The following is a 243,494-nucleotide window of genomic DNA, read 5'->3' as shown; positions in this document are numbered from 1 at the left end:
AGTTTTAATGATGCTAAAGCAAAGGAGATTCTTTTTTTCTTGTTGGCAGTGCTGGGGCTTGAATGCAGGGCCTTGTGCTTCCTGGTCAGACACTGTACCACTTAAACTATACTCCTGGCCCTTTTTTGCTTTCGCAGTTTTATTCAAATAAGGTCTTGTGTTTATGCCCAGGTACTACTGGACAGTGATGTTCCCAATCTCCACTTCCTGCACCCATGAGTCACTATGCCTGGCCACTACAGTTCTTTTACAAGTGTGCAGAAAGAGGTGGCAGAAACCCAAAGGAGTTGGCCAAGACTGGACCAGCTCCTGCTGCCTGTGCCCTATTCCAGTAGTAGGCTAAAGAGAAGGGTAGATGGACTGATGGTGGATGCCGGCAAGGGCCTATAATCCTAGCTACTCGGGAGGCTCAGATCTGAGAATCAAAGTTCCAAGCCAGCCCAGGCCTGTAAATCTAGGAGACACTTACCTCCAATAAACTACTCCAAAACCTGGAAGTGGAGCTGTGCTAGCCTGAGCACAAAAGCTCAGGGTCAATGCCCAGGCCCTGAGTTCAAGCCCCAGGGCTAACACAAAACAAGATGGGAGGTGGGGGGAAAGGATAGGAAAGTGGCCCTGGGCAGAACAAGAGTAGTCACAAGAGCCAAAATCAAAACCAGAAGAGATCAAGGGGGAATGGAGGCTCTGGGCAGATGACCTGAGTTTCCAGAAAGAAGAAAAGGCCTATTGTACTCATCCAAGAGCACTGTGTACATTTCCAACTCCACCCACTCCCAAGTCTGATTAATGACATAGCCTGGAAAAAGTAGTATTTTGTACTTACACCATTAGGAAAAAGTGATTACAGATACTTTATAAGAAAAAAAGAAGGGGACTGGGAAGGTGGCTCTGTGGTAGAGCACTTGCCTTGCATGCCTGAGGCCCTGGGTTCGATTCCTCAGCACCACATAAGCAAAAAGAAGAAAAAAAGATGTCAGGTATAACTCTCTCTGTTACTTCCTCCTAAATATGGAAGCATAGTGGCTCTTATTCCCAGCCACTAATTATTTACTTACCACTTTTAATCATTATCAGGGCTTTGTGTTATTGCTATCAAACTGATCCTTGGGAACCTTAAAATTCATGACACTACGCTTATCTTTTTTTTTTTCCTTAGTTACTTTGCTCACTCAGCTGGTGTTCTACCCCCTTGAGCCATACCTCCAGCCCAGCTTTTTGCTGGTTTTTAGAGATAGTGTCTCTTGGACTTTTCGGCTCAGACTGGTTGCTAACAACTCTCTAGATCTCAAACGCTTGAGTAGCTAGGATTATAGGCGTCAGCTACCAGCACCCAGCACCCAGCTCTTCCTACCCCTTGTAAACATCATACTCAAGGTTTGTCACTAAATAAAAACTTTTCAAAGTACTCAATAAATATGAAAGCACCATGTTTGTTAGATAATAAAAGTTAAAGTCTGGCTCACAATCCCAGTTATTCCAGAGGCACAGATGAGGAGGACTGAGATTCAAACCTAGCTCGGAGAACAAGTTCCTGAGACTCCCACCTCAACAAACATACACATGGTGGTATATGCTAGTGATCGTAGCTACTCAGGAGGCAAAGGTAGATGGGCCACAGTTTCAGGTAGCTCCAAGCAAAAACTTGAGACCCTATTTAAAAAAACAAAACTAGGGGAGGTTGCCTAAGAAGCTTGTCCTAAATTCAAAGCACATTAAGAAAGCAACTTTTTAATATTACACTAAAATGTACATAACATAAACTATTACTTTTTAGTTTTTTGTTGGTCATGGGGCTTGAACTCTGGGCCTGGGCACTGTCCTTCAGCTCTTCCGCTCAATCCTAGCATTAGACCACTTAAGCTATAGTGCCACTCCAAGTTTTCTGAGTGGTTCATTGGAGGTAAGAGTCTCTTGGCCTTTCCTGCCCCGGCTGGCTTTGATCCTCAGATCTCAGGCTCTTGAGTAGCTAGAATTACAGAACCAGAGCCACCAGAACCCGGCAAACTATTCTTTTATCTTTTTTTTTTTGCAGTGCTGTGGATGGAACTCAGCTTTATGTAAGTAAATTCAGGGTCATGTACAAGGATTCTATCACTGATTAGATTGATTTGTAAGTACTCAATATGTTGTCATCAAGTGCATTCACAATATTGTGTAAATACAATGGTCTTTCGTGTCCAGAACTTTGGCATCCTCCAAGACAGACTGTGCCCCCCGAACTCAAGCCGTACCTTCTCCCTTTGGTCCCGACTTTCTATGATTCTGCTTATTTTTATTACATTTAAATGAAATTATAATCTTTTTGCATCCCATTTGCTTTCAGTGTTCATCTGTTGTATGTAGCAAGTGTCCAGATTTCATTTGTTTTTATAGCTGAATACTATTCCACATTAAAAAAAAAAATCCACTGGCTGGGTGCTGGTGGCTCATGCCTGTAACCTTAGCTACTCAGGAGGCTGAGATCTGAGGCAGAAATGTCCATGAGACTCTTATCTCTAATAAACCACTCAGAAAACCGGAAGTGGCACTGTGGCTCAGGTGATAGAGTGCTAGCCTTGAGCTGAAGAGCTCAGGGACAGTGCCCAGGACCAGAGTTCAAGCCCCATGACCAACAAAAGACAAAAAAAAAAAAAAAATAGGGCTGGGAAGGTGGCTCAGTGGTAGAGTGCTTGCCTTGCATGCCTGAGGCCTTGGGTTCCATTCCTCAGCAACACATCAGCAAAAAGAAAAAAGCCGGAAGTGGCGCTGTGGCTCAAGTGGTAGAGCACTAGCCTTGAGCTGAAGAGCTGAGGGACAGCGCTCAGGCTCAGAGTTTAGGCCCCACGACTGGACCCCCTCCCCCCAAAAATACATTGATCCCTTGATGGTTATATCCACCTTTTGGTCCTGTAAATAGTGTTTCTATAAACATGGGCATACATACATATAAACATAGATTATATACACATATATGCATGTATATATTATACACATTACATACATATGTGTGTGTGCACACATACACACACATTGAGGTCTTTCAATTCTTTGGGGCATATACAATGGAAGTGTTGCATCATATGACAATTCTATGTTCAACTTTTTGAGGTACTGCCAGACTGTTGTCACAGAGGCCGTACCATTTCATATTCCCATCAGCAGTGCACAAGGGTTCTCATTCCTCTACATCTTTATCAACACTTGCTTTTTCTGTTTTGTTGATAAGAGCATCCCAGTGGAACTGAAGTGGGGTTTTACTGTGGCTTTGATGTGCATTTCCCTTAGGGGCAGTGAAGCTGAGCATCTTTTCCTGTGCTTCCTGGCCATTTGTATGTCTTCCTTGCAGAAATAGCTGTTGGACTCTGCCTACAGTTCAATATTCCTTTTTGTGTGTCTTAAAAAAAAACTTACAATCTGACATAATTCACATTTGGGGACTGGGCTTAGTGTTCTAAAATGCAGTGAGTCAAGCTGAAGTGAGAAATAAACTTCCACTCTGAAGACGCTTTCTTTTTAATGTTCTCAAAACAAAAAAAGGTAATATTGTCTCAGGGAGAGTTCAGATCCGTATAACACATGAAAGTCGAAAATTTGTGGCTTCTCAGTGAGAAGCGACTATCACTCAGGATCAAACGTCTTCTATGAAATTAGAAAGATCTAGATTTATAGTTATTGGTGCTCATGTTGAAGAGCTCAGAAAGCAGGGCTCGATCGTTTGGGGCTACACGGGGTCCGTTTACGTGTCTGGTGCCCCTTGACCTGGAGAAGCGAAACTGCTGGCGAGAGGAGAGCCCGACCACCGGTGCGTGGGGGGCCAGGCTCGCGGGAAGATGGGAAAAACTGGGAGCAAGCACCTGGCTCGCAATGCTTTCACCCAGAGAAACACACTGTGGAAGCCACCGGCTGACCTGCTGGGCCTGTGACTGGTGGTGCAAAACACGTGTCTCCGACGGAGGAGTTAAAAAGGGGCCAGATCCCGGGCTTCCTATCCCAGACGGGTGTTCAGACCTGGTTTCAAAATCGAGCTCAGTTCTCAACCGCAGGAGCCCGGTCCGCGCGGGTCCCCCAGGCTGGCGCATCTGGGCGAGCTTTTCGCCACCCAGGAGCTCAGGAGCCTTGCTCCGGAGGATGCTAGAAAGGGTTCGGGCCCCGGGGGCCTCCCGCCCACTCTTTCGGCTTTAAGTGCCTCGGGCCCCGGAGGTAGAAAGGTCTTCGGGGAGGGGGGGGGACGACGACGACGAGGAGATCCAACCACGCGAATCGGTGGGCGGGATGGCGGGCCGGGCGGCCTTCCGAAGTTCCGACCTCAACCCTCTCCTTTCCGTTCAACATCTCAATTCAGTCCCCCACGTCTCCATACGGTTTACCAAACGAGTCGAGCCCGAGGGCCGTGTTCCGCCCTCACCGAGGTCCTCGAGTGTGGGATCCCGGGGCGCCGAGGGGCGCGGCCTTCCCACCCCGCGGCCGGCGCCCTTCCGGAGAGCGAGCGCTCGGACGCGGCGAGCCGCGGGCCGGGAGCCCCGTCCAGGTGTTGTTGTCTGGGCGCGGGCAGCTGCTGGGCCCTGATGGCCGTTGGGCGGCCAGACTTCTGACCGTGGGGTGTCAGGACATCGCGGGTTCGGGATCCTGGAGGTGGTGGGGGGGCGCGAGCCCAAGCCCCGGGCTTCCCCCGCCCCGTGGGGCCGGGGCGCGCCGCAGCCGGGAGCCCACCCAGGCGAGATCCCTTGATCCCAGACAGGAAGGGCCGTTTCCTCGGTGGAGTGGGTTTCGCTTCTCGTCAGGGACCCGCGGCGGGGGACACGCCGCGCCAAGTTCCCGCGCGCGAAGAGGGGCGGCCCCCGCGCAGCCCCGCCGCCCCCCGCAGCTGGGGCCCACAAGTGCCCCCTGCGGCCGGCCCGCGCCTGACCCCCGCGGGCCTCGGAAGGCGGCCGCGGCGGGAGCAGGGGCCCCGGGAGGAAGTTGGAGGCGCGGGGCCGGGAAAGGGGCTGGTTTGGCCCCGCGGGCGTGGCGCGGGGTGTGTGTATGCGGGGGGGGGGCGCCCTCCAGAGTCCGGGCCACCCATCGGATGGCCGCGCCGAGGCCCGCCCGAGCTCGCGTCCCCCCACGTGGCCGGCAGCCCGGGACCCCACGTGGAACGGGCGGAGGAGGGCGGACTCCCGGCGGCCGCGGCGGGGGCCCCCCCTACCCCGCCCCAGTGGCCGCGGGCCCCCGCGCCCCCCGGCCAGGCGAGGCCGGGGCCGGGGGCGGGCCGGGGAGTTGCCCGCCCGCCGCGCCAGCGAGCACTCCGGCGGAGCCACTAATCCCCCGAGAGAGCCGATTTGTAGTGAGGAGAAGCTGCAGGGGGCGAGACCGGCCCATGTGGGGTTGTGTCATTGGTTTGCAAAGAGAGACCCCGCCTTTGCCCAAAAAAAAAAAAAAGAGAAAAAACCGAGGCGAGAGCCGGCCGCGACCCTCACCTCGCCTCCCGCCTCGCTGCTGCGCCGCCCGCGGGCACCGGAGACGCGGCCCGCGCCGCGCCGCGCCGCGCCGCTGCCCGGCCTTTCCTCTCCCTCTTCCTCCTCCTTCCCCCGAGGAGAAAACAAATAAAGAAGAGCAAATAGCCGGGAGGCGCAGGGCTGCCCAGGACCTTCCCTCGCGCAGCCAAGTTGGAATCCGCATCCTGCGGGGGTGAGCGCGGGGCGGGGACCCCCAGCGCAGCCCCCGCCCGGCGGGCGGGCGGGCGCGCGACCCGGACTCGGGGTGGGGGTCGGAGCGGGGTGGGCGGGGGAAGGGGGTGGGGCGGGCGGGGAAGTAGGAAGAGGCTCGGCGGCGAGGGGAGGCGGAGGAAGGGAAGCGAGGGAGGGGCGGGGAGGGAGGAGGGAGGGGGAAGGGCGGGGAGCTGGGGAGATTAAGTTTTTGTGTGTGTGTCCCTGTGTGCGTGTGTCATTTTAAGGTGGCTCGGGAGCGGCCCGGAGGAGCCGGCGGCGGCCCAGGAGCGAGGGACCGAGCCTGGAGCCATGCCGCGCTGAGAGTGGGGGGGCCGCCAGCCGCCGCCACCGCCGCCGGGTGGGGTGGGAGGGGCGGGAGCCGCCGCCGCCGCCTCCCGGGTGGGCGCCCTTCGCAGCGGACACCGGCGGCGCAGGACGAGGTAAGGGGGGGGCCGGGGCTGGGTGGGCGCCGCCGCCGCCCCCGCCTCACCTGCGGCCGCGATGGGGGGGACGCCGTGCCCGCGCCTCACTGCGCCACTCCGGGAGGCGGAGGACGAAGGACACCGAGCCGGCATCCGAGGACATCTTTGGTCCGCGCCCCCGGCCCGTGCCCGCCCCCAGTGGAGCGGGGTGTGGGGCCCGCGGCGCATGGGGGGGGTCGTCGTTCCCCCCCACCCCCCGCCACCGATCGCTCCCGCTGGCCTCGGTGTGCGCCGGGATTTTTGTTGTTGTGATGAGAGTTGATGAATGCGAAGTAGGCGGTCACCTTCCTTCCCATCAGGATTGGGGAAAAAAAAATAAAAGGAAAGGAAAACCCGGAGCGCGGCGGCGTCCGGAGGGCAGCGGCGGCGGCGGCGGCGCCTCGGCGACGGTTTCCTAGGCGCCCCGGGCTCCGGCTCCACGAGCTCGGTAGGTGAGCGCGCGGGGGCCGCCGGCGACCCCGGCGGAGCGCGCGGCGCGGCGCAGGGACAATACGGCCGGATCTCCCGGGACCCGAAGTCCGAGCACGCCGGGGTGCGGCGGGCCTGGTGCCTGCGAGACGAGCGGGCGGGCGGGGGCGGCGAGGAGGCGGGGGTGCGCGGGGAAGTCGGGACACGCGTGGTTTCGAGCCCCTGGGGGCGCGGCCCCTGTCGGCCTGGGGATCCCGCGCGGCGCCCCGAGAGCGCAAGTAAAAGACCGGGAAGAAGGCGAAGCGGAGCCCTTTTGTTTTGCCGGCCCGGCATTGTTGGCTCCTCGGGGCAGCCGGGCCACATCTGCCGACGCCGTCACCACCGCCGCGCCGAGTGCTGCCCGCCAAAGTCGCGGCAGGGCGGGGGTCCGGGGCGGGCCGGGCGGCGGGCGGGGGGCCGGGCGGGCGGGCCGGGCATTTCCTCTGCCCAGCCGCACTCCCGCGGGCACCACTTCCTCCTCGCCGGCCGCCCGCCGCCGCCGGGAACCGGCCCGCCCGCCTCGCCCGCCTCCCCCGCCCGGGCCGCACTTTTCGGGTGGGGCGAAGCCAAAGGAAAAAGTTTCGCAGGAGGGGCCGGCTAGGGAGCGCCCTGGGCGGCGGGGACCCGGCGCGGCGCGGGCCCGGCCCGGCCACCGCGGCCGCCTCCCTTCTCCCGGTCCTCCGCGGCGCCGGACCGACCCGCGAGGCCGAGGGAAGCGCCTTTCTTTCTCTCCCGGGTGTCCGCCCAGCGCCCCGAGCGAGTTGGGCCCGGGATCGCGGGCGCTGGGGCGCGCGCAGGCCTTTCTCCAGCCGCAGGCCTGGCGGCGTGGCCGCTCGCCCGCAGCCCACGCCGCGCCCCGGGGCCCGGAGGCCGCAGGCCGCGCGGAGACACCGCGCGCGCACCGCCTCCCGCGGCTTGCTCTCCGCTGGCGACCATGGTCGCGGACACGGGAGTGTGCGGGTGCGCGCGAGGGTTCGTGCCGCTCCCTCCGCACCCCCGCCCCCGACTTTTCCGGAGGCGGCCCGAGCAGCAGTTGGCTCCCGGGGACCTTACGTTAAGGATTTTAGGGGGGGAAGGAGGAATGTTTCAAGAAATCGCGCTCGCCGGCGCGCTGGCTGGCGGCGCAGGCTGCTGGCACGGCCTATGTCGTCACGCCGGGCGCTCTTGCGCTGCCCAGGGTAAACAGAATATCCCCCCCCCTTTTTTTTTCCTTTCAAGACTGGAGATCGGGTTAAGTTCTTAGAGAGTCAGATGCGGGTCGCTGGACGAGCAGACGAGGCCGTTTCATTCTGTGAATATACACTGGAAAATTCCCGAAGTGCTTTATTGTAATTCTGTTGGGTAATCTTTAAAAAAACCTGTATATTTTAATCTGGTATGCGTAATTTTGAGAGGATCGTTTTTATTGGAGGGGGACTTCACAAAGTAATTCTTGCTTCAAACTTGCACAAAAAACAGTAACTACGGTACCACTTTTTCAAAATCCTGCTAGCTGTGAGATTTTCAGACGGCTTAAAAATCCCTCTTTAAGATCTCTAGGTTCCCAAAGTAGAACTAACTAGCTTGTTTTCACCTACGTAGGAGAATGTTACAGTTTTGAAATATCACCATTATTCTATAATTTTTTAATACCTCAAGATAATGAGACTTTAAAGGACCTGGTTTTTATAGTCATTTGATTTCAAAGAGTATGTCTTAAAAGCAATTACAAATTAGTATCCAAAATGCTAATTCAACATCTTCAGCCACTACAACTTTAATATTGAAATAAGGTTTCTTTTTTTTTTTAAGCCTAGCTTGGGTTGTATGCTAAAGTTGAAACACTGAATATCCTTTTGTCTGGCCCTGACACACTCCTGGAAAGTCCCCCCAGTGCCCTTTTTATTGCCCTCAGAAGAAAAGTTAATGAGATGGTAGGTTTCTAGCAAGAAGCAGGCTCTCCCTCTTGCAAAATATGCTTACAGTTGCCATTGAAGTTGGATGTTAGCCGTGAATGCGCTTGCCTTTAATGAAGCCAGTGTAATCGTTCACACTTGATCAAGTAGAACATGACCAAACAAAGGAAATAAGCCAGCATATTTCTGTAGAGCACCGAGGTTTAGTGTAAGTGTTGGTGTTGGGTCTCCCCCTCCCCCCACTCTGCCCCAGTACAAGGCAGAGAGGGTTGAAGGCAAAGGGAATTTATGGCCCTGATTGGTTTTCTGTGCCCCAGGGGCAAGGGACCCCAGTTTACATCCCCGTGGAAAGTGGTTATTAGAAAGAATTGAAAGGCCTTGGGAGCTTGTTTTGAACCTGGAAAGGTACTTTTTGATTTCTTTTTCTAGTTTGGAAAGGCACTTAATCTGAAAAGGGTGAGTTGCCTACCCTCTTTTGGGAAAGGCACCTTAAGAGTGGAGAGAGGGTGGTGTGCTCTGCAGACTGAGCCCTTTGAGTTATTTATGATTTCACTTGGGATCTTTGAAACTGACCCTTGAATGGGTGTTCTCATGGGGGAGGGGATAGGGTGAATTACCTTTTCTTAACTGTGATAAAAAAAAAAACACAAAAAACCCTTTTTGTCTCCCAAATGTATTTCCTTGCCTGGCTTGAGCTGCAGTTCATGTGCAAGATTCAGTTAGCAGCTTAGTGAAGAAACTTTTGCAAAGTAGGTGTCTTTAAAGTTAAGAAAATAAAGCGTAGCTACTGAAAAACAAACACTACTGCCATTGTAAAAACACACCCGGGACATACTTTGTGAGATATTTTGGCCTTTTAAGACTTGGGCACACCTGTTCCTGTCCCTGCCTAGTTGAGTTTGCTTTCCCTGGCATTGTTAATCTGGCCCTGTACACAAGATGAAACAGTAAAACTTGCTAGCAGAATAATTATTAACTTGGCCATCAGTTACCCTTTCAGGGAATAATCAATAACTTCATGTTGACTTGGAAAACAACTCTTATTACTGAGACAGGAACGTGACTCAATGATCCAAGCATATAAGTAAGGAAACAAACAAATAAAGCGACAAAACTGACCAGCAGTGTTCCTGGGGTTCTGAGTGGCTGTTAGGTAAGGAGGTGGTGCGTGAAGTGGATTGGATTTAAACATTTGTATTATTGTGGGGAAATGTTAAAATACAAAAGGAAAGGGAACTCAAGCCACTTTTTTGAAATTCTTGTGTTTTTTTTTTTTTTTAAAGAAAAACAAACTAAAAAGGGAAAAGGACACTTCTCAAGGAGGGTTCTGCTGAGATCTAGTACCAGAATTCCACGGCCGATAGATCACTGATATCATGAATGTTTTGAAGGCAAAATTATACCCTTTGTGCTTACTGCTTTCCCTAAATGAGGAAAAAAAATGAAAGAGTTGGCTGCAGCAGTAGAATGGTGGCCCCTGTTGTCTTTTTGCTTAACCAGTTGTCATTTCAGAATAGAGGGAAGTCCTGAGCTCCTCTGCTAACCATTCTTCTATCATCAGAAAGCAGGGTCGCGGTGTACCTTGGTCATGATGTGGGCCACGAATAAGTAGTCATACAACTCATGGTTAGGAAAGGAAATGGATCTGTTGGGCAGGTAATAGTTCCATTACAGAGGGCGGGACACTTTTGTAGAAACTTAAAAATGAGAATGTGGTTTGAACCTTCACAAAGATGACTTTTGTACTTAAATGACATCATTTGGTGAAAGATCTTGGGGGGGGGAGGGCGTATCTTTATCTTATTCCCCAGGAATCTCATAATTTGCTAGCTCAGAAATACCTGCATCCACTGAAAAGTTTAGTAGGCCCCTGAATACTGGGATGGATTGGTTGCCCTGCCTGGCCAGAGATCAGTTTCCCCTTCCAGCTGGTAAGCCTGTCCTAATTTACTGCTGCAGGTTAAAGTTACAGCACCCCTGGAAAGAAGGGTACAAAAGCTTTCTCACTCATATTTTGAAGTTACTTTTCACTGGTCTTTCAGGGTTTAAAGGAATATGTGTCAGACTTACAAAAGGGATTTTTCCCCCCAAATCTCTGGATTTGGAAATCTTATTTAATAATTGCTAAAAAACAAAACAAGTGAGTTGTTTTAAAGGTGTTCAGTGCTTCGTTGATTTCATGGACACTATCCAAAAGCCATCAATGTGATCCTAATGATATTCACAGATTAATATTAAGGCCAAATTTGGAGTTTGCTTTTAGCTGTCATTATTAATGTTGAATGCCTAAATTATGGCTGCACTTGGGCATTCAGAAAGTTTGCCTGTGAAAAGAAGGGCTTTGCATATTGTGTAGGAAAGGAGGGATTCACAAGTGAATGCAGAATGTACAATGGAGAGAGAGCCAGGCCATTGTTTGTGAGGAATGTTGACCATGGGAGCCAAGGGGCAGTTTCAACTTCATTCTCCCAAACTGCTGGGGAGCTTAGAACCCGCCCGAGCTGCCCGAGGTATGGGAGCCAGCCTGGTATTCATCTGTCGTGGTTGGGCATGGAAATTTGGCCTGCTTCCCTTCCACAGTTTTTCTTAGAAGGTGGTCTTTCTGAGCTGCTAGGGAACGCTGTGCTTTCTCTTCTCAGTAAGATGCATTTTTTTGAAGAGAGATTCCAAAAGCAAATGGTAAGAGTTCTTCCAGGAATGTTTTACTTATAAAAAAAAAATCAGCACCAGAAACCGTGGCATCAGAAGTCTCAGGAAGAAGTTGTGTTTATTTTTCTTCCTCCCCTCACTTTAAAGTAGTGCTTTCTGTGTGGTGTTAGGAAAAGTCACCCACAAGGAGTGTTTGTTGTAGCTGTGCCTTCCTTCTCCATTCCCACAGCCTTCCTGCTTCCTCCTGGGAGCTGAGCCCAGCCAGAGCCAATAATGGCTCCAGGGACGTGCATCCCCATAGCTTGCTTACTTCTTAGCTCTCTTCCACTTAAGTGGGAATGGTGTAGGTAACTGACCCTTACTGGGTCTGTTTCATACGTTTGATTAAAAAAAAAAAAACTGGGCACACTTGTAATTGCCTTATGTGGCTAGGCTTAGGCCTGCTTTCAGAAATGGTGTTTTAACTGTTTACCTAACTTAAACAGATGGTTCCCTGGAGTTGACTTGAAATTCACAAAAATGGTGCTGAAACAGCTGGGTTCTTACTAATGGGACAAGGGAATTGTGACTTCTGTCCTAGGTAATAATAGAGCATTCATCCCTACCCAAAAAAGTCCCATTGGTGTTTAGAAGAAGTTAACCCTGAAAAGCCTGCTGTTTGATCCTGATGGTCAGGCTTGCCTTGGGTTCTATGGGCTTCTTAATGCCAGAAACTTCCTGGTCTCTGAAGGCAGTGCTAGGCATCCATTGCCGTTCTAAAATTCCTTCCCATTTGTAAAATACAGAAATACCCCCACCCCCTCAAGAACTTGATCCCAAATAGTTTCTTAAATCCTTAATTATGCCTTGAAGTCATCAATCTTTTAAGATGGTCTGATAGAGAGTGGTGGTGGACTCTGTGTCTTGTCCCAGGTTGAAAAAGGAGGGTGATGTTAAAGGCTGTGAGGTAGACATGGGCTGTGTAAGGGTCTTTCTGCTGTGCCAGACCTTGTAAATTCCACTTAATCTAGGCTGCGCTCCAGCCATGCCTGAAATCTGGCCTCCAGCAATTTGTCCCAGCTCTGGACAAACAAAAACTACATTATTGCAGTCACAGAATCCCAGGAAGTGTATCTGGAAGGAACCTAGGCCTAGATCGCAGAGGTCAGCTTCCGATCTACTGAAATTTTTTTTTTCTCCCATTATGACAATTTAAAAAGCTTTCCCAAGGAGACTAGCAAAAAATAAAATTAGAGAATATATGGCCAGCATCTGTCCTGGAAGTGATAGCTTTATACCTGCTACAGGTGGGTGTGGAGGGGGTGAGTGGAGTAAAGAACTTCAGTGTGTGTGTGTGGGGGGCCTGGAGGTGAAGATAATTCACTTGGAAGGGGGGGGCGAGGGCGGGCTGGAGGCCTGCCAGGGTTGAGCACCTTCCCTTTTATTTAAATGAACTCTAGCTGCGATTGGTTTTCTTTTTCTTTTGCTGATGAACTCAGGGAGCAAACAAGGCCTGCTTTCCTCTCCGGTCGTCCAGGTGTGCCCCCAAGCCCGTTTGTGGCCACTAGCCCCGGGGCCTTGCCTGCCCACCCGACTGCAGCCGGGTTGGGCCGAGAACTTTCCGAAAATCCTGCCGCGGAACGGCGCAGGGCCGTGGGCATGTTTCGCCCTCGCCGGGTCACAGGCGTTGCTCTGCGGAGCCCCGTGTCGGTGACGTGGGGGGGGGGGTTCTCGTGGAGCCGCGGGGCGGCGGGGCTCCCGGCTCTCGCCGACCCCCTGCGCTGCCTCGGGGGTCCCGGAGTCGGTGGCAGGTATCTCAGGTTCGTTCCCGAGGCGCCGTCGGTCGGCATCGCCCGTTTAACCCGTGGCGGGTGGGCGGCGCCTGGGGAGGACTCCCCGTGGGATCCCCGGTGCCGGGGTGCGGGTCTCCCGGGGCGTGCGTGGCCGGCCCGCCGAGCGCCTCCCACGGCCCCAGACCTGGCGGCGCTCCCGCGCGCTGGGTAAGTAGAGTCACTCCTGCCCCCTCGCGGAGGTCACGGGGTCGCCCCCCAGGTCACCGAGGGGCTCGGGTCCTCCCCGTGGCCGCCTCGGTAGCCGAGCCGTGTGGGGGTGGGTAGCGGGGACCCCCCTGCGCGCGGCCCCGTCCTCCCCGCGGCACGACTTCCGGTGTCCCGCACGACCTTCGGCGGCGGGGGCGGCAGGCCGCGGGCACACCTGCGGGGCGGGGCGGGGCGGGGCCTGCGCGCCTCCCCGCGGGGCGGGGCCCGGGGCCGCCCCGCGCACCTGGCGGGCTCCGGGGCTCCCGGGCTCCCCCTTCCCGGAGCTTTTCACTTGTAAATGGCGAGTCTCCTCCCTCCGGGGGGGTGGACGGGGGATGGGCTCGCCCCCCCCCCGCGCCCACTTCCTTCCTGCCTGGCCTTTGTGCGGGGGCCAGCTCGGATCCGGGGCGCCGGGGTCCCCCCCCCCACCCCGGGCACCGCTTCCCCCGGCGGCAAGGCCTGGGACACCCAGGTAGGGCCAGGACCCCCTGCCCGGGCCGGGCCGGCCCGCAGCGATCACGGCCTCGACGTGGGTCCCGGGAGCCTCGGGCGGGCTGCGTGGAGGTGGCGGGCACGCGGGGGGGGGGCGGCTGGCCGGGGGTGCGCACCCCCGGGCAGCCGCTGGGGCCGCAGGCAGCGAGGGACAGCTGCTCGTCACGACCGCGCTCTTCTCCAGGCCCTGGAGCCTGGCGAGCCGCATGGCTGGAGGAGGTCCAGGCACTAAGTGGAGGGGACAGAACGATCTAGGCCTTTATTTTCACTGTGACCTGATCTTCTTTCTTGGCGGGGCCATTTCTGTGTGGTCAGCTTTCTTTTCCTTTGCAGACTCCAGAAATCCATGCATGAGTTACCCTTCTTTGCTGAGTAGCCCTGAAGTGGCCATTAACTCAGCCCGAGCAGCTGGCAGCGGTGTGCCCTGGAATTGGGGCAACTTGTGGGGTTGGTTTCTTACAATGCCGGAGGGGCAGCGGGGTGAAGTCAGACCCTCGCTTTTAGGTCGTTTGCCCATGACTTGCCCCACTTCCAGGACAGAGCTGGAGTGTTGGAGTGGGTCAGGTTAGCAGGACTTCCTGGCTGGAGGGCTCCTTCCTGGGAAGAGCCTTTCCTCCTTCAGTCAGTAATCAAGGGGACAGACAGCTGCCTGCAGCTCTCAGGAACAGCCCAAGAAATCCCCCCCCCCCCCACTAGTCCCACTGTGTAGTCCAGGATGTCCTCACCGCCTCCGAATCATCTTCTTGGGACTGCAGGTGTGCAACAGCATACCTGATTAGGTCCATGGCACTTTTGAGTGAATGTTCAGCACAGCACTGGCGGTGTGGAGAGAATTCTCTGGATTATAGACTCACCGGACTGGCTCTGTGCCACTCTCTCAGCCACATTGTCTCACGTGTTCTCACTGCCTCACACCGGAGGTGATGGTCACTATTTTACTGATGAAGAGATGGAGGGTCAGGAAGGTTAGAGAAGTACCAGAGCCAGTCCAGCAAATTTCGACCTGGGCCTGGCTTCTCTGTCATTGATCAGCTGCTCTTCCTTTGGTCTTTTGACTTTGCGAATGGCTTTGCCCTGCTCACCAGTCCTTTCCATATGGGTGTGCATGATACAGTACCTACAGCATACCTGCAAGCCAGGATTATACTTAGGCAGGACTTAGTGGTTAGGTGTCTTTTCTTTTCCCCCAGGAGGCGAGACTTTAGTTTCCATGTTTGTGGTCAGAATTAAGAATATTCTCAAGTTGAGCTCCCTCCTGCTTGAGGGAGGGACTTGTACTGGATGTGCTGGTTGGGACTGTGTGTGCTGTCGGTTCACTGTCTGTGGCTGTGTGGGTTGGGTGGGGGCTTAGGGTTCCTGCTCTGAGTTCGTGTACCTCGTCTTGCCTGGGAATTCCAGTGACTGCTCCAGAACAAAAGCAGAATCCTTCTTTTCAAAAAGGCTATCAGAAATTCAAAGAGAATGGCACGAAGCTGGGTGTGTCCTGAAAACGGGAGCCCAGCCCTGCCTGGGTGATTAACTCACCTGAACGGCACCTGGGGCTGGTGGTGCCGGTGGTGCCGGACGCAGCTTGGCTTCCCTTGGAGTTAAGGTCCCCACGCGGTGGGATTTTCCTGAAAAACAGGCTTTCCTTTAATTGCAAGAGTGCCTTCCTGCTCTGCAGCCCTTCTTTTCCTTTTGGGAACAGGTGTGGGCTTGTGAGCGCGTGTGAGGTCAGGAAACCCTGCTGTCTGGGTGAGTTTGGCCCTGTGGGACTGGGGACACTCAGTAAGTTCTGCCTTGTCTCAGGACAGCCTAGTAAAGTGTGCTGTGAATATCTCCACAAGTCCTGGTGCCCTGGTCCCTCTCCAGCTCGGATAATGATGGTACTCTATTTTAAAGTCCCCCTGCAGTTTTCAAATAGTTCTCAGCTCTAGTTCACTCCACCATGGGGTGGGGGTGTGGGTAGGCTGCAGCAGCACCAGAATCAGCCGGTGAACATAACCCCAGTGCCTGCGTGGGACAGGATGTGGAAGGACGGGAGCCTTCCCAGAGGCTGTTCACCTGGAAGGTGGGCCTGGGAGGAATGGCCCCTGTGGTTTCCTCAGCCTTTGCACTGACCAGGGCATATAGATTGCTTCCTTCCTGATGGCCATTTCCTGCCATCCAGGGCTGAGGGCAGTCTCAACCTCGAAGGTAGGCCTGGGTACAGGAAGGATATACCATCCTCTTCCAGGTCCCAGAGTTCCTCTGGTCTCAGAAAAGCCATTGTGCTTGCCATCCAACTGCCGCCCTCAGTACACAGGATTGGGACCAGGTGAGCTGAGCACCATGTTTTCTCCACCCTGCCTTGACACAGAATTCTGTTTATTTCCCTGCTTGCTGCTTTTCCCTCCCGTTAGGCAACTCCTCCTCCCCCCAACCCCCCCACGTACATATCCTTTCTTCTCACTTCTCAGCTAAGCCTAGGATTAAGAACATGCCTTCAATTTAACAAAAGCTAGGAGATTTCAGAATGAGAGTTGGAGTTCTCTCTGTAATCTGTCTCCTTGCCTATTTAAGCGAGTCCCTTGAATAGTAGGTAATTATTTTCCTTCCTAAACTAGTCAGATGAGTACCAAATAGTGGGCCAAAGAAGTAGCATGAAGTTATTTGAGGATTTTTTGTTTTGTTTTTTTACTTTGCTGTAATTGAGAGCAGTCAAGTCTGTTGTGGCCAAGGGGACTGGGGGAGGGGGGCTTGTGATGTGCTGACTTTTGGGTGGACCTCTCTTGGTGCACTCAGCCAGGCTTGTGAGCTTAGTGTAGTGGGTTTTTGTTTGTTTGTTTGTTTGTTTTTTCTTTCTAGCATGTTTCCCTGATAGGAAGCTTTGAAAGTTTTTCCAGCTGTTGTGATCTTCTGGAACAGAGATGAGGTGTGAAGTTCCTTCTTGTTGGGAGGATACACGGGCCCGTCTTTGGCCATGCCCAGAGCTGAGTTTTGGAGCTTGGTGATGACTTGGTGTGATGGGGCTGTGGTTCCGTTTTGCTTTAGGGCTCCAGCAGCCCATTCGGGCAGCGCGAAGTGGCCTCGGTGCTGCAGGCTGCACTCCTTCCCTGCATTTAACTTGTACGAAGCCCCTGTGAAGGGCTTGGTTTTTGAGCCTGTACTTTATGTAGAGTAAGGGTAGAAAAAAGTGATGTGTTATAAGTTGGACGGGCGGACACCTTGTGTTAAATTTAAAAAGAAATGAGCTGCTCCATTCCTGACAGAGTTGGGAGTAGCTTCACACTGGGTGGGTGTCCGGGGACCCCTTCCAGGCAACAAAGGGTGTGCAGGTGCCGGGCCTGCAGGAGCCGCAGGCCCTGACTGACAGTGCCTTCCTGGTAAGGGATGGGTGTGGTCCTCTCTAGGGTGTGCTGTTCGGGAGTGGGCGGGCCTCTGTCCTGAGGGACTGGGACCTACAATGCTGGGAGTTTTTCCTTCGCTGATAAAAGACGGGTGAGGCCTGTGGAGCTGGCTGAAATGCATATTTGGAAGGGGCACTGTGAGGTGTGTTTGGTGGTGTGAGATCTGGATCCGTAACTCCATTTCAAAAAATGTCGGAGGGCTGGAGGTGAGGCTCGTGAGGTAGGGCCTGAGCTCAGTCTGCAGCGTGGGTGGGTGGGTATGGAGGCCATCCGGGTAGGGAAGGTCAGTAGGTGGTGGGGTGGCGTCAATTTGGAACAGCTGTGTGCTCATTGGCCCCTGGGGCCAAAGCAGTGAGCTCAGAACTCTTGGAGAGGTTGTTTTCAGTCTGTGGAATGTTACTACGTGTTAGCTCGCTCCAAGAAATGCCCAGTAAAATATTCACTTTCTATTTGCGACCTGCCTTCCCTTCCCAGGGAAAGAAGGCTAGAGGACAGCCAGCCGGCCGCCCGACCTGGCCCCAGCCCTGGTCAGGTGGGGCTTGCTGAGAAGGGCAGCTGGGGAGGAGTCAGGCAACTCCCTGTGCAAGTCTTCTTGGCTTCCTTTGTCCCTCCCTGTCCCCAGGCAGTGGGCTGGGCGGAGGACTAGGCAGGCCCTTGTTTCACAGACTCCTGGCGTGGAGTGGGTGCCCACTTACCCTTCACTCAGCCAAGAGCAGCTTCGGTAACTGGCCCGGTCCAGCTGGGTGGCAGATGTGCTGTGGGTGTTTTGAGTTTGTTCTTGACCTGGGGCACTGGAAATGGGTTGGTAATTTATCTCTTCCCAGGGTATCCATTCACTCCCAGGTACTAACTGAGCAGCTCCTCCTACTGGCCAGGTGCAGACCCATGTGTCTGCATCCTTAAGAAGTGACTCAATTTTGTTTGTTTGTTTGTTTGTTTGTTTGTTTATTGTCGGTCATGGGGTTTGAACTCTGGGCCTGGGTGCTTTCCCTCAACTCTACCACTTGAGCCACAGCGCCACTTCCGGTTTTCTGGTGGTTCATTGGAGATAAGAGTCTCACTGACTTTCCTGCCTGGGCAGGCTTTGAAGGGTGATCCTTAGATCTCAGCCTCCTGAGTAGCTAGGATTACAGGGTGAGCCACTGTTGCCCGGCATTCAATCTTATTTTAAAAACAAGTTTATTTTGGAGATGGGGTCATGCTAGGTAACCTATGCTGGCCTGGACACCTTACCTTCTTGCCTCTACCTCCGCGTGCACGCAGGAATTACACGCACATGTCACCACATCCAGGGGACTGACTAGACCCAGCCACTTTTTCTTCTTTCTGGGCAGTGCTCGTGATGGGCTTGGTGTGACTGGCAAGGTCATGAAGGGACTCAGACTGGGGAGCCGTGTATATGAAGGTATCTGTTGAAGGGACTATTTGTCTCCTTCAGGGTGGGCTCATCGTTTCATGGACCAGCAGTTTCTTTGGGTTCAATTCATGCCATTTAAAATCTCACTTAGATAGCAAGAAGGTCCTTGAAAATGCCCTTGGGAAACGGCGGGGGCTGGAGTGCAAGGGTATGTGCCAGCCATGCGTCAGGTCTGGGTCAGAAGGTCCTGTTCCCACACTGGCAAATTGTGGTGGGAGGGGGACAGCGTGGGTGGACATTGTGGTGGCTGTGGAAGTGTGAAAACAAATGCCCCTCCTCACTTGTTTGTGCTGCACGCAGCAGTCCAGTTCTGTGTTCATCCCTCTAGAACTGCAGGCTGGAAATTCTGGGAAAGAGGTTGGGATTAGGGACCTTCCAGGATCAGAGTTCACTTGCAGGGTGGGGGGCTGTTAGGTGTATCAGGAGAGAAGCAGTGTGTGCCAGCACCCCTCATCCTGCCCTGCCTCGTCTATACACATTGGCCCATGCAATTGGGAGTAAAAAGCCGGTTGTGGGCCTGGTGGTTTTCACATGGCTGACTCACACAGTCCCCAGGGACCACCTGGGTGGTTTGAGCGAGTCTGGTGGTTGGTGTAGGGGTACCCCTGGAGCACCCCAGTCAGGAATGAACCTCTCCTTGTCCCATCTACTCTTAACATCTGCCCCTCTTTTTTTTTTTTTTTTTTTTTTTTTTTTTTTTTTTGCTAGTCCTGGGGCCTGAACCCGGGGCCTGGGTGCTGTCCCTGAGCCTTTTTGTGCTTAAGGCTAGCATTATACCCCTATGAACTACAGCACCACTTTTGGCTTTTTCTGAGTCACTTATTGTAGATGAGAGTCTCACAGACTTTCCTGCCTGGGCTGACTGAAATGTGATCCTCAGATCTCAGCCTCCTGAGAAGCTAAGATTACAGGCATTAGCCACTGTGGCCCAGCTTAACATCTGTATTTTTAGCTAACTTCACAGAACATGCCAACAGCACACAGTCTTTCTTTAAACAAAATCACTGTCCCCAAACACACCCACAAGCTCCAGTGTGTAGTTATTGAACATTTGGCATGGAAAGTGGTTGAAAGATTTTTATATAGCTTGGTTATACCCCAAACCTGAGTGAATAGATTTAAATGTGGCGATACATATTCTGCCCATCTCTTCCTCTGGACTCCCCTGGAAGCCACCAGGCCTTCCTATTCTTAGGAAGTTCTGTGTTTGTCCAGAACTAGGAAATCTAGGTTGGGCAGAGTGTCACAGAATACTGGCTAGAATAGGAATTGGTTTTACAAATTATGTTTTTGTGAAGTGTGTTTCAGTGAAATACATTGAGTATATTCACACCTAAGAATGGGTTTGGAGAGTCGTTTTTAACGTTCAGTGTGGCCTTTACCTCCTTGCCTTATTGGAATCGGCTCTGTTGGGGGTCCACACCTGCGCTTACCCCATGATACCATTCCCTCACACAGGGTGTCTCCTCCTGCTCTAGAGATGTCCACGATAGACGTTTTGTGGCAAATTGTTTTTAGTTTTATTTTTTGAGACAGAACTCTTGTATTCTTCTCTGGCTTTGCCTTCAGACTCCTGGGGTTAAATGATGTTCCTGCTTCCGCCTCTTGAATAAAGAGCTGGGATGGTAGACAGGAGCTATCTTGCCTGGCTCCTTTTAATCCTCACCCATGAATTTATTAATTAGTAGGTTTCAACAGGGCAGATCAGTACTGTACCTTTCTGTAGAAGCACTTGATCATGCATTGGCTCGTTTTATTTTTAGTAACCCTTGGCAGAGTGGTTGTCTCCCACGCAGAATTGGCAAAGGCACGTGGGTGGGGTCTTCACAGTCCACACCAGGCTGTGTTTACATAATGGGTTCTAGAAACAGGTGGAGATGTTCAGATGTAGGAGGGGCAGGCATCCCTCATCCAGTTGAAGAGTCTGCAGCCATGGGGAGGGGGTCCTTTAGTTAGGTTGGCTCAGGGTGGCTCTGTGGACTTGCATATTAGGTTGGTAACTGGGGTCTTGGACAAAAAGGATTCACTCTTGATTTGGGTAGCTGCTTCCTGGGGGGAGGAAGTATGGGTGCTTTTAAGGTTGACGGTGGGGGAGCAGTTGCAACCATGACCTGAACTGTTGTTGTCATGGCCCGGGTAACTGGCCAGGACTCCGTGTAGTGGGTTTACCTGTGAAGAAGCAAAAGACTGCTCAGGGAGAATGGTTCGTCTCTGGGGCCGAGTTGCTTCCTTTTTGGGTGGTTCTTGGACTCTCCAACAAAGAAATGACTTTATGATTTATGGTGTTTGTGAAGATGAGCATACCTATCTGTTTTCATACAGACACCTTAATAGAGATTAAGTACAGAATAAAGCAGAAGGCAAGAACAGAGGTATTCCCATAAGCAATATTGTAGTGTTAGGCAGTGTAATTATGTTTTGTACACTTCCCAATTAAGCAGTTATGCATTACTGGGAAAACTACCTTTAAGAGATTTAGAAATGCTTTATAATTTAGTAAATCAAACAAAAAAAAGATGTACAGTATTTCAGGCATAGGATCTATACGTGTTGCACCATAAAGTAATTCAATTCACAGTGATTTGCTGGAAATACACACGGTGACTTTGAAGTGCATTCACTTCTGAAAATTGCCTATCCAAAGGAAGATCTCACTTCAAATAGAATGGAGTGCTGAGCTCACAGAGAACCTAGGGCTGCAGGAAAGAGCCAGCAATTGCTCTGAACCTCTCAACGACTCTGAGAGCAGAGGCTGGGATTTCTATGGTGGAGTCTCCGGGGCCTGGCCGAGACCACCCCATTGGCACTGTGCCCGTACAGGGTACTGGTGAGTTGAAAGTTTTTCTGGTGGTACCAGAGTTTAAACTTGGGGGTGGGAAGGAGATGTCTGCCAGGCCAGGCCTTCTACCATTTGAGCCATGTTTTCAGCCCAGGGTTAAGTTTTGTGAGCACTTGAGTTCTGAGGTGTGACTTAATATGTTTCTCCTTGCGGAGTAAAGGGAGTAAGGTATGGGGCCAGGGACACCGGGAAGCATGGATATGGACTGGTGGCCATGAGTTCCCACTTCCTCTTGGAAGGAGCTGCTGCTGCACTGCAAGGAAATTCCTGCTATTTTAAACACATGGGCGTGCCCTAGGAGAGACTAAGTCTGGGGTGGGCTCCACCTGTGTAGGTGAAGTTGTAGGAAAGGGGGCATCTTGGCAGTAGGGCCTCTGGCTTTGGGGAGGAGGAGAAGGTGATGGTATGCGAATCCCCATGGTTTGCTTGGAGTTGTTGAATGGATGGTTGTGGCATACTAGTTGAGCTTTAAGTGAGGAAAAGACAAGCTTGATTTTGGACTCATTGTGCTTAAGGTATCCTGCTGCAGACAGGTGGAATTTGAGTGTCCGGGGTGGAGGCACAGTTTAGAACCTCTGGGCTCTAGAGGTTGCCAGACTCTGCCCTTTGCTGCTGCATTTCTGCAAAGGCTGCTGGGATCAGAGAGGACATGAGGTGGTGGCAAGGGTGACCTGAGTGGCTGCCTTGTCGAGTTCTTGGAGCCATGGTTGAGAGACCTCAGTCATCTAGACACAGTTCTGCAGTGTCCAAGCTGGCAGGCAAACGCAAATTTGGGGTCTGAGGCTACTGGCTATGGGGGCTTTGCGGTGCTGTTCGGGCCTTTTGAGCTATTTCATCTTACAGATGGGGACCCTGAGAGCCAGAGAGGCATGAGTATAGGGTAAGTCATGTGGCTCAAGCTCATCTTCCTTCTCTCTTTTCTTGGGGAGATACTGGGGTTTGAACTCATAGCCTCATCCTTGCTAGGCTAGAGGCATACTGCTGAGCTGAGCCTGAGTGTTTTTAGGATAGGGTCTGGGCTTCCTGCCTGGGTGTGCTCCCTTGGGAGCAGCAGTGTGCCGGCCGTAGACTTCCTGTTGTAATTAGGATCTCAGAGAGTCGCAGTCTCTGGGACTTTTCTTCCCCGGCTATCCTGGCACCGTGGTCCTCCCAAGTCTCAGCTTTCCACATACCTTGAGATGACAGATGGGGAACATACTGTGCCCAGCTGTGAGCTGAAGGGCTTCTGTGAACTTTCTGCCTAGGTTTGCTCCTCCTATCCTCAGTACCCAAGCACGTAAGAGTCAGAGGCATGAAGCACCTCCCTGATGAGGAAGCCTGAGCTTCTAACTGGCCACCTGGGCGCGAACTCTCTTGGTACTGTGGAGAGTCGGGCTGACGGCCACTTATTCAGTGTCATTATTGCCCTCCGCTCCCACAGAAGACATCTACAGGTAGCAGCAAACCTTCCTGACACAGGAACCATCGGGATCTTGTCCTGGCCCCTTGACAAGTGACAGTGTAGAACCATTGGGATCTTGTCCTGGCCCCTTGACAAGTGACAGTGTAAACGTGGATGTTGGGCCTGTTTCCCCATCCACGTGGGGTTCTCTGCATGGAGGTATCCCCTGGCTTCCGCACCGTCAGGCAAGGAGTTGTTTGGCAAGGCTGACCCTTAGGGTTCCTCCGAGTGCTGCTCATTTGCTCCAGAAGGAGTGGGGTTGGATTCCTGAGTGGCGGAAGGGTGGTAATGGTTGTGGAAGGGTAGTCATGGCAGCCACGCAGAAGCCTAGGCCCTCCCAACTGGGCCGTGTCTGCCTGTCCTTCCTGCTTGATAACAGAGGCATGTCATTGAGCTTGGAGTCAGGCTGAAGGAGGTGTGATGGGCTCACCGTGGTGGAGAGAACTCAACTTAGGAGCAATTAAGGAAAGATGCTTGAGGGGAATTCGTTTCTCATTTCCTAGCCACTAAACTACCGGACGGAACTGAATGGTTTTCCCTGACAGAATCATTTGAAGTGAACTGCATTTCAGGGAAGACTTCAGTGTATTATTGGAATCCTTGCTTCTGATGCTGGGCCCTCTTCTAGGTGTTGATTTCCAGGAAGCCTGGGGTGGTGGGCATTGGGCCAGTCTGCCCTCTAGCTGGAAAGAATGTGTGGCACTCACAGTTTGCTGCATAGGGAGGTCACTTGTTCCTCTCTCTCTCTCTCTCTCTCTCTCTCTCTCTCTCTCTCTCTCTTTCCCTCCTTCCTTTCTCTCTCTCTTTTCTCTTTTCTTTCTTTCTGGAAAGGGACCATTTTTTTGGATCAGTCATGGGGCTTGAACTTTGGGCCTGGGCACTGTCCCTGAGCTCTTTACCCACCTGAGCCACAGCACTACTTCCCGTTTTCAGGTGGTTAATAGGAGATAAGAGTCTCATGGACGGGCTGGGAAGGTGGCTCAGTGGTAGAGCGCTTGCCTTGCATTCCTGAGGCCCTGGGTTCGATTCCCCAGCACCACATAAGCAAAAAGAAAAAAGCCGGAAGTGGTGCTGTGGCTCAAGTGGTAGAGCGCTAGCCTTGAGCTGAAGAGCTGAGGGATGGCGCCCAGGCCCAGAGTTCAGGCCCCTCGACTGGACCCCCCCCCAAAAAAAAAAAAAAAAAAAAAGAGTCTCGTGGACTTTCCTTGCCTGGGCTGGCTTTGAACCACGATCCTCAGATCTCAGGCTCCTGAGTAGCTAGGATTACAGGCGTGAGCCACTGGTGCCCAGCTTCCGATATTATATAATAGTAAATCTCACCCTTCTCACATGGACTTCTGTACATTTTTCAAAGCCAGGTAACGATCACCTAGTTGCAGAACGAGTCCCAAATCCAGGGAAAATGCCCTAATCCACTTTGAATCCTCTTTGATTCTACCCCTCTGGCCACCACTGGACAAATTGATCCTTGGTAGTAGAACAAAGCCAGCCTCGGAAGTTAGTGGAGGTTGGTGCATGGGACTGTGCATGTCTACGGGACATTCTGGTCACAGCATATGGCCTTGCTGGGGTGATCTCCTACCCGTGCCTTCCCTGGGATGCTTGAAACTTTAACAATCTCGGCCCAGGCATGCGTGACAGGTCCGATCAAAAGATAGTTACTGCAGGGGCTGGGGGTTTAGCCCAGCAGAACGGCGCCCGCCTGGTGCGCGCAAGGCTCTGGGTTCGGTCCTCAGCCCTGGGGGGATGGGGAGGGATAGTTACTGCAGTGTCTTGCCTTCCCCATTAAACTACTGGCCCTGGAAAGGCTTCTTCCTCCCCTCCCCCCATGTTCCTTCCCACCCCTACCTCAAAGGGTGAAAAGGGCCCGGCTCACACTTGCCTGCCTTGGTGCATTTAAGGCCACTGTCCCTGGGACCCCTGCACACAGCAGTTGCTTGCTCTCCCCACAGGGGCCTGCCAGCCACTCTTGGAAAGGACTAGAGAACAGGTGCCTGTTGTCTTGGCCGTGGCCAACTGGCTTCAGGTTCAGAAGGACTGCAAGTGACCCAGCGGGCACAGGCTGCTTCCCTGTGAGGGAAATGGCTTTGGAAGCAGGGGTCTTGGTGGGCAGACTGTTGGCATCTTCTTTCTGCTTTGGGGTTGCTGGTGGTTAGGTGGCCTTTGTCCCATTTATTTTCTTTTTTCTTTTAACTACAAATTTAAGTTGCTACATAAAAGTCACGTATAGAAGGGGGTACCATTTCATTCGTTGGGTAATGAGAACACATTTCTTTTTGGACACTGTCACCGCTTCACTCTCTCCAAGTTTCCCCCTCGTGGCCCTGCTCCACACATTGTTTAGTTCACTGCTGCATTTGTTCACCCCCTTGTCCCTCTATTTCAGTGCTCTCGCCCGAAGACAGATAAATGAACAAACAGTAAAAAAACAAAACAAAACACTCTTGTTTCCATTTCCTGGCTCATTTATTTCCTAAAGATAGAGACCTGTCAGGCTAGTGCCCTTCCTGATCTAGAAACAGTGGTTTATGGAAAATCCAGAGTAACTAGAGAACTTGCAGGTGGAGCAGATCAAATTCCCAGAAGGCTGCGCAGCAGTGGAGCACTTTGGTGAACCCCCTGGAGTCCAGTTTTGGGGTCCCACTGCCAGTTCCCACCTATCAAATAGGTAGGTCTGGACCCACTCTTTCTGGAGGAGGTATCTGAGGATCCCCTAGCAGCCGGCATAGGAAGCCCTGGGCCAGCTTAGCTCCCTGTTGCATTCTTGCTTGTTGTAGCTCTTTCTTTTGAGTTTTTATAGTGTTTTTATTTCCATTCTGTTAGGGGGATACTTTATGAAATGTTTTGGGACTCTTCAGGTGTTCCTTGGGAATGACTGTTAATTAACTCTTGGGATGTTACTAGAACTTTCCTTGAGCGGCTCATGATTGCTTCCTCCCTTTTGCCTCTTTATGGGATGGCACCTTGGGCAGTAGAGGTGAGAACTGTTCCCAGTCATCAAGCTGTATCCTGCGCCTTTGCCCTTGGAGATAAACCCTTTCATGTCTGTGACTACAGAAGTGACCTTGATTCCTGGCCTAAAATTAGTGTCTACATCCTTTGCTGCTTTGGGGTGGTCACATGTGAGCCACCATGCCAGGAGGGTGGAAGGCATGGGCATGTATGGACAGGATTTGGGGGTAGGGGCAGTTCCTTGTCTAAGCCAACTTGGGTTAGTAGCTGAAAGGTGAACAGCACTGCAGCATGTCCTAAAGGCTCCAGGGTGTGTGGGGCCAGGGCTGTTGGAAATGAGTGATGTGTTAAGGCCCTGAGCAAAAGCTTAAGGTGGGGCCACCAGTCCATGTTGTGGACGTTCTTCCACTGGGAACTATCAACTTTGCTCCAGCAATTCCTGTCTCCATCCTTGGTTGGCAGAAGTGGCTGCCAAAATGCTGGGATTGATTACTGGGATGCTTTGGTGTTTTATTTGAACATGAGAAGCACAAGGAGCTTCTGTAGCAGATGGATGTGTTTATTACCTTGACTGCGATGGCTTTGTGCTGGCTTTGTGCGTGTGGCTTTGTCTTTATATTATCATTTCTACCCCACGGAAGTTTCTCCAATAAAATAAGGTCCATCCATGGACCTCGCCAACCACCAGCAGCTGCTGTGCTGTGTCCACAGCAGAGCTCCAAGCACTGAAGGGATCAGGGCTCAGCAGCCAAGGACCTGGTGGCATTGTGTGTCAGGCACAGGATGCTCCCGGCTCTTCTCGCCTTGAGCTGCACTCCTGTTTCCAGCTTAGGGTGGGAAGTCTTCCTTGGGTGGATCCTAAACTCCCAGCTGACTTCATGGAGGGAAGGGAGTTGACAGCCACCCAGTTGTACTTGGCTCAGTTGTGCTCAGGTTCTGCTGGCCTAGGCCAGAAGTTTCCAGTGGAGAAAGAAAAGATTCTTGGGTGTAAATGATCAAATCCATGAAAGGAGCCTTTTCAGAAAGGCCTGCACCGTCATCTGAGGATATTCGATGTCATAGTAATAGCATCTATGTGTAAACTGAGTACCAGGAATGTGCCAGGCGTGGGAGACACCTGGTTCATAGATGAGAGCCTTTCTCTGAAATGCTTGCAACCGGAAGTATTTCAGATTTCAGAGTTGTGCAAACCTTAGAATGTTTTCACATACATAATGAGCTCTTGGTGATGGCACCCAGATCTAAATAAATTTGTGTTTTATGTATGTGCATCACCTGAAGTGGTTTTCTAGACTTTATTTTTTGAGGGGGCAATAAAGAGCTTTGAACTAAGGGCCTCCCACTTGCTTGCTTGGCCGACCATCGATACTATTGGGGCCATTCCTTCAGCCCTGCTTTTTGTTGGTTATTTTGAAGATGGAGTGTCTTGGATTTTCCTGCTGGGACTAGCTTTGAGCCTCAGTCCTCGGGATCTCAGCCTTGAGTGATGAGGATTATACAGGCAATTTGCTGCCAACACTAAGTTCATGATGTGGAATTTTCTCCTTGTGCTATCATGCCAGCACCCAGAAACGTTGCAATTTTTAAAAACATGTCAGGTTTTTAGACTAGAAGTGGTCAGTCTAATAATGTGCTATCTACCTCTTCATAGGTTGGAAACTTCAAAGCCCAGTGGACGTAGGGAAGAGTAGTAGTCTGCCAGGTAGGGGGAATCTCAGTGGGACATACGAACGAGTTCAGCTAATCAGCCAAGTGAAGAGATGCCTGTCACCTTCCTGTGGCTTCTCCCACCTGAGTCTCAAGGTCACACTGGGTGAAGATGTGAAACTGTTCTTGATAGCTGTTCTGGAGGTTAGGTCTAGCAGAAAATACGTATATTCATTTTACATGGATAGTGATATGCTGTGTGTATTTTTTTTTAACCTTTTGGTGCAGAGAAATTTTCTCTTTGGTTATGGTAATTATCCTTTTCCTGATATGTAAATTGATTACAGCAGCTTTTTCTAGTCTTGCGAGTTTGATTATCCACAAGCTTCTCCCCCCTCCCCATTTAGACTTATTTTTAGCACAGTCCTTGAAACCTCAGTGTGAGACTGTCCATCTTTTCAGAGTTCTGACTGAAGGTCATTGTCATCAGCCCCATCAAACACAGCACAGCACCCTTGTGCTACACCAGGCCCAGGTTCTCATGGATGGTCCAGAAGCAGGAGCGTAAGCCAGCTTGACTAGAACCACCCGGAGCGGCAGGCTGCAGTGACTCTGGACTCCCATGGGAGTGGAGGAGAGGCCCCGTCATTGTCACTAGCCTGGACTTGGTTTCCTGCGGTATTTATTTGTCCAGGGTTTTGGGGTGCAGAGGTGGTCCCCCCTGGTTCTGTGTCCTGGGTGTGGTCTGCATCATGCAGCCTCTGTGCAACTCCGGATGTTTTCTGAATCTCGCCGCCCTAAGAATAAAGACATTTTGGTGTTTGATTTGATTTGTTTGCTGGAAGATTAGCACAAAAGCAGGAAGGAACAAGAATGAGCGGCGGAGGTGATTGCTCAAGGCTGCCAGGAGGTTATTTACAGATTTTTTTGCTGACAGTCCCTTGTTTAAAGGAATTCCCTGTGAGATTTATGAAGCCCTTCCAATTTATTGTCTTTCCAAGTAAGGTAAGCAAATAAATAGGTAATTCTATTTTATTTATAAACACAGCCAATGTAAGATTAAAATAAGAGGAAATGGGCTTCTTTTTTTTTTTTTTTTTTTTCCACCCAGTATGTTTCAGGAATTTGGAAAGCCTCTTGGAAAGGTTTTGTTTTTGTTTTTTGGCTCAAAATTTAAATGATAAAAGTCTGACCCTTGGGGCTGGGAAGGTGGCTCAGTGGTAGAGTGCTTGCCTTGCATGCCTGAGGCCCTGGGTTTGATTCCTCAGCACCACATAAGCAAAAAGAAAAAAGCCAGAAGTGGTGCTGTGGCTCAAGTGGTAGAGCACTAGCCTTGAGCTGAAGAGCAGAGGGACAGCGCCCAGGCCCAGAGTTCAAGCCCCATGACCGGACCCCCCCCAAAAAAAATAATCCAGGCCCACCATGCCTGAGGAGAACTGGAGAGGAAGAAGTCAGGGACATGGGCTGGGGCCTTGGATGGACTTTGAGCCTCAGATCATGGTTACCAAGGCCTCACACACCTCTTGGAAGCAAGAGAGTTTCTGCTCTACCCTTCTGGGTTTGCTTATTGTCTCTAGTGGCACATGTCACAGTCCTAAGACATACCCTTCTGAGCAAATTGTGCACGGTTGTCCTACAAGTAGCTTCTGTGGTTTTTTCATTATCTTTCCCTCTCCCCCTCCCCAGTTGGTACTGAGGCTTGAACTTATTGCCTAGCCACTGTCCCTTGGCTTTTTCCACTCTAGGATGGCACTTCCACTTGAACCACACCTCCACTTCAAGCTGTTAACTGGTTCATTGAAGAGTCAGTCCCATGGACCTTTTCTGCCTGGGCTGGCTTCAAATTATGATTCTCAGATTTCACTTTTCCTGAGTAGCTAAGGTTACAGGCATGAGCCACTGGTGCCTGGATCATTGCCTTTTCTTTTAAAACTTTTTATTCTGACTTGTTGGTACTTCTGATATCCTGGTGAATTGTGATTTCAGGGACCAGCATGTATGAAGATACAGGAGGAAAAATGTATATTTTTAGGTTAAAAGAGTAAGTAAGAATACAAGTCACTGTGTTAAAACAAGCCATTCCTCTCTCAGGTGTGATGTCAGTGATAAAGATTTGAACCGGGAAGAACAGGTGACCGAGAGCCCAATTTGAAATCTTCTGTCTGTGTCAAGGCCATGAGCCACAGCCTCAGGAAGGCTTCCTGTTACCCGCTGGGAGGATGTGTGCTCTGTCTTTGCCCTTACATGTCCTGTGCTCTCAGAGCTACTGGGGGGATTAACAGTGTTCTGGGAGGTGTCCTGTAACAGACTGCTAGGCCCAAGTACATCAGGCCCTGGCATGTGGTAGGTGCACAGCGCAGTGAAGTGAATTGCGTTCCCTGCAGGAGGAGTTGGCTGTAAGAGGCAGGCTGGGAACGTGTGGAGAGCAGAACTCTTGCAGGAATGGTCTCTGGCATGGCTGGGCACACAGAAGGGGGACCTTTCCTCACCTGGGGCTAATGGGTCATCAGACATGGGAAACGGGTCCACACTGTGCTGGGCAGTGTACTGCTGGCCAGACCAAGTCCTACCTCAAAGGAACTGATCACTCTAGTATCAGGCAGAGGGCCAGTGTGTCAGCCAGTGTGTGTATGGGGACTCCTAGGGGTCCCACTCATAAACCTTTTTGGTCAGGGAGGTCTCTTACAGGAGATAGGTACCAGGCTACACCCCCCTGTCTGCCCCCCCCCCCAATCCTCAGCCACTGTCCAGACCTGAGAATCACCCAGGGAGCTTGGGAGAAGGCCAGCCCCACCCCCACTCCCACCCCCCACAGGTTGAGTCTGATCCGCGTTTCTCCCACCTTGGGTGGTTTAAGAAGCTCCAGGTGATTCTTCTAGTGGACAGCCAGCTGGAGGGCCACTGTCTAGCCTGCGGCCCTCAGCTGAAGCCACTCTCCCCTTTCCCCTGGGCCCGGAAGGCACAGGCTCAGAGAATCAGGAAAGCCGTAACTTCCTGCCCCTAGGCTGGGAGCAGTGGCAGAGAGCAGATCTGGGAGGCCCAACTCCTCCCAACACTGACACTACCAGAAGGACAGGTACACCCAGTGAGGCCTGGCAGGAGATGGTTGGAACTGCGCACTGAGCACACCGGGGAGGGTACAGTAGTCGTAGTAATGGAGTTAGCTCTATAGGACGAGGTGGCTGTGGGGTTGGGGTGGAGGGTTTGCTGGGCATAACCCTTTACCCCAGAGGTAAGGAAGGCAGGGGTCTCCTGCCCCTGTGAAGAAAGTCTGGGAGACACACCATCTTTCCTTAGGCACTGGGTAGCTGCAAGGAGAGAACTGTTGCCTAGGAAACCGAGTGCTGAACCCTGGCCTGGCCTGGGACCTTGTGGACCCTGGTGTGAGCCCCAGAGTGGAAGATGTGTGAGGCGGTTTGTGCATCCTAGGAAAAACCCAGCTCCTCACCGCGCCTTGAAGGAGCCCCTGGGTGGGAATCTGGCTTATAAAGATGGGGGGGGGTGTCTATGGACTAGAGGAGGGAGGCAGGTTATGGGGGTGGGGTGGGGATAAAAGGACAGGGAAGACGCCACTAGGAGTTGTGTTCTAACAGCCATTGTGATTTTGAGAGAAGTTGGAGATTAGAGTGCTAGAGGTTTGGTCTCTGCCGGGTGCTCAGTCATTACTGTAGCAAGGAAGCGCCTTTCCTCTAGCTGGAGGAGTGAATGGGGTGCTGTCCTGTTGCTGCTTATGAGTGGGAAAAGATTTGTGAATCCAGACCTGGGTGTTGGGCTGCCCGGGGCCACTGTGTTTACTGAGCGAATGGGAGGGGGGGGTTCCAAGAGCTGCCCGCCGGGGGTTCAGCTGCAGCCAGGAGAGTGACGTCCACCTTCGTTTCCAGTCCCACTCCCCATCATATTGGGTCCCTTCTTTTAGCCTGTGCAGAAGTGATGATAAGCCTTGCTTTATTGGTGGAACATTGGGGTACAGGGCCTTCACTCAGTGGGCGCTAGCAGGAGATGGGACCAGTAGGATTGTGATCCCCTCCCAGGGATTTTCTTCTAGTCAACTCCAAGCTCAGCTAGAACCATGCTGTGACTGCCCGTCTTTCACTAGAGTGAGGGGCCAGGAAGCAGGGGGTCCGGCCTTCCTCACTGGGTAGTTCATAATTTCCTTGTACCTTATTGACCTCTGTTGAAAAGATCGCAGGTGGGATGGGGCTGGGTTCGCTTGAGAGCAAACCCAGGTTGAATCTGCCCTGCAGCCGACTGGTGACCGTGCTGGTGGGAGTGGCCGTTGGTCACAGGGGCTGCCTTGATTTCTGTGTCCTGGACTCGGGACTGTTTTGCAGTGTTGGCAGTTGTGCCTTCCGGTCGTGTGATTTGCAAGTTTTAATGTTTAGTCTTTACTTGCACTTTTAATCATACCTGCGGAAATCTTTACTATCTTCATGTGTGTTTCTTTTTGGAAGCAAACTTTAATCACTGCCCAGAAAACCCAAAAAACAACAGCACCCCACGAGAACTGCCCCAGGCAAGGGGACTTGTGTTCCCCAAAGCTCCCAGTGTGGAAAAAGAGATGGCACATTTCTGTTCCAGTGGAATTATTCAGCTTTGTGATAATTGATACAATTGTTCATGTGGGTTTATTCTATCCCAGGCAAAAATGTCATTTGAAAAGACCTGCCCTGTCTTAGATTTATAGTTTACAGTCTTGTTTAAAAGCATTCTAATGACAGTCTCTGAACAAAAGCTTGTTTTCAGATGAAGAAAACTAGGGGCTTTGTTTAAATAATTGCTCAGATACCCATCACTGGGACTAGCCCCGCCTGCATTCCATAACCTGGCCGCAGCATGATTGTGTTTCCTTGCCCCCAGATTTGTGTATGTCCAGTTAGATCAGTGCACACCTGGATATACTCCTATTTTGTTAGACTTTGTTCTGAGGTGTAAACTTGAGTACAGTATCAGTGGTGATGAATGGGAAAGGGGAGCAGGATCCACCTTGATCTGCTTCCTTCTCCCGCCATCTCCATTAGCTTCCTAAACATCCCGGTCATTTTAACAGCAATGTACTGCACCTATATTGATGGCTGGCACAGGTGCCCTGGGCAGGAACTGGAACTGGCTCTGTGTGTGTGTGCTGACCAGCTTGGTCTGTGGTACTGTTCCCTCCGCATACAGACACTTGCAGTTTGCTCCGAATTGAGGAGTCTCGAGCTCTCGTTGATGCACCAGTTACAGGCCAGGCAAGCCATTCCAGGGCTGACCGAGTTCAGATCCCAGGAACCCAAGAGCAAATCCTTGGAACTGAGTCAGCCACTGTGATTTTTTTTTTTCCCTTATGGTATCAGTGCTTGGTGGAAAGAGGTCACTTTTGAAGCAGTCATACAAGGTTTCTGTTTTTGGTTTTTTGGTGGTTTTTTCTTGTGTTTTTATTTTTTATTTTTGCATTATACTATTAAAATTCTTAGAGTGTTTGCTTGATTTGTGTTTATTGAAACTAAATTCATTAGGATGATGTGAAAATACTGCTTAACTATTTACCAAAGCAGATTCTTGTTTTTGATATTTTTGTGCATCATCTGTTCTCACTTGAATGTCGTGGAATTCGCTGGGAAAGTGTTATGCAGATGTACCCTCCCCCCCCCTTTTTTATGGCGTTTGTAAGATAATATATACAGAAGGTGCCTGGTTCCTCTGTCCTTTGAGCTGAATCTGTATGGAAGTAGCGCTGGCGCTCACAGTTCAGGGTTGGTATGGCAGGAGGCAGCTGTGGGCAGCTTGATCCTGTATCATCCTCTGATTGAGAGGCTGGCTAGAAATCCTCTCCCAGTGTGCTAGCTGTGTGACTGCCAATAAGTCACCCAACCCTTGAGAGTCTTTCAGTCTTTACCTATGAAATGGAGATTTCTGTGTCCCTTCAACATTCTTGGAAGACTCCAATGACAGTGCTGTCTTTTGTTGGTTGTCAACATTTTTACATCGTTGGGATCAAGTTAAATTGATCCCATGCTATATATAGCTTGACAGTTTGTTTTTTTCCCCCAAAAAGCATTCTAATTACAGTTTCTAAACAAAAGGTGTGATGATACCTGACCTGTGAATGCATTACGCAAACCACACTGTTGTAATTTGGCATTTTCCAACAAAAAGATAGTTGCTCAAGGTTTTAACTGGTCAGTGAAAGTCTAGTTGTGACTTGTCTTTAAAGTCAAGGCTGTGTGGCATCCGAAGAGTTAGTGTCTCTTTTCTGAGTTGGTTAGTGGTTGGATAATCTATGATGCTTGTGCTCTGAGTGCTATAATTGAGAGTAAGATGGGATCCAAGTGTGGAGAGGCCAGATGCCCACTAAAGCTCTGTGCTTCCTTCCACTTGTGGGAGTCCTGCTGGGAAGCCAGCACAGCCCGGCACAGGGCTGATTCTGTAAGTGGTGTCTGGATCGGAATGCGTGTCTGTGGAAGTGGTTAAAGAATGAGCATACTTTGCCTGGTTCTTCCCTGATCGGTTCATTGGATGAGTAAATCAGCTGAGAATACCTCGGAACTGGGCAGGGGGGGTAGCTCCTGGGTTCCTGTGCCCTGGGGACACTAACCAGGCTTTTTTGTGATACAGGAACTAACCTGGATTATGCACTTCTGCATCTTTAAAGAAGATAGTATCTAGCAGAACTAAACTTCACAGTCCCACTCAGTGCCGGCCCTGAGCACCTGTGGCCCTTTCACCTGTTCACTTGTATTAAGTCCCTGAGTCCTGTAGATTCCTTTTTTTTTTTTTTTGGATTGGTCATGTGGTCTGAACTCTGGGCCTGGGCGCTGTCCCTCAGCTCTTCAGCTCAAGGCAAGTGCTCTGCCACTTGAGCCACAACACCACTTCCGGCTTTTTCTACTTATGTGGTACTGAGGAATCAAACCTAGGGCTTCGTGCATGCAAGGCAAGCACTCTACCACTGAGCCTCCTTTCTAGCCCCAGATTCCATTCTTTGGAATATGAACTTGCTCAACTGTGGAGAAGTTGAGAAGCAAATCTTGGGGTGACCTCGTGTGGTGTGTCAGCCTGGATATTCCTATCCCTCCTCCCCCCTTTCCCCTCCCCCCTGTTCTAATCTAAACCCTACATCTTACATCCTTCCATGAACACCCCAGTCAGACAGCAGGCTCAGACTTCACCTCCTCTGCTGTGTCTACCACCATGGTGAGGGCTTTCAATTTGGATGGGAAGCCATGTCCTCTCTGGGAGGGGAAGTCTGCCTCCTTGCTGGACTTGCTGATGTCCAGGATCTGCCTACATTGAAGGAGAGATAGAGGGTTCTGTCAGGGGTTAAAGTCTTGTGGCTCTTGTCTTGCAGCCCGACTCTTGAAATGTGCTTTTATCATAGCATCCTGCTGCCTGGGTGAGGCATCAGTAATGAAAATGGAACGGATGCTACATTGACCTTTCTGAGTATCTGTGCACTATATTTTAACTGGGAAGTTGCATGTATTTTCTACACTTAATGCCTTAAAAGCCTCTTGGGCAATAAGAGATGCTTGTAAGTACAGCCTGCGTGTGAACTGCTCTGGGCCTGCAAGTTCAGATGGAGAAGTCCCTCTTTTAGAGGACATAGCATTTATCGGCAGCCGTGTTAAAGTCACCTGGCATTTAAGTAGCAAGCTTCCAAATGGACTTGTAGAAATAGTGTTGTTCTTTGAGAGCTGTTGTGGCCAAAGGCTACTCTGCCCGGATGAAGCTTAGGGAGGGAGACTCGGAAATCCATGGCCTGCCCTTTCCCCAGTCACAAAGCCCTATGAACCTTCAAATTACAGATGGCATGGTCCTGGGATTTTCTTTGCATGGTGGCCCTTTTGTGTGTAGAGACCTATGTTTTATGGCTTGCATTAGCACCAACAATCCCCACCATACCCTGGTCCTCCTGTAGTTACAGATAATGATCGTGGAGGGGCATGATCTTTGCTAGCTTTGGTCAGGTGGGTTTTTGTGTTTCCCATTGCAGAGACAGGGTTGATGTGAATGGGTGGAGTGAAAGGTTCCCCAACTGAGGTGCGGTTCACCTTGGTATCGTTTTCAACTCCTGGCGATGAAAGTCAGAGGTTGATGTACTGTGAGTAGACTGCGCCCACCCAGCGTTCCTTCTCCAGCTAACTCTCTTCCCCATCCAGCTCTGCCTGGCATGCCTTTGCATCATAACCATTGCGTGGTGGCATTTCAGACCTCAGCCTCACCCAGAGTCCTCAGCAAGAGTCTCATTACCTGAGGTCGACTTGATGCTGGTTTTGTTGTTGTTGTTTTCCTTTGAGGAACTGTCCTGTGGTGGGCTGGGCTGGCACTGAGGCAGCATGAAGTGATGGCCTGGTCTACACGTACCAAGCAAGGAGCTATACCAGTTGCACATACATGTGTATCCACAGACAGAAGGTTCCCCAGGTCCCTTCCCACTTTACCCTCTTCTGCTCTACCTGCCCAATAGCCTCATACAAGCATCATTTTTTTTTTATTTTTCCAGCATGATTAGTGTTGCCTGCTCTAGCATTTTTATATAGTAAACATGCATTATTAATATGTGCAATATAGTATGTACATGTTATACCTAACGTGTCTTTTTGCCTAAAGCCTTTTTTCAGTTGGCACTACGACTTTCAGATTTGAAAACCTATTTTGGCCCATATAGGATGCTTGTTCTTTTTTATATCTCTGAGTAATACTCCACTGAATGAATTCACCACAGTCTCTTGAAGCATTCACTTGTTGGTGGATACCTGGATTGTTTCCAGCGTTTGGCTATTTCGTATGAAACTGCTACGAGCCCTTTGTTGTAGCTGCCTTTTTGTAGCGGTAAGCTTCGGGGGTAAATTCTGGGGATGGAATCTTGCTAGGTCATAGAGTAGGTGTATATCTAGTCTTACAAAGCAGTCGCAACCTTTTGTGCAACTACCAGTCACACATAGAAGTTGGCACTGTTTTTAAAATCACTTAGTAAAATGTTGACTTCTCCTTGGATGGATGTGTAGTGCAGTGGGAATAGTGTGCAAGGGTGCCCTTCCTCTTCCTTGATCCTTTGCTTACAGGCCCTGGGCGCTGGGGTCCCCACCAGAGGTGGGGTGTAGAGTAGCCCTGCCCTCTTTATTTAGATGGAGGGGGGACTGCTCCTTTTTCTTCTGGATTCTTTTTTGATAATTAATGATTCTTTCTCCTCTCTCTCTCTCTCTCAAACACACACACATACACACACTCACACACACATACACATTCTCTGTCTCTCTCTAGCTTTATTTCTCCTGTCCCCTCCTACCTCCTCCCACCAGAATCTGTGGCTTCCCTATTTAGAGTGAGGGTCCCATGGCCTCTGGTTCTATTTAATCTCTATGTCAGCCTTTTGGTATTCATGATTAATGGTTGATTTATTCAAGCCCGCTGATGACCACTTTTCTAGTTAGCTTCAGAAACGGGAGGACACTAGATCAGCCCTGGGACTTTGCTACCAGCCTGTCTAGGAGCTGTGGCTGTTACTTTTAGAGACATGTTTTATAGGGCTGCTAGAGTGTCCTTGTGGATTCCATTTTACTTATTTATAATCTTCCACTTTCAAAAAAGTGCTTTAAGGACTCAAAAAAATAGGATGCTGTGAGCCAGGATAGGATTGGGGTAAGGAAGGCTGAGCTGATGGCTCTTCTATGCAGTTACACCAACCACAAACTTTAGAAGAGCTGTAGTGAGCAGTGCGTGCTGGGTTCCATGAGGCGCCTGCTTGAGCAGATCCCAAACGAAATGCCATGGGTAATGCCTGTGTGGCATTCTGCCGCAGATTCCACGTCTCCATGCCATAGCTACCACTTGTGCCTGGGAGAAGCAAAGCATTAAAGGATGCTTTCAGGAGGCCATCCTGAGAGGGGTGTTCCTTGGGCTGTCATTTAAGTTGGGATAGATAGGAAGGACTTAAGACACCCTGAGGACCAGTTCAGTGGGTACAGGCCTCTATATCTTCTCAAATGCCAGTTGTCTGAGCTGTGGCTGCTTGGAAGGCTCACTTCACTGTCCCTGGACAGTGTCACTAGCCTGAGAAAAGACCACCATTCCACCTTAGAAATAAGTATTGGCCTATGTGTGGTAACTTCTGTACCATTGCGGGGTGGTGCCATCCCCCCCCCCCATCTCGTCCATCTCCATGCATGATCCATCCCTGTGCATGGTGCTGTGGTATTCACTGGAGCAGCCTGGTTGCAGTAGCTCAAGAACAGCATGCGGGCTCCCAAAGGAGGACGACTTCTGTAGGGTCTTGGTGAGGCAGCATCCCATCTGCTGTCCATAGAACACAGGGGCAGGTGCCTCACCTTACAGAACCTAGCCCTGCTGTTTATCTCTGTGTGTCCATGGCCTTCTGGCTGTGTTTCTGGATGTACCACATACATAGCAGGCTGTGGGATCTGGCCTCAAGGTTGGGGTTTTGTAGCCTGTCCCATCCAGGCCCTGGAAGTGGACTTTGTCACTCATTGAAGGGAAGTTGCCCAAAGAAGAGAGAAGTCTCCTTTTCACTGTTTTTCCACATACGGGATTTCTTTTAAGCTCCAGTGACTTGTGAGAATGCTGAATATCTTTCGAGTGGCATCCCTCTCCTGTGTCTGGGAGCAGTTAGTTCCAGTTCTGAGCTGCCCAGGAACTTGCCTGCTGTAGTACTAAGCAGTAGCCAGGGTTTCCTAACTTAGGGTCCCGGGCTCTGCTGTGGAGTGACCCTATCTGGTGCTCACCCAGCACCCAGTATGTGGATAGTCTGCTGTGGAGTGACCCCATCCAGCGCTCACCCGGCAATGTGTGTGTTGAATAGTCTCCCTGGCAGTGAGCGGAGTAGGTATCTGCTTTGGTTTGGGGCTAGGTTGCAGGGGTGGAGGGTGGAGGTGGTTCTTTGCTTAGTTTCTCAAACAATCCGCCCTGATCAGCCTCCAGCATGGAGTGAGTGGGGAGCTGACTTGCGTACACTGCGTACACTGCTTTCATCATGGGCTTTGGGTAAAAGACGAAGAGCTGTACCATGCCAGCAGTCTGTGACCTTCTGTGTTAGGCCAGACTTAAGAGCTCTCTGCCTTTGCTGTCATCTCTGCTGACTCCAGAGTATCAGATGTTGTTTCTTAGTTCCAAGGGATGGAAGAGTTCACATCCCTTCACTTTCTTCATTAGATTTGGACACATGATAGTGACCTGCTTGTCACCTGTGCTTAACGGACTCAACTCATCTGGTGCAGTTTTCGTGCCCCAGTACTTACTACTAGCCCCGTTCTGGGGAGGCGATACTGAACCATGCTTCATCCAGCTGAAGCAGCAGTGGGAAGGCTCCTCATGTTGGTGGCCCGTGGAAGTGACCCTGTGCACCTCCCTATTAAAAGGGTGGAGAAGTAGACTTTGTCCTCTTCTGTTCCCCCAAACACTTGATGTCACCAGGGCTGGCTTTCCCTACGTAGAGAAGATGAGGAGGGCCGGACTGCATGAAGCTTATCTGTCTCTCTAAGCGTTTTAGAAGAAAGATATATCTGTGCTCTGAGTTTAAATATAGCTCAGTGTTTGCTGCTGAGATGGCGAATAAGCAATTGAATATGTAGGTCATTGACTTATGAGAATGAGTTCTGAGTTCTCCTTGCATCTGATTAACACTGCCTTACAATCGGGCCATTGGTGCTATGCCAGAATTGGTTTGCACAGGGTTCAGTGAGCTATCTGTGGGAGAAACTGGGAGAATTAGCAGAGGGTACCTTTGCCCCTTAAGGTGTGAGGAGCATGACTTGGTGTTGAGCTCTGAGAGAGCCTCCAACAGCAGCGCCGCCAGCATGCGGCCATGACCTGGGGAGAGACCGCCCCAGTAGGCACCGGGGAAGAGGAGCTGTCTGTCTGTCTGTCTGTCTGCAGGGCCTCCAGAGCAAGTCCACCTGAGGGGTGGGGGAAAGGGCACTGCTTAAACCGGAGTAAATGCCAGCAGTGTATTTTAACACATTCTTGATTCAGAACGCACTGTTTGGAATTGCATATTTAAAAGGAAAGTGCCACCCCCTTTTGAAGGTATGTGACATTTAAAAGATCTGTAGCAGAAGACTGGCTTGACAGCTTCGAATTATATTTGAGTTTTTCTTTTAAAAAAGAAAACGATTACTTCTATTTTAAATGTCATCACAAAGATATAAACATGTTTAATCAAATTATATATTTAATTTATGTAGAATGTAAGTTTATTCATGTGGAAGAGTTACTGTTTTACTGATGTGTTCTGTTGGTTTTTTGGTTGGCTTCCTTTTTTTTTTAACCTCAGCAGCTTTGAAGCTGAGTAGTGTTGATGGTTTGAAAGTGGTCTGGTTCCTGGAGTAAATAGCCATTTAAGGGTTTATAGAATCTGGAAAATAGTATTATTATTGAAATATTTTCCATCTATTCCTTACACATCATGGGGCCTTTGGGGGAAGGGAAGAGGTATTTTCATGATTGTTGCCAGGAGATAGGAAGGGTAAACTTGGGTTGGATGAATTGCAAGAAAGTGTAAGCCCGAAGACAGTGAAGCCGGGAATAGCTAGGACGCTTCTGTAATTTTCTTCTTTTGGATTCTTTGAATCAGCGGGGAGTTACTGGGAGTGGAGTGCTGGCAGGAAGTGTGCCAGCTCTCCTTAAAAGGGAGGCAGCCTGGACCCGGGGAACAGTCACAGAAAGACCTTTCGCCTGGTACAAAAGGTTGATGTGGAGTCTGAGGGCGTCAGCCAGCTCTTTGGGCTGCTGGAGAAGCAGCGGTGAACTTGTAGGTTTGCTCTGGGGCGTGCCAGCTTGACCCTGCAATCTGCTGTGAGACTCCAGCTCCAGAACTTTCTTTGAGTGAGCTAGGCATTGGATGCCAGCCAGCACAGCTTACAACTGTGTGTGGTGTATGACGGCCGAGAAGGTGGCGGGCGGTCTGGTCCCGCCTGCTGCTGCCTATAGTTTCGATTCAGCCAGGCTGGGTCAGGACCTGGAGCTCGCAGGCTCACATCCCCTTCACGTGGCCAGGGCCGTCCCCAACTGACACGTATGGTTATATATGGGATGATTGGCTTCAGAGACTTAGTTCCAAGAAAGTTCTGGAATTGGATTGTCCGCCCAGCACAGAGCTGCCCTGGGGCTGGCTCGCTCTCTCCTCTTTTTCTGGGCTGCTCTGCCAGGGCAGGCGCCCTCTGTCGGGTGTGGCCTGGAGAGCCCTAGGCAAGCTGGCAGTAGCCGGCAGACTGCAAGCCAGCTGGCCTTGCCTGCTCCCAGGAAAGCACTGACATTGCAGCAGCGTCTTTGCCAGCACTATCTAGTGGGAGAGGGTCAGAGTTCAGGAGCTGTGAGCTCTCTGGGGTCCAGAACCTACGCTGCCTGAGCAGTGCTCTTCTGCATGCCCCTTGTTAGGAACCCATCTGTTAAAGAAAGTTGCCCTATAGCCAGTCACTAGGAGCCAAATTACACAAACAAGTCCCCCCCGCCCCAACTGAAACCTAAAAGTTCACATCAGGAATAAGAGAAGAAAAGAAAAACAACCAGATCTGAGATTCCCAGATAGCCTTTCCCTCCTTTCCCACTAACTTCTGCAAAACTAGTAAGAGTGCCTGGAAATGGACATTGACACAGCCAGATTTGCCCAGCGGAACAGAAGTTTTAGTACACAAGCAGGTGCTTGTATATATCACCCCGAGAGTCTCCCTGCTTTTTTTTCGTTCCCCCAATCCACAACCCCTTCAGGTGGCTAGGGCAGCCCCCCAGGCTAATACAGGGGACTGATTGGCTTCTAAGACCCAGCAGCCCAAAGAAAGTTCTAGAGTAGAGGTCGCATCACAGGTAGAAGCTATGTACTTTTGGCATGCTTTAGTGAGAATTGCAACTTCTGGAGCTCTTCAACATGGATGTTTGAGCTGTCTTTGAGTGTGTGTGCGCGTGCGTGCGTACGCCTGTTTGTATGTCTGTGTGCACATGTGCATACTGGTACTAGGGTTTGAACTAAGGCTTAGGTGGCTCTCTACCACTTGAGTCATACCTCCACTTCCCTTTTTTTGCTGGTATAATGGGAGATATGTATCACAGATTTTTCTGCCTGGGATGACTTTGAACCTTAATCCTTACTGAGTAGCTAGTATTACAGGCTTGAGCCACCAGCTCCTGGCTCTTCGAGTTTTGGGGACAAGGCCTTGTCCAGTATGCCAGGCTGATCTTGAACTTCTTAGCTCCTCCTGTCTCAGCCTCCCAAGTGCTGGTGTGTATAGTTTTCCAAATCAATAAAATGTAGTTGGGTAGCTAAGTGTATGCAGGTTAGTTCAGAACTCCCAGTATTCCAGACATAATACACATGAGTGGATAGGTAATTTTATACATACCATGTGTTCATCAAGGGCTCTGCAGTTTGATTTTGGCTGACTGGAGGCTGGCCCTGCCCCTGGGGTATAGGCTGTGCCCCTTTGGGAGTTGGTCTATGAGTGGACTGCCAAGTTTACTTGGTGCTTGGAATGGGTTTATAGCCTCAGTGAGCTACAGGCCAGTCTAACACTTGCATCATTTTCTTCACCTACCTTAGTTCCGGGGGGGGGGGGGGGGCGGATACTGCAGCCTGTCTTATCAGGGGCCATCACAATCCTGTGGTCTCAACTCACTGGGCTGAGCTGTTGGAGATTTACTGCCTGTTGTGAGTGTTGGTGATGGGATGATACTGTGCACTGGGGTTGGTTGGTAGTGTGTTAGGTGAGAAGTGCAAAAGACTCAAGTCAAGCTAGGCTTTCCTCATCAGTGATGGTTCTGGATACTGTAGCGAACTTCTGTGAACCTTTTGTTGCTTTCAGAGGAAACATAGTTTGGACCCATGAATTCACCTTCAGTTAGATCTTTAGGGGCATTACTGAGATCTGTTATTTGCAGAGTCTCTGTGCATGCTGGTCTCTACAGCGGACCGCATCTTGCACTTGTCTTTATTTTTCAAGTGTAACCTGGAAAGTGACATGGTTTCCACATTGCGAGTATAGAGGCTGCTCTGTCATGGAGGCCACACCAGAGAGGCGGGTTCTGAGCTGTGATTGGTACCTGGCCATGCTATTTGCTCAATATTCCACACCTAGCCTCTTCTTCAATGCTGTTGAAATCTAAAGCTGGTTACCCGTAAGTTTTTCAGAGATGATAGAATTCACTAGTCAATCCTCAAGTCATAGTGCTTTTCTGAGTGTTTTCTTGCTGTTCATTCTGCTTCATGGTCAAGAACTTGAGTAGAGCATGCTGAGAAATTCACCTTGTTGGATTCACCAGAGGTCTGCTAGGTCTGCCTGGAGGCCTGAGGAGGAAGGTTTCATTCGGTCTCCCAACCACTTTCTGTCAGTTGTTTGGCCACTGGAAGTCTGAGATTCCCAAGGGGAACTTTTGTGTGGTAACAGATTGAACTTGGTGTTCAATGAAGGAGCACTTGGCTTTCTTGAAAGCCGGCTGAGGTAGTGCAGCTATTTTGGACTTGCCTCCTCTTGGTAGGGGTGGGGTTGCTGTGGTGCAGCAGGAAAGCAGGACGGGTGACCTCGCGCCATCCACCTTCTCATTCCCAGCCACAGCCCGCTCCTCCTAACCCGAGAGCCCACAGCGTCTATCTAGATTTCAGGAGGAGATGCTCTAATACATGAAAGGATGAAGAGATTTGATATAAATGATTAACTGTTCTGCTAAATATTTTTAAGTCCTCTTTTTAGAACGGAGAAATAACATTTTGGTTATATTCCATCTCCTATGCATGAATGTATGCATATATTTAAAAATGAAATTTACTGGGGGAGTATTTTTACTGTTTTGTATTCCGTATTCCAGTAGACCTATAGGTATTTTTTCCTGTCTTTAAATATTTTGTAATCCTTCACATCTATTGATATATCAGAATCACAATGTACTACAATCACTGTAACCCGGTACCTGTATAGCTAGCTCGGTGATGCATTGGGATGAAAATGCCCAGTTTCTTCCTTGTCCCTGAGGAAGGTTGGGCTATGCAGACTCCAGCGCCCTACTCCAGCAGAGGGAGAGCAAGGCGCTTGCCCTGCGCTTGTGGACTCTTCCCTGCGCTCAGCCTCCTCCTTCATCTCTTCACTCTTCTGCGGAGCTGCTTTGCCCTTACGTTGGTGTAATGCTTCTGTCTGACCATGGTGTTGGTTTGGCTTCTCAACACCCAGAGGCCCACATCTGTGCTACCTGTCCTTGGTTGGCAGGGCTCAGAAAGCACCGCACTGCCTCCTCCCCCTGACCAGCAGAGCACACCAGGGGCACAGCTTCTGGTCAGGATGTCTGTCTGACTACCAGGAGCTGGACCCCAAGCTAATCTCCTAAACCTGTTTCTTCCGGGAGGTTCTCAACTATCTCACATGACCATATTGCTCCACAGCAGGTGGTTTTCTGTTTCAGGTTGTGTTTTTAACTAAAAAAACAAAAATGAGACACAGACACCAAGTGTCTCTAGAACATGGCCAGCAGTACAGTTTTGAGGTGGGCCTATTCTGGCTGGCCACTTGACACACTGTCCACTGTTCTCATCACCCTTCCTTCCCTTCCTTCCTTCCTTCCTTCCTTCCTTCCTTCCTTCCTTCCTTCCTTCCTTCCTTCCTTCCTTCCTTCCTTCCTTCTTCTGCCCATCCGCCCACCTGTCGGTTGTGGGGCTTGAACTCTGGGCCTAGGCGCCGTCCCTCAGCTATTAAGCTCAAGGCAAGCACTACCACTTGAGCCACAGTGCCACTTCCGGTTTCCCGGTGTTAATTGCAGATGAATCACACAGACTTTCTGGCCTGGGCTGGCTTTGAGCTGCAATCCTCAGATCTCAGCCTCCAGTAGTGTGAGCCACTGGGGCCTGGTTATCCTCATCTTTTCTAAGGGAAGTTCTTTCTTTTTCCTTTTCTTTTTCCCAAGGTTTGTACGTGGCCCTGTGTACCATCACTTACAACAAACCCTGGGGGTCCGGTCAGGACCCTGGGATCCCCGGTCAGATTGCACACAGTAGCTGCCCTTGCTTTCCCTGCCAGCTGGGCAGTTCTGGGTGTGGGAACACAGCTTGAGTTCACAAAATGACGTCGGTGTGTGGGCTGATGCTCAGGATATTTGCTTTCCCCCCTTTCCATAACTGCCCGACACCAGCTTTGATTGGCAGCACCTATTTATCGATTTGTTTTCCATGCTCCTTTCTCTGGTCACTACCAAACCTTCCCAGCTGCTGTTCCCATGCCCTCATTTGTATCTTCCTTCTGCAGTCACAAGGCCGAGGGGCGGGTGGTCCCGGGTCCCAGGCTGTTGAAGCTCGACCAGCTTCCCGGCATTGTCTCTGTCACCCAGCTCTCCTCCAGTCTGTTGGCTCTATGGTGTTAAAAAGTCTGAAACCCAAGGATAGGGCCAAGGAGCAGGCACATTAATTGGCTACATCTGAGACAACACTGGGACCATATCCCGTTCTATTTTCCTTCTGAAAGTGGCAGAGGTCCAAGACTTTCCTTACAGTTCTCCACGGACGTCTTTGTATCTGAAGACAAGCGTTCTCAAATCTTGGCTGTTGAGTCTTTTCACATTCTTAAAACCTAAAGCCCTCTGAGTGTATTTATTTAATAGTACTAAATTTCCATAAACATTTCTCCATGAAGACTGTGTGTGTAAAGTTTCTGCCCGGAGGACATTTTCCTTCTTGAAATTGAGACATTTGGACATCAGGAGTATAGTGAAGTGCCAACCTTAAGGTCTCTGCTCAAGTGGCCCAACTGGCTGTATTATAGGGGGGTGCAGAGAGAATTTGCTTTCCCTCCCCCCCTCAAGAAAGGATAATTGTTTCCAAGTTAATTAATATGGTTTATTCTTTACAAGGCAGTGGTGGGGAGAATGGCCTGCCAGTATGAGAGTGTCAGCATTCTAGATGGTACCATCTCAGTGTCTGGTCTTGTCCGATGGGTAGCAGCAGACACCATCAGGTCCCTGTTTTTCCCATGGGACCACTGCTTCCTGTCCAATGACCCTGGCCTCGGGCACCTTCTTAGAGCTGAGGGCAGGCACCTGACGCACAATAGGCTTTGCCATCTCAATGGCAGCCCTAGTGCCTGGTTAAAGGGCAGATTGTGTTCGTGTCCTGCTGATGGATACAGTGGGGTTAGATGAGAGAAACAGGAAGACTGCCACCCCTGTAGCTGCCATCTCTTGCACCCCATTTGCTCTGGGGTACCCCAGCAGCCCTGAGCATATACCTCCCTGCCTGCTTGGTGGCTCCTTGTGTCAGGGATGTACCTGGTGGGGGAGGGGGAGGTAAGGCCTTCCCAGTAGGCAAGGATCTCACTCAAGGCAGACACAGCCCTAAAGCAGGTATGTAGAGAGCTGTTGAGGGAAGTGGAAAGAAGAGACCTCTGGATCATACTCTTCTAGGGCTGCTGCTTGGCTGATTGAGTCTGTCTGTCCGTCCAGAGGGACTTCCAGCCTGCCGACACAGGCAGATTACTTTAGTGGCCAGGAATTTGGCATCCTGGTGACCCCTCTGCCTGAGGCCTTGGCCTGGCTGCTCTTCCAGTGAGTCAGGAGGACCTGTGGAGGGTTTGGGAGGAGGCCGGCTACCCCCTCTCCACACCCTCTTTCCCGGGAGTCGCCACAAGTCCCCTCTGCGGCCCCATCGCTGACACAGCCTGGGCTGTGGTGGATGTCGGCTGGCAGGTGAGGGAGGGCTGGTACTCTGATCTAGATGTGGCCGAAGGGGCAGTGGCCCACAGGGCGTTGGCTCAGCACTCGCGGGGCCCTGTGGGCCTGTGTGCTGAGTGCGCTCCCGAGGCCGGGACAGCCCTCCTGGGAGCACTGTGCACCGTGCCTCTCGGGCTTCCTTCAAGACCTGCCCACGGGGCTCAGGGCAGGCAGAATTTCCAAAGCTCAGTCAGTTTTGAGAAAGTCGACTTTATCCCCTGTGGACCTAGAATATTACTTTCTCATGCCTGCCTTAGGGAGAGAGCAAATCAAACTCCCAAGTGGAGCAGCCCTTCTAGGCAGGAGTCCTGAATCCTTAGTTCCTTTCCTGTGGAAGCCCAAGGGCCAGCAGCCCTCATCCAAGATGTTCCTGGGATGCCCTGCCTGCTGGTGTCCCTGCTTGTCACCCACTTTGGGCACGGCCCAGGCCAGAGAGGACCCTCAGCCAGAGGCAGCACAGGGAGCTTGCAGGTGGTGCGGGGGATGACGGGTGTTTTTGGCTGCACCTCCCCAGGCCTCGGGTGGGGCATGACCTTAGTAGCTAAGTCACCTCTGCGTCTCATTGTATACTCTCGGAAGTTCTTGGAGAAATCCTGCTAAGAAACGTTTCCCTGGCACAGCCTGCAAGTATCTTCTGAAACAAGCACTGGGAAATTTTTAGCTTTTCTGTAGCTGCAGTCTTCCTGAGTATTTCTTTCCACCTTCAAGTAACAATGTATCTAGCTTTCAAGATTGCCATATCTTCCAAGTGTTTTAATGTTTTTAATCCACTCCAAAAGCTGTTGCTGGTTGCTGGGCAGGCTCCGGGCTCTTCCAAATTTCCCATTTACGATTCAGTGGACTGTCACTGTTAACCTGTGAAGCCTTCTGCAAGGCAGAGCTGTCTGTTCCTGTGAATTTAACTGGAGTCTCTCAGATTAAAAGCTTGAACCCATACCATTCTGATCATAACCTGTTTCTGTATTGTCCCCAGACTTCTGTTTCAAAGCAAATAGTATTGTTACAGAATTGCTAAATTTAGACCCCCAAATCCTTTTCCTTCCTTCCTTCCAGAAAGGGTTAAAATTCCTGAACTAGGTAGATAATGTCCTTATGGTTTTGGTATTTGTACATACATAAGCCTGTTCATGTCTGCTTCATGTAGGCATAATAGAAAGAACAAGGAGAAGAAATAGAAATAAGGAAGCCCAGGGCAAATGGAGACAAGCACATTGAAGTTATGCAAATATGATATTGTTGTTAAATATTTCATTCCCTTTTGCGCAAGGAGTTTAAGAAGCAGACTGGGAGGTGGCAGTTAAGCTCGCGAGGCATTCCAGAAGACACCTGTATGAGATGGATAGGAGTCTGCTAGTCACGCTGCCTCAGTGGATGGATGTAGCTTGTGTCATTAGGCCCTTGGGACTACTAAAAGACTGTGTCCCTCCTGTCCTTGCACTTAAGAGGCTGGAATGTCGTCTCCACTTTCTCCTTAAAGTGGAAAGTTTGGGTTTTGAGCTGGTGTGGGGTTGCAGGGCAGTGAGTTGCTTTTTGACCATGTTGGCATAGTTATAGAAGCTACCCTCCACCCCAGTATGTAGCCAACCCTTGTATCCATGGACTCAGCAAACCTCTCATCGAAAACATTTGAAGAGCCAGGTGTGGTGGTGCACTCCTGTAATGCCAGCTAAGCAGGGGGCAAAGGACTGTGGTGGGGCATTCTGTAATCCAAGCAGGGCAGAAGACAAAAGAGGAAAGGCCTAAGATCCCTACCCGAGAAAGAAACCAAAGCAAAAGAAGTGCTGTATGTACACACACACACACACACACATGAAAAAACTGATGTGAAACCTTAGTACAGTGATGGTTTTGTGAGAACAAACCAGCTGTTTACATGGCACTTGTGTTGTATGAGGAACTAATCCAGAAACAAAAGTCTATGCGAGGGGCGGTGTAGGTTATGAGTCCCCTACCCCTTGGCCCCACAGATACCTTGGCATGGTGGTTCTCTTGGTTCTAGTTGAAGAGTAGAAGCTGGTTGTCAGTCTCCAAACAGTGATGTCCACAAATACAGGGACATGGTTTTTCTTGGGGTGAGGGGGTATAGGGGGTGTAGGGGATCCTGTGATCCTTCTTTATGACTTGCTATGCCTTCACAGGGGATATCACTGGATTAGGTCCTGAGAGAATGTGCCCCCCCACACACACTCCCTGTTTGGTTTTGACATATGGTTTTGCTGTCTATCCAGTGCTAGCCCTCAAGTCTGTCCACGCCCAGATTAATCTCTGTCAGTCATCCCACCTCAACCTCTTCATTGCTGGGATTACAGGCATGCGTATGCATCATGTCTGGCGAAGCTCCCCCCTTCGATGTCTCTGTCTCTCCCTACCTCCCCTCTCTTCCCCCTACAACCCCTTCCTGGCTCTCCTCTCTCCTGCTGCCCCTCCCCCACTCTTATCCTGGATAGAGTGTTATACCACTTGAGCCACAACTTCACTTCCACTTTGGCTTTTTGGTAGTGGTTAATTGGAGATAAGATTCTTACAGACATATCCTACTCCATCTGGCACTGAACTAATATTCTCAGATCTTAGCCCCCTGACTAGCTAGGATTACTCATGTGGGCCACTAGTGCCAGGCTCTGATATTATTTTATTATTGTTATTTTGGCCAGTCCTTGGGCTTGAACCTTAGGGCCTGGGCACTGTACCTGAGCTTCTGTTGCTCAAGGCTAGCACTCTGGTCTTTTCTGTGTATGTAGTACTAAGGAATGGAATCCAGGGCTTCATGTATGCTAGGCAAGCACTCTACCACTAAGCCACATAATAAAAGTTGGACTGTACAACTCTTACCATTTTAAATGAGGAAATTATAGCTTCTTAAAAATTGAAGAATAACTGGGACTTTCTTGATGACAGTCTGGGGCTTACAGTCAGGGCCTGGGCGCTGTCCCTGACTTATGTTCAGGGCTAGCACTCTATCACTTGGGCCACCAGTGCCTGGTACAGGTGATTTTGTTTTTCTTTCTTTCTTTTTTTTTTTTTGTATGTTAATCAGGCATTTGAGCCTAAGTCTGGGTGAGAAGCAACTGTTTATATCTGTAATACAGTCCTCCCCTTCTCCCATGGCGTATCCTTCTAAGTGGGCTGTCCCGTTACATAGCCACCCCAGTGGTGAAGTTCCATCTTCAGGGAAAAGCCATAGTCATGACATATTTGCTGGCCAGATGTTTGTCCTTTTCAATCAGCCAGTGTTGACTTGGCTTTCCTTCCCTCCTATGCCTCTGTGTGGATGGGATGCCAGTCAGATGACCTAGCCGGTACCATCTATTTGCCCTCATCCGTGTATGGTAAAATAAACGTGAGTGCTATTTAATGCATCCCTCGTTTCATATTGCATTTGCCAGGAAAGTGTGATTTTTATTGAACATTAGGATTGAATTCTTAACTGAGTAATCAATGTCAGTAGTAAGCTAAAATGCTTCTATTAATGGACAACTGCAAACGTTCGTCAGCCTCACAGAAGATTAACAGTTGTCAGCACTTATGAACCATGGACTTTCCACATTGCGCTTTGTCATTTCATATTTCTCCCCGCACTCTTGGCTTGGAGGCATTGGCTGTTTGGCCCCTTGTGCGCTGCGTCACATGTCATTTTCATGGGGATGGCACGGTGGCAGCACCTTCTGGTTTTGCACACTTGGCTTCATGTCAGAATGGATGAAAAGGGTTCGTTTGTTCTGCTGCTTTACTGTTTAATTTGATCTGGTATGGACTCCAGCAAGACAAATAGTATTTTTAATGAAACCATTTAATAACCTCTGGTAGCTTGGAGTCAAAGGCATTGGAAAAATGCAATTAACAGTTGGCTAGTTATAAACAAAATCATGGCTTCAACCTGACTGATTCAATTCCATTTTCTTTCAGAATTTCTTCACCTTAAATTGTTGTGAACCAATGAAGCTATATTCCCTTAAAGAGACGGACAACCCATCGCGTGAACTATAGAGTTTGTGGACACATTTATCTTGGTGAGTTATTGTAAAATATCTCCAGGTAAAACTTGGCGTTTCTCAGATCCCCTTCGGAACAGGATTTCAATTAGTTTGATGACCGTGGAACCCGGGCAGTCTCTGGTTGTTTCACAGGGAGGTCTAATAGCAGGATCCTATTGATTGCCTTTCAATTAATTGCATCTAGTATTTTCATTTATCAAAAGCAAAATACATGTAATGAACTCTGAAGCAATCCAGTTCAGTGGAAAGTGATTCTTGCTGCTGCTGGAGAGATAAGTCAATGGAAATTATACTGCAAGGAAACTCAAGGCAGGATGGAAATAATGTTAGAGCCTCTCGACGTATTAATTAAAAGAAATAAAAATGAATTAGGGAGATGGTCTCATGCCACCTCCATCACTTGTAAAATGGTAGATGGATGTTTTTAGAAAGAAAGCAGCTTGCTGGTGATTCTCGATTTCCAGCCTCTGGATATCTTTGTATGGCTAACAATTTTTTTCCCCCTGGGGGAGTGGATTGGGCGTGCGGTGGGGTGGAGTAGAGCATTGGGTTCTGTCTGTACTTGTTTGGAGATAGGTGGAGAGCATATTGATTTGGTTATTGTTCAGTCTTGTACCCACAGCAAGGTTTGGGGCTCTGGTTTACTTCCAACATGCCTTTAGCTATTTTGCACAGAATGTGGATCTTCTTCAAAAAAAGTTTCGTATCTATTTCTTTGATAAGATTGATTTTTATACTCCTTAAAAAAAATTTCTTCTTGAACTACCAATGTCCTTCAAAAACAAAAAGACAAGTATGAGCTCAGTGTCCTTTCTGTCTAACCCAATAGGGACAAGCTTTGTTTAGGAGGAAGGTCAAGGTCACCATTGTAACCTTGGAGCCCCAAGGGATGACCCTGGGGAGAGGTCCAAGCTATACCTGAACGCAACCAAGTGGGCTTTGGATTGGGTGTCTCCCTCCCTTCCTTGGGAAACTGCTCACTGGTGTAGCCATGCAGCTGCCTGGGACCTACATCTTGGTGAAACGGGTAGGTGGGCTAAGGTCACTCCCACACTCTTTCCTGCTTGTGCACAGATGTGCACACACACACACACACACACTCCAACATCTTAAGATTATACTTGATTTAGACACTCGGAACATGGTGTTCATACCCATCCAGTTACCTCTCTCAGAAGAGGCCTTGGTATGGATCTTTGCAGGGGTACATGAGCTGCCAGAGGAAACTTCTTTGAGAGGAACATTAAGTTGTGGCCATTGCTCTTGGCTTTCGGCCTTTCAAGCCGAGGCTTTTCTCTCTTCTGGTTCTTAGCCATATAGTGTCTGTGTACTCGAATCTGTGTAGAGTTCTCAAGCTGTCTCCGTCACTGTGTAGTTAGAACGGTACAGTGTTAGTCTCTGTTGAATGCTGGACTAAATGAGGTTTCCACAGGGGGCCAGCTCTGTGACCTGGTCGTGTCTACTGCCTTCTGAAGTCTTCCATTTGTAAGACCTAGGTCCCACCTGCCTCTGGAAAGCGAACATTTCAGGGCACTTGATGTTTCCCACTCTCATGGGAGTGGAAAGCCTTTCCTTTGCAGATGAGATGCGGTCTAAGGGTGAAATGGATGTTTTTAACGGCATTCTCATTTGACCCACCTAATAATGAGACCACTCAAAGACTCAATTTAGTGTTGATCTCCATCTCCAAGTAACACTTAACATTCTACATATGCATTCAAGTGTCAGAAGGAAATCTCGGCACACTTCCTGTGAACATTGCTTCCTGGGCACCATGTGTATCCCGACATTGTCCTTTTACGGTGCTTCCTAGTGTCTGCGCTTTTGGTACTCTGTTGAGTCAGAGTTTTGTATAACACTTCAGAGATGAAGTGACTGCAGCACTGGAGTTGGCCATCACTGTGGCATGGGCAGTGCTGTGATGATGACTTGTGAAGTCCGCAGTACGCATTGGCTGCTAACCAGCTCCAGCGCTAACCTTTCCCCACTGCTCTCTTAAACTTTGCTCTTAAACTTCTCATGTCCAGTGCTGTGTTCATCACTTGTACTAGCTTTGTATTACTTTTATCATTGCTGTGCCCTGATACCTAATACCTAATAAATAGAACTCAAGGGAGGCTGAGCTTATTTTAGCACCTGCTTCTAGAAATTTCTATCCTTAGTCTTTGGCTCTGTGGATCCTGGCCTCTGGTGGAGCAGAATACCATAGCTGGAAGCATGTGGCAGAGGCCACTCATCTTGTGACTACCGGAAGCAGAGAGAAGCCTAGGACAAAAATAAGCGCCCCCCTCAACCCTCTGTGGCAAACCCCTTACAGATGTGTTCTACTTCTCAGACTCACTCCCCAAAATCACACCAGCAGGCCACCAACACGTGAGGACACTTCTGCCCATAATGAGGCTGTCTGCAGCAGCCACTCCCAAAAGCCTGGCCTGCTGTCCATAAATCAGAGCAACTTAGACACATTGATTATGGCCAGAGTAAGAAGTACATGTTCCTTTCAACCAGGAAGTTCACCTGTTGGCATCTCTGGTCTAGACTGACCTTTGTTGGAGCCTCTCACTTGCTAGTCAAGTGCCGGAACACTTGAGCCATGCCCCAATCCTTTTTATTTTTCTTTGCTTTTAGATAGAGTCTCAGAATCACTTTTCCTGGATTGGGCATCTGCCACAGTGCTCCTTTGCCTCAGGGTAGCTGGGATTACAGTTGTACACCACTATTCCAGGCCCTTGATACATCTTTCTTTTCTTTTCTTTTTTTAATGTGGGTAGGAAAGGAAATTGAAAAGCCTACAATTCCATCATAGCTATGGCCGCCAAGTGGCACTAAAGTCATTTATATGGCATTTTTTGTCACAGTATTTTTAAGCATATCCTAATGTAAATAGTATGTTCATATTATAACAGACTTGATAGCTTGATTTGTGGGCCTTGTAAAAAGTTATACAAAATCAGTACCCATTTCAGTTTTCTCCTAAGAAATTATCATTAATAAAATTATCATTAATAAAATTATCATTAATAAAAATGATAATTACAAGCTGGGTGTCTGGCTCACTCCTGTAATCCTAGCTACCCAGGAGGCTGAGATCTGAGGATGGAAGGTCAAAGTAAGCCAGGGCAGGAAAGTCCATGAGACTCTTTATCTCCAATTAACCACCAGAAAACTGGAAGTGGCACTATATGAGTCAAGGTGGTGGAGCGCTCTTTCTTGAGCTGAAGAGCTCAAGGATATCACCCAGGCCCCGAGTTCAAGCCCCACAACCAACAAAAGAAAATAAATGATATGCAGACTATAGATGAGTTGCATTTTGTTGGGCTCCCCCAGCTCCCGTCTCCTCGGCTCCTCCTCGGTGTTGTGATCCTGTACCAGTTTTAGGCAAGAGGTACAACTAGTGATGTTGTAAACCACAAACCAGAGGAAGATGTGCAGGGCTTTTCATCTTGGAGACTAAATGAGGGTAGCTAGGAGGCTGGGATGGGCTCCGTGAGCTCCCAGAGGCTCTGGACAATTCTCTGCAGAGAGGAGGGGATCCTTAGCCAGAACACTTGGTTTTTGTTCTGTGTTTTCAGAATCGAAGCATGTAGGAGCCACTCTCGGCCTCCCCTGGGTAAATGCCAGGTGTTGGTGTGGTCTTCGTGTCTTCAAAATCTGAGTCTGGCTCTCAGGATGAGAGTAATCATCCCGTCTTGTTTTTAGAGCCAGGACTGGGCAGAGTCAAGTCGAGCCCCAGGCTTCTCTTGGTGGGTTTGGTTTCCTGCTATATTAATGGTGTTCTCGACTTCCACCCACCAGGGCTGCTGGTTCTAATCCAAGCTGGGTGGAACAGAACAAAACAGAAGGTCTTGGTTTCACTGTCCCTCATGTAACAGAATCCTCCAACCCACATTAGCTTCCCTGCCAGGATGGAGCTCCAGCTGTTCCTGCTGCAGAGCTTCTGGGGAAGGCTACAGTTAAGCTTAAGCAGGCTAGGGCAACCCTTTCTCCGGGTGGCTGACCCCCAGTCTCATCATGGGAGCACACAGTTTAGGCACAGTGCTGGAAGGTGTAGGTGCATGGCCTTCCTCCCTTTGTGAGAGTCCTCATGACCAGGTCAAGAACCCCATTTTATCTGTGAAGAGCCCGACACTGCCTATATCAGCATGGAGCGCCTTCCTGCACACCTGAGGTCACCCTGAACTCCGCCTTCCCACACCCCCTGTTGGTGGGAACCTTTATAGACCCACACAGGTATTACTGGCTTTGTCCATGTCATGGAAATCACTTTGTTATTGATGATGACTTCTTGCGGTATTTGCTATTCATGGAAGCTCATTCCTCGGTTTATAATGGCACTAAGCTCCTGCCAAATCTAGTTAGGGTTACCACATGGTCTGTGATGATAAGGGATAGCCTTGGATTGTTTGTTGTCCATGCAGAGGTGGCTATGTGTGGTTTTGTGCAGGGAAGACTTTTGTCTGCCCCTCCCTGAGCAAACTTGAGAGAGGACTTGGGCCTGGCCCAAGGCCCCCACAGTTGACTGAGTATACCACCCCCATTCTGTGGGGAAACTGGGTACCAATGTCAGTGATCAGCTTCTCTCCTTTACCCGGCCCTGTCCCTTACCCCAGGCTTGGAGCTTGGTCCTTCTGCTAAGAGAGGAGAAGAATGGGAAGAAATTGGTGTGACCGAAAAGGCCTGACTATTGGAGGAAATGGCATTTTGGGTTTAGTATCAAGTTGGGGGTGGAGCTACAGGTGTAGCTGTGGAAATGAAGAGGTGGGGAAATGGGGCTTTGATGTGTCTAATCAGCTGGTACTGTCTGCAACCAGGGGTATTCTTGCATTGCCATCTCTGCTTTATGGCTCCTGGAGTGCACAAGGTATGGAGCGTCTTCTATTTGTCCGTGGCTGGGTTTGGTGGTTTCAGTGGGTTTTTCGGGAGGAACACACCACCCACCTCCTCAGTTGAGAGAGCTGAACTTGAAGCAGCTCCCCTAGACACAGATGCTAAGGAAAGCCTACCCATGGCCCGAGCCCCTGCTAGGACCTGCCTTTGAGCAGCCCACGGCCTGGTGGGGGGCAGGATTTTTATTTTATTTTACTTTTGTACCATTGCCTAGTCTTGATTTTCACCTTTGTTTAAGAAGCGGAGAGTTAAATGCATTTTTATTTATTTATTTTTGTAGTGTAGCTCTCTAAGAAGTAGCAGAGAATTCTATGTTCCTCTGGGAGCTGGTTCCCAGGTCTAGGGCAGGAAGCATTGTTGCCCATGGCTTTCTCCTACTGGAATCCATCTAGCACCAATGGGATGCATTTGCTTTTCTTACTGATTGATTCTCTTATTTCTGGCAAGCAGGGCAACTCCCACCTGGTTCTAGACTGTTACAAGTAACGTCTTCGTGGTTAACTGAATGCTTTTGCCATTCATTCTTTCTACATACCAATTAAGATAATTCCCCTAGACTTGTACCTGTTAGGACTAAATAGCAGGTTTTAAAAGAAAATGCTGCGGAGTTCACTGGTATTTGTGTGTGGGCACCTGGGTAGTTCATGAGACTGTGCTCCCTGAGTACAGAGGTAAAAACCAGACTTGTTTCTGCATTTATCCTGAGAAGCAGCCAGGACAGTGAGTGACATTTATGCATATTTCATAATGTGGCTTCTTTAGGCACACAAAGCAAACAAATCAATTTCTCAGCAGTATACTGTTTAAAAGAAACAGCAACAACCTGTGGGATAAGTTGCAGAAGCTGTTAAAATTAATTATATGTGCAAAAAAGATAGAACATAAGGGAAAAATGATGTTAATGTGCAAGGGTAAGAAAACAACCCGCAGATGAATAGCAGTTCAGAGCATCTGATTACAGGCTTTCATTTCCATTTCTCCGTCAGTGTGAACTCACCCACAGCAATGCCTCTGCACAGTGTCTTCCCCTTCCTACTCTGTCTCCATCTTTGTTCCAGGCTGATAGTTCCATATCCAGTGAGCCTCCAGTCCCATCCACTTCAGAGACCGCCTCGGTTGCTCAGAACAATATTGTAGTGCTGTGTTTTAGTATCGATTGGTGGCCAGCAAGATTGGGTGGCTGAGGCATCTGCTTCCTGTGCCTTGCAACCACACCATTTCTGTGGTTAGATGGAATCTGTTGTCTTGAGCAGTGTCGTCTCCACCTTTGGAAGATGGAACTGAGTCACCGGGCAGACAGTCTAGGACATGGGTAAAGGTGGATCTGCTTAGACAAGGCCTTTCAGATCCTTGGCCCTTCCCAGGAGGAAACCTGGGACCTCTGGAAAATAAGCTTGGGAGGGAGGAACAGGTGGTGTTGGCAGCTCCTGGGCTGACCTTCCTGGGCATCATGCTTCTTTACCTGTGCGCCCTACCTGTCTTCCTCACACAGTTGTGCCTTTACTCTCTGAGCGGAGGGTGGTTGGTTGTCTGGAGTGAGCCTCAAGCCACTGCTGGCCTAGCAACTGAGGACTTCTGTCTTTGAGGACTGGGTCTCTTTCTGTGCCTTTTGACTCCTAGCAGGTGAAATTTTTTAAAAAGCAAGCTGGGTGCCAGTGGCTCACACCTGTATCCTAGCTTCTCAGGAGGCTGATATCTGAGGGTCGCGGTTCAAAGTCAGCCTGGGCAGGAAAGTTCATGAGACTCTTATCTACAATTAATCACCAGAAAACTGGAAGTGGCGCCGTGGCTCAAGTGGTAGAGAGCTCTTCTTTGAGTTGAAGAGCTGCTGAGGGACAGGGACAGTGCCCCGGGCCTAGAGTTCAAGCCCCATGATTGACCAAAAAGAAAAAAGAAGTAAAAATATAGGAAATGAACTTAAGTTAAAAGTTAAAGTTTTGACTACAAACATAACCTTCCAGAGTGGTTTCTGCAAGCTCTCTGATGCAGAATGATACATTTCATTTATTATTCTCCCTGAACTTCTGAGTCTAACCTGCATAGTATAGATGTTCTTGAAGGCTTTTGGGTTTATTTTTAATTGTTGTTTTGAGAAAGGGCTTGTATTGTAGGCTGGCCTTAACTCTAGATCTTCCTTTCTCTGCTCAGCCTCTGAAGGCTGGGATTTACATGTGTGCACCGCCATGCCTGCTGCCCCACAATGTATTTTGAATAAATAAATCAGACTGCAGCTGGGCTGGAAGGTATATAGTAGGCTGGATCCGTGCAGGAACCCTGCAAAGCATCTGTCTGGAAGGACAGATTGCTGTATGTTAGCCGTGAGAGTTTTCTGGAAACAGAAGGCAAACCAGCATGCTACACTGCCTGTTCAGGGGAGTATAAATGTTCTGAAATGATGCGGCCATGTTCTTGAGCTTTCTACTCCAGGAAAACAAACACGCCTGCCCCGCCTGTGTCCTGACGTGCAGTTGGGGAAGGGGGAAGTCAGCCTTCTGTAGCTGAGGGGCTGCGCTCTCCTTTTATCTGGAGATGCTATGAATGTCTGCATGAATGGAAGGAGCTGCGAGCTTGAAGACAGCTGGAAGGCCCAACGGATGAAGTCCTCCATCTCTTGGGAGCAAAGCTCAGATGACTCGGTTTCAAATTCCTTCAAATGGGCTGGCTCTTGGGTCTTAGAAGTCAGTATTTGTGTGTGTGTGTGTGTGTGTTGGGGGAGGGACTCCCGTGTGTGCGTGCGTGCGTGCATGCGTGTGTGTGTGTGTGTGTGTGTGTGTGTGTGTGTGTGTGTGTGTGTGTTCCCTCTGTTGGTTCCAAACCTTCTCTAGGATGAGAATACAGGATTTCTGGCTTCTCATAATTCAATTGCAGCTCAGTGCTGTTGGCTAATTCCAACATTAGATGACCTCTAAACCACAGCCCTCATTGCTGCTTCCTGTAGGAATGAGCGTCCATATTGATTTGTCCTCTGATCTTCCCCGGGGCTTAAGGGCCGCACTGTGAGGCCTGATGACAGCCACAAAGCTTATATGCAGCTTTGGACCCGGTCAGGAGACAGCTCTGTTCTTATGCGTGGACTTGGTATAGGGTGGAGGGCAGTGTCCTGCTGGCATGTCTGGGACCCTGCAGCTGGCCGTGGCTGCCTGATGACATTGACCTTGGGACTCCCAGGTCCCACAAAGCCTGCTGCTCAGATTCACTTCTTTCCTTCCTAATGAGGTTGATGGAAACACTCAATTTCAGAGTTGTCAGGATTCCATGAAACAGTATTGAAGATGGCTTAGCAGGTACTTCATACACTGAAGGGCTTAGGAAAGGAAGACTGCTCATCAGCATCCTTACCCTCATCCATAGCAGATGAAGTAGGACACAGCTACAGGCTCAACGTGGGACCTGCCCCAGCTGGGGGAAGACGTCCCGGGATAGTCTTCCCACTGGAAGGCCTCTGAGCTGGCTGTGAGCACTCGGTCATACATGCATGCATAGAACCGTTGTAAAGACCCTGGGACTTGGGGAGGTGGTGTATATCCCCTTTCCCATCAGTCTGGTAACCAGCTATTTAGCATTTCCCTGTGTCAGATTCCAGTTCCCTCCCTCCCTTCCTCTTTTTCTCTCCTTCCTTCCTCTTTGCCCTCCTCTTCTCCTTCCACTCTCTCTACACTCTCCTCCACACCACACCCCCCATTCCAGCTTGGATGCTTTTTAAAAATCTTACTCAGACTGGTTTCAAACCATGATCCTCACATCTCAGCCTCCTGAGGAGGATTCCAGGCATGAGCCACTGGTATACCTGGCTTTCTCACTCTTGTGAGGATGTGCTGATTCGTGCTAGCACAGAGGTGATGAGGTAGAGCCACTAGTGCAGTTCTGTATTCCAGTGACAGGTGTGTGGTATTCTGGACACCTGTTTAGTAAAGAGCCCCTTTCTCTGGGGACATGTCTCCACTTTCCAGTGAAACTGAGTCTTCTGCACTTTTGCCTGAACATTAAGCAAAGAGCCTGTCTATGTTGGGTGGCTGTAACAGTGCTGCAGACTGGGTGACTTATAAAGAAAGGGGATTTGTTTCTTACAGAAGTTCAGTAATCAAGGTGTCTGCATCAGATGAAGACCTTGTGCATCATAATGTGATAGAGGTCGTCACTGGATGAAAGAAGATGAGATAGCCAAATTTAGTCTGACTCTGTTTGCTCCCTAAAAGCTGTACCACCAGTACCATCCCTGTCTTAAGCTTGGGAGTTAGGTCTCCCATACTCCAACAGTAAGGACACCCAACGAGACCTAAGGCCAGAGTAGCCCTTGTTTTCCTCCAGCTGTGGGGAGAACTCACCATCAGCCTTTATTCCGTGAGCCACGCCTGAAGAAGCGATGAACCCGACCACTTCACATGAAAGGCTGTTAGATTCAGGTCACTGGGTTTGGACGCCTGCATTTTTATGGCAAAGTCTAAAAATGCAGATTTGTAACAAGCAATGTTAATGAATTCAGACTGTTTGAATTTCACACTGAATAATGGCTGGAATTATCAGAACCCACAGCTTTTTGAAATCCAGGATTGTGTAATCTTTTCTCAAGATTAAATTGATGGAATGATGTCATATCACATTACTTTTATTAACAGCTCTGGCTGTACAAAGAAACCTAGCCTATTACATTGGGAGAATTTAGTAAAAATAGTAATAACAAGACAATTTGGAAATTGTGATACATCCAGTGATTCAAAATGCCACATCTCATTTAAAATGCAATATTGTGCCCATAGATATAGAATGCAGTACCTTTGTACCCTAGGGCTTCCTCTTTTCCACATTAAAAAATACTCTATTTAAATGCAGATTTTGATTTGCAGTCTAGAAGAATGGGGGGAAGGACAACTCTGCATCTATTAACTTAACTTTGGTTTCACATGTTATTCTTACTCTTGTCCTTAAACTTCCCTGGCTCTCCTCCCCCAAGGGGTCATTCCTAAACATGCCAGGGAAGAAAATGCTTGAAGGTATCCTCTGCCTCAGCCCACTGTCCCCCACACCATCCAGTTGAAGAGACAGAAAAGTCCCAGCTTCCCTTCCCCCCGCCTACCCTCCCCCCCCCCCAAGGTAGAGCTTGAGGATTTCAGCTTTCAGCTGAGTTAATTGCCAAAGTGAAAGGTGGACATGTATCCTAGAACCCCGTTCATATTTACATATATTATGCTATTTAAGCTTAATGGCCTGTGCAGGGCAGTGTACCTCAAGCCTCCTTTTGATCTTCTGCACGTTTTTGTTTTATTTTTTTCTTCCCTACCAACTTACCCAGAAAGCAAACAGCTACAGTACTGGGTGTAAAAATTAGGGGAAATGCTAGGGGCTCCTCTTTCCTGATCAGAACTGACTTGTTTGATGTTGGGCTTTGGTTACCAAAGAAATGCGTGTATAGTTTTTGACATTCCACTGTTAGAATTAATTAGGTGTCTAAACATCATAAATACCATTTTCTTTCACTGTTGCCTAAAGTTAATGCAGCCTTTCCTGCTATATACACTTGTCAGTTTCCAACTGAACATTGTGTTTTGGCTTTTATGATCTGTCAAGGGGAAATGGAAGTAAATTCTTTATAATATGCTAATTAATCTATTTGGGAATTTTAGAAACAGACAACATCTGTGCATGCCAGTAACACAGTTAATAGCTTCCGTTCTTCACCCAAAGGCTTGCCGTGTGGTGTGTTTGTATGTTGTGATCTTGGTGAGATCTTCATTCACTGCTCTCCCAGACCTCAGATCTGGAGAACTTGCAGGCCTTTTTCTGCTGCTTTTGTGCTTGAGACTGTGCAGAATCCTGTTTTGAGGATGCTGCTTGCCACAGTGTGCCATTGGTTGTGTTAGTTCCTGGTCTGGTGCCCACCCACTCTGGCCTACCTCAGACAAACAGCCACGCTGCAGTGGCAGCTTCAAAGGGATCTGTGTAGTTCTGGGCACATTTGCTCTTAGAGATGCCACCTCCCCTGGCTGCTAGGGAGCTCAGTGATGTCTTTGAGCAGGGGTTTGTAGCAACTCAGGAGTTCCTTTTTCCTAGGAACCCATTGATGGTTTTCTGGAGTGTTTCCTCTGGAATGATGGGGCTGTTCCAGGTGGAGTGTGGGGAGAGGTGTCCTTTGCAAGCCTGGAACTGAGTGTCATGCTCAGGGCTTTTGTGGCTTTGGCCTTCCCCGACCAGGCAAGTCAGTGGGTAAGGGACTTTTTCTATTTGGAGATCTCAAGATTAGGCCAGCTACTGGCTCTGGAAGCGAATCCCTGGGAAGTGGATGTGTTCTGTGTGCTGAACATTGGTTTGCAACTTCATTTGAGTCCATGCATGTGGTATCCACCTGCAAGATGAGGATTTATGTTCTTACGTGGTCTGTTCATTTCTTGGGTAATGAGAGCCAATGATTTCTTGGCCTTTAACAAGAACACTGGTGGGGTGACAACCTGGGTTTGTTTTTCGGTTGCACACCTTGCATGTTCTATTCCAGCCTCTACCACTCCCCACCCCTAAAGCGTTTGGTTCTTGGTATGAGTATGGGATTGGATGCCTGTGACTGTTGGGTGGTGTTTTTCCAGTCGGCCTCTGTAGGGGAATGTGTGTTTATAAACAATACATGTAACTTGGCAAGTTGACCTGGTGGGTTTTATTACATGAGGTTTGGAGATCTGTTCCCACCTACCTGGCTCAGAGGGGCTTGGCCCCAGGTCAGAATGAGGCTCTTGAGATTTCCTGCTGTGTGCTCAGGGTTGCAGGGGAGCCAGTGGAGAAGAGCAGATCACTTTGTAGAGTGTCTACCCCACACCCCAGTTTCTCTATCAGTGGCAGCCCCCAAGTTGGCTCCATAGTCATAAGTCCCCCACTCCTTCAGAGGATGGTACATTCCTCCCCCTATGCTGGCTGTCCTAGGACTATTTAACTCAGAAAGACCATCCGGGGCTATCCTTGTTGCTGAGTGCTGCATATTCTCTAGTTAGCATTCATTCTCTGCCACTGTGGGGCGGGGGGGGGGGGTGTCATTATCATTAGCAGAGTGAGTTAGGAATGGACTGTGCATTCCTAAGGTTCAGGAACACATTCCCAAAGCTCAGCATGGTCTGGTCTCACAGTCCAATTACCGATAAGACTGTCTTACATCTTAATATGGTTTAAAAGAGAGAGAGAGACGGCTTGAGGTATGGCTCCAGTGGTGAGCGCCTGGCGCAGAGCCCTGAACGCACTTAAGCCCCTACAGTAGCTTCAGAAAAAGAGATAAATATAGTAGTTACTTTATGACGATGCGAAGACTAGTACTGTTGACTGTTGTGGGTTTTTTTCCTTTGTCCTTTTGAGTACTCTGCTTACCTTGCTGAAGGTGACCACAGAGGACCTGTTACTGCGGCCTCCTTGCCTCTCTCCTCCCTTTCATTTCTGTCTTGACTTCTATAGGCATGCACTTAGATGCACACATGTGCAGACATTCATTCATGTATGTACTTACCTGTGTGCAGACCCACAACCGTATGCTTGCGCACACACCGCTATTACACAAATGTGTAATATTACACAACTGTGAATACGATGCCTCCCGCCTTTGGCACGTATATCTGAGGAGCCCAGGCATCTGGCCATTGGGGAATTTTTCCTACTGTGTTTACCTGTGTGCTTGCTTTTGCTGTTCTAGGGTTGTGTTTGAGAAGTGCAGTTGCTCTAGGCATCGCTTCCATGTTAGAGGTCAAAGGTGTTGGCCAAGTGGTCATCCATCTTAACTTTTCAAGGGGATGTTTACAGAAGTGATACTGAGTGTGAAAGGAATCCTTCACAGCCATCCCAGGGGACCACACGGAGGCAGACAGGCACAAGAGAAAGATCATTACAAGGTTTATCAGAGGAGCCATATTTCCCCGAAGATGGAGCACATGGCCCCAGTCCCTGTTGAGGTAGCAGGGGGGTCTGGGGGCAGGAAGTGAGGTAGGTGCATACTCAGGTGGGTCTGGGCAGAGAGAGGGAGTGGCCAGCTGTAGGGTGGGAACTCCAGGGCAGGGAGGAGCTCAGGACCAGAGGTGGGGATAATGCTAACAGGGTAATCATGCCACCCGCTCTTTTTTCTCCTTTGCTCCCAGGTTGATGAGTAGCAGTAGTTTAATTTGAGGCCAGTAAATTTCATAATTAGATTTAAAAGAGTCAAGCACATAGGCCTGGTTACCACATTACCTTCAGCACTGTGAAAATGGGAGATGCTCTCCATTCCTGTTCGGATCAGGTTATTTTATTACAGCAACCTGAATACTGAGCACACACATGTAATCAGAGGTCACAGGCTCACACACTACTATCTCATTAAATTTTCAGGCAAAAGCTGCAAAAATTAATTGGAGGCATATAATAGTTTAGAATGCGAGCTGGCTTATGGTGGTATAAATTCTATGAAGAGAAGACAGTTTTATATACTGAGAGGGGAAACCAGTTTACTTTAATGAGAAGAGATAGAAAATGTGGAGCTCTTTTTTCATTACCCATGCACTCTAAAGTGTTTGGACTTCGCTGATGAATAGCGTTAATTCGCTGTTACACTTCCAATAATTCATGTTGCACAGTTTAATGACTTCTAGATAAAAACAGAATTGAAATGTTAATTTCTCTGAAGAATTGGGACACTTGTATATCAGACATTCACACACACACACACACACACCATTAAACTAGTAGTTAATTTCAGTAAACAGGTCTTGGGGATGTTTCATGCTACATCGATGTTGATGTTTCCTACCTGAGCACACTTTTGAGCTCAGTGCTCTACAACTCCACTTCAGCTTTTTTGGTGCTTAACTGGAAATAAATTTAATGGGCTTGCCTGCCAAAGCTGACTTTGAACCACCATCCTCAGATGTCAGCCCCTTGAGTCGCTAGAATTACAGACATGAGCCAGCAGAGCTGGGGTATTAGATTGTTCCTCCGTGTAGATGTGGCATGGGTATTACAGGATGGCCTTGAGCATCAGCCTGGTCCTGCGTCTACCATAGGCCAGCAGCAGCCTCCCTCCCCACCACAGTGTTACTGTCCACTGAGGGTGATATGGTCATTGCTTGAGCTTTAGTGGTTTAAGCAATGGATATTTACACGTACTGGGTTCATGATCAGGTTCTTGAAGTATCCACAGTGCCATAGTCCAGTCTGTGACATGAAAATGACCTCACAGTTCTTACCAATCACCAGTGTGGGCCTGGGCCCTCTGGCTCTAATGCTTATCGTACATGTTCCCTTCTCTACCCCTCCATTGAGAGGGAGGGCGCCCTGAGTGTGGGGGGAAGCCACATGGCAAGAAGGAAGGGGTCCAATGCGGAGACGTTCCTCGTGCCTGGTGCCTGACTCCTTTACTCTCACGCAACTGTTCATGACAGTGCACTTGACAGACAGATTTACTTGTCACCTTGTCAGGGTGACATGCTGGGATGGCTTTACCGCTCGTGTGCCATTGACACTTGGCTGTCTGAATCGGGACATAGCATCACCCAGACTGGATCGTGTGAGTCTTATCAGCACCAGGCGTAACTTACCGCCTGCTTTCCCCTGTTTCTTTAACTTTTAATTGAAACCATTTAGTTACCACCCCTGCTGCTAGGAGTCTGGGGACAATTAGGAAAGTCCCATCTGTCCTCTGAACCAGCTCCGTTGCTGCTTCTTCCCTGCTCACTATCTCCAGGACCATCTTTGCCTCACTCTCTTGCTTCCCACTGGATGGTTGGTTTTTTGTTTCTTCTTTTTTTTTTTATCTCACTTGAATGAGTTATGGCAACTCTTTAATTCAATTATTTTCTCCATCGCAGGCTTTGAGATGATTTAGTTGACTGAGATGCACAGCAGTGACTCCCAACAAGGCTGGAGGTGGATTTTTTTTAGTTTTACTTACAGCCACTGTCGAAGGCATTTTGTGCTGCCCACCCCCTTCTTGGCACAGGCCCCTAGTTACTGTTCCAAAGCATAGATTGGAAATGGCAGATGCCATGGGCTTTGCCAGTCTTTCCCCAAGGCAAGGAATTATCTGTCCAATGATATTAGGTCACTGAATTCCCACCCAGCTGTGTCTGAAAGCAGCGTGGGGGTGGGGCAGCCTGGGTGACCAGGAAGGCCATTTTAAAATCAATCTGGTAAACAAGTCTGCCCGCCTGCTTTGGTATTTGACTTTGAATTAAACAAAGTATCATGGGTGGTGGTGTTTTGTGCAGTCTTAGCCCTTGTGCCTTCTAATGTGGAAAATTAGCCCCAAATAGGACCTGCTACAGTGGTTGCTCTCTACACTGAGAGGCCCAGAAAGAATTAGAAAGGACATTTGGGCCTTAGGAGTTCTTCAGGAAGTTTTTTTTTTTTGGGGGGGGGGTTTGGTTGTGGGGCTTGAACTCTGGGCTTGGACGCTATCCCTCAGCTCTTCAGATCAAGGTGAGTGCTCTACCACCTGAGCCATAGCGTCACTTCTGGTTTTCTAGTGGTTTATTGGAGATGAGTCTCATGGACTTTCCTGCCTGGGCTGGCTTTGAACTGTGATCCTCAGATCTCAGCCTCCTGAGTAGCTAGGATTACAGGCATGAGCCACCAACGCCTGGCTCAGGAAGATTTTTTAGTGGATTCCCCACCCTCGGGTCCAGTCCACACAAAGACTCAGCTTCCTGAATCCTGTGGTGTTTTTAAGACAGGGTCACGGTTACTTGCTCAGATCAGGGAGCTGGTCAGGAGGAGGATGTGGCCTTTAACGATATAGGTGAAGGGACCAAGATGGGGCTAAGGGAGTTAAGGGAGTGCAGCAGGGAATCATCGCGTGCTGGATCTGTGCTTTCTTGCCAGGTACTGGACACTGTGTAAGTTTGGTGCTGGGTGAGGTTGGACCCTGGGGTCGGCCCCGAGCCCCGTTCTACTTACTCAGGATTATGTGCCACCTCCCTGGGGGCAGGACAGGAAATGCCAGTCCTCCTGCTGTTTGGGTATCTCTGGCACCAGGCCCTCTCTGTGTGAACCTCCTCACAGTGTCACTAGCACATAAAAGGTGGGTGTATCATGAGCAAAGTGCCCCCCAAACACCAGCTTCCCTAGTTGGCACTCTGGGAAGAAAAAGTGATCTTCTCCATCTGCACAGAGCTTACATGATCAGTAGTTGCCTGCTGCCACCTCTTTATTCCACTTTGGCCCTAAGCTGGCTTGCTAGAACTCAATCCAGCACAACCATAGTGCTGTGCCTCTGTGCGCTTGTGGAGGCTGATAGGAAGGGTCATAGATGGAGACTACGAAGTAATCAGAAACTTAAGCAGATGTCACTTTACCATGCAAGTACATGCACCCTTTGACCAACCCAGCAATCTCTCTCTCTCTCCTTACTTAGCACTAGAAAAGCATTAGTAAAAACCATGATTTCTGTTTCAGGGTTATTTGATCGTAAAAGAAAGGCCTGGAAGCCCTGACATTGGGAGCCTGGCTACTTCTTGAATGATGCTTTCACAGTTTGCAGTAACCTCAGTGGAATGCTTGCCTTAGAGGGAAAGGATTCTGTATTGCAGGGACATTTAATGTATGAATGGAGTCCTGATAGTAGTCATGGGGACATCTGATGAGCATAGTTCATAGTTATCTTTACACGGTGGAATATGGGTGTGTGTTTTCATCCTTCCTCTCCCTTCCCAAATAAATGCCTCTGGCTACATGTTCCCTTTTCTATTCCTCAATTACAGAGGGAGGGAGGACAGACGGAAGGGGTCCAATGCCGAGATACGGCCTCATGCCAGGTGCCTGACTCTTTACTCTCACATGACAATGCACTTGACAGATTTGTCTTTTGGCTTGAACTCAGGACCAGGGCGTAGTCCACGAGCTCTTTTGCTCAAGGCTAGCATTATACCACTTCGAGCCACAGCACCACTTCTGTTTTTTTTGGTGGTTAATTGGAGATAAGAGTCTCATGGACATTCTTGTCCAGGCTGGCCTAGAATTGTGATCCTCAGATCTCAGCCTGCTGAGTAGCTAGGATTATAGGCCTGAGCCTTAGATGAATGTCTGTTATTTTTTAATAGGGAAGACGATGCTAGTGACCCCCATGTTTACTGTTGAAATGAGAAAGAGTCGAAGCAATAAAAGATTAGCAAAGCTAATTCCCCTTCTCAGGATACTAAGGTCTAAGAGCACCTGAGTATCTCAGAACACACTGGGCATTCTGTGTTGACTTCACCTAAAAGAATCCCTTTCCCCCTGTGTGCCCACCTGACATGATAGATTATGCACAGATGAAACAAGGTAGGTACATTGACCAACTCAACACTTTTCCTCTGGCCTTGAGGTACATGTGTGGACTGGAGTCTGTACTTGCTGTGGTTTGGTTTATATTGTCACATCTCTTGTTTGATTCTTTCTTGGTAGAGCAGTGTACACTAACATGTAGCTACATGAACTCAAATCCTCTTTCTACTGTCTAGCCCTGTGACCTGAGGAAGACCACTGCTCTATTCTGTGCCTATTAGCTCCTGAAATAATACCAGCTTCACAGGAATAACTGGGGTAAGGATGGGGATGTCAACTCAGTGACAAAGAGCTTGCCTAGCGTGTGCAAGTCCTTTGACTCCATCTGCGTCTTCAGCACCACCAAATAAAACCTCCTAAAAATTGATATGAAAAATATTAAAATAGCAAATGAATTAATTCTTGTTAAGTCCTGCCAATTGGTGATCATTGTTACCTGCCATCTTCTTCATCTCCCCAGTCTTCTGGGGCAGGCAGGAAGGAGTGGTTTGTTTCAGCTCTCAGTTTCAGGGATTTGAGTCCGTGATGGTGGAGAGGATAGCAGGGCCAAGCGCTGCACTTCGTGGAATATGTGCAGTGTACTTTAACCTCATTACTTCATACTTTCCCTGAGAAATCACATGGTATGCATGAAATGCGTTCAACATGTGATTCATTTTGTAATAGATTCTGTAACTGCCCCTTGTATCAGCTGGCCTATCTCTTGAAGTACCTTTCAGGGTGTGCATACGTGCGCGTGTGTGCCTGTGTATTACTAAGGATTGAGCCTAGAGCTTGCTTCTAGGCAGTTGTCTGCTAGTTGAGTTATGTCTCCAACTACAAATTCTTCATAAGTGAAAAGTCTCTACCCCTGGGGCAGTGATTCCTGAAGCTCCTTTGCCCCCCGAGGGGCAGAACATTGGTGCATCCCAGCCCGATGCTAGTGTCTCTAAGGAGGCCACCAGTAGGGCTTGCTGGGAGGGGCTGGTGAGTACTGATCCAGCAGACAAGGCTGTCATTCACATGTCGTTTTGTCCTAGTCATTACAGGCTTTAAATCTGGAGCTGCCACTGTAAGTAGTGGTTTTTCTTTACTCATTCATTCATTAAGTGCCTCTTGGGTGTCAGGATTACTCTAGGATTCTGCAGCAAATGGTCATGGTGGTAGAAGGCTTCTCACCCTGGCTTTTGACTCCTGTACACATTTCCAAGGCTGTCTAGTCCTGGGCATAGTTTGACCTGTGCCAGTCCTGCCCACAACTCAGGATAGGGAAACAATCTGTGGAAATTTCTCTGGAAGCCTGCTCAGTGCAAAGTGGGATTCTAGGTTGGCAGATTTGTTATTTAGTAGCCACATAAGCCTGTCCTTTTTCTAGGCCTGCCAGACCATTTCTTCTGAAGTGTCATACATACTCAAAGTTGGTTAACCCTCTAAGAGTAATTTCGCTGATTCTGTCAGACTGTTGGTCTGAAGATTTCTGGCAGTCTTTAATCATTTAGAACCTCAAGATGGGGGCTGGGAAGGTGGCTCAGTAGTAGAGTGCTTGCCTTGCATACCTGAGGCCCTGGGTTCAATTCCTCAGCCCCACATAAACGAAAAAAGCCAGAAGTGGTGCTGTGGCTCAAGTGGTAGAGTGCTAGCTTTGAGCTGAAGAGCTGAGGGACAGCGCCCAGGCCCAGAGTTCAGGCCCCACGACCGGACAAAAACAATAAATAAATAAAAAAATAGAACCTCAAGATGTTTAGAAACAAAATTCTACTGATAGAGTGTTCGTTTTCCTTTTTAATTGTCTTGTGACAAAGCAATTTTTATTCTCTAAAATATCTTGTCAGTTGTATATTAAAGGAAGTGTTTTTCATGGTAGGATCAGGTGGTAGACTATTTTGTGTGGCTCTTGGCTCATTGTGATGCCTAGCAGTAATACTTTGCGATAGAAACCCATGTTTGGAGGAAGGGCTAGATCATGACTCTTTGTGGTTCTGATACTAATTCTGTATCTCAGCAACTGCGAGTGTAACCCCAGCTAGAGTCGAAGATGCATTTGTCTGGCAGGGGAGTGGAAGGGTTTGCTCTCATGCTTGATCACTAGATTCTCTCATCCATGCTCTGGGGAAGTGGGAAGCCTCAGTAGCACTTACCCTCCTTCCACCGGGCCTCTCTGGGTGCCTCTGTTACACCGTGGGAACGTTGGAGGGTGATACCTACCTTTGCTTTTGTGTGCAGCTCAATGCAGCTGAACACACAGCTGATGTTGGTTTGTCCCCTAACACCTCACAGCGTTAATGGTCAACCCAAGCTTACTACAAGTGACTCAGGGGTTCCCAATGGGTTGATTGACAGGTGACATTTTCTGCACAACATTTGAGTTACTTAGCATCATTACAGTGTCAGCCAGTGTCCCGAGAAACCCTCAGTTGGAAAGTTCCAGAAGAAGCAATACCAAGGCCTCCTTTTTGAGTCACGAAGAAACATAGTTTATGTTCTGAGAACTCTTCGTCGGGGGCGGTGATTTCTAATCATCCCCTTCCTGTACCCCTGTTTATTCTGCACAAAGGCAGTCCATGCCTGCAGGACTATATGTTGGCTCTTTTGTTACTCATGCTGACCAACTGCTGTGCTGTTCTGTGAACTGTGGAGGCACCCAGGACCGTCCTGTTCTGATACACAGTAGGTCCCATTACTGCTTAGCACATGGTAGGTGACCATTTGTCCCTCTGCTTCAATTCTTGGCAATTTTGGAGGCTGTGACATTTGTGCTCTTAGAGGGGTACAATGCTAGCTCAGATTCCAGGGCCAATTGTCACAGCACCTGGACCCTCAGAAGAGCTCTCTGAAAGCAGATGCGATAAAGGGACAGGAAGGCCTCTGATGGACTTGGGGATATGGAACCCAGAGGGGAAAACATCTGGCCTCAGAGTTCTGTCCCCTGGAAGAGGAAGACAACGTGTTCCAGAGAGAGAGCTTGGCTGGAAGAAAAGAAAACATGGTTCTTTTAATCCCAAAGAATTTTAAGAAGAAGCATCCCCTTTGTCCATTAATGACATAAACCATCTGTCTGCTGGCAAAGTGCATCACAGGCAACCTAGCCTCTCCCAGGGAGGTCACAGCATCTCCTGGGAGTCTGCAGAAGACCAGAGGTCCCAGTCACAGTTGTCCAGTACATTCTTAGATGTATATTCTTCTCAGCCAAACAGAAAGACTGAAGGGGAAAAAGAATTCAGACAGGATGTAAGGCATGCAGTGGGGTGGTGCTGGGTCAATAGAATGGCCATAGTACAAGTCTGTAGAAGCAAACTGCTCCATTCCCACCAGCTGGGTGCAGTGGTACCTCCTACTAAGTCCTGGCCTCAACCCCTCTCTTCCTCAAGGTGGAGGCTAGAATGCCTGGATTTTGCTGTTTACAGACTCGCTCATTCAGAGATCGTGTGTACAAATGTCTGCAGGGGACAATTCTTCTGGAAGGCAGGTCTCCCCCTTGGTGGATTGCTGTCTTGCGAGTTTGTTTCAAAGTTGAGTGTCTGGGTCTGGGAAGATGGCTCAGTGGTAGAGTGCTTGTCTCACATGCACTGGGTTCGTTCAGTTCGTCAGCACCACATAAACAGAAAAGACCAGAAGTGGTGCTGTGGTTCAAATGCTAGCCTTGAGCTGAAGAGCTGAGGGACAGCAAGCACCCTGGCCCAGAGTTCAAGCCCCACGATCGACCCAAAAATAAAAATACAGTTGAGCATCTGTTACCTTGGTTGATACAGAACAGCAGTTTGTTCCTCGCTCTTCTGGATGCTGAGAAGTCTTACGACTCAGACATCTGGAGACTGTTTGGCTGGCTTCGAAGGCCCCTTCCTGGTTCGTGGATGATGATTTCTTCCTGTGTTTGTGTTATTCTCCATGGCTTCTTCTAGAAGGATCTTAATCCTGTCACTTGGGGCCAAGGGTTTTGACATGGAAACTTGAGTGGACGCAGTGCTCAGACGAGGGCATAGGATCCACAGTGGGGGCAGGCCTCTCAAGAGCACACAGAAGTTAGGGTGTCTGAAGAAGGTGAGTGCACATACAGTGTCCCAAAGCCGTCTCCTTGCCTGGGGAGTACAGGAGGCCTCCAGGTGGTCTGCTCACATACAGGGTCCTGTTCCTGGCCCTCAAGATGTTGGGATGCTTTGGAAAGTTGCCAGGGCAATGAAGTTTTAAGTTTGTCACACACACACTCAGGAAATGATGCAGAGACTGGCGAGTGGACACAAGCAAGCCATTTAAAATCACCAAGTTGGCAGGGGTGTGCAGCTGGAGGTAGGCGGGGCTAGCGTGCCTTCTGGGGCAGCGTCCCCTGGCGCTCACGCTGGTGGGCTGAGCACCGGCTCCGGTGATGGCCGTCAGAGGTTCTTTGTCCTGATTTTAGAAGTAAAGCTACTGGCTCTGCCTGGAGTCAGAGCTGGAAATTATCTGCGGTTAATGGGATCTTTACAACAGCTAAATCCTCCACTAAACACTTTATGTAACTGCTGTTCCACACGGGGTCTTCCCCTTGCCATATGTCCATGTAGCTTTCTTTCATTGTCATTAAAGAGAGTCAGACGTGTGCAGGGGAAGGAGACGGGATTCTGCTATAATGACTTTGCCTTCACCATCTTTTCTCAGCTGCTTAAATCGCTGTCAAGGCAATGCGGGAATCTTGGAGGAGGAGGGAGTTTTCTCTGATATAATTATGCTGTTAGTAAAAATGTTGGCGGCTCCTCTCCCCATAGCCACTAAAATAAAACTCTTGATCTCAGAACTCGGCAGCTGTTTGCAATCTGCCTCTTTCCCCCCACTGATGTATTGGCGTCACAGCTTGGGTGATGGGTGGTGAGGGAGGGCTGGTGGTGATTCCCTTTGCCGGGCAGGTGGTCATGAGCCAAGATTAGGTTGTGCTGGAGCCACTCCAGTTTGGGTTGGCTCCGGGGTTGCACCCATGCGTGGTTACTAAGGAGCCAGCTTTGTGCACACAGAGCCAGGGGAATGTTCAAGGGCAAGTGTGCTTTGTGGAGATTCGCTGAGGTGTCAGGTACCAGCCGTAACAGGTGGTCAGAGATCAGCACCCCTTGGCAGGAAGGGGTAAGGTTTTTCAGGATCATGAGGTGTGGTGGCAGGAACGCACTTGGGGTCAGGCAGAGGGGAGGCAGGGCAAGGCGGGGAGGTTACTGCTACTTCCTGAGTGGGGTCAGACCTGCTCCCTGGACACCAGATTTCCCAGGGCACAACGGCTGGGGTGGGACGCTGGTTATCAGAGCTTCTGAGAACCTGGCTGGCCTCAGAAGTCTGCTTCTACCAAAGCCACCTTCGTGGATCCTTGAGCTTAGGCTGCTGGGACTGAGGAGGTGGTCTCCAGAGTCCCCTGCTCAGTGTCCTGGTCTAGGTGGTCCCCAGACAGGGGGACAGGAAGGAAGAGGCCCCTCCCAGGATGGGCGAGGTTACGACACTCCACCCTCTGAATCATACAGTCACTCTGCCTCATTCACGCAGTCACCTCTCCCCGTGGCTTCTGTGACCTGAATGGGAAGACTTGGGCCAGTCACCCTGCATGGTGACCTTGGCGTGGTGGGCTGATTCCTGTTTACTGCTCACTGAGAGTGTAACCATGCCTAGAATAGCACCTGGTGGGGTCTGGTCCTGTGGAGAGAGTACATCGCTTCTCAGCTCAGTGGATTATGTAGCCCCGGTACCTGGTCATCTTCATCCCTTTTGCTGATGAGGAAGCTGAACCTGGAAAGGTTGTATCCTTACCCTCGCCAAGTGGCAGCTTCACATCACAGGGGCTTCTCTGCTCTGTCCATGCCACCTTCTTGGGATCCTGAGTCCTGAGGGGGAGCAGGGAACCTGGGGCTCCCCCACAGCACTGAGCACGCAAAGATGAAACCAAGAGACTGCTCCTGAGTCACCTGACAGAGAGATGTCTTCCAGGTTTGGAAGCACTTGTTGGCTCTGGGGGCCATTTTTGCTGTCGGTTATAAACTTAAAACATTAAGGTCAATGACACTAGTGTGTCCTTATTCCCCTAGGCCAGCTCAGGGGAAGTACGTACCCAAATCTTGCATTGATGGGCTCTCCAAAACCCTCCTCTCTCTCTCAGAGTTGTGGCCTCTGCACTGGCCTTTTCCAGAGTAGAAGGTAATGCCGCAACGCTGCAAGCCTTCCGGACCACCGACTGACTGTTGCATCTCGTGCAGACGTGTATGACTTGCACAGCCAGCAGGGTCTGGTCACAGGCGACAGTCAAAATTAGTTGAAAATCTTACCTGGGGCAGAGAGCCTATTACATTTTTATAAGAATTGATTATAACGGTAAGTCTAGGTTAATTACAGAAGCTAGATGCGGAGGCGAAGCTATCTGCCAGAGTGACCAGCAGGGCTGACCGTGAGGCTGCCAGTGAGCTGAGAGGAGCATGGCGTCCTCAGCCGGGTGGAGGGGCGCATGGTTGGCCTGGTGCAGCTTCACCAGGTGGGACCTAGGCCTCTTTACCGGGGCATGATAAGCCTTGACTAGTTTTGTCTTACTGCTGCTGGGATTAAATTCGGTGTTAAGCTAGCCACCCCCCACCCCCAGGTACTTGTGGTAGAGAGATTCTTCAAGGTTGGTTTGGGCTGCTGAACTCTAGGGCCTGGGCAGTGTCCTTGAGCTTCCCCCCCACCCCATCCCCCCAAAAAAAGAAAAAAAGCTAAGTGTTTACCAGTTGAGCCACAGTTCCACTTCCAGCTTTCTTGGTGGTTAATTGGAGATACCGAGATTCTCTGATCTCAGTCCCTTGAGTAGCTTACAGGCATGAGCTGCCAGTACCTAACCCCCTCTAAAGTTTGTACCCTTGGGTCTCAACGTTCACTGGTAATTCTCCTTTGAATTAGTGATCATAACGATCGGTAAGATGGTGGCATTTTCTGCTATACTTACTGCTTTTCCTTTCCTTGCATGTACTTTTATGTTAAGTAAGGTCTGACTGTTGAGCTGCTTTGTTCAGTATGTTACCCATGGTCATTGTATGTTGCTGCAGATGTGTCCCGTCATGTCATACCTCCAACTTCTTTAAGCCAGGCAGTAAGGAGGTGATCCAAGTCTCCTCCTCTCCCCCACCCCTCTCCCCCCTGCCCTGCCCTACCTTACCATGCATGGTGTTGTGATATCTTAGGTATTGGGTGTGGGGCTTAGGAGGATGTGTTCCTTACATGTGACATGTGCAGTGTCACATGCCACGAGCCTTAACAGTGTCCTGCGGTGGCCCACGGATTCAGTGGCTGTAGCCGTCACCTTCTCAGGCCTACGGAGCCCCTGCTGTCAAGCTTTGGGGCACAACCTGGGGCCCACATGGTCCCTTCCAGATGGGCCTTGGCTAAGGTTCCCTCGACCTTTCAATAATTGATGACTTCAGCTGCCGTGGGCATGGATCCCCTCTTCTGCCTTCCTTTTCCCTTTTTACATTTCTCCTTGTGCATCTGGGGACCTTTTAGCACGAGGACATCAAGTTCACTTTAGAAGATAGTCAGAAGAGATCATGTTTCCAGCGATGACATCCAAGATGGCGCAGCTGTTGTCGCTGGCAGTGGTAGGGGTGTCTCAAGTGAACAGGGGCAGTCTCCATTGTTTCTGAGTAGTCAGAGGTCGGTGGCACAAGGCAGGGAGGAAGTGCACAGTGAGGCCCCAGCCTCTCTCACATAACCCTGCCCCTCACCTAGGCCGAGGTATGCTACTGGATTCTGGGTGTTTGAAGAGGTACAGGTGACAAACAGGGCCTCTTGGCTGAATGAGTAGATGCGGTTTGGTTTTTTTGTGTTCTTGTATTTTTCCACCCTATAATCTGAGGAGGCTGGGTTTATTTCTCTTTATAAGTTTTGACTTCTGTTCCCTGAAGTAGAGTTATAGAGAAGTCTGATTTATCTGCTCCAGAAAATATGGGCCCCTTAGTGAAGTTAAGCAGAGTATAAAATGCCTTCATGGTAGTTAAATTTACACTCTGTTAAAGTGATTTGTGCGTTTTGCAGTGAGCTGTGATATGAAATGCATAAATACACAGCAGAGTTAACTTAGAAGGAGATTTTATTTGACAGGATTCCTGCAAGCGCTCAGGTGCGGTATTGGAATCATTTAGCATGGTTACCAGTAATGCAGCGAGTGCCTCCTTGGCTTTAAAAATCCTACCTCAAACATGACTGCTTCATAGTGGAAGCGGTTTTCAGCACAAGACAAGGAGTTATGGTTTCTCTGTTGGTATCTGAGGAGAGAGGCCTGGTCCAGGAACTCACCCCTGAGGTTTTTCACTTGCCCTAATTTTAAATCAGATTAGCAACCATGATAAATATGTTGGTTCTCTTTTGTCAATGCAAATGTGTCCCTCTGAGAATAGACCATTTCGTCCATATTGTGACAGTTTGGGAAGATGAGCAATCAAGAGAACGCGGGTGCCTGGTGACCCTTTTGTGTTTTCAGCTAAGTCTTAACTTTCCCAGACATAATGGGTTGTTTCAACATGACCTTTCTTTATTTCCTTGTGTGTAATCAGGAGAAACTGAAGGGTATGCTATCCCCAGAACTGAGGAGCTGAGGTTAAGTTTGGGAGGAGGTCACTGAGGTAGATGATTGACAGTTTGGGAGTGTTTTCAAGTATGTCCTTTACCCCACAGCCCTCGGGTGTGGGGTACTGCCAGCTTCTGTGTCAGTATTGTGTACGTTGCTGCCTTGTAAACCTTGCGTTTACTATAGACAAGGTGACAAGAACCATGGACCTGCTCAGATAGCTGCTTGATGTTACTCTGGCTCCTCAGAATCCTCCCTCAGGCTGAACAGAAGACGCAGTCCAACCTACCAGAGGCACAATCCTGTGCTGCCTTTTCCTTTTCTAACCAGTCAAATAGGAAACATCTGACCACGTATGGTGATAGGAAAACAGTCTCCTCCTTGAAAAAGTCAGTATTATCACTGGTGAGGGGAAGAAGAAAATGTGGGGGAGGGAAGGCCTTCCCTAGATCCCTCTAGGATTCCCCTGTCTCCACAAGGTCAGGCGAGGCCTGGTCAGCCCACAGCTGCCTGTAACTTCTGGTGGAAATTGACAGCTTGATCTGGGGTTTGAAAAGCTATGGAAGCGGAACCATCTTGATGGTATAGAACATGGAGTTGCGGGTGATGCAATTTCTTTGTGCACGGGCAGGTTCAGGTTAGCTGAAGAATACAGAATAATTTGTACTAAAGGCCTCGTTAAGGCCTACTGCAAACAGAAATAATCAGGAGCTATTTGCTATTCCAGATGGAAGTACTTTCCAGAAGCTGCCTGAATTATTGATCTCAGTAGCCAAGCCGGGGGCCTCCCATGAGGGGAGGTCCGTGTGGTTAGGTTCCTTTTCTTTTTTATTGAAATTATATTTTTATTATCTTTAAGTAGTTCTACAAAGGATTACCATTCAGCAACTCAGTTTGTAGGTCCTATACCTTGGTTGTTACCACCTCTTTCATCCTCCCTCTCCCCGATCCCCTTCATGAGTCTGTATTGCAAAGTATTCCACTTGGGTTCTTAGAGCTGTTGTTAGGAATGTGTGGCAGCAGGGTGACCACTCCACCCTTCCTCAGTACCCACCAGCAATGCCACCCTTATCCCCCGTCTGCCTTAGCTCATAAAACCTGAACCCAATGTGACTGCCATGTGCTGACATTCGAGGACAAGTTCCGCCTTGTGGTGAAATTTGGACTAAATGCACCGAAGTCAGCTGAAGCTGGTCAGGGTAGGCAAGGACACTGGAAGATCGACCGTATAGCCCCTTCTTCTGAGTCCTTCATAGGTAAATAACAACAGTTAACCTGGGTTTCCATCCTTCTGGTCAGGCTCCTAATAGCCACAGAGAAAGCTGTGCTGTTCTCTGATCCTTTTGGAAGAATAAATACTGATGATTGTTGCCCAGATGAAGGAAGCAGGTGAGTGAACCTCCATCTGAGCCCCCAGGCAGCTTGGAGTGCAGCAGGGTCCAGTCCCAGGCACCTGTCACCCCTTAGGCATGGACTGGGGGAACGCTGCCTTCCACGCGTCCTTGCCACTGACAGTGCCCCCTTTCCCTGCAGACAGGGAAACGCAGACTCCAGCTCCCTCAGCTCACACGTGCCCGGAGCACACTGACTGTGTTCTGTACTCTGCATCTCATTACATGTGTCTTGAAATGTGGCCTTTCTTTATGTGTGTAAACTTACACACAAGTGATGGCTTGTTTTGCCCTTACAATAGCTGCATTTTGGTGGTAGTGAGAGCCTGACACACATTATTTTTATTTAACTTATAAACTCTTCGGGTGCGTACCTCTGTAAACGAAAACTTTCATGGCCAGAGAGAGCCGCCAGTTCTTGTTTCTCTCCTAAATGACAGAGTGGCACATCTGGACACATGTAGCAGTTGGCCTGATCTGTTGGTTCTCTCCAGGAAGTGAAAGTTTGCATGATGTCACTCCGGGGTTATTTCTTGTTATTGTAATTAATGGGTCAGCAGGAAGTAGTGAGGCAGACGACTCTTGGCAGAACGGACACTTTAAAGGGGGAGGAGAGAGGAAGAGAAGAGTGTGTGAAAAAGCAACGTTCTCCAGGGAAAAAATCGGGATGTCCACCAACGTCTCTGGCTAGCACAGGGGTCTAACAGTGTTAACGGGTGGCATGACTCAGTTTCTGTTTTCCTCGCCATGTTGACCCGACCGGCACTGGGTTTTATGAGGCTTTTTACATCTTGTTTTTGTGCCGGTCATGGGACCTGGGTGCTGTTCCTCGGCTCTTGTGCTAGAGTCACAGCTTCACTTCTAGTTTATTGGGTGGTTAATTTAAGATAAAGTCTCTTGGACTGCCCAGGCTGGCTTTGAACTGCGATCCTTAGACCTTCCTGAGTAGCTAGGGTGTCAGGCAGGAGCTACCAGTGCCCAGCTTGGTTTTTGTTTTCAGTGAAAGCAGAATAAACAATAGTAACTTATTGCTGTGTACGACTATACGACAATTTATACATTAGTCCATTCATGAGCACTGGGGGCCTATAGCTTTTCCAGGGTTGTTGCTGTCCTGGGTGTGTTTTTTGGTGCACACAGGCCCACCTAGAAAAAGAACCACTGGGGTACAAATACTTAGTTTGGGTGAAAAGAAACAGCTAATGGTTTTCTAGAATGGTCATGCCAGCTGAGTGGCTGTTTCTATTGCCTGCCCGTCTGACTCTTGACTTCACTGCCCTCGTTTTAGAAAGTGTCGATTTCGTAGCATTTGTATTTTCCTGATGACTGAGATGTTAGGCACCTTTTTCTGGCCTAATTGTCTGTTTTGGCTTTCTCTTAAAGCAGTGCCGGATGTGTTGGCTTTTTGTTTTATCTTGTGTTAGGCATTGGTTTCTTGGGGTTTTTCTTTCTTTGTCTTAATCTGTTTGTGCTGCACCACAGACTGGTAAATTATATTGCTATTTTTGTGCATCTAAGTGGGCATACTTTTTTTGTATGAGCTGATTCTGGGGCTTGAACTCATGGTCTGAGCTCTTTCCCATAGCCTTGTCCCTCTAGTATTCTACCACTTGAGCTATAGTCCCATTTCCAGCTGTGTGGTGGTTATTGGGGATCAGAGTCTCAGAGACATTTCCTGACTAGGCAGGCCTCAACAGTAAACCTCAGATCTAAGCCTCTCCAGTAGCTAGGATTAAGGGCGTGAGCCACCAGCCCCTGGCCTGGGATTAGTTTTTAAAGCAGTACAGTGGCTCTTGGAATCTTGAAAACAAGAAAAGGGTCTTGAGTGAATGATTTATCAGTAGAGACTGTGTGAGCGCGTTCCGATCCACCGTGGCTGTGTTCCTTCCCTGACATTGTGTTCCTCCTCAGCTGTTTGCCATTCTGTTGTGTCTCTATTTATTGCATCCAACCATTTTTAAGTAATGACTTCAATCAGGATTGCCAAAACTGTAATCAACGTTTTTGTTAATGATTTTTGGGACCTTGTAAAATAATTAGTCCTGAAGCAGATTATCAAGGAACACACAATTTCGGGGAACAGCTTTTTCTCAAGTTGAGACCAGCACGGCCTGTGCCTCTGCTCCACTGTGGTCTTGGCAGAGTCAGCGGTGGTCAGCATGGGGTTCTCACAAAGGACCCAGGAATCTACTGCTTTTTCCCTTGTCTTCCCTGCTGCCTTTTCTTACAGGCTACATCCAAAATGGTTCAGGGATCCTTTCCTGGCCTTTTGGTATTTGGCTAGAGAAACCCCTGGCCAGGCCTGAGTTTGGCTCCAGAACAGCTCCCCTCACAGCTTGGAGAGATGCTGCGTTCTTCCTCACCTGCCCGCCGCTACCTTCCCCAGCCACCACATCTGTGTGCAGTTGGCCCTTCATTCTCAGTGGCCAGAATCTGCCGGACTCCTACTCTCCTATCACTGGACTTTCGGTAGCCCTGTGTGCAAACGGGTTTATCTGTTCCAGACGTGGTGTACAGTGGGGCGATACATTTCCTTTATCTTACTGTTAGAGCAGAGAATATTATTGGACTATTGATTATGGTTTTAAGGACATATTGTCTGTTGACCAAGGGTTTTATTTTGCCATTGTTTTCCCCCAGTGTTCTCAAAGAATCTTGTATTTCTAAACAGTTCTTGGAACCTGTTTGACTAGTGCAGTTTCTGGTTTCTTGGCCAGCTGTCATGGCCACTTACTTGCTCTGTTTTATTTTGGGTCTTGTAAGCATTTACTGCCATCTTTCTGGCCTTATGTGACCGGGGCGGGGGGGGGGGGGAGAGGGAGGGGAAACGCGTGGATTCCCCATATTGTCCATGTGCCAACACTTGGAAGCCTGGAGCCTTCTGCAGGGTGAATTTGCGTTGGGAGGTCACTGCCCACATGGTTAGTGGTTGGCTATGTGGATCTGTCATGTCCTGTCTGCAGCTCACACTTGAGTGTTCTGTGTTGTAGTTCCCTGTTCTCCACCATGCTCCTGAATCCCCATTAGACTTCAGTCTCTTCCTTGAGTGTCTAAGGCTTCTGAGTGTGAGTGAGACCCCTTCCTTCCTCAGCAGTGTGGATGCTGAATGGTGGACAGATGGCTCCTCACTGGATATGGAAAGAATAGTGCTTTGTTTTTTGTGAGGCTATTGGGGCTTGAACACCGAGCCTGGGCTAGTGCTCTACTGTTTTGAGCCACAGTTCCAATTCTATTGTTTTGTTTGTATGTTTGTTTCGTTTTTTGGTCATGTTGTTGTTTGGGGTGGTTTATTGGAAATAGAAGTCTTGTGGACTGTTGTGCCCAATCCAGCTTTGAACCTCAATCCTCAAATCTCAACTTGCTGAGTAGCTAGGATTACAGGTGTGTCACCATACCCAGTTTGATAATTGCTTTAACACACAGAGCAGAGGAGGTCTACCCAGAAGGTTGGTGAAAAGGATTGCGATAGCAGGAGCTTTAGTCTTGGCAGGAATGTGGTAGGAGGGGATATCAGGTAACTTCCCTTTTGATTAAAACATTTAATTGGCTTTGTTTAAGAGCAGTTTTATAGATTTACAGAAAATTAAAGAAAATGGTACAGTGATTTTTACATGTTGCCTCTGCTCTACCATTAACCTCTTTCCTTTGCCTGTTTGTTATAATTAATGAAACAATGTTGATTCTAACTGAATGTTGATACACAAAGGAAACCTTTTCCTTTCTTTATTATTCACTTCCTGGAAGTGGTTTTGCTTGGTTTGTTTGTTGGTTTCTTTCTTTTTTTTTCTTTCCTTTTTTTTTTTTTTTTGTCGGTTGTAGGGCTTGAACTCTGGGCCTGGGCGCTGTCCCAGAGCTCTTCAGCTCAAGGGTAGCACACTACCACTTGAGCCACAGCACCACTTCCAGCTTATTGGAGATAAGAGTCTCTTGGCCTTTCCTGCCCGGGTGGCTTTGAACTGAGATCCTCAGATCTCAGCCTGGTGAGTAGCTAGGATTCCAGGCGTGAGCCACCGCCGGCCGTCCTCTTGTTTAATGAGGATAAGGAAATAGTTTCACATCTCTGGTTTGTATTCAGTGTGGGGAGGGAGTGAGGCACAGAGGGAATGGAGTAAACCTGTGAGGATCTCCCTGGAACAGGGTAGCCACAGAAGTGACCGTGTCCCGCCTTCAGGAATTTCATGGTGGGAAATAGAGTTGTCTCTGTGAGTAGAAGCGTCCAACAAGTGTGGGTGGTTTGGGTCACTGTAAATATCTTATGGAATAGATGTCTCCTGTATTATGATTTAAAAGTTTAGACCTTAGACAATTGCCATGCAGTTGGTTTGTGGAGCTGATCTTGTAGGCAGAGAGGGTGACAAAGGGATCGAGGAGCTAGCCAGAGACTGTGGAGGGAGGGAGGTGGTCACTCTGCCCCCAGAAGCCCATCAGTGTCAGCACGTTTCACCCTGCCGTTTATCTCCTTGCTGGCTGTAGGATTGGAGAGGAAACCAAGTTGTGTAAGGTTACGTGTCAGAATGGGGAGATGGCTCCGTGCGTTTGCTGAGGTGACAGAGACAGCGTGCTGGGCAGCACAGGTCCTGGCCCTCCCCGCACGGGGAGACATTGCACACCCAACGTTGCCAGGGGATTGACCATGCCACGGTTCCCTCCCAGGGCCCCCAGCTTTCTGCCACCTGGGTGGTTGTGCTGGTCATGGGAGCTGGTGACTGATAGGGCCCAGTTCCTCCACTCCAGGAAACATTTGGGAAACTCAGCAATTGTCTTGGCAAACAGCATCAAGCCCTTCCTTGTTCCATGCATTTCCCTGCCATCCACCGTGATTTCGTGACAGTGATGTTGCTTTGAGAGAGACCAGGGTGGAGGGCGTATATGCACAAATTATTCTCTGACTTCGGCTTGTATTTTGTAGCTCTGTGCATCATTGGATTCCTTGATGTAGAGAGAGTCATTCTTTGGTGCTAGTCCTGTGGATAGCCTCAGCTCAGTGTACTGCTGCCTGATCAAAATGAACTTAGCCTCCCCAGTCCAGGGTGGGGTATCCTTTGTCTGTTGGATCCAACAGGAAGTTTACCGATATCCTGTAACATTAGGAGGTGAAGTGGTAAAATCTTGCATTTCTGGCTTTCTGTTGCACATCAGCTTAGGTGATCTGAGGTTTTGGTATTTGAGGTTAGTGCTTGTCTCTTCTGTTGTTTGCCATGGAAGCCATGGCCTGTGTAGTGTGGAGGAGGGTGGATGTAGTGTGGAGATTTGTCCTTGGGGCTGCACGGTGGTTGTCTCCAGGTGTGGAATGGCTAGTTAGGTGCGCAGTCCAAGCTCCAAGATAACGGGGAGTCTGATCCGTTTTAATGTTGAATAATAGCTGCAGGTAGTTCACCTCCCACCCCCAGTTTCCCTGTGTTTGACATGTCATGTTGCTATGGTACCTGTGTTGCAGTGGATATAGGATTAGTAACCAGACTCAGATTTTGGTGACCGTAACAGGGCTTTTTGGGGAGGTAGGAAGTATTAGGAATTTGGCGTCAGGATCTGGCGCCTTGATAGGCGGATCGGCTACCCTGTCAGTCTGCCCTCAGCACTGTTCTACATGTATTTTTGTTTGTTGTGTTTTGTGCCAATCATGGGCTTGAACTTGGCCTGGGCACGATTCCTGAGATTGTGTGCTCAAGGCTACCACTTGAGCCACAGCGCCACTTCTGGTTTTGGGTTTTTTTTGGGTTGGAGGTGGCGATGGTGGTTGTTTTAGTTTAGTTTTTTGTAGTTAATTGGAGAAAGAGTCTCATGGACTTTCTTGCCCAGACTAGCTTTAAACCCCGATCCACAAATCTCTTGAATTGGAAACAGGCGCAAGCCAGTTTTGAGTAACATGCATTTTGCAGATTATACCTGTACTGTAATTTGTGTCCTGTTTTTCTCATCATTAGACTGGGTTATGAGTTTTGCAGGAAGCATGTTTTGTGTCCTTTCAAAGAAAATATTTCCTATGAGAGAAGAAGTGTAGCACTTGGCTTGGCAGTAATGTGTTCCCCATGCAGTGGGAGGTCCCGCCCTGCACCTCAGCCTGGCAGTCAGTTCCTGGATTCTGAGGCACCCAGTGGTCTTGTCCCCAGTGGTCTTGTCCGTGTCCGGCTGACCACAGACTTCCAGTGGAGCCACAACAGCAATCCCAGGAGGCAGAGAGCGGGAAGCCGCACACCCCGGCCTCTGGATTCTCTCAGCTCACTCCTCTGAGGCACCACCCATGTGTCAGTCTCTAGAAACATCCGAAACGCTATTCGTAGTTTCTTCCTCAGCTACAGATCTCCAAGGTGGGAAGGGCTGAATTGGTGCACACAGGCTGTGTGCCTGGCAGGGTCACTCCATAGGAAGTACGTGACCAAACCCAAATGCCAGTTGTGTTCTATGGGATGGCTGTCCCCTGCTTCTGAAGACTGTCCAGAGACTGTGCATGTGGCGTGGCTGCCCTGCTGGTCCCTTTCTGTCCCCGCTGCAACCTCCACCCCTGCCCATGAAATATGGCACCTTCCACACTTTCCCCGCCTGCCCACCACCTGCCCAGCCCCCACTCAGTGCCACATACACAACCGGTCGCCGAGAAGGCAGAGGTGTTCCAAGCTAGACATTTCCCAGCAGACCTGCTGGTCCTGCAGTGTGTGGGTCCACTCTCCACCATGCCTTGAATCTCTCTACTGAATTCGGTTTTTACTGGAGAGAGAGAAGTGGCCAGCTGCCCCTAGAACCTGCGGTGCTAATGGAACCTCCAGTGGGGACTCAATTGTGGTGAAGAGCCTGGGTTTGGTCAGTCAGTGACAGGCTGCTGGCATCTCAGGCCTGGGCTGTTCAGGGTAGCTCAGCATACAGTAGATAGCGGCCCAGGTTTTGCTAGTCAGGGTGTTACGCGTAGCTACAGGGAAAATGGAGCCTCTGGTGGGTGCGAGGAGAGGAACTTGTGCCTTAATCCTTGGGAAGTGTCTCTCTTCAGGCCTGGCTACTGAGCTGACCCGTCCTGTTGTTGTTACCTTTTTAAGTATTTTCCATTTTGCCCAGGGCTCTCACTTAGTTTCTAGCTCCAAGACCCACACCCTTGGGGGCCGGGCTGTGTTCCTGCCCCAGTGACAGCCCTCCTTCCTGGGTTTAGCTGGAGTAATTCAGCAGCCAGATGTGAGCACAATTTGTAATGTTGGGTCCCCCCCCCCTCCTTGGATTGTTGTAATGTTAAAAAGCAGTTCACATCCAGACCTGTCCACAGGTCAGGTTGTAAGTGTGCTCACAGTGAATTATCACAGAGAACAGGCCAAGAACGCAACAGAGAACAGCCTCCTGACCACAGCCACGGAGCTAGTGCAAACCTGGACGCAAACTCGTGTCACCAACCAGCAGCTCTCTGGGGAATTTTATGTTCTATGCAAAAGTAGTTGTGGTTAGCTGAGGGGAGCGGGGGCTAGCCATTAAGAAGTGTGGGCTTCGTTCAAGCCCAGTGGACTTGGGAAACTTGTGAAACCGAAATCCTAAATGTGTAAGACTTGGCCAAGGAAGAAGAACAAAACCAACTTTGAGGTAAGCAACCAAACCAAAAAGGTTTCATTCTTGTTCTTTCTTCCTGTGATTTCTTGGCCACAACCGTAGGCAGGATCCCCACATCTTAGAGCTGTACACGTTAACAAAGAGACAAAGTGAATTTGCTAGAAATAGGAAACTGTTTTGCTAGTCAGTAAGCCTGTGCATGATAAAGTTATTCTCTTCTCAGTTTCAGGATCTACTTAAGAACATGGGCTAGCTGGGATCTGGTGGCTAATGCCTGTAATCCTAGCTACCCAGGAGCCTGAGATCTAAAGCTCACAGTTCAAAGCCAGCCCAGACAGGGAAGTCCACGAGACATTTAGCCAAAAGTTGAAAATGGAGCTGTGGTTCAAGTGCTAAGAGCAAAAAAGCTAAAGGACAGCTTCCAGGCCCTGAGTTCTGTGAGGTTTTTAAAAAGAGGTAGATCGAGTAAGAACAGCACCACGCACGTGGTATTCAGGTAAGGGGTAGGTTTGTTCATCATTCTGGCTGGCAGCAGGCTATGTTGGCCCTTCACGGGGCTAGGAAAGAGAGCTGAGAAAGAGAGAGAGCTGGAAAAAAGAGTTGGGAAAGAGAGAAAGAGCTGGGAAAGAGAGAAAGAGCTGGGAAAGAGAGCGTCTGGGCCTGGGCTAGGCCTTATCTAGGGTATGGGTGGAGAAAGGTGTGGCCACATCAAATTCACATGTGATCTCAGCGAATGCAGATGTGACCCCTTCCAGGTGTGACAGATGCCTTGGTAATGCAGGTACTGGGTGGAGACTTTGCTGTGAGGAGGGTGGAGTCTGCTCACCATCCAGGAGCAACCTTGCAAGTTCAAGCCCTAGGACCATCACAAAAGAACAAGGTACTAAATAACACAGATTTAAGGGTCACTGGTAGATTCAAGTGATCAAGATCACAAGTAGATTCAAGAAAGAACATGAAGCACACCTGGACTGTGAATTAGGCATTCTCATGTTGTTTTATTGTACCAGAAATTCTCCAAGTTGGGTACTTCTCCCCTGAGAGAGAGTTATTTCCTGAACACAGATGGGTGACTTACATTGTCTTTGCTGAATTTGCTGTTCCTTTAGGATTCTTCTTCCCAAAGGTTTTTCTCCTTGCCCCCCCCTCCCCCCGCCCCCTCCTTGGTCTCCTGTAAAAGCCTAGGTTTGATGAGTTTAGAAGACGTGGTAGCTGGCCCAGTGGTTGCAGAAACTTGGGTGGGTGTTTCTGTTCGTGCCTGGCCTCGTTTAGATTAGAAGACTAGCTTTGTTGTCTCAATGTGGGACAAAGGGACAAGGAGAAAATAAAGTGCCCATAAAGGGACAGGGATGTCCAGCCTCTGTCAGAGTCATCTGACTCTGGGAAAACAAAGATGGCCTCTGTCCTTGGAAAGCATGTGTGCCCCTCTGGGTCCCTGTCACTTGGCCTCTTCAGCTCCTCTGTACCTAGATGTGTGCTGCATCGTGTCAGGCATTTATAAATTCACTGCTCAGGCAGAAAATACAACAGTTAGTGCAGTGACTTATTCTTAATGCATTTTAAATAACTGAATTCTTACTCAAAGGTAGGATTGGGAGATTAAAAACTCTACAGCTAGGGTTTTAGAGGCTTTGGGTCATCCAAGGACCCCCCCCCCCCAGGTGATTGGCACTCTCCCCCCACCCTGCCCCCAGGGGACTGTCACAGGAGGCCCTGAAGGGAGTCCAGCCTCCTGTGCTCCCTTGGAGGTCTGGGACTCCCGAGTTGCTACCTGTGCCTAATGCCTTTGTTTACTTTGGAAGTGTGTCCTACGTGAATGAATTCGCAAAAACATACGTTCCCGTAAAGCTGTCACGGGTAGAAAACCCAGCAATAACTCAGGTGATGTAGTTAAACCGCTATTGAGTTTGCGCCATCCGTGAGTTGATAAATCGTATAGCTTCATTTGGTCGGAATCAGCAAGTTTATGTGGCAATTAATTTTTACTACTGGAGGGGAGCCAAAGGACAAGAAATTTCCTTGGTTTTCAAAACTGTCTTCCAGCAAGGCCCATTCCCCATATCATCAGGTTTGGGGGTTCTCCAGCGGCAGCCTCGATTGTTTTGTGGTTCCTCCAGTGCCCAGAGCACAAGCCATTGGCAAATGTTTTCTCCTGGTTGCAGTCGTATGGGCCTCGTGGCCCATGTGTAACAACACTTGCATGGCTGGCAGGGATGTACATTTCTTCAGCGTGATGCTTTTACCCAGCAGAGCAAATCACGTGTGTCTGTCTCACATCAAAAATGACTGTAAATGAGCTTTCCACATCCCTCCGCACAGGATGAATGGTGTAACAATTTGCTGTTCTTTCTTGATTTGACCAGTAATGGCCAGACATCATTTCACGACACTAGCACTAATCCCTGTATTCATAAAAGATAACACCTCCTATATTTAAATAGAAAGTATCATTACACCTAGAACTCTTCAACTATGTCTGGTTTACAAGCACCCCTGTGCATCTCTCCTCCCACTCCAGTTCAGGGCCACTTTCTTTCTGTTTGTCCCCAAGTGGCAGGTGCAGCAGACCCCAGGTCTTACCCTACCGCCACCACGCACGCCCCACCCCTCCCCCCACCCCCGTCCTCTCTGGGCACGGTTGCAGGTTCTCCCCAGCACCACCAGCTTCTAGAGCCGCCCACTTCCCTGTACCATGGAAATGCGTGAAGTTCAAGCTGCCATTGCGGCCTTGCATTTGGACACAGCTGGTCAGCTGGCGTAGGTGCCCACCTCTACCCAAGTCTAGGTTCCATAAGCAGAATATTTTGTACTCTGGGCCTCACGGCTGCCATTTCAATAAGGATAATGATAAATTCATTTCCTAAGGAAGTGTGTGCACGCATGCCATGAGCTGAGAACTGCTCTGGACCCTGTATGTTCCAGAATGTTACCTTACGCCTCTGCCAGGAGTGAGGGGCTGGGCGGCCTAGGGAGATGTGCGCGCGCACACCCTGGTGCTGACCAGCGCTCCCTTTGACACCTGAGTGTCTGTTGCCAGCCGTTCCACCAGAGGGGGCAGTTCCACTGGCAGTCCGCTCCACTGGCAGTCCACGTTCGCAGTGTTTGGCCGGCCTAGCAGAGGAAAATAAGATGTTTGCTTTAGCAATTTGCTTAGTTCCGAAAACATCCCTAGACAATGCCAGGGACTTCCTTCAAAATAGTGTGCTCAGCACATCGGGATAGTCCCAAGAAGGAGTGCAAATAAAATGATGCATACCAGGGCTGTTTGTGTCAGCGGGAATTTGATGTGAGTCCAGCATTACCGGGGGGAGCAGCCTTTTCTAAGGGCTGGCTGAAGGGTGCCCTCCGTACATCTGCAGGACGGTCCAGGACACCGGGAAACCGCACGGGTGGCCGCTGCCTGCGCTTCCATTATTTTAGTCCACCCTGCCGCCATCAGCCCAGCGGGCCCACTGGCCTGGCCTCAGAGATGTGCTCTCCAGATTGCGGCCTCCACAGAAAAACCAGCTAGCTGTTCAGGAAAACCCACCTTTCCTTCTCCGTTGGTTTGTCGTTGTTTTGGTTGGTTGTGGGGCTTGAACTCTGGGCCTGGGCACTGTCCGTCAGCTTTTCAGCTCAAGGCGAGAGAGCTCTACCACATGAGCCACAGTGCCACTTCCCCCACCTTTCCTAGCTGGGACAAAACTCCTACATCAGATAGATGTGGGAGCTTCAGACTGCCCTAGCTGCAGGCAGAAGTCACAGCTCTGGAACTTCCCTTGCTTGGGGCCGGAGCATCAACACTTCTTCTGTATGGGACTGTACTTTTGTCATTCACTCAGAATTGGCAGTGCTGGCAGCCGTGGGGGGGTGGGGGGGTAAAAGACCCGCCCCCCCCTCTTCCTCCCTTCCAAGTAGGGAGTGCTTGATCGCAGGCCATGTCAGTGGCTTTGCTTGTGATGGTCCTTCTGAGACCAGTACCTGCGCCTTGCGGGACCCGAAGCAGAGGAGCCTGCATGGCAGCAGCTTCTTTGTTTTCCTCTGTGAATTCCCTTGGCAGTGTTTCTGTGGGTGTAAAAATAGCGCGTGAAGCCTTAAAATAAAGTGCTGTGGGAGTGCTTGTGCCATCCGCTGCGTGGTCACCTATGTTCACGCTACTCCTATTGTTGACGGGGGTAAACCGCTCCTATTCACGGCACTTAGGCGAAGAGGCCTGGCCAGCGGGCCCACCCTAAGACATGGGTGCGAGACTTCGGGTTAACCCCCAGACCCTGCTCTGGGAGTGAGCCTTTTCCATCCTCCTCATCTAGCCCCAAAGATCAGCAAAGCCAGACCGCACACAGTGGATCCCGTTTGTGGATCCCAGCGAACTCATAGGCAGAAGCTGGCATGTCAGTCTGGCAGGAGGGATGCACACTAAGTTGCCTACTGCTTTAGCCTCCTTTGGCGGTGGCCGCTGAGGTCAAGGTAGAAGACCAGAGTACCCATTACTGCCCACTGCGGGCTGACTGCAGAGGCTGCAGGCCCAGCTCCTCTTCAGTCAGTGCCACATCTCAGGGCCAAGCTGATGGTTGTCCGCGCCATGTTACCTGCCAGCATTGCCCCGTCTGTCGTCTTTGCTCCCACTTTCCCTTCAATCTAAGCCTCCATGCACCTTATATCTGCCCTACCCCTGTTCCCTCCCACAAAACCCAGCTGCATCCTCCAAACCGCCAGCATTGCTTGTGTTTTCTTGACTTGAGCTAGCAACAACACAAAGGGGACAATCTGCTTCATATCCAGAGGCCTAAGGTATTCTGATGTACGAAAGCCTAAAAGGTCAGCACAACACATGTGACCTTGGGAAGTGGAGCATGCGGTTTGGCTGACAAGTCTGGTTTCTCTAGGCAGTGTTGCTTCACGTCACTGCAAGGTGGAGAGCGCTGTTAGCACCCCTCACAGTCCACCGTGGGTAAATGGTTAGAGGACAGTGGGAGAAGAGTAGGCAGTTGGGCCTGGCAGGCAGGAGCCAGCATGAGGGACTTCGAGGGTGCATCTTACAGACACATAGCCGTGTGTGTGTGTGTGTGTGTGTGTGTGTGTGTGTGTGTGTGTGTGTGTGTGTGTGTGTGTGTGTGTGTGTGTGTGTGTGTGTGTGTGTGTGTGTGTGTGTGTCTGTGTGTGTGTCTGTGTCTGTGTCTGTGTCTGTGTCTGTGTCTGTGTGTTACATCCATGTATCTTATATCCTTTAAAGTAGGCACCTTTGGGAAGAAAGGAAACTTGAAACGTCCTGGCTGCCTGCCTGCAGATGATACACATGAAACTGGGTACCCTTCTTTGCCTCTACCCCCCTGTGGTCAGGTTCAAGTGCCCTGTGCCTATTTTCCTGACCGTCAGCGTTTCCCTAACAATCCATAAAGAACAAACTTGTTCTGAGGTCTGCAGGTCCTGCCTGGATTCCGTGACCCCCTCAGAGTGTAACAAAGACCAAGCCCCTGCTCCCTCGGGGGAACGGCCCAGGTTCCTGCGCGTGTGTTGAGAGGTATGTATAGTTCAGGAGCTTCACGGGCTCGAGCTTCGTCAACAGATGAAATGAGCTCTATTTTAAGCTGTGCTATGTACCAGGACTTCCTGTTTTTCCAAAGGAACCTCTTGTTTTGGTTCTTGTGGTGATGGATTTATTGAAACGTTTGCCAGTGGAGTGTCTCAACTGCGTTCCTAGGACAGAGGGAAGCTGGCGGTTCCAGGGATTGAAGTAAGCATGTCAGACATGCTCAAAGGCTGCTTGCGCAGAGGCCTTTGGCCATGAGGGTCTGTCCATGTGGACAGACGGACTGCCCGGCAGAGTCCTCCTCAGACAGCAGAGGTGAAGCTCTTGGAGAGCAGTTAAAAGGGTTTTCACGGCCTGTAGGGCTAAGCGAAGCCATGTGTGTCTCTTTCTAGGAGTGTGGGTCCAGCCAGCCAGAGCCCAGCAAACCCCACTCACTTCCTGCCGACCTCTTGACACTAACAGATGTTTTCCCTGCACGTGTCATTAGGCCGCCGTACTTGATGACCTCATCAAATTGTATTGAAGCCATTTTCGTGCTTTATTTTTTTTTAAACAGTTTAACCATTCCTGAGTTTCCTCTGAAAGTACAATTGCCCTTCCTCCTGAGTCTGCAGACAGACACACGCATGCATGCACACACGCTCACATACACCTCTCCCACGGCAGAGTTTAGGGCCTGACCCGGAGCCCACAGAGCCTTGCACTCCTTGGCCAGAAGCTGCTGTGCTCCAAACAGATGGACAGTGGTACCTCCGCTGCAAGAATGAACCGGATTCTCACAAAGACAGAAAGAACCTTCCAGAACTGCACATGCTGTGGCTATGGCTCGCCACGCACCGGAAACGGCAATGTGCACTGGGTACTGGTCCCCTACCAGGTTACCACATGGTACCTGTGGACATCAGAGTCCTATGGACATCAGGGGCCCTGGCGGCCTCCACTTTTCTTCTTTGGTGACTCCACAGACCAGTCTTCCCCTGGACCTTCTGTGTGGTTTAGGTTGTGGAGAACAGCTGCACGAAGAAGGGACTGTCTTGTCTCATGCAGTCTGGGCTAGTGTGCTTACTACCTAGGCTGCTTCCTTGACACCAGCCAGCCTCGGCAAAGCAGCTCACAGGGAGGTAGCCCTGGGGAACAAACAGAAACACGGATGCAGAACAAACTCATTCCGGTTGTCGGTGAAGGCAGCAGTTGGATTTAGTGACTTCTAAAATCGGAGAAGCCTCCAGAAATGTCATCGTTTTAAGAACACGTCGAGGGTCTCCTAGGCAGGCCTTGAGAGCCACGACGGTACACATGTGTGTCTCAGGACACTGCCCTTGCCTGCTGCCTGGAGTCCAGGCCCATGGCCGGACTGGCCATTGGTGCTCTGACCATGTTAGCAGGTACCTTTTTTGCCTACCTGCTTCCTCTTTTGCTGGTTTGCAGAGCTCAGACTAAACACAGTAGCTGTTCAAGGAGCACTGGTAAGAACAAGGCAGGCGGAGGATCTGTTTACTTAGTGAATTACCATGAAGAGCGTGGCCTGAGAAGCACATTCGCGTGTAGCCTGGTCTCTGATAGACCTTCTTAATGCCTCCAGATTTATGGATGTGTGTGAGTCACAGTAGAGACCCAAGGGTGCCTTAGTTAACTCCGTGAATGTTGAGTGTAGCCCTGGAATTTATGTGAAGTGTCTGGGGTAAGTGAAAATCACAGCACACTCTCCGATCTTTGGGGCCAGTAGGTATTGCTGATGTGAGCAGAACAGAGCTCACCCCAGGAGATCAGAGACGTGGATATTTCACAGACCTCATGTCAGCATGGGCAGCTCAGGATTTATTTGCAGCCTTGTTAGCTTTATGTCCTCTGGCCTACAGATGATAGGAGCTTGATGTCACGCATTACAAATGTGTTGGTGGTTTTGTCTTTTGTGTTGAACTCTGTCATGGTAAATTTGATAGTTATCTATGGCTGTGTGACAAATTACCTCAAAACTTAGAGGCATACAACAGCAAAGCTTCGTTACCTCCATTTCCCTGGGGCAGGAGTCAGCAGTGCTTAGCTGTGGACCTCTGGGTGGAGGCCACCATGGTGTAGAGTCCAGGTTGGGGCGTGTGATCTGATAGCTAAACAGGGAGACTCATTGGCTCATGGGCTGTGGACTGATGGTCCACCTGCCCACTTGGCGGTGTGGCTACATGAGCCTTAGAACATGGCCAACAGAGAGAGAGAGAGAGACACAGACAGAGCGAGACCCTCCACTCTGTTCCCTGTGTTGGCATCTCCATTAATCTTGGAAGTGACATCCCAACACTTGCTTCTGCTGCCTGTTACAAAAGCAGAGTGTTCACGGGAATGTGAATGCTCAGGTGGGAGTCACGGGGGGCCAGGGAAGCTCCCAGTAGACTTGGAAGGAGCCGGTTAGTTACCAGCAATGCGTGCGCCCTCACCTTGTCCCACAGACTTGCCTCTTGTGGGCGCCCTTTATGGGGGTGGGGGGCTGTTGCAGTGAGCAGCTGAATTTCTGGGCTTCTGGGTCTGGAGAACTCTGGTAGTGGCTGGATAGGTCAACCTCTGTCCCTGACCCCCGTGAGGGAGCAGGCATCTTGCTGGGCACATTGTATGTGGCGGGAGGAGGGTTTGAAGGGAGGCAGCTGCTGTCTCCCAGAACTGTGGAGATCATGGCCTATCTCCATGGAGAGCCTCCCTCCACTTACAACCCAGGTGATCCCAACGTTGATGAGTGATTGTGGCCATGTTTAAGATACAGATTTTCCTTCTCGTGAACCAGGTTGAAGAGTCAAGGTGTTCTGGGTCAGAAGATCTCTCCCCTCGCCCCCCGCCCACTGCTGGCTAGTCCCCCGAACCTGGCAGGGCCTGTGCCTCCATCAGATTGGATAGTTTAATATTTGTTAAGATCAGGTCATGGAAGAGGAGGCTCACTGCGCTGCGCCCAAGCCCCGCCGGCCCTCCCGCGTCCCTCACCACACACAGGGCACCTTGTTGGAAGCCATGCCAAGCGCTTTCCACCACATGCCCAGAGTTGGTGCCCAGAAAGATCTTCAGACAAGTGACATTGGCTAAGCAGTGCAGCCACCAGACACCCAGGCCTGATTCTCTTGGGCTGAATGAAGGATCTGAGCAGCCTTGCTTAAGCATATCTTTTAGCGCTTTTCCTACCAGCTTGAGAACTTGGCCTGCAATAAACACAGGAGAATGTTCTTCAAGCAGGTGGGCCACTGTGGAGTGAGCTTTTCCTACTGTTTTGGTTTCGTTTGGTTTTTGTCGGTCGTGGGGCTTGAACTCTGAGTCTGGGCGCTGTCCCTCAGCTCTTCAGCTCAAGGTGAGCGCTCTACCACTTGAGCCACAGGGCCACTTCCAGTTTTCTGGTGGTTTATTGGAGATGAGTCTTTCAGACTTTCCCTGCCTGGGCTGGCTTTGAACCGAGATCCTCAGATTTCAGCCTCTTGAGTAGCTAGGATTACAAGCGTGAGCCACCAGCACCCGGCCCTGCTGTTTGCTTTTTAGACAATCTCTGAACGAATACTTGCTTTCTGAAAACAGATCCCAGTGCCAGTGATAGCTTATCCTCACTAGCCTGGCTTGAGTTCACGTCTTGCTCGCTTGGACCAGTGGCTTAAAATGATGATGTCAGGGGATGGTTGTGCTATGGAGGTGTAGGTACTGCATTGGACATAGCAACCAGGTGCCAAACCTGTTTCTCCTTGACTGACGACTTAGATGTTACTAGTAGAAAAACTGGTGAGTGAGACCACAGTGGCCGGCAGGTAGAGGCTCTGCTGGCCTCAATCATCCCTACACAACAATGCAGAATCTCCCTTGCCTCTCCCTCCTTTTGAAAGAGTTTGTGCCGGGAAAACTGTGATGTCTTCCAAGGACCTCATTTCACACAAAAGGGTATCACAGGGACTGAGAAGAATGAGCAGTCACCAGCGGATGGGGCGTGTGGGGTGGCCCAAAGGCTGTCGTTTGTAACCGAAACCCTGAGCTGCGCAGCTCCGCCCCTGTACATTCTGCTGTTGCCCAGCTTTCTTCACTGTGGCTTTCAGTGGACGGCCTGGGCATGATGGAAATCACCCTTCAGGGTGTCCCATGGCTGCCTGTGGTCTGGGAGCCCCAGGGCCAAGAGTCTTCTGCAACTTGACCTTCCTCTCTTTAGCCCCAAGTGGGTGACAGGTCTGAAAGGGGAACCCCAGTGCTCAGTGCGTGGGGGGGGGTACGACAAGGGGAGGACTTGGCCCTGTACCTCTTCCCATTGGTTGTCCCTCTACCAACCTTCCTTCTGTCTTCTTTCTGTCCTGGAGGGCGGATGCCCTGTGTGTCTTCCCCACCAGCTCGGGCTTTTGCTATGAGAATGGAAATGAGGAAGGCCAGGCAGTGCCCTCTGCAGGCCAAAGGGGCCCATCACTGGGGGCTGGGCCTCCGCTGGGCTGAGCCTCTTCCTGGGAAAGGCTGAACTGGAGAAGCTCTTCTCTGCACCCTCCCACCTCCCTCCAGGTGTGCTTTCATTGCTTTTGAGGCTGAGGGGAAGCCCGGCCACCTGCCTGCTGGGATTGCAGAAGGAACGGAAGGGGGTGGTGTGTCCCTGTCTCCAAGAAAGGCTGACAGGTCATCAGCGACCCCGCCCCCCTCGGCCTAAACACCTAAAAAGTATTTAAGGTGTTGCAATTTGATAAATGATCAACTAGTTTTCTGCAGTGGCCTTGCTAGATATTTAAATGCAATGGGGTAAATCAAAGCTGTGCATTCCGTAGACAAGCAGTCTGTTTAACACTGAAATTAAGTAATATTTTATGCTTACTATACTACTACATGGTATGTATTTAGCATGCACATTAATGTAGTTTATTTCTAACCTGATGTTATACTTTGTAAGCGTACTGTACCTAGTAATTTAGTGAGTCATCTCACAAGTCTCGGGGGGAAAATCTAGGTGGGTCTCGAAGGAGTGAGACTTTGTGGCTCTTGGCCTAGACAACCTCAGCTCGGGCTGCAGTGGCCGACCTCTGTTCACCTTGTGTCGGGCCCCACCCCCCACCTTTGGGATATAGGATTGCCACCCCAGCCAGCATCCTTACCAGCCTTCCACAGGAGCATGCAGAGACTCTGAGGGGTGCGCTTGTAACCATTTGGAGATAGGAAGGTACTGCCTATGCTGTCACCAAAGACATCGTTGTCTGTCCAGGATGTGTCTCCTGGGGTTCTGAAGGTGGCTAATCTCCTTGCCTTGTTCAGCCAGGATTCTCAGAATAGAGAGCTGGAGAACTGGGGAGCCTTCACTCCATCCTCCCTGCTCACGGCCCCCATCCCTGCGCGCGTCCCCCATCCCTGCGCACGTCCCCATCCCTGCACACGTACCTCATTCCTGCACACGTATCTCATCCCTGCACGCGTCCCCCATCCCTGCGCGCGTCCCCCATCCCTGCACACGTACCTCATTCCTGCACACGTCCCCATCCCTGCACACGTCCCCCATCCCTGCACACGTCCCCCATCCCTGCACACGTACCTCATCCCTGCGCGCGTCCCCATCCCTGCGTGCGTCCCCCATCCCTGCACACGTACCTCATCCCTGCGTGCGTCCCCATCCCTGCGTGCGTCCCCCATCCCTGCACACGTCCCCCATCCCTGCACACGTCCCCCATCCCTGCACACGTCCCCCATCCCTGCACACGTCCCCCATCCCTGCACGCGTCCCCCATCCCTGCGCGCGTCTTGTCTCCCCATTCTGAACACAGCAGGTCTTCAGGGATTTTCTTCTACACTTCTTAGTTTGAATGAGTTCATTTATTTGCTTTTATCCTCTTTGTTTTGCCTCTGTTATTAAAATTAATATATTTATTTTTGAGACTTGTTTAGGAGACCAGTGCTTTTAGAATGTGTGACTCTTCTAAATAAGCAAGCGTCTTGCTTTCTGTAGCATGTGAAGACCTACACTTAATTTCCATTATGACCCCAATGAAACAGCCAATTAAGAAAATTATGGACTCTTTCTACTTAAATCCTCTGTCCTTGATGATAGCTTTTAGCAATGAAAATATTTAGAATTTTTGAAGCTTGCGTTGAACGCTAGGAAATGTTATTTGCATGTGCCAGTAACCCTAACCCAACGCAGAATTACTCTACTCAGCCAGAGAAGAGCCTCTCGGTTCTGAGCAGTAGCCACCTGAGGCCTGGCGGAAGCTGTGAGCCGACAGCTCTGCTCGGCTGTCTTTGTCCTCAAATTTACAAGTATATTCTGAGAAATCCTGGGGCCTCCTTAGGAATTCGTCAGTTCTTGGTTGAATATGACAGTATTAATTCACTAGACTATTGCCAAACTTGACTTTTAGTATGGAAATATTTAAATAGATTCCTTAAAAGAAATGAAAGCCATCATTGGGTTTGAGTGGTTCTAGGGGAATTTTCCTTTTGAAAGACACCACTACTGAAGACTACTGCCTAATCTTTAGGAAGACAGGCACCAGAATGAAGATATGGATGGAGAGGGTCTTAAAATTTTGTATGGAACTTTAAATGTGAATGGGGAGGTCTGGAGGTTTGTGTGGCGTAACTAGTGGCATGGTCTGGGCAGGTGGCGGCTGTTGGTAACCATGTGGTGAAATCCATCTGCCCAGATTTTAGACTTCACATTTTCTTCTTTCCCCCCTTTAATGGAGGATGTGTTTGTCTTGAGTTTGATATCAAAGCAGGTCATTTTTAAATGTGGTCTTCATTTTCTTAGATCGTATTTCTACCTGACCATACCATGCAAGGAAAGTGTTCTCCCCATAGCTTCTAGTAGTTCAACAAGTAGCTTCCTTTTTTTTTTTTGCTTGCTTTTTCTTTTGCAGCTGTTCCAGTATGTTGTCTAGGCTGGCCTCAAGTTTACAATTCATTAGGGTCTCTCTCTCCTAAGGCTGAGAACTTGGGTGTGTGCTACCTTGCCAGTCCATGCATCTTTTTGACATAGAACACTCACCTCTCATTCTTGGGAGGTTTGTTCAAGACCCTCCTGTAGATGCTTGTAAGTATGGGTAGTGTCATACACCACATGACAGACTGTTCACCTCTTCGCTTAAGAAACACTTTATGGCTTTTCTTTGGCACAACCAAGTCACTAACATTGTGATTCTTGTGTCTTGTGCCAATTATTAGCAAATTGTTACTTAAACTCCAGGGTTTCAGTACTTCAACAATTGATCTAAGCCTCGTGCTGGCTGCTCACACCTATAATCCTTAGGTACAAAAGAAGCTAGGATCTGAGAATCACAGTTGGAATTCAGCCTGGGCAGACAAATCTTAAGAGCAGCTTTTCTCCAGTTAAACAGCAAAAAGCCAGAGGTGGACGGTGCGGCTCACATGGTAGAGAGCCAATCTTGATCAAAACACCTAAGCAATAGCACAAGGCCCCCAGTTCAAACCCTAGTAAGGACACCCACAAAAGACAAACTGCTCTGATAACTGGCAGGTACTGGGCAGATAGCATGTACAACTGGGTACTCTGAACAAGTGGATGCTCCCAGTGGAGGTAGAAAGCACCGGGAGACACAGGACTTCCTCCTGCCTCTCACAATAAAAGGTAAAAATAAAAACTTAGAGGTGGTTTATTCTCAGAGTTGGGCCTTAGTATTTTCAGACCACAGTTGACAGTGTCAGGGAACTAAAGCCATGAGAAATGACACCTCGGGTATGGTAGGACTATGCTGTTCGTTGGTTTTCCTGTCACCAAGTATTATATCCCTAGGTCACAACTCTCACTTCAGTAAGGTTATAAGGAAGCTTCTCTGCTTTGTGGTTGGGTCCCCGTCCTATCTCGGTTTAAAGAGAAACATTGCTTTCTTGTTCTTCCTCCCTCTTCTCCCTTTACCTTTTCTCCCTCCATATCCTCCCTTTTGTGGAGGTACTGGAGCTTGAACTCACAAGTCTACTCCAGGCTTCCTCCCCCTGCCCCTGCCCCTGCACTATGCCCAGTTGGAGATAAGAATGTCTTAGCGTTATCTGTCCTGGCTACCTTTTCTGATCTCGGCCTCCTGAGGATCACAGGCTTGAGCTGTGGCTTCGGGAGTGTTTGCTCTTTGAGCCTCAGCTCTGTGCGGCCTTCTCCCTCACGCTGTTCTCTGGACGTGGAACTTCTCTGAGTCAGAAGTCCACTGATGGCCCCATTGTCAACTGTTTTCACTAGATGGCATCAGTACAGGAGAGTGATGGATGTGTGGCTAGGTCACCTTGACTAATCAGTGGAAGTGATTGTGTTCATGGAAGCCAGAGAGTTCTGGGACCTGGTCATGGAGTGCAAAATCAGCGCAGCTCCAGAAGTGTCTGTTAACAGTGTCGGTGCTGGCCAGGGACTTCTGTGCACAGCTCCATTCTAAGGAAAGAATCCTGTGTTAATTAATAGCTTGCTCCTTACGAGAGCGAAGAGGAAACATGTCGCGTTTTATATGCTGTGTGGGGAGATGCCCTCCCTCCACTGGGCAGCCTTGAGCCTCCGCCACAGGTCCTCCAGGGGCCTCCACGCAGGCTCAGGAAGGTTGGGCAGAGGGGCCAGCGACTTCGTTTTCTAAGTAGCGGAAGACATGCATTTGTGTAAGCCAATGGCTGCTCCCCTCTGATTGCATGATCGAGATTCTACTTATCAATTTTTCAGGAAGCCATCTAATTATACAAATTCAAATTCAAAGGCAAGTAAAAAGAATGATTGCCTCTCTCGTGGTAGGGGAGGGGCCCTGGAGCTCTGATCGAATCATAATTTTGCTGCCATTTTTCATCTCCATGCTATTTCACAAATACGAACTTCCTGGTTCTCTCACCCCTTGAGTAGGAATTCGGTTTTCACTCCCAGCACAGGACTGCTGCCCCCTGGCTGAGTGGAGGAGCCAGGCCGGCCCAGGCTCCCCGGTGGGGGCTCATTCACTCAGCCACACTCTGGTCCCCCCCCTCCCCCGTCATCTCTGCTCTGCCCAGGTTAGAGTCCTCTCCCGCTGTATGGCTGCCTTTCAGACTTGTCACAAATATGTCCCCCTTCTTCCAGGGCCACGTTCATTCCCACACCTCACCCCATCTCCAATGCTTGCCAGTATCGGAGAGTTTTGTTAGATCCATTATTTATGTGCTTCGAAATTGTGCTTTTCTTTTCTTTTTTTTTGAAAATCACATAATTATTGCCATAAATCCTTAGGGCAATTTTTCAGCCTCATGCTGGGAAATTAGCCATTAACTACCAGGAACTTGCCCACATTTTAATAGTCAGACCGGCAGCCTGACCCTTGATAAAGTAATGGCGCAGTGTGCATAGTTGATAGATGGCCGCACATCACCGTCCTCTCACGAACCCTGGGTCTCAGGCTCGCTTCCTACCTTTTCTTTTGTAGATGCCCGTAACTAAGCGCAGCTTTTTTTCTGGGTATGTCTACCTTACAGTGTTGGCTTTAAAATAATGCTGGCTTGGGCTTGGTGGTCTTTTGGGAATGAATGAAATGCCCAGACTAGACAAGCAGCTCCCTGATCTTGGGTCAGGACGTGGAAGCTCTTTCTACCTCCTCTTTTGCTCCTGTAGCATCATGGGGATGCATGCACAGGTGTAGCAGCATCCCATGAACAGCCTAAGAAACACTCCAAGCCACAAAGCTAGGAGCAAATATCAAGGCCAGCCCTTAACACTGCGTCCTCCCCCAACTTCCCCTCCTCCCCCCATTCAAAATGGCACAAGAAAACCTCGCTTGGGCGGCACTGTGACTTCCGTCCTCACTCCTGTTCACTAGGGGGAGCAAGGTCTCAGCTGAAGCTGCCACTCCCGGTCCCCATCAGCGTCCTTTAAAGTAGTTCTGTAGCAGTGTCTAGCCACAGTGGGTGTCTGCCTCTACAGAGCCACCTGGATGGATGCGTTTGTTCCGTAAATAGATGTAGCACAGGTGCCTGGTAACTGTGGGGATGGGAGGGCATCAAAGACATTCCCCCACGTTACCCCCCCTCGCGTTACCCCTGTAGCCCGGAGAACTCTGCGCCGTGCTGAGGGCCCCCAGGACCCTGGAGTTGTGTGGTTTTTTTGGAAGGTGGACCTGCTGCCTTGTGCTCCACCATGGTCGCTCGGCCTGCTCGCTGTTGCTTGGTTTTTGGCCCTGGAGTACAAATCACTAAGTGGAGGTTGGCTGGAAATCAGTGTTGATGGCCTGAAGTTATGAGCATGAGTTTCTTGCGCCACCATTGCTGCTTTCAGAAACAAGCGGCAATGTCTCGGGTGTGCAGCTTGCTTGCTTTGGTGCCTGGAAGGAGGCAGGTTTGCTGGCAGGGTCTGGGAGCCCCCTCCACCACTGTTAGGACAGCGGAGCCCGCTCCGAGCGCCCAGATGGCAGGTCCCCTGGTAGAAAGTGGCAGCAAAGTCCTGACTGACCTGTTGGCCTGTGTCCTGGAGGTCTCCAGAGAGTAAGGATTCTTTTCTCCTTGTTTCAGGGTGCATAGTGGCGTAATGCACGCAGACTCCTGCGAGTTCCCCTAAATTCTTAGAGGACCGCTTTGCCTTTTGAATCAGAGTTGCAAAGTTCGATAAAGAATGGCCCTTGTGGATAAGCACAAAGTCAAGCGACAGCGATTGGACAGGATTTGTGAAGGTAAGAGCCAGCGTGGTTGGCGGTTTTCCACAAAAGACATGTGGCCCCTCCCTCAGGTCATCCGAGGTCTGTTCCAGACTCTGCCTGTTGCCAGGAGCCCCTCCTCCCACTGCACCCCTCTGCCAGCGCCCCCCCCCATGCCCTTGGCTGTGCTGGCACTGAGCCTGCCCTTCGTAGGACAGGGCGTGGCCCTCTAGGAGGAGGAAGAGGGGGCAGGCCCTTTCCTTCCCTTCACCCAGGATTGCTTTGCATATGAAAGCCGCTGGATATCTGCTCCAGCTTTGCTTTGCTTTTTTTAACTTCCTGGGGTTTCTGGATTTTTTTATCTGTTTTAAATTAAGACATTTAAAACAGTGAACGCTCAGATTTCCCTGAGGAGTCCAGCACTGCCCCTCGCGGTGTGCCCCAGTCCCTGGTAATGTTTGAAAATACCTGGAAGTATTTACTCATAAAAAGGGGGGAAAATAAGCCTGATTAAAATCTAATGGAAACCTGGGGATAGAATTCTAAAATGTTGACGCAATACCATCCTAAATTAGTGAGTGCCCAGGCATCCAGAGTGTGGGGCTTGGAGGTTAAGTGAGCCCTGCCAGCCCAGGATCAGTGCGGGGGGAGGGGGGACTAGCTTCGGCTGGGGGGTGTTGAGTGACTTCCCTGTAGGGATTCCTGCTGAGGAAACTTGAGGCCAGCCTGGAGCCCCACCTGTGCCACCATGCTCCCAGAGTAGCTTGGGTTGGGGGCAGGAATATTCACCTTCCTGCTCCCCCTGCAGGTACCCCATGGAATTGCGTCCTTTAAGTAGGTGTATCTCTGGCCATCTGAGCCAGAGACCTCCAAGACATTCTTCTATGGAACTGTATCACTGAGAAATCCCTGGGCTCCTGCCATGGGAAGATGGTGTGGACGGGTTTTATAAATTGTTTTAAAACACAGAAAGCTTGATATAAAATAGCACAATGAACACTAATGTATTGTTCACTCACATTTGTCCATGGATACCATTTGCTTTGTTTCTATATATATATATATATATATATATATATATATATATAAAAATAATGTGTGTGTGTGTGTGTGTGTGTGTGTGTGTGTGTGTGTGTGTGTATGGGGGTGATGAATGGATGATTCCCCCCCAAAACAAAAATCCCCAAAATAGCTTGCAATAGCATAACCGTCCTCAGCATCATGTGATACATGTTCCCATTCATATGTCCACACTTTTGGCTTTCACTGTTTTGGTTTTATGTCATCAAGGGTTGCATATTGATGTCACAGCTCTGGAGTCTAAGGAGAGTGTCACATAATCCCCGTAGGCTTTTTGACTTCCAGCAGCATTGGCATAATAGGAGATTTGGTGCCAGTTGGTTTGTAGACCATTCTAGAATTTGGACTCCGTTGTGACTTCCCCATTAAACTGGCTATAAAGTATGGTCTATGAAGGGGTGACTTCCCATGACCTAATCCCTTTGAACAATTGACAGTTGAACAAAGTGAATACTAGGAAGCTGAAACATGTGTTGTCTGCAGGGAGAGGGATTTAAGGGGGAGCAGGGTTCACGAGTGGGGACATGGCGGGTGATTACATCATATAGTCAATGTACACCAGTGAGAATGGAACTGGGAAACCCAGGTTGGGACAGAAGGGAGTTAGAGAAGAGCTGATAAGATGATGTCTTCTACTCATAAATTGACATTGAATTGTTGAACTACTTAAAGATAATTGTACAGCTATTTAAAGATAATAAAAAATAAGTTAATAAAAGAAAACAACTGCCCATTTCTAATGAGGTGCTTCATATCCTCTCTGGAGGATCTGTTGAGCTGCCATATTCGTTTCTGTGAAGCTTTAGTGGGTCAAGGTCAGTATGAGGTGAGCCAGGCCTCCGGGCGAATCCTAGCCACCCACCCAGCCACGCACTCCAGCGGAGGCCTCCTGCCGGGGACTTCAGGCTGTCCCCAGCATGCATCCATGCTTCCCTACATCTGTGAAGTGAGACTTGGAGACCAGAACATTTTTATAATGGAAGGTTCTGTGTCATCTTTATCTGTATGTGCAGGATACTACAGAAACTGTAGCAGTTGTGCTTTTTCAATTCCTTGATAGCCACTTCCTATGATTTAAGAACTTTTTTTCTGTGATCCCGCCGCCCGCCATCCTGCTGTCTGGGCTAGGGTAGTGGCTGGCCCAGTGTGCTTTTACTAGCAGTCCTAATGTGTATGAACCGCCGATGCTGTGACACCTTTCAGAGCTCTGTACAGGTGGGCGGTCATTTTACAACTGCCTCCAGCAAGACACTGGCCAGCTGGCTGTTTGCTTAACTGCTGTTCTCTCTGGCTTTTTCTGTCAGATCATCTTCATGGATTTGGCTGTTTGTTCTACAAGAGGTCCTTGTACTACTAGGATACTTCCGTGCACGTATGCGCACACGTGTACACACACGTAAACATCCTTCTTGTCAACCTTAAACCACTTGTGGAGTTTTGGGTACGGATGTCCAGCGAGTCTTGTCATGATAGCCCGTGCCCAAGGGGTGCTTCCTGTGTTCCCAGCGATGGCTTCCCGGAAGCCCCCTCCCTGTGGACACCCATCCACTCTGGGGTTTTGTCTTTCTGCTTACTGGTTTCCTTACAGTTAGCATGTGCACGCACCGACTACACTGCAGTGCGGAGTCCCAACCCTGGGATTCTGGACTGGACGAGGCTTTGTCATTTCCCCTGAGCATCACCCCTGTTCAGTACTTCTCCCAGAGGACTGCTGCCATCTGAGTTCTCACAACCCATCGCTCTGTTTAGTTCTCTTTTTTGCCGGTTGTGGGGCTTGAACTCTGGGCCTGAGCACTCTTTCAGCTCTTCAGCTCAAGGCGAACGCCCTACCACTTGAGCCACAGCATCACTTCCGGCTTTTTTCTGCTGAGGAATTGGACCCAGGGCCTCATGCATGCAAGGAAAGCACTGTGCCACTAAGCCACCTTCCCATCCCCATTCTGCTTAGTTCAGATTTTTGTGCTAGTACTTGGGCTTGAACTTGCAGTCTCTTGCTCTCCATTGGCTTTTCTCCTCAAGGCTGCTGCTGTACTTATTGAGCCATAACTGTACTTCTGGCTTTTTACTGTTTAATTGGAGATGAATCTTTTGCGTTTGTCTGCCTGGGCTGGCTTGGGGCTGAGATCCGGTCATCACGGTTTGAATACAGCCCAGAGAGAAAAATCTGATAAGCTATCTTTCTTCAGTTAACCAGCAAAAAAAGTTGGATTGGAGGTGTGACCTAAGTGGCCTAGTGTTAACTATAAGTAAGCAAGCTGAGCAAGAGTACACTGAGTCCCAGTACTCTATTTACATGTGTGCCCGTGCGTGCACGACACACACACACACACACAGAGCTAAAGCAAACGCTTCATGCCTGTATGCATTCAGAATTCAATATGGGATGAGGCCTGGAGCACCCTGCTGAAAGGAGGGCACCGCTGAAGTCTTTGGGGTTCCATTAAAGTCAGCTGAAACTGAACAGCTCTTTCATGATGACCCAAAAGCCAGGTCTTAATGTGTCGTTTTCAAACAACCTTTCTATTTTGATATTTGTAATTTGTGCTCTGCCTTTTCTTGATAACCGGCTATCAAAACAATCCTCAAGTGCTCTTGTATAAAAATAATTGGGGAGCAGGCTTTGAAAGCACTGGCTGGTCAGAATCTGAGTGCAGACGTCTGTTTGTGATGTGTGATTTATCTGATGTATGGTGCAGGGGTTCTTCGGTTTGCTGACACAGCTGATGTGTTGCATTGTAATGGTGCCAGGCAAAGTCTGACTATCTTGTGGATCATGCCAGAGCTCATCGGTTGGCCACATCCACTGAGCGATTTGGGGAGGAGGGGCATGTCTCTTCTGGTTGTCACCCTCAGCCTCTCGAGTGACCCAGACCAGCTTTGCCACAGCCCTGGTGTCATGATCCTTGAACACAATCTTAGAACATCTTTGCTGTGACTTTGATCTCACCACGTAGCTCAGCATAACCTTGAGCTCAAGATCTTCCCGCCTCAGCCTCAGATCTTGTATTACAGGAGCATGCCCCCGCAATGTTGTAATGCCTTCTGCTGTATGTTTGGTTGGTGATGTCAGGAATTGAATCCATGGCCTGGTGCATACTAGATAACATTGTACCACCTGCTGGTGGCTTTTTGTTACCCTTCTAACTGTGAGTTTATGCTGTCATCGACTAAACACAGTACTGTGGCTATCAGAGATGTAACTTGGTGGGATGGGGCAAGTAGATACATAAGTTCTGTAAGAGGAGATAATAGAAAGCTAAGTTGAGCTTTGATCATCCCCTTTAATCTAACTCAATGGTGGGTGATATGAACTCTTAATTGACCAGTGGTGAGGACTGCAGACGTGGCTCAAGAGTTCCCTCCTTTGAGTTCAAACTCAAGCCATCATTGCCACAAAAGAAGCAAGCTTACCGTTCCTCACCCATGGACTCCTAAGGACAGAACAAAATGAAGTGACCAATAGCTGTTCCCTGTCACCTTTGTCACTTTTCAAAAATTAGAGCCACAAAGAAAAAGCCTGGGGTGGATGTGAGAACATTTCCCTATGGCTTTCTTTCATGGAAAATACCACTGCAGATTCACATCTCGGTAAAATATCCCGCAGAAAGCCAATCTGAAAAGGAGATGCAACCCCGGGTCAGCAAGGGAGCCCAGTGCCAACGCACCAGGCTTCGCTGGCATGGGGCTGGTGGGCGTCCCTTGGGAGCAGCCCCGCCTGACACCTCCCCCAGATGGCTGGGTTTTCTCCCTAGAGGAAGATCAGAGTGCACAGATTTGGTCAGAATTACTTTTTGTTTCAGTTTGGTTTTTTTTTTTTTTTTATCATTTATTCTGGGTAAGTTTTGTTTCTCCTTTCTTGAATGCATTAAACCATGGCTATTTGTTGCATCTTGTAGAGAAACAGTATGGAAGCCCGTGGTATTGCACACTCCCAATCATTTCTAATCTGTTTAAGCCCCCCAAAAGTAGGGTTTTTTTTAAATGTGGGATTTATAATGTTGCTATACATTTTAATTATACGTTGGGATCAGGCAATTATGCACATTTCCAGTAATTAAGTGATTAGCTCTAATTACAGTAGCTGTATAAATATACAATAGTCAACTAGTCATGGCTGGATTTCATAGCACAAATAAACATACTAGCATAATGCCCCCTAGTGTACAGGTAAGGAAACAGTTACAAAACAGGAATACAATTCTTTGCGAGGGATCGAAGTTGCATTGCCTTACCTAGCCGTGGTGTTCAGTATTGGAGCCACATACTCCTCCCTTAGGGGCTGCCTACCTTGTTCACACTCATAGGTAGTAGTGTGTCCGTGCCACATCAGCCCATTCCTGGGCCTCTGAGGATCATTTTGGTGTTTGGTTAATTCTCTGTTGACCATTTGTCAATAGAGGCCAGGTACCAGTGGCTCACACCTGTCATCCTAGCTACTCAGGAAGCGGAGATCTGAGGATCATGGTTCAAAGCCAGCCCAGGCAGGAAAGTCCTTGAGACTCCTGTTTCCATTTAACTACCAAGAAGCCAGATATGGAGTGCTAGCTTTGAGCAAAAAGAGCTCAGGGACAGTGCCCACACCCTGAGTTCATGTGCTCGGGATGGGCACCAAAAAGTAAGTTTCTTTTTGTACCTGTTGGTTGCTGGTGGGTGGGTTCTTTGTTCTTAAAGGCTCTGCGGCCGCGTGTTGGGACCGCTGGAGTCGGCTCTGGAGCTCAGGCATGTGGTGTGTTTTCCATCAGTTCTGCTGGCTTGTGTCCTGCTCCCATGGTGACACCCCCATCCTCAGCTCAGACCTGGGCCTCCAGGTGGCATCCCCAGCCTGCAGAGCCCTAGCAGACGCATTTCCTCCTCACACGGAAGTGTGCGGGGCTGGTCTGTTTCCCTTGGAGCAGTCGGCGCCTCCAGCAGCATCTCCACGCTTAGACAGTAGCTGTGTGTACGCCATGCCTGCAGGCAGTGTCCCCACAGGTGCCAAGAAGGTTCCGGGCTTCCAAGAACATTCTAGGCCTAGTGAGTATTTGAGGACACGCTCATCTCCCAGGAACTCGCCCGCTTTCCTTGTAGACAACTTGCAGGCATTCAAGCATGCAGTGAGAGGTCACGTTGGTCACAACCTCAGTTGGTATGTCCTGGAATGGAATGGGTGGCTGTGTCGGAGTAAAGCCCAGGCAGGGTTCGAAGAGTGCTCCCTCTCCAGAGAAGCCTCGTGGCCCTTTCTGACACGGGAGCGCTGGGCGGGCTGGGTTCCCAAAAGGAGGGGAGGGAAAATGATCTGTGCCCGTCTGCACACCCACAAAGACCTCGCCCCCCTCTGCCCTCGGCCCTCGTGTCTCACCCAGAGTAGTCTCAGTCTTGGTTCTCACAACCTGCTTGGATGTGCCGAGAGTCCTTCCCTTCCCATGGCACCCGGAGAGGGGGAGGGAGCCACGCCTTGTGGAAGGAGACATCAGCCCTTGTGTCTTTAAGGCGTCTTCACAGCTCCCCCCTCCCCCCCCCCAACTGTTAGGCCAGGGCTCCCTGTGCTCCCGGGCAGTGTCAGATGTGGGAAGAATGTTCTCCACTGCTCCTCAGCACTGCTGTGGAGACGTGGCTGCTACGCAGTCCTGGGAAGGGGCTTGTCTGACAGGGCGTAGCTGTGGCTTCCCCCTCACCCTGGGGAAGGCCCATGGCTGTTGCCTCCTCTTTACCCAGGCCGGGGCCTGTCTCACGCATTGATGTGTGCTGTGGGGTCTGGGACTTCCGTGGGGTGCTGGCGCGGCGCGGCACGCCGGTCTGCCCCTGCGGCTGCCGTCCCCGGGTGATTCCGGGTTATCTTCTCACCTGCGTGGATGGCAGTGTTTGTGGGACAGGGGTGAGGCGGACTTTGTGGACTTTGCCCTGTGCTCAGGGCGCCTTGACACACAGGTGTGGCTCAGCACGGGGCATCCAGGGCTTCAAGTGTGAGTCAAGTGTAGCCCGTACAACTGCGGCTCAGGAACTTTGACAGTGCCACGAGAAGCTGGCTCGAGGTGACGCGTGTGCCTTTGCTTTTATTAAGTGGTTAAGCTGATGAGCCCCACAAGGGCTGGAATCATTCGGAGCATGGCTAACCTTGAAAGGGCGCCTCGGCGTGGACAGAGCAGTCCTCTGCACATCCACACGGCCCGTGGCCTCCCATCAATCCCACGTGACTGCCTTAATAAACCCTCAGGAACACCAGGTATAAGACACAGGACAGGCCTCTCATTCATCCTAGCCACTTGGAACAAGACTGGAAAACCATGAGTTCAAGTCCAGCCTGGGCAAAGGAAGCAATACCCTATCTCAAAGCTAGAATTAAATGGGGTTGGAGGTCTGAGTATATAATTCACATGAGCACTTGTGTAAATGAAGTTTGGGTTCCACCCGAAGACAAAAACTTAAAACACCAGACTTCCTGTGACTGTTTTACTAATGTTGCTCTCCCCTGCCCCCCCCCCACCACCTTCCCATTTTGTAGTTAGATTAACAAATTACTTTGGTAGATAATATTGGATGGACAATGAAAGGACTTTTTCAAAGCTAGAAAAGTTTTCAAATGTAAACACCTTAACAGAAAAGCTACATGGCCTCTCTCCACATTCCAAAGGAGGAAGTGGTTTTATCATAGGCCTATTTTTGGCCGTTTCAGCCGGAAAACAGTGTGGAACCCACTGACCTCAGCAGTGTCTCTGGGGAGCTGCGGGGATGGGAGTTGTGGGGAGACGATCTTGCTGATGGGCAAGCCCAGGACCACCTCCTTGGGAGCTTCTGGTTTCTGCCTGCAGGTTCAGAGCCGCCCTTCCCAGAAATCTTTGTTCTGCAGTGGTCCAGGGACTGACGTCCCGGCAAGTTAGTGTGGGCTTCTGATGAGCCCAGTCAGACATGAGATGCTTGTTTGGGTCTGGGGGCTGCTCTGTGGAGCATGGGTTCCTGGCTGGTCTCATGTTCTCCCATCTTGAACTGGCCTGGGGTGGTCTGAATCTCTGGAGGTCTCCGCACTTGTGAACCTCTGCCTTACATTTCACAGGAAATGGGCTTTGTGCAGATGTTGCTTGCATGTCTTAGATATTTGGGCTTTCCCCAGTTAGCTTTTTGTTGTGTTTATCTTGTCTGCCGGAGAGTTTGAGTGTCTTTTCTTTATTATCAGATCTTTTTTTCTTTTGACAATCTTATTTTTATTGTATGAACTTTTCTGTGGATCCTTGTAGCATTGAAAGTTCAAGTCCATAGGATTTACTCTTTCCAAGATCGCTTCCATCTTGCCTTTAAAAGAGAGATGTTTAGACCAGGCGCTGGTGGCTCACGCCTGTAATCCTAGCTACTCAGGAGGCTGAGACCTGAGGATCATGGTTCAAACCCAGCCCGGGCAGAAAAGTCTGCGAGATCTTATCTCCAATAAAGCACTAGAAAACCGGAAGTGGTGCTGTGGCTCTAGCAGTAGAGCACTCGCCTTGAGCTGAAGAGCTGAGGGACAGCGCCCAAGCTCAGAGTTCAAGACCCATGACTAATCAAAAAAAAAAAAGAGAGAGAGAGAGGGAGATGTTTAGAACAGCAGTCCTTTCTGGGCGATTGTAAAGTGTTTAAGGGGGGATAAAACCCTGCCAGAGTGTTTGTGGCTCCCGAGCTCCGGGGCGGGTGTTTCTCCCGACCGGCGGGAAGCATCTGTCATAATGTTTGTGGAATCCAGCAGCAAGGCTGCGGGAGCTCTGGTAGCTGCCAAGCAGAACAGGCCCGAGAGCCAGTCCAGGCCCCGTGGTTCTCCGGCAGAGGTGACCCGGCCCACCACACCCTCGCCGCTACCCGCTCTGAGCCGGCGGCCAGGCACCGATGTTGTGTTTTGTTAGGCATTTAAGGACTGTGCTGAACACACTGGCAGTAACTGGTACGGCCCGGAGCGCCACCCTGAGGGAAAGCCACGTCCCACAGCGGTCTCGCGATAGCTCTGGCACGACCCAGCTCTCTGAAGGGGCTGCTGCGTTCATCAGCTGTGCCTCACAAGAAGTATGGCCAGTGACCGCGGAGGCACGGCAGGCGGGCGGGAGGGGATCCTACTTGCTGTGTGACAGTGTTCTCTCCCTGGAAGGGCAGAGCTATCCTAAGTTGGGGAGCCCTTCCCCCTGACACTGGAGAGCCACTCTTCCCTGTGGGGCTTGTGGGTTCCCTGAAATAGAAGAGGAAATGACGAGGCGCCTGGGCTGGGCTGCAGGAGTTACTCGGCCATCTTGTCTCTGGTCTGAGTGTCCTGCAAGGGGCAGCAGCCGTGTCCCCCTCCCAAACTGAAGTTGTCCTCATTCCCGGAAGGACTGTCTGGAGGGGAGGAGGCTCTGCTGGGCTTCAGAACTGGTCAAGAGGGCGCCCTGGGCCTGTGCCAGCCCTTCAGGGCCGCTCGCGGCAATTCGTTCTGGTTCGGGATATGTGGTGACGGGAAAGGCCGGCGTCTGTGCAGTCAGGGGCTCTGTGAACATTTTCCTGTCTTGGTGGGTCTGGGTGAGCCCAGCCTCAGGCCGGGATGCGCTGTGGGATGCCCGCATGTATCTGCGCCTGCCTGGCCTTTTCTGCCCGCCAGTGGAAAGATGGCAGACACTGGCACCGTGAGGACAGTGTGTGCAGAGATGCAGCATTTTACAGGCAGCGTCTTCCGTTTAACCTCCCCCCACCCTTTCGGGCATCTGGGGATGTGGGGTGGTGAGTTTTGGTCCGTTTGCCACCCAGCAGGGCATTTTCCAGTTGGTTTGCGCATGTACCGGGAAGACAGGAAAAGACGGTGCGGGGTTTGCGTTCCGCCTTGCGTTCGCCAGGTGGGTGTTCTACCACTTGATTCAAGCCTCTAGTCCCTTGTAATAGTTGGTCCTTTTCACAATGGAGTCTGACCAGGCTGTGGTCCTCCTAACTTTGTGCTTCCCTTCCCGGTGTCATTGGAGATGAGAGGAACACACTATTGACTGAGTTCAAATCTGAAAACCTTCATTTTCCTTCCCTGGCCACAGTGCCCCAAATGATGCCTCCCAGGTACCCAGGGTCATGAGTGTGAGCCGTGGGGGCTCTGACTGCGGCGTGGGCCCCATGCAGATGCTCTGTGCGGAACGGGGGTCATCTCATCAAGCTGGTGCTCACCCGGCCAGAAGTCAGACGGGTGGCTCAGCTTCAGAGACAGAGCAGCAGTGTTCGGGGGGTATAAAGCACTGTGTGCCCCACGTTTCGTCTGGACCCAGTGCGGGGGGAGGGACAGCGTAGCACTGCCCTGCGCCTGCAGTTCCTGCGCTGTAACTGCACATCACTGCGTCCAGCGATCACCTCTTTCTCTGTAGTCAGGTTTGAACTTAGACCTCTGGTTAAGAGACACTCAGTGAAGCCACACTGTCCTGGATGTGATGGCCACAGATGCACATACTACCTCATTTAAAAATGTTTAGTCAGGGGCTGGGAAGGTGGCTCAGTGGTACAGCGCTTGCCTTGCATGCATGAGGCCCTGGGTTCGATTCCTCAGCACCACATAAGCAGAAAAAGCCAGAAGTGGCGCTGTGGCTCAAGTGGTAAGAGTGCTAACCTTGAGCTGAAGAGCTGAGGGACAGCGCCCAGGCCTAGAGTTCAGGCCCCACGACTGGCAAAAAAAAAAAAGTTTAGTCAGGTGCGGTGGCTCACACGATAACCTCAGTTACTTGGGGGGGAGGAGGGTGTCCAAGTCTGGCTCCGATGAAAGCTTGGAGACCCTATCTGTGCAGCAAGTGCAGTGTGACTCGTGCGAAGGCACTTGCCTGCTAAGTTGCAGAGGAGGGGTGCGCTTCCAGTGGCTTCCAGACGACCATCTTTGATGTTGTGGCGCATTGCCTGGCAGAGGGCACAGGATGGCTTAATCTCCTGCCCCAGCTGCTAGGTTCCGTAGGCACGCCTGACAGAATGATTCGCCATCATAGGGAAAGGAAGGAATGCGGGTGTAAGCAGTGTAACCATGTGGTTCATAACCACAGCCCCCAGCTCAGGCTGCAGACCTGGCCTGCCTCTCCCAGCCCCTGGCCTGCTCGCAGCCTACAGCAGGCTTTCCTTCCCTCAGCACCGCACCGTGTTTGTTCTTAGCTGTGTGTGCCGGATTAACGCTTCATCATGGGGGGATTAGGGTTGGACTGGCATCCAAGCAGTCTCCCTTGGCGGCTGTGGGGTCCATACTTGGGGAGCATGCCTGAGAGCGGGGGGGGGGGGGGGGCTTGTCCTAAAAGCACCTCCGCGGCGGTGTGGGATAAGCCGCAGCTGCTGCGGGAGGCCTGGCCGGCGCAGGCCGCCGGCTCCATCAGTCTGACGAGATGTCACATGGAACAAAAGCTTTAGGGGTTTTATTTAGCTCCTAATCCCCACACTGAGGAAGCAGAGGTCCCTGTGAGCCTGCAGCCGGGAAGCGGACAGGCAGGCTCCAGCACCGGCTCCTTTCTGGGCCTGAGCCGGGCAGGCAGACCCCGGGGCCCGCGGCCGGGCAAAGCCAGGCAAAGGGACCGTGAGTCTGCTGTTGAGCCTACTAAGGTTTCAGAGGATTAATAATTGAGGCTGGGCTTTGAAACACAAAGCGCCCGTTGGTGCTTGCAGCCATCTCGGGCGGGCCGGCGTTCTGTCGGGTCTGGTGTTGATGGATGTGGCCGAAGATTGAGAACGAGGCCTCCTCCCTGCCTGGCCGCCGCCGTGCACCCCGCCGATGCCGGTTCCCAGCAGGCACGGCAGCGTCGGGCGCTCTCAGAGCTGGGACGCCGCCGGCTGGTACGAGGGCCCCTGGGAGAATGCGGACGCCCCGCGGGCTCCGGGGAGGAGAAGCTCCCTGACGTATGGCCCCGGAGAGGGGGGCTGGGGGGACCCGCCGAGCCACCGGGCGCTGGACGCTGCCCTGCCGGGGCCTGCCGAGCCTTTCCTCTACCGGGAGGCCTTTTACAACTCGGTGGCCACGAGGAAGGGCCCGCTGCCCGACTTGGCCTTCTACGACGGCCGCCAGGCCGCCATGTCCGGCCGCAGCTCGCTCCTGCCCCAGGACTACTACAGCGAGGCGGCCCGGGGGACCCGGCTGTCCAAGGAGCCTCCTCCCTATTTTCGGGACCCGGGAGTCAGCCGTGCGGTGCCCGCCTACGGAGCGCTGGGCAGCCGAGGGCCGTGGGAGCAGCTACCAGGCCAGGTGCCCGTCCTGCAGGACGCCAGTCACCTGTACCGAGATCCCGGGGGGAAGATGGGGCCTGCGGGCCCACGGCCTCCGGGCAGGGCGCCGTCTCCTGGGCGGTACGGGAGGGAGCTGCCCGACCCCCGGCTTGGGGTGGAGGCAGCGGCCTACCCCTCCAACCAGCTGTACAGTGATGCCGGTGAAAGGCCTGCGGACCCTACCCCCGCCAGACAGGCGGCCCCCACCTGCCTGGTGGTGGACCCCGGGGCCGCGGCCGCCTCTGACAGCAGCCGCGGCTATGGGCCCGCGCGGGAGGCCGTCCTCCCCTCCAAGCTGCCTTACGAGTGCGAAGCGGACCTGTGCGCCTTGCCGGGCCCCGGGGGCAGGAGGAGCGTGCCGCCTGAGTTCCTGGCGCTGCTGCGGGCGGAAGGGGTGGCGGAGACCACGCTGGCCGCCCTCCTGCAGCAAGGCTTCGACTGCCCGGCCGTCCTGGCCACCCTGGAGGACGCGGACGCCAAGGCCGTGGCGCCCAACCTGGGCCAGGCCCGCGTCCTGAGCCGCCTGGCCGGCAGCTTCAGGGCGGAGATGCAGCTCCGGAGACAGGGCCGCGCCGGCCCCCCACCCCGGGCCCGGTCCAGCAGCTTCAGCCACCGGAGCGAGCCGCTGCCCGGGGACCCCGCCCTGCAGGCCCAGCTGCCGCCGGGGCCCCTGCAGGCCCCCCGGCCCGGAGACCTGGCCCGCCGCCCTGCCAGTGCTCCCTCCCAGCACCTCCTGGAGACAGCGGCCACGTATTCTGCTCCCCTCCTCCCCCCCAACCCCGGCTACAGCTCTCCCACCCCCTGCGCCCTGACCGTGCGGCTGAGCCCCTCCTACCCACCCCAGGCTGGGGTGGCCTTGACTCACCCCGGCCCCCTGGCCCCCCTTCACCCAGCCCCCCGAACAGCCTACTCCACCTCATACACCGTGCCCATGGAACTCCTGAAGCGGGAGCGGAGTGTGGCCGCCTCCCCGCTGCCCAGCCCCCACGGCAGCCCCCAGCTCCCGCGGAAGCCCAGCGCCCCCAGCGAGCCCGCCGCGCCGCCGCCCGCCAGCCAAAGCCTCCACACGCCTCACTCTCCGTACCAGAAGGTGGCCCGGCGGACCGGAGCTCCCATCATCGTCTCTACCATGCTCGCCACGGAACCAAGTAACCTGTCCTTCCCACTACAGTCAGCTGGGTGCTCGAGCAGCCGGGGAGGGTGCAGAGGCCGGAGCACGCGCAGGGGCCGGGGGGGGGGGGTGCTCCCCAGGGGCTCCACACAGGCCCCCACACACCAGAAAGTCCTGCTGTGGCCAGTTTCCGGGCAATGGGCCTACCCCCTGGCGTAGCAGCCCCTTTCCAGCCCTGGTGGATGGGCGGATGTCCCTGTATGGTCTGGAAGTGTAGCTGTCTTCCTGGTGGCTCAGAAGTCTCGAATCAGGCCGTCTGGTTTGGTGCTCAGGGGTAATTCTGCGGATTCCGTGGAGTGGCTTTGGAGACGGCGGGGTGTTTGAGCGTGTGGAGGCGCACACCTCTGTAGTGCCCACACACACTGCGAAAAGCAGCGATTACCCGCCGCAGAGATAAAAATGTGTGTATTTCCACACTTGTGGGTTAAACAAGGCAAGATGTTGAAATCCCTTAGAACTCACTGTTTCAAAAACATATTTAGTCTCTCATCTGGGAAAATACAGTTGGGAATTCTGCTTGCTCGTAGGGAAGAACGTATTACCAGGTTGAGGAAAATCCGAGCCGTGCTAGATGGATTTCTTCAAAGCGTGAACCAAATGTAACTGATCACACGTCTTTTGTGGGTTGTGGTTGTTAATCATCCTCTGAGCAATTAGGTTTCTTGTATTTTAACTCTTGACTGAAAATCGAAAATATGTCCATTATCTGCCTCCCGACACAGTTTAGAAAACAGTTCTTTTAGATTACTTGCCGTGTTTTCCTGGGCATCTGGCGTGAGTGGAGCGCTGCCTTGCAGACAGCTCTCCCGGAACCTTTCCGTGCACGGGTGCCCGGCGAGCTGGCTGCTGCCTGTCAGGGCTGCCATTTTTGCTCCCCTAGCTTTACCTTCCCAAGGTCACTACCTTCCCAAGGGTTCACAACCTCTGCGTGCACTCTTCCTAAAGAATCCAGCTTGTCTTCCTGGATTTTTTTTTTTTTTTAATGTACTAAGAAGGAAGTCCGAGGATAATTTTTCCAAGGGCCCCATGCCTCCTCCTCTCCCAGTCATTCTTTCTTTGCAACCAACTAATTTGCATGGCGATGACATTTGTTGCTCCAGTAATTTCATCTGATAATGGCTGGGCTTGCAAAGCGGATCTGAAAACATATTCCTTAATTATGTGTTGCTAAGCAACCAGAGGGTTTGGTCATAATCACAGATTATCTCCTCCTTGAAGTCGTGGAAAGGTTTTGCTGAAGGAGGACCTGCAAAATTGCCTTCTCTCCCCCCCCCCCCCCTTTCTGTTTATTTTTGCAGTGTCTTCTAACAAAAACACTCACTGTTGTTTGGGTGTGGGGTGAGGGTTTCATAAGCTGTTTAGAGTGTGATTGTTAACACGCTCTTTCGCAGACCGAAGGATATTGATTTTGATTTTGTGTTGCGTGCCAGCACGCCAGTGCCGAGGACGTCTGCCAGCAGATGAATTTCTCTGTCGAGTGATCTGTCCCGGAGCACCCATTGTCATCTTGGTTCCTTCTTGTGCTTTCCGTGTTGCACGATGGCTACCCTGTCGCGGCAAGGGTCGGCTGGGTACTTGGCTTCCTGCTCTCTCAAAGGCAGGGGGCAGGGGCCCTGGGCTGGGGCAGGTTCTGGGTTCTGGGGCAGGTTCTGGGTACCGGTGTGCCCAAGAAGATAATGCTTTCATTAAGCCAAGCACAGGGACCTGAGGTCTGTACCCATGGCCCACCTCTCCTGAGCCTGGAGACGCCATTCTCTACTTGTTGACGCACAGCCGGGTTACTCATCCGCAGCACCACCAGCCTTTACCGAGTTAGTGTTGGCATCCCATCCCGAAGGAAGAAAGCTCTCTTCCTTCAGACCATCCGGAGAGGCGATGGTTTATAGCGCTGCTGCTGCTGCTGCTGCAGTTGCTTTGGCTGTCCCCCCACCCCACCCCTTGGTTTTTTAAACCAGTAGGCTTGTGTTTGCCAGCCCAGCCCATTGACCGGGCAGTCAGCAACAAGGCAAAGTAGGCTGATGTGCTGGGTTGTCTGGGTTCTGTTTGAACCTTCATGAGCGACCGCCTGGTGGGTCCCCCTCGCTCCCACACTCGCTTTGCTGCCTGGCATGCATGGCCAAGCCTTCCCACGGTGGCCGTCACGTGTGGTCACCCACAGCCAATGTTGGCTGCTGCTCTGGCTCCTGTGTGCCAGGGGTGGGGAGGGAGGGCGATACAGACAGTGAGGTAGCAAGCCGCCATCTTCGTGTCTCCCCACAAAGGCATCAGAGCCCCGCCCACAGAGCACCCCACCCACGGACAGAGCTCACAGTCCGGGAGCCTTGAGTGAGCAGCTGCCATCCCTGCCAGTTTTCACAGAGACAGGTCCGTTTTCCACGAGCCAGTTTCTCTTCGTGTACTTGGTCTGAAGTACCAACCACAGAATGTTCAGAGCAGAGAAACAGTCCCGGGGCTCCTTGCTAAATTAGGAGTCCCAGGGAGACCCCAGGCGGTAGCAGCGGTCTGTGTCATTCCTGCGATCTGAGCAGCTGATGCAGGGGTCAGCAGAGCCGTGGGGAAGCTTTCACGGTTGGCCGCCTGTTCCTTATCACCCTGAACATGAGGGGAGAATTCGCAGGTTTCTTGCTAGTAAGTGGGAGACTCGCCATAGATTTACCATGAAAAACATCCACTTGTGACCCGTGCATGGCCCCTGAGCCACTCTGCCATCTGATTCTCGTGGTGAAGCTCCTGTGGCATTTTCCTGTGTGGTCTTTGGTCCACGAGGATCTGAGCCTAGCTGTCAGCAACAGCTGTAGGACACAGGAAAAACTGAATGGACAGAGGTAAAGGCAGGAAAAGATGCAGCCGGAACACAGCCTTCCCAGTAGACCTCTCCAAACAGAGACGACAGGTGTGCGGATTTCTCCATGGGCTTTCTAGCATCAGCAGGAAATCACTTCAAAGATTTATGTTGGTGTGGTGGTTCATGCCTCTAATCCCAGCTGCTGGGAAGGTAGATAGAGTAACAGTAACAAGAAAGTTAATGAAGCCCCATTTTACTCACGAGTCTGAGCAGGGCTAGTCTACCTCTGGTTCCCTCACAAAACCTTGTCTGAGCATTAAGCTTACTATTCCATCTAGGGTACAAAATAAATCTTGTTTCTTGTTTGGGTTGGGGTAGTACTTGCTTGTGAACGCGGTGACAGGCGGAAGAACAGATCTCCCCGCCATGCCCGGGACAGCGGCTTGCTTTTGCCTTAGGTCTTGGCCAGGGCCTCGTTCTAGTGAAGTTGCTGCCAGCCGGCCGCCCCGTGCTCCTGCCTCCAACTGACCCTGACCTCTGAACCCCGCTCCCTTCCTGAGGGGATTTTTTTCCGTGAAGGAATCCCCGAGTTCGCAGTGTCTTCCTGTGAATGGCTTTGAGCGCGGGTTGCTTTAGAAGTCTTGGGAATTAAGGGAGGTGGCAGGCGAGGAGGGGCTGCTACGCCCGGAGGTCATCTTCCTGCCCAAGAGCCAGGGCTGCCGTGCCGGCTGCCACCGAGCAGCCCCGCTTCTCAGCAGCCTGGAGCTGGGCCTCGCGCCGCCCTAGCCACGGAAGGGCAGCGGTGCTGCTTTTATGGGTGTTCAGCCCGGAGGAGGCGAGGAAAAGCGTGGAGCCGCCCAGGCCCGAGGGGAGCCGTGTGGTCTCTTCCTGGAAGGACAGTGGGCCAGTCCACCTCATCTCAACCAGAAGCCCCAGAGCCGCGGGACCTGGTGGGATCTGTTTGTGCTGCAGCCTGCTTGCTCCTGGGGTCCTCGGCCGCAGCAGGACCTGCCAAGACCAGGCCCTTTTCCTGAGCTCTGCAGGGACTCGGGTCCATTCCCAGACTCTCACCCACATAGACTGGGGGGACCCCACGCTGCTCAGGAGCCGCCTGTGCTGTCCTCAGCTTCCTGAGCTGTTCAGCTCTTCTCTGCCCACAGCACCGGCGTGCTGACGTCATACCTGACTGTGAGCCAGAACTCACCCTTCCAAGGCCCGGGAGGAAATGTCCAGAAGACAGCCTTGCGCAGGGACCCCTTGCAGAGCGTTGCTCTGGGGGGCAGTGGTAGCGTTTGCTGCCTGTGGCTTTGGGGTGGGTTTGGAGCGGGGCTTGCTCTCCCATGCAGTTTTGGAGAGAAACCATGAAGCCCCGCTGCGCTCTGGGCAGTCAGTTGGGGGGCAGGGCGGGGCGGGGCGGCCAGTATGGCACTGCGATTGCTTCTTACTGGTTCTATGGATCGATGCCCGAGTCTCAGCAGTAAAGGAAGGAGGCGTTCCACGGAACCCCACGGATGCCCTGGTCCCCAGACGCCCTGCTGAGGGCGGCAGAGCACAGCTTCCACCTCCGTCTGAATGAGCGCCAGCCAGTGCCAGTGCCCAGGACTTTCTAGGAAGATGCCTGCCGTGGGAAGCTCTGGGGAGCAGAGGCAAGCTTCACTGTGTTGGTTTTGCTGTCTGGGATGAGCCCTGCTCCCTGAGCTTGTCTCCGGTGCCCGTGGGAAGGGCGTCCCTCAGGCGGCTGGGTATGGGTGTGCACGGGCAGACACTTCCCGGCGGGACCGTGTCCCTGTCCCTTGTCTGAGGTTCAGAAATAGGAATGGGTGGCCAGTTATTCCACTTTGTGGCCAGAGGCTGAGGTTGGGTGCTCAGCTCCTGGAGGTCGACAGGCCTAGAAACCAGTCCTAGCCACACTTGCTCACTGGGTGGACCTGGGTGTGTTCAGCTCACCACCCAGTGCCCTCTTCCCTGTTGAAGAACAGGACCTGCCGCCGCACAGGCAGGCCGCCCAACTGCAGTGACCGAGAGGAGGTGACAGCCATGGCGGTGGTCGGGAGCCCAGGGGAAGGGGGTGTGTTCGTGCCGGGGCAGACCACCGTCCCCTGCTGCATCGCTCACACCTCCATTTCCATGTGTGTTCTTGGCTGTTGGTGCTGCATGACTCAGTAACTTCGATAAAGTACTGAAGATGAGTTACAGGAAGTGGCTGGCAGGGGCAGGGCACCAGGCACAGCTGTGCACAGATGTGGCCCATCCTTCCAGCCGTCACTGCCAGTCAGCTTGTGTCCAATAATGTGGCACGGAACGTGTCCCACCAGAGAGGAGCGGGCAGTGCCTGGGAGGCCCACCCACCCGTGACCTTTCCAGAGCTGGGTTCAAAGCCCAGAACCTTCCAGTTCAAAGGCTCTGTGCCACTGCCACCCCTGCTGCATGCACAGCGTGAGCCCCAGGGCGATGGTCAGAAGACCCCACCCACCCTGGCCACCTGCTCAGTGACCCCATAGAACCTTGAGACTTGAACACCCCCTTTTCTCCTGGGGCTCCTGCGTTTCAAATGTTGTCACTGGTAAAATCCTGAGCATCGTCTCAGCAGTGACTTGGGGTGCCACGCTTAGGATGGGGGGGTGCAGGGAGGTGTTTGCCGCTGAGCCTGCTGGGTCTCTGTTAGGAAGGGGAGATCACATGGTGCATACGAGCAGGGTCTTGACCTCACAGGGAGCCCACTGTGGAGAGCAGGAAATGAGCCAGTCAACCGCCACGCACAGCTCGGCTCCTCCTTGGGGCTGTGCTGCAGGCGTCTCCCGGAAGCACACTGTAGCTGCTGTGCCCATAGTCCTGGCTGCTGCTGGGCAGGGCAGCGGGCGGTGCGCGGTGGATCCTCCAGACCTGCAGCCAGCGATAGCACACGGCAGATCACCGCAGACGACGCTATCCTGTCTTGGGCTACAGGCTCCGCTACTTTTTTGGGGGGGGGGGGATCCTGTCGCGGGGCCTGAACCTCTGGGCCTGGGCGCCGTCCCTCAGCTCTTCAGCTCAAGGCTAGCGCTCTACCACTTGAGCCACAGCGCCTCTTCCAGCTTTTTTCTTTTTGCTTATGTGGTGCTGAGGAATTGAACCCAGGGCCTCGTGCATGCAAGGCAAGCGCTCTACCACTGAGCCACCTTCCCAGCCCTCCGCTACTTTTTTCACTTTGTGTATGTGTAGTTTGGGTTGTGCACATCTTGAGTTTCGCAGCTTAGGATAATTCCTGCGGTGTGGCAAATGCGCTCCTGGAGCGACTGCTGGCGGCGGTGCGTGCAGTGCCTGGGGACGGCTCCGCACTGTCCCTGTGGTTGCACCTGGCCCCAGTCCTTTCCTGACCAGCCTGGCTTGGAGCCCAGTCCTCGGATCTCAGCATCCTAGGTAGCTAAGATTACAGGCATGCACTCCCGGCATCCAGCTCGTGCCCTGTCTTGTGTTTGTTTTTTCCAGTCCTGGAGCTTGAACTCAGGCCTCAGGCGCCATCCCTGAGCTTCTCTGTGCTCAAGGCTAGCACTCTACCACTTGAGCCAACGCTCCACCTCTGACTTTCTCTGGATGTGGTACTGAAGAATGGAACCCAGGGCTCCATGCGTGCTAGGCAAGCGCTCTACCACTGAGCCCTAGCCCCAGCCCTTGTGTTCGGTCTTAAATGCACCGTCCTCTGGAGGCCGGGCGTTCGGATGGAGGCCTTCCTTCTTGCAGTTTGTCTTGGATTGTGGAGCTCATGTGAGGCCTTGCCCAGCATCCAGCATCCAGCCTGGGACAGCAGGGGAGGGCAGCCTGACCTCCTTCCGCTCTGTTCCTTCTGGGAACATGTGCCTGTTTCCTAACTCCATGCCAGACATCTGCTGGGCCCCTTGGCGCCCCATGCAGTCCCACGCAAGGGTTCTTTGTGGTGGAATCTTACCACTCACCCTCCCATCTTCCCTCGTCATCTTGTGCTCTGCCTCCCCAGGGTCCTCTCTGCGGCCAATCCCTTCTGTCTCCATTTCCTGCCTTGTTATAAAGGTCTTACAGCTGGAATAAATCCACTGCTAGGTTAGAGCTTGGGTACATAGGGTCTAACTTCCACTGAAGGGGACAACTAAGGTTGGGTGTCACCAAGGAGAAAGGCCACCAAAGTCAGGGAGGGAGGTGGTCGCTAGGCAACCTAGAGTTTGTCGCCCAGGCAACAACATCCATGAGATGATGCTGTGGACGCCACTCTCTGCCGGCTCTCGGTTCCTGCCTTGTGCGCTGCGCACCTTCGCCTGCTTCCACGCCTGTTGCGTTCATCCAGGAGGAAGCTGGGAGGGCTGCTTGCCTGTAGCTCCCCACATGTCCTCTTTCCTTCTTTGCAGAAGGAAAGAGCTGGGATGGGAGCCGATAGGAGCCTCCGTTTCCTTGCATTTATCATTGCACCACCACTGCGCGCCTCGCAGGTCTGAGCGCGCGACTGGGGGGCTGGAGGCCTGCCTCCCTCCCCAGTGCAGCTCAGGGTGCTTCTGGCCTGCACCTGGGTCCCATAGGCCTCTCTTCCTCTCTCCTATCCAGGTGAAGAGGCTGCACACCTTTTTGGTCTTTGGGTTCCCCCTGACGGGCATCTGGTGTTCCATAGCAGGGAAACAATGGCTGTGGTCTCTGCTGGTGAGGGGATGGGGGCTGCGCCCTCGGGACTCCACAGTCCCCGAGTCTTGATCGTGGTGTGCAGCAGTGTGCTGTCCCATTTCTCAGCTCCCTCTTCAGGTCTGAGCAGCCGTGAATGGTGTCAGTGACTCAGTGTACCCCCAACTCCAGGAAATAGAGCAGTTCAGCTGAGCAACCCAGGTGTTTTCTTTGGATTTCTGGGTTGCAAGAGCTTGTCCCAGAGTTAACCTTCAGCCTGGGAACACACACCACTACTGGGAGGAGCCTGGGAACACACACCACTACTGGGAGGACTGCATCCGGGGTGGGAACTGCCCTGCGGCCAGGCACAGCATGAAGGCACAGACCTGGCCTCTCAGGACCACGAGCCAGTGTCGGGGCAGTTGCTGCCACGCATCTGCGATGCACCGGCTGAGCCCCGCTCCGCCCGTTTCACGCCATTCCTCTCCCCTGCAGGTATCCGACCCCAGATCATGAACGGACCCCTGCACCCCCGCCCCCTGGTGGCACTGCTGGATGGCAGAGACTGCACCGTGGAGATGCCTATTCTGAAGGACCTGGCCACCGTGGCCTTCTGCGACGCACAGTCCACTCAGGAGATCCACGAGAAGGTGAGCCGCCCCACCCCGCGACATCACTGGCCAGTCCCCAGCAACTCCCCAAGCCTCCGCGATTCCTAACGCTCCTGTCCGCCTTTGTGCGCAGGTGTTAAACGAGGCCGTGGGAGCCATGATGTACCACACCATCACCCTCACCAGGGAGGACCTGGAGAAGTTCAAGGCGCTCAGGGTCATCGTGCGCATCGGCAGTGGCTACGACAACGTGGACATCAAGGCTGCCGGCGAGCTTGGTGAGTGACGGCTGGCGCTGGCGCGGCGCGGTGGCTACTCTGCAGGGCTTCATGACGGGGCTGTCCCTCGTGGCAGATGACATGGGCCCCTCCCCACTCTCCCCCCCCCAACGACTCAGCCTATCAACCAACACTGACGACAAAACCATGGGCTCCACCCCAGGCAGGAGTGCACATGGCCACAGGTCACCTTGTGTCGCCTCCCACTCGTGGGCTCAGGCAAGCTTAGCCTGAGCACCCCCAGTCTCTCTGGGAGCAAGAGGAGATCCAGCCACTTAACCTGTGTACCCCCTGACTCGGGGAACAGGAGGAGCTCCAGCCACTCACCCTGTGTACAGGGCGGTAGAGCGCCGCACTCAGCCCTCTCTACCCTCCTCCCCCAGCTAGGAAACCACAGCCCGCCCGCCCGCACTGCTGAGCCTTGAGTTTTCCGTGGCCCCGGGCTGTCCGCACCCCAGGCGGGAGGTCAGGATGCTTGGCCTCCTTTGCAGGACTCTATTCTCTTCCAGCAGATGTTCTTTCCTCCAGGATGTTTGAGTTTTAAGGTTTAAGGTTGCAGTGGCTCGTTCTAAGCTCAGCTCTTCCCGCTGCAGCTTCCAGGCATTAAAAAAAAAAAAGGAATAGTTGCATTTTTGCATCAAACCCTAACGTCACATAAAAAGAAACCATCTCTGCAATCACACCTGGCTCCCATGGGGGGGCGGGGGCAGGGAGGAGGCCCTGAGCAGGGTCCAGTTTGCAGACTTCAGTGAGCTTGGCCCTTGTTACCCTCCACCCCCCCACACCAAAGTCCTGCCAGGGTGGGGCTGCTCTAATGTCTCCGGGTCAGGGCAGGCCTGAGCGGAAGCTGCTCAGGTGCAGGTGCTAGAGTAGGATGGAGGTCCTGGACTCCACAGGCCGTGGGATCACTGAGCAGCACCCGAACCCGCACCCGGGGAAATGGTGAGCAGCGCAGCCGCTCACTGCCTCCCCTGCAAGGACCGCAGCGGGAGTGACGGCTTCCTCACCGCCCTTGTCCCCCACAGGCATCGCCGTGTGCAACATCCCGTCGGCAGCTGTGGAGGAGACGGCCGACTCCACCATCTGCCACATCCTCAACCTGTACCGGCGCAACACGTGGCTGTACCAGGCGCTGCGGGAAGGCACGCGGGTGCAGAGCGTGGAGCAGATCCGCGAGGTGGCCTCGGGAGCAGCCCGGATTCGTGGGGAGACACTGGGCCTCATCGGCTTTGGTAGGTGCCTCTGCTCCAGCCACCACCACCCTGTCCTGTGCCCTGGGAGGCTAGGTTCAGCTTGGCAGAGGATGACATGTTCACAGGGGTCATGGGTCAGAGCCACTAGACCGCGAGAAGTGACATTAAGGCCAATTTTCACAGTGAGGCCAGGTTGCTGTCTGATGACAGAGCAACAAGCAGGTGTGTGCTCTGCTGTTGCCCCTCCAGCCGCTTCTGCAGGGGCTTCTCAGAGCAACCAAGCAGGCTTGGGACTGGAACTGGTTGTGGCTGAGTGGTAACCTGCACAGGGAGTGCACCCGGCGGCCATCAGCCTGGTGTGGCACAGGGATTCTTGGAAGATTGGAGCCAGAGGGTGGCCATCAGGCCACCACCTTGGGAAGCGATCTTTCAGGATGTTTCCTTGGGGGCAGCCAAGCAAGACCCGATCTGCTTGGTCCTGTAGTTCGGGGCTGTGCTCACATGGAATGCAGACCTCCATGGGAGGCCTGAAGGTTTAAGTGAGGGTCTTGGCAGTTAACTGCAGAGTATGGGACAGGACCCCCAGGCCCCTGGCACCAGTTCACAGGCCTTAGGTCTGGGATGTTCCTTGCAACTGTCCTGTGGTCCCTGTGGGTTTCCTAAGGAAATAATGTGCACACTACAGTGCCCTCTGCTGGCATGCATTGGGTATCCCTTCCTGGGCCTGGGATGGTGTGGAGCCTGGGGTGGCTGTTGGCAGGTGTCGTTGCTCAGCATCTTCTGAGTCTGGTCAGCCAAGCTGCTCTGTTAGGGGACTTGTTTTGGCTGTGCCCTGTGATCCACCTGAACCTGGATCCCCCATGCCCCAGTCCCTCTGGGTCCACTGCAGACTGTCTCCATCTCTCCGTGGATGCCCACTTAGTGCCACAACCCTGTTAGGGGCCCAAAGTCAGCCGCCCGCGGAGTCAGGCCCAGCTCCAGCCGTCTGCGCTGGCTCCCAGAGGCCACAGCTCCACGGAGGCTGACTCGCAGTTCCACACAGACTCGGGTTCTGATGGCTTTTCAAGACCTGAGGTATTTTGACAGTAGATCTTTAGGCAGAAAGCACAGCTAAAGTAGAGGCTGGTGAAGATGAGTGCGTGAAACTTACGAACCGCCACCACTGGGACGCACACTCAGCCCCGTCACCATGGTTGGTGTTAGCCTGGCCCTGGTGCTCAGAGTGGGTGGGCTGGCGTGGCAGCTGCTCTGAGAGTGCAAGGCTGTCCAAGGACCTTGCGGCCCTGGGCTGCCCTGGTTCCACCCAGTCCTATGAAGCATTCCTCTGCCCCGCGTGGAGTGGACTCAGCCCTGCTTAGCTCTGTCCATGTATTCGTGATACGGTGATCCACTGTGACACTGCAGCTGTCCCTTGACCAGAATGGCTCTGTCGGACCTTTGCTTCCAAATCACAACCATTACATTAGCTCAGTCATGCCTAGTCAGACGTCGCTTTGGGGGAGGGGTGCTAGTGTTCCTCAGACATCAACTTCCTGTCTGGAATGTCCTGTCTCCTGCCTGCCCATGGGAACAGGTTGTAGTAAAGATCAGTCCATGATCTCCTGAGGGATCGGACCATGGGTTAAACTGAATGCTGCTCTGAGCACTAGGTACCTTTGGGGATCCCTGCATTTGTGCAAGGGATGGCCATTGGAGGTGCTTGTGGTATTGTGTGGCAGCCACCATGACTTGTGCAGGCCCAGGCTGCCGGAAAGAGCTGGGCTGTGAGATTCCATCTGCGGGACAGGGCAGGCAATGGGAGATTCATGGGCCTACCAGGCACATGCTGCCAGTGTGCGCTTAGGCTAGATGATAATACTTAGTTCTGATAAAGCAGAGATAATTGAGTGGGGATATGTCCTGCCAGATACTAAGAAAGGCTGAGTAATATTCCTGCCATGAAGCCTACTGTAATCCTGCATGCAGGAGGACGGAGCCAAGGACGGAAGGAAGGAAGGAAGCAGCATTGACTTAATCAAGTGCTAGTTGCAGTGGGGGGCCTGAGGGTCATTGAAACATTCTGATTGATTATAGATTGGAATTCTCCGTAAGAAGCCAGTTTGGTATGTAATATTCCTGCCGTGGCTCATATAAGCAGGGAACAGTACAGTGTTCACCAGGACTGATGTTGCTCTTAGATGTGATTGCGTTGAGTGTGTCTGCTCCCTCCGCAGCCAGCAGTGGGTTGGTGGGCTCTCAGGGGACAGATGCCTCCGGACTCCTCACTCACCCGCACGTTCTGTCTCTGCACAGGTCGCACAGGGCAGGCAGTTGCTGTTCGAGCCAAGGCTTTTGGATTCAGCGTCATATTTTATGACCCCTACTTGCAGGACGGGATAGAGCGGTCTCTGGGCGTGCAGAGGGTCTACACCCTGCAGGACCTGCTGTATCAGAGTGACTGTGTTTCCCTGCACTGCAATCTCAACGAACATAACCACCACCTCATCAATGACTTTACTATCAAGCAGGTAACTGGATATCAGATGTCCTCCCAACTCTGGAAGCTTCTGCTGAAAAGGTGGCAACAGCTGTTGGTCTGTACCATAAACACAAGGGACTGGAAGATGGTTCCTGGACCAGGAGGAGCACAGGGCCTGCGGCTCCCTTCAGGCGGGCGGGCCTCTGAGCACACAAGTGTGCATGACCAACCACAGCTCCACCCTTCCTAGCCTTTAGGCATCAACAAGAATTGCTACTCTTGCCACACACTGGTGGCTCACACCTGTTAATCCTAGCTGCTCGGAAGATTGAGTGCTGAGGATCACGGTTCAAAACCAGTCCAAGCAGTCTGTGAAACTCTTATTTCCAGCTAACTCCAGCAAAAAGCCCAAAGTGGAGCTTCTTGCTCAAGTGGTAGAGCACTAGCATTGAGCACGAAGGTCAGGGATAGGACCCGGGGCCTGAGTTGAAGCCCTAGTACCAGCAGTTAAAACCTACTCTTTCCCCAAACCGTAGCAGGCACAGGAAAAAACCAGACCATCCAAACTCCGTGTTTGCAGTTTTCTTCCTGGGCTGCGTTTTGAGCTCCCGCGGAGCACGAGGAGGTGACCAGCTTCTCTTTCCTTCCCTAGATGAGGCAGGGGGCATTCCTGGTAAATGCAGCGCGCGGCGGCCTTGTGGATGAGAAAGCCTTAGCCCAGGCCCTCAAGGAGGGCAGGATACGAGGCGCCGCCCTCGACGTGCACGAATCAGAGCCCTTCAGGTGGGTGTTTGGCAGGCTGGCCACTGGCCTCCTGCGAGGAACCCGATTCTCCTGCATTGAACTAACTCGCTTTGTCATCTTAAGTGTAAACGGCCGCAGGATGGGGCCGCAGGATGGTGCTCGTTTGGAGTTCATCCTCCGCATGCTTGGCTCTTCCCTTGTTGCCCATACCTCCCTCCCCCCATCTCCACTGTTCCCAGCCCTGACAAAACACAACTCAATTCAACTCAGTTCTAACTGCATAGCCAAAAGTTAAAACTTTCCCCGCTCACTGACTTCTTTTCCATTTACCCTAGCTTTGCCCAGGGTCCACTCAAAGACGCGCCAAATCTCATCTGTACCCCGCACACGGCCTGGTACAGTGAGCAGGCCTCACTAGAGATGAGGGAGGCAGCCGCCACGGAGATCCGCCGGGCCATCACAGGTGAGTCACGCATGCTCTAATTCCACTGGAGACAGGTGGGTGCAGAAAGGGGGGCAGGGGCAAGGTAACTAAATTTTGCCTAAGCCAGGCCCAACGTCTATCATCCCTGTCTGTCCCCATTATAGAGCACACCCCCTCCAGAAGCCCCCAAGGATGATGATAAACTCACTATGACCGTTTACTCTAGGTCGCATCCCAGAAAGCTTAAGAAACTGTGTCAACAAGGAATTCTTTGTCACATCAGCTCCTTGGTCAGTAATAGACCAGCAAGCAATTCATCCCGAGCTCAATGGTGCCACATACAGGTGAGAAGAGGAACTGACGCTGGCTGGGGCCACCAGCTGCTTGCCTCTCGGGAGAAAGGGAGGCCTGAAAAGACTGAAGTTGCGGGAGGTGTAAAGTTCATGGAACTGAGGAAGCCCTTGGCTTCTTTACCAAGTGGGAATCCTGCACATGCTTCTCTCTTCTTGTCCAGTGCTGAATTTCTATAGAATAAACACGATTCTTTTTTAAAAACTTTGCTGGTTTGAAAGCAACAGTCTCTCTCAAACTCATCCATCTCTTTGCCTCAGCCCTCCTGCATGCTGGAATTAATGGGCGTGATCCCCCATGCAGGAAGTTCCTGTTTAGAAAGGGCGGGTCTGAGGTCAGGCAGCCGGGGTATCCTGCTCTCCTAGCATGCAGGTTTCAGCATGATCCGGCTGGACTGGCCACCATGCTACAAGCCGTCCCTCCCGCTGAGCCCCTGAAATCACAGGTTTCAAGTAGCAATCAGATCTTCTAGAAAGCCCGTTCTGTCCATGGAAAGCCTCTGGCAGAGGAGTGTTAGAGCAACAAGGGGAAAACCCTGACCACGGGAAAGACTGGCAGAAATAGTTGTGAAGTATAGTTGTGAAGTTGGGAGAGAACAATATGGCTAAGTGGGATAAACTGATTTCTCTCCACTCCCACCCTACTGTGTCCAGGGGAAATAAATGTCTCTCCGTGCATAAAGGAGAGGAGCTGTTTCTTTTTCTCATATGGTGACTTTCCCATATTTACGTTTAGGACCAATTCATAATTCATTCTCTAAGGGTCTTAGCAGCATCTCTGGGCTCCACCCATTTGGGGCCAGAAGCACCTCCCACTCCCAAGTGTGACAACTAAGAAAATGTCTCCAGACACTGTTAAGGGTGGAGTCTGGGCCCTAACTACTGCGTACTGATTGGGCCTCACTAATGTAACTTCTGGGGAACCCCCTTTTCATTGAGCACGTTTCCCCTCCCTCCTCCCCCCCCCCCTGCCCAATTCCTCCAGGCATTTCTTAGCAGCCTCGCCTACAGGCCAGGTTCAGGCAGGGTATCTTTAACGGCTAGAGTTACTGTTGTCACCACCTACCTCAGTCAAGTTTTGTAACTCTGGGGGATGAGCATGGCAATCCACCGGGTGACATTTGTGCTCTAGAAGACTAAGGCAGACATGGCTTCCTCACACGCAGTGTAGTGAGCGCCACTCAGCCTGCCGAAGCCACCAAGTGACTGTGAAGTAACCGTATCACAGTTCTGGTCAGAACAAGATGCTGGCAAGGTCAGCTTCTAAGGACTCTGCCCACTCATAAGGTGGTGCCAAGCACTAAGTTGGGTTTCCCTTCTGTTTCTCCTCACCCTGGGGATTAGGATATTTCAATGTATGAATTTGAGTCATTCAGTTCACTCACAGCCACCCATAGAAACCATAAAACCAGCATTACCCATGAACACAGCAAGGAAACCATACACAACAGTTTACAAATGGTCGTCATGGGAGATCCTCCTCCTGTCTAAAAGCCACGCCTCTAGTGGCTGAGAGTTGGGATTGATCTGTCCATGTGCAAGGCACCAGGCTTGCATATAAAAACCTACATTCCTCCTTGCTCTGGGTGCCCCATCATGTGGGAAAAGGCCCAGCCCCCCCCCCCCAGCTGACGAGCCCTTGTTCCGTCTGTTCGCAGGTACCCGCCGGGCATCGTGGGTGTGGCCCCGGGAGGACTTCCTGCAGCAATGGAAGGCATCATCCCCGGAGGCATCCCAGTGACTCACAACCTCCCCTCCGTGGCACACCCCTCCCAGGCTCCCTCTCCCAACCAGCCCACAAAACACGGGGACAATCGAGAGCACCCCAACGAGCAATAGCAGACAATGCCGCACAAGGTAACCACTCAGATAAACTTGGGACCAAGAGACAGTGGCAAATGGATGAACTGAGAAAAGGAGTCTGACGGTCTTTCTAACAGAGCCCTGGACTATGCATCATTGATGTTGCAGTGTTAACGCTACAGGAGCTAGAAAACAAGATGTTTGCTCCAGAAGCGCCGAAAGACGAGGACATGACTTATTAACGACCAACTTCTGTTATTGTGTGTTAAGTTTTCATCTGTGCATCCAATCACAAAGAATAAATAGAGCTTTTTCCTTTATCAGTCCCCTGGGCACAGCAGGTCCTGAGCAACTTGCTCTAGAATGTTGCATCAAGAGTTCCAAACATTGAAATAAAAATATTGAGAGGAAACCCCCACCTTGACTCTAGCCCCTTCGGTTTCCAGGGGCTTCTTACCTCTTTTTGCTAATAGGAAGATTGAGTTACTACGAAATGGGGGAAACTGTCTGCCTGTGTCAGACACATCGGCACGCACAGGAACAAAGCCAGTACAGGCTTGTGCACGGAAGTTCTCTCCTCTGAACTGCATACTGAGCGGGCAAGTTGGTTGTAAGTTCAGTAATACCCTCTGATGCAAAAAAAAAGAAAAAAAAGAAAAAAAATATTAAGTTTCACAAGCTGTTTGTACTCAAATATATTTTCTCAGTTTCAGATCCTCAGCTATTTTATTGAGTGGGAAGTCTTGAGCTGTTAAAGTTCAAGAAGAATAATGTTGCATTTCCTTATGTCTCAGGAAACACTTTTTATGGTAACTTGTCAGATTGTCTATGAACAAACCCACTTTTTTAGACATTGATAAATTCTTTTCTTCACGTGATATTTTATACAAGAACACTTCAGATGTGTTATTAGATGTGACTGATTTTAACAAATCCTATTAGATTTGTATCAACTAGTTACATGTTCTATTCATAGTCTTTTGTGAATCATTGCCTTTTTGTTTAAAAAAGATGGCCTATTTTGAGCCTTTGTATAGGTACATTCCTGTTTTTGTGACAAAAGAAAAACTTTAAAATTGTCCCAAACAGAAAAAAATAATGGCTATCAGAAGTATGTTTTGTTTTAGTGTGAGTTACCGTTACTGTATTTGTTTATTGTAAAGGTGGACATTTAGCGTTCAGTGCAGTTTTCAATAAAAAGTAATTAAAATTTGTTAAGTTCTGAAATTCAAGTACATCTCACCAGTGTAAAAGCTCTTCCCTTGAGATGTTTAAAGGAACTGCATTGTCAGTTAGCTGGTTTCTACCTGCCCGGCCCACAACCAGACTCAAGAATACTGACAGCATGGGTGGAAAACCAAGACCTTACCCTTCACACTAGTCAAGTGCTGCTGTCCTTGAAGGCCACGGTCAGCCTGTAAATTAATGTAAGTTAAGCATAGGAAGGACCAAGAACCTAACAATTGATATTTACAAAAAGTTGAGAAGTAACAGCCGTTTCCACGTCCTTTTAAAATGACATTATGCTCCCTCCCCTCGTTAAGCAGGTGTCTCCCAAGCATCAGCCTGCGGGACCTTGTCTTGATCATTTTCAGTCACAGCCTCATCCCAACCCTGCCATGAAAGTTACCTGGGCCTTTTATTTCAGGGAGCAGAAAAGGCAGTTTAGTGTTTTCTGTATAACCACTTTGTCAGAGCCCCCAACCATGTACACATGGAAGTATTTAGTGTATAGCCCAAGAAACACTGGCCCTGAGGAGTAAAAAATAGAAAACAGCAGGTCTCAATCCATGGTTTGCCTGGGTTTTGTTTAATTAGATCTTGCTTGCTGCAGCAGCCCTTTGAAAAGTATTATATATGTAAATTGATTCCAAAGAAGGAACAGATGAAAACAGTAAACACCATACTGGTTTCACTCTAGAAAAAAGAACCAACCAAAAGTCCACATGGTTTAAGTGTTGCTACCTAATGCCATATAAAGACATATTTGCCAGTCACCTTTGACAAAGGACATCAAAAACTCTAACTTGGGATCATAATTATGGCCTTTTAATAGTTCAAGAGCTTAACATAGCATTTGATTTACCAAAATCTTGGCCTTTCAACAACCATTTGGTCTGCTGTGAAGCCATTTAAAACCCCATTACTGGAGTCTAGGAAATGGAGCCACCTTCAGCTTTCTCACAGGAAAAAATGTGCCAGAACCACCAGTAATACAGAGCAACCTAACCTTAAAGGGGATGCAGCAACCACACACAGGAGACGCTTGGTGGCAAGGCTGTGGTGGGACAGCACTTCAGCACGACAAACCCAAGACATTTTTCCTGCTAGCATTTTTGTGGCTTCTCCACTTAGTAAGGCATTTTGCGTGGGGAACCAGGTTGCTGTGCTACACCCACACCCACCCTCCCCCCACAAGGGAAACAGTCAACTGCAGATGCAATGGTAAACAGTCCCAATAGAGCCTAAAAACTTGGCTATTAACTGCCGGCCAAAATGAAAATGAAAGCATCTAGAATCAATCCGTAAGAAGCGTAGCACCATTGCTCTAAGGCCCCTCTATATGGACTGCTGCAAAATGCCTTCCCTGCGAGTTTTAGCATGCAGCAAAAATAATCCTTTTGCCCCAAGGACACCTTTTCAGAGTATACACTGGAGAAAGAATGGAAGACATATGACAGGTTGTGGACTATTCTGGGTTTTTAGTTTTTTGCAAGAAACTTGTGGTTGTGCAAAGTTCATGACAATCGAAAAAGCAGCAAATAATTAAAGGTTTCCACAGCCTTTTATCAAAAAGTGTGTTGGGGTGTCTCAAAGGCAAGCTTCTTGCACTTCAATCTTCCACAAAGTGCTTGGGTGAACACTAAGTCAGCCTTTGTGTTCCTGAGATCGGTTAGAAATCTCTACCCAGTACTGAATGCATACCTGATATGGTCTTTCTGAGAGATAGTTTTAACTTTAAATAAAGGATGGCTACAACTAAACAACATGCAAAAATTCTCAGACTACACAAAGTCATCATAGAATACACCGACCACCTTCATTCAATCCATTTTCAAATTCTTTATTCTGAACTGGCATTCCCAATCTGCCTGAGCAAAGGGCCACCCTGCTAACAGCACTTGCTTAGAGCAGAGGGGATAATAAGATACGGGAAGAACCCAAGAACCCTCTGCATGGCAATCGGGGAACAGAACGTTGTCCGCAGGGTCCATGGGAACAAATCTCATACAAGCTGGCCTGCTCCCTTCCCATCCAGGGAAACTCACAATGGACCACTGCCCAGAGTCTGGCCCCTTATTTTGGGGCACTCTTCCAAACAAATAAATACCTAAATACTAAAAGGGGGAGGGGGGGAGAGAGAATCAGAAAACTTAAAAGGCAACAGGAAACCAAAACCTCTTCAAAACAAAGAGGCAGAATATATATATATATGAAGTTCATTCAATTAAAAAAATTAATTAGCTTTTTCTTGTAGTTTGTCCCTAAAAGATTTGATTTGATTGGGCACATATTATTAAAATAAAAGGCTTGTTTATTTCATGTTTTGGTGTGGGTAATTTGTACAGTTTCCACATTGCTGAGACTTCGTGTAAATTAGAGCTTGTAAGGTCAAAGTAAAACGCCGGGTTCTATTGAAGACAGTATCTCAAAAGGAGTAAGTTTTCTGCCATGTGCTTTTTTTGTTAGTGCCCATGCTGGGAAAAAATTCTCAATATGGAGATGCTGGTACAATTTTTCCTATTTCACAATTTCTTACACAACCACATGCGTTACATTATAGACAGATTTACAATTTCAAAGGAAAAAAAAGGTCTGTCAATAAAATTAGGTTTTGGGGGGGTTTTTTGTTTTTGTCTTTTTGTTTGCTTTTTTTTTTTTAAACAAACTGTAGTTCAACCCAAGTTCTCTGTCTCCTCATGCAGCAGATGCATTAATTATCTCCACTGGGTGTGGACCAGAAAAATAATTGTGAGCAGATCCTTCTGGATCTGGTTCTTTCCACGCTGTGCACTCTGCTTGGAGAGCACCACACTAACTGGGGGTCAGGTCACCACAGATCTGATGCCCTGGTCCGCTCCTTGATGGCCTTCACTCATCTTCATCATCCTCATCTTCCTCTCCATCAGACAGGGACGTGCACGGCCGGATCTGTCTATAGCGATCGAGCCACTTCTCTACCATCTGCGTGACCAGGGGGTGGTTCCGCCGCCCGGAGCTTTTCTGCATGGCGACCAGGACGCCACCTTCCGTCACACAGCAGTCCAGCCACTCCCGGAGCAGCTTCTCCTGCTGCTCCTCATTACCTAGCTTTTAGAGGAGCGTGAAGGAAAGGAAAAAGAATGCCCAGATCAGGTGTGAGAACAGCCTACAACATGTTTAGTGACAATGAAAAGGCCAAAGTGACCAACTGTTCCCACAGGATGGCAAGCTCTTTAACTGTTAAATCAGTGTAAAAATCAGGAAAAGCTGAAGGGAAGAATTCCTTAAAAGGTAATTTAAGGTAATAACAACAAACACATTGTTTTTTCAAAAAAAAAAAAAAAAGCCAAAGTCACAGCTTCAAGAAGGTAAGTTTACTAGGTAAATGTTCTACAGGCTGAAATTGTACAAGTTACAGTCTCTGGATTTTTCCCAATGTTGTGATTATAACATTTTATGAGTATTACTATAATACTGAATAAAAGAGCAATACTTTCGTAAGAACTTAGGCTGCGGGTGTTCTTTGTTCACTGTCACTGCCCCTGTGGATGGACTGATGCCATGCTCCCAAGAACAGGTCATGCCATGCCTAGGCCTCGGGCCTTGTCAGCCAGCCAGTATTCCTCCTTGGGCAAACAGGCTGCCTGTTGGCTTCCCATGCCTCGGGTTCAAAAGCCCTAATGAGCCAGCTCTGCCTCACCTTACTGCTTCTGCCTCCACCTTCTCAGCCAGTCATGATTCTTAGGCTCGGCTGCTGGGTTGCTTGCTGGCGGGGTCCTGGTCCTTACCACCCTATTTAAGCTTAAATCCTTGTGCTTTTTCTCCTTGGCACTTATGCCACCTGAAGGGAAGGACTTCTTTCTGTCCACACTGTTTTGTAAAGGGAAACTCTGAAGTCTTAAGCAGTGAAAGTCACAATTACTCCAAAACTTAGGAATGTAACTGGTGATATAGTTAACTGGCGTGTGGAAGGGAAGGTTCTGCATGAGATTCACGTGTGAAGAGAAAACCACCGCTTACCTCCTGAGCAGAAAGAAAGTGCACGTGGAGTAGTTTCCTTTCACTGTCGACCAGAGGCAAAAACGTAATGGTGATGTCATCATCGGTGTTTAGGTTAGCACCAGCACCTCGGTTGCCATAGCCATCATTTTCCATGGCAACCAAAGCAGAGAAGTGGCCCCTTGTATAGCCCAGAGCAATTGGACTTTTCCAACAAAAACTCTGTTCCCACAACAAAGGCAGATAAACCCCTAGGAAGGAACAGAGGAGAGCACGGAAGCGCAAGGACGGGAGCCAGCCCACTCCCCTCCTTCCCTCCCATGTCCACATCCCAATGCCGCCAGCATCGGAGCCCTTCTTCCCCCACACACACTCTACTACGTGTATACAGAAGCCAACTAGATTCTGTAAATGATGGCTTACCTTGAAACCGAGTATATCCTAAAGTCTCTCCTCGGAAGCTCTTATAGTATTTTACTCCATAAACTATAATTGGTCGTCTAAGGATATGTGCAAGTACAAAAATGTGTGTCTGCTCCAAACTTGCTCCAGGCTGCAGAGAATAACACAAAGGCAGTTTCTCTTTCAATGAGAGCAATATGACTGTTACCAGAAGTTGCAGCCTGACTCCCCCAAGTGCGAAGTCCAAGAGAATAGTAATAGAAATCTGCAATTGTCCAAGCACAGGTATCTCTCACTGTCCAAACTCACAAGCCAAACAGATAGAGTAAGAAATTCGTATATAAAACCTTTTGTTACGTTTCCTTCTTACAAAATGACAGGGCAGGGTTACATGACTTAGGAAGTTATCATTTGCAGGTAGTAACTGACAACACATAGTCTGGGGTACATTTCTCTGTAATTTTACTCGCAGCTCCTTCCTAGGCTCAAGTAGAAAGTACTTCGTCACTTCTTGGGGTTCATATGGGCCTGAGGAGATGACTGCCTGGAGTGCACATCGTGCCCCACCTCAGGACTTCTTTCACCCAAGAGCAATCGTTCAGTAACTGTACATCTGTCCTCACCACACCTACAAGAGCTAACCAGTAGGAACCGCAAAGCCTAAACCCTCCAACTCTAAGGCAGAATGGAGAGCAAGGTCAGACTGGGTAATGTTTAGAATGGTCCTGTGGCAAAATTTCATTTTGTCATTTCCCACTTGACAAGAAATACCTTTCTGATTCAATCAAACAAGGCTTGAAGTATCCTTACCTGACTTGCGAGAGAAAGTATAAATGCCCAGTCTTCCTGCCACTGTTCTTCTCTCAGTGAAAAATGTAAACCAAAGCTCTGCGAATACCACGACTCCCAATCTTTCCAGCGTGTGTAAAACCTAACAAGCAAAATGGCAAACAAAACAGCAATAAGAATAATAATGCCTTCTATAAGTAGCACACTTAATTTTCTAATCATTTACTTAATGTAGTCTACGTAGTCTAAGCAGCCATTAAGTGCCTTAATTTTATCTGCCATACGATACGATATATTTTTCAAATTAACAATGCCTTTTTTGTTGCTTGTTTTTGTAGTTTTCACTATCAACAGGTTACCCTGGACTGTGCTGACATTTAACCACTTGAGACACACCACTGGCCCTACGTTTGTTATTTGGGAGGAATTGGAGTCTCAAGGACTTTTCTGCCCAAGTTGGCCTCAGAGACACGCACCTTGCTGGCAACCTCATCGGCCAGAATGTGTTCCACCCCCACCACACACTTTCACCTGTACTCAATTCATTTCAACTGTCAACTACACTGGAATCTGGGTAAAAGGGCACACACTAGGTAATCTCAGCAACTCTTAAGAGGCTAGTCTGGGCTACATAGTTACTTCGAGACAGCCTATTAGGCAACATAAAGAGACCTTGTCTCCAAATCAAAATAAAAATCATAAGCAAAGGCTCAAAATGTCATCTGACATGTTGGACACAAAGATGTCACATTTCTCCAATGGTATCACTATTTGTAAAGACAATAGAAAAAAAATATCCTGTGTTTTTGTTAAGAATATCAAGAGCCCTGCCCTTTCTAAAAAATAAAGCATTTTTCTGGTGATTACCTGGTAATTCAAAAAGTAGGCCAGGCACTAGTAGCTTACCCCCTGTAATCCTAGCTACTAAGGAGGCTGAGATCTGAGAATCATAATCAAAGCCAGTCAAGACAGAAAGGTCTATGAGACTCATCTCCAGATAACCACCAGAAAACTGGAAGTGGTGCTATGACTCAAAGTAGAGCAAAAGAGCTCAGGAACAATGCCCAGGTCCTGAGTTCAAGCCCTCCTTATGACCAATAAAAAAAGAAAAAATAGTAACAAGGAAACCAATTCTTTATATTTAATCCTTTAGAAGTGATTCAGTATAGTAAATTACTGGTAGACTCAAACACTAAAATCAAGACCTACTGTTTGTCTTTACATAAAGTATAAGATTAAAAATAGAAGCTGGGCCAGGCACCAATGGCTCATGCCTGTAATCCTAGCTACTCAGGGGGCTTAAATCTGAGGATCTGTCCTGCCCAGGCAGGAAAGCCCGTGAGACTCTTATCTCCAATAAACCACTAGAAAACCAAAAGTGCTGCTGTGGCTTAAGCGGTAGAGTACTCGCCTTGAGCTGAAGAGTGCAGGACAGTGTCCAAGCCCAGAGTTCAAGCCCCTCGACTGAGGAAAAAAAAAAAAGCTGGGCAAAGTAGTACATGCCTGTAATCCTAGCTTTCAAGAGGTTAAGGCAGAGATATCACAAGTTCCAGATCAACTCAAACTACATGGTCAGCCAGATTTTGAATGGAACTGTGGAGAATGTGCATGTAATATCAAGGGAGTCCTATAGCTGGAGAGTATTTAGTCTTAAACCCCTGGTTGTGAAATTCATTTTCAAAAATACAAATACTAAGATTATCTGTTATTACTATAATGACAGATGTATATATTAGTGGAAAAAAACTAAGAGCTCAAAAAAATCTTAATTTTTTTCAGTCAACCACCCCTACAGATTGAGAATAATGATCAAAATGAATTATGATCAAAATGGGGTTAATGGTCTTACAGGACAGCCAAGAGCTCACAAGTAACAGTAAACACTGAAGTCTATACATCATACTTGCCTTTGTTATTATGGTTGGTTCGAGAACAGTAAAGTTAAATACATTAGTAAAACAAACATCTCTACAGTAATTTAATGGAGGGCTCTATAGAAAGTAAAATAGTATGCTTCAGATTTTCTAGAACATTTCCAGCAGAAAAAACTGAGGGCATGGCTCAAGTGGTAGAGAGTAGACAGCATGGCCCTTATTTCAAAACCCTAGTACCACCAAAATAAAATTGTTAAAGGCATTCCTCTTTTGCTTAGAAACACACATATATCTGAATGTTTAAGCACCAACAAATACATTGTTTGAAAATTTTAAACAGATGGTTTGTAAACTGAAAGAAGCATGTCGTTAAAAATTTCTTAGTAGTAAAAACAGCTGATGAATGAAACAGCTACATCAGCCAGAAACTAAACAATGACTGCACTCAATATTCCTCAAGAAAACGCCTAAATAAAGAAGTTCTTTTGTGTGTGTGTTTGCCAGTCCTGGGCTTGAACTCAGGGTCCAGGCACTGTCCCTGAGCTTCTTTTTGCTCAAGGCTGTACTCTACCACTTAAGCCACAGCGCCACTTCCCGCTTTTTCTGTTCATATGGAACTGAGGAATTGAACCTAAGACTTCATGCATGCTAGGCAAGCACTCTACCACTAAACCATATTCCCAGCCCAATGAAGTTCTTTAAAGTAGATGTATTCAAGTAAATGAACAAACACACACATACACACATACACACACACAAGTAAGCTCTAAACTCCCTAACTGGCTCACACACAATAACAGAAAATTGGCCAGGCACTGGTGGTTCAGGACTCAGGTCTGAGGATCAAGGTTTGAAGTCAGCCAGGCAGTAAAGTCTAAGAGAGACTTAACTCCAACTAACAAGCAAGATGCTGAACTAGAAGCATGACTCAAGTCATAGATTGCTAGTGCTAGGCTGTGAGTAAAAAAGCTAAGCAAGAACGTAAGACCAGGTTCAAGCCCCAGTACCAACACAAACACAATACATAAATGCACAGAGAATAGACAAGTAGCCAGGCATCAGTGACTCACACCTGTAATTCTAGCTACTAAAGAGACTGAGATTGAGAGCATTGCAGTTTAAAGCTAGCCAAGTCAGAAAAGTCTTCAAAAGTCTTCAAGACTCCATCTCCAAAGTAACCAACAAAAAAAGCAGAACTGGAGGTATGTCTCAAATAGTAGAGTATCAGCCAAGCAAGCAAGCAAGCCAAGCTAGTGCAAGGCCAAGTTCCAACTCCAGTTCTGCCCTCCCTGCAGGAGCTGGGTAGGGGAGGAGACAGACCAGCAATAGACGAAATCCAGCAATATATGACTATGTAGTTCCAGTACACAAGCTTGACTTAATATTTGAAAATAAAGTCCCCCAAGAAGCCAATACCATTTCAATCTACATTTCTGTGCAATTCCAATCAAAATCCTGGCTGGCTTTTTCATACAAGTTGATAAGCCAGATTCTAAACTTCATATTGAAATTCAATTGACTTAGGATAGTACCTCTTGACAAAGAAGTCAAAGGACTCACACTTCTAATTTCAAAAGTTCAAATATAAAGAAAATTGATATAATGATAAGACATATAAATCAATGGCTAAAATTAACAGCCCAGAATCAAATTTTACTTCAACAAAAGATCAAAAACAAGAGGCCGTGGGAAAACAGTCTTTTCAAACAATAGTACTGAGACAGCCAGGTGCTGATGGCTCACACCTGTAATCCTAGCTACTCAGGACGCTGAGATCTGAGGATCATGGTTCAAAGCCAGCCCAGGCAGGAAAGTCCGTGAGACTCTTATCTCCAGTTAACCACCAGAAAACTGGAAGTGGCACTGTGGTTCAAGTGGTAGAACACTGGCCTTGAGCTGAAGAGCTCAGGGACAGTGGCCAGGCCGAGTTCAAGCCCCATGATTTACAAACAAAAGTTAGCTTATAATATAAATAAATCAAAGGTGGAAATGTGAAAGTTCAACCTTTAAAAGTCTTAGATAAAACATCATCGGAATAAATCATGTAGCCTTGGGCTAAAAACGATTTCTTTAGCTTCTACAACAGCAAAAGCATAAATAATTTTTAAAACTGAATAAATGGGACTTGATAAATTCAAGACTTCAGCACTTCAAAAATCACCATTTACAAAGTGAAAAGGGAAGTCACGGAAAGAAGCAAAGTATTTTTAACTTCTATATGTAACGAGGGGCTTAAAGAACAAGGAGTATCAGCAACAAAATCATGCAACAATCCCTCTTTTCTCTTAGAGTGACCACAGGAAGGCTGGTGTATAGAGGGCTGTGGCAGAATGCTTGTCTAGCACACACAAAGCATAGTTTTGATCCCCAGCACCAAAAAAAAAAAGTGGCAACTAATGTGGGAAGGTATTTCACCGAAGACAGAAGAATGACTAATGACATATGAAAAGATGTTCGGTGTCACCAGTTATTAGGGAAATGCGAATCAAAATCACAATGAGAAAGCAGAGAGCTACGGCTCAAGTAGTAGAACCCTAACCTTGAGCAAAAGAAGCTCAAGGACAGTACCCAGGCTCTGAGTTCAAGCCTAACAACTGGCACAGGTGTACGTGAGCGTGCGCACGCACGCACACGTACACGCGCACACACATAAACACACACACACAATCAATCAGAACTATTACTTTCTGGTCTGTATATCAACAATGGCTATAACCAAAATAATAACAAATGCTGGTAAGAATATGGAAAGTTTGATAGGAATATAAAATAGACTATTCTTGAAATATTATAAATTTACTACTGTAGATTATCTGACCAGCCCTTTCATTATCCCACAGACTTGTATAGGGTCATAATACAAGAAAGAAAGAAGAAACAACCCAATGTGTCCATCAACTGAAAAAAATGGGCCATGTTTTCTGACAGTGAAATATTCCTCAGTACTGAGGCAGGCTAAGGCACGGGTGGCGCCTTAAAATTTTTATGCTAATTAAAAGACATCAGTCACATTTTCACAAGACTTCAGAAAAGGCAAATGTACAAGGCTATTGCCTCAAGGTGGTGAGAAGTAGAAAAACCTGAGAAGACAAGCAATACCTACCCATGAAACCCACAGGTACTAACTACACACATTTGGAGAACACAGAGTGCACACACTTTCACGTGTATTTGTACTTACTTACCAACAGTATGTGAAAAATGGAACTGAAAAATACAACTACAATTCTATCAAATAACACACACAGTAATGGGTCTAAAAGATCTGTACTGTTGGTGCATGATGAACCGCAGCCAGCCGTCCATCTGTGTGATCCATGCATGTGGGTGCAGTCAACTGGGAGTCTAGCATGATTTTCTGAAAAGATCTGTACTGATGTTTTTCCTTATTTTTATTAACCAACCCCACCTGTTAATCTGAGAAAATGGATTGACATGACCATGGAAGTCTTGAGAACTTGAGTCAGCTCAAATCAACAGAACTGCATATGCACATAGAAATATAAAAATAGTCTACCCTGAAGTAGGTGGGGGAAAAGTTCATGTAACAGAAAATTGCTTTCTCAGTTCTCACTAGGAATTTTCTGATTTAAAAAATAGCTTCCCCAGCTGAGTTGATGGATACCTTGGCAGAGAAGAGCTTTAAAAAAGGAGCCCACATAACACAAATAATATGGTGGTGCCTACTCTCCTGGCAGAGGGCAGGACTCTCAGTTGCTCACCTCCTTTCTCATTCTACCTTTTTTTTGGGGGGGGGCGGGGTCAGTCATGGGGGCAGAACTCTGGGCTTGGGAACTGTCTCTTAGCTCTTCAGCTCAAGGCTAGCGCCCTACCACTTGAGCCACAGTGCCACTTCTGGCTTTTTTTTTTTTTTGCTTATGTGGTGCTAAGGAATTGAACACAAGACCTCATGCATGGGAGGCAAGCACTCTACCACTAAGCCAACTTCCCAGCCCCTGATTCTACCTTTTAAGTCCTGTGTGGAGCTCAATGAACAAACTGGACCCTCATGGAAGGCAGGAACACTTCTCATCCCATTATAATCTTCATCCCTACACCACCTCCAACCTAGTAAAGGATGCTCTTCATCCCTGCATGCAAGGCCATTTCCCACTGATGAGTTCTATACCCTCAAGCAAAGGCCTCACTCGAGAGCACCAAGGAGGCAGTGGCAAGGCGCAGTGTGCCAGAGTGCTATGTTATGTGAAGGAATCAGGACTCAGGACTTCCCACTCAGCTCTGCTGCAACTGCACCTGGGAGTGCATCAGCAGCTCCTTCCTTGCTGATGTCCACCTCCTTATCCAGCCTATTTACTCAATGTCTCAGAATATGCCTCCAAAGACTCCCAATACCAATCTACATTTTAACAGAACAGTCCAGATTGCCCACTGCCTTCCTTGAGCAACAGGTAGCACATATCCCCAAATCTAGAATGACCAGCCACAAATATATTTAAATCACAAAGGAACATTCTATCACCTGCTAAGATCCACAAGATACTTTCTGCCTGTTAAGACTAGGCTATAACTATTTCCACCACAAGAAGTAGTGCTGTGGTAGGCACTAGTCTTGGGCACTAAAAGACTCAAGGACAGCGCTCAGGCCCTGAGGTCAAGCCCCGCAACCGACAGAAAGAAAAAAAAAATCCTCATATTTCCACCACAAAACAACACTGTGCTTCCACTTTTTTAGTTTTAGTATTAGTTTTTTGTTTTGTTTGTTTTACTAGGTGGCCCAGATTGGTCTCAATTCAAAATCCTTATCTACTTCCCAAGTGCTGGGATTAAAAATGTATGCAATTGCCTAGCTCCTGACAGTCCCTTTCAAGATTTGAAAACGTGAAAGATTTTACCACAGATCTGACTTTCCAGGTAAGAAGCTAAACTTCATCAACACTAAGGGATAGATCTCTGGACAATCACATTAACCAATGCAAAAAAAAAAAAAAATCACACAAACCAAGCCAATCTCATCCCCAATGTAGGCAGCCCACTGGAAGAGCAAAATCATCCTAAGAGTGTCGTCTAACAATGTAACCGATGGAGAGGGGTTAGACAGACAGACTGTACCCCACAGCACAAGGCTTATTACCCAGCTTCCTCAGCTCAGGAATGGTCTTGCCATGCATGCTACTAGATCAGGTGCACTACACAGCATCTTCCTCCACTACAGGCACTAAATGACTTCTCCATCTAACTGAGGAACAAATTCTTCTAGCTTTCTTAACTCCCAGGCTCGTCAACCATGGGTGATCAGAAATTTTTCCTCTACTATACTATCCTTTGCTTTATATTTCTGCTCAAGAGGAGCTGTGGCTTCAGTGATGGAGTGTTAGCCTTGAGCAAAAAAGCTCAGAGACAGCATCCAGGCCTGAGTTCAAGCCCCAAAATGAGCACCAAAAAAAAAAAGAAAAAGAAAGAAAAAAAGTTCAAGAAAGTACTTATTGTTTCCATATACTAGAAAGCACTTTCATTAAATATTCAATAAGCACTCATATATGTAAAGTGATTGACACTAGATCTTCCACAATGAAACAAAAACAAAATCCCTGTTCTCTTTTCTAGTCTAATAGACTTCGCGTAATCCCAAGATGTAACAACAAAATTCACAACTGGTAGTTGCTACAAAGTACCAGGAGGATATTAGAGTGATAAAGTTAACTGGAGTTGGGACCATTAGCATTATTTGGAAGCATTCAATTAAACAAGAGAAAAAAAATGCAATTTTGATGTCAAAGAAAATTGTACGTACTAGTTTCAAAGTGGGCAATTCAGGTTAGCCATTTGTGCCTCGATTTTTATCATTTATAAAAAGTTATCTAAGAGCTGGGTACTGGTGGCTCACGCCTGTCATCCTAGCTACTCAGGAGGCTGAGATCTGAGGATCACGGTTCAAAGCCAGCCCAGGCAGGAGAGACCGTGAGACTCCTATCTCCAATAAACCACCAGAAAACCGGAAGTGGCGCTGTAGCTCAAGTGGTAGGGCGCTCGCCTTGAGCTGAAGAGCTGAGGGACAGTGCCCAGGCCGAGTTCAAGCCCCACGGCCGACAAAAAAAAAAAAAAGTTATCTAAGAGAATGTATTCACGAACCAAAAAAAAATATCAAAAGTCAACAGATCTTAAGACTTAACACAGAGGCTGGGAAGGTGGCTCAGTGGTAGAGTGCTTGCCTTGCATGCATGAGGCCCTGGGTTCGATTCCTCAGCACCACATAAGCAGGAAAAAAAAAAAGCTGGAAGTGGCGCTGTGGCTCAAGTGGTAGCCTTGAGCTGAAGAGCTGAGGGACAGCGCCCAGGCCCAGAATTCAGGCCCATGACCGGATCCAAAAAAAAAAGACTTAACACATTACCAGTGTAACAGTCATTGTCTCCAATGTATGCACTCCAAAGCAGTGAAGATTTCAGTGGATACATATATACACAAACATACACCCATTCAAACAATGGAGAAATCAAACTGTGGACTAAAACTAACTGGTCCAAGGACATGTTTAAACACATACAGATGAAGCAGGTGTGTGAAATGTTAACAACTGGTTAACTAAGTGAGAGATACTGAAATCTACTGTATTCATTTAAGAAAAAAATCGTTTCTCTGTGGTTTGAAAAAGATTATCTTAAGCCTCCCTCTCTCTCAGAAAAATACCCCAAACATAATGACAACAAAATCTCTTAAAGCTGTATTAGAATATTAAACCATAGGTATTGAAATTGAACCTGAGTGTAACTACACTTAAGGCTATTAAAACTTCTAAGTGTTATCTGAGCTTAATGGCATATGCCTGCATTCCCAGCACTGAAAGGGCTAAGGCAAGAGGAGCAGAAGAATTCACCAGAGGTATAGCTGTGTAGCACACTGTGATTCCTAACAAATAGGAGGCCCTGAGTTCAAACCTCAGCTCAAACTGGAGTTTGAAAGCAACTTGGGCTATGTAATGTGGCCAGACCTCGTTGCAATCTAATATTTTTTCAGAAGGTCAGAAAACCTGTAATATTGTATTAGAAATGTCCAAATGTTTCTACTTTAGGATACATGTAGAAAGTATAAAAAGCAAGGTATTCAGAATAGCTAATGTCCAAGGCCTAAAAGGATTTTTCTCTAGCTTCCACAAAATATAACAAAAAAAAAAAAAGTAGCCCCTAGCTACAAACAGCACTGAGGCCGGGGCGGGAAGGCTTGCAGCTCACCAATGTGAACAGTCGTGCAGGCTGTCGTGAAGAGCCTTCCGAAGCACCGAGTCCTTGTCATAAATACCCCAGGTGGCTTGCAGTACTGAGTCCAGTAAGCAGTCTCCCGCAGTCCGGTTCCACAGGGCATACAGTCGACTGTCCAAACGTGTAGCCAACTCCAAGGACCAGTTTATAATCGGAGATTCTTCTTCTAACTCTACAAGGAATTTAAACAACATGCTCACTTTCATGCCTATGTAATTATGAAACTTTTAGTAGGGTAAAGAACTATTTTCTGCATGTAAAAAGGTTTATATGTAATTTACTAATAAAGAGATAAATAACTAATAACTTTCATTGAAACAAACTTTTTGAATAGTTGAGATATACTGCATCTCTAATTTATTTAGCTTTCAAGTTCTCCTGTTTAATACATATTATTCATCTGGAATAAGAAGTAGAAAAGCAAACTTTTAAGTCTCTTATGTCTACTTATTTATTCTGGCACAGTTAAATACTGTACACCTTTTTCCCCCGACCATTTTTTCTGGGACTAGGGAATAAACAGTGTAGGCAAATGCTGTACCACTGAGCTACCATCCCAGGCCCAATGAATAGCATGGTAATAAACTTAGTTTAGGCAAATGCTGTAGCACTGAGCTACCATCCCAAGCCCGATGAACAGCATGGTAGAAAACTGCTCTGAAGGACTTCCTTCAGGCTTCTAATTTAAAATAAAAATATCCGGGGGCTGGGAAGGTGGCTCAGCGGTAGATCGCTTGCCTTGCATGCTCAAGGCCCTGGGTTCGATTCCTCAGCACCACATAAGCAAAAAGAAAAAAGCTGGAAGTGGTTCTGTGGCTCAAGTGGTAGGGCGCTAGCCTTGAGCTGAAGAGCTGAGGGACAGTGCCCAGGCCCAAAGTTTAGGCCCCACAACCGGACCGGATAAATAAATAAATAAATAAATAAATAAATAAATAAATAAATAAATAAATAAATAAATAAATAAATAAAATATCCAACAAGCTGACAATATATCTAAGTACCTTATACTTTACAAAAAAGAAAGGAAAAATTAATTGATCATATAAAAGGTAAATTATTAATTACATGCTTACCCTTTTGAACATCTCTATCAAGCACCTCATCAAATAATTTTTCTTGAACTGTTGGGGGCAAGTCTTCAATATCTACAAAGAAAAATCAGGCTTAAAGAATGTTCTTGTGACAGATACCTTTTTTTAATGCATATGAGCAACCTTCCTGTATTTCATTACCAAAAATCTAATATAAAAAAATAACCCGAGACCAATATTTACATGTAAATTTTATTGGTTCTCTTCTCTCAGACCTGCTACTTTCAAACTTCTAAACATCCTCACGGCAGCCAATGCATCATGCATTCTGGCACACAGTATTGTTGCCATGTTCCTCTGCATCTCTGCTCTAGTCAGGTTACATAACAGAGTAGCCTGGAGTAATCAGCATTACCCTTATGTTTTTCAAGATTAAAGAGAAGACATTCTGAATTCTAAATAAAAACCTAATCATAACACAGTACATTTCAAATAAAATCTGCTCCAATTGCAGGCATAGCTACTGTCACTTATCCACTCGTGGATGTTTCTGTTTATGTCTAGTTCAAAACAGCCAGATCCTATGGAAGCTTTCGTTTTAAAACTTTTGATGTCGGGCTGGGAAGGTGGCTCAGTGGTAGAGCGCTTGCCTTGCATGCCTGAGGCCCTGGGTTCGATTCCTCAGCACCACATAAGCAAAAAGAAAAAAGCCAGAAGTGGCGCTGTGGCCCAAGTGGTAGAGCGCTAGCCTTGAGCTGAAGAGCTGAGGGACAGCGCCCAGGCCCAGAGTTCAGGCCCCACGACTGGACCCCCAAAAAAAAAAAACTTTTGATGTCTGTTGTATTTATGCAACGCTCACTGACAAAAAGCATTCTGGACAACATTTTCAATTATCAATGAATTGAAAATTTGAAGTTGTTCGTACATATTTAGAAATAAAAGGGTGAAAGTCAAATGGCACCTTCACAGATGCCAGTATCTTTCATTAAAATAACCTGACTACATAGATACTTCAAAAACCTACATTCTATTGCTTCATCCCAGTAACCAACAGTTAGCTAATTTCAAAACAACAGACTTGGAAAGAAGAAAATTAAAAGTAGAAAATTTTCTAAATAAAACTTTAAAGAGGAAAATTAATGGGCAAAAAATGATTTTAAAATCTATCAGAGCTCACAAAGAATCAGTTACCATCTTCTAAAAACTGAAGAATTTAATGCCAGGCAAGGATGGCCCACATCTGTAACTAATCGTAGCTACTAAGGAGGCTGAGATCTGAGGATCACAGTTCAAAGTCATTCCAAGCAGGAAAGTTCATAAGACTCCTATCTCCAACTAAGCACTAAGAAAATTGGAATTGGAGCTGTTGCATAATCAGCAGGGCGCTAGCTAGCCTTGAGCAAAAAAGCTCAGGGACAGCGCCTAGGCTGAGTTTAGGCTCCAGGACCTGGCATCCCACCCCCCCTCCCCCAACCAAAAAAAAAAAAAAAAACCTAAAGCATTTGTTTACAAACAGCTCTTACACTGATCACTTCCAGCATAAACAGGTCAGGCAAGTCATTTCAAAATCATGTTTTTCATTCCTATATAACTATAATAAAAAAAGTTTCTTTTCATGTTAAATGTTGTAGTTACCTGCTGGCAACGTGAATGTGACAAGGTCAGTTAGAAAATAGCAAGCAAAATCCCCCTTTCTCTGATGAAGAGAGGCAGCTATTTCTCTGCGGATTTGTTCTGTCAGTTCAGGACACACCATTGCTGGAATACACTTTGCTGCTTGTTGAGACACCTTAAATACAAAAAGAAACTTTCCTCTTTATCTCATCTATCAGAAATGCAAACAAATCACAATAGCATTTAAAGAAATTAGCAAAATTTCTAAGTATCTGAAGGTTATTCATTTTATTCATAAAATTACTCCCTAGCCCACACCGGTGGCTCACGTGGGTAATTCTAGCTACTCAGAAAGCTTAGATCTGAGGATTGTGGCTCAAAGTTGCTGGGGCAGGAGTCTGTAAAAGACTTTTATCCCCAGTTAACAACCAGAAATCTTGTTAATTGACTAATTGAAATTAAAATAAACACATGTTCTAGAGAAAAAAAAAAAAACAACAACCAGAAATCTGGAAGTTCAAGCACCAGGCTTGAACTAAAAAGCTCAGGGACAATATCTAAGCACTCAGTCAAAGTCCCCGGACTAGCACCAAAACAAAAACTAAAACTAAAACCTAACCAATAAAAGTACATATCAATTCAACTTTCAAGAAAAGTCATAAAGGGCTGGGAAGGTTGCTCAGTGGTAGAGCGCTTGCCTTGCATGCATGAGGCCCTGGGTTCAATTCCTCAGCACCACATAAGCAAAAAGCAAAAAGCCGGAAGTGGCAGTGTGGCTCAAAGTAGTGGAGCGCTAGCCTTGAGCTGAAGAGCTGAGGGACAGTGCCCAGGCCCAGAGTTCAGGCTCTGTGACCGGACCCAAAAAAAAAAAAAAAAAAAAAAGTCACAAAATGGTTTATCCTGCATTAGAAATTCTATTTCTTCATATTTACCCAATAGAAATAATAAACAAGCACATAAAAATTTATGTACTAAAGGCTTATTATACATAAAGGTACATAAGAGGTCTCTGAATGGACCAACCATCATGCACTCAAATTAGAAACATTCTTTGCAAATAAGGAATTAAGATGGGGCAGAGTGGCTCATGCCTACAATCTCATCTATCTGAAAGGCAGAGATAAGGACTGCAGTTTGAGGCCAGTCTGGACCCCAGCTCAACCAATAGCTGGGTGCAGTAGTCATGATCATAAATCCTAGCTACATGCATAAATGATCCTGGTTCAGGGCAGCAAAAAACAAAAACACCAAGACCTATTAGAAAAATAAAACACAAGGGCGATGAGGGCATGGCTCATGTGGCAGAGTGCTGCCTAGCAAAGACACACTGAATTCTACCCCCACTGAAGAGGGAAAAAAATAAACAAAAACTGCAGCTCATAGAAAACATTGCAAACACTTCTTTCACGTGTTTCAACTAATATGACTTGGAAGAATATATGTATTTAACTGCAATGTTCCTTTTAAATTGCTGATCAGCAACAAATTATACCAGTCTTCTGCCTTATAGTCCAGATGCACTTAGTTTTTGGTGCTGCAACAATCTACATACAGAAAATTGTGTGTATAGTTTTACACACACACACACACACACACACACACACACACACACACACACACACACACACACACACACACACACACACACACACACACACACACACACACACACACACACACACTAGTTATATATAACTATTTCTCATCACCAAGATACCAAAAGTCAATCTAAAACTAGCTTTCTACCAATCTGCCAGCCCTCAGTCCCTTTCTCAAAACTGGGAAGACAAGACTTTTTGAAAACAATCTGGACTGGACCCTAATACTATGAACCTTTCAGGACAAGTCTGACCTCTAAGCATTCCCCACATCTTTAGAACAGGATACATCACTGAAGCCTGACGTTCTTCTTCTTGCTTCTTAAACCTTATGAATCCCAACTGTTTCTCTAGGCTAATAATTCTCACCTTACCATCATGAACTGAATTTATGAATGTTATTAAACGTAAATTTTATCTTATTATTTAAGTTCAAATCCTTCCTTTTCACTTCTTCCTTTACCAAATGAACTTTCTGGAGTTGAGCATGATGAGATACCAACACTCTTTCCTCTCCCCCCAAAAAAGAACTTTCTTAAACATTACACATTTGGTTTAGTATTTTGATAGCTATATTTTAATGTAACTGATTTCCTTTGTAATTTTTTTTAAATTTAAAAACAGGAATGAGCCAGGTGCCAGTGGCTCACGGCTGTAATCCTAGTTACTTAGGAGGCTGAAATCTGAGGATCGGGGTTCAAAGCCAGCCTGGGCAGGAAGGTCCATGAGACAAGTCTTATCTCCAATTAACCACCAGAAAACTGGAAGTGGCGCTGTGGCTCAAGTTGTAAAGCTCTCACCTTGAGCTGAGGAGCTCAAAGACAGCATCCAGGCCTAGAGTTCAAACCCCACAACAACAACAACAACAAAAACAAAAAACAGGAAGTTGTTTCTGAGGCAGGGCCTTGCTATTATATAAACTATGCTGGCCTCCTCAAATTGATGATCCGCCTAACTGCAGCCTTTCTATTGCTTGAATTAATTACAGGCTGTGTCACCAGACACAGTTAAAAAATGCCCCACTCCACTTCTCCCATTCTATACCCAGTTGATCTATATGTCCCATAGAATATAGCAAAAGTACGAGTATGTTGTTCCTTAAATTGGTTCCTAAGACACTGCAGCTTTTTTCCTCCTGAAATCATTTGCTTTGGGTGAAACCAACTGCCAACTTCATAAGGAACATATAGACGAGCCAACATGGCAAGAAATGTAAGTCTCCTGCCAACAGCCATTTTAGTGAACTTGGAGACAGATCCTCAGCTGAGGAAGCTCAGCCGAGCTTCCTGACTCTAGAACCCTGGTAGACACAGCTTAACTGTAACCTTCCTAAAACCTTGGCCCAAAAACATTCAGGTCAGCCTTTCCTAAATTCCTGACCCTTCCAAACTATTTGAAGTAACAAATATTTGTGGTCTTAAAATGCTGAGTTATCAGGTAATCTGTGACATGGCCATAAACTGTAAGTGTTCTAGTATCATTCTACTATGAATCACTGGATTCCTTTCAGGAGTCCAGGGACCTATGAGAGTTCTTTTACCACTCACTGGCCTCTACCAGCCTGAAGGAAGCCAATGGATGCTCTATACACTAACACTAGTTCAAAGTCACTTTTTGTTTTGCTTTTCACGTTGGTACTGGGACCTGAATTCAGGACCTGGGTTCTGTCCCTTAGCTTTTCTGCTCAAGGCTGGCTTATACCACTTGAGCCACACTTCCAGTTTTTTTGTGGATTTTGTGTGTGTGTGTGTGTGATTCATTAGAGATAAAGAGTCTCACAGACTTGCATGCCCAGGCTAACTTAGAAATGTGATCCTCAAGCTGGGCCACACTGGTGGCTCACGCCTGTAATCCTAGCTATTCAGGAGGCTGAGATCTGAGGATCATGGTTCAAAGCCAGCCCGGGCAGGAAAGACGGTGAGACTCTTATCTCCAATAAACCAGAAACCAGAAGTGGCGCTGTAGCTCAAGTGGTAAAGTGCTCGTCTTGAGCTGAAGAGCTGAGGGACAGCGCCCAGGCCCAGAGTTCAAGCCCCATTACCGACAAAAAAAAAAAAAAAGAAAGAAAGAAAGAAAGAAAGAAAGAAAGAAAGAAAGAAAGAAAAGAAATGTGATCCTGGGCTGGGAAGGTGGCTCAGTGGTAGAGCACTTGCCTTGCATGCATGAGGCCCTGGGTTCGATTCCTCAGCACCACGTAAGCAAAAAGAAAAAAGCTGGGGGCTGGGAAGGTAGCTCAGTGGTAGTGCGCTTGCCTTGCATGCATGAGACCCTGGGTTCGATTCTTCAGCACCACATAAACAGAAAAAGCTGGAAGTGGCGCTGTGACTCAAGTGGTAGAGGGCTAACCTTGAGCTGAAGAGCTGAGGGACAGTGCCCAGGCCCAGAGTTCAGGCCCACAACCGACAAAAAAAGAAAAAGAAAAAGAAAAAAGCTGGAAGTGGTGCTGTGGCTCAAGTGGTAGAGCCCTATCCTTGAGCTGAAAAGCTGAGGGACAGTGCCCAGGCCCAGAGTTCAAGCCCCACAGCCGGACCCAAAAACAAAAACAAAACAAAAAACCTACTAAGTAAGCAGTAGCATTAAAGGCCTGATCCCCCAACCTCTCAGCCACAGTTAGTTTCTCTATCCCATCTTCTGAAACGACCACCAACTACACCACCACACAATATAACTGGGCATCATGGCACTAATGCAGCACCAGAAACACCTATCACTGTTCTATCCCCAATACTGACATCTGACCCCTCTACTCACATTGCTCCCTGTCACTAGTGTCCTTCTCCTTTATACTCAGTAAGCCTGCCTGCTGTTTCCTCATGGCTATCAATATCCCTAATCTTCTACTTTCCTCTCCTAGCCTCTTTCCCCCAAGTCACAGGAATCTTAAGAAAGTGAACACAATGGCTGGCCATTGAAATCACATTTTCACGTAACCTGAATGTTTTCTGACCTCCATTTAAAAACATGCCCTGTATTACCCTTTATGTGATGATTCCCAAATACTGATAAATCTGAATAACTGCTTGTAAGTATATATAGAAGATGTGTACTGACAAAATTTGAATGCATAATTGATCTGACTCTACTTTTATTCTATTTCTCCTATCACTACAAAAATTACTTTGATAAGTCAGTTATAATCAAAATACTTTGATAATGAAGAACGCTTCATTTATATTGTCACTTGCCATATATACCTAAGCCAGAAACCTCAGAATAAACATGGATCCATATCTTAACATCACTCCCACTGAAAGGATCTGTCACATCCATCCCAGGGGACCATGCAGAGGCAGGCAGGCACAGGAGAAAGACTATTACAAGGTTTATTATTTCCCCAGGAGAGAGAGCACATGACAACCTCCACTATCTAGGTAGCAGCAGGGTCTGAGGGGTAGGAAGTGAGGTAGATGGGAGCTCAGGTGGATCTGGGTGGAGAGGGAGGGGCTAGCTGGATGGCAGAACTCCAGGGCAGGGAGGAACTCAGGTCTGGGTAAAGCTAAGGACCAAAGATGGGCATAATGCTTACACCCATAACCAATCTATCACCTGAAGACTCCATAATCTCTTATCACCCTGCTTCTCTCCATTTCTAGGGCCAAGAGTTCTGGCCAGCCTTTCTAACCAGGCTTGACCCTCTCAGATAGCAGCTAAAAGCAATCTGTTCTTGCACTGTCTTGCTCCTGTACCTAAACCTTTCAGTGCCTTCGAAGTAACCTCAGAACACTTTGAGACAGGAAGGAGTGCCCTCAGAATAATCTGCACCTTTACTGCCCTCACAGGAACTTTCCCATGCTTCAAAAGACAAGAGCGCTCATGACCAGCACCAGTTCATCTTTCACACCTCCTCTTATGTCCCAATCATCACTCAATCATGGTAGGTTGCTTCCAAGTCTCTGAATTCACCATAAATACCATGATCCTTTCCTTCTGAATTTATGGTTTCCATGGCTTTTCTCTCCCAACCCACTTTACCTAGCTAATTCCTACTCCCTCAGAAATTAGCAAAAACTACCTGCTCTAGAGCACAGACCTGGCACTTGCATTTATCAAGACATACACTGAACAGAATCACCTATTTATTTCTCTACTTTTCCCAAGACTCACTAAGGAAGAGCCACGCTGGATGCTGGTGGCTCACGCCTACAATCCTAGCTACTCAGGAGGTTAAGATCTGAGGATCACGGTTCAAAGCCAGCCCCAGCAGGAAAGTCTGTGAGACTCATATCTCCAATAAACCACTAGAAAACTGGAAGTGGCTCTATGGCTCAAGTGGTAGAGCGCTCACTTTGAGCTGAAGAGCACAGGGACAGTGCCCAAGCCCACAGTTCAAGCCCAACAACGGACAAAAAAAAAAAAAGGAAAAGCCAACACCTATCCTCCAACACACTGCCTAACACGTAATATAGGTACACAATATTTTAGATGAATAACTAAAGAACAAATTTTAAAATAAAACATGACTATTTACTGAAGCCAATTCCTGTTTTAAAAGCATATATGGAAGGGCACTGGTAGTTCATGCCTGTAATCCTAGCTAGTCAGGAGGCTGAGATTTGAGGAAGCAAGCCCAGGCAGTAAAGTCCGTGAGAGTCTTATCTCCAATAAACTACTCAGAAAAAGCCTGAAGTGGCACTGTGGCTCAAATGCTAGAGCACTAGCCTTCAGCACAAAGAGGCTCAGGGACAGCACCCAGGCCCTGAGTTCAAGCCCCAGGACTGGCAAAAAAAATAAAAAAGCATATATACACTGGCCAGGTATGATAGACCATGAGTATAATCCCAGTTACTTGAGAGGTAAAGATCAAGAGGACCACGGACAGACAAGGAAGATCAAAGGTAGAGGTCAACTTGGGAGAAAAAGTTAGCCAAGACCCCATCTCAACAAACAAGCAAGGAATAGATGTTTCAGTTCATAATCTAGCTAAACTGGGGCACAGGCAGGAGGACTGCAGTCCAAAGCTGGCCCAAAAACAAAAGGAGCAAGGCACAATGGCACAAGCCTATAATCATAGCTACTTAAGAAGCAGAGATCACAGTTTAAGGCCACCTCAAGCAAAACAAAGTCCTAAGACTCTAACTTAACCAATGACTGAGTGTGGTAGCCTATGCCTATCATTCCATCTGCATTAGAAACATAATGACCGGACACAGCACCATGTGCCAGTCACCGTAGTGATGCAGAGGAGCACAAAAGGAAGATCATAGTCTAGGTGGCCCAAACAAAAAGCAAAGCCTACGTCAAAGGCAGGGAGGAGGCGCAGCCTTGCACAGTGGCTCCAGTGCTAAAGCACCTGCCTCTGAGATCTTCGAGTGTGAGGTTCTAATCCAGTACTGTCAAAAACAAAAACAGATAAATAGCTGAGGGCTTTTAGTGGTAGAACATCTGCCCAGTAAGTGCAAGGCCCTGAGTTAAGGCCCCAAAGTAAAAATAATAATAATAATAATAAAGTAAAACCACATACTGATAGGGACAATAGGTAGGTGCATCTGTAGTTCCAGCTACTCAGGAGTCTCCCTAAGGAGTTGGGAGGCCAGCCTGAACAACAAAGCAATATCTCATCTCAAAAGGAGAAAAATAAAGGCAAGAAAGAAGAAAGGGAAGAAAGGAAAGAAAGGCAGGCAGGAAGCCTTAAAAAAACACATACTTTTACAATCTCCAATATAAGCTGATTTTGAAAGGGAGGGGAGGGGGAGGTGCATCTGCAAAATTTCCCAACTGTCTGGAGAACACTGTAACATTAAAAATGAAAACTAAAGAAGACATTTCTTTGATATAAAAGAACATTTAACTAAAATGCCACACTCACCTCTGTAAGCAATATTGCTAGCATATCCTGCCTCTGAAAACGTATAGCCAAGTGTACCAGGGTATAGCCAACATCAAAGGCAGAAGGACGATTCAGCAAGCGTACTTCATCTGCAGTGAGCTGACGTGCAATATCTCCTCCTGATGACTTATAAGCTTCTATGGCCCCTAAATCACCTTCTACAACCCCTAAAACAAGCATCAAAATAGAAGAGTATTTAATTCTATTTTTCTTTAATAGGCACAAACCTACAACAGTGACTCCAAACTCCTTATGTGTTTCTTTGTGCTTCCAGGATCCTGGGGCATCATTTAAAGTCCTAGAGAATATAAGGAAAATTAGCATTTCCCTACATTTTCAAACATTCCACAACTAGAACTGCGTTAAGTACTTACCTTACCATCACAGCTGGCTTCATGTTTTGCTGGGGTTTAGAAGAACTATTAGGATATAGTAAGTAAAGCAAAGACCAGCAACCTAGTATGAGAACTGGGCTTCATAGTCTTTGTGGTGGTCCCGCACTCATCCGGCTGCAGAAACTGAGGAGACACACATGTGCTTCCAGTCAATGCTAAGCTTTCTATACTTCTAGTTACAAATAACTTAGAGCAATTTAAACCATTCTTATTGTAAAAAGAAAAAAAAAGGTTGGCAATGTTTTGATTTCAGTATATCTCATAGCCAAAGCTTCCTTATGCCCATCAAGAAAGATTAATAAACAGTTGGGCATAGTGGCACATGTAATAACACCTGAACTTAGGAGGTGGAGGCAGGAGGATCCCAAGTTTAAAGTCAGCCTAAGCTACATAGCAAGTTCAAGGCTAACCTGGGTAAGACTATTCTCAGAAAAGGAAAGGAAGACTGTTAAAGAAAAAAGACTGTTAAAGATGACTTTGAATGCTAAGATAAAACTTTACAAACAAATCAGTATCACATTGTCCATAAAGACCTTTGCATTCCCACCAACGCATCATATTCACCTTAGGATAAATGTTAAGACAATAACTGTATTTACTAATATACAGTAAAGTACAGTGTGGATAATAAAACCTTGTCAAAAATGAAAATGTAAATTAAAGACTTCCAATTTAGCAAAGGACAAATAGTTTAAGTGTTTCTCTTTACTATAAAAATGCAGCTTAAACCTGGTAAGTCTCACATTCACTGAATGTTCATGACACAATAAGCATAATAATGAACATGAGACAGGACAGTAAAAACACGACTTCCATATTCGAAGAGTTCTTCAATTTTAATTACATCTGTGAGCCATAAAAGATCAGCTCCAAAATTCTGCAAACTCTAGGGTCACAGATACTTTCTGTAAGTTTAGATCCTTTTTCTCAAAGCACAGACAAAAAATTTTTCAGGTTAAAAACTCATGAGAGGGGCTGGGATGGTGGCTCAGTGATAGAGCGCTTGCCTTGCATGCATGAGGCCTTGGGTTCAATTCCTCAGCACCACATAAGCAAAAAGAAAAAAAGCCGGAAGTGGCACTGTGGCTCAAGCGGTAGAGCGCTAGCCTTGAACTGAAGAGCTGAGGGACAGCGCGCAGGCCGAGTTCAGGCCCCACGACCAAACCCCCCCCCCCCCAAAAAAAACCACTCATGAGAAAACCAGGTATGACAATGTAAGCCTATAGCCCCAGCACTTGGAAGGCTGTGTCAGGATTTCATAAACCCAAGAGTTTTGAGAATAGCCTGAACAATATAGTAAGACCCTTCACCTCACAATTCTGGAGCAGACAGCTCTGGTGGAGCCCTTGCCTAGCACACGCACGTACTTCCTTAGCACACTCAGCTTCTCACTGAAGCTCAGCAAGAGCTCTCTCACTCCTCATCACAATAACAAGAGAGTTCGGGTTGTTTTGTTGGGTTTTTTTTCCAGTAATGTAGGGTTAATACATTCCTTGCTACATATACACAAGTTTAAGTTCAGTACTAAATCCCCTCCCTATCCCACTTTATACATAAAAGGCTTCTAAACATACTTAAAAGAACAATGCCCCAAAAGTAGTTCGGGCTGAAACACAGTAAAGCTGGCGTGAGACAGGGAGAACAGAACATTAAGTGCTAATTGAATTCAAAGTCACCTGTGGTGCAAGAGGGTTGTTTCTAATTATGTTCAAGTACAAAAAAACTCTAAAATCTCTGCTTAATTTGTTTAAACAGTTAAGTGTTTTCGAATACAATTTTTGAATAATTGAATGTCGCTTACTTTATTTAAAAGTGTGCCTATCCCATGCCCTTTGGTTTCTGCAGTATCACGTATAAAGGCAGCTACTTCTCCCTTCAGCACCAAGATGGGCAGAGCCAAAGCTGGTGGCAAACAGCTCAGTGGTAGGGTACTTTCCTAGCATTTGCAAGACCTTGGGTTTGACCCCACATGGGAGGAGGAGAAAATAAAGCCATAACTATTTCAAGTGCATGCAGCACAACACCTTTTAGTTATTACCTTAAATCTAAAAATGAGTCTATTTATAAAAGCTGTGTATTGTAGATAAAATATTCTAAAAACACCTAACCCCAAGAGTTTGAGCAATTTACTTGAAAAGACAAGATATGCATGGTAAATATGTATGTAGACACAAGTGTACATGTATGTACATATATACAATTTCTAAATATACTTTTTATTTCGAAAGACAAATTTGAAGTGACCACAGCTAAATACCAAAGAACTTCCTTCTTTGGATTGGACGAAAAGAAGAACTACTAAGTTTCCATCTTTACTATTTTAGCTAACTCAATGGGTAAGTCTAGAAGTATCTTTAAAATTCTTAAGGATTCACTTCTTCTCGCTCTTTGATGGATTTTTTGAAATTAGAAATTAACTGACAAGCACTGGTAGCTCATTCCTATAATCCTAGCTACTCAGAAAGTTGAAGTCTGAAGATCACAATTTGAAGCCAGTAAGGGCAGACAAATCCACTAGGCTCTTAACTCCAATTAACGAGGGGGAAAAAGCCAGAGTTGGATGGGTGGTTCAAAGTGTAGTGATAGCTTTGAGCAACAAAGTGGAGCAAGAACAAAATGCCTTAAGTTTAAGCCCCAATACTGGCACATGCACGTGTGCGCACGCGCGCGCGCATACATATACACACACACACACACACACACACACACACACACACACACACACACACACACACACACACACACAAGAAGCTAATTAAGCACAATGAGTAGAGGGTGGAGTACTGGTTTGTGAATTAAACAATTCAACAAAGTTTGCAACTACACGCTAGAATTATGATTTACAATATCTCCTGTTATGTCTTCATAGTAAGTGTAAGGTCCTCTCCTGGATGGCGAGCAGACTCCACCCTCCTCGCAGCAAAGTCTCCACCCAGTACCTGCGTTACCTAGGCAACTGGGACACCTGGAAGAGGTCACGTCTGCATCTGCTGAGGTCACATCTGAATTTGATGTGGCCACACCTTCCCCACCCATACCCTACATAAGGGCTAGCCCAGGCCCAGACTCTCTCTCCTCTCTTTTTTCTCTCTGTTCGTTTTTAGCTCTTGCTGCTCTTCTCTTGCTCTCTTGCTGCCCCCTTTTTTCTCTCTCTGTTCGTTTCTAGCTCTTGCTGCTCTTTTCTTGCTCTCTTGCTCTCTCTCTTTCCCAGCCACGTGGAGTGCCAACCTTGCCTGGTCCCAGCAGGTCTACCCCTTACCTGAATACCACGTGAGTGCTACTGTTCTTACCCCTCTCTCTGCTCTTTTCTCTCTCTTTCCTCTCTTCCCAGCTCTCTCTCATTCCCAGGCCTTTCCCAGCCACGTGGAGTGCCACCCTTGCCTGGTCCAAGCAGGTCTACTGAATAAACCTACCACTTATCTGAATACCACGTGCGTGCTGGTGCTGTTCTTACTCGGCTTTCCTCTTTTTAAAAACCTAACATAAATGGTGCCGTGACTCGGATAAAGGCTTAAAGTCAGGATAGCTGGGATTTCTTTGTTTTTTTCCTCTTTTTTCTTTTTTTTGTTCTTCCCTTTTTGCTCTGAGGAATACCCGCAGTTCTGACGGCCTTTTGCGAACCAGTCTGTCTGCGGCGGAATCAACGCATCGATACCATTGCTGCCTTCACATCCACGTCCACACTTCTCTACTCAGGTGAGTGAAACTACTCTACGGCTCTCTGTCGCTCAGTCTCTGTCCAGACGTGGCGCCACGCCCGAGAGCTCCTACGGCCTTTAGCTGAAAGGCGGTCACCTCTGAAGCCAAGGACGCTGGCTTTGGGGGCTTGGCCATTTCTCTCTAGAGGGCTCTGGGGGAAGTCGGGACGCCGCTTCTGCCTGGTCAGCTCTCCTTCACTCACCAGACTGACTCTACTCATTTAATGGGGTGCTACGAATCACGCCTGAGTCGTGAAACCCCTTTGAAATGTCTCCCGCGCTCCCTGGAAAGCCAGAGAGCCTCATTTTTATGCCATTCTCAGAAGCACAGTTTTTGCTACTGCAATGGTAAATGGTCAGAAGTTTAATTTCAGGCTTTTTGCTCTCTCTCTGCCATTCATGGGCAACTTTCTACCCTTTTTTTTCTACAACTTTTTGGCTTGTGCCTTGAAGAGTGTGACGCAGGCTGGGTCCCAGTGACCCCCCTCTAGGTTCCCTCTCAAAGGCTAGCCAATGTAGGCTTAATCTATTCAGGCTTTCTTTGCATTCTTTCAGAAATTCGCCATCTTGAATCCGCCATCTTGGCCACGTGGTGGGTTAAGGGTTTGGCCCCATCTGACCCTTAACCTTCCACTAAGTTTACTACTCCATCTATTCTAAGGTGCCTTGCTAACAAGTTGCTCTTTTCACAGGCCCTAGTAACTGAGGCCCAACCATCTGATGTGCTTTGTTAGCAAAGATGTCTAAATGTTGTCAAAATTTTAGGTTTTGAGTTTTGCCTTTTTTGTTTTGTGTTGTGTATTCTACTACTGACTACATGGTTCTAAAATACTGGGCATATCTATGCTAAAATTTTCATCACATCTAATGAGTTTTGTCATTTCAGAATATTTGTTGGCAATTCTTGATAAGAACCAGGTAAGCTCTACTTATTCTACTTGATCTCCTTGTTGCTTTAATTGGAAATAATAAAGGGCTTTTGTGGCAAAGATTTCAGTTCAAAGCCAGCTCGGGCTAAAAAATCCCTAAGACTCCGTCTCCCAGCTAAACTCTGCAAGTGGTACTATAACTCAAAGTGGTTCAGTGCTAGCCTTGAGCAGAAGTGCTCAGGGACAGTGCCCAGGCCTTGAGTTCAAACCTCCTTAAATACTAGTGGTACTATAACTCAAAGTGGTTCAGTGCTAGCCTTGAGCGGAAGCGCTCAGGGACAGTGCCCAGGCCTTGAGTTCAAATCTTGAATACCAACTGGGACAAGCCATCCCAGCAACGAGCACCTAGACTCAGCCAGTCTAGGGAACAAGGGAACGTGGAAAGGAGTAAGAGGAGATGATGTCACATCAGCTACTTTGTGCCTGCCCTTTCAAAATTAACCTGAGCCGGGAGGTCAGTAGAAGTAAGAAGCCTGCCCATCCAATGTCTATACCTGTCTACCTATTAACTGAACAGGGATTTATATTCTTGCCTTTGTCACCTGAATTCTCTACCTAGTCGCCAGATGTCAGAAGTAACTAGGGACATTTCTACCAACATTTTTCAGCCCCAAGTCCTTCCTCTTGCCATTTATTTGCTCTCTAGTATTTTTTTTCCAGCCCCTCAATGCTCATGAGACTTCTCCAGATTTCATCTAAGGACTCACGCCACCAAGGGACAGCTGCTGCTCACTGCCTTCTCTGGGAGGAGACCAAATTCCAGCCTTTTACCCCTATTGTCGACGCCCCTTGTCAGCAGGAAGTAGCCAGAGAGAATCCTCGCCCTATTTCATGATTATTAAAAGGCTGGAATGTAAGGTCCTCTCCTGGATGGCGAGCAGACTCCACCCTCCTCGCAGCAAAGTCTCCACCCAGTACCTGCGTTACCTAGGCAACTGGGACACCTGGAAGAGGTCACGTCTGCATCTGCTGAGGTCACATCTGAATTTGATGTGGCCACACCCTTCCCCGCCCCCTACCCTATATAAGGCCTAAACCGCCGCCAGACCGCCCTCTTTTTTTCTTTTGCCAGCCGCGTGGAGTGCCAACCTTGCCTGGTCCCAGCAGGTCTACTGAATAAACCCCTTACCTGAATACCACGTGCGTGGTGCAGTTTCAGTTCTTACTCGGTCACCTCTTTTTAAAAACCTAACAGTAAGGGCTTTTTAAAAACAACTTCAAGCAGGGTACCAGTGGTCACATCTATAATCCTAGCTACTCAGAAGGCTGAGATCTAAGGATCATGATTTGAAGCCAACCCAGGCAAAAAAATCTCCATGAGACTCATATTTCCAATTAACCACTCGAATTGGAAGTGGCACTGTGGCACAAGTGGTAGTGCGTTAGCCTTGAGCACAAAGAGGCCCTAAGTTCAAGCCCCACAACTGACAAAAACAAAAAACAAATAGAACTTCAAATGTTGGACTGTGTGGTATACGAGTCTCAATAAATCTAAGACACACACACACACACACACGAATTCTATTTAATCTAATGCAAATTACCAAAAATTCTGAATTCTTCTCTCCTATCCCATGTGCACCATTAAGCTGTAGAAAGGCTATGCTGCCCATGCCCCAGAAGATGGAGAAGGTAGGAACTGAGGAGGAACAGACTGCTCTTCCCAGCATGAAGCAAGCCTATGATCACACACAACTCATAAGCAGTAAAGGCACAAGCCTTTAAAATACCTTCTATCTAATGTTTTGAGAATATATAATTCTATTTTCTCATTAACTGTAAGAGCTCATAGTTTCAGAGACTGGTGAATTTCAGCTACAAAAACTAGTAAATGTCGGGGCAGGGAAGGTGGCTCAGTGGTAGAACGCTTGCCTTGCATGCATGAGGCCCTGCAATTCCTCAGCACCACATAAACAGAAAATGCCAGAAGTGGCACTGTGGCTCAAGTGGTAGAGCACTTGCTTTGAGCTGAAGAGCTGAGGGACAGCGCTCAGACCCAGAGTTCAGGCCCCACGGCTGACCAAAAAAAAAAAGCTGGGAGGGAGGGAGAGGCAAATAAGTGCAAGGACTAACACTTCGTTTTACAGAACAAAGTCCAGGAAACAATGATGATGTTCCAATATAGAGAGAAGCCCTACCTTCTCTGTAGGTCACTGACCTCTCATAATGCCTCTCAACTGATGCCCCTTTCTCTTTGTATTTTTTTAATTTAACATATATTTCATTTAACTTATACATTCTGTCTCCCTCCCCTTCATGCTACGAAGACAAAAAGACAACTGAAAGCACTCTGATTAGCTGTGTAAAACTAACCTGCAATAGTTATACATTCAAAAATACACAAGTAATTCATGATACATAATTATAAAGGAAAATGTAGGTATACTTTAAACACAAATAAATGAAAAATATGTCATTACGTATTGCTAGCAAGAAAAAAAGGGGGGGTAAAAGAGGTGGCGGCAGCAGAGATTCATGTTGTACCCTAAGCTAGGCCAAGGCCGATAGCTCCCTGGGGACTTCACAGCTACGATGGAACTCCGTTGGTTAGCATATGGAGCTGGCTCATAGATGTTTAGAAAATAGACTTATTTTTCCCCCATATATGGCACAGTTTTCAAAGTTTTGCCTTCTATTCCTTTATTACATAAATCATATGGTAACTAACTTTGAAAAGAATGCCAAATGGTAAAAAATAAAGCCAGGACTTACCTGAGCCCACATGGGCCAGCTCAACACTACCCTGGAGTTCTATGGTAGCTGTGACATCACAGCATGCTTTATGCTGTGGGGACAGGGTGGACCTGGAGTCTGCAGGCACAATTTCAGGAACCCTTAAAGAGAAAAGTTAGTTTTAAGTGCTAATGTTCAGAATGTTCTATACTATGGTCAGTAGAAAGATGCAGATGCAGCCGGCTATGTCTAGGTAGCACTCAGCATTCTTTCGCATATGAAAGAGAAACTATATACCCAGCAAAAAAAGGAAAAAAAATTTAATATCCCAAATCTAGCTTAATCATGGTCCTGGGCCTATGGGAATACTCAATACTCAAACTACTTTTAAATATAAAATGTCCTTAATATTTGGGGGGGAACAGTTCTGAGGAAGTAGTACTGGGGTCTGAACTCAAGGCCTCATGCTTGCTTGCTCAGCTGGCACTCTACAACTCAAACAATGCTTCTGGCCTGGCTTTTTCCTGATTATTTTGGAGATGGAACTGTAAGCAGTTTTCTCCCCAGGCTGGCTTCGGGCCAGGATCCTCCAGATCGCAACCTCTGAGTAGCTAGGATTTACAGGCATGAGCTACCAGGGCCCAAATAATACTTTTTAAGTGTTAAGTTTTCACAGAGAGCCCCAGAAACAGTTTGAGCAAGTCAAACCAATCAGCTCTCGCCGCATTTTTCACAGCAAAACCAATGGCAACAAGTTAAGCCACACTGTTGTGGACCCCAAAAATCCCAAGACTTGGGATTATAAATTCAAGGCCAGCCAAAGTTACATAACAAAGTCTTGTTTAAAAATTATTTTAATCTACCATTTCTATTCCTAGAAGAATGTTATAGAACAGTAAGCTTTCAAGTCTAGCTTCTATTCAATATTCTCACATTTATTAATATATCTTCTTCAGAAAAGATTTAATGAGATAAGGAAATCAAATAGTCTCAAAGGCCTTTTAAGTGTTCTAATTATTATGACAAATTATGTCAAATACAGTTTATGCTTCTGAATTCTTAACTCCTTATATCTTTGAACAAACAGTTAACAAACCAACTGTTGCAAATATATATATCCCAAAGAATGGATAGATACCGAACTGAAAAAATGTTTTCATAAGGATGGAAGGATTAAAAGAACACATAACAAAGTCCTCCGTGACAAATGGGCAGAGAGAGGTCCAAAGACATTTCATGGGTTACAGAAAATTAAAAAGTTCAAATGACCAAACATCAAACTATTCAGCCAAAGGGAAGAGACTAGAAGACCCAGAAATAAAACTATACACTTAACAGTTATCTGATATTTAATAAGGGAGCCAAAGATATGCAGGGGCAGGGGAGACAACCTCTTCAATAACTGGTGTTGGGAAACGTTGGCATCCATATGCAGAAAACTAAAAGTGGATCCCTGTTTGTCACCATGCACTAATATCAACTTAAACTGAGTCAAGACTTCAATGTCAGACCTGAAACTTTGAAATTGCTGTACAAGGGAGTAGGAAAAATGCTAGAACTTACAGGCCTAAGTAGAAACTTTTTGGAAAGAGTCCCTGGGACACAGCAGATAAGAGAATGACTTGACAAATGGGATTACATCAAAATAAGAAGTTTCTGCACATCAAAGGACGTACTCAACTAGAAAGACAACCACTAGGAGAAGAGCTTTATCAACAATACATCCAACAAAGGCCTAACACCCAAAATATATAAGGAACTCAAGAAACTAACCCTTCCCAATAAACCAATCACTAAATGGGCAAAGGAACTAAGGAGAGACTTCTCTGAAGAAGTAGTAAGAATGGTAAAGAAACATATGAAGAAATACTCACCATCCCTGGCCATAAAGGAAATCCAAATCAAATCTACCTTACCTCAGATTGGCCACCAACATGAATTTGAAGAACAATAAATGCTGGCAGGGATGTGGAGAAAAAGGGACCTTGTTGGTGGAAATGTAAATTACCACTCTGGACAGTGGTATGGAGGTTCCTCAAAAAAACTAAATAAAAATCTTCCCTACACCCTGCCATACCTCTCTGAGCATCTACCCAGAGCACTGTGTGCCAGGATAGCATAGACACTTGCACATTCATATTCATTGTTGTACCACTCACAATAGCCAAGTTACAGAAACAGCCCAGATGCCCTACAATAGATGAATAGATTTTTTTAAATGTGGTATCTATACACAATAGAATTCTATGCAGCCATTAGAAAGAATAATATTATATCATTTGCAGAGAAATGGATAGACCTAGAACAAATCATGTTAAGGTGAGGTAAGCCAAGCTCAGAGACAAACAGCTCTTGTTCTCTTTCATATACTGACGCCAGATCTGAAATACATGATAAAATATACAAGACTCTAGGGATTCAAACAAAGTAAGAACAAAGGAGTATGTATACTTAGGAGATGAACACAAAGGTGCAATGCCTATCTCTGCCTCGATCAAATAAAATAGTACTTAACCTAATAAACTCCAGGAAAATGGAAACAAGAGGAGTATTCTTTTCTTTTTTGCCTGTTTGTTCATTTATCTGTCTTGGGGGGAGCACAAAGGGTGAACAAAGGTAGCCATGGAAGTTAGTAGATACTGCTGAAAATGAACTATACAAATTGTGGACAGAGGAGGGAAAAACTGGGAGAGAGCAAGAGAAAGGGTACCACTGTCCAAAAAGAACCATACTCAGTATTACCTGAATTATGAAACAGTAACCAGTATTACCTGACTAATGAAACAGTACCCAATTATTACCTGACTTATAAAACAGTACCCAGTATTACATGACTTATGAAACAATAACCCTTTCTCAGCATTGCCTTTTATAACATTTAAAAAGATGAAAACATTTTAATCCAAAATATAAGTTTTATAAAAATAAGCATTCCAACTATATAAAGTAAAGCAAATAAAAGTGCAAAAAATCTATAGATGTTCTATAGTGATACTAAAAGCTATTATTTCATTTTAATAGCTTTTCCTATCTCTATCCTGTAATGCATATACTTGCTTTTGCTATTTAACAGCAACAAAAAAACTAGCCCTTCATATTACTAAAACCAGTACAAATGTCTAAATTTGGTGAAACAAGACATATGTCCAATTACAAACACATAAAACATACTGCATCCATACAATGATTGCTCAGTTATTAAAAGAAAGCAAATTCTGGCATATGTTATGACATAGACACTGTGCTAAAAAAGTCAAATACTATATGATTTCATTCATGTGGTTCATTAGAGGTGGAATTCACAGAAAACAGAATGGAACATATACACAGAGGAATTTTATTCATCCATTAGGAAGAATGATATTATATCACCGAAAAGAATTGGATGGACCTGAAAAAAGTTATGTTAAGTGAAGTGAATCAGACCCAGAGAGAAAAAAGACGCCATGAGTTCTCTCATATGTGCAAACTGGATCTATACAAGTAAGCACATATGGAGTTGTACACAAATGTATTAACCAAAGTATGGTGTTTTCAGGGGAGAATTCAAACAGTGTAATTCCTTAGAAAATCTAAATCTAATCTAAATCTAAATCTAACACAACAAAATGAATACCAGAAATTTGGCACTTGAAAGGTGGGAGGGGGAAAGGGTGTCAAGGAAAGGAGGGTAGAAAAATGAAGAGGGGAAGAGGGGGAGAAAGAATGCAATCCTAATATTCAATGAACGTTTTACAAAATTAAGAAAATTGAAGGGAAGGGTTAGGTGGGTGGGATGAGGGAGAATAATGAAAGAGCTAACATCAATCAAGATGCATTGTACTCATAAGCATTTGTGGAATGGTAACTCTTTTATACAACTACTTAAATATAATAAAAAAATATAATTTAAAATGCGAATTGAATCTAAACCAATCCTCCAAACTGAGAATTATTCTGCAAAACTAGATTCTTCAAAAACACTAATATCACAAAAAAAAAAAAAAAAATCAAAAAAAAATAGCAAACGGAGTCCAGGCACCAGTAACTCATACCTGTAATCTAGCCTACTCAAGAAGACAGATCTGAAGATCACAGTTTGAAGACAGCCCAGGCAAAAAAATCCCTGTGAGATTCTTATCTCCAATTAACCACTCAAAAACCAGAAGTACTACTGTGGCTGAAAGTGGTAGAGCAGTAGCCTTGAGCAAAAGAGGTCAGGACAGTGCCCAGGCCCTGATGACCCATCCAAAAAAAAAAAGCAAGCTGAGCTCTGGTGGTTCTTGCCTGTCATCATAGCTATGCAGAAGGCTGACATCCAGAGGATTGAGATTCAAAGTCAGCCCCACAGCAAAGTACATAAAACTCTATCTCCAAAATAACCAGCAAAAAAGCAGAGCTGGAGTCTTTAACCCCGATTTCCTACATGGGGAATAAGAAATGTCTGTCCCTATTTAAAACCATTTCTCTTTAATGCTGGTATACTAAAAAAATAAATCCTTCTTTGTATAACTAAAGATAGCAAAATTTTAAAATACACCTTTTTTTTTAACCAAAAAAAAAAAAATCTAGAGGTATGGCTCATGGGAAAGAGTGACAGCAGAGCAAGGAAGCCAAGTACAAAGGCCTCAGTTCAAATCCTAGTACAAAAAAAAAAAAAATCAGACACTGCCTTACACTGATTAAACAGAGTCTGAGGCTAGGCAATCACTGAAACAACTGGTGAAACAAAATATAAACTCTGACTGTCTCATTTCCTGTATAATTAGATAATGTGCTCAGGTAGGGAAAACATCCTCCATATTGGTAAATACCAAGACATGTTTCCTATGTCTGCATCTACTCAAATGTTTACTCAGTAGAGAAGGAAGGTAACAAAGTAATAATGACTGGCACAGGTATGCTGCATTCAGTGTATTTACACTTGCAACTTTTATACAGAACATGAAACTTTTAGAAATAAACACTGATGGTTAACAAACCAGTTGACTATACAAGACTAAGGTTAATGAGAATAGAAAGAGAACTACTGCAGGTAATTCAATGATCCACACTTTGTTTTTGCTCTATAATATACATAACTTTTTATAAGGCTTTTTAAGGATTTTTTTTCTATTTCAGACCCATATTTTGAGTTTTAGCACATCCTATATTCCCTTAGTGTTTTCAGTTAATACCTTCAAAAAAGAAAAGTCTTTAAATCAATAGTTATAATTCAGTATCACAAAACCAAGAATCACCAGATTCTACTTCCTTTTTCACAGGAGATGTACATTACTGGTATGCAAGTCTATATAATCAATCATTTCTGAGAGCCAGAAATTACTTCTCAGACATACCAAAAGCAACCAGAAGAGTATTTCACAGGTTGTGTCTGCCACCACCATCTATTTAACTGACTAAAACCCACTTTTCCTGGATGCTCTTTTTATTTATTTATTTATTTATTGGTCGGTTGTGGAAGTTGAACTCAGGGCCTGGGCACTGTCCCTGAGCAAATTCTTTTGCTCAATGAGCTGAAGAGTGCAGGGACAGCGCTCAGGCCCAGAGTTCAAGCCCCATGACCAACCAAAAAAATAAAATAAAAAATAAAAAACTTAAATCTGAAAATCTCTTACAGCCTGAAGGATAAAAAGACATCCAACTTGTGCTTGAACTACAGTTAGATCTTCTGAAGAGACTAGTGGAAGACTTTTGGATAGGCTATACCAACTTGTTCTTTGGTAGAAGTAATTCACATTTTTCACATTTCTTTTTTGGATTAAACAGGTTTATGTCAGCAATTTAAACAAATTGTACATATAAGCTGAAATAAAATTTTAAGTATTACTTTAATTTGTAAAAAAAAAAAATTCTTTTGCTCAAGGCTAGCACTTGAGCCACAGCACCACTTGTAGGCCTTTCCTGTATATGTGGTACTGAGGAATCAAAACCAGGGCTTCATGCATGCGAGGCAAGCACTCTATCACTAAGCCACATTCCCGGCCTCTGGATGCTCTTTTTAAAAAACCTAGGTACACCAAGAAATACTTTCACATACCAGACTAAACTGACCAGAATCAATTAACAAAAAAAGGATAAGAGGAAAAAAGTGTGTGTGCTCCCCAGACAATATTTGTATTTTATGAAAATGTACTTATATTGATGAAAGTTCAGCTTACTTTAAAATCATGTCATAAAATACTATTTTATGGGGCTGGGAAGGTGGCTCAGTGGTAGAGCGCTTGCCTTGCATTCCTGAGGCCCTGGGTTAGATTCCTCAGCACCACATAAGCAAAAAGAAAAAAAGCTGGAAGTGGCGCTGTGGCTCAGGTGGTAGAGCACTAGCCTTGAGCTGAAGAGTTGAGGGATAGTGCCCAGGCCCAGAGTTCAGGCCCCACAACTGGACCCAAAAAAAAAAAAAAATACTATTTTGTATCCAGTTCCAAAAATCACCATAAGAAATCCTTAAACCTTTAAACACAAGACCAAATTACTTGAATAAAATTGCTTATCATAAATGCTAAAAAGAATTCTACTACCTGCTAATATGAACCTCATGGATAGAAAGTAAATGTAGCAGAAAGAATGTGAATAAAGCAAAGGATGAGTTTTTACAGACACACATCCCACATAACATTTCCATCAGTTAAGTAGGGACATACAAGGAAGCAATCGCCAGCGTTCTCAGCCGCTTGCTATCCTTTTATGGATACAGTGCCAAAGATTTGCTACAAGAGTTTGTATATTCTGGATTCTATTAAAAGCTTTTAATAGGATATTTTCACTTAGCCCATTTTTGCTAAAAAAAAAAAAAAAAAAAAAAAGCTATTCATAAGATTTGAAGCCTTTTCTGCCTTCATTCATATGTAAAGTAATGCATTAAACACACACACACACACACACACACACACACACACACACACACACACAAAGATACTACATCAGAAAAGAGTGTCTTTCTGGTCTAGTATCAATATAAAATCAAAAATTGTAATCTAACATGTTAAAAAAAATCCCTAACTTCCTACCTAAATTTCCAGAGATGCTCTCTAAAAATGACGTTAAAACAAACAAACAAAAAAAAATCTGCTTCTGAGCAAATAATGTGGAAGTAATGATAACTGTAACATAATTCCACAGGACACAAAAATTTCTAAAGACAGAAAATAGATTGCCAGGGGCTGGGAAGGTGGCTCAGTGGAAGAGCGTTTGCCTTGCATGCATGAGGCCCTGGGTTCGATTCCTCAGCACCACATAAGCAGAAAAAAAAAAAAAAAAAAAAAAAGCCAGAAGTGGTGCTATGGCTCAAGTGGTAGCACGCTAGCCTTGAGCTGAAGAGCTGAGGGACAGCGCCCAGGCCTAGAGTTCAAGCCCCATGACTGGACCTAAAAAAAAAAAAAAAGAAAGAAAATAGATTGCCAAAAACTGCTGCCATGTACCAGGCTGAAAATAGGCCAACCCAAGCAAAGAAGAACAAATAGTACAGAAATCTCTCTCGGTCTCTGTCTTTCCCTCTCCCCCTTACACGCACACATACATACACACAGACACACCATGTTCAAATTATGTGACCTAACACTGGATCCGCTACATATAGACAGAGATTTAGCTGCCTTAAAAAAGGCAAAACTTAAAGGCAACTTATGTGTGATTCTAAATACAGATAAAATGTATTTATTAAAATAAAAAGGTAAAACCAGCTGGGTACCAGTGGCTCATGCCTGTAATCCTAGCTACTACCTCAGAAGGCTAAAGTCTGAGGATTGCAGTTGAAAGCCAAACCAGGCAGGAAAAAGTCTGTGAGACTCTTATCTCTAGTTAACCACCAGAAAACTGGACATGGTGCTGTGACTTAAAGTGGTGGAGTACTAGTCTTGAGCAAAAAAAGCTCAGGTCCTGTGTTTAAGCCCATGACCAAAAAAAAAAAAAAAAAAGTGTAAAACTGAGTGGGACAGGAAGAACAAACTAGGAGAGAGTGAGGGAAGGAGTGACACTGACCAAGAAGAAATGTACTCTTTACCTGACTTATGTGACTGTAACCCTTCTGTACATCACTGTTATAAAAACAAAAAGTGTAAAATGCATATATATAAAAAAATCAAAACTAAAAACGCAACATTCACAGGTATCAAATTTTACAAAGTTCCAGCAACTATGCCCTTTCAATTTAGTGCTAGTTCTCTGGCAGAAAAGAAACCTCTGCCACACTTAGCTGGAAAGAAGAGCAGCACGGCTATTTCACAGTCAGCCTCTGCGTGAACTCTTTCATTGCATAGCGAGACAGTAACTCTAAACCCTCTCTCTGAGAACTGGTCCTGATTTAGTAAAACAAAAATTTTTTTAATTAAATTGTAAAATTATTTTTTTCTTAAAGTGAATATTGCTATTGGAATTGTATTCCTATTGCTGCCCTAAAATTTACTGCAAATATACTGACTTACAACAATATAAACTTTATATCTTAAAACAGAGATGGTCAGAAATTCAGTATGGGTCTTCACTGGGCTTATCATATCAATCACAAAAGGCCCAAAGAGATGTACAGGGAAATGAAACTCCAAGAAAGACAAGTCGAGGGGCTGGGAATGTGGCTTAGTGGTAGAGTGCTTGTCTAGCATGCGTGAAGCCCTAGGTTCAATTCCTCAGTACCACATAAACACAAAAAGTCAGAAGTTGCATTGTGGTTCAAGTGGTAGAGTGCTAGGCTTGAGCACAGAGAGGTTCAGGGACAATGTGCCTAGGCCCTGAGTTCAATCCCAGGATTGGCAAAAGAAAAAAAAAAGTAGTGGATTTGGATGCTACCCATCTCATTGTGTTTCTTTTAAGATACAGAACTTTTGGGCTTCATAAATATAACTGTGAAGCAATCACTGTTATCACTGTTTAAAGCCAGCAAGTACTGAACTTGGAAATAGAAAGCATTTGTATTTTTCTTGAACAATTTATATATCCCGAGTTCTTCAAACATTTAAAAAAACAAAAACAAAAACAGCCAGGAATTCTAACCCACACCAGTAATCCCAACACTTAGAAGGCTAAGGCAAAAGTTTAAGGCTAACCTAACACTATGTAAACAACAACAACAACAATAAAAAGTATGTATACCAAGCACCTTCTGAGGCACACATCTGCTTTTTTCATGTGACAGAAAATAAAATCCTTTTGATGACTGTGTATGCGAGTACTGAGGTTTTGTATGCTTGCTTGGCTTTTTCACTCAAAGCTGGCATTCTACCACTTGAACCACACCTCCACTTTCTGCTTTTTGCTGGGTAATTGTAGCTAAGAGTCTCATGGAACTTTCTGCCTAGCCTGGCTTCAAATCATGATCTTTAGCTCTCACCTGAGTAGTTAGGATTTAAGAAAATAAATTAAGACAAAGCACCCACACTTACTGTACAAATACTGTATCATTTGAATTAGTCTTCTAGAAATACTTTAATTTTTTTTTTTTTTATTCCGGTCATGGGGCCTGAACTCTGGGCCTGGGCGCTGTCCCTCAGCTCTTCAGCTCAAGGCTAGCACTCTACCACTTGAGCCACAGCGCCAATTCCGGCTTTTTTCTTATGTGGTGCTGAGGAATCGAACCCAGGGCGTCGAGCATGCAAGGCAAGTGCTCTACCACTGAGCCATATTCCCAGCCCTAGAAATACTTTAAAGAACTAAAAGAAAAAAAAAATCAGCCAAAGTTGCCTTAAATATATCTAAATTAAATATGTCAAAAAACAAAATTCATTTTGTTCTGACATTAAAAAAAAAAAAATCACCCAATAATCAGGTGTACAGTTCATAGTACTACAATCACTCATAATCTAACCTAAATACAAAGATGCAATCCCCATGTGCTTCTGATCACAGAAAATAATATTTATCTAAATGAACTCTAAGAAATGGAAACAAAAGGATTTTTCCTTTTGGTTTTCTTATTATCTGTCTGGGGGGGGGGGAGTTTAAGGAGAGGAACAGAAATGGAGGGACAAGGTGAACAAATGCAGCATTGGTACTCAGTAGACACTATGTTGAGAATGAGCTATACAACTTATAGGTGGTGAAGGGAGGGGGAAAAACAGAGAGAGCAAGGGAAGGGATGACACTGTGCAAAAAGAAATGTACCCTACCTGATTTATGTTACTGTAATCCTTCTGTACATCACCTTTATAATACAAAAAAACCCTAACCTAAATGGCTTTTTGTAGAGAGTGAACAATCCTGAGGTTTGAACTCAAGTCTCATGCTTGCCCCTGTACTTGAGCCATACCTCTACTCCAACATTTTGATGATTCACTAGAGATGGAGTCTCACAAACTTTTCTGTTGTCCAAGTTGCTTTCAAAAGTGATCTTCCAAGTATCTGCCAAGTGTGAATCACTGGCACCCTCACCCAGATTTCAACTCCTTCCCCTCCTCCCCAGCAAGATCTTGCACAGGGACTTTTCTAACATAAGCAAGATTCCCAATACTGGAATTAAAAAGTGACATAATGCCAACCTGGAAGCTGAGCAGTGGCTCATGCCTGTAATCCTAGCTACTCAGGAGGCTGAGATCACAAGGACTGCAACTTGAGGACAGACCAGGCCAAAAAAATAAAAAGTTTCAGGAGACTGTCATCTTAGCTATGATGGGAGCAGAAAATAGGAATATTAAGGAGCCAGCCAAAGCAAAAAGTAAAACCCTATTTCAACTAACCATACAACAACCACCTAGAGACATAGCTCAGCAGTGGCACCCTGCTGAGTAAGTAAGTACAAAGCTCTGAATTAAAATCCTGGTATTGCCCCCACCAAAAAAAGACAAAAGTTACAGGCACGATATAGTAACTGAATGAAATGTCTTCATGAAAAAAATCTGATAAAACAAAATACAGAATATGCACAGTATTTTTAATCAAGTATTGACACAGTTGGGTACAGTGGCACATTTGAGAGGCTGATGTAGGAGGACCATTAGCCTCATGCCAGCCTGGGCAATTAAGCAAGACCCAGTCTCAAAAAAAAAAAAAAAAAAAAGAAAAAAGAAAAAGAAAAAAACAGATTCAGGCACAGTAGCTCACACATGTAACCCTAGTTACTGGAGAAGCTAAGATTGGGAGGATCATGGTTTGTAGCCAGCCCAGGCAAAAAGCTCACAAGACACAACCTAATTCAACCTTATTCAATGAATAGCTGGACACAGAGGCACAGGCCTGTTATCCCAACTCCATGGGAAGCATGAATAGGAGGATCAGGTCCAAATTGGCTAGAGAAAATAAAAAACAAGATCTTATCCAAAAATAATAAAAGCAAAAAAGGGATGGAGGCATGGCTCCACTGGTAAAGTACTTGCCTTGAAAGTATGAGGCCCTGAGTTCAAACCCCTGTATCACACACAAAAAAAAGGAAAAACAAAATGATTGTCATTAGTAAAACTAGAAAAATGAAGAAAAGAAAGAAACCTGACTTCAGAATTTTCATACCCATACACTTCTTGGTGAAAAACAAAGGCCTCTGTGTCAGTAAGACTAGGCCACATTTTATCTTAGCTCTCTCTGGCAGCCAGGGCAAAGCAGAGTAGGTCCAGCCTAAAAAAATCCAACCAGGAGCTGAAGACACATTTCTAACCCTAGCTACTCAGGAGGCTGAGATCTGAGACTCGTGGTTCAAAGCCATGCCCTGGACAGAAACGTCAGTGGGACTCTCCAATTCACCAGCAAACATTTGGAAGTAGCTGGGTTTTGGTAGCTCATGTCTGCAATCCTAGCTACTCAGCAGGCTGTGGTCTGAGGATCACAGTTCAAAGCCAGCCCAGGCAGGAAAGTCTGTGAGACTTAATCTCAGTTAACCACTAGAAAACTGGAAATAGAACTTGGCTCAAAGAGGTAGAGCGCTAGCCTTGAGCAAAAAGAGCTCAGGGAGGGCTGGGAAGGTGGCTCAGTGGTAGAGTGCTTGCCTTGCATGCATGAGGCCCTGGGTTCGATTCCTCAGCACCACATAAGCAAAAAGAAAAAAGCCAGAAGTGGCGCTGTGGCTCAAGTGGTAGATGGATGGATGAGAGAGAGAGAGAGAGAGAGATGGATGGATGGCAAAGAATCTAAAAATCCATCTGAAGAGCAGGATTAAGATCTGTTGACCAGAAACATTTCTAAAATGGTGCATTCACTGCTTGATCTAAATAAGTCTTGACTGCCTGATAGGAAGGCATTTCTATGTAGAAAAGTTGTATAAAAAAATTCAACCTTCAGCTGGGCGCTGGTGGCTCACGCCTGTAATCCTAGCTACTCAGGAGGCTGAGATATGAGGATCACAGTTCAAAGCCAGCCCGGGCAGGAGAGACCGTGAGACTCCTATCTCCAATAAACCACCAGAAAACCGGAAGTGGCGCTGTAGCTCAAGTGGTAGAGCGCTCGCCTTGAGCTGAAGAGCTGAGGGACAGCTCCCAGGCCCAGAGTTCAAGCCCCACGACCGAAAAAAAAAAAAAAAAAAAAAATTCAACCTTCAAGGAGCTGGGAAGGTGGCTCAGGAGGCCCTGGGTTCGATTCCTCAGCACCACATAAGCAAAAAAAGAAAAAAGCCGGAAGTGGCACTGTGGCTCAAGTGGTAGAGCGTTAGCCTTGAGCTGAAGAGCTGAGGGACAGCACCCAGGCCCAGAGTTCAGGCCCCGCGACTGGACCCAAAAAAAAAAAAATTCAACCTTCCTCATTCCTATTTCAACAGCTACAAAGCTGACTTTAGTTCAGGATTTTTTTTTTTCCAATGTTAAACAAAAAGAACTCTTAACTTACATTCAACATAATATAAATTATGCTTAGTCTATTTTTTTTTCTTTTTTTTTTTGCCAGGTCTAGGGCTTGACCTCAGGGCCTGGGCACTGTCCCTGAGCTTCTTTTGCTCAAGACTAGTACTCTAGCCACTGTGCCACATCCAGCTTTTTCTGTTTATGTGGTACTGAGGAATCGAACCCAAGGCTTCATGCATGCTAGGCAAGCACTGTGCCACATTAAACAACATTCCCACCCCTAGTATATATATTCTGATGATTTTCAACACAGATAAAATTCCTAACCCTCAAAAAGCTTAAATTTCAGGAGAAAACATGAATAATAAGAGCAAGATGAATAAGCTTATTAGAAAGTGACAAAGGTGGTAAAGCAAATTAAAACTGGAAGCAGTGGCTATAGGACTGAAATGAAATTTCAAATACAGCAGTTACAAGGGCCCAGTGAAGAAAGCATTATTTGAGATTAAGAACTAAAGAAGGCTATTTAGCAAACTCAACACCTGGAGAGGATAATGGAAAGGAAAGGCTTTGAGGCTTATCAGTAGGGGGAAAAAAAAGGTGGTAGAGTAGAAAGAAAGAGCTAAAGCTTACAGCAGATGAATTCAGAGGCAAACATGTGAGGGTGACCTTATAGAATCTTAGAAGAACTTCAGCTTCGTTCTGAGTGATACTTCCATGCTAGAGGGTTCTAAACAGAACTCCTATTATAGTTCTTATGTTAAGAGCCAACTGTAAGGTACAGAAAGGAAGAGACAGACTTGGTTTGGATCAGGGTGGTAAGAAGCAGATTCTGAATATATTATGAAAATAGAGTCAACAGGATTTTCAGACAAATAGAAATGAGACAAAGAAATGAAAATAAATGATGACAAAGGCTTTTGGCATATACAAAACAATGAATTTGTTACCAGTCACCAACCAAGATGAGAATCTGTGTGATAATAAACTTGAGAGACAATTTCCATTTTTACCTCACTGAAACAGGCAGCTGCACATGAGCTGGGGCTTAGATATAAAAGTTAAAGCGTAGATTTAATTTCAATATTGAAGTCTTATTTGAATCCTGTGTCTTTCAAAAGACCAACTTGAGTCATGAATGAAGATGCAATTTTACATAGCAACTAATTCAGTGTAACAAAAGAACAAAAACACTATTAATTAGGTAGCACTGTGTATTCTCTTAGGCACAACACCCTCTACTCAAGAAGGGCAATCTTTAAGCACTGACCTAGATCTAGCTGAAAACCTGGCATGACAAAAACACACATTCTGGACAACCAAATTTAAACTCACACTTTCTCCTTTATCATCCTCGCTCTCATTCCCAGATTGCACTTTTTGATGTCACATTTTTGGCACTGTCGCCCCACCCCAACCCCCAGCAAACAGGTAGGAAATAAGGACGACAGAACGTGGCTCAGTTTATTTCCCCCACTAGTCCTCAAGTGAGGAGAAAATGAGAACACTTGTTAAGTGCCACTAAAACTCTTCAGAGGGACTCATCTGCTGGGCTATTTTTTGTCTGAACAAAACTAAAATTAAAAAAAAAAAACATTTCTTGAAACCAATTTGTAGGACTAACATGTTCATACAGTTATCACCTCTATATTTCTGGAGCTGTATCCAAAGGTAAATAAATTAGTACTAGAAAGGAAAACAAGTCACATTTACAGCTCACCTATTCTTCTCAAAGTCTAACCTCACTAATCACTCAATATATTCTTAGCAAAAGTGAATGTCAAAGTAAGCACCCTATCAAAATTAAAATTCAAACATCTAAATCTACTAGAAAAATAAACTTGGATGAATGCAGCAGTGGTACTCACACACTATACAACTTGTAGGTGGGGAAGGGAGGGTAAATCTGGGAAACTGTGAAGGTGTCACACTGTCCAAAAAGAAATGTACTCATTATTCCACTTATGAAATAGTAATCCCTTTTTACATCATCATATAATAACAATTTTTAATAAAAAAAAAGACAACTGTTTTTGTGAATTATGTAACAAATGGTTAATTCTCACTAGGCCAATAACTGGAAAGAATTTCTGCTGCCATGTGTCTCTGCCCTTCAGCAGCACTTAACTAATAACTGGCCCAATATTATAAATTTCCTTAGGAAAGCACTAAAAACACAACATACAAGCCAGGCGCTGGTGGCTCACGCCTGTAATCTTAGCTACTCAGTGAGATCTGAGGATCGCGGTTCAAAGCCAGCCCGGGCAGGAGAGACTGTGAGACTCCTATCTCCAATAAACCACCAGAAAACCGGAAGTGACGCTGTAGCTCAAGTGGTAGAGCGCTCGCCTTGAGCTGAAGAGCTGAGGGACAGCGCCCAGGCCCAGAGTTCAAGCCCCACGACCGACCAAAAAAAAAACAAAACACAACATACATATATCATAATTTGAACTATAGGATCATCTGGCTATATGAAAACAGTCCCATGAAGTTTACAAATATTTACTAACTTTCATATTCAGATATCAGCATTTTCAAGGTCAATACTCTGTTCAACTTCTTGGAGTCACATATTTTTGTGATATTTTTAACATATGACTAAAGCCTCTCTCATCACAAGATGCTCACACTGTTTACCAACACTCAGAAACAGCAGCTGGTGCTCCTCAATAACATCTTGTTACAAGAGGAGGACAAGTTTTTAACTCCAGGTATATACTTTTCCACTGATACATAAAAAATGGCTTTAAAGTTTCATTCCCTTGCTGATGGAAATATATAATTAAATAGACAATTTAGTACAAAGCTGACAAGGTCACACATACAGATTTTCACACATACAAACTTAAGAGTATAGCTATTGTGGTAAAGGAATTCCATAGTAAATAATACTGACTTCTTTTACATATTTTCAGGGTTTTTGTTGGGTATTTTTTTTCGCAAGTACTAGAAGTTTCAACTCAGGGTTGTTTGGTTTTTGTTTTTGTTTTTTTGGGGGGGTCTAGTCGTGGAGCCTGAACTCTAGGCCTGAGCACTGTCCCTCAGCGTTTCAGCTCAAGGCTAGTGCTCTACCACTTGAGCCACAGCGCCACTTCCAGCCTTTTTCTTTTTGCATATGTGGTGCTGAGGAATCGAACCCAGGGCCTCATGCACGCAAGGCAAGCGCTCTACCACTGAGCCACCTTCCTGGCCCTCAACTCAGGGTTTTGTGCTTGTTATGCAGGCACTCTACTGCTTGAGCCAGGCCTCCAGCCATTTTTGCTCTCATTGTTTTTGAAGTAGGTTGTCATCTTATCCTGGGCAACCTGAGATCCAATCTGAGATCCTCCTGATTTCAGCCTCTTGCATGACTGGAAGGAGCAGTACACGCCATGACACAATACCTAGTTGAGATGGGGGTCTCAAGAACACTTTGCCCAGGCAGCCTCAAACCACAATCCTTTCAATCTCCACCTCCCAAGTAGCTAGGATTCCATGTGAAGCATAGCACCCAGCCGCATGTCATTTTCATGCATGACCTTTTCCACTCTCATTCAAAAACTGCAGGAAACAGAAACTTACCCACACAGGCATTGAGGAATAGCCAATCAGTCTTTTTCATCCTGTTTTTAATTTGCTTTAGTTTTTTGAAGTCCACTTCAAGTTCCTCCTTGCTGCCAACAGCACCTGCCAGTTCAATCCTCTGAAAATCCATTTTCACTTCAGAGTCTCGTTTTGTAGTGGGAGGTGATCTTCTTTGGCTATTACCACTACTGCAGCTTCCCCTCCATCGAGCTCTGTCTTGCTCATTTATTATTGAAGAAGCCTCTTCAGTCTCTGCCAGCTCTATTGCTTCAATGTTATTAGGTCTGGGATGATCACAAACAACACATTTTTTAGCCTTGGCCCAGTTTTCATATGTGCAAATAGAACAGGTCCAATGCTGGGTCCTTGCATTCAGTTTATTCCTATCATTGTATTCCTCGCAAGGATCAACAGAAAAAGCAACTGGTCTTGAGCCAGATCCTGAGGATTGAGGAGATTCTGTGGGACTCCGGGTCCTACGTTGGGATAAACACTGGGTGCATCTGATTGCTCTTGGCCAGTTCAAATATGTGCACATGTGGCATGACCACTTATTTGCATTTTCCATACTGTATGAAGATTTAACCCTTGGTCTTGCACTGGAATCTGGACATATCAAAGGACTACTTCCTCCTTCAGTACTAGAAGGATCCCAATCTCTACCAACATCACTGGAACCACTTTTAAATGGATCTTCAGTAATAATTGTTCCACTGGGTCTTTGGGCACGACACATAGTACACTTGATTGCAGACGGCCAGTTTTCATACGTACAATATTCACAAGCCCACTTAATTCCACGTTCTGACATTGTGCACTTCTTCAAGTGAGTTATGCCAGGCAGGAAGCTATAAACAATTAGGATATCATTATTAACAGACTAGCTACATAATTCCACCTCTAAAAATATCCCCAAACAATAAATATGCCCAAACAATGCATTTAAGATTTCCCACTAAATTATTCTACATTTCTTTTGAATTGCCATAGAGATAACAGAGATAAACTCCCAAAGAAAATTCTTAGATTTCAGGATTCAATGAAATTTTACTTTGGAAAACAATGGTAATAGGTAGGAGACAAAGGAACATTTGCTCTAAGGAAGGAGACTGAAAGGAAGGGATGTCACTATTTTAAGCACTACAATAAGTAATACTTAATTTTGGCTCAGCTAATACCATCTATTTAGAAAAGTATCCAATAGTGAAAAAGACTCAAAGAGAAGTGAAAGAACACAAACCAAATAATATCTTCTCAAATTACAAGCGATGTAGTTCATGCAATCCAGGTTCGTGGATTCAGAAGATCAGTCATCTCTATTAGTCTTGCTAAGAGAGTAAAGCAGCTTAAAGGTGCTAATTATTCACTGTTTTTATTTAGCACGGGCAAAGATGCAAAAGAGTAATCATTTCAATTAACAACAAAGTAATCTTATAAAAGAGAAATCATTCCATGGTATTTTGTATTCTCAAAAATCTACTTCAATGGGGAGCACAAAAAGAATACTATCACTTGGGAAAAAATAAAATAGAACATTTGAGATTACCTACTAGCATAATCATAAAGATATAATATGCATGATAATATTTCAGCCTTTTTTTTTTTGGCCAGTCCTAGAGCTTGAACTGGGCCTGAGCACTGTTCCTGAGCTTTTGTGCTCAAGGCTCTACCACTTGTGCCACAGCTCCACGTCAGGCTTTCTGCAGTTAACTGAACATAATGTCTCACGACTTTCCTGCCTATACTGGCTTCCAACCTTGATATTCATATCTCAGCCTTCTGACTGGCTAGGTTTACAGCCATGAGCCACCAGCAACTGGCAACAACTGAAATTTTTTAATGTATTCAAAATTCAATTCACATTAAATATATACTGAATCGTTTTAAAAATTCTTAGAAACTGGGCATGAATCTTGACATTTGGGAGACTGAAGCAAGAGGATCTTGTTTCCAGACCAGCCCAAGCGACCCAGCAAAACTTTGTCTCAAAAATTTAAAATAAGTAAACATAATTTAAAAAAGAAAAAAACAAGAGTTCTGAGTTGGGCATCAGTAGTTCACACCTATAGTTGTAGGTATTTGAGAGACAAAGAATGGGAAGATGGAGGTTCAAGACCAGGTGAAGAGTTTGAGACACCCCTCCAAGCACAAAAACATGCTAACTACATTGTAGGTTGAGATTGGGAAGATCTCAGTTACAAGCCAGCCTTGCATAAGTCTGCAAAATTCCATCTCAACAGAAAAAAGCTGGGCATGATTGTTCACGGCTGTCACCCCAGCTAGACAGAAAGCCTAAATTTAGCAGACTGTAGTCTAAGCCCATGCTTGGATGGGAAATGAGACCCTATCTCAAAAAAAAAAAAAAAAAAAATCAAAAGGCAGAGCTGGAAGCATAGCTAAATCATAGTGCACCTACCACCTAGCAAGTATGAGACCCTATGCTCAAAACTCCAATACCACCAACAAACAAACAAGTTTCTAGGATTCCACAGTCAGCTTCACTAATACTCTACCAAAATAAAGATTTTTGTTATTTAGTTACAACTAATGCATAAGTGAAACAACTTATGGGACTAAGAATACTTTAATGACTTAAATTTACATTCAAAAGCCAATCTCTAACATTTTCTTAATTTTTTTTTCAACTCAATATCATCTCACAACTTTTTTGTTTGTTGTTTCCAGGTTCTGTTTTGTTTCTGTTTTGTTTTTTGAGACTGGATCTCATTACATAGCCCAGGATAGACTCAAACTCACAATCCTCTTGAAGCTTCTTGTAGACCTAATTCTACCACACTTGATCTGATTCCCCATCATCGTGTGTGTGTGTGTGTGTGTGTGTGTGTGTGAGTGTGTGTGAGTGTGTGTGAGTGTGTGTTCTGATCCTGAGGCTTCAACTTGAGGCCTACGTGCTGTCATTTAGCTTTTTCTCTCAAGCTGGCACTCTACCACTGGAGCCACCCATCAATCACTTTTTTAACCAGCAAAGAGAAATAGATATTTCCCATTTCTGAGAGATTTTTTTCCTACACTGAGGAGCGCTAAACCACTTTAGAAGTGTTATTTGTTCCTACCTGCCAAATCCACATCCCATTTACAGTGTAAACTTTGCTAAGAGGACAACTTCACTACAAGAAAGGGTACTATTTAATGGCTAAAATAAAAATCACACTTACTAAGATGTTAGTTTCCATGCTATAACCTCCACCTTGCACATGGTTAGAATAACAGTATAGTTATAAATCAGACCAAAGACAGTCTTCATGCTGGCTCAGACTCTGACTTCCTCAGGAGATACTGCACAACGTGATAAGTAGTTCTGTCTTACTGTGAATAGCTATTCCTGTAAAGGAGACCAAAACTGAATTTCACTTACAGCCTACTATTTTATTCAAAAAATATTTTTACAAAGGCTTAACTTTAACTCTATTTTAATTTTACTCACTTATTTTAATAATAAAGTATTATATTTAGAATATTAATACAGAAATAAAAATAGCTAATTTTTTGGTCTGGTTAGTCAAATTAAACATGAGAAAGAGAAATGTTTCTATATAATGTTAAATATATGTGTGTGCATATACACACACAAACAATATTATCTTGTTTTCTTGAGTCAGTCTCACCAATTAACCCAACCTGGCCTAAATCAAACTCACTTTGTAGCCTGGACTGGCCTCAAATTCACAATATCCTGCCTCAGCCTGAGTGCTGGGATTACTGGCATGTGACAGTATGAGCAGAACTAAGTACTTGTATTACTGAAATGGGAAAGGTAACACAATCCAAATAAGTAGAAAAAGGGGGAAGGCTTAGGTTCATCTTTTAAGTTATTTTATCTTTCAGCAACTACTATTATTATCTTCATCCAAGTAATTTTAATTCATCTTGCTTTGACTTTTCAAATTTCCTTTATCACTTATTATACACAATCTAACAGCAACTCAAAAGTATGTTTATAGCGGGGAACTATAACCATAAAAACATTTGTAAAGTGAATAGATATGATAACAATTTTCATATTCATTAGCTCCTTCCTTCCTTCAGTTTCTCAGGAATTAAATACATAAATTACTTGTTCATGCTATAAGAAATTATAATAAGCAGGGCACTGGTAAATCACACCTTTAATCCTAGCTACTCAGGAGGCTGACACCTGAGGATTGCAGTTCAAAGCCAGCCTGGTCAGCAAAGTCCATGACTCTTATCTCCAATTAACCCCCAGAAAAACAGAAATGGAGCTGTGGCTCAACGTGGTAGAACAGTAGCCTTGAGCAAATACAAGAAGCTCCATGACAGCACCCAAGCCCTGAGTTCAAGCCCCACAACAGAGGGAGGGAGGGACTGTAACAAGCAGGCAGGAACTTATAACAAGAACCAATGTCATATACTGTGGACTATACTGAACGTAAACTAAGTGAACTAAATAAACGTATACTACAGACTTAATATTTTAATACTGCATCTAAATGTTTGCATTCAAAAACCCATACTTGCTTTGATACATCTTATTCTGATATGTTTGTAGGATCAACTTCACAGCTGTAACTTTAAATTACTTAAGTTACTTGGCATGGAATTATGTGCTGATATAATATACTTAAATACCAAAGCTTAGAAAAACAAAACCCTGTCATAAAAAATAATTATGTAAACTAGTTAATCAGTAGAGTATATTTAGTATATTCAAGACCTTGGAATCACCAGCCCCAAATCATCATCATCATCATCATCATCATCATCATCTACCTAGTAAAAATAATACCTAATGAATCTACTCTGAAAATACAGGTAACAGAACAACACAAACAAGCCCAGAGATTTAAGAAAAGTGCAGTATCAGAGCTCAGTGGCTCCAGCCTGTAACTAGCTACCCGGGTAGTAGAAATTGAGATCAAGATTCTGGGGAGAGCACTGGCATGAAAGTTCACTAGACACCATCTCAATCAATGGCTGGGCAACACAAGAAAGCTTAGACATAAAATGAAATTCTACTTCAAAAATAATCGATCCTGGGCTGGGAAGGTGGCTCAGTGGTAGAGTGCTTCCCTTGCATACATGAGGCCCTGGGTTCAATTCTCAGCACCACATAAGCAGAAAAAGCCGGAAATGGCGCTGAGGCCCAAGTGGTAGAACAGTAGTCTTGAGCTGAAGAACTGAGGGACAGTGCCCAGGCCCAGAGTTCAGGCCCCACGACTGGGGGGGGAAAAAATCAATCCAGCTGGGCTCTGGTGGCTCACACCTGTAATCCTAGCTATTTGGGAGCTAAAATCTGAGGAAGCCAGTCCTACAGGAAAGTCAGGGAGACTCTATCTCCAATTAACCAGAAAAAAAAATTTTTTTAAATGGAAGTGGCACAGTGGCTCAAGTGTCAGAGTGCTAGCCTTGAGCAAAAAGAGCATAAGCAGAGTGCCCAGGCACTGAATTCAAGCCCCATCACCAAAACATAAAAATAATCGAACAGTCAGGCACCAGTGGCTCTCACCCCTGCAATCCTAGCTACATAGTAGGTTGAGATCTGAGGATCATAGTTCGAAGTCTGCACAAGAAAACCCACAGAACAGCCGGGCGCCGGTGGCTCTCGCCTGTAATCCTAGCTACTCAGGAGGCTGAGATCTGAGGATCGTGGTTCAAAGCCAGCCCGGGCAGGAGAGACCATAAGACTCCTATCTCCAATAAACCACCAGAAAACCAGAAGTGGCGCTGTAGCTCAAGTGGTAGAGCACTCGCCTCGAGCTGAAGAGCTCTGAGGGACAGCGCCCAAGCCCAGAGTTCAAGCCCCACGACCGACAAAAAAGAAAAGAAAAGAAAACCCACAGAACTCATCTCCAATTGACTACCAAAAAATAAGCTGAAAGTAGAGCTGTGCTTCAAGTGGTAGAGCACTAGCCTTGAGCAAAAAAGTTCAGTGACAACACCCAGGCCCCCAAAAATAGTACTAAAAATAAAATTTAAAAATAATTAATGCAAAAGTAACTGGGAGCACCTGCCTACCAAATGCAAGTCCATGAGTTCAATCTCCAGTACTAGCAAAACCTGAAAATGTGCATTAGGATAATGATGTACAAACAGTATCCACTCTCTGGCGAATCAAAATGTTAAGTAATACATTTTAGTAACTGAAAGCTAAACTTCACTGGAGAAAATTATGTGAGAACAGGTAATTTTTTTGTAGCTGTGAAATCAGTAAATGGAATGGAAGAATAAGAATAAAGTTAGCATGACTGTGATTTTACATTACTGAGAAGAAATTAACACTCAGTATTCTTTTTCTTCCAGATGTCATAACACCCTAAAAGGTTTATTTTCAAAGCAATCAGCTCTAAGTTAATGCTACATTCAGAAGAAGAAAAAAGTATTATTACTCACATAGCCACATCAATTTAATTTCTAAGTCTAACTGCATGCCAGATAGATTTCCAAATTCTATCCAAGACATCATACTTCATTTAACTAGTACAATAAAATTTACATAATCCTGACTTTTTAAAAGAAATGGACACAACACTACCTTTTTGGGGAGGTGGGATGATACTGGAGTTTGAACTTAAGGCCTTATACTGGCTAGGCAGATGCTCCATAAGGGAAAAATGGGGAAGCAAACTAATCCACCCTAAGTACAAACCTCTTTAAGAAACAAACTGAGCTCAGCTGCAAGTTACTTACAAATGAGAAATTATCCAAAGGAAGGCTTATTGGCAGTCGTAAACCTTATTAGTTTAGTTAACAGATACTAATAAGCTGAGTATATCTAGAGGACTGGTTGGTTCAAGGCTAGCTCGGGCAAAAAAGTCACAAGACCCTATTCTCAACTAATAAAAAGCTGGGCATAGTGGCATGTGCTTATCAGCCAGACGTGAAGCACAAATAAGACCATGGTCCAGGCCACCCTAGGCCAAAGTATTCAAAACTAACAAAAGCTAAAAACATGGTTCAAGTGGCAGTGTGACTGCCTAATATGCACAAGGCTGAGTTCAAGTCCCAGTACTGCCAAAAAAGAAGTTATACCTCGGTAGAGATGTATAAATGGTCAGAACACCTTCAAGGACTACAAATAAAAACTAAAATTGAAGCCAGGCGCTGGTGTCTCATGTCTGTAATCCTAGCTACTCAGGAGGCTAAGATCTGAGGATCGTGGTTCGAAGCCAGTCCAGGCAGGAACGTAAGTGAGACTCTCATCTCCAATTAACCACCAGAAAACCAGTAGTGGTGCTGTGGCTCAAGTGGTAGAGCGCTAGCCTTGAGCTGAAGAGCTGAGGGACAGTGTTCAGGCCCAGAGTTCAAGCCCCATGACCGACACACACACACACAAAAAAAACAAAACAAAGAAAAAAAAAACTAAAAACTAAAATTGAATAGGATATTCCAAGCAGTCTGTGTTTCAGGTTCTGTTGATAATTTAAAAAGTATAAAGTGGGGCTGGGAAGGTGGCTCAGTGGTAGAGCGCTTGCCTTGCATGCCTGAGGCCCTGGGTTCGATTCCTCAGCACCACATAAGCAAAAAGAAAAAGGCTGGAAGTGTCGCTGTGGCTCAAGTGGTAGAGCGCTAGCCTTGAGCTGAAGAGCTGAGGGACAGCGCCCAGGCCCAGAGTTCAGGCTCCACGACCGGACCAAAAAAAAAAAAAAAAGTATAAAGTTACAAAATGCACATAAACAAACCAGAATGAAATGGGTGGGCACCATGACTCAAGTCTGTGATCCTAGCTATTTGGGAGGTAGAGATCAGGGGATCAAGGACAGAGGTCAGCCTAGATTTCAATTCAACCAATAGCTGTTGCACACCTTTGATCACAGCTATGGGGGTGAAGCACATGGCTGAGAGCAGCATCACATACTTGTCATCCCCATTGATGCAGGGAAGTACAATAAGAGGGCCAAAGCCCAGGCCTACATGGACATAAAGTGAGACCCTAGCTCAAAAAAACAATACAAGAAGCAAGTACTGTTAGCTCATGGTGCAAAACCAACAGGGGCAAAAATGTCCTCTAGATTCCATCTCTAATTAACCAGCAAAAAAGCTGGAGTTGAGTTGTGGCTCAAGTGGTAGACCAACAACTCTGAAAAGCAAGCGAAGCCCCAAATTCAAGCCTCAGTACCAGCACAGAAAAAAAAGGGGGGGGGGGTACTTCTTAACTCTTAAATCAAAACTCCCAGTCATTTTTTCATTGGCATCATTGTCTTCCTCAACTAACCACAATTAACTGAGCTCAACCAGGACCCTGGAGATTGAAGACACAGTGAACCTCTCAGGCCTCCAATAATATGTCACTCATTAAACCCTGTATCATCATCTCAGACCAAACCCCTGTCCTGACTTCTCCAGTCTTCATTACTGACACCGTTCGTATCCCGGCATCCAGAAGGGCAATTTAGAATTCTGCATTCTACCCAAAGATTCTTTTTAGACAGTTATTTTCTTCTCATCCACAGGTCAAAACTACTGTAATAGCTTCCTAAGCAACTTTGCTTTCTAAATCCATCTAGCTGACCATTACCAGAGCAACCCCCTTCAAAGCTTTGTATAGCAGCATAAACGCTCAAAATTTTCTGTTACCTTCAACCATGTGTCACCATTCCCAAAGACAGACATAGGAGAGCTTTCTTAGATACACGAGCAAAACAGGTACACAATTCTGGTCAATGTGTCTCATCCTCAGCTAACACTCATCTCTTTCCCAGGAAACTTTCAAATTACTCCAAGTATACTGCAATCATACTGACATTAGAACTTACTGCAACACTAATCCGTACGTATTTTTCCTGTCATTCCCTCCTGTCAAGGTCAGCCTGAACTATGTATCAAGACATTGTCTCAAAAAAGAAAACTAAGGGCATGAGAGGCCAGTGGCTCACGCCTGTAATTGTAGCTACTTAGGAGGTTGAGATGCAAAGGATGGCAGTTTGAAACCATCTCAGAAAAGTTCTCAAGAATCCTTCTCATCACATAGCTGGGTGCAGTGATGCACATCTGTCATTCAAAGCTATATGGGAGGGGCTGGGAAGGTGGTTCAGTGGTAGAATGCTTGCCTTGCATGCATGAGGCCCTGGGTGTGATTCCTCAGTACTACAGAACCAGAAAAAGCCAGAAGTGGTGCTGTGGCTCAAGTGGTAGAGTGCTAGCCTTGAGCTGAAGAACTGAGGGACAATGCCCAGGCCCAGACTGCAGGCCCCATGACTGACCAAAAAAAAAAAAAAAAAACCTATGTGGGAGGCTAAGAACAGGAATTCTGTGGTTCCAGGTCAGCCAAGACAGAAAAGTTCACAAGACTCAATCTCCATGGAACAAAGCGGATGCCACAGCACACAACTGATAACCCCAAAATGATGGGGGCCTGAAGAATTGAGTTCAAGCACATATCTGGGTAGAAAGCAAAAACACTACTACAGAGAAGTCTTGAGTTCAAACCTTAGTACTACAAAAACAAGGGCAGTGGCTTTAGCTCAGTGGTACAGTACTTGCCTGGCATGGACCAGGAAGGCCCTGGTTTGAGCTCCAGCACCATAAGGGGGAAAAATACAACTAGGAGTGCCAAGCATAGGGAACAGAACCACACAGCCAACAGAAACTAAAGGAACCCTGTGAATCAAAGTCAAGGCAAGGGGGCTGGTAAGTTGGCTCAGTGGTAGAGTGCTGGCCTCGCATGCATGAGGCCCTGGGTTCAATTCCTCAGCACCACATAAGCAGAAAAAAACCAGAAGTGGCACTGTGGCTCAAGTGGTAGCCAGGCCCAGAGTTCAGCCCCCACGACCAACAACAACAACAAAAACCACCTAGCAAAGTCAAGGCAATACTACAACCAGAGTAGGAAAAGTTATTAAAATCCTTCAAGCCGGGCACCTGTGGCTCACGCCTGCAATCCTAGCTACTCAGGAGGCTGAGATCTGAGGATCATGGTTCAAAGCCAGCCTAGGCAGGAAAGTCCATGAAACTCTTATCTCCTCCAATTAACTACCAGAAAACCGGAAGTGGCCCTGTGGCTCAAGTGGTAGAGCACTAGCCTTGAGCTGAAGAGCTGAGGGACAGCGCCCAGGCCCAGAGTTCAAGCCCCACGATCGACAAAAACAAACAAACAAACAATGAAGTCCTTCAAATAAACATCTTTTAACTTAAATGCTATGTTCACTGTCTAATATGTCCATTTCCCTAGTATGTAAGTCACCTTGGATATAGAGCTGACAAGGGTTTCAATCTTAATTAGTATCCTAAAGTACTGTTATCAGTTAAGAATTAACTAAATTGTTTAATCAGTTGCTATTTCAAAAGTCTCATCATGACCACTATTGAGTTTTGTTATTACAGATTTGATCTGCAGCATTTAGTCAGACCCACAGAGGGATAAATTAACTTTTATTCTCAGTAAGTTTCAGGTAAGCCCTGCTTAAAAACTATTTCTAGCCAGGCACCGGTAATCCTAGCTTCTCAGGAGGCTGAGATCTGAGGATCTCGGTTCAAAGCCAGCCCAGGCAGGAAAGTCCTTGAAACTCTTTTTTTTTTTTTTTTTTAATTTTTTATTTTTTGGGTCCGGTCGGCCTGAACTCTGGGCCTGGGCGCTGTCCCTCAGCTCTTCAGCTCAAGGCTAGCACTCTACCACTTGAGCCACAGCGCCACTTCCGGCTTTTTTCTTTTTGCTTATGTGGTGCTGAGGAATCGAACCCAGGGCATGCAAGGCATGCGCTCTACCACTGAGCCACCTTCCCAACCCTGTCCTTGAAACTCTTATCTCCAATAAACTAGCAGAAAGCCAGAAGTGGCACTGTAGCTCAAGTGGTGGAGTGCTAGCCTTGAGCTGAAGAGCTGAGTGACAGCGCTCAGGCCCAGAGTTCAACAAGCCCCATGACCGACAAAAAAAAAAAAAAACTATTTCTATTTATCCCCTTGTTGCTTCAATTAGAAATTTAAAAAAGGATCTATTGGCAAAAACTCTCATGTAATGTCAGTCACAGCCTCCTCCTCACCCCCACCAACAAGGGAATCATTAAACAACCAAAATTGCCAAATGGGACATCAACCCAGCAACTAGAAGAGACCACCTAGACCCACCGGGACAGAGCTAATCCTGGCAACAAGAGTCTACCCAGATGTGGTTGGTGTCAGATCCTAATGGAGTCACTTTGTGCTTGCCCTTTCAAAATTAACCAGAGCCAGGAGGTCAAAAGAAAATAGTTCATAAACATGTCTATCTAATGTCCATACCTGTCTATCATCTAACTAGGCAGGAACTTATATCTATTACCTGCTATTTCTATTTATAGTGGAGGGCTGGGAAGGTGGCTCAGTGGCAGAGTGCTTGCCTTGCATGCATGAGGTCCTGGGTTCAATTCCTCAGCACCACATAAGCAGAAAAAGCCGGAATTGGCGCTGTGGCTCAAGTGGTAGAGTGCTAGCCTTGAGCTGAAGAGCTGAGGGACAGCGCCCAGGCAGAGTTCAGGTCCCACATCAAGCAAAAAAAAAAAAAAAAAAAATCTATTTATAGTGGATCTCCCATTCATTTTCTATAATCCAGACATCCATAGTCCAGTTATAGGAAATTATCAAGGCCTCCCACTCCAGTACAGCCCTAGAGCTTCTGACTAGTTATTCTAAACCAGTCCACCATGCTCTCCCTTTACCCAGTCGCCAGATGTAATTAGTCAGGAATAGTTAAGAATATGATCCACCAACTCCAGGATCACCTGGAATGCAGGAGACAGGAACTAGCCAGGTCATCCAATTTTTTCTGGACCCAGGCTCTGAGGTCACTTCTACAGCCACTGTGACCGCACCTCCTTCTCACTCTTCCCTATAGAATCTCTCTCTGCCATTAGTCCAAGCTGCTGCCACATGATTCAGGTAGAAGAGTTTATTTGGGATACACAAACTGCCAGGCCACTCTAGAGTAGGGTGCAGCATGTAGCAGCTTGAACAGCAAATATTCAGTATTTTCATAAATTTTGACTGTACCCCTCTCATTCCATTCTCATTTAAAATACATATAAACTGTTGGGTATGGTTGTTTATATAAGGTCTGCTCCTGGATGGCGAGCAGACTCCACCCTCCTCGCAGCAAAGTCTCCGCCCAGTACCTGAGTTACCTAGGCAACTGGCACACCTGGAAGAGGTCACATCTGCATCCACCGAGGTCACATCTGGATTAGATGTGGCCACACCTTTCCCCACCCCTACTCTAGATAAGGCCTACCCCAGGGCCAGACGCTCTCTTTCTCAGCCGCCAGGAGTGCTAACATGGGCTGGTACCAGCCAGAATGATGAATAAACCTACCCCTTACCTGAATACCACGTTCGTGGTGTGGTTCTTACTTGGTGCCCTCATCTCTACAACCTCTAGTCCTAGCATTCAGGAGGCAAAAACAGAAACATCTCCATTTGAGGTTAGCCTGGACTATACAAGAAGACCTTGTCTCAAAAAAATAAAGCCGGGCATTGGTGGCTCATGCCTGTAATCCTAGCTACTGAGGAGGCTGAGATCTGAGGATCGTAGTTCAAAGCAGGCCCCAGCAGGAAAGTCCATGAGGCTCTTATCTCCAACAAACTACTCAGAAAAAGCTGGAAATGGTGCTGTGGCACAAGTGGTAGGTAGAGTGCTAGCGTTGAGGAAAAAGAATCTCAGGGACAGGGCTGGGATGTAGCTCGGTGGCAAAGTGCTTGCTTAGCAAGTGCAACATTTTAAGTTCGATCCCCAGTACCAAAAAAAAAGACAAAAAAAAAAAGAATCTCAGGAACAGCACCCACGCCCTTAGTTCAAGCCTCAGGACCAGCACCAAAAAAAAAAAAAAAAAAAAAAAAAATCAGGGCTGGGAAGATAGCTCAGTGGTAGAGCGCTTGCCTTGCATGCATGAGGCCCTGGGTTCGATTCCTCAGCACCACATAAGCAAAAAAAAAGCCAGAAGTGGCACTGTGGCTCAAGTGGTAGAGTGCTAGCCTTGAGCTGAAAAGCTGAGGGACACTGCCCAGGCCCAGAGTTCAGGCTCCACGACTGGCAAAAAAAGGAAAAAAAATCAACAAATAATTGCATAAATACATGCAATTGGGGCTGGGAAGGTGGCTCAGTGGTAGAGCGCTTGCCTTGCATGCCTGAGGCCCTGGGTTCGATTCCTCAGCACCACATAAGCAAAAAGAAAAAAAGCCGGAAGTGGCCCTATGGCTCAAGTGGTAGAGTGCTAGCCTTGAGCTGAAGAGCTGAGGGACAGCGCCCAGGCCCAGAGTTCAGGCCCCACTACTGGACCCCAAAAAAAAAAAATACACGCAATTTAATCAATTCTATAAAATTATTTTTTAATTATTTTTTTTAATTGTGACAGTCCTAGGGCTTGAACTCAAGGCATCACGCTCTCACTGCTTTTCTGCTCAAGGCTGAAGCTTTATCACATGAGCCATACCTCCACTTTCAAGTTTTTGTTGGTTAACTGGAAACAAGTGTCTCTCGATTTAGCTGCCCAACCTAGCTTTGAACTATGACACTTAGATTTCAGCCTTCTGAGTAGCTAGGACAGGCATGAGCCACTAGTGCCTAGCTTTAACATTATATTTTGCCTCTACTAGTTTGGCATTTGGAACAAAAAGAATTTATAATCAAAATACAAAACTAAAACTAAATTTGTTAAATGGCTTAGTCTGAACCGGCTAGTTACATAATCCAGCATTAAACAGTCTTCTCACTTGACTTCCAAAATATTCCTGGTTTTTTCCCATCTTTACTAGCTGCTCTTCCTCAACCCTCTTTTCTGTCTTCCTTATATTGTTAACTTAAAAGTGTCAAATGCGGGGCTGGGAAGGTGACTCAGTGGTAGAGTGCTTGCCTTGCATGCCTGAGGCCCTGGGTTCAATTTCTCAGCACCACATAAGCAAAAAGAAAAAAGCCAGAAGTGGCGCTGTGGCTCAAGTGGTAGGGTGCTAGCCTTGAGCTGAAGAGCTGAGGGACAGCACCCAGGCCAAGAGTTCAGGCCCCACGACCGGAACCAAAAAAAAAAAAAGTGTCAAATGCTCAAGGCATAGTCCCTGGTCCTCTTCCCCTAATCATTAATGCCCTTAGGAATCTCAGATCTTAATCAGTGTCTGGGCTTTAAATGCCATCTATCCACTAATGACTCCCAAACTGGATCACTCCTCCAACTCTAGATTTATAAATCTGTTGACCTCTCTTTCTGAAAGCTTGACAAACATTTCAAGCTTAACTAAAATTGAATTCTTGACTAGAATTTCATATTTTCCAATCTAAAGCCTGAAAGGTTTGAACTACTAAGAACCATAGAATTGTTCTATAAATATGTTTTTCTTCGCTGTTGGGAAAGTCCATCATTCTACAACAAACTTACACTCTTTCAAACTCTAAGCAACCTGAACTGCTATGAAAAGAACACAAAAACAAGATTTGCACAATCACAAAACATCTTTATTTTTGTATAAAGGGAAAAAGGATTCAGAAATTGAATCCTGACCCTTTATATGCTAAGCAAATATTCTGAGTTACAGCCTCAGCCCACTAAATATCTTATAAAATACTAAATCTATGTGAAACTCTACATAAATAATAAGATCTCAAAAAGAAGCTGTCTTTCCTCTACAAAAAGGTCACTCCTGGTGGGCCCCAGTGCCTCACTCCTATAATCCTAGCTACTCAGGAGGCTAAATCTGAGGATTGCGGTTCAAAGCCAGCCTGGGCAGGAATGTCCATGAGACTCTTTTTTTTGGGGGGTCCAGTCATGGGCCTAAACTCTGGGCCTGAGCACTGTCCCTCAGTTCTTCAGCTCAAGGCTAGCGCTCTACCACTTGAGCCACAGTGCCACTTCTGGCTTTTTTCTTTTTTGCTTATGTGGTGCTGAGGAATCGAACCCAGGGCCTCATGCATGCAAGGCAAGTGCTCTACTACTGAGTCACCTTCCCAGCCCTTCATAAGACTCTTATCTCCAAATTAACCACCAGAAAACTGGAAGTGGTGCTGTGGCACAAGTGGTAGAATGCTCACCTTGAGCTAAGAACTCAGGGACAGCACCCAAACCCATAGTTCAAGCCCCACTACCGACCAAAGGTCACTCCTGTGCAGGAGGGGTACAGGGGAGCAACACTCATAGGCCGTTGTTGAAAATGTTAACTAGGACAACCACTCTGGAAATCAGTACAGAAGTTCCCCAACAGACAAAGTAGACCTTCCCTAAGATTCTGCAATACCATTATATACCAAGGAGAGTAATCAATATGCCAGGAAGACACCTCCAAAACTGTGTTTATTCTAACTTTGTTCACAATATCCAAACTGTGAAATTAACCAAAATGCCCAACAACAGCTGAATGGATAAAGGAAATGTGATGTACAGATATATGCTATGGAATATCACAGCAATAAAAATGAAATCATGTGGTTTTCAGGAAAATTAGTTTGGAAAGGTAGAACAAGGGAAGACAGAGTTATTGGGGGGGAGGGTAAACTGATTGGAATAGATTTTAAATATATGTGAAAACACTGATACTCCCTTTTGTACAACTCATTTAAGCTAATTTTTAAGGGTCTACAAAATCCAATTAAATGAAGAAATTGAACTAAGCATACTTGCTGAGTGCCTCCAAGGAGCATGTAGACAAAGTACATTTATGTTAAATAGCACTACCAGGATGACCTTACCTTTACTGGCACTATATCATGTTTAATATAGGCAATTACCCCTAGTACTACAATTAGTATATAGCACATCTACCTTCTACGCAAACCTAAAACGAAGAACTGAAAGTGTGCATTTTGATCTGTCAAGAATGCATTCCTTAAGAAAAATCATGCTAAAAGTTACAATTCTAAAGTAACAATTCTAAGAGGCCTGTAGCGGATGCTCTGATCCCAGCACTCTGGAAGCAAAGGCAGGATAATGGGCTTGAGGCCAGCCAGGCAACACAGCAAAATCCTGTCTTGAAAAGAAAAGAAAAGATTCCTAAAGGATTGTCTCCCTTAAAAACTACTTAGCAATCCATTGATTAGAATGGGAGAGGGGAAGACTAGAACACAAAGTTTCCTTCAGTGAAAATATAACATGAATCAATACCAATTCCTTTTTTTAAAAAAATCTAACATCTAGTTATTTCAGGAGGACTAACTCTACATACCAACTTTCTCTAAATAATTTCCTAGATACTAGCAAGAATGAATGAGGGAATACATATTTCAGACACACACACACCCCTCCCTTTACATAGTTTCAGAGTCAAAGACATTAAATTACAATCTCAAATAAAACTAATTAAATGTAACGACCTAGGACAAGATTTACCAAAGGTCGGAAGGACATACAATTACAAAGTCTTGTGCTCAGGGAATCTACAATCAACAACTACAGTTTCCCTAAACATATTATATGGAAATGGACCTAGGAATGGCAATAGAAAGAAAGAATGAAAGAAAACAAGCTAAAAGTTCCTAAAAGGTTAGCCATAGCTCCAATATCACCTATTAATTTCACTCTATTCGAGAGAAATGAAAACTTACATCTACACGAAACCCTGTACACAGCCAGGCACGAATGGCTCATACCTGTAATCCTAGCCACTCAGGATGCTGAGATCCCAAGGATCACAGTTCAAAACCAGCAGGAAGAAAAGCCTGAAATACTCTATCTCCAAATAATCAGCAAAAAGTCCTATCTGCTAGGCGCTGGTAGCCTGTAATCCTAGCTACTCAGGAAACTGAGATCTGAAGATCTGAAGATCACAGTCCAAAGCCAACCCAGGCAGGAAAAGTCTTTGAGACTTTTATCTCCAATGAAAATGAGAAATGGAGCTGTGGCTCAAGGGGTAGAGCACTAGCCATGATCAGAAAAGCTCTGGGACAGTGTTCAGGCCCTGAGTTCAAGCTCCACAAATGACAAAAAAGCTAGAAACGTGGCTTAGAGGTAGAGTGCTTGCCTAGCATGCATGAGGCCCTGGGTTCAATTCCTTGGATATCACAAAAATAAATAAAATTAGTTTGTTTTTAAAAAAGGCCAAGTTGCCTGGTGCCAGTAGCTCATGCCTGTGATCCTAGCTACTCAGGAGGCTGAGATCTAAGGATCGCGGTTCAAAGCAAGTTTGGGCAGGAAAGTCCATGAGACTCTTATCTTCAATTAACCACAGAAAACCAGAAGTGGCACTGTGGCTCAAGTGGTAAAGCACTCACCTTGAGCTGAAGAGCTGAGGCACAGTGCCCAGGCCCAGAGTTCAAGCTCCATGACCGACAAAAAAAAAGGGCGGGGCAGGTCAGAAGCATGGCTCACCTCAGCTGTGAGTAAGCAAGATGAGCAAGAGTGTGAGGTCTGAATTCAAATCCTAGAACCAGCTCCTCACCCCCCATAAAGAAACACAAATGATCATAGTTGCCTATACATAATAGTCAAAGGTGGAAATACTGTGACCTAACCAAAATGTGTATCAACACAATGGAATACTATTCAGTTACAAAATAAATGAAATACTGACAGATGGTACATGAACTCTGAAAACATGTTAAGAAGCCAGACACAAATGGTAAACTGTTTGGCATGCACAAAGACCTGAGTTCACTACCACACATACACACATACATACATACACACACACATACACACAAAATAAAATTTTGGGGTTTTTTGTTTTTTGTTGGTTGTGGGGTATGAACTCTGTGCTTTCCTGCCCAGGTTAGCTTTGAACTGAGATCCTCACATCTTAGCCTCCTGAGCATCTAGGATTACATGTGTGAGCCACCGGCGCCTGGCACAATAAAAAAATTTTTAAAGGATGAGAAAGAGGGAGTTCTAGATACAATCATCTACAATGAGGCAACTGATTTCAAGAATGCCTTATTCAAAAAAAAAAAGTATATATATATATATATATATATATATGTTCATACATATAAAAATCTGACTTGAGGGGCATGGAAGGTGGCTTAGTGGTAGAGTGCTTGCCTAGCATGCATAAAGCCTTGGACTCGATTCCTCCGTACCACATACACAGAAAAAGCAGGAAGTGGAGTTATGTGGCTCAAGTGGTAGAGTGCTGCTAGCCTTGAGCAAAAAGCAGCTCAGAGACAGTACCCAGGCTCTGAGTTCAAACCCCAAGAATGAAAACAAATAATCTGACTTGACAAAAGATGAAAAAGAAAATGAGGGGCTGGGAAGGTGGCTCAGTGGTAGAGCGCTTGCCTTGCATGCCTAAGGCCCTGGGTTCGATTCCTCAGCACCACATAAGCAAAGAGAAAAAAAAGCCGGAAGTGGCGCTGTGGCTCAAGTGGTAGAGTGCTAGCCTTGAGCTGAAGAGCTGAGGGACAGCGCCCAGGCCCAGAGTTCAGGCCCCACAACCGGACCCAAAAAAGAAAAAAAAAAAAACAAGAAAAAGAAAATGAGGGGGGAAAGGAACAGGGAAGTTTATCTTTAACAATATAACTATTAAAAAAAAGGAAATTATTTTTTTCAGTAGGTAGGTTCCAAATCAATTTTATATTCAATTCACCTCAACAATCTCTACTTAAAACATTCAAACCAAAGATGCTTGTTTAAAATGCCACTTTAGGCAAACAAAGAATGCTTACTACCTAAATTTCCCAAGCAGTAAAATTTCTCCTGTAATTCTATCCAAGTACCTTTTACAAATACAAGTAGCCTAAGTAAAAACATCTAGTATTTCTGAAAAGTGTATCAACAGGTTAATTGTAGCTTACTTATACTAGAAAGTTTCATGAACTGTAAGAAAACATTCTTATACAAAATACTTTCTGAAAAATCAATTTGAAGAAAAAAATTTTGATGAGCTAGAAGACAATGAGTTTCCACAAAGACACAGTGGATGAGTCAGGATGATTTACTGCTAAGACTGTGTATCCATAAAGCACCACTCACACAACACACACACACACACACACACACACACACACACACACACACACACACACACACACACACACACACACACACACACACACACACACACACACACACACACACCTATTTTCCATATGCATGAGCATCCACGTAGATACTACATAATTATATGTATTACCCCTGGTATATAAATGTACTATGGACAAGCTTGTTGTGTTGTCCTCCAACAGTGTAGACAGGTAGCAATGAATCACATATTCTCCTTCCTTGTCTGACTTATGACCAATGATATATGCTGCCAGCATCGAAAGTTAAGAATGCAACTGAAGTCAAAAGCCAGTGACTCATGCCTGTAATCCTAGCTATTCAGGACAGACTTGAGATCTGAGGTTCAAAGCCAGCCTGGGCAGAAAAGTCCGTACGACTCTTATCTCCAATTAATCACCAAAAATCCAGAAGTGAAGTTATGGCTCCAGTGGTAGAGCACCAGCTTTGAGCAAAAAAGCTAAGGACAGCATCCTGGCCCTGAGTTCAAGACCCAGTATCAGCAGAGAGAAAAAAAGACAAAGAATGCAAACTAAAGCTATAGATTATTTCTGCTCTATATACAAATATGAAATGGTTACCCTTCTAATCACTACTGCCAAATTCAAAACCAAGTAACTATCCCACACCCAAATGTGAAGTAAACTACAGAATTATGGTACTAATTTTCATCCCAATAATGTGACTCGGTCATTATCAATATCTGTGTTCCACTTATGCTTTGGGCAAATAATGGCTTGCACTTCTATTTTTTTTTTTGGGGGGGGGTCCTGTCTTGGGGCCTGAACTCTGGGCCTGGGCACTATCCCTCAGCTCTTCAGCTCAAAGCTAGCGCTCTACCACTTGAGCCACAGCACCAGGCAAGCACTTCTAATCACTCACCTCCACACTTCATATCTCCAAGAGACTCTTATCTCCAGTTAACCACAAAAAGCCCAAGGTGGAGTTGTGGTCCAGTGGTAGAACACTAGCCTTGTTCAAAAAAGCTCAGACAGCACCCAGACTCTGAGTTCAATCAATCCTCAGGACAGACAAACAGGGGCATGAGCATGAGCGCACCCATGCACACACACACACACACACACACACACACACACACACACACACACACTCACACTCACACTCACACACTCACTCACCAGAGTAAATAGATCCCTTGGAGTTGAAGTCATCAAAAACTATTCTCAATAGACAGTACTTAAGTTAGCCGAAAATAAAGAGTATCCAAGAATATAGGCGGAAAGAAGAATTTCAAACAGAAAGAAAAAAAGGCATAAAAGGCCAAGAGCCTGAAGGACTTCACAGGAACAACTAACAAGTTTGGCTGGAACTAGAGCTACACAAAGGGAAAAAAAGGTTAAGACTGAAGAACAGAACAGGGCCAGACTTGGTCACACCAAAGAGCTCATAGGTTTCTTTGCATGTGTTCAGAAGTTTCCTGTAGGTCTTCTGATGAGGTGAGGAGGTGAGAGCTTAGAAGTGCAAACCATTATTTGCCAAAGAAAGCATAACTGGAACACAGATATTTCAAATAAAACAACATATTACACAGAGAAAAAAAATGTACAAAGACCAGATACAACAAAGTTCTTCCAAGGAAGCAGAGGAAGCGATAGTAATGCTAAAATAAAAGAAAACCAAGTTAAAAAAAAAAAAAAAAAGTACTATGTCCCATGTTCTACCACTGCAACCCCCATTTACTTAAAAGGCTGATTTAAAAAAAAAAAAAACTAGGGCTGGGAAGATGGCTCAGTGGTAGAGTGCTTGCCTTGAATGCTTGAGGCCCTGGGTTTGATTCCTTAGCACCACATAAGCAAGAAGAAAAAAGCCGGAAGTGGTGCTGTGACTCAAGTGGTAGAGAGCTAGCCTTGAGCTGAAGAGCTGAGGGACAGCGCCCAGGCCCAGAGTTCAGGCCCAACGACCGGACCCAAAAAAAAAAACAAAAAACAAAAAACTAAACACAGGGAATGGCTTTCACTGTATCAATTACACATATGAAGCAACCTGCTTCAAATGTTGTACCACTGGACAGTGAGTTCCAAAATCTATGTTAATCCTCAGCCTTTAAATGTGATATGCCATAACCCCTATCAGTGTACCCATCTGGATCAAGGCCATGAGCTTAAAATATACAGCCATGAATGAGTTCATCACAAGAACTCGGGCACATTTCAAGAGTAAATAAATGGGTGTCCCAATGCTCCAAAGAGTCAATAAAAGTACTGAAAATCCAACAGAAATAAAACTCCCTCATGACATTCAAATAGCATCCGCCCCCAAAGAGTGAAATGCATCATTACTGGCTTACCACCTTTTAACCCCAACAGCCCAATGGAAACAACTATGAAATGTTAGTGTAAGAAAGATCATCTACGAACCAAAAATCAGGAAGTAGTAGAGATTTTGGGTATTTTTTAAGAATTACTTTAATAATAACCAAGATATAATTTTATTTTTCACAGGCTAATTTAGGTGACTTTCCGAAGGCTCTTGCACAGCAAAGATCAAAATTCCTCATAGTTTTCCTGGCTTACGATTTTTGTACAATATTGAGGCACCCATATTTCATCAACACAAGGGTACCCAGGACGTTGCACAAGTGACAGGAAAGTCAACTAAGAGCGCAAGTACAGGAGGGGCCATTCATTATATAACATCTCCAAGAATTATGTTTCTTTTCAATGGTATCCTTAAAAAAAGTATTGTTACTGTAACACATCACGTGTATCCACACTACCTCATATCAATTATATCTGTTAAGACCCAAACACTGGAAAAGAGAGTGCTGAAGAGTCTTCGGAATTAAGGAAAAGGGAAATCGAGTGAATGGAATACAAAATTCTAAGCACCAGAGTTTCAAAACAGTGTAAGTCTAAGCTAGAGGGGCAAACTTCCCAGCTGAACCCCAAACTGCCCGTCTCCTACGCCTTCCAGTGCTGACAGGCGCTCGTTACAGTGCTGAGATGACCCGCACCAAAGCACAGCAGACAAAATGAACAGCCCCGCACTGAGCAAACGCTACCGGGAGCGGCCCCCTACCTGGCTTTTCTAAGAAATGGCAACAACCGGAGGCCACCGCAGGAGGCGGAGAGGAAAAGCAGCCGAGGGACTGGAATACAAGTTTGGAGACCAGCACCAACTTGTGGCGAGGGACCCAACTATCTACGGCCTGCTGCCGACCGGGAGCCAGACCCCACTCACCGACTCCTATCTGGCAGGAGACGAAGTTGTAGGAATCTGACGGCAGAGGTGGCAGGGCCGGTCGGACAGCCAGCCACGACCGACCGACCGACCGACGGACCCAGGTCGGTAAACAAGCGGGGGCGGACCCACCCTCCCTCAGCCCCGGGCTGTCCCCGCGCCCAGAGCCCAAGATGGACGCGCGGCCAGCGGCGGCAGCCACAGGCCCGGCCTACGCTCTCCCGCAACGCCGCTGCCCCCCCACCCCGCGCCCGGGAGGCTCGGCTATCTGGGCACCGGAGGCCGCCCGGGGCCCGACAGGCCGCGGCGGGACGACCAGGGGACCTCCGACCCGGCGCCCCACACCCGGGCCCGGTTACCTGGCGGCGGCGGCGGCGGCTCCTCCTCCAGCTCCCGCTCCTCCTCCCCGTCTGACGCCTGGCGCCCGCCCGGCGGCGGCGACTCCCGCACAGCCCGCGGCGTCTCGCCGAGCCCGGCCCCTCTCCGCCTCCCTCGGCACCGCCGCCCGCCCGCCCTCCCCGCTGCTGCCGCCTCCGCCCGCCCGCCCGCCTCAGTCAGGACATGGTCTCCGCGGGCCCGCGCTCGGCTCCCGGCTGCCGGAGGCGGGGGAAGAGGGGCGGAGAGCCGGCGCGGAGGCGGGGGACCCGGGGGGCGGGGGCAGAGCGGAGGGGGGGCGGCCTCGGACGCTGCGGACTCCTAATGGCGGCGGCCAGGGACCCGGAGCCAAATAAACCCCGCGGCGGGCAGCACGACGTCAGGGCCGGACCCCGCCGCTCGACGCCCTGCCATTGGTCCCGGGTCCGCCTCCGGCGCAGCCAATGAGCGGCTGCCTCTTTCCGGACGCAGGAGGCGGGCCAGAGCAGCGTGACGTCAGTGGCGCGCCTCCTGATTGTGAGGCGGTGTCGCGCCCGGACCCTCTGCGGCCGCGAGCGGCCAGGAGCGCGGGTCCCGTGGCGGCGCGAGGAGCACACCGTGCGGGGCTCGGGCCTGGCGGGGTCCTCTTCTTTTGCAGCCGAGTGCCGAGTGAACCCCGACTCTCTCACATCTGCGGCGAGCAGTCTGGCAACTTAGATGCTGCTTCGCGCTTTCTTAAGCACTTACAAGCTCTGGACCGGACGCCCGGGAAGACGGAGCTGGTGCTTCGCGATAGGTTCATTGGCTACACAAGTGTTTTCTGGAGTGTGTTGTCCACGCCCACCTTCCTGGCAGCCGGCCACTTAACGTGAGTGTGTGTGTGTGTGATATCTCTGTCTAGTGCACATGCACAAACATTGGTGATGAGAAGCCGTGGGGACCAGCTGGCCCGAGGTTTAAGTAAACTCACCTAAAAAGGGAGGTTTTAGCTGGCTTATCTACCTAGATTACAGATAAATCTTACCTTGTCCAAGACAAAGAATGAATGACAGCCATGGAGCCAAAAATACTGCTGTAAGAATCCCCAGACCCTAAGTTCTAAACAGTCTGATGTAGGTTTATGTATTTACATATTAACTTTTTTAACTATAGAAATAGTCAAATGACCTAAATAAGTCAGGTACTTATGGAACATTCAGAAGTATATCAGGTTTATCTAGAAAACTGATATTTCCCACCCTCCACCCCTGCAGAAGGACTTTACCTTGAATTTTGTATATTGCAGATTTTGTTTCCCCCAAGAACCTTGAAAGAGCATGAAATACAGCTATTTTTTTTTTCAAAATGTAAATCTCTTTAAAAGTAATCTGTTGAAAAAAACCAGCACTCCCAAGAGTTCTACTGCTCACCTCTGGTTCAACAGGATGACCATGATATTCAGTTTAGTCCATTTTCAGATTTAGATGGGACCTCATTTAGTAAAAACAAACCTCAGAATTCTTTTTTCTTTGTCCAAATGTGACTAAGGATGTATTATAGCTGTATGGCCACAGAGAATAAATCATACCTTATGATACTTCCCCTCACCAACAAGCACTTCACAACAATTTGTATATTTCATCTTCACAGCCATTGCTGTGATTTTCAACAATCTTACCTTCTCAACAATGTTATTTGCTCAAGACCTTATTAGTACATTCAGTTTAAACTGCCATACAAAACACATTCTCAAGCCTATAATTAAGTCAATTGTAGATTAAATCAAACACCATGTTGTTATACAACAACAATAATTCAACCAAAGCAGATCACTCGGAAAATATTTTTCTTAAGAGCTTCTTAATCCCTCCAGCTTCCCCTTCCTGAATTAAGGCTGCTGAGTATCTCCCCACCTGCAATTTAGCAAGCATCACACAATGAAGTGTCATGTTTAGCTTGTGTTGTAGTTTATTTAGGTAGGGGAAGGGGAATATAATTTTGGTAAGGTTTATTAACTCAGAAGAAAATCTACCATGTGCCAAGGAGAAAAAAGGTAAGAGGACTGGTAACCTTAGATGAGTGGGGTTGGCTAGATGAAGAGGAAAGGAGAATGATGGAAAAGGTGATGTTATCAAGATACACTGTACTCTAAACTGACTTGTTGATTAAAACCCTTTGTACAACTGTGTAAAGATAATTTAAAATAAATAGGTAAGACATCTTAAGAAGGAAACAGCACAGAAAAGAGGGTAAGAGAAAAATAATCACAGTTACAAAGTTGAATGTGCTAAGAAAATTGGAGTTTTTTCCTCAACCTGCAGTTGAGAAAAAAAAAATGGCTGTGTGAAAGCCATTAGTTCTCAACCAGTAGTTCTCAGCCCTGGTTACACAGTAGGTTCCACAGAGGGGCTTCTTTAAACATGGATATCTGAACCCACCCTAGACTTATTGAGACAATTCCTGGTTATGGAGATGTTTTCAACTTACTCTTCACATAAATGTAGAGTGCAGACAGACCTGAGGATTATTGATGGAATCCCCATCCCCAAACTTTGTAGATGTAAACACTAATGCCTAGAGCTGCTAAGTGAATTAACAAAGCTGGATCCAGGTACTTTTGGAATTAGCTATAGTCTCATCTTAGCTAATACAGTTGATCACATGGATACAGTTAAGGAACTGATGTGTGCTACTTGGCAAAGATTGGCCTACCATTTTACTTAAATATTTTTTGGCTCAGCCAGGCATTAGTGGCTCACTCCTGTAATCCTAGCTACTCTGGAGGCTGAGGATCATGATTTGAAGCCAGCCCAGGCAGGAAAGTGAGACTCTCATCTCCAATTAACCGCCAGAAAAAAAAAAAAACAAACAGAAGTGGAGCTATGACTCAAAGTGGTAGAGAGCTAGCCCTGAGCAAAAGAGCACAGGGACAGATCTAGGCCCTGATTTCAAGCCCCAAACTGACACAAACACACACACACACACACACACACACACACACACACACACACACACACACACACACACACACACACATCTTTGGGTTCTAGAAATATTTCATTTGAAGTCTTGAATGACAAGTTGTAGGTCTCTATTTACTTCCACTGCTAGTAGAAAACCATGGAAAACTTCTGAGCAAAAAGGTAGCACTACTGGAATTACACTTTTACCTGGGATGTCTATGGGACAGACAAAGGTAGAACTAGAAATAGGAATCAAGAAATGAATCTAGACAAGGACCTGAACCAACAGTAGCTGTGGCAATAGAAATGAGGGACAAGAGTAAAATCTGGTGACAGTGAGTCTAAAGAGTTTGCCCGTGCCTGAATCTGGAGCAGCAGGAAAAAGTCAAAACTAATACTGGAGTCCTAACACAAACGCAAAAGGGCCTGCCCAGCAAGCTCAAAGCCTTGAGTTCAAACTCCACCAAAACAAAAAGAATCAAGTCAGAGAACTCTCCATGATGATGGTATGATCAACTGTGGGATACACGGACAGAACTGGATCAGAGGACATACAGGCCACAGATCAATATATGAAGATCCTGAGCTCTTGAGTAACTGGGAGTATAGGAGGGAGCTGTGAGGTTTAATAAGCAGATCTTGGAGCTAAACATCAGGTTATCCAGACAGAAGTTCCCTTGGAAATCCACAGAGGTAGGAAAGAAAAACTACCAGCAGGAAGGAGGAGAGGTCATAAAGATAGAAGACGTTTTTCCAGATGCTGCAGGTGTGGTAAATCCCAAGTACAAAACCATAAACAATGTCACTTCTTACAGATTTTAGAGAAAAGTTAAAACCAAGAAAAGTTCACTAGGTTTGACAAATAAGAGATGTAGTAACCTTTTAGCGAATAGCTCTAAGTAGGATGGTTGGGAGAGAAACACCAAATTTCCAAAGCTGAAGCCATACATGGGTATCAAAGCAGATAATCAGAGATTATCAGTCCACAACATTTGGCCACAAAAGGAAGGCAAGAAATAGAATAGCCACAGTGAGAAGACTGAGGAAAAGGTTTTGTGGTCTGCATGAGTTGTTTTTTTTTTTTTTTGTCGGTCGTGGGACTTAAACTCTGGGCCTGAGCGCTGTCCCTCAGCTTTTCAGCTCAAGGCTAGCACTCTATCACTTGAGCTACAACACCATTCCGGTTTTCTGGTGGTTTATTGGAGATAAGAGTTTCACATACTTTCTTGCCCATGCTGGCTTTAAACCAAGATCCTCAGATCTCAGCCCCCTGAGTAGCTAGGATTACAGGCGTGAGCCACCGGTGCCCGGCTCTGCACGAGCATTGTTATAAATGAGAAAAGGTAGAAGGGAAAAATGATTGAAAGCCAAGAGGGAAGTAAAATTCAGAGCAGTCATTTGTGTTGGCATCAGCAACAAAGCACAATTTGTGGAACAAAGTACCTTCCTATGGCTTTTCTCAATGCACAGACCTGCCTGGAAAACATTTCTTATGACCTTGTAATATATCTGACAAAATGTAACTCATTTAAATTGTTCAAATTATAACAAGTATCAGAACTGCTTTTGCTAAAAAGCACTGACATCCTTACATGGATTCATAAGTTAACCAAAAACAGGATAAAAATGGTCTAAGAAAAGGGCACCAATGTCTTAGGCCTGTAACCCTATTACTCAGGAAGTTAATATCTGAGAATCATGGTTCAAAGCCAGCCTGGGCAGGAAAGTGTGAGACATTTATCTCCAATGAACCACCAAAAAGCAAGAAATAGAGCTGTGGCTCAAGTGATAGATCCTTGAGCAAAAAAGCTCAAGGACAGAGCTCAGACCTTGAGTTCTGGCCCCAGGACAGACAGCAAAGCCTTACCCCGAATAAGTCAGTTACTTATAATGATGCCATGCACCATGCAGCAGGAAGAATTGTCTCACTGGACCGATATTGCTCCCTTCAAATGATGACTATGGAAACTTCTGAACCCCTTGCTGAACCAGCCCTGATCAACCAGTTTGCCTGAGACTGCTCCAATATGCACACCTCTCCCTGCCCCAATTCTTCCTCTATTTAAACCTAAAACTGAAATGGGCTAAAATGCTTGCTCTGATTCTTCCCACAGCATTCCCATGCCATGTAATATTGCCCCTCCCTTTATCACTGCTTGGTTGGTTTTTGGTTTTATATTGTTGCTTGTACTAGAGTTTGAATTCAGGGAGTCCCACTTGCCAAACTTAGCACTCTACCCTTTGAGCCATGGCACCAGCTCTTTTTGCTTTTATTTTGTTTTTAGATTAGGGTCTACAGTTTTTGCCCAGCCCAATCATGACCATAATCTTGAACATGATCTTCCCATCTCTGCCTCTTGAGTAGCTGTAATTACAGGTATGCACCATCATACCTGTCCTTCATTGTCTCTGATACATTGGGGCCAGTGCGTGGACCTAGCATGATGGAACTTCCAGAGTTGGGCTTTTAGCCTAAGACTAGTTACAAACTCCTCTCTTGGGCAGCAACCAGTGTTCATAGGAACAAGGACTCTATTCTAGATTAATACTATTCCTAAATCTTAGCTAGGAATCCCTGAAAGCTAGGATCAGTAGGTTATGAGGGAATCATTAACATTTTATTGTGTCTTTTGAAGAAGTTTAGGGACAGCCAGACCTGATCCCAGCACTTGAGAGAGTCACAAGTTTAAGACCAGCTTGGGCTTTATAGCTAGACTTGTTTAAAGAAAAATAAGACTTGGGAATTTAGCTGAGAGGCAGATCACTTGCCTATGATGTGAAATTCTGGAGCTGATCACGAGCACCACCACCACCACCCAAAAAAAAAAAAAAAGAAAGAAAGAAAGAAAGAAAAGAAAAGAAAAAAGGGAGGAAAAGAAGGGGAAAGAAAACATTTGGAATCATGATGGATCTGAAACAATTTCACTCCTGCTACAATCTGAACATAGGAAAGTTTTATGTGAGTAGAAAGGCTATGGACTTGGGAGTCTAATAGCCCTGAGTTCAAATTCTCTCCTATACAGCTCTCATGAGTCCCAATCAACAGAAGAGTACAGGGTAACATTTCCCTGGCAGTCACTTAGGACTCATTGAGATAGTATATGAAAAGTTTTGGCAATATTCATAAAATACTTGATAAATGCTACCTTCTTTGTGCCATTCCAGGCACTGCTGAGTATTGGCAAAGCAGAAAAGACTTCCTGCTTTAAGAGGCTAGCAGTTTAGGGGGGAACAGTGCCTAACACTGGGTGCCCTTGCCTCTGGATGTCCTTGAATAGGAAGACAACACATCTTAACTTCCACTCGCTTTCATTGACTTTGGCACCAAAAGGAATCATAGGGTTTCTTTTTGAATATCATTTTGATTGTAGAGATTTCAAAACATGGCTTATGCTCTACACTGCCGAAAAATTCAGATGGAAATTCATCCTTCCACTGGGGCCTGTTCTACAACATGTTATCAAGAGGCATCTAAATTAATGTTACAGATTTTGAAAACATTTTGATTATGTACCATTATTAACTGGTTTCCTTGTGCTCATCATTATTTTTTATGCATTTAAAATTATTCTGAACTAGGGCTGGGAAGGTAGCTCAGTGGTAGAGTGCTTGCCTTGCATGCATGAGACACTGGGTTCGACTCCTCAGCACCACATAAGCACAAAAAGCCAGAAGTGGCGCTGTGGCTAAAGTGGTAGATATTAGCCTTGAGCTGAAGAGCTGAAGGACAGCACCCAGGCCCAGAGTTCCGCCCCACGACCGACAAAAAAAAACAACAACTCTGAACTAGCTGGGCACCAGTGGCTTACACCTGTAATTCTAGCTACTTAGGAGGCTGAGATCTGAGGGTTGCAGTTCAAAGCCAGCCACACAGGAAAGTCCATGAGACTCTTATCTACAATTAACCACCAGAAAATCGAAAGTAGAACTGTAGCTCAAAGTGGTAAAGCACTAACCTTGAGCAAAAGAGCTCCAGGACAACACTCAGGCATTGAGTTTGAGCTTCATGACCCCGACCAAAAGAAAAAATCTGAACTGGCCATGACATTTTAAAAACCTAGTTTGTAGAAGGTTGAGTTTTGATCATTTTCAGGACAGAAGCAAAGTTACCCAAGAATCTGATCACTAATGGTACCATGTAGGGTAGAGAGTGGGCAAGCCATACCATTCCCTTGAACAGAAGAAACAGGAAGTAAGGGCTATGTTTTGCAGGTATATATGATTGGCTGAACGAGGAGAAATGAGAAAGATGTGTGACTCATTAGGACGTATAACATGTCATCTCTCAATTTAAAAACCATGCCAAGCAGAGGATATAGCTCAGAGGAAGAGCACTTGCTTAGTATATGATAGACGTTGGGACTGATCTTCAGCATCTCACACACACACACACACATACATGCACGCATGCGCGCGCGTGCACACACACACACACACACACACACACACACACACATGCATATGCATGCTCAAAACTGAAAAGGTAAAAAGCAGGACTATAATCCAGTCTATCTTTTTTGGGGGGGGCAGGGGGGTCCAGTCATGGGCCTGAACTCTGGGCGCTGTCCCTCAGCTCTTCAGCTCAAGGCTAGCGCTCTACCACTTGAGCCACAGTGCCACTTCCGGCTTTTTTTTCCTGCTTATGTGGTGCTGAGGAATCTAACCCAGGGCCTCATGCATGCAAGGCAAGCACTCTAACACTGAGCCACTTCCCAGCCCTAATCCAGTCTATGTTAAATATGTTTTAAATCCATCTAACCACATAAACAACCTCAAAGGAAATTTACTCTAGATTGTTTTGTTTTGTTGGTCATGGGGCTTGAATTCTGGGCCTGGGCGCTATCCCTCAGCTCTTCAGCTCAAAGCGAGTGCTCTACCATTTGAGCCATAGCACTACTTCTGGTTTTCTGGTGGGTTACTAGAGATAAGAGTCTTATAGACTTTCCTGCCCGGACTGGCTTTGAACCATGATCCTCAGATCTCAGCCTCCTGAGTAGCTAGGATTACAGGCGTGAGCCATTAGCGCCTGGCTTTGTAGATTGCTTATATGAACAAACTCTTCCTGTTATAGTGCTAAAAGACTGATGTCTGTCATCCCCACCACAGCACACATGCATATACACACGTACCACACATACTACACACATGTATAAATACACATGCACACATATACACATGAGCTATATACACATTCATACATAAAGAAAAAAGTGATCTGAAATTAATGCTTCATTGCATGTCTTATTATATAGTTGCTATGTAATTGAACATATTCTGCCACTTTGCCAAAAGCTAAAATGACAAATTAGTTAGCAGTAATTCCAAAGTGCTTAAGTTATAAATGTCTTGATATTTTTAATTCCTTCCAGGCATTGCAGAGACAACATAGTCTAAAAATATTTCAAAATATTTGGAAGTCTCTATGTTCATACAAATATTTCCTAAATTAACTGAAATGATTCGTGCAAATGATTTCATTGGCTTCAAAACTAATAGAGAAATCCTAGACCAAACAACAGATATATAGTGGACCAACGAGGGTGACTAGCAGGACAGCTTTCTAGCAAGAGTGGAACCCAGAAGTCAGCAAGTTTCCAGCAGCTGTAAATGCTGGATATACAATCGAAATGTCAAAAGAGGATCAGTAGACATAGATGTAATTTTGTGCATAGTAAAAATTACTCAGTTCCACATAAGATGGAAAGCATGAATTGTACAATTAATACATTGGTTGCTAATTTCCATGACAGAAAATACCCTTCCTGTATTGAAATGTTTTGACAGTGATTACTGGTATGCCCTGAGCTATCAAACTGGTATCTTATGCATACAGGCATTCAAAAATATTTGTTAATTGGGTTTATACCTTAATGTTATACTCCAGGATATTTCCAACCTCACAATTTTAGTTGGATGACTTAATGAGTTTAAATACTGTTCAAAGACATAACAGCTGGGGGCTGGGAAGTTGGCTCAGTGGTAGAGTGCTTGTCTCTCCTGCAGGAAGTCCTGGGTTCAATTCCTCAGCACCACATAAGCAAAAAAAAAAAAAATGGGCTGGGAAGGTGGCTCAGTGGTAGAGCGCTTGCCTTGCATGCATGAGGCCCTGAGTTTGATTCCTCAGCACCACATAAGCAAAAAGAAAAAAGCCGGAAGTGGCGCTGTGGCTCAAGTGGTAGAACACTAGCCTTGAGCTGAAGAGCTGAGGGACAGCGCCCAGGCCCAGAGTTCAGGCCCCATGACCAGACCCAAAAAAAAAAAAAAGACATAACAGCTGGATGTTTTCTTTTGTTCCTTCCTTTCAGTTTCTAGTTTGTATATCTTGTGAGAAATTTTAAATGTTAAATCCTTACAAATAAATACAATGAAAGTTTTCTGACATTTTATATCTTGTTCATTTTACAATCTTTAAACATAAAGTGTGTTTTTGTTGTTGTTCTTGTTTGTGTGGGTCCTGGGGCTTGAACTCAGGGCCTGGGCACTGTCCCTGAGCTTTTGTGCTCAAGGCTAGCCCTCTACTTCAGCTCCAGTTCCAGCTTTTTGCTGGTTAATTGGAGATGAGCGTGTAATGAACTTACTTGGTTGAGCTGGTTCTGAAATGCAGACCTCAGATCTCATTCTCCCAAGTAGATAGATTACAGGTATGAGCCGCCCACACCTAGCCATAAGCTGTATTTTAATTTGCCCATATGTTTGGCTTTGGAAGATTCACCTTGAAGTTGTAGAAGTCAGTCCCCTGGATGACATGCTCTCCTAGACAGAGACCAGTAGCCTCCATCAATTCTCAAAAGACATTCATAGCCCAAGAACAATTTAAAAGCCAAGGATTAGATTTCCTACTTTCAGGCAACAGTAACAATTTGTCTTTTAAGGTATTTAAAGCAGGGTGCGAGTGGCTCATGACTGTAATCCTCGCTACTCTTGAGGCTGAGATCTCTCAGCCTTGGAAGTTAGCCCAGGGCAGTAATGTCCATGAGAATTTTATCTCCAATAAACTACTCAGACAAAATTAGAAGCAGCATTGTGGCTCAAGTGGTAGAGCACTAGTCTTGAGCAAAAGAAACTCAGGGACAGTGCCCAGGCCCAAAGTTCAAACCCCAGGACTAGTGTACACGTGCGCGTGCACACACACACACACACACACACACAGAGGGGGCGGGGCATGTGGCTATCCAGTATCTCAGTGTTATCCCTACAAATGATTGAAGGGAAAGCCATGGCACAGAGAGATTCCAGGAGCTGAAGCATAGCCCATGTCCTAACAATGATCCATCTCCTGGCCCTTACTTCCCTTCTAGGACCCAAAAGATATGGCAATCAGAGAGTGCTTATGAAAGATGCATGCTTTCATGAAAACTACTTGGGAAGCAGAGGCAGGAGCAACCTAAGTTTCAGCCCAGCCTAAAACTAAAATAAAGAATTATCAGTGTATCCCCTAATTTTAAGATTGGCTTTTTTTCAACAAGATATGTGTGCAAAAAAGAATATACCAGATTACAGATTATAGTAGGACATGCTACACTTTTTAAATAATCATCCCAACAGAGGAAAAAAAACGAAATAACCAACTTCAAGCTAAACTTAATCAGCGATGACCTTGAAGAAAGAATCCAATTCACACAACTGACTTCCTCACCTGGGCTTTCAGGATCAGTGATTAGCATTGCCCTTGGAGGACTTTGTTTTAAGGGCCTGGCATGGATTCTCTTGAAATATGAGGGTTCACACATGAGGTGCAGAGTCTCCCAGCAAAGTGGGGACCCAAGAAAGAAGATGCTGACAGGAAGACTGAAGCACTCAGCACTACTTGGATCGAGTTAGGCCACCATGAAGCTGGGACATGAGTCTGTACTCTTCTAAGATGCCAGCACTGCTAGAACTGTACAAACAACTTGCAGAACACATCCTTCCTCTTTCACGTTCCTGCAAAAATGGAAACAGCTAACAACAGAACAAAGGGCAGGTAAACACAAATTTCCTTAACTGCCTAGGGCATCGCAAAGTATCTCCTCTCATTCTTAGGGTTTGTCATTAGAAGACTTTTATATCAGTCAAGGTCTTAGGAAGCCCAGGGCTCTTTAGAGCCCAGAGAGCATACTCTAGAGAGAAAATAGAGCTTCTTTACAGAGGTGCTGGGCAGAGTTGAGGAAAACCAACAAGCATAGCGAAATAGCCGTTCCTATCATTGCTACTGAAGCTGGCAATTACAGGGCACCATTACCAAATCCTGTGGAGAGCACTTGCTCCCCAGCAAGGGCAGGAGCAGTGTGGCCTTCCCAGACAAACAAGTCACTATCCACCCAGCACCCATGATAGAGCAACTCCTCTCCTTCCACTTGTGGCTGCAGTACCCCTGTTGGCCACACCAAATGGTGACCATAGCCCTAGAGAGCTTGCTGGCAGAGACCTTATAGGCCATTTAGCCCCCAGGGACACAGCAGATCTGGAGGGACACTTAGAGACCCCACAACCAAGAGAAACAAATGTAAAAGAGTAGATGCTCACTGGATGCTGGTGGCTCATGCCCACAATTGTACCTACTCAGGAGGCTGAGATTTGAGGATTACAGTTCAAAGGCAGCCCAGACAAGAAAGTCTGTGAGACTCATCTCCAAAACCACTGAAAAGCCGAATGTGGAGCTGTGGCTCAAGTGGTAGAGTGCTAGCCTTGAGCACAAAAGCTCAAGGACAGCACCCAAGACCCAAGACCTGAGTTCAAGCGCCAGGACACACACACACACACACACACACACACACACACACACACACACACACACACACACCACACACACACACATCTTTACATGCACACACACACACACACACACACACACACACACACACACACCACACACACACACACACATCTTTACATGCAGGACACAGCTTACTGTGGTTTTGAGGCTCTTCACCTAAGCAAAGAATAGTCAACCCAAAGACGAGATCTTAAGAGCATCAGAATTTTCCTTTCTCTACCATAGCCATAAAAAGAATTATGCTAATCCAATCTATAAGAAAACTGAGAAGATGGATGTCAGACATGGTACCAAAATGTCCCTGTGAAATAATGGAGAAATGGCTTTCTAAAGTGAGAGCAAAGGAATTTAAATCCACAAGCTGATAGCTTATCTATCCAGCAGCATCTCTCTGAAATGAAATGATTTGTCATAAAAGGTAAGATTTGTTGGAGCTTAGACTGTACTTAGTGCCAGTCATCATTGTATGTTATGTAGGTAAACTATATATTTATAGCTAGAAGACTTTTCTTTTTGTGATATTTTGTGGGGTTTGGTGCAGTTTTTAGTCTGTCTGAGGAATTTCCATTACTAAAATCAGGATTAGAGACAAGGAAACTTCCCAGTATTACTAGGTAGAAGCCAGCTGTAACTCAGAGATAAACATTTTAACAAAACAGATTCAAGAATGGCAAGTAGCTTTGTATTTAACATAATTGTCCCAAGAACTTATCTGACCATCAGAGAAAACCTCCACCAATCAAATATTAGCAGTTTAATTATGAAGTCATCATAGACAAAGGGTAACTGACATTATAATGGTCCACACATTTTAACTGGAGCATGACATTTTTTTTTTGTGGTGCTCTGCTGGCAGACAACATCTGTCATGACTAGTTAAAAAAAAGAAGAGGCCGGGCGCTGGTGGCTCACGCCTGTAATCCTAGCTACTCAGGAGGCTGAGATCTGAGGATCACGGTTCAAAGCCAGCCCGGGCAGGAGAGACCGTGAGACTCCTATCTCCAATAAACCACCAGAAACCCGGAAGTGGCGCTGTAGCTCAAGTGGTAGAGCGCTCGCCTTGAGCTGAAGAGCTGAGGGACAGTGCCCAGGCCCAGAGTTCAAGCCCCACGACCGACAAAAAAAAAAAAAAAAGAAAGAAGAAAATGAAGCCAGGTACTAAGGGCTGCTAATACTAACTACTCAGGCAGGGAGTGAGTGAAGGAATGAAGACATGATTGAACAGTAGAGTTCCCGCCCAGCAAGCACAAGGCTCAGAATTGAAATTGAGTCCCACCAATAAACAAAAGAACGAATCTTCAGGAAGAAGACTTATAAGAGCTTAGAATCTCTCTCTATATTTCCTACCTCCATTCTTTAGTGTTACATCAAAAAGCCATTCTTTTTATATAAACATCTGCCTGAACAGACTGAATTGTGGCATGGGCGAATGAGAAGAGCCTTCTTTTTGGAGACTATTTTCAATAGCAAAAAATAAAAATGTGATGCTCACTTGGAAAAAAAAAAAAAGCCTCCTTTGGAGCTCAGAACTGAAATTTATACCAATGTAATCAACCTGTTACTCCTTTCTCAAAGGCATGTTTAAAAATTATTTAAAGCACAAAGGTCTATGCAACTATAGTGAAATGTCCAAATTATTAGGCTGCTCACCTGTTCAAGAGCAGCTGAAATGGCAGGCTATTGAATAATACACAAAAGTAATAAAAGCAATGAAACCTTTGTTTTTCATTAGAGTCTCAATTTTTTTCATTTGGTCTTGATTTTAAAAAGCTGGAAGTAAAGCATTTTAAATGGAGTGTCCTAAGGTCCTAGGAGTTATTCATTTTTCCTGAATTTATAGCCTGCATAAATTTAGAAAATGCAGTTTGTGTATGGCAGAAACTGTTATTCTCATTTCTCTCTCTGCTCTAGAACAGAACATCTATTTCTGACAAGTGTTACTCAGCTAAATGTCTTTACCAGGTCAAAGAGTTAAGTTAGCCATGTGACTAAGTTCTGACCCATAATGTTATCTGACCCATAATGTGAGATATCTGTCTGTCTATCTGGAAGTGTGAACAAAAGCCTTCTTAAAAGGAAAGAAGCAGCTGGGTGTTGGTGGCTCATGCCTGTAATACTAACTATTCAGGAGGCTGAGATCTGAGGATCATGGTTCAAAGCCAGCCCAGACAGGAAACTCTGTGAGACTCTTACCTCCAATAAACCACTAGAAAACCAGAAGTAGTGCTGTGGCTCAAGTGGTAGAGCGCTCTCCTTGAGCTGAAGAACTCAGGGAAAACGTGCAGGCCCAGAGTTCAAGCCCCATGACTGACAAAATTTTAAAAAAGGAAAGAAGCAGAGCATTCCATTCACCTCCTCTTCCTTCCTGGAGTATGAATGTGATGAGTAGAGCAAGGCTGACTATCTTGAATTATGAGTTAATTTTGAGGATGCAGAAAGTTAGTAGCCTGAAGCTAATGATACCCTGGAGCCATCAAGGAGCATGGAGCCATGTCTGAACTTCCTTCCCCAGGCACTTTAGACATGAGAAGATAAACCTGTCAGATTTAAGCCACTGTTTGGGGGGAGGATGTTCTGCAAATAGACTCAAAAAATAATATTCTGTGCTATTCTCTGGGTCTTTTTAAATGTAGTTTTGTTGTTGTTATTAAGGTGTTGTTCAGAGGAGTTATCATTTCGTAAGTCAGGTAATGAGTATATTTCTTTTTTCATTTCTCTTTTTTTTTTTGGGGGGGGGGGTCCGGTCGTGGGGCCTGAACTCTGGGCCTGGGCGCTGTCCCTCAGCTCTTCAGCTCAAGGCTAGTGCTCTACCACTTGAGCCACAGCGCCACTTCGGCTTTTTTCTTTTTGCTTATGTGGTGCTGAGGAATTGAACCCAGGGCCTCAGGCATGCAAGGCAAGCGCTCTACCACTGAGCCACCTTCCCAGCCCCGAGTATATTTCTTTTTTGGACAAGGTCATCCTTTCCCTCAGTTCCTACCCACCCCCCACCCTTATCCCTGCCCACAATTACATAGTTAATTTTCTACATAGTATATACTGAATAGCATGACTGCATTTGTTCACTCTTCCTCCCTTTCTTTTTTTTTTTTTTTGTCGGTCATGGGGCTTGAACTCTGGGCTTGGGCACCGTCCCTCTACTACTTGAGCTACAGCGCCACTTCCGGTTTTCTGGTGGTTTATTGGAGATAGGAGTCTCACGGTCTCTCCTGCCCGGGCTGGCTTTGAACCGCGATCCTCAGATCTCAGCCTCCTGAGTAGCTAGGATTACAGGCGTGAGCCACCAGCGCCCGGCTCTTCCTCCCTTTCTGTACTCCCACTTTACCCCCCCCCAAAAAAAAAGACCCCAGAAAAAACACCAAAACCCAAAACAAACACCATCACTATCAACAACAACAGCAACAAAAAAAAAAAAAACATGTTTCTATTTCCTGAAATTCATCTTGATAAGTAGTATTTTAAATTTTCAGAGGAATTACACCTTTGGGCTCTTTCCCTAAGAGTATCATCCATTAGTCTGACTGTGTATGAATGCCTAGAGTCCTATATAGGTTATCTTGTTAGATCTAGCTTCCATGTGAGAGAAAACATGCACTGTTTGTCTCGCTGAGCTTGGCTTACCTCACTTAACATGTTTTGTTCTAAGTCCATTCATTTCTCTGCATATGACATGACATATGCATATGACATAATCTTATTCTTTCTAATGGGTGAGTAAAATTCCATTGTGAATAGGTACCACATTATTCTTTGGCTCTTAAATGGTCCCAAAGGTCCATATGGTAAAGGCCTGTGAGATGCTGGAGCATTGAAGAGATATGGGGCCTTGTAGAGGTCTCCAGGCCTTTGGAGACTTCCCATGAAGGAAGGTATAGGACCCCTATCTTCTTTTCACTTTCAACCATAAGGAGGAACCATTTCGCTGTGCCACATACCCCTGCTATGCTGTGCTACCAAATCATAAGCCTACAAACAAGATGGCCAGCAGATCTTGGATCACGACCTCTAAAGCCTTGCGCCCAAATCAGCCTCTAAGTTGCCTCTTTCAAGCTTGTGCTACAGTGACAGCCAGCTGATGCCAGGTAAAGTGTTGCTTCGTGTAGAGGAATGGCACTTTCCTCCTCATCCTGTAGCCTTACAGTTTTATTATTAAACACTGCTTTTGTGGGAAGAAACCCTAGTGAGAAACCAAAAGAATGAGAAAATTATCAGTGCAGAAAGCATTCGATCTTCAGAAGGCATCAGAGATAACTTTAAAACAAGGTAGTGATAATATATCTCCCTCCCAAGAAACTTGAATTCATAAACATTATAGCAAAAAGGATGTTAACAAGTATATTTCTACATAGTGTTCCAATAACAACTTTATATGGTGTTAAAATAGTGACACAAATATCTAGACACATTTTGCCTAAAAGTTTGTGGTATTGCACTCACACATCCTTATGCTCTTGACAGACTCCTCTCAGTAGGACTTATAAGGAAGAATGTGAACACAGTACTGCTACATCCCTCCTCAATGCAGGTTCTTGCTCATGTGTACAGTTTCCATAAAGCTTTCCCAATATCTCAAGTTTTAGCTCATTCTATCTGCACTAACTCCAGCAATATTATTTTTTGCCAGTCCAGGGCTTGAACTCAGGTCCTGGGCACTGTCCCTGAGCTTTTTCAGCTCTACCACTTGAGCCATAGCTCTGCTTCCAGCTGTGTATGTGTGTGTGTGTGTGTGTGTGTGTGTGTGTGTGATTAATTGGAGCTCAAGAATCTCGTGAACTTGGGCTGGGAAGGTGGCTCAGTGGTAGAGTGCTTGCCTTGCATGCCTGAGGCCCTGGGTTTGATTCCCAGCACCACATAAGCAAAAAGAAAAAAGCCGGAAGTGGCGCTGTGGCTCAAGTGGTAGAGTGCTAGCCTTGAGCTGAAGAGCTGAGGGACAGTGCCCAGGCCCAGAGTTCAGGCCCCACGACCGGACCCAAAAAAAAAAAAAAAAGAATCTGGTGAACTTTCTAGCCATAGCTGTCTTTGAACTATGATCTTCAGATCTCAACCTCCTGAGTCACTAGAATTACAGGCAGGAGCCACCAGAGCCCAGCTCTAAGCAATACTTTTTATCCTCGGTCTGACTTTAATTATTTTGTTAGCACTTGCCACTAGTTGATATACTATAAATAACATATTATCTAGCATACTACCTGACATGCTAGGTAATATGTTAGGCAATTACTAGGTACTACCTAATACCTATAAAGTACCAGTGTCCCTCCACTTACAAGGGGATTACAGCCTCATAAAGGCACATAAATAAAAATATTGCATACACCTAATGTACTGAACATCCCAGCTCAGCAACCCAGCACACTGCAGAGCATCGGCGAGGCCCTTGTGACCATTGGCAACTGCAGCGTCCATGCAGAGAAAGAGAAGGAGCTCATACTTCACTAGCCCAGGAAGGGGCTGGGAAGGTGGCTCAGTGGTAGAGCACTTGCCTTGCATGCATGAGGCCCTGGGTTCGATTCCTCAGCACCACATAAGCAAAAAGAAAAAAGCCAGAAATGGTGCTGTGGCTCAAGTGGTAGAGCACTAGCCTTGAGCTGAAGAGCTGAGGGACAGCGCCCAGGCCCAGAGTTCAGGCCCCATGACCGGACCCCCCCCCAAAAAAAAAAAAACTAGTCCAGGAAAACCACGGAAGGATGCAGTGGGGTCATACAAACACTGTGCACCAAGTTACCTAGCAAGTCCCTAGGCAACTATGACATTTTATGTTCACTGTACAAATATCTCATGCCTGAAAGAGAAAACATGCCATTAAATACTAAATTAAAAAGACACTGAAGCTGGTGCAGAAAACAGGTGAGGAAAAGGTGCTGGGCACCAGTGGCTCACACCTATAATCCTAGCTACTCAGGAGGCTGAGATCTGAGGATAGCTGTTTAAAGCTAGCCAGGGCAGGAAAGTCTGTGAGACTCTTACCTCCAATAAACCACCAGAAAACTGGAAGTGGCACCGTGGCTCAATTGGTAGAGCACTCGCCTTGAGCTGAAGAGCTGAGAGACAGCCCCCAGGTTCAAGCCCCACAACCGACAAGAAAAGAAAGAAAAGGTCCCCCCCCCCCCAAAAAAAAGCACCTTTTGAAAAAGGAGCTCTCATCTCCATCTTGTACTGAGCCTGCCAGCTGTGCAGCGGCCTGTTGACCCAGAAATGGAAGGACCAGGAACAGGCTCCCAGCCTCTCTGTGGGTCTCAGGTTCATAGCTACCTGGCTTTGCTGCAGACAGGTGAGGTTTCTGCTGTCCTTGGACTCCAGCCTTCCCAGTTCTGCCAGAGACCAAGATAGGCCACACCTAGGCCTCAGGTTCCTGTGTCAGGGCGGGCTACAAATGCCTAGAGGCAGTGATGTTCTAGGAAATGTTTGACAACCAGTTCTGGGATCCAAGTCCTGATCCTGTAAACATTTGCTAATTGCTGTGGTGTAAATATTTCTACCAAGGCTGATGTTTGGGTTTACCAATATTTGACCAGATGAGACAATCCTTGAAAATTTAACCATCGGCTCTTAGGAACTAATGCAAATAGTTCACTACAAATAGCACACTTCTACTTGGAGAAAAAGGAAGAAAATTCGCTGTGATCTTTATCTATAGTCTGGACCAAGTAGAAACAGATCGTTCACTGGGGATTAAAACCAGAACCAGCACTGTGAAAAGACACTTGGACTTTCCAGTGATTTGTAGAACTCGGGAAAATAATGGAACCAGCACCCTTTCAAACATCAGATCAATAAAAATGTTAAATCTTAAGATTTGAAGCAGCTGGCTGCCAGTGGCTCACAGGTGTAATCCTAGCTACTCAGGAGGCTGAGATCTGAAGATCTCCATTCAAAGCCAGCCAGAGCAGAAAAATCCCCCTGAGACTCTTATCTCCAATTAACTTCCAAAAAGCCAAAGTGGCTCCAGTGGTAGAGTGCTAGCTAACCTTGAGCACAAAAGCAGCTCAGGGACAGCACCCAGGCTCTAAGTTCAAGTCCCAAGACTGGCGCAAAATAAAAAAAAATAAAATAAATAAACTTAAGATTTGATGAGATGTGAGGCTGGGAAGGTAGAGCGCTTGTCTTGCATGCTTGAGACCCTGGGTTTGATTCCTCAGCACCACATAAGCAAAAAGAAAAAAGCCGGAAGTGGCGCTGTGGCTCAAGTGGTAGAGTGCTAGCCTTGAGCTGAAGAGCTGAGGGACAGCGCCCAGGCCCAGAGTTCAGCCCCCACGACTGGACCCAAAAAAAAAAGATTTGATGAGATGCATAAACTATTGGTGGAAAGCAATTTGAGGGCATGAGTAGGGTTTAAATTGTGTGTGAACCAAGAAGTTGCTCTCCTGGGTGTCTAGCTGGTGCTAAGTAACACCTGAGACAAGGATATTCAGGATAGTGATACAATCTTGTCACCTCACAGTCAATACTGTCTCAATTTTATCCCCTTGAGTTATAGACAATTGACAAAAATATCAAATTTATAAATAACCATATAAACAAGTCTTTAAGATGACTTTTCCGAATTCTTAAGAAAATCCCAGACAACATATCACTTCATAACTATTTTCATATCTCTGAAAACACTATTTAAAAACCAAAACAAAAATAAGTAAATAAATAGAAATAGAAAAAAAAAGACCAGAGCAAACTTTATGTCATATATAAAATAGAAATCTCAGCATAGCTTTCAGGGAAGGGCTCATGCAGAAGCAAAAATATTTCCATCCAGGCTGTGGAGCCTGAATAGGGTAAAAATAACGTTCCAAGTGCATTCCCAGGGGGAGCTGTCCCTCTCTCCTCCCAGACACAGCAGGCTCCAGGGACAGCCTTCTGTTGCTTGGTAGATTCTGAGGTCAAATCAAATCTGCACTAGGTAATCAGCTTAATGGATAATACACTAAGAACTTACATCTACACAGAGCATATAAACTCCCAGTGCAGAGAGTGACTTCTGTCTCCATAATGTCCCTCCTCAATTTTGTGCTTTATTGTCCTGGTTGGAAATATGTGCCTAATCATAGTCAATAGCTCAAAACACAAATAGATAACCATATGAGCCGTCTTTAACAGTGGCAGTGACTCATTGCTAAAGTCACCTCCAATCTAAAATTTTGTTTTGATATAGTATTTCAATGACCTTCCATCAACATTAGTCAAATGCCCCCTCTAAATTGCTGCTTTGGTCTGTGCTGTATGAAAGGAGCTTTAGAGTTTTATTTTAATCTGAAAATAATTCAGCCAGTTAAAAACGGAAGAGAAAGTATGAGGTGCTCTCACTTTTTTTTTTTTTTTTTTTTGGTTGGTCATGGGGCTTGAACTCTGGGCCTAGGAGCTGTTCCTCAGTTCTTCAGCTCAAGGTGAGCGCTCTACCACTTGAGCCACAGCACAACTTCTGGTTTTCTGAGTGTTTTATTAGAGATAAGAGTCTCACGGTCTTTCCTGCCTGTACTGGCTTTGAAATGCCATCCTCAGAACTCAGCCTCCTGAGTAGCTAGGATTACAGATGTGAGCCACTGGCACCTGACCCTGCTCTCATATTTTAAGAGATGCCATATCAAAACTTTAGGAAACTACTCTAGTTTTCAACTAAGTGATGGAAAACTTCCAAAATGAAACAGAGAAATTAGTAGGTAGGAGAGGGGGATTCCAACACCCCACACAGAATACCCCACAATCATTTTCTTATATTTGCTTAATGAAAACCATTGCTTGTCAGGGGCCCGTGGTTCATGCCTATATCCTTACTACTTGGGAGGCTGAGAGCTGAGGATCATGGCTCAGAGCCAACCCAGGTCGGAAGGTCCACAAGACTCATATCTCCAAATAAGCATCCAAAAAGCTGGAAGTGAAGCTGTGGCACAAGTGGTAAAGTGATATCCTTAAGCAAAAAATGCTCAGGGATAGCATTCAGGCCCTGAGTGTAACCCCCCTAGACATTATCCTTACAGGATAATTTCACTTAATTAGTAAAAAAAAAAAAAAAGTTCTTTTATTTAAAAATTTTGTCATGGCATTGAAAGTGAGGGAAAATCAGATGTTTTGTGCAAATTAATGTGTGCCCTAACCTTCATCTCTTGGAGGCCGAGGTGGAGAGATGCTCCTAGCAGGTTGTCCGGGAGCCTGGGACCCGGGAAGTTGCCATGACTTTTCCAAGTCCACTGTTCTCACATTTATATGTGGCATGGCCACGGCTGTGAGCCGCCACTGGTATCTGGACAGTCATGATTTTGTGTGTGATACACTGCTCACAAAGGAGGTCAGCTTTCTTCCTAAATCTTTCCTGGGTACAGTAGTACCTCGTGGTGGCTAAAAACATGTGACAACTACAATCTCAGAATATGATCTTACATAGAAAAGAGAATCTTCGTGGATGGAATTAATTGAAGGAAAGTGATATTGTAGGCCTGGTCCTAAACACAATGAGAGAGAGAGAGAGAGAGAGAGAGAGAGAGAGAGAGAGAGAGAGAGAGAGTGTGTGTGTGTGTGTGTGTGTGTGTGTCTACTGGAGCTTAAACTGAGAGCCTTGCCCTGTTACTTGGCTTTTTCCACTCAAGGCTGATTGATGGTCCACTACTTGAGCCACACCTCCACTTTTGACATTTTGCTGGTTAATTGGAAGTGAGAATATCATGGACTGCATTTGCTTCAAAATTCAATCCTCAGTAACCAGATGCAAGTCAGACTACTCTTGCCCAGACTGGTGTCTTTATATGAAAAGGAGACACAGAGGAGACAGAAGGCAAAGGGCATGTGACAACAGAGCCAGAGATCAAAGTGGGGCATCTACATGCCAAGGAGCACTGAGGATTGCTGGCAAACACCAGAAGCTAGGACAAAGCAAGGAGGGGCCTGCCCCTGGAGCATTTGAGGAAGTATGGCCCTCTGATGCCTTGATTTCCAACTTTCAGCCTCTAGAATTCTGAGAGAATACATTTCTTTCTACTTCCATTTATGATAGTTTGTTACTGTAGCTTTGGGAAATGGATACAAAGCACCCTGAAAAACAGTTACAGATAGGTATTCATGCATGCAAGAGCACATGTGTGCATGCACACACACACACACACACACACACACGCAGAATGTATGTGCATTCCTTTCCCTCATTCATAGGGGAGGGCAGAGGGGGCACTGACACCCCCTGAACTGCCAGGCATACAGTGCCAGCTGCTCCCACAGAGGCCAGCTCACAGAATGTCCAGTAACACATGAGGTCTCTGAACTGATCATAGGCCCTGTGGGCCTCTGTGGCAGCAGCCCCATTACATCCCAGGTACCTCCAGGTACCCACAGTGACTTGTCTATACTCAATTCATGTCTGACAAAATGGCTGGTTTATAGAAAAAAGGGGTAGAAAATGAGGTAATATAGAGTGCAAGCATCACTCCAGACTAGGAGTAGGATGTGTCTCCCAAACACTGGAGAACATACTGAGTATTGCAGAGAGGGGATGAAGCTGCTGCCGAGGGGGACGGGAGACAGGGGCAGAGGAACGGAAGCTAAGCAGTGGCAATGCATTGAAGATTCATAGGTGTCATCCATAAATCCAGACGGATTGCTACAGCAGCAGCAGCAGCAATGTTTAAAAGTGCTATGAATGAGCCAAAGCCAGAAATCACTTCATCTTGCAACTTTGGTTCACATTCCTTTATAAATGGGCAAGCCGGGCATCAGTGGCTCATGTCTGCAATCCTAGCTACTCAGGGGGCTTGAGCTCTGAGGATCGCGGTGGATCACAGTTCAAAGCCAGCCTGGGCAGGAAAGTCCATGAGACTTTTATCTCCAATTAACCACCAAAAAAACCCAAAGTGGTGCTGTGGCTCAAAGTGGTAGAAAACTAGCCTTGAGTGAAAGAGCTTAGGGCAGCTCCCAGGCCTTAATCTCAAGCCCCAGGACTGGGGGGAAAAAAAGTCAGGACAGTGATCAGATTAGGATCGGAAGAAGATGCAAACCATCAAGTTGCATCTTTGATTCCACACAGGGAGCAGCTAAATCTACATGTAGTCCAAATTCACACATAGGGCAGCATCCTCTCTGCCAGGTACCAGTGTATACAGGGACTTCTGCATTCCCCAACCATCTGCGGAACCATGGCAACCTCAATTGCACAGCATATCTCAGCATCAAGAGATGCTGCCCCTGAGCTGGGACCTACAGGAAGAGAAGTCCTTGTAGAACTCACTGCAGGAACTGAAGTCAAGAAGGTAAAGACTTGATAGGTTATTGACTTGGTAGCCATTTTCTCTTATACAGTCTAGAAGAAAAATGGGGAGGGACTTAATGCAGGTCTGGTCTTCATTTTGACCAACAGTAGACTAACAGGTGGCAAAGAAGAAATAGACATGGACCTGTGTCTCAAGAGCCAGGAACAGTCTGACTGCTGCTGCTGAAAAATAATGGAGTCAAAAGGCAACGGAGGCACACAGAAACAAGAGGCCACCAACAGAAGGAAGCAGACCCGAGAAAGTCAGGGCTCCTCTATACCTGGGCCAATTCTAATCCTGGGGCTATCAGAAAGTAGAGCTGAACTGCAGCAACCCGACATTGAGCTCCCTGCTAGGAAATACGTCCCAGGGTTCCGGGTGGCTTGTGGCCTTTCCCTGCTATCTGCTGCTGCTGCTGCGGCCAGGCTCCATGCTCAGCCCAGCCCTTGCAGATAAACTTCAGAGTGCAGAGCAAATGAGTACTGTGACCAAGGAGGGAATGGGGCTCCTTAGCTAAGGAACAATGGCCTGAGTTTTGAAGAGTAAGAGGAGGAACTAGAGGGCTTTGGATGTATGCTGCATTCCCCCAAGTGGCTACGCTTGCTTCCATCAGAAAGCTGCTGCCCCCTCCTGCACCCTTGGCAGGCCTCCTGGGCCACCCCTCGAGGTGTCACTTGTACCACACATGATAGCATCCCAGTGGCTTCCGCGTATTGAGCAATAGTCCTCATTTTAGGCAGAGTATGGTCTAGCCAGGTATGGTGGCACATGCCTGAGATCTCAGTGCTCGTGTGGCTGAGGTAGCAGGATTGAGAGTCTACTACAGAGAGACCCTGTTGAGAGGAGGGAGGGAGAGGGAAGAGGGGGAGGGAGAGGGGAGAGGGGGAGGGAGAGGGAGACAGAGGGAAGGAGAGAGAGAGAGGGAGAGAGGAGAGAGAATGGTCTGATTAAAAACCTTAATTTCATGTTAACGTAAAGCTTTACCTCAAAGGAGCTTTCAGGCGGTAGCCGTCCAGCCCATCTGTCCCCCACATCCTGCTGCCCCCCCCCCCCCCACTGCTTGGCAACTGTGCAACACGTAGCTCCTTCATGTTTGGTTTGAGAGGAAGAACAGCCAGGAAAGAGCAGGGGAGAGATGCTTGATGCTTGTGCTCACTATCTGCTAGATGGCTTCTATGTGCAGAGTGTGTGTGTGTGTGTGTGTGTGTGTGTGTGTGTGTGTGTGTGTGTGTGTGTGTGTGTGTGTGTGTGTGTGTGTGTGTGTGTCAGAGAGAGAGAGGAGAGAAACCTTTCTCCTGGGACATGTTACAGGTGGACAGCGTTAAGGACACACTCACCCATCCAGAGCTGCCTCTGGCCTCACACAGGCCCTTAGCTCTCACGTCTCTCATGTCTCCGGGGGCTCTTGTCCAAGGTTCTGCTCTGCCGTCCACCTTAGGGGTGAGCTGCCGCCTTTCCTCCAGCCAGCATCCCACTCCCTGGGAGTGGAGAGGGGAGATGCTCAGCATTCCTGCCCACTATCACTCTGAGTGGGTAGCAGGAAATATCGGCAGACAAAGCCCTGTGCCCCATTCTTTGTCACTCACTGACCTCTGTTCCTAGACAGAGGGGAGTTACATAAGCAAATAAGACTATAATCACCTTCAGAGGATTGGGGATCAGCTGATAGGACCTGTTACAGACAAGAGCTCAGTTTGTTTGTTTGTTTTGGTTTTTTTGTCAGTTGTGGGGCTTGAACTCAGGGTCTAAGTGCTGTCCCAGTGCTCCGTTTGCTCAAGACTAGCTCTCTACCACTTTGAGCCACAGCTCCACTTCCAGTTTTTGAGTGGTTAATTGGAGATGAGTCTCAGGCAGAGTTCAACTGGAAAAAAAAAAGTCTCATGGACTTTTCTGCCCAGGCTGGCTTGGAAGCATGATCCTCAGATCTCAGCCTCCTAAGTAGCAAGGATTACAAGCATGAGCCAATGGCACCTAGCAGGGCTCTGTTTTACTATCACTGTTGAAGTCCTTTCACTGGTAAAAGCCACAGAAGAGCAACAGCAAGTGGAGAGTCAACCCAAGTTTTAGTGACTAGCAATCACCAGTCCTAGAATTCTGTTCTCAGCATCAAGGAAGTGAAAGAAGCCCGGTGGGCGGGGCTGAGCAGATACCTCTCCCCATAGGTCCAGCAGGACTAGATGAGTGAATTGCCTCAATTCAGTTAGACAAGAAAAACAAATATATAACCCAAAAGGCAGAAAGGAATAAGTACAACTATAGTTATACATATTAGTATTCACTCCAAACCACTAAGAATTTACAAAAAAATTAGGAAATGGTAACTCTTACAGAAGAACTCCAGCTAATAAATGCAGAGGGTAGAAAAGGAATAAAAAATGGTTAAGCCAAGCGCTGGTGGCTCACGCCTGAAATCCTAGCTACTCAGGAGGATGAGATCTGAGGACTGTGGCTCAAAACTAGCCCAGGCAGGAAAGTCCATGAAACTCTCATCTCCAATAAACCACCAGACAATCAGAAATGGCGCTGTGGCTCAATTAGTAGCCTTGAGCTGAAGTGCTGAGGGACAGCACCCAGGCCTAGAGTTCAAGCTCTACAACCAACCAAAAAATAAAATAAAATAAAAAATGGTTAAAATGTCAGAATAATAACTTGCACATGAAATTCACTAAAGGCTGAAATCAACAGGTACAAATTTAAGCTGAGTCTCAAAAGTATTACACTCAAAATATTTAATAATCTGAAAGGGGGAAAATAGTAATAAATCCAGCAAACCAGCAATCAAGGAGAAAATCAACAGTAAGTCATGTTGATACTTCCTACTCCAGATCAAAGACAAAATCAGCAGTAAGTCATATTGATACCTCCTACCCCGGACACACACTGAGCAGGGCACCTCACCTTGTACCATCCTTCCCAATCTGCACGTCCTCAGCTTACCAATACGAAAATGCCGGACTCAGAAGGTGGCCCAATGGTAGAGCGCTTGGCTTGCATGCATGAGGCCCTGGGTTCGATTCCTCAGCACCACATAAGCAGAAAAAGCCAGAAGTGGTGCTGTGGCTCAAGTGGTAGAGGGTTTGCCTTGAGCTAAAGAGCTGAGGGACAGCGCCCAAGCACAGAGTTCAGGCTCCATGACCGACAAAAAAAAAAAAAAAAAGGAAAGGAAGAAAGAAAGAAAAGAAAAGATGCCAGGCAAACCCAAGTAAAGAGATTCCACCTCCTTTCTACCAAACAACCAATCCATAGTCTGCACAAGGTTCAAGGGTCAAGAGTGTGAAAGAGGCAAGACTGAAGAACTGTCCCATAGAGAGGAGACTAGTAAGACAACTAAATGCCACAAAGACCCAAGAAAGAACATGAGTGGAAACCCAGATTAAACATGAGTAAGTTCTGTACTCTAGTGAATAATATGGCAGTGTGGTGAATCTCTTTGTGCTGTTCATAGTACTCTGGGAGAAAGCTGGGGACTGGGCACTGGTGGCTCACACCTGTAATCCTAGCTACTTAGGAGGCTGAGGTCTGAGGATCACAGTTTGAAGCCAGCTCAGGCAGGAAAGTGCATGAGACTCTTTTTTGGGGGGGTGGGGGGGTGGGAGTCCAGTTGTGGGCCTGAACTCTGGGCCTGTGCGCTGTCCCTCAGCTCTTCCACTCAAGGCTAGCGCTCTACCACTTGAGCCACAGCGCCACTTCTGGCTTTTTTCCTTTTTGCATTATGTGGTGCTGGGGAATCGAACCCAGGGCCTCATGCATTCAAGGCAAGCGCTCTACCACTGAGCCACCTTCCCAGCCCTGCATGAGACTCTTATCTCCAATTACTGGCTTTTTTTTTTTTCTGCTTATGTGAGGAATCGAACCCAGGGTCTCAAGCATGCAAGTGGTGCTGTGGTTTAAAGTGGTAGAGCACTAGTCTTGAGCAAAAATGCTCAGGGACAGCATACAATCAGTCCCTGAGTGCAAGCCCCATGACCAACAGAAAAAAAAAAAAAGTTGGGGGTAAGGAGTATAGGACCTCCTTGTGGTATGGTGGCAATTCTATAAATATGTAACTGTTTCTAAATGGTTTTCATTGTATATTCTCTCTCCACTCCCCATCTCTTTTGCCAGTCCTGGGGCTTGAACTCAGGGCCTGGGCACTGTCCCTGAGCTTCTTTTGCTCAAGGCTAGCACTCTACCACTTGAGCCACTTCTGGCTTATTTTTTTCTGTTTATGTGGTGTTGAGGAATCGAACCAGGGCTTCATGCATGCCAGGCAAGCACTCTACCACTAAGCCACATCCCCAGCCCTCCCTCTTTCTCCCTCTCTTCTCCTATCTTTTCCTGTCCTGTCCTGTCCTCTCCTCTCCTCTCTCTTTGGCAGTATAGGAATTTGAACTCAGGGCTTTATGCCTCTTAGCCAGGCCCTCTACCATTTGAATCATGCCTCCAGTCTCTTTTTGCATTTTTTTTTTTGGTCGGTCATAGTGCCTGAACTCTGGGCCTGGGCGCTGTCCCTCAGCTTTCAGCTCAAGGCTAGCGCTCTACCACTTGAGCCACAGCGCCACCTCCAGCTTTTTTTTTCTGCTTATGTGGTGCTGAGGAATCGAACCCAGGGCCTCATGCATGCAAGGCAAGCACTGTACAGCTGAGCCACCTTCCCAGCCCTGCATTGGTTATTTTTGAGGCAAGGTCTCACTTCATGCTCCCAGTCTGAGCTGCAATCCTCCTATTTGTGCTTCATCATGTTCCCGGGGATGGTAAGCACACACCACTGTGTTCAGCCATTGGTAGAGCTGAAGTCCTGAGAACTTCATTTTTGCCTGTGCTGGCCTCAAATTTTGATCCCCTTATCTCTGCCTTCTAAGTAGCTGAAATTACAAGCTTGGGACATTATGCACAGACTATTTTTGATAAACTTTAAAAATTATATTTTTATAGTAGTATAAAATGGCAAATACCTAGAAAGTAATCTAACAAAAGTTGGGCAAGTCTCAAAATGGAAACTTCTTACCAATTTTTTTCCAGTGGAGGAGCTAGCTTGAACTCAGGGCCAGGTGCTGTCCCTGAGCTTCCTTTGCTCAAGACTAGCACTCTACCACTTGAGCCACAGAGCTACTTCTGGCTTTTTCTGAGTTATTTATTGGTGGTAAGAATCTCACAGACTTTCCTGCCTTGGCTGGCTTCAAACCTTGATCCTCAGATTGCAGCCTCCTGAGTAGCTAGGATTATAGACATGAGACACCAGCGCCAAGCTAATTTTGTACAATTTTAATGAGAGATTTAAGAATATTTAAATCAGTAAGAGTAGACTCTGAAGTACATGACTCAAAGCTGTAAAGATTTAATTCTGGGTTTTTCTTTTTAACTTTAAGACAACATGTGATTTCGTTTTTACTTAAATTGATGATCTATTCTTTTATGGGGCTCAGAGAGGCAAAAGACTGGCCCAGAGCACACAGCAAGTGGGCTGGGGTTGGCCCCTAGTCCAGGCCTATCAGAGACCCAAGCGTGTCATGGCTCCCAGCACAGGCCCATGAGGCTGCTTTTGGGCATCTTGCCCAGTCCTGACTCACCACCGTGGGGCCTGGCAGCTGTTCTCCTGATAGGCTGCCTAGAAAATTCTATGTAATGCCTCCACTTGAAGATATTTCTTCGAATATTTTCATGATTTCACTTTTTTACATCTAAACTTTTTCCCCCCATCTTCTGAAACTTATTTTGGGAATTTCTTCTCCCCTCAAAAAGTTACCTAGTTTTTCAATATGTGTACTAAATTATTTGTGAAATTGTTTACTCGATTATTCAATTCACTGACTTGAAATGACACCAAACTAACCATGCATAGACCCATTCTATATATACAGTGATTCTCTTAAGGCCAACTGTCTGTAAGGATTGGATAAGTAACCATTTAAGCATAGCCATGGAAGAACCAGAGAATGAAACATAGTTAGGATGCACCTAGCCCAGCCAGATGTTAGAGTGTGCTGTAAAGATGCTAGCAATCATAACTAGTTATTTAGAGTCTGTGAGCTGACTGACAAAACCTTGATTCATCGCTGTGCATAACACAGTTCTGCCTAAAGTAAGGAATCCGTAACTGTGTGCTGAAATGACTGAAGAAATAAGCAAGGTGTTTTCATTCATGTTCTCCTTTTATCTTCATTCTCTACGCAGTTTACTCCTGATCAGTTTACTCCTGATCAGCGGCTCAGAATGGTTGAGGTAGTATACACAGCTGGGGAGAGCTGGAGCTAAAATTTGGCACAGACAAATTAATTGTGAATGGGCCCCTCAAGCTCTCAGAGGAACATCTGCTGCGGCTCCTCAGCCTGCCCACCTGGCCAGACCTGCCCATGCTAGCTCCCATGGGAACAGTCCTCACCTCCTACACTCACTGTGGACTGCCTCAGCCCCAGCTTAGTAGACAGGACTGGTCCCTAGACCAGGACCTGGGGAATCTTCTGAAATGCCAAGTCCCAGCCTCTCAGGAGAACAGCTGCCAGGCCCCAGGGTGGTGACTCAGGACTGGGCAAGATGCCCAAAAGCAGCCTCATGGGCCTGTGCTGGGGGCCATTACGCAGCTGAGTCTCCAATAGGCCTGGACTAGGGGTCAACCCCAGCCGCTGTGCGCTCTGGGCAAGTCTTCCGAACTACAGCTAGTGATGGAGGGTCAATTTACAAACAGGACATGAACAGATCACTCCGTAACTAGTAAATTCTCATGGTCAAGTCCCTGTCTTCAGCTTCTTGAATACCAGGCAGAGGCTATCACCACAGGATGATCTTGCCTCGTGACCTTCCTACAAGTTCAGTATTCAGAATGCTCCTGTGTCTGTGGGTTTCAGTCAGCATCATTTGTCATCCATCCATCTGTCCATCCATCCATCCATCCATCCATCTGTCCCTCTGTCCATCTGTCCATTCGTCCATCATCCATCCATCCATCCATCCACATATCAGCACTTGGTTCCTGTTTGTTCAGATCCATTACTTTGTAGACATGCTGCCCTGTCTGCATCCCTTCACCTGTCTGTGGGGCTCATGCGGAGGGCTCAGAGGTCTTTTGTACACCTGTTTCCCCTAGGTGACTAACAGAAATGATGGCCCCAGAGACACACCTGTACTGTTCTCCTGCCATGGGAGCCACAGGTGGCCCTATGCTCCAACATGGTCCCTTGGGACTTGCTTCGTCTAGCCACTCCCAGCCCATGCCTAAGGATGACAGGCATCCTCAATGCTGGCCCACCCCTGAGTACTTCCTACCTACTTCTTCCTGGCTCTGGGCTACAATGACACCTCTTCCCTTCCAAGGGCTCCCCCAACTCCTCCCATCCCAGGCACTTCCCAATGACCCTTCTAGCCCTGTCCTGGAAGCTGCTTCCTGACAGACTTGAACTGACCTCACCTAGGGTGGAATGACAGGGTTACACAGTACCTATATTTGGGGTAGGACAAGCCCGTGAGGTGGGCAGTACCCTCTCCTGAGCAGGCTCATCCAGGATTCGCTGTCTGCTGGGCAGGCAGGTGGGTCTATAAAGCACAGAGAGGAGACCCCTCCTGCTTGGCATGGGCAACACCGGCCGAGTTCTACATGAGTAGAACTCTGATGCATGGGCAGCTATCTGGTTCTCCGGTTCTCAGAGCAGTCTTTAGAACACGGAGAAAACTGAGCCAGAGCTGGGGAGCTATGACTGCAGTCATCGGACACACTTGCCGCTTACATGTCTCAGCAGTCTCAGGTCAGGATTTGGCAGATGTGGGGGCAGAGAGGAGATACTCCCAGTGGCACTGCCTGCTTGAGCTCTGGCATCTGTTGTATTCAATTCCTTGCCGTAGCCAAACTAGGCAGGCTCTGGGTGAGCCAGGCCCCAAACAGGCAGGTAGGCAATGATCAGCTGACTTCACAAGGCTGGCTCAGAGGAGAGAGGTGGAAAAGATGAGGCTTCCCCAGGAGAGTAAGCTTGGGTCCTGGACATCTGCTTTTAAAAGTGACCAAGTTGGGCACTGGTGGCTCACACCTATAATCCTAGCTACCCAGGAGGGCTGAGATCTGAGGATCGCAGTTCAAAGCCAGCCCGGGCACGAAAGTCCAGGAAACTCTCATCTCCAGTAAACCACCAGGAAACTCCAGTAAACCACTGTGGCTCAGTGGTAGAGCGCTTGCCTTGAGCTGAAGAGCTGAGGGACAGCGCTCAGGCCCAGAGTTCAGGCCCCACGAATGACAAAAATAAATAAATAAATAATTAATTAAATAAATAGATAAAAGTGACTTCAAGCCAGACTTGCTAGCACATACCTGTAATTTCAGCAGTCAGGAGAGACAGGAAGGAAGCTTGGGAGTTTGAGACCAGCCTGACTTACATACAAGTTCAGGGCCAATCTGAGCTAGATAGTGACACCTGTCTCAAGATGACCTCAAGGATGTGACAGACAGGAAAGAGAAGCCTCTGGGCTTCCAGGGAGAAAGAGAAAATGGAAAATAGGAGAGAAAGGAGAAGACAGAGAAGGAAAGAGAGGAAGAAAGGCACTGACAGTTCATCTTGCTCTTTCTAGGTTATAAAATGCTTCTTACGGGTTAGTTTTGTTGTGTTTTTTTTTTTTTTTTGTTAGCCGTGGGGCTTGAACTCAAGGCCTGGGCACTGTTCCGTAGCTTCTTCACTCAAGGCTAGCACTCAGTACCCGGTAGGGATCAGACAGCTGTCACACCAGGCCTGATTAGTTCTGGCCCTGGCCTCTTCTACACCTTGCCCTGCTCCCTCCAAGTGGCTTTGTCCTTTGCCAAAGGGTGCATGTGCTGTTAGGAGCCCCAAGTCCCTTGCTCTGTGTTTGCTGGCTGGCCTGGCTCCCAATTTACTCGAGTTCTAGACTAGTCTCAAAAGTCAAAGCTACTGAGGCGACTTTGAGAGGACAACACACCTACCCCTGTGTCCTCCAGCTACTGTGGGTGACCATAATTTCTGGAGCAGTGCCCTAACATCTCACAGCCATTCAACCAGCCTTCCTAAGTCTGTGTCTGTGTCAGGCCCAAGCAGCTGCAGCCACCTAGAGCCAGGTCCTCCTCGGTGTCCCGTGGTGTAAGACTGGGCAGCTGCTATGTCCTCTGAAGATCTCCCCTTGCATTTGTCTGCCCAGGCTGGCTTCAAACCTCTAGCCTCAGATCTCAGGCTCCTGGGTATCCTTAGCTAACTACTTCTTTATCAAGGCATGTATACCCACATATATATGTATTGGGAGGTCACTCCTCTATCCCCAGCTGGGCTGATTGCAGCTCCAAAAGATAAAAAAAGTAAAAAAAAATCATATACACATTGATAATTTCTTGAACTTTCCAAAGCAAATCGCTGAGCTGAAGAGGCTAGGAGACAAGGTCTCTTGAGTGCTTGGCACTGACACCCAAGCCCTGCCAGGCCCTGCCTGCAGGACCAAGGTCAAGGATGAAGCAATCTAAAACTGCCTGGCCAAGAATGGGAGGTGACTGAGCATGTCCAAGTCAATGACCAGGCCAAGCCCCGCCTCTTCTGTTCCCATAGCGCAGCAGGAGCTTTCCTGGGCAATCTTTACCAGAGCCGGGGAGAAGGAAAGCACATGGGTGATGGACCTAGCTGGGGAAGCGTGAGCTAGCTGAGGCATTTCTGATTGCTGTCCATGATGTCAGAGACTGAATCGGGCCCCTGCAGGGCTTTGGGGAAGGCAGTAAAATGCCCTCCTCACAGGACACATGGACGCAGGAAGTGGGGAGCAGGCTGCTTTGGCCATTTTCCTTCTCATTCACCTTCTCTCTGGATGCCCCATGACCGGAATTGGCAGCTGTCCTTATTTGCCTAGATGATGAGTTGGCCAAGGCCACAGTCTTGGGAGCCAAGCTGCCCAACTTCCAGTCCAGGCTCTTCCACCTGGTCCTTCAGTATAGTATCAGATATCGAATCCCTCTGTTTCCTTCACTGTAAATGAGGACTAATAATGGAAGTTGCCTCTGAGGCTGGTGTGAAGATAAAGCAAGACACTTGTGTGAAGAAGCATGTGCCCAGCCCTCCAAAGGGGCTGGACAGAAGTTAACGATGGTTTAATTATCCTGTCATAATAACCATATGACAGTATGCCAGGAATTCAAGTGGACAAATAGTATCAGGTCAGATACACTGTGCTGGCCAAGAGCTTTGGGACTTTTCACCTAGATATGCAGAACATCAGAGGGGCAGGAACACGGCAGCGAGCTGGCTAGGAGACCCAGACCCAGCTATGCTTAGAAGAAGCTGAAGGACCCTAAAGGTCAACAGGCCACAAAGCCCTGCAGTAGTCCTGATGGGTACTGGGCTTGGGGATGACTGGGCTACTCCAATTCCCTCTCTGGACCGTGGGGAACAGTCAGAGGGAAGGGACTCACTCAAGGTCACGTAGTCTGTTGGTCTGTGTCACGCCAACCAGCACCAGCTACCTGGTACCTGTAGCCCTATGGTCCTTCCCACAGGATTTCTGATCACCATGAAGCCATAGAGAAAATCAACATGACCTCCAAAGAATTTTTTTTAATATCCAAAAGGTAGAAGAGCAGGTTTCCAGAGTGAGAATTTAGCTTAGTGGTAGAGTGCTTCTGTAGCAAATGTGAGACATGAATTTCTGCTCTAGCACTGAAAAAGGAATGAACTAAGTTTTCTTTTATTCCTTTCTTTTTCTGGTACTGGGGCTTGAACTCAGTGCCTGAGCACTGTGTTCCTTAGCTTCTTCACTCAAGGCTAGGGCTCTACCACTGGAGCCACAGCTCCACTTCTGGCTTTTTGCTAGTTAATTGGAATAATAATCTCGTGGATTTGTCTGCCTGGGCTTTTTTTTTGGGGGGGGGGGTCAGTCATGGGGCTTGAACTCTGGGCCTGAACACTGTCCCTCAGCTCTTCAGCTTAAGGCTAGAGCTCTACCACTTGAACCACTGTGCCACTTCGGTCTTCTGAGTAGTTTATTGAAGATAAGAGTCTCACAGACTTTCCTGCCCCGGCTGGCTTTGAACCTCGAGCCTCAGATCTCAGCCTCCTGAGTAGCTAGGATTACAGGTGTGAGCCACTAGCACCTGGCTTGCCTAGGCTTTTGAACCATTATCCTCAGATCTCATCCTGCTGAGTAGCTAGGATTAACAAGCATGAGCCACTGGCACCTGGCAAAAGTGAATTATCTGCCAATACATTTCCTGTGAAAGCAAGCAAACTTCATGATGTTCATTTTTGGATGAACTTGACTTTGTGGACAGAGATCTCACAGGCTGAGAGGCTGGGTTGAGCCCTTTCAAATCTAGAGGATTGTATTACAGCAAATCAAGAAGATGTGTGCACCGCCATCTGTTTCAGGAGGGGGATAAATACCAGTCTGTCAGTTTGAAAGGAAACATATGGGTGTCAAAAGACGACCATTCTTTTAATGGGAGACATTTGCTGATGAATATGCAAATACCCAGAGGTGAGCGTGGGAAAGCTGGGCATCTTGGGGCAGGATTCCTTGGAAATCCTTCCCATAACCAGGACCAGATGGTGACTGGGTTGCCAGGAACGCTGAGACTCAGTGGAGCAAGCCTCTGTTCTTCCCTGCGTACAGAGCCCCGTGGCTTCTGTGCCCCTGCTCCCTCCCCGGAAGAGAGGGAGAAGGGAGAGTGTAGGGACACCCACTGGCAGCTCCAGAATGCCTACTGGCTGGGTCACTTCCTCCTGGGGTGGCCACACCAAGGGTGTCTCACTGTCATCAGCACACAGTGTGGCTAATGTCACCTGGGAGACTCAGGTAACTTGTCACATGGAGCCTGGGGGTGTGCCAGGAGTGACAGCATGCCTGGACTCCTCCCAGAGGCCTAACTTGTTCTGGGGCTGAGATGATGACTTCCTGCCATGCTGTGCTCTTAAAACACTGTCATGTCAGAACACAGGCCGGGCGGGAAACAGAGCCTGCTGTTCCCAGCCAAGGGCTTTCTCAGGCCTCAGCCTCCCCACAAGACAAGGCTGCATGGAGGAGTCAGGGGCCCCTTCCACCCTCCTGACTGACCATGAAGACCTAGACTGATGGACTTAATCCTCCTGACCTCTAAGACCCCCTGGGAAGTTCTGATGCTGGAGGAAGGGCCCCGTTCTGCTCCAGACTAATTAAGGAAAGCAAGTCCTGGATAAAGTTCTCCAGGGATTATAAAGGGTGGCCTGTGTGAAAAACCACTGGCTCTATATTGTTCTTTGCAGTGCTAGGAGTCTAACTTACAGCCTGTGCATGCTAGGAAAGTGTTAAAATGATGAGAGGAAGAAAACAATCAGTGAAGGCATTGTGGACTAGAGATTTTGCAAGTGGCAGGCTGAACTGGTAAACCAATTCTGCCTGACAACAAAACGGGGGAAAGGGGACTACAAAAGGATGAAGAAATAAATGTACAATAAATCTTTGGCATCACAACCTTACAGGAGACAGAAAGGAGATCCACCAATCAGAAAGCCATCCAATTCTCACCATTTAGCCCAAGGCTAAACTCTATAATGAAGGAGACGGCTAAGATGGCTGACTCTGTTATCTTCCCGTGGCATATCTATTCTCTATGTTCTCTTTCGCTGTCATATTTCTCTTCTAAGGAGCTTTTCTATCATGTTGACTGAGTTCTGGCCAGACATAAGGACCCAGGTTGTTTAGCTACCCTAAACTTTCTGGTAACATATTTGGTACATTGGCTGGAAAATTAGGGATTAATTATGTTTTCTCCTGACTTAGACTGGATTTGGGGCAGCCTTGAAGAATGTGTATTTGGATTTTTTAAAACATTTTCTCAATCATCTTAATTTTTCTCTTTTTTAAAAAATTCAATTGTCAGCCTCCTGAGTAGCTAGGATTACAGGCGTGAGCCACCAGTGCCCAGCTTCAATTTACTTTTATTCTTTTTTTTTTTTTTCCCTGGTACTGGGGCTCGAACTCTAGGCCTAGGTGCTGTCCCTGAGCCTCTTTGTACTCAAAACTGGCACTCTACCACTCGAACTACAGCACCACTTCTGAGTAGTTTATTGGAGATAAGAGTCTTGTGGACTTTTCTGCTGGGTTGGCTTCGAACTATGATCCTCAGATCTCAACCTCCTGAGTAGCTAGAATTACAGGTGTGAGCCATCAGCACCCAGCTTTTTGTTTTCTGAGCCAGAGTCTTGCTATATTACCCAAGGTGGTTTTGAACTGCTGTACTTAAGCGGTCCTCCTATCTCAGCCTCCCAACAACCAGGGACTATAGGATCATTGTACCTGGATATCTCTTTTTAAATATTAGACAGCATATCCTTAACTTAAAAACAATCCTGAATGGGATTAACTTACCACCCACCTATGACCAAAAAAAAAGGCCAATATAAAGGAATATGAAAAAATGCAGCTCTAAAAACAATAAAATTCACAATGTTCAGTACCTAGCTAAAATTCACAAAGCCATGCAAAGAAGCAGTATTATATGGCCAGAAAAACAAAACATTAAATGCAGACTGAAAGGGAACAGATTATGAATAGCAAGCAGGGATACTTAACCAACTATCTCAGTATGTTCAAGGAGTTAGTAAAGAGAAGCCTACTCAGAAAAGAAATTGAAGCCGGGCGCTGGTGGCTCACACCTGTAATCCTAGCTACTCAGGAGGCTGAGATCTGAGGATCGCGGTTCAAAGCCAGCCCGGGCAGGAGAGACCGTGAGACTCCTATCTCCATTAAACCACCAGAAAAACGGAAGTGGCGCTGTAGCTCAAGTGGTAGAGCGCTTGCCTTGAGCGAAGAGCTGAGGGACAGTGCCCAGGCCCAGAGTTCAAGCCCCACGACCGACAAAAAAAAAAAAAAAGAAAGAAATTGAAGTTACTTTAAAAACAATAATGGAAGTTACACTATCTGAAATAAAAAAGTAACCAACAAGCCGGGCGCTGGTGGCTCATGCCTGTAATCCTAGCTACTCAGGAGGCTGAGATCTGAGGATCGCGGTTCAAAGCCAGCCCGGGCAGGAGAGACCGTGAGACTCCTATCTCCAATAAAACCACCAGAAAACCGGAAGTGGCGCTGTAGCTCAAGTGGTAGAGCGCTCGCCTTGAGCTGAAGAGCTAAGGGACAACGCCCAGGCCCAGAGTTCAAGCCCCACGACCGACAAAAAAAAAAAAGTAACCAACAGGATAGAGCACAGTAAAAGATGAGTAAGCCTAAGCCAGGCGCCGGTGGCTCACACCTGTAATCCTAGCTACTCAGGAGGCTGAGATATAAGGATCACGGTTTAAAGCCAGCTGAGGCAGAAAAATCTGTGACTTTTATCTCCAATAAACCACCAGAAGTGGCTCTGTGGCTTAAGTAATAGAGCGCTGGCCACTACCTTGAGCTGAAGAACTCAGGGACAGCGCCCAGGCCCAGAGTTCAAGTCAACCAAAAAAAAAAAATGAGTAAGACTAAAAACACTGATACTAAAAAAAAAATCCAAAAATCACACACTCACACTCACACAACATACACACACATACACACACACACACACACACACACACACACACACACACACACTGAACAAAAGGCAATAGAACTTTGTGAACTGTGGGACAAAATTACACAGTTGAACAGTTATTTAGTTGGATTCTCAGAAAAAGAAGAAAAGTTGTTATAAGTAATAGCAAATAACCACTTCTTTTTTCCTTTTTTTTTTTTTTTTGGGTCCGGTCATGGGGCTTGAACTCTGAGCCTGGGCCCTGTCCCTCAGCTCTTCGGCTCAAGGCTAGCACTCTACCACGTGAGCCACAGCGCCACTTCCGGCTTTTTTTCTTTTTGCTTATGTGGTGCTGGGGAATCGAACCCAGGGCCTCATGCATGCAAGGCAAGCGCTCTACCACTGAGCCACCTTCCCAGCTCCAATAACCACTTCTTAAATGTGATAGAAATCTACAAAGCCAAATATCCATAGACTGCAACAGTCCCCAAGTAAGACAAACTCAAAATGACACCAAAGCTCTTTATAATAAACTTGATGAAAAATAGGAAGTTTTGTTGTTGTTGTTGTTGTTGTTTTAATACTGGGGTTTGAACTCAGAGCCTTACACTTGCTATGCAGGTGCTCTACTGCTGAGCCACACCTCTAGCCCTTCCCTCGAATTTTTGAGATCAGGTTGCAGATTAGAATGTAATCTATGCCGGGCGCCTGTGGCTCACGCCTTTAATACTAGTTACTTAGGAGGCTGAAATCTGAGGATCGAGGTTCGAAGCCAGCCAGGGCAAGAAAGTCTGTGAGACTCTTATCTCCAATAAACCACTAGGAAACTGGAAGTGGCACTGTGGCTCAAGCAGTAGAGCATTCGCCTTGAGCTGAAGAGCGCAGGGACAGTGCCCAAGCCCAAAGTTCAAGCCCCACGACCGATCAAAAATAAATAAACAAGTAAAAATAGAATGTAATCTGTCTATTCTAGGGTTCCCACTGTAACTGGGATGTATGTATGCACCAACCACACCACACTTCTTCTGTTGAGATGGATTTTTCTGCCTTGGCTGGCCTGGAACTATACCGTCCCAGTCTCAGCCTCCCACAAGGCTGAGATGACATCCAGCTATAACAAGAAGTTCTCAATCACAGCCTGCCTGGTGCCTGTGCCAGCACCAGGAGACTGAGGAAGAAGGCTTACTTACACTCAGAAGTGCAAGACACTCTGGGAAACTGAGATCCAATCTCTAAACACATAAATAAACCAGCCAGAATCTTTTTCATAAGTACATCAGAAACAGTGGGACAAAGACAGAATGACTGCAGCCCTTCAACAGAAACTACTGAGGCCAAAGGATAATTGAAAAAGAAGTCTTCAAAACACAGAAAGCAAAAAGGCACTAAACTAGATTTCTATGTGTAGTGAAGAAATATTTTTAATAAAGGCAGCATAAAACTGTTTTTCAGACAAGATGGGGAAGAAAACCAAAAGAATTCAATGCTAGCAGATCTGATTTTTTTTTAAAGAAAAGGTTAAAGGCAATTTTTCAGATGAAAAGAAAATGACACCACATGGAAATATGGATCTACTAAAAGAAATAAAAAGTGCTTGAGATGAGTTATGACCTGGCGGCTCACATGTTACTACAGAGGGGGTTGAGGTTCAAAGGGGCATCTTTAAAATAACTAGCAAAAAGCTGGGCTGGAGGTGTAGCTCAAGTTGTAGAGCACCAGTCAAGCAGGCAAGATGAGTGAGCATAAGGTCTCGGGGTTGATCTTCATGCCAGTTACATAGTTAGGTTGGCTTTGTGAAAATTTAACACACTATATATCTGTGATTTGTATCTTTCCATGTGTAGATTACACTTCACTGAAAACTTACTTGGTCCAGGTGCTGGTGGCTCACACCTGTAATCCTAACTACTCAAGAAACTAAGATTTGAAGATCACAGTTTGAAGCCAGCCAGGGCAGGAAAGTCTGTGAGACTCTTAGCTCCAATTAACTACTACTAAAAAAAGAAAAAGAAAAATCCAGCCATTCGCCGGTGGCCCATACCTGTAATCCTAGCTACTCAGGAGGCTGAGATCTGAGGATCACGGTTCAAAGCCAGTCTGGGCAAGAAAGTCTGTGAAACTCTTATCTCCAATAAACCACGAGAAAACTGGAAATGGCACTGTAGTTCAAGTGGTAGAGCACTAGCTAGCCTCGAGCTGAAGAGCTGAGGGACAGTGCTCAGGCCCAGAGTTCAAGCCCCACAACCGACAAAAAAAAAAAATCCAGAAGTAGAGATGTGGCTCAAGTGGTAGAGTGCCAGCCTTTAATGAAAAAGCTAAGAGACCCTGAGTTCAAGCCCCAGTATCAGCACAAAAACAAAACTTACTTCAACAAAAGAGAAAGGGAAAGAAGGAAAAAAAGAGTAAGGAATAAAAACATAGAGTTCTGGGAGGAAGTATTGCTAAGGAAAAGGGAGATGGAAATTGGTACCCCCTCCAACCCCCTATCCCCAGGGGCCTGAAGCCCCCTCTCCCAGAACCTGAGAGGCATGATGTACTCACCAGGCTTTGGTTGGGAGCAGATGGCTGGAGAGAGGTGCCAGGGCTCTCTCCTCCCTGTCTGCTCCTGATCCGGAGGGCTTGGATGTCACTCAGCCTCACTCAGAACTCTGCCCATTCTCCCTGGGTGGATGGAGATTTGAGTGCCAGCCTCCGGATAAAGAAGGAGATTAATTTGATCCTCCACCTGGGCCCTGTGTGCGGGCGGGCTGAGGGATGGCGCAGGTGGAGCGATTCAAGCTGCAGAGCCAGGCCTGACCTCCATTTGGGGCAGCCCTGTCTGTCTGAGCTGGGCCGGGGGGAGGAGGTGTGCTGGTCAGTGACATGGTCACTGGGATGGCAGCTGCCCCTGGCCTCCATCTCTTCTGGCCTCCCTGTTCCACAGGTGCCAGGATACTGCAAAGGGCATCTCAGGCTGGGCCAAGGGTAGAGGTACTTTCTGAGCAGGTGGCCAGGCCCCGGGGAGCTCTGGTGTGGTTGCTGCAGCTTGCTCTTCTTTATGCCTATGTAGGACAAAAGTGGCCTGGGATGATCCTCTGTCCTTCTCTGGGTTGGCATGCGCTGAGCCTGTCGAGATTGGGGAACAGATGATGTTACAGGACAAGGCCGGAGGTCTTGGCGCCGGCTCTTTCACCGGCTTTGTGACCCTGGGCACATCGTGATGCTACCCTGCCTGGCTTGGCCCCTCCTTGTGAAAGAAGAGCTCAGCATCCTAGCCTGCCAACATGGCTGCCACTATAGCCTCACCGCTATTTCAATCTCTGTGGAAAGAAGTTAAAATAGAATAAAGTTGAACACTCTTCTTACGTTTGCCAACCACATTTCAAGAGCTCAGTAGCCACACGTGACTAGAAGCAACAGCATTAAACAGAACAGATGAGGTTCATTTTCATCAGGGCGTTTTTGTGGATGGTTCTTTGTTTTAAATGTATTGGGGCCTGAACTCAGGGCCAGGGCACTGTCCCTGAGATTTTTGCTCTGATACTCTACCACTAGAACCACACCTTTACTTCTGGCTTTTCTGCTATTTAATTGTAGATAAGAGTCTCTCAGATTTGTCTGCCCAGCTTGGCTTTGAACCACAATCCTCAGATCTTAGCCTCCTGATTAGCTAGGATTACAGGTGTGAAGCGTTAGCAGCTGGCCCGTTAGCTGAAGGTGTTATAAGACCAGTGCTGGGTTCTTAACCCTCTTCCTACCCATGCACAACAGTTGGCTTTTCTCAAACCCAAGGTTACTGTTCATCAAGGTATGTTCATTTCTTCTTGTGTATATACCCTGTAAATGAATTCCTATACAGAATTGCCCTGGGTGCTACCCGGTTTGGTCGATTGCTCCCAGGAAAGAACAGGCTATGAAAGCATGCTGCTTCCTATAAGGACACCATCCTTTCAATGTGCTGTGGATCTTTGGGTTCAAGTGAAACAAATCTGCTCATCAATCATCTTGAGAGTATCCAGGATATGGGATTTCAGTGCTAGAACTGGGAAGTCCTGGGCAGAGCAGAAGGAGGTGGTTACTGCCCAAGAACGTTTTCCTTCCTTCCTTCTTTCTTTTTTTTTTCTTTTTCTTTTTTTTGTCAGTGTGGAGCTTGAACTTAGGGCCTGGGCACTGTCCCTGAGCCTCTTTGTGCTCAAGTGCTCTAACACTTGAGGCAGAGCATCACTTCCAGTTTGAGTGGTTAATTGGATATTAGAGTCTCACAGGACATTTTCTGCCCAGGCTAGACTTCAAACCACAATCCTCAGATCTGAGTAGCTAGGATTACAGGCATGAGCCACCGGCACCTGACCCTCCTTTCTTTCTCTGACAGTCCTATGGAACTTGAAGTCAGGGCCTGGGCACTGTCGCTGAGTTTTTTTTTGTGCTGAAGACTAGTACTCTGCCACTTGAACTACAGCTCCACTTCTGACTTTTTAGTGGTTAATTGTAGACAAGAGTCTCACAGACGTTCCTGCCCAGGCTGTCTTCTAACAGATCTCAGCCTCCTAAGTAGCAAGGATTACAGGTGTGAGCCACCAGAACCTGACTAAGAAATGTTTTTTTAAATGTCTGGCCCCATGGACTTCAGCACATGAAAATATTTTTTACAACTGTCACCAGAGGAGAGAATGAGGGCTGTGGCTTTGCATTCAGCTGTGGGTGGTCAGGCAGAGGCAAAAGAAACTCACACCATTGGCATGCATGAAAACACTGGTGCCTGCCTATCATCCAGCTATTAAGGAAACATAAATAGAATTGCATTCCGGGGTGGTGGTGGTAGAGTGAGATCCTATCTCTAAAATAACAAAAGCTAAAAGAGCTAGGAGACATGGATCAAGTAGTAGGGCACTGGCCTAGCAAGCGAGAGGCTCTGGTTCAAACCCCAGTACTGCCAACATATACATTAATATCCAAAATAAGCAACCAAAAACTACTGGCCTTCCACCCACTG

The 243,494-nt window shown here is 47.1% G+C and overlaps 2 protein-coding genes across 11 annotated transcripts; one reads left to right on the top strand and one right to left on the bottom strand.

Annotated features, from left to right (window-relative positions):
• Positions 1–5,429: 5,429 nt before the first annotated feature.
• On the top strand, positions 5,430–130,506 carry Ctbp2 (C-terminal binding protein 2). 7 transcript variants are annotated; one of them, XM_069988265.1, is made up of 11 exons: positions 5,430–5,646; positions 49,889–49,992; positions 100,493–100,650; positions 121,923–122,077; positions 122,172–122,316; positions 123,342–123,548; positions 125,802–126,016; positions 126,620–126,750; positions 127,047–127,174; positions 127,362–127,479; positions 129,144–130,506. In XM_069988265.1, exons 3-11 carry the CDS (start codon positions 100,593–100,595, stop codon positions 129,322–129,324), a joined length of 1,338 nt encoding a protein of 445 aa, XP_069844366.1. In that variant the 5' UTR covers positions 5,430–5,646; positions 49,889–49,992; positions 100,493–100,592; the 3' UTR covers positions 129,325–130,506. The 7 variants fall into 7 exon arrangements, with proteins under 7 accessions (XP_069844366.1, XP_069844364.1, XP_069844369.1 ...); XM_069988263.1 differs by lacking the exon at positions 5,430–5,646 and adding an exon at positions 5,881–6,106; XM_069988264.1 differs by lacking the exon at positions 5,430–5,646 and adding an exon at positions 6,362–6,575.
• Positions 130,507–132,336: 1,830 nt separating this feature from the next.
• Positions 132,337–201,548, bottom strand: Zranb1 (zinc finger RANBP2-type containing 1). 4 transcript variants are annotated; one of them, XM_069988271.1, is made up of 10 exons: positions 201,187–201,548; positions 178,767–179,617; positions 154,819–155,006; positions 147,436–147,589; positions 145,843–145,914; positions 144,743–144,941; positions 135,703–135,823; positions 134,914–135,043; positions 134,512–134,741; positions 132,337–133,599 (listed from the first exon to the last, which is right to left on the bottom strand). In XM_069988271.1, exons 2-10 carry the CDS (start codon positions 179,578–179,580, stop codon positions 133,381–133,383), a joined length of 2,127 nt encoding a protein of 708 aa, XP_069844372.1. In that variant the 5' UTR covers positions 179,581–179,617; positions 201,187–201,548; the 3' UTR covers positions 132,337–133,380. The 4 variants fall into 4 exon arrangements, with proteins under 4 accessions (XP_069844372.1, XP_069844371.1, XP_069844374.1 ...); XM_069988270.1 differs by lacking the exon at positions 201,187–201,548 and adding an exon at positions 181,946–182,112; XM_069988272.1 differs by lacking the exon at positions 201,187–201,548 and adding an exon at positions 181,946–182,112 and having other exon boundaries at positions 133,447–133,595.
• Between the last annotated feature and the right edge of the window lie 41,946 nt (positions 201,549–243,494).

The sequence above is a fragment of the Dipodomys merriami genome, unplaced genomic scaffold (assembly GCF_024711535.1).
Source record: "Dipodomys merriami isolate MVZ:Mamm:240054 unplaced genomic scaffold, mDipMer1.0.p SCAF_35, whole genome shotgun sequence".
Lineage (NCBI taxonomy): Eukaryota > Metazoa > Chordata > Mammalia > Rodentia > Heteromyidae > Dipodomys > Dipodomys merriami.
Note: the sequence above shows the minus strand (reverse complement) of the source record. Positions and strands in the feature narration are given on the sequence as shown.

Excerpts from the sequence above, each read along its gene's own strand:
- Ctbp2 (XM_069988262.1), top strand. The coding sequence starts at position 112,379 with ATGCCGGTTCCCAGCAGGCACGGCAGCGTCGGGCGCTCTCAGAGCTGG. Across the intron at positions 123,549-125,801 it reads ACTGGGCCTCATCGGCTTTG|GTCGCACAGGGCAGGCAGTT; the intron begins GTAGGTGCCTCT and ends GTCTCTGCACAG. Across the intron at positions 127,480-129,143 it reads CTCAATGGTGCCACATACAG|GTACCCGCCGGGCATCGTGG; the intron begins GTGAGAAGAGGA and ends GTCTGTTCGCAG.
- Zranb1 (XM_069988270.1), bottom strand. The coding sequence starts at position 182,034 with ATGAAGACTGTCTTTGGTCTGATTTATAACTATACTGTTATTCTAACC. Across the intron at positions 179,618-181,945 it reads GCATGGAAACTAACATCTTA|CTTCCTGCCTGGCATAACTC; the intron begins GTAAGTGTGATT and ends AATTGTTTATAG. Across the intron at positions 133,600-134,511 it reads ACTTTCTTTCTGCTCAGGAG|CTAGGTAATGAGGAGCAGCA; the intron begins GTAAGCGGTGGT and ends CTCCTCTAAAAG.